We start from the raw sequence: 230,042 nt of genomic DNA, 5'->3' as shown, positions 1-230,042 counted from the left end.
GAGAAAGGAGTAAAGAGCAGTTTCAATTGACTTATTTGATCTAAAGCCATTTTGAGCAGGAGATATTAAGTTAAAATTATTTAGAAAGCTAACTAGTCTTATATACATAAGTTTTTCAAAAAGTTTAGAGAAGGTAGACAGACATGATATTGGTCTATAGTTCGATGTAAGATCTTTCTTGCCACTTTTATATAAGGGCTTAACAACTGCTAGCTTCAATGCCTCAGGAAAAACGCCACTACTAAATGAGTTATTTACTATGAAGCATAAGATATCAGCAATTTCATAAGAGCATTGCTTTAGAATTTTATCAGGAACTTCATCATATCCTGAAGAACTCTTATTTGTCATTTTCAGTGTAGTATTTAAGATTTCCTGACTAGTTACTGGGTGCAAGAACAATGATTTTTCGAAAATATCGTTGTGTCTACTGACGCATTGTTTGCTAGATAGTTTATTGTTCACGTTATTAGTGATAAGCTTTTCCACTTCATTCGTGAAGTAATCGTTAAAAGCATTTGCAATTTCAGTCGGTTTTTTAATAATTTTATTTTGAGAAGAAAGCTAGTTATTTTAGAGGAGGGTTTTCGTTCCCCAGATTCTTTCCGAATAATTTGTCATGTAGCTTTTATTTTATTGGAAGCTTTCCCAATGTAAGTATCATTCTCCAACATTTTTGCCTGTTTTATGACCTTATGTAAAGCTCGTCTGTACATTTTGTGGTATCGTTTAAACACGGGAGTACGGCACCGTCGGGATAGTTGATGTAAATAGCGCATTTTTTCTAGAGAAACCTTTATTCCAAAAGTCTTCCACTTCGAACTGACATTTACCGATTTATTTATCTTAAATTTTTGTTTAGGAAAAGCAATATTAAAAAATGAGTAAATATACATAAAAAGGAATTAAATTGGTCGTTAACATTACATTCAATATAAACATCTTCCCACGACTCAGTTTTCAACAAGTATCTGAAATATGCCACGTTAGTGGGGTAAATGAACGCCGTTCAGACCATTCCACGCCCACGTTTGTATTCTTATTAATTATTTCTGTGTAAAAATAAAGTTGAGCATTATGATCAGAATAGCCTAGGTTTAGTACATCAACATGAGACACGAAATCATCACATGGAATTGTAATTTGGTCAAGAGCAGAGATTCTTGTTTTGCCTATTCTGGTAGGAGTATTTACGATAGGTTTCAGATTAAATGATGTGCAGAGCGAAATGAGATCTTTTTCTTTGCTATTATTTAGTAAAAAATCAATATTAATATCACCACAAATTACTAACGACTTTTTAGAGGACGAGAATTCCGATATAAGCCTTTCTAATTTATTCAAAAAGTCATTGACATTACTGTCTGGCGTGCGATAGAGACATATAAGTATTAAATTATGATCGCAAAATTCAAGTGCTACAGATTCGAAAGTTTTCTCAACGTTCAATGTAAGGGTATTCCTTAGAATTTTGATACGAAAGTCCACTTTGACGAATATGGCAATACCGCCATGGGGTATATTTTTCCTACAATAGTACGCAGATAGTTTAAAACCTGTAAGTGAAATTGTTTCTATTTCTTCTTTATTCAGCCAGTGCTCCGATATACACAAGACATCAGCTTTACTTAATTCATTTTCCAAAATAATTTTTAATTCGATTATTTTATTTCCTAATCCTTGGACGTTGTGGTGTAGGATTTGGAGACTGATATTTTTAGACTCACTTACGTCTTCTACTTTTTGATTAGAAACATTACCGGTAGTTATATCTACTGCTTTTAGTATGGGAGTATTACTTCGGCAACTTACATCATCTACAACACTTAGATCCGAGACACAAGAGGGCATAACAACACACATAACGTACATTACTTTTTTTTCATAACAATTACAGGAAACTTCTCTATGTTTATTTTGCGGAAGTAAAGTACACGTCATAAATTTCGTTTTTCTGCAGAACTCGTAACCTATAAAAAAGCATTTGCTCCCTCAATAATCCAATCACAGATCCTTCTCTTTCCTTTTGCATTTAGATGTAAGCCGTGACTAGTGTAATCCTGTCTACGCAATGCACCTGAACTAACAAATCTAACATGGCTGTACTTTTTAGAGATTATTTCATTCACCTGCATATTAAATTCAAATATTGATCTGTTTACACTACCGTTCGGCCTAATACGCAGCCAAAGATTAATGTTCGTGGAGAAAGTAAAATACATACAACATAACCGTATATTCCAGAACCTAACCAAACAGAAATATAAATCGCTATAAAAAAATTAAAGAAACACAAATTCCGGGTGTAGACGAAATTCTGGTATACTTAATTTTAGCTGGAGGGGAAAAATTGTCGAACAAAGAACACAAACTCATTATCTTTATCTGAAACAAGGAAAAATTGCCACAAGAGTGAAAAGAATCAATCATTGTTCTAAGTCACAAGAAAAGCAACTAAACTGATTGTAATAATTATGGAGGCATTTCTCTTCTGTCAACATCCTATAAATCATCTTACACATTCTATTTGCAAGATTTACTCCATACGTAGATGAAATTATTGAAGATTAACAGTGGAAATTTAGACAAAACCGATCAACTATCGACCAAATATTTACCATTCGCCAAATACTCGAAAAGAAATGGAAAGACAATATCCTGGTACATCAATTATTTATTGAGTTTAGAAAGCCTTACGATTCGGGTAGGAGGGAAACATTGTACAACATACTTACAAAATTTGGAATACCGAAAAAGTTAGATTAACTAAGGTATGATTAAATGAATCCTGAAGTAAGGTCCGAGTAGGGAAATTCTTGTTCACGAACCTTCACGTTGAGAATAGCCTGAAATAAGGAGATACGTTGTCGCCATTATTATTCAGCTTTGTTCTGGAGTACGCTATAAGGGAAACCAAAGACAGCAATCAAGTCCTAGAGTTGAATGATATTTACCATGTTATGGCGTATGCTGATGACGTATATATAATAGGAAATGACAGAACAATAGAAAGAAGTGCAGAAAGCTTAATTAACGCTTGTAGGGATATGGGCTTAAGAGTAAATGCAGAGAAAACTATATACATGGAAGATCGTCGGGATCGTAATGCGGCAAATTATGGATACGTTAAAATACCAAATAATACTACCGACAAAGTAAATACTTTCAAATATCTAGATTGACTAAAGTCCTAATCACCAAGAAATTAATGTCAACTGAAAGCAGGGATTTCGTGTTATTATTCAGTTAAAAATCTTTTGTCGTCGCGAATTTTGTCGAGGAATTTGAAGCTTAAAATATATAAAACGACAATCATACATGTTATGCTGTATGGTTGCGAAACATGGTCACTTATCCTAAGGAAAAAGCGCAGACTAAAAGTATTTGAGAACAAGATCCTGACGAATATTGACCTCAAAAGAAACGGGAATGGAGAATGACGGAAACCTCATAACGGACAATTGCATAATTTATACCACTTACCAAACATTGTTAGGGTCATCAAGTCTAAGAAGCGCAGATAGGTAGGTCACGTATCCAGAATAGAAGAAATTAGGAAAGGTTTTAAAGTTTTAACTGGAAATCCAAATAAGAAAACGACAATTAGGAAGACCTAGGTGCAGATGGGAGGACAATATTAAGATGGATCTCGCAGAGATAGGAATACAAATTAGAAACTGGATCAGTTGGCTAAGGATAGAAATCAGTGGAAAGCTTTTGTGAACGCGGCATTGAACCTCCGTGTTCCATGGGCCATAGAGTTAGTTAGTTAGTTACTCCTACCAGAGATCGGGAAACTATCGTACCAAGATGTATACTATGGAGATACGATGATGAAATGTATACTCCTCATCTAAGTACTTACAGGAAACGCATTGAGAATATAGAACTATATTTGATTATTTATCCCTATTTGTTCGCAACGCTCGAGAACGATGGAACGAGGATAGTTTGTACGAAAATCTAATCGTCTAATGTTGTCTGGCTAGTAAAAATATTACAATTTTTATGTTACTAGAAACTGTTAATAGTTGTTTTTTCGATTAGGACATCATTATGAGGGGCGGCTTTAGGATTTTAATTTCGGGTAGGCCCGCTCCCTCGCATATGGATACATATACACAGTGGCGTATTTACGATTTTGTTTCGGAAAGGGGCTTTGCTAACTTTCGGGGGGGGGGCTTTGCCTGGAAATGTGAAAATTCTGCAAGATATTTCATTTACTTTACTGTAGTAAGTAAGATTTCGGGTGGGGAGCTTAAGCCCGGAAGCCCCCCTTAAATACACCACTGCATATATATATTTGATTGATTAATGTCAGTAGGAAATTACTTTTACAGTAGTAGTTGATACTATTTGTTAAATAATTATCTACCATTAATATAAATAGTGCAAAATATAATTACTCTTTATTTTATCTTTTAGCGTTTATGTATTTTTCAAAATTTTTGGGTAGACCCGTGCCTACCCAGCCTACCCGCTAAAGCCGCCACTGATCATTATTTACTTAAAAGGTCTTTGAGATGTTAAAATTATAAATATCGGCAAGCACAAAATCTAAGGCATGTCCAGGCCGGTAGCCAGCCCAAAAATGGTTGGGGCCCGGCTGAAGTTACGGGGGGGGGGCGATCCAATCATATTATACTTCATCACCATATTATAGTTCATTAGCAAGCCTACAGTGAAAATTTTAGGGGGGCGACCCCCTTAGACACCCCCAGGATACGGGCCTGGGCATGTCTATTCTTCTCTTGCACAACAAAGAATACGCATTCTTCTCTAAATATTGCGTACTTAGTTTGGAACAAAACTTTCCTGAAAACTCTTCAATACACTTACCAACACTAATTCATGGCTTTATAGTATGCTTTTTCGTTTACACGTACCAGACGACACCACTATCCACATTCTAAATAATCATCTTCTGAGGTACCACATTTGGAGAGGAGTGAAAGAATCATCAAAATAGCTGTAGAGTTCATTATTTTGATAAGAGTTTTAAAAAAAGTGTATCACATAGGCAGCCATAGGAACTGAAGAGTTTTATGAGCTATCCATCCTTTCTATAACATGTATAAAGTTCACTGTGTTTGGTAACCAATATGTTACAAATCCCTACATAAATTCTTAAATGAAATACCAAAATTAACGCAAGATTTAAAATTTGACATTGGACGTCACTGATTTACATAGCAGTGTTTACTGGAAGTATGCCTAAGTCTTGAAAAACACTATTCACAGAAATAATTCTGAAAGATATTCAAGCCGATAACTGAAAAAGACTTTCGCTAAATAATTCATCCAATGATTTGTAATATGTTCCAGGTTAAAAAGTCCATTCGCTATTACTTTTTTGGAAACAATTGGACTATTTATAAAAATTAAAACATTAATCAAGTAAATAACAAATGAAATGATACAGTAGTAATAATTTAAAAAACCTTAGGCGCTTCACTTGTATTTTTTCTTCAAATTCTAATTAGCGCACACTTAATAGGAGGTTAGTAACATATTACTAAAAACTGCAGGTTTATTTAAATCAGATCAAGTTTAGTACAGGTTTAGTACAATATATCATGTTAACATTTCGTCATCAAATCAAATAACACACACACACACACACACACACACACACACATACATATATATATATATATATATAACTCTTAGGAAACAAACAAACCATACAAATTAGACAAAAGCAACAAGTAGAGACCAAGGCATCATTGTAATACAATGTAGTGTGACAAAATTAGATAACACTTCGAATATCTTGGAAACGAATTATCCAGGATAGATGGTTGTAATAAAATATTGGCAATATCTTAATACAGGAATGGATCGACAATTATTGATAATGGTATGTATCAATAAGGACCAAGTAGTGGATGGTTTGTCACACCATTACACTTATTAAATGCCTACCTTCCTACATCAAGAAGTCAACCACCCACGTGGAATCCCTTGGTTCCCTAACCCCTACAGAATTGCAACAAGACCTATAGAAAGGCGTTTCTGTAAAAGAAAATAATAGAAATGGGGAACCTATGACATTAAAATTTGAAATTGGGGAAGGGGGGGGGGGGGAAGAGTTGCTATTCACATTGGAAAATAATTTAAATTTGTTTCCGTCTTACAGAAAAACTTCTTTAGGTGTGTAAAATATTATTATCAGCTGCGATAGCTTGTTGTATAAGTAAGATGCGACATTACCATTACATAAAAGTAATTTTCGGTATATGTATTAAAATAATAGAGTAAGACACATTTTCTCAATCAGACTACAATGCTTTAAAAAAAAAAAAAAAAAAAAAAAAAAAAAAAAAAAAAAGCTCATCTCAGTTTGCTAATTTTGGAATGAACAAGACGATTTGAAACAAAATACAACGTGTAACTAGAACAATTAAACTCGTGTATTAGGAATTTCGAATAGGGATTATAATCTACCAATCCTTTTAACATTACATATTGCGCATTTTCCTTATGAATTTCGTCAGTGGAACACAGAGAAATTAATTTTAGTAGTACGACTGAAATTTACATGGGCCGTTGTTTCGGGTTCATGTGAATCTACCTTTTGACAGTTTTGCATTACCAATTCTAAATTTTTCATGAACTTTTTTTTTCTTTTAAGCAAATTCTAATTACAATTGTCTAGTTTTTTGAGTAGGTTTCCAAACTCTCGTACGGTCTATTGAATGAGTTATACAGGACTTACCTCTAAGTAGATCTACTAATTCAAACATTTTATCAGTGACTCTTTGTTTACAAAGCAACGGTCCTTTATATAAATGAAAGAACTTGCTTATTTTCTTGTCTACAACTGAACTTAAAATAACTCTGAAGTAAACACACCAAAGCATTTTCTTTTATGACATATTTACTTTCTTGCGACTTATTGTATTTTGAATTTCGTTTCTTGATTTTTCTTTTCTCCGGAAGTCTGCCATATAACAATAGACCCCATCTTTTTAAAGCAACTACAATTCAGAAAGCCTCTTTTTCAGATGTTCTTAATGTTCTTATGTAAAATCCGAGCATATGACGTTCACCATCAACTTCCTGAAACAAAATGCTACCTAAGACAACTGAGCTACAATCTGTTACGATACAAAAATCATAATCTAAACGAGGATGCTCTAACAACACTTCTTGGGTTAGATCACGTTTTAATTGGTTGAAGCTAACTTCATAACCTTTGTCCCATATCTACGTTTTCTTCTTTTTCAAAAGAGTGAACAAAGGTTCAGTCTTATGGGTGAAATTGCCAACAAATTTAGAACACCATTAAAATAAACCTAGTACTCTTTGTAATTCTTTTAATTTTTTGGGACGTGGAATACATTTAACATATATGGATCCTTAGTTAAATCTTGTGAATTCACATTGAGACTTAAAAAGTTGAATTTAGTGTTACAAAAAGAACATTTCTCCATTTTTAATGGTATTCCAGCATTATATACCTTGATAAATAATTATTTCGTCTAATAATAGCAACTGTTCAAGGCATAGAAACATCATCTATATAACATACTAATTGATGATACAATCCAGCACCTAGAACAGTTTGTAAACAAACCATGAAAACTACAGATCCATTTAAATATTCAAAAGGGATCTGAGTAAATTGATACAATTTTCCCATTTGAATAGAAAGCTATGAGAAATCTAAATTTCTCAGGAAGAGGAACCAGTAAATACGATCCAACGAAGTGTAGACAAACTACATAATAACATAACAAGTCATCAATTTTGTTAACTTTCAACTGTTTTATCATGTTTGTTCAAAGCAATTAGGTCAACTACAGTATGTACTTTTGATGTGTTCTTTTTTGTGCACCTAACAATGGATGTGAATGTATAGATACACGTTCTCATTATTAGCTACTAAAGTACAATAAAACTGATGATTCATTCTAAACTTAATTACTGTATATATGTTATATATTAAGACGTATAGTTCAGTTAAATTATGCATGTTGTTTTATTGTAATAAAATTTTACTAGGACCAACTAATTGTTAATCATGTTTTGAAGGAAATAATTATTTTAATATCTGCATATTCATTTCTACTTTTTCAGAACAAAGCAGGTTATAAAATATTATATGATAAATATTGAAGGTATATACATATTACGATATATAACAATTAAGAAAATGGCTAATATTATAAATGCATTATAAATTTGAATTAAACCATAAATATTTTTTTACTAGGTTGCTAAATATTTCTAAGAAAAAAGAAGCGTTCCCACAATTATATTCTTTCTATTAATGCAAAAGCGATTCGTGTTCGAATATTCTAATTGGAGTAAAACATATTTGGTGGCTACATCATGATATTACTCTTCTTTGTTTCCGCCTTTTCTCATGTTATATGGTTGGCGCCATAATTATAGCTACTATTACTTAGAAAAGTTCTGTCCCAGTTTCACCCTTCTGACCCGATATTTTTCTTTTCATTTTGCGAGTTATCATTGTTAATTTACGAAAATTTTCTTCCGAATAGTTCATAAATTGCTTACAAAAGGAAGATTTCTTCTAATTCTTTTCCAGTTAGCAAAGTTCCCAAAAATAGCTGACACATTCCCTCGTTGAATGGCTATATAATGCGTTGTATGAAAAATGCTCTAGCTCTGGATTTCCCGATTTTGTGATATGCGTTGGCCAACTTTGTTGATAAAATTAAGCCCTTCTTGACTCCATGAACCACTTGATTCAATTACTATTGTAACAAACCAATATTTGTCCAATAGATTGATATATTTATTGTTTCCTCCACCTCTCTTCGAGCTGCTGCAAGTCCTGCTCGAGTCAACGTACCTGGTACCTTTGAGGGAGGATAAGTATCTGCACAGGTGTAATCCCGAACAAAAGTGAAGCGCCTCCCCTTTCTTCCATGGCACTAACATAATTCCGTCAAGCCTTTTTCCGTCATTGCAGCTGCATCCATTTGATTTTCTCACTGATGGAACGCCTGCTGAAATGAGAGCTCTTAGAATAATATAATTTACACTGGTATGTCGTGAAAGCCTGCCAGCACTATTTTTACAATGATAACACATTCTTCTATAATTCCACATTCGAGTGATTCATTTCTTTGTTTTTCAATATTTCCCTAAATTGAAACGGTAAAGGACACTATCTTTTAACAATTGGTTTATTTGTATCTACTAGTATATTCAAAACTATGCATATCCGGATACATCACTAAAAATATGTTTATCCTTCAATAACAAATCATAAAATTGTTGTCTTTGTTGATCATTAATGTCATGAATTTTAGCTACTTTTTCCTCTAACGTCATTTACAGAAGGAAAATGTTCAAATTGAAACTACGATCTTCTACTCAAACTTTGAATTGATTCGGTTAATATGATTTCTTTTATAAATGCCAACAGATTCTTTTATTTTGTTTTCTATATCATTTATCTGTTTTCCATACAACTCGTACAAAATGTTATTTCTTGTGCTAAACTGAGATTTAATTCTTTTAAAGATTCAACATTAAATACCCGATTTTGATATTTATTACGTAAATGCTCACGTACAACGTATTTTGTTTCTTTTATCTATCTCGTTTAATCATTCAGTTGCACACTGCTGCTTATTTTGCCTAATGGAAATTTTTATTACATGGTATTTTATTTATAATGAATTACAACAGTCTTCAGATTCAGTGTCAGGGCATTTTTTAAGCTACCTTTTTGTATCCAAACGGATACCCAGTCCCAGCAGTTTGGATACTCAGTACACTCCATAAATCTTTAAATTACTGGAAGAGTACTTGAACAATAAAGGGCCTGTCCGGTTTCAATGATGTAAACAGACCTTGGGGGAGATGGCAGAAATTCAGTTTAAATGTGGAAGAGACTATGCAAATTCTAATTCGAAAAGCAAATTGTACTAAAATGGATGGAACATACTCAAAAGCAGCGCGGAACATTAACATTAATGTCAATGGAAAATCTACGAAAACAAATAATTCTTTCACTTATCTCAAAAACCAAAACAGGGAGATGGCTGAAATTAAGCTCAAATGTAGAAAAGACTACGTAGATTCTATATTCCTAAAGCAATTTGTCCTAAAATAGATGGAACATAGCCAAAAAAGCACGAAACATTAACATTAATGTCAGGGAAAAATCAATGGAAAACAAGTATTTCCTCCACTTATCTCAAAAACCTAAAGAGGGAGATGGCTGAAAATTAGATTAAATATTGAACAGACTATGCAGATTCTGCATTCAGAAACAGAAATTGTCCTAAAATGGATGGAACATAGTCAAAAAAGATCACGAAATATGGAAAAGTCAAGTCAATGGAAAATCAGGGGGAAAAAAATGAAGTTGTCCAGATATCTCAAAAACTGTAATAAGGAGTAAGACTATCCATGGCTTTGGATTGATTATTTTAACAAAAAAAAAAAACACTGACCAAAGCTTAAAACCCACTTTATTTTAAATTATAATTTGTAACGGTTTCGGATATCTAGCATATCCTTTTTCAGACACTATCGACAATAAATGAAAATACAGACATATATATAGTTATTGTTATGACAAAATTTAAATTCTTTTAATAAACATATATATAATCATTGTTATACTTCTTTTTCTTTTTTCTCCTATTTGCTGAGGCCTTCAGCCAATCTCGTAAGTCTTCTTGTTCACTTTCCAACTAATCACGTTCCGCCATTTTTGGTTCTTATAAGGGCTTTTTTTGTATTTTCTTCTTGTCTATGCTATCCAAACTTCCTTGCCATAATTCATTAATAAGTAAGCCTCCTGTCCAGTTTATCAGTTTATCTCTTCCTATCTTCTTTATCCAATCTGCTTCTTTCCACTTCCTTATTATCATTCTTTTCTCCATCTCCAATACTTCCGTCTTATTCCAATTAATTCCGTGATTCGTCTCCTTAACATGTTTGTATATGGCATTGGTATCTTTCTTCCTCCTAACATCATCTTAATGTTGTTTTATCCTTTCTTTCATTCCTATATTTCCTGTCTCTCCTATATATGACATATCGCATTCCCGTACTGGATACCTTCTTCCTCACTTTTTAGTTCCTTTTCTATTCTTCTTCTTTATTGATCTTAATAAATTTTCTCCACTCTTTCTATAATTCTGACCCCTCCTTTTTTCAATAAATTCTTCAGTTTCTCCGTTTCTTCTCCCATACTTTCTATACCATGCCATTTTCCACTCTCATCCTCTTCATTCTTCTTTCTCCCTCTCTTCCTCTTCCTGCGTTCTTCTTCCTTCTCTAACTCCTTCTTGCTGTAACCGTTCTTCTCTAATTGTCTGTAGAATTTCTGTATGCTCTCCTTCCTTCCTTCCTCTTCGTCCTCCAGCATTTCTATACTTCTTATCATATTTGTTATAAAATTTCTCTTTGTACTTCTATCCACGTCGCTCCTCTCATGGCAGTACACCCCCGCTGAGCACTCCTTCTGGTACCACCTCGTAACCAGCCCTTCTCCTTGCTTTATTATGGTCATGTCTAAAAAGTTTATTCTTCCATTTTCTTCCAACTCCATGTCGAGGCTTATGTCTTTTTCTTTATCTTCACACTATCTTTGAAGTTATTTAATTGCCTCCTAGTCCCTTCCCACAAGCCTAGACAATCATCCACATACCTACAAAACATGATCAAGTTCTTACCCCCTTCTTCTTTCACCTTTTTTCTCCCATTTGTTCATAATTATTTCATAACAATGACTATATCGACAAAAGTTTTAATTCTTTACCAGTCATATATAGTGTCTGAAGAAGGATATGTTCGATATCCAAAATCGTTACAAATTATAATTTAAAATAAAGTGGGTTTTAAGCTTTGGTCAGTGTTTCTTTTGTTAAAATGTAATAAGGAGATGGCTAATAGAAAGTTTATTTAAAAAAAAAAAAAAAAAAAAAACATAGTGAAGAGCTTATAAATGATGTATAGCACATAGGGTAAATATGGATAGAACATTGTCAAAAGTCAAGTTGTTTGAGTAAAATCAATAATAATGATAAAGTATATGTATCTTCTTCGAATTACCCAGGTCACCCCACGCGGAGCTTACGTGCTTGAAATATCTCACATCTTGATTTGGAATCTCCAGACTCGATTTAGTACGCAACGTGTCTTTTGACCTGATAACGTGACACCGTCTGGTGCTTATGGCAAACCGGATAGGCTCCCGCAGCCATATCATCTGAATTTCTTCTAATTCCTATGACATTGACGTATTCCCTATTCAAACTCTTCCTCACAATACTTCTAGATAGTTAAATAATGTCACTGAAAGGCAAAATTTGTGCCCAATACCTCTTCCAACTTAACTATCCTATATCGTTTATTGAACTTAATGTTGGTTAGTCTGATCTTTCCTTTCATTCCAAGTATGTTTCAGATTACAGTAAGCGCTCCTTAATCCGGCATTCCATGATTCGGCACATTCTATAATCCGGCATTCCATGATTCGGCACATTCTATAATCCGGCATTCTATGGTTCGGCACACACTATAATCCAGCTCCAATCAATCCGCAAGGATATTCAATTAAAAATGTCATGTTTGAATTTGATTGTGTATTCTCTTGAGTTACAAATAAGAATAATATTTCGAACTCCGCAGTTTCTGCGGTGACGAAAGACTTTGTACAGTAGGATATTTATATCGTCTACACACGGTCAAAATATGCGTAAACACATAAAATATTGCATTTTTTATCTAGTGTAATTTATTTGTCTCGTTAAAACTATATTGACATTCGATAATTCGGCAAAATCGCTAATTCGGCACAACCGTACTACCGAACATGGCGGATTAAAGAGCGCATACTGTTCCTACTTCATTAGTTAATAACTTTTTTTCTAAATCAACAAATACTACATATACTTCTTTCCTTTGTCTGAAAACCTTTCACATACTTTATTCGATGCAAGCTAATGGTATTTGTGTTATGTTTCTTTCTAAATCAAAGCTCTTCAACTTCCTTACTATTTTCTTCATAAGCATCTTCATATTTGAAGCTGAAATTTTGTTGATTCAAAAAAACGAATGAATGCAAGATGGTGGTATTGAGTAACAAGAGTACTTTAAACCTTAGATATAGTGACTCGCCTGTACGTTACTATGTGACTATGTGAACTTTCAGGTCAGAGAAAAAATTCGAGATTTTCTCATTCATCATATAGGACCCAACTCACTTTCTCGTATTTGATAAGGGAGAGAGGAGACAACCTACATGTCTCTCTCAATTCTGTTTTTTATGCAGTGGAGGACGACTAGTACGTAGTGCATTCATGTTGTTTTTAATCTTGTCTTCCGACGTTATCTGGACCAAGGATATTATAAAATAGAGGATCTGCCCATACGTATCTTTATCATATAAACTCAATGAAGCTAGAAAACAACTGAGCATCATTTAAGCCGGCACATCTGATTGGTTACTCTCGTTTCCGCCATAATGTTGGCTCGAAACATTGCGATCTTAGTGGCGCGGAGTGGGCAGAGTAGGTGTGACGTATAGCTTCACGATTTTGTTGTATGGGCAGATCCTCTATTTTATAGCATCCTTGATCTGGACATTTTCTTAGAACTCCATCTCCTAGCAGCATATTGCGCATCCTCATACCGACCGGGGAATCCAGTGTGCTCTGATCGCTATACGCCTGCTATTCTTGCGTACTAAGGTCTCTTTGTCATGCATTTGTGAGACATGGTTGAACAGCGCCTAATTAGCAATCGGCTCTTATGACGATTCTTTCGTCATTTGATTACAAATTACTAGTATTTCTTCCTCTTCTATATTCTTAAAAATGCAGTAAGTATATGGTCTACCTTTCTTAATTTTGCTGTATGTTCTTACACTTATTCCTTAGCATCGTAATTTCTGTGCCATACTCATTTATTTCGTCTTTTTCAAAGCCCCCCAAAATAGTTTATTTTTTGTCATGTAACTCAATATACCCCTTCCATTTGTTTCAAGCTACATTTCGCCTCTTAAAGACTCATTTTCATCCTTAGTTTATATATTGTCGTAGTGTTTTTGCGTTACTGCCTTTCTATTTCCATTAAATTTACTTCTTACATTATTTAGATTTCTCTATGCTTTAGAATTCCTCTTGTCACCTTTACGTCTATTGTATATTTCCGTGTCTTTCAATTTTCCTTCTTAATTCACACTTCAATTTTCTATATTATTCAGTGCAACTTTTTTTTCATAATTTTCTTTCCCTAGTTTTTCATAGTTTCTTCCATAAACCGTTATTCTTATATGCTATCTTCGGAATACCATATATTTACTCACAAAGTTTGAAATGCCTTAACACCTACTTAGTTCCTGTTTTTAAAATTTCAATATCTAACTTATCTCCTCTTCTTCCTTGCTATACTTTTAATATTATATATATATATATATATATATATATATATATATATATATATAATTTCTTCTTGCCATTGATGTTCAACACAATTTTCTACCATAGTTGTGGGTTCGTTGCTACAAATTAGAAGTTTCCACACACAAAGGTCATTAGATAACCTATTTATCTTGACATAATAATTATATGCTTAAATACTATCTATAGTTTATTTTAACTGTACGGGTCGCAATGGCTCGGCGGAAGAGCGTTCACCTTTGGTGCATGGAGTCCTTGGTTCGATCCCAGCTTGCGCCAACTGAGTTTTGTGGTGGACAAAGATAATGTGCATGGATTTTCTCGAGATTCTATCATCAGAGTTTCGTTTAGTTTTGAAGCATAATCATGGGACGTTAAAGTTAAAAAGCCTTTCCTCAACTTATCAAATAAACTATTTAATTGCGATCCACAGAAACCAGATTATGACGCAAAAATGAAATGAGTATTTTTAGTTTAACGTCCCACGTTATGCCCTTTAGGATACAATGAGACGGATGATTAATGAAAGTGAATGATTGTGAAAGTGAATGATGACTGTGCACTGCATGATTTGGTAGTTTTCACTGTATACGTTTCTTCTTCACAAACGAACATCGCACGTTTTGCATCGTATCACTACACAGAACAAAGTTAACAATGCAGACAAACTGTGGTCATAATAAATAAGAAATTTTAAAATAGTAACAAAACCTCAAATCTTATGCGGAATTAGTAGACAGGTGGAACAGTACAGCATTTTATAATTAAAAAAAAAAAAAAAAAAAACTTCATTATTTATTGTTGGAAATTTCGAATAAGAATTCTGAGGATGCTAGTGGAATGTGCTTTTTTTATATTTCTACAAAGTAATCTGATTTAATAATGCCTAATATACTGCGTGAATTTAACAATTTCAAGAAATTAGTTTTCTTTTCAAATAAGAACTGTAGGCTTAATTATCAGCGACTGATACTTTGAGGTTCAAGCATACACCGTTTCTCTTTTCGTATAACTATGATTAACTACGCTGGCTTCTGAGAATAGTTAAAATTACAAAGATTTACTTTATTATTCCTTTTGTGACTATTTGCAGATGGGGGCACGGTGGCTCAATGGGAGAACGCTTACCTCTGGTGCGTGGGGTCCTTGGTTCGATCCTCGGCCATGTAAGTTTGTGATGGACAACATCGTGTCCGTGTTTTGGGGGGTGCTCCCGTTTCCTCCCACTTTCTCATTCCACCAATTCTTCCATCACCATTCACTTGCCTTAATCATAGTCTGCCTTAGTCTAAAGGGCATATTCATGGGACGTTAAACTGATTTTTTTTCCGATTTGGAGATTACACACTTCTGAGCATGACAACCACTGAACGGATTTGCTGAAAACTAACTCGAGAACCAGGATGAGTAGCGACCTCGAGTTCGTTTTGAAACAATGTTTAGACCTTTCTTCATATTTCGTACGCATGAGGGGGAGAAGGTTCCTCGCATACTCTTAATTTCTATGTTGTCATGATTTTTGACAGAGCGAGGAAATATCTTTTGTCGTTATTTATAATGTTACTTTTATTTTTGGAAGTGTTTTTCTATATTCATTGCCTTTAACATATTTCAAGAATATAACATACTTAAAAATTAACATTCATGTGCTATGCAAGACGAAAAATCGGATCTGAAACAAGCTTAATTTTTTGTCAAAAAGGAACCCTATGCCAAACACACAAGATTCCTTATCATGGTAACTCTGCTCATGTTATGTTGAGTAAATCGAAGGAAAATATTGGAAAAGATACGACACTCCTACTGATAGTTACTAACTTGACCTATAAGTAGTGCATTTGGTATTGATAACATTCGCAGTTGTGTGAAAAGTCAAGACACACTACAACCTGTCACAAATTGACAACACCGCGTACATATATATCCAACTGGACGACACAAGAAGTAACTTGCCACTTATCCACAAATTTTTATCTGATTACAAACATCAATAACTTCTGAGGTGTAAGAAAAGGAGCTTATGGCAAATTGGAAAACTTATGAAGATTCTTTTGTTTCAATTTATGATACAAGTAAAAGAGAAACATTCAGGTAAACCGAAAGATGTTCAAATCTGTAAAGAAATGCAGGGTATACTCTATTACCAGAGAGAGAGAGAGTGGTTCATTAGTAGAGCGCTTACCTCTAGTATGAGCGGTCCCTGGTTCGAATCCAAACCAAGTGAGTTTGTTGTGAATTTTCTGGAGGTTCTCCCATTTCTTCCCAAATTCTCATCCCACCATTTTTTTCATAATCATCACTTCCATTGATCATCCGTCTCCTTTACCCTGCCATGGGACATTAAATTGAAGATTCATTTATTTATTTTTCAATCTATACAGGGTGTTTCAAAACAACACAGACAACATTTGAGAGGTGATTCCTGACACCAAGACAAGGCAAAAAGTATAGACCAACCTGGGTGCACAAATGCTTCCTTTTGGAGCTATAGGCTGCCGAAAACTTGAAAAAGTGAACTTGAAAGGTCCATAGCTCAAAAACTATGGGATCTACAGTAGTCGGGTCAAAACTTCACTTAGAAACTAATACGTGCCCTATCCAAAAACCCATGCTTCAGAATCCTAAGGTACCCAGGCAACAATTTTTATAGTAGTAGTTTGGCTATGGGCGTACAAGTTGAAGTATTCACCAACTCCTTTATAAAAATTATTGTGAAAATACCGCAAAATTCTGAAACATGGATATTTGGATAGAGCATATACTAGTTCCTAAATTAAGTCTTGGCCCAACTACGGTAGATCCCATAGTTTTGGAGCTATGAACCTTTAATTTTTTTTTTTTTTCAGCCTATAAGTCCTAAAGGAAGCATTTGTACACCCAGATTGGTCTATACTTTTTGTCTTATCTTGGTGTCAGGAATCGCCTCTCAAACGTTGTCGGTGTTGTTTTGAAACACCCTGTATAAAAGGGTCTTTTACAATAGGATGACATGCATAAAAACAAAGGCTCTTGACGACAAAATACAAAGCATTGGGGTAACTTAGTAGTTTTCAACAGCTTGGTGGCAGCACGAATAGTTCTATAATATACATGAATCTAGTCTCATTATGACACCACTGGTTAAGTTTCCTTCGAGAATAAACACTACATCAGGTATGTGCAAGTTGAAACAGGGGGTAGGCTAATCAGAGAGGACTATTAGCGTCGAGGGCCTATGAGGCAATATAACATTTTCATAACGATCAAATGACCATATTTAATGGGGAAACTCATTCAACGTACACTAACATCACAAGAAAACACAAAAACTGTCATAACGGCAACCAAAATATTCATTTACTGAAGAAAGGCAGAAAAAATATATATCATTTTAACAGTGAATTTAATTCTTCATTTTCCGAACTAATCTCTCACTATTCCATGGTGCCCCAGGTGTTCCAACGCAAATGTTTTCCAAGGTGGATATCAGTTATCCAGGAAAATATTTTCAATTCAGTTTAAGATTAGGGAACTGGCCCGGGGCCCGGCTGTTGCACATGGTTGCACTAGATCACAAGTTTCGTTTCACTTAACACTTTCTGTGAAGAAAATAAACACCTCTCACTTCAGATCAATTATGAAAAAGAATAACCAATTCTAGCACTATTTTTCTGATCATGTTACTTGCATTAATTACATTGGTTATACGAAATAGGGTAAGTATTAAATAAACGAAAATAATTCAATTTTTTACAGCCTTTTATTAACAAAATATTTACAAAAAAAAGTACCAGGTATATAATTGTAACTCAATATGAGCAAGCTGTACAAGCAATACATGTTCCAAATTACATTTGAAACAATGATGGCACTTAAACAACGAAACAAACATATTTCCGAATTCTCCCCCTTCCCGTCCTTTATGATTAAAAAATGATTAATGGAACAGCCACCGATGTTATTCCTTTTTCCGTTGGTCAAGTATTAGTGGTTTCATCATATTTGATACTAGTACTTTTAAAACTGTAGTTAAGTACACGGTATACCAAACAGAAAATACAAAAAAAAGTAACAATGATAACAAAAAAAAAAAAAAAAAAAAGAAGCCACTCGAAGTTGGCAAGACAATGTTGAGTGCCATATTTGTAGAGCAACTTACGAGTGAAAACTAGCATATACGGTATATCATTCTTTCGCATGTTATGTAAAAACTCGAATCAAGGGCACAATATAATATTTAGAACTTTGGATGTACATAGATTAAAGGAGCACAAGTGTCCAACAATTCATCATAGATACATTATGCAAACTATTTTTTGTCTCTCTCTCTTTAATGCTAGTGACTCAGTACTTGGCACTTTATGTCAAGTCAGCTTCATTTAAATATATGGTTAGCCATTTTAAGTCATTTTCAGTCACTATTAGATCTATTGATATCAATTTCATTTTATAATAGTTGTTCACATTCCTTTTATGAACACGGTACACAATTTTTATGTTCAATTTTTTCAAGTAGCATATTAGCAGACACTAAGATCACTAACTTACAAACAAAATAAAACACTAACAGTTTCACTGCTAAGCAGAATAAACAATAAGCAGGAACTCAAGAGTTTTACAAAATACAATCAACTGCTAATAACATTTTTCTTATAACCAGTTTAATAGTTGTTGATACAAAGATAAGTTCTTTGGTTAAGTATTTAACATATACTGTTCATAAAGAGTTACAGCGCTGACAAAATTGGTAACATATTTTTATGATTTTTACGTCGAAACAATCTTGTTTGCAAATGTTACTTGTTCCAATTTTAGGGTTACATTTCTATAAAGACTTACTTTAAAATATCCCTAAAATTCGATGTAGCAACTTGCATCACTAGATTATTTCGGGTTTATACATAAAGACATGTTATATAACTATTGTACTACTGAAATTCTTTATTAATACTAAAAGCATTGAGCTGAGTGCTACACAGTATAGTTAAATTCAATTTCTTTTGAAACAGAAATAAGCTTGATATAGTATTATCAGAAGCTTCTAAAGCGTAAGAAAAACATTAACGCTCAATACATTTACATAATTTATACAATCAGAAGTTTTTACAATTTGTTTTAATCTTGTGATAGATATAAGTGTTATTCATGAAGGAAGGTAATGAAAATGATTTTAATTTAAATGAAGCTGACTTTACTCACACTTGTGACAGACTGTATAAAGCCATGTACCGGTAACATTTGGTTAATAGTAGTTTACCAGTCTATAAGGCTAGATAAAGCTATGTTTAAAAAAAAAAGTCTACTTTGGAACAAAATAATGAAGAATATTACTTTGGATAACGTATCGCAGCACTCATGGGTTTCTTCCCAATTGCTGCTTTGCTGTGTTAGACACTTCAACATAGTCGTGTCTTTAACTTTCAGTCACGGATTATTTGGTAATGAACGTTATAGGAAGAAGTATCACATGATTAATTTGGTGGGCATCAATTTGTATCAATTGTTCAGTAAAGCACGCATAATTTGGGCCTGAGCGAGAAAGCATTGTAACTATCACATTACATTGCTCTTAATTAGTGTACTATTTAAAAGTAATTTCATTCATAAAAAGTATCCGATCTTTAAAAATGGAATTAATTATATATTTAAAAGAATCCACTATCTGGATGCCAACGAACCACAAGATGTTGATACTTCTTGACAAGACATTTGCTTTGGTTCTACTATCAGTTTAGTTATAAATTTTCAACTATTGGTGCAGTTTAAGCTGAAAAAACCTTCAAGATTTGTTTGAAACTATGTTCTGTAGAATATTGTGAAAGATTACAACACTATCACTATGATATGTTTTCCTGATTACTTCTAGTGCAACACAATGGTAATTTCAATCACATTTATTGCTGACATCCTTAAAACATTACTTTTGGAGCTATTCTACAGGAAACAAGTTACTTTTAGTAAATTACTTTCTGAAACTTTTGCAATCAGAAATGAACATAAATTATAACTTCTAAGTAGCTCTTCTTAGGTTACTTCAGTAGAAATATCATATTGAAAATATCAAGAGGTGAATATTAAGAATTGTGCCACAAGTATCAATACAAAGTATTATGAATGAAAACACTGTGAATCAATCAACGTTACTTCACATATCAAAACATTTTTCAAGTATTAAAAAATTGAATGGTATATTTTGGAAGGTGGCAAAAATATGTGAGAATCAAATTAATTGAGCAATTCCTATTTAATGATGATAATGAAAAAACACGATTTCATCGGAAACAAGATTCGCACCTAGTACATTAAATCGCAGAAGTGTGACGATGACTTCTAATCTGTACATTATTCACATGTGACATTTAGTTTTTTCTTCGGAAAATACAACGTTGTACATATAGATTTTTTTAATTAAAAATCTTTAAGTTTTTCATATTTGCACTTAAAACGCAGCACACACACTCTGAACAATAGCACCAACAAGGCTAGTCATTTTTTAAGGAACTTTTGAACTCAATTCACACTCCGAAACATGCAAAATACACACACATTTTATACACGATATGTACATACATACATACACATATACATGCATACAGTACACTCACGAAAATTCCACATTCACATAACGTATGCACATTATAAAAACACACCCTTCTGTTCTTGTTCACTCAACTTTACTTTCATTTGCACATTGGCTGTCAGAAAAAGTGATCTTGGTCCAAATCCGCTCGTATATGGCCATTGCCCATTGTGTGACTGTTCCTTTTAATTGTTGCGGTTTCGTATTCCATTGGTTTTGTAAACAACTTAGGTGTCGTGGCCGCGGATTTAATATTAGTATTCACAGTCCCATTATTAGTTTTCTTTAATTCCAACATTGGCACTGTCACATAAGGATTCTGTTTTGACGTAATGTAGTGAGGACTGCTGGGAATTCGCGTACGTTTCTTCTTCAAATAGAAAAACATGGCAACGCAAGCTAAAATGACACCTCCAAGGAAAGCTGCCAAACAGGAACCAACAATTAAACCTATGGACGATCCTTGCTCACTTCGGCTATGCACACCCATTGGACTCAAATCTAGAGAAAGAAACAATTCAAACATTAATATATTTTCTTCAGTTATATTATAGGTAAAAATTTACCACGTTTAAGATTTGTATACTTAATATTTTTGACTAGTACGTACTCTTACAATTGGCGACTTCCTTGTGACCAAATTAATTTGAAAGTTCCTTATGGGTTACTGGGTAAAATCAATTATAAAAATTGCATCTATGTTTTTATTTATGACTGTTAATTGGTTAATAATAAACAAAACGAGTCACAGAAACGTAAGTTATCTAAAAATTTCATGTGTAAAATCCAAGATGTATCCAAAGACAGTTGCGTCTACAATCAAATAATATCGGTATAACCAGACAAATACGATTTTGCTTAAATTTCATTTATGGTATTTGTCAGCGTATAAGAGAAGCACACCATTTTTCTGTATTCAAGTTTAAGTAAAAAATATTTTTTTTCTCTGTATTAAGAAGAAGAAGATGATGATGAAGGTGAAGATGATGATGATGAAGAAGACGATGATGATGATGATGAAGAAGATGGTGATGAAGATGATAATGATGATGATGAAGATGATAATTATTAATTTATTTTATTATTATTATTATTCGAGCAAGAAACATACGTAGAATTCATGCTTAACTAAATGAAGAATAGCACGAGCGTCTGGGAATGTGTATAGTGCGTGTGTGTCTGAAGAGAAGTAAAGTATACATATACCGATATCATTATGATACCGTAAATCAAGCGATTGTATCCAAACTATATTTACTTATTCTCTAAACTGTACGTAGTGTCAATGCTATTCCACACTATGAAGAAACAAAGACGACATCGAACAACAAAATTAAAAATATTTAAAATATTTATTATAGTCAAAATCTCTATCGGCGTGTAAGATGCATTTTAGTTTTGGACTTCTTCTCAAAGGGAAAAAAATAATGCTTCTTTCATGCTGGCAAATACGGTATTCTAGTTTTTTAATACATCTTCCCTCAAATACAGATAGGACTCCTTTGTCTCCAAATTCCTCTTTACAACTGAAGTCACTCTTTTAACAATCTTACCATCTGATAATCACTTCTTAGTTATTACACAATTCTTATGGTTTATGTGAAGAGGCTAGGGCTTCCAAATGTCCTGGGTTTATATAATCTCTCCTCCCAAAAAGATTCAAAATTTTAAATGTTCTATTTTTCTTCCAAAACATAAGTTAATATCATTAGTACGATAATTAAAAAATTCAACTTTAATTAAGTCATCGATAACTTATAGGAACAATCTACTCTTTGTCACTAACTTTTGGTGATTGTTGACTAATTATTTAATTCTGATATTTTTATAGAGTAGCTCTGTTTTTAGTGTAAATTTTCATAGGATGTGTCGCTTTTTAGTCTGAAAATCTGGGAGTCGTATTCTCATTAAACTTTGTCTACAGGTACTCGTTTTATACCTCGTCTTTCTTACTAAATGAAATTAAGTGTTTCATTTTACTGCTGATAAGCTAAACAAGTATGTACCGTGATTATAATTTTTATTATTATTATTAAACCACTACTGATCCTGTGAGTATAAGTGTGAATGTTATATTAAATCGCCATAATTGTAGCAAGCTACCACTAAACAATAAAGCTAAATAGTATAACATTTCGATACTATAGTGGTATTTTCTTGTGTCTGATAAAGATATTGGAGGGCTCAGTGGTAGAGCGCTTAGCTCTGATGCGTGGTGTTCCTGGTTCGATTCCCGACCAAGTAAATTTGTGGTGGACAACATCGTATCCGTGGGTTTCTCCCGTTTCCTCCCACATTCTCATTCCACCAATTATTCCATCATCATTCCCATGCCTTAATCATCTGTCTCCCTTAGCCAAAATCGTGGGATGTTAAACTGAAAGATTTCATCTTGATAAAGATACTGATACAATATTGAAATTTTATATATATATATATATATATATATTTTTTTTTTTTTTTTTTTTTTTTTTGGTAAATGTATGTACCTTGTTCACAATTACATTAATTTAAAATATTTTTAAAAATATCTATAGATATTTCAAGACAGAGATATTTCCAGATTAGATATCTGGATATAGATATTTCCAGATACGTTTGTTACTACCAGTACCCCTTAAACTTTTTAAAGCAAATACTGCTAGCCCAAACTGTTGTGTGAATTTAGTGGAATTAATAATAATTACAATAATAATATATATGATAAAACTCTTGGTTCTACTGTGGGTGGCATCAATAATTAGTATGTGAGATTTCCGTGTAATATACTGATACTCTTATCATTAAACTATATTCAGTTTGTACTGCACAAATGTGTCACGTCATATTCAGAATCATGACTTAAGCTACCGGAATTTCCTTATGATTTATTATTCTCAAAAAGCTACGAAGAAACTAAAGAGTTAATGACAAATTTGTGCCACATCAGAATAACCGTTACAAATCTGCTTTGAAAGCACTTCTTCTAATGGTATAATGGGAGTGTTTTGCTGTTACAGTAAAACTTGTAACAGAATTAGCTCTACTGTAAGCTGGCTAGGATATACAAGTAAAGAATTAACCAACTATTAAAAAAAAACACATCTTGATCATAATTTCACAAGGAAGTAACCAACTCGATAACTTTTATTAACTCTTTTACGAGGTTTTGAGATAGCCGTTTATAAACAACTTGTAAAAACTATTTTAATTTAAATACTATTTTGTTGAGTTTCCATAACAGTCTAGGAAGGGTACTGCTTGCTTAAAACCCAATGAACTTTTAAATTTTAAAATTATATACATGAGTTTCATGAGGAGAACAAAATCTTTGTTTTTCCTTCTAGTACTAAGTAAAAAACTTACCATTTATGGAAGATGAAACACACATTCTTGTTTCTGTATTGTGGCCTTGGCAAAGCATCGGACCTGGGTTGTTGGTAAGGCATTTCCTACGTCTATGCTGCTCATTGTTGTCATCACACAGAGACCATACAGACCAATTTTCCCATCCTTTCAAGGCTGCAAAATTTGAATTAAAACATCTGATTACTTTCAATAGTTAATAAAGAATAAGACAATCTGACTTCCCCATTTTTTTTTTTCTATTCGATTTTAAAAAAAAAAAGTGAATGAACATTCAGACTCTACAATGAAAAACTTTCTTATTAAATTCTTCTGAATAACTCGAAATATATTGATCGATATTTAAATAACTTTCAAGCTTAATACCTAGGAATCTCAAAATATTAAAGACAATCCCGAACTTATTACAGGAATTGACTAAAAATATTTTTAAGTATATGCAGTTATAAAGTGAATAAGTTTAAAGCTTATAAAAGAAGTGACATTTACTTAAGCTACGAGTCACAAGTTATAAATGGATAAAATACATTAAAGGAATAAATGAAATACTAAATATTAAAGCAGTTATGTGGTTTTATAATGCTAAAACAGGGTGTCTACTAAAATTCCAAAATGAAATTTCGTGACTTTTCCGTGACCTTTTCTTTAACAAACCATAAAATTTCGTAACATTCTCCAAAGCGAATTTGGGTGCGAATTAGACCGAATTTTCATGCATGCGATAGAAGCGTGCTTTGCTTGCGATTTGGTAGCGTTTAAAGCCGACCACAGACATTTTTGGTAGTGAATTTTCACATTTTATAGAACAAAATTTTCCAGTCTGTACTTTTATTTGTACAGATAAAAAAAAATCGTGACTTTTTCTTGACTTTCATGACCGTTTTCTGATTTCATGACTTTTTCACGACTTTCGTGACCGATATTCACTCTGTAAAATCTAACACATAATTAAAATGCAAGACGCGTTTAAATAATCCACTTACATTCACAACTTGGCATCTCGCATGGCTCTTCGCTTTGTGAAAGCCCTTCACACCCAGAAACTAATAAATCATGGTTATTCACATTCACACACAGCCTGGTTCTTCTCTTGATGCCCAAACCACAGGACGCAGAACAACTGGACCACTCAGTCCAACAACCCCATTCTCCTGTTAAAATAATAAAGAACGCATTAAATTATATTTTGTCAAATGTTTCGAAACTTTCAGAAGTCACATTCACTCTATTTTTGTCAGAACTACGTATTTAAAATTGTAGGAACCAAAATTTGAAACGGCTAGGATTTCAAGTACTACATAATAACACTAGTAACGTAAGAATAAGCTATGTGTTGTCCTAGATTGATATTTGAATTACGATACAGAAATTAAATTAAAATTACTGTGTTTGATTATATTTAAACTTACAATTTTCCAATTAAAGTTCTTACACACAACTCTTTCAGGTATCTAAATAATTAGCTAGCATTATTAATGTCAACATCTCATTTGCCTGTTAAACTGAATGAAATCCGTATTTTTTCCTTAAAAATAACTTTAGGATCTTAATATTGTGTTCTATATACTTTTGTTTGAATTATTAGAAGCATTGTTGGAAAGCTACTTCTTACGTACAAATACATATAAAATAAATCAACAATGGTTTCGTTTTATGTATAGTCAAATAAATTTAAGCGAATCAACTCAAATCAACAGTCACATCTAAACTTTCCGATTCTATAGAAACGTCATACTGAAAATTTTAATATTATCAGAAACAGAAAATGCAGTGCAAAAATTTAACAAAATTACTTAATTAACTAAATCACATAATTACGTAAGCTTCGAGTACGTTTTTAGAAACAGAAGTAAAATTCCTATGGATGCACTTAATATCTTTGGAATTTTTTTGCAAAGTAATAATTATGCTTTAGCTGTTTGGAAAATATTAGCTATATTTTAATTGTCGGATTAAATAATCAACAAATAATACTTTATTTCATACTAACCTTTACATTTCTGAGTATTGCATGCACGACTAACATGTGCTGGGCCAGTACAATCCTCAGCACGTCCTTCGCATGTTCGTTTCCGGTGCTGCAGACCACCTCCACAGTCGGCGGAGCACGGGGACCATGGAGACCATTCCGACCACAAATCTTCCCCTTCTGTTTTCCCTAAAAGAGAATAAAAATTATTGACCCACATACAGAATCTAAATGATGATTGAGTGAATAACACACATAATTTGTTAAATTTTTAAAAGGTTGTTTCTGAATCTTTCTACAGCAAAATATAAATAAATATAGTATCTTGAAATACGTGGAATTCTGATTTCAAAATGCGGTTTCATTTTTGATTTGAACTATTGACTTCTTAAACAAATTAAATTTTGTTATAACTCATGACAACGTTACAATGTGTGAAAGTTATTTACAATCATTATGCAAAAGTAAAAATCTTTCGTAAATTCTGTGCATGTATAATCATAGATTTTTTTTATTTTTTTTTTATTTTTTTTTATTTATTTATTTTTTTTTAATGCTGCACAATGTTATTACTTTAAATATAGTCGCACAATTTTTGTACTTAACTTTCTCTTAGTATATTATATTCCTACGAAATCAAATTTAGAGATTTAGAAAATCTTTCCTTCAACGTCTTGCGGTTATGCTTTGTAAATTATAAACTGCAATTATTTACGCAAATAAAATCAAATAAAGTTGTGAGGAAATGGGAACAACGATAAAACACACACTATATTAGAAGACCATGAAGTCTTCATGCAAAACTTTGAGAAGAAATCTTGATACTGCGCTTAAGTAGTCCCCAGCACTACGATATTCACTCATTCATTCGTAGGATATTATAATCAATTTCATGCAGTATTTATACACTTAAAAAAAATTATAACACTCAGTATTGTTCGAATTTTTAAGACTTACCCATTCGTAAACAGGAGCCATCTTTTTGACAAAACCTTTCCTCTTCCTTAGCTTGTCCTATTTTAATCAACGATTGATCGAACACTGGAGCTTTACATGAGAAACGGTATCTCTTCTCTAAGAAACCATGCTGCGTGACGTTGGCGGTAAGCCACGGAGTCCATCCTGACAACCGTCTATTTTCGGGACAAGGATTCATATTACACATCTCATAATCAAGATTGCAGCCAAGGCACTCCTGGCCTCCGTTTGCAGGAGCCGGATTGTCACATCGTCGCCTTCTAATTCGAAATCCTCCTCCACATGGAGCAGAACACTCGTCCCAAGATTCCCATTCAGACCACTGTCCATCAACAGGTGGCAAGGTTTTGGCTGAAAATAAATAAATTTATATTTTATAAACAATAAAAAGATACATGATAGTTACAGATAAAAACGAAAGGTAATCTTCTCGTCATCAGACATAGGAGAAAGAGAATTAAAAATGAAAAAAAAAAGAGCAGCAGCTCTGGTTAAATGTAACTGTTCGCTATACTTAGTAGGTCTCTCGGATGCTGTGACTAAAGTTAATTGTGTAGTTAGGTGAAGGTTTGATGGATATCTAGATGAAAGAAAACAATTAGAGAGAGAGAGACTAGTAAAATCCTGCAGAGAAACTAGTAGATATAGCCCTATGATGTGAAATAGTGGCGAAAGGTCTGGACGGAAAGAGTATAGGTACGAGAAGATGGAGGAAAAATAAACAATAACGAAGACTAGAAATAATAGTTATATAAGCTATTATAAAACCCTCCTGAATGAAGATTACTGTATTGACTTACCGGTAAATATATAACACTTCTTCAGATTCTAATTTGACGTACTACTAATAAAATGAAAATCGTACAAACAACCTAAAATGTTTTTTAAAAAAAAACTAAATATATAAATAAATAGATGCTATTAAACATATTTACCTTATTTTTCAGTAATTACAATTTTCCTTGCTGAACGAAAATTAATACTACAGCTTGAAATATACTAATGGAAACTTGAAAGAATTCATTTAATAAATGAAATTTTGAAGACTGTAAAAAATAAAAATCAATATATTTACTAGTGAAAAAGTTGAAAGTAAGGTTTAAAAAATTCAACTCTAGTCTAGATTTTATTTTAAACAAGTACCTGGACAAGGAGGGTTAGATGTACAGTAAATTTCGTTCCTATCTTGTCCGACGCATACTCTTCCACCAAATGCTGGTGCTGGGTTTCCACATGTTCGGCGGCGAGTCTTTACTGCTAAACCACAAGTTTGAGAGCAGGCTGACCACGCAGACCATGATGTCCACTGTCCGTGCTGAGTGCAATTCGTAACTTCAATCGTCATACCCTCACAATCCTTTCCGCCATTTTGAGGCGCAGGATTGTTGCAGGACCTTTGTCGACACATACATTTATCATTTTCTTGTGGCTCTTGTCCAGTATGAGAACAAGCAAACCATTTAGACCAACTTCCCCAAGCTCCATCCACTGAAATAAATAGGCACAAAGACTCAGTCAGTGTAACATTACTTATCTCCAGAACAGTTCATAGCAGCTGGGACTTATTTTAATGAACAATATATGTCTTCAGTAATCTTATTTCACGTATTGGAATGCAAAATACGTTTAAATTCGGGTTTAATATAATTTGTTCCAATCTCTGATAACAATACAACTCACTAACAATTTTAACCTAGGTAAAAGTAAAAAGTAAATAAATTTAAAGAGTAGCAAGCAGCACAGATTCTTTACGATAAGGGGATTCGTCACTGCTATTCCGCGATCGGAACCTTAACGAATCTATGAGAACATGTGCTTGGCGTTACGAAATTGTGCTGGTAGACACATTTTTTCTTCACTATTAAAATAAAAATAATAATAAAAACTAAAATTTGATTAAAAGAACTGTCTCATACTTAAATACTATGAAACCAAGTACTCACAACTTTATTATTATGGTAATGTTTGCATAATCTCGGTTTATGACGTCACAAGCAACTAACAAACTACTTCTCAATACTAGGCAGAATGTGTAATATCATTGTTTAACACCATAATTCGTAAGTACTTAATCATTATCATTATTATTATTATTATTATTATTATTATTATTATTATTATTATTATTATTATTATTAATTTTAAAATTGTTCTTTGTTTTTCCTTTTTCGAAAACCGAATAAAAAGAAATCTACTGCATAGTCCTTTTTTAGATAATGATTTCCAAAATTACTCTTAAAATATGAAGTACTAATTTTAACGCATTCTCCAGATTTGAGATTTTATAAAAAAAGCCATGAAAGTGTTAACTAATGAATAGTTAAAAAAAAATGTATTAATTATTGCCATATGAACTGAAACAAAGATTTTACTTGTGAAAAACTATTTCAAGGTATTGTCTTTTATTGAAGAAAGAACACATATACACACAAATAGGGTATTTATAAGATTACATAATTCTCACTTTCCATCTTTTATTCAAAGTTTGCATTTTTTTTCTGGGTGAAATGCCCTTTAAAAAACTACCTTGTGAAAAAAGTTAGTCTCAAGATACTAAGAAATATTTATAGAATTACACCAACTAAATTTACATAATTGTATATTAATAGTATGTAAATGCTGATTATAAGTATACTGTAACTGTAACCATATGCCTACTATATTGCCATAGGTTTCTAAATAGATCATGTACTAAAGTTTTAGTATGTCGCCCTATTAGCTCTTGAGTTAAATCTGTGTTTAGGTATTTATAATTAATATAGAGCTCTTTACCTGGTGCAGTTAAAATAGGACAGCGAGTAACGCTCTGATGCCAGTAAGTAGCCAATGGATTATGATTTGGTGCTGGTGTGCATTCCTCTTTTAATTCATTCCATCCACAATATGGGTCCATGGCATTTAAACATACTTCTTTACTTTTGAATCTGTTGCAATGCTGAGCAGGAATACGCATCAAATTGTCGTCCGTTCCAACATAAAGTGAATCCTGGGAACAAAATTTAAAGATGCTTAATTACTCTCAGTTACAAGTATGAACTCGAGAGCTGAAATTGAAATTATTATTAATAATAATAATAATAATAATAATAATAATAATAATAATAATAATAATAATAATAATAATAATAATAATAATAATAATAATAATAAACATCAAGATTGATTTTTGGGGGCGCGGTGGTTCAGTGGTAGAGCGTTCAGCTCCGGTGCTTGGGGTCCCTGGTTCGATCCTAGCTCACTCCGTGTGGACTTTGTGGTGGACAAACACCGTGCTCGTGGGTTCTCTCGGGATTCTCCCGTTTCCTCCCGCTCTTCATTTCACCATTTCACTCGTCTATCATCATCACCTTCTCCTTTAGCCTAACCGATATAACCGTGGGACGTAAAACAGATTTCATTTCATTTTCATTTCAAGATTGATTTTTGAATTGTACAAATATAAAAATGTTAAAACGCTGACTTGTCTGTTCTGTATATTATTTCACACAAACAGAAATATTGAAGTGTGATTTGTGTAAAATAAAAGTTAGGTTTATCTTAGAATAAATAATAATAATAAAAAACTAACCATTCTATATAAAGGAAACTCACAAATGTATCAATTTAACAGTCTGAAAATTACGTAAGATAACGTTTCCTGTTTAAAGCATTTTACCAGTTACATTATTACAACTGAGGTCTATTTGTATTTAATCATGTACCTTTACGCATTTATATTAAGGAAATTATTTCTTGCACTCTTACTTAAATTCACGATAAACAAAATAATAATAATAGTAATAAACAGCATAATTCTAAAGTATCAATATTCAGGGACATACACAGAGTTACATCAAGGAAAAAAATGCAAGTATGTAAACACACAGTTCCAGGAACAGAGTGAGAAATCCTCGAGGATTGGGAGGGAATCTCCCCACTTAATATCTTTGGAAGACAATTCTCTCTCCCACACTAATAGCTTACTGGGGGTGGTAGTGAATAAAGTGACATTATTATGAGAAAATTACTAATTAATTACAGTAATTCATGATTTTGTAATTAACATGTACTTCATTGTAATTATGGGTGAGCTAGTCGTTAGCGGTATTCCTAATCTTACACTGTTTAATAATAATCAAACTTGTGAACTTATACTGAAATCTTTCAGTCTAAATAAGTTCTTTTTAACTCTCCTGTCTCACCCCTTACATTTCGATTGTTATGATTTCGCACATGCAACATTTTTGTATATGGTAATGTTTATTTTTCCATAATGTCTTGTTGAAGGAAGTGGGGTTAAAATCTGGAAACTGTCCTTTGGGTACGCCACTGTAAACATTAATAACCATATATTTCTTTAAGAGAGACTTGGACCAGAGTTTAACGAAAAATCTTTCGTATACTTAATATTCCATTAAAGTTCAGAATGAATACCAACATGGATACATTGTAGTAGGTACGAAGGAGCTCTGAAAACAGATAAAACCATGGGATAATCAATGCCTACACAACAAATCTCGGTTATGTTAAAAATTATTTATTGTATCGTTAAATTTGATAAAGTAATCTGATCATAACCACTTTATTGAGATCAAACAAACTAAATTTAAATGACTATCTTTTTTCCTTCTTTTAAATTTTACCTTAAACAATTTGAATATGCTCATGTTATTTTATCTTAAATATTGCTGCGTGCGTAAGTCAGCCAACTTCTACTAGGTTTTCCACGACATCAAATTACTCAAACAAATTTCCATGGGATATAAAGATTTTTGTTGACGTGTCTCCTTTTGTCCTAAATACAATATAAATAGATATTATGAACTCTTAATAACTACGAGAAAATAACAAGAGCTTTGGTTCCATGTGAACTATGAAGATATGTTATAGGAACGATCTTCAGCATTAATAAAAAAAATATATATGTTATTATGATACCTTATGCTTTTGCTACTCCTAAGAAATATTGCTGTAATATTTATCTGAATAACCGACCAGATGTATTCTCGACAACGCAGTCAAGAGTACTAGCAATACTTACGGTATCTTTGAGGAATTTGAGGGTTTGAATAAGTCTCATAGAATCCGTAGGATATGGCTTCCATACTTCAATTATGCAGGTTTCCTGTGTTCGAGGAAGAATTGCTATTTTCTTAATTAATCCACTGACAGTAGCCACAAACATTACGTGAACAGTCTTATGAAGCTTTGTAGGTATCACATCAACAGCAATATGGGTAAATCTACGAAAAATAAAATATATATAAAAGTTGTTTATAGTGCACGATTATTATTTAGCTAGTCACAACAGGTAGAGAGGAACTACATACTTATTTTGTTATAGAAACTAAGGTTTAGATATATTATAAAGTATTTTCGTTTAAGCTTTCTTTTCTAAATCCTTTCAATTGGTACTAGTTTAAGTAAGGTTTTATTTTTCATAGCCTATTAAAAACGTTAAATAAATACTTCACACAAACTTTATGTTTCACAAAAGAATAATAAGACTATCAAAAGATAGCCTCCGGTACACAATTAAGCAAATCCTGTGAAAATGCTTTGAAGTTTTACCTGTATCAGCTGGTATCAAAAACATTTTTTTTAATGCTATCTACTTATGCCTAAGAACCCTATTACTTCATTTTATACCTTCCCGTAGTATTTAGCATCCAGATTAGACAAATATATTCAAGCACGTATATAGGGTGCTTCAAAACAACACTGACAACGTTTGGATAGTGATTCTTACCTCCAAGATAAGGCAAAAAGTATAGACCAACCTGGGTGCACAAATGCTTCCTTTCAGAGTTATAGGCTGCCGAAAACATGAATGAATGAAGTTTAAAGGTCCACAGGCAGTTTGGATACGGGCATATAATTTGAAGTACTCACCAACTATCTTTACAAAAATTGTTGCATAAGTACCGCAGGATTCTGAAACCTGGATATTTGGATAGGGCACATACTAGTTCCTAAACGAAGTCTTGACCCGACTACGGTAGATCCCATAGTATTGGAGCTATGGGCCTTTAAACTTCATTCTTTCACGTTTTCGGCAGCAAATAACTCTGAAAGGAAGCATTTGTGCACCCAGGTTGGTCTATACTTTTAGTCTTATCTTTGTGTCAGGAATTGCCTCCTAAACGTTGTTGTTGGTGTTTTGAAACACCCTGTACATTTTGAACAGTTATGTATGGTTTGGAAACAAGATTTTTTTAATTCTAGGAATTCAATCAGTAATTGTATTTTCTTCTCTTACTAAACAAGAATTAATGATTTTCTTTAAATGAAAAAAAAAATCTTTATTTTTACCTTTCTAAGTTTTCAACATAAAGAGGATTCAACATTGTTGGTTGTACGGCTCGATCCATTAACTGGTATTTGGATGAATCAAGGATTTGATGACTAGTGTCAGGCGCCTGACATTGGAAGTGATTGTGAGGTGAATGGTGTTTCTCCCATGCAGCACTAGGGTTCGCCTGATGTTTGAAAGGTCCACTAAACGCTGTATTTATGGCCGAAATATTGAACGCGCAAATGGCAGAACCAGCGATACTATTCCTGTAAGGAAACAATAAAATACATCATTAACAAAAAATAAATAAATAAATAAATAAATAAATAAATAAATAAATAAATAAATAAATAAATAAATAAATAAATAAAATAAATAAAACCAGCTATAATTACAAAGACGAGAACAAATATTTTCATTGTTACAAACACAAGACATAAGAATAATTTGATTTACAACGTATTTCAATTAATTCTACAAACAAAAGAAATGTTAGATAATTCGTAATCTGTAGAGACCGAAAGAATTCTTTAAGACAAAAGAAAAATATAATATTATCAAACAATCCACTTCTTGGTTCACATATACACAATATTTGACATCAACTTTCTATTTATTTGGATTATTTTGATAAAAGCAAGGTAATGCAATAAAATCAATTTTAGAAGTGGAAGGTTACATCACAAGTATCTCCACAATTTTGTAATTACTACAAAATCAACAATTTCTGATAAGATAATATTGGTATGTTGTTACATGAAGCGTGGTAGTAAATTTATCTTCCAATAGTATAGATAATCAAGAACTCGAATTAAAAGTAGGTAACGCGAGTGATCAAACATTTCCTGATTGTTTGGTAAACAAACCTTAATACTAACATTATCTATAATATTATATATATTTAAAAAATCAATACGTTTCCAATTGCGTAAACTTGAGCTTCAACTATTATCGTGAAACAAAAAACAATTATATAAAAAAAGAATTCAACACTCGAATCTGACATATTTTGGACTTACTAACACCATAAGAAAGAAAAAGGCTTACCGAGACGATTTGACGCTAATATTGTTCTCTATCAAGTATAAAATTACCTCCTTCATTAATTGTTTGAATCGTTGATCACCCAGATATTAAAAGAAAGAAAAAAAAAAAGATAATGTAAAACTGCGGTAGACGTCCAAACTATGGGGATTCGATACCGAAACCGGAAGTTGTAGGTTATGGTTTTCGGTTGCAACAGAAGAATAAAGTCGGGGATACAACCTGTTTGGGATTATGAATCTACGTCACGGTAAGTTTCGCGCTCTCCCTTACAGTTATTTTCTCTGTAAGATTCCGTGTTGAAACCGGAAGTTGTATTCATTTTTATTACTTCTGCTTTCAATACAACAGGAACAGTTATGCCTCAATCCATACCAAAAAACAGTTCTCTTCTTTTACTACAGTTTTTTACTATACGGAAATAAATATTGAAACCGGAAGTAGTACTGTATTTCTACTAATTCTGTTTTTTAGTGGAGAGATAAGAGCAAATAATATATTCTTTAGATACTGAATCCACATATAAAAGAATAATAGCTTTTCAATATCCATTACCGTTTTCTCCTCTAAAGCCGTGTCAAAACGCGAAATTAAATTTCCGTCACTTCTAATTCCAATAGAGGTAAATGTTAGGATACAATTTATTCTTGAGACTTGAATCAATATCATAAATCTTCTATGGAAATGAGTATTCTGGGCCGGAAATTTAATTTCTACCACTTTCGGTTTTAGTAGAAAAATAGAGGAGACAAAACTTGTTTTTGAAACGCTGAATCTATATGAGAAAACAGGTTGTCACTCTCCTTTACCGTTTTTGCTCTAATACTTCAAACAGATGGACGGGCGGATATAGCTGTTCTATAGGACATCCCAATACGTATGCATAGCACGGGCAATATTTTTATAGTGCTGAGGAGAAAAGTGGAATTATACCTAGCATATTTCTTGGCATCTCACTTATATTTGTCGCACTTATAGTATGAACATTACATTCTAGTGTCAATATTTTATTTTATTTTGTTTTTTGATCAACTTTTTCTGTTGATGATGATAGAACTGAATATTTGTTTATCATACTTACTGTGGTGTAGAAAACGTAGCATAAATCATCCCTTCCTCTTCTATGTACGTCATTCCTTGTATTTCATTGAAATAAAATGGGTACTCTCCTGGAATTGAGCAATTAAGTCTGGCTTTAACAAACGTTGTCCAGTTATCCTTCAGCATTAGTTGGCCTCCCTTATCATTCTTACACACTCGAGCGATTCTCGAATATATGATCTGGAAACGAAAAGAAATATCATTAATCTCACAATCCTCTCCTCCTGATCCATCTGATATCTGCGAGTTCCTTTAACATCTCTGATCGCAAGATATTTTAGATATGTAATGAGATTGTGAAGAACAGCAGGCAGCTATTCTATTTGTACATTGTGTCCGAACACCAGAGAATACAAACACACACATTAGGAAAATTGATTTTTGCATTACTACTGTAAATTCTGAACAATGAAATAAGCTTTGACCTTACTTTGAGGTCGTTTCCTTATTATTATTATTATTATTATTATTATTATTATTATTATTATTATTATTATTATTATTATTATTATTATTATAGTTTTCAATACGTTTTAATGGAAATAATTGTATTTCATAGTTGCGAATACGTCACGGAATTGAGTAACTATTTAGGAACAGTAATACAGTTTAGTTATGCAGTTTTTGCTAATACAAATAATTCAAGTTCATTTTGTCAAAATTTTAAAGAATTTCAATAAACTGATTAGTGATCCGTGTTGCAAGAGTTTTTTTTTTTTTTTTTTTTTTTTTTTTATCGCGTTTCAATAATTTTTATTTGTAATTGCTAAATGAACTGAATAAAACTAATCGAAGGTGGATTGTTTGTTTATTATTTTCCACATTTTTAAGTGGGTGTTGCCCGACTTGCGTAGCACATTTAAGCCTCCTCTGGATGAAAAAGATACTGGTTCAGTGTAAGATAACTACGATAATATATCAGTCCGTAAATTGTGTTGATACAGTAAAAATTACATATTTTTGCTATTTAATTAAGCAAAAAGTAGAAATTTTGATAGCTTTGCATTTTAAGAAATTTTAAGGCACTCTCAGATAAAGTAGCATTTCAATTTTAGTTACTTGGCCAAAACGAGTGATATATAGCTACATAGTTTGCTCGTGGACTAAGTATGAAGTCATTTAGTTTTGGTAAAGTTAATAATTGAGTTATTTGTGCAATCTCAAGCATAGTTATAAAACATGCATCGTTGTATTGTTGTATATCATTCCAATTGCATAACTTGATAATGAAAAATAATTCACAATAACTAACACGATAGGAACAAGACACAATAATTAAAGAACCAATAAATTAAATATTGCTATCAAATCTGTCCTTTATGAACTTACCTTTCCACAGTTTATGTACTCCACAGCACTTTCTCTGAACAAGAAGAAGATATAGTTTTCAGTCTCAAAGGATCCTACAAATTGTGGTTCGCTTAGCCACTTGCTGTTGTACTGCATCGTTCTCAATATATCTAGACCACCCATCATTCGATAAATGGCCGGATCTGCTCCTGAGAAATCAGTTGGACTTGCTATATAATACTGACCATTCTTCGTCATAAGGGCTGTTATGTTACTCTTAGGGTTATAAGGGCATTTAGCTGTTCCTTTAACCCACTCTAATACATTGCCTACATTCTCAACCTGCAAACAAATAATCATTTGATGAAAATCAACAACTGATGAATATAATTGAAACGGATGTCATACACACATATTATGCATTTACTACTTCTTCAGTTACCGGTACTGTTACTGAAGCGCTTTGAAGTTTCTTTTTCAACTTACAGCAAAATGTCCTTGCATATATATGCAAAAAGTCCATAATTATTTCATATATTGTGAGAATAAAATAATGATTAAATTTTAATCGCTACGAATGTTTTTAACGATTATCAATTAAATATTAACTCCTGGAAATTTTAATTGATTAAATTAACATTTTAATTAATCAATCGTTAATTTTTAAGGGATTAATTAAAGCATGATTAAGGTGACATAAAACATGTTTGTTTTCCTTCTTCACTTTATGTTTAACATTACTCTTGTGCTGACTCCTAGTTTTCTGCATACTTGTACGTATCTGTGCGAAAACTTTTTAATTCTGCGAATTCTATTACCAAGTAAATAGAAGGCACCATATATGAAGTTTGATACATTTGTCAAGACAGTTGTGCTAATGTATAGCGAACAATCTCGCAGAAAATATCCATATTCCGTTTGGTACAGGGTAGGGAAGGGCTGCAATTGTTATTTAGTTCAAGATTTACCCCACACCTCCCTTAAAAAATCATACCATATTTGACATTTCCTGAAGAATATGTATATATCGGGAAAAATATATGAAAAATAAACCATAAAAAATTCTTTATCGAAATTTCCCCCTTTTTTTTTAAATTTGAAAATATAGTAGCTGTATTTCATATAAGCTAAAATAGCATAACTATGTTCGACCCATACCTCTCTCCAGGAACACTGAGGTGAAAATGCACTGGTTCCACATGTAAAAACTCTTTTTCCATTGATCAACAGTACTTTTATGTAGTTGTGACAGCTTTCTTCCGATTGTCCTTTGGCTTGGCATAGTAAAACTTTTTCGGAAGGTGCTGGCCAGGGAGCAGTCTCAAGTTTTACCAAGTTTTGAACTGTTAATCTATACAATGTATCCCTGAAAAGAAAGGAAGAGAACAGCTATCAATTATATTCTTAACGGTTTTATAAATTGTTCATCTTTTTAAGATTCTCAGCACCATATGATAGAATTTTTATCTTTCTTACAAGACGTTCAGGTAGTTTCATCTAACTGGTTGTTTGGAACCATAAAGAATGAGACTCAACGGGAAAGAAGGCTTTCTTCCTTTTTAAATCCTTTATGCGCGTAACCTAACTATTATCAATAGAAGGAACACGAAACTCAACGTTTGAAAACTGAAAAAGGATGCAGGTAAACTGTAAATCCAATCTCCTTGATAGGCACCTGAGTTCTTATACAAAACTAACCAACCACCTGATTTTCTACGTTCTCAACTACATTTCTAGATCAAACAGAAGTTCCTAGCAAAAAGATGAAATGTGTCTATGGACTTTAAAGATTACGGTACTCCTAATGTAATATATTTTTTCTTTTTTTATTTTATTATTATTTTTTAAAATTACAATTTGATTTTATACTCAACTACCTCCTTAATAACCTTACAGATTTCTGTAAATGCTTAAATGTTTTGATCAGGGCCGAGAAAGCGATGTGAACCCAAGATACGCGCACAGAAAGCATGGCTGGTAAATATTCGATCATGATTGAGATGTTAATGACATAACGGAAAGAAGTTAGAATGGGGAGACAAAAGCTCACATTTCATCTTTTCTGGCAAATCTAGATTGCCCACATGTATATTATTTATTGAATTTTATATGGTAGATAAAGAAAAATGTGGAAGGACAACTGCCTACCTTACTCCTCCGGCTGCAGAGGCTATTTCTACCTATACAGTCATTTCTGAACATTTTAATGATGCCCATCCCAAATAATTCCATAGTTTACAATGTCTGGTGCAAAATCTACACTTCTTACATTTATAATTATGACATGACAGCCCACAACAAACATATTTGCTTACATGCTCAAGTTAATCCGATTATCTTTTAAGCTTTCTTAATGTCTTTATTTTTTAAATATACAACAGACGCAGGCACAATTCTTGATTTGCATGACATTTTTTTTTTCTTTAAGCTAGATGATTAGCAAGAAAATTGGTATGTGATATTAATTAATTAATTTACATAGCAAGACACAAAACTCAAGGCTATTTTTCTAGTGGTATGTATAGTACAAACAAACGAATATGAGGAGGGGAAAAAAATAAATATTCTGTTGTTTGGTATGCGAATTCACATTTATAATACGCCCATGTCATACTGCTTGTTAAGCAGAATCACTTCTCGCGTTGAACAGAATGCAAATCCATTATTATTATTATAATTATAAATGATGTTTTAAAGAAAAATTTTATTGTGTATGTATGGAGTGCGTTTTTCATCCCTATATTCTTCAATTCAATGTATTTGTCGCACCAAAAGTATTGATACGGGGGGGGGGACACAAAGTATATCTAAGTTTTAGAAGGATCAAGGAAAATAAGTGTTAGAATGTTACAAAGTTTTTTAAAAAAATACCGTGGTGGACAAACACCGTGTGTGTGGGTTTCCTCGGGGTTCTCCCGTTTCCTCACACTTTATTCATTCCACCATTTGATTCATATCTCATCATCACCGTCTCCTTTAGCCTAGCCGGCATAATTGTGGGACGTAAAACTAATTTCATTTCATTAAAAAAATACGTAAAAAAAGTAAATTCTGCAACAATAATAATCGTACATTTTAAAAAGCTATGCTTTTATAAAATGCATAAAAAATGAATATTTTTGGTAGGGTAAAATGAAACTATGATACGTAGTTACAAACGAATTTTAACATTCTTCTAAGTTGCAATGCAAATACTTGAGCAAAATATAGGATAAATCAATTTAAAAATAAATAAATTAATAAAATCTTACATTTACTATCGTTATTTAGCTCTAACGGCAGTACATTCATTGCTCAGCCAACGTTCATAGTAGTTACAAAATCATGTTTATATATGTATTAGCATTCAAAAGATAACGGAAAGAAGGATTTTGAAGAACTTCAGACTTCATATTATATATAGTATGATAAATGTGTATAAACAACTCCACAATACCGCGGGAACGTCTACATTACAACACATGTATCTGCCTTTACTTGTGAATTATGAAGGAACTAATTCTGACAATCATAAAACTGACGTAACTAATATACACAAATGCTGCACGATCTCGAATTATACAGCATGTGTACAAGTTACATCATATTTCTCAGAATGAGACAGGGAAGTCCCTAATGTGCTTATAAATCCATACAGATTGTTTGGAAGGTAGATTTCTTGTGATGCATTAAAAAAAAAAAAAAAAATCAAAATACACCTTTGAAGTGAAAGAAAATCTTATCAAATGTTATTCAGCTTATTAAGTTTGGCTACATGTCTAATTAACGTCAGATTAATTTGCCCCCTGGTGTCAAGAAAATATGTAAGAGTTTTGAGAAAAGGACATGCCATGCATAAAGGACAACAAGGTCTTTTCACCTGCGAGGTGAAGTTGTCCACATGCGAACATTGTTTACTGGCGCCCTGCCAAGTGAAGGAGTGCGAGAAGCAATGGAAGGCGGGCGGCGGGGTTTTGATGCACTGCATGATCATCAACTACCTCAAAAACAGCTGTCTGCGATGCGCTACCTTCCCCAAAGTATCACACTTTATACTTCACACCTTTACTGACCTTTTCATGGCGTTTTGACTAGAAATGAGATTTCTAAACCTATATTTTTGCGTGTAATTCGTACATGTGTAGCACTGATTGCTACGCGCGTGCGCACGAGTCCCGTCCAACTGGCGCCGAATCATCATCATTATTCTACACGACTAGCGAACTTAACTTGCACTACAAATATCCTGCCGTTTGGCCACACAACGTGTATATAAACATGAAAACAATGAAAACTGAACAAGTTCATTAAGACTTGCTAATTTTGTTGATATGTGCCTGGATATAGCATAATTATTCAATAACTGATCTTCCTAAAATTATATCTATAAACCTACAATCTTCAATTTCCACCTTTTACCTGGGAACGTGGTTTGTTCTTCGAATTTTGCTCTCTACGATAATAGAGAAAAAGAGGAAACTGAGATACAAATTTTTCACAGTACGCACTGTTAATCAGACCACACAGAATAAAAGTACACGAAATGGTTTATCTTGAAATGAATTTTTCTTTCTTTTTCTTTTTTTTAGTTATAAGGTTACCATACGGCATACGTTAGCATTTATGCGGACACATCCACAGTTTGGGAGTAAATATTTCCGTCCACACACAGTTCGAACACGTTTTTAAATGATTAAACCTAGACACTCCATGGTTCTATTCCTTATTATTGTTTTTTATTATATACTTTCGGCATATCAATCAAGTATGACAGTACATTCGCAATAAAGTTAGCAAAGTGGAAGTGTGTTCGTATTTTGGTATTTCAGAATATAACTATTTAATTAGTCGAGAAAAAATAAAACATAATGTCGTTTGAGCAATGTTTACTAATACAACGGTTCAGATTCTAAAACTGAAAACAGAAAGGAAAGTTATTTCCTGAACAAAGTTCGAATCTTGAAAAAAACATATGTTGAACCACCACTATCTCTCTTTATCCATCTCTCTCTAATATTTTATATTATATATATATATATATATATATATATATATATATATATATATATATATATATATATATATATATATATATATATATATATATATATATATAATGTTGAAGTTTCGTCCAATTGTATAATCGAGCAAACACAATGCGTGCGTCAACTTTGCACACACTATAAACATTTTATGACTGAAAATGTTTTGTGCAGTGTTCTCATTGCAGTATATATCCATTCAGTTTACCAAGTTACGCGCATAATTCTGTTTCAAAATATGATATTCATGTTTTCTGGAAGATAGTTCCAATCAAATTTTCACTCAAAATACTTCTATTCACCACAGTAACAATCTTGATCTTTCAATAAAAAAATTCAAATATACATGTAAAGACTATTTAAGAAATTACATAATTTTAACGAGTTTTGATAGATTTAACTCTCTCGGGACTAAATGATTAAAGTCATCCTGTCTGGTGATGATGAGAGTAATTCGGTTCTTGGATTTCACGTGGTTCGATTCCTACTAAGTTGTAGGTCCACGTTGCATATAATCTTGACGCTGAAAGGGAACTTAAAACTACAAGTTTTAAGACAAAACTTACTCGAGGTAAACTTTATATATTCAAATTTTGAGATAAAATAATAAAAGAAAATTGAAAATGTGATACTACACAAAGAATTAAGAACACTTTTGAAATTTAAGAGTAACATTTCGATAAGAAAACTCCACTTTATCGAAAGATTAGTTTCTTAGTACATGCACTAACTTGTACTCTGCTTCTCTATAATTATTCTTTGAAATCAGTGGCGTCTTATAAGGAATCCACATTGGTAAAAAAAAAAAAAAAAAAAAAAAAAAGCTGTCCCTATAAACTAAGAGAAGAAAGCTTACCTATACAAGAATTTATGTATTAGATGCGATTTCTTCCCTTAGAGGAGAACCGAAGCTAGGAAGCACTTTTTTTTTTTTTTTTTTTTCGAATCTCAATAAGTACGTAAAATGATAGTTAAAACTCTTGAGCATGTTGACGTATTTTCTGAAATTGTAAACTTGTTACTTTTCCTGATTGACCAAACTCTTTCCTCCTACAGCCCTCATTGGACCGACCCCACTTGTCTTACCCGGGACGGAAAGGCCGTGGGTAAGAGAATTTTGTGAGTAACGTGAATTCTAGAGTAGATTCCATGCTACTAGACACCCACCCCAAAGTTCATGTGGGTCCCCTTGTTGTATTTAATAATGAACAATATTTGGCGTAATTTCAATGCAATTTGTCTTAAAATCCTCATTTATGTCTTCTGCATCTGAATGCCCTCCCCCCAATTTACAGAGAAATAGGCGCCCTGGACTAGACCCACAAGAGATGTTATGTTGAAGTACAATTTTACTTCTTTTGAGCATTGGCTTTGTGGTAGCAGAAGGGTGGTATTGTAAATAAAGTCAAATAACTGAATTAATAAAAACTGGAAAGCAGGATGTGATGATTTGGCTGTAGTTAACAAAATTTCTCCTCCATAATAAATAAATAACTAAATGAAATAATACCGTAAGAGGCAATCTCTAATGCAAGTATATAGTAGGCCTATACACTTAACACTACCACATTACTATTTACAAGGGCAAACCGTGAGAAAATAAATGAAAGCGTACCACCACCTCTTTTAGTGAAGAACATAGGTATGTGTAAGGACGTGAGACGCAACGGTAAAAAGCACACTTCTTGTTTGTATGGTAATGAGCTGGGAAGACATTTGACACATCACCACTAACACTTCTACTATCTCCACCTCAGAAGAAAAGAAAGAAAGAAAGAAAGAAACAAGACCAAAATGCATTACAAGGCGAGTAATATAAATAGGACACATTTTCTTGAAGCAAGTTGTTCGAGAACTAGCTCGATCTCCTCCAACAAGAGCTTGTTCGAAGGAGTAAAGCAATTATTTTCGAATATACATTATACAGCCACTTCGTGTCTTTAAATAATGTTTTACTATAAAAAGCAGCCACGAGGCACGATATACATGTTTGGAATAATTATTGGAAAGTGACCTTGTGCTCAAAACATTTTGACACTGGAAATTGAACTTTGTATCTATAGATCATCAATAGGTATTTTTATTCATTAATAACTGGACACTTAAACACGTACATGGGTACTACTATGTAATGTATAAATGAAATACTGAATTAAGCAGCAAACTCTTTTATAAACCCCTACGTGGAAAAGGAAAAAGAGGCAGCATATATTTTTTAAGTTCTCTTCTCTGCAAGAGCTGAGTCAGGGGTGTCTATCAACTTTATAAATGAAAAGACTATGCGTATTGGAATGGTGAAATGTATATGGTAAATTACATTTCAGACCTCTGCTATGAAACGGAAGAGCAGGGGCGACATCCTGGTGACAAAACTACTATACTTAAGATATATCTAAAATGACGAAAGGTGATTTAAGTACGTTACGTTATAGGATTTTTTTTAAACATTCATATTGCGGTATGTTGTACGGTATCTTTCTACACATTCAACTAAGAAAATTTGCTCTGCATGTGATCAACATAAATATGTGGAAGTCTTCAAAAATTTCTAGCAGAGGCGGCTTTAGCGGGTAGGCACGGGCCTACACAAAAATTTTGAAAAATTTATAAACGCTAAAAGATACAATAAAGAGTAAATATATTTTCCACTATTTATATTAACAGTAGATAATTATTGAACAAATACCATCAACCACTACTGAAAAAGTAATTTCGTGCTGTCATTAATCAATCAAATGTGTATATGTATCCATAAGCGAGGGAGCGGTTCTACCCAAAATGAAAATTCTAAAGCCATCCCTTCTAGATTAGTCCAAAATTAAGTTAGCTTGTTATTCTGACATATCTGAGGCTGAGAGGTAAAACTATGCCAAGTCACTTTTTGGCTGAAATTGAGTTATCATATTTTTCTTTACTTACATTAGTACGAGGAACACTAGGAACGTCTAGAGATGTGGACAACTGAAACGCAAGAAGTGAACAATTTTTCCGTCAATAAACAATCGACGCAATTCAACAAAATATTGTCTTGCAAACACTTTTTCGTTTCTCCTTTAAAATTAATATTTTGTGGTTTGTACTACTTTACTTCTCAGCCCCAGATATACTTGTGTTTCATATTTCTTATTTCTTACCCTAAAGGCTCTTTCTTTCATATTCATTTCAGTAATATTGCAAGTTTCATTCCTCTTAATCAGATAATCTTCCGATTAAAAAAAAAAAAAAAAATCGTTGCAGGCTCCACCTATAAAATACTCTTCATGTTTCATGTTGATCCAAATTTTCATAGTTTATTCGTGCCACTTGTTTAAGACTTCGTAGGTCAAAAAATGGTTTATTAAACTGCAAGCACTGTTAAGTGCTTATAGTGTAATAAAACACTTTTCTATATATTATTTGGTATATTGTTCATTATTTTCAATTTGATTATTTAGTATGTTTATGCTGTGCCTTAACTCTACAGATACAAAAATTGTTGAAGAAAAAGCGCTCTATATATCACAATCACACCTGGGATTGTTGCGAGCCGCAGAAGATGTAAACGAGAAGAATCTCCAAGGCAGCTTCTGAAGCGATTCTTTACAATTTTCATGATTGATTGGTTTGGTTTGGTTAATTGAAGTAATCGTTCCTTTCAGCAACGATGCCTTGCCTATAGCTACATTACCGATTCCAGTGTTGCCTTGGATGTCCGGACCTTTTTGTTGTACAGAAGAGCTAAATGGATGCCTTATTTCGAAAGAAGAGTGGGAACATTAAAAGAATGAACATAAATGAAAATATTATCAGTAATAACAATCGTATGTCGTGAGAGCTTTGTTGGCCGCAGAAAATGGTTTGGCGGGCCGCATGCGGCCCGCGGGCCGCCATTTGGACAGCTCTGGTCTATAGGATGGTCCAGAAGTATGGAAACACTAATAACTGCTGATAAACGCTGGAAAATATAACCAAAGTAATAACGTAGCTGGGGAATAAGGATGTGGGGTTTGAAGACACATCACAATGACGTCCGCCATATTGAATTTTACGCAATTGTTTTAAGGTGAGATCATAGCATATGATAAGTTATTTTAATAGCAAATTCTTGTGGAAATTGAACGGTGCTGTTATTTTCGCTCTAGCGATAACCATCGCGAAGTTATAACTGCTTATTTGTATCGTTGTACGTGACTTACGAGCAAAATACTCTTGACGCATGGAGAGCACATTGAGATCGTGCTGACCTCTAAAGAATGAAGCACCATGGCGATTGCACGCTATTTTAACAGCCGTTATCCAGAAAGAACTCCGATCAGCAATGGTACTATGTTCACTGTGCTGAAGAAATTCCTAGAAACCAAATCTCTAGCAGATCGACTCAAGACTTGTAGACTACGCACAGCGACAGATGAGACAGTGTCGGTATCATTCAGTAAAAGTTCTAAAACAAGCATGCGTAAGGTAGCCCATGAAAGTGTTGTTTGTCAGTGAATAAGTGGGATCCTTATAAGCTGCAACTTCACCAACACCTTACAAAATATTATTCAAATCATCGTCTGCAATTTGCTCAATGGGCCACAGAGCAGTTACAACAAAACCCCACAGTCGCATCGGACGTATTGTTTGCTGATGCAAACGTTTACGTGTCGGGTAAGGTTAACAATTAGAACCTCCGGTACTGGTCAGATAGTAATCTGCATTGGTTTGACACATCCGTAGGTGTTCTAGGTAAGGCGATGGTGTGGTATGGTGTGGTGTGGCGTGTTGGGGGACTCGCGTTATGTGTTCATTCATCATCATCATCGACGCGACCCTAACTGCGATAAGTTATAGGCGTTTGTTAGAACAATTGCCATTACTGCTATCGGAGAATAGATCATTCCAAGTTTTTCCAGGACGATGGCACCCCAACCCATTACGTTAATTGTGTCCGTGAGTGTCTCGATCACCAGTTTCCTAACGCGTGGATTGGTCAGCGAGGAGCTGTGGAATGGCTTCCTCGTTTCCCTGACCTGACCTGGTGAAGTCTGCTGTGTATGCGGTAAAAATCAGGGATCAAGATCTAAGGATGTTCAGGATCAAGAAATGAATTGTGGACGCAGTTTCAACATTGCAGACGACATTTTGCGCAACTAGTTCTGCGTAACTGGGAACTCAGAGTATCTGGCAATGGACTGAAATGGGGAACTCACTGAAAACGTCCTGCAATAACACAGTGTTTGTCATATGACTAACCTCTTTTATTGGGAGGACACCACAGAAACAATCGTAACATTCGTAATGATTAGTGCTAGGGAAAAACTAATAGTGTCATTCAATTTTTATTCAAATTTGCTATTAAAATGACATCACATGCCATAAATTTTATGCAATTGTCATAAATAAAAACTAAGATGGCAAACTTCAAGATGGCGGACGTCAATGTGTTGTGTCCTCAAACATTTTCTATATTCCTATTCCCGATTTGCATTGTTGTTACTTTGGTTATATTTTGCAGCATTCACCACTTATTCACCAATTGTATCACCCTGTATAAATTCCATACTTGCTTGATCAAGTTTTATCAATTCGTGAAAACTGAAAGAACATTTAAATGTTTTACCTGTTAATCAAAATTTAAATTTCATAAAATTGCTAGATCTTTATTTCGACGTGTTACCACGCGTCTATGATTTTTTTTTTCAAGAAAAAATTATGATCCCAGTTGAATGTCTATTACAATTAATAAAAGAATGCCTTGTTTATACGGCGCGAAGTATGAAGAATTTACTATTTGCGACATGATTTTCGCTAAAACTACTAAAAGAAGCAACCAACTATTAAGGGTTGTTAATGCAGCGAACGAAACAGCTAATTGTTTTTTTTGTAATTCAGTCTACAAGGAACATGAAATAAGGTGTACTGGATAGTAGGTGTTTTTTTTTTTTTATCTACATATTTTCCCGGCGTGAATAATATAATAGGTCAGCATATTTGACCTGATGTAAATAATTTTGAAAGATATTTTATCATAATATCTTTTAATATATACGCAATCACCATTTATCATAGCAGAATAAAATAAAATTAAAAGATTTTAAGTAAATTCTAAATTCCATAATAGACATTATGATTGATGTAAGTGTGAAGCTAGCATCTTCAAGAATTCGTGTAAAATAAACCATTGTACTGATAAAAATCTTCAAGCTATTTAAAATTAATGTCGTGCTTTAAAATACCATTTCTTCTTCTCCCTCTCTGCGAGTTTTTCTCTGAAAGGTTTTGAGTTCACGCAGGGAAGCACATATTAAGTTCATTCGGCACTACGATAGGTCATAAATTATATTGCATTCTTCTCTGGATGAACCCACTCCTTAGGTAACTTGTTCAGGGCTGGCTGGCTTGACCTAGCTTGTTCTGTAAGCTTTTTTGGCTACAGCGAAACGACCATATGGATATTCCAAATAGTACCATCATCTTGCATATAAAAAATACTGCACTTATGAAATTATTACGTGAAATTGTATTGTTAGAAAGAAAAGGTGCGATTCTGATTATTTTCCAAATTTGTCAATAAACTTGCATTGCAACCTGCTTCCCAAGCGTTCGTTTGCGAGAGCACGACACGAGACAATCTGTGGACACCCCTTGGTTACACTGTGGCCTTGAACATCACTGCCTCTGAAGGTGGCCCACGAAAGATGCTGATACCGTCTCAAATGCAACTTATTTTTTCTCTATCTTTCGTTCCTTCGCATTGAAGGTCATATTTACAGAAATAAAAGGTAAGTACAATAAATAAAAATAAGCATATTTCAAAATAATAACGCAAAAATATTCTACAACAAAAACATGTGAAAAACATGTGTGTTAAAGAGAATTGAATGTTTTGCTTATGCTCGGTATCGGTTACTGAACTCCAGCCAGGCGCATGTGTCTGCATTAAAATACGTGCACATCATAGTCTCCGACGTTTCCACGCTCAAGGTCAGGGTGGGAGGCTTTTTTTTTTCCTCTTTCGGAGAAACCCAAGTACTTGAGATGAATTTTGAGGCTTTATTGTTTTCCTGAGCGAGGAACTGGTTTGCAAAAAAGATTTTTTTAATCACCTCAAACAAGATAATAAATACTCACCTAAGCAAAAAACAAAAAGTGTCACGTTAAGCTCACGTCTTAAGTGTATTTTTTTTATTAACGCTTTTTGTAATATGGAGAGCTTGAAAGTTAGTACATAGTAAACAACACGAATATTCAGGTACATGCTTATAACATAAGCTATACCAAAGTATTTTATGTAGGCCAATGTCTGTAATGGACCGGTATACGCCAATATGACATATCGCCACTTTTTATTCCATTAGGTTTTTATACCGGCACTTTTAGAAGTGATAATTCTATACCGATATATCAGTTTTGTTGATGTGTATTTAAAATTTCAGAATAGATCAACCATTACCGTATTTTCATTGAATTCAAGAAGAATAAGAAATAAAAATTAGAAGCTGAAAATGTATTTCTCGATATAAAAACAAGTGTGATCCTGTATTACATAAAATATTTCCTCCCTTTGTGTTGATTATTGGTTGAAGCGAATTAAACTTGCCACGGATAAAGAGTCCAAAAAATATAGTATCCAGCCAGACTAACCCAAGTATCGATTTTTGCAGAATAGACCAGTATTGTTTTGGTCTACTATGACATGTCAGATAGAGTGAATTATATCAAATTGTGTCTATTTGAATAAGAGTATAGCTTGTCTACTTTGCCAGATAAAAATTCACATCATTTCCTGTACTTTGGTATGAGTAACTCAATTTCGCAAAAATTAATATTTGATCTAGTTTGGCTGGATACCATCCTAATAATCGAAATATCTTTGATAATCGTACTCAAGCAGAATGTTCATTTTTTTTTTTTCTAACTCTTTCGGTCGATTAGTGAAAGTAACAACCAATAAGTTCTAGTTTAATTCTAAAAGCGAAGTTTTATTCAATGCGACAGCAAACACTAAAAGGCCAGATGCAGTGAGTGCTGCTGAGCAATTTGTTTAAAAATTGAAAGCGATTTCAGTGATTCATGTGATATTTTGCGAGATATAAAAGTAATGGACCAAGTAAAGCTAACATCAGCAATTCGAGTAAAGGTGAGAGTAGTAAGTTTCCCAACTAACAGATGTAATAACTTGACGTAGTATCATTTGAAAAAATACAACTTTACGTTGAGCTGGCAAAATTGTTAGCTGTGTTGTATTACAGAATGCTCCCGCCGATATTTGCATGGTTCAAAATTTCATAGTTTTTTTGTTCATTAGTTTAAAAGTTACAAGAGCATGTCAAGATAAGTAGTCCACCTTGTACGTATATATACTGGGTGAACCTGAAAGATGTGCACAAACTCTGGGAGGTGATTCGTGACATCAAAAGAAGACAAAATGTTCTCTTGCATATTGTCGAACTCCGCGTCGTGTAAGAGTGACAGGGGTGACACCTTGGAATCGAAAATTGAATCGTGACAATTGGAACGGAATAGAAAGATGTGTACAACGTACACGACGCGGAATTTGACAGCATGCAACAGGACTTTCTGTCTTCTTTTGATGTCACGACTCACCTCCCGGAGTTTGTGCACATCTTTCAGGTTTACCCAAATTTCGCTGTGGCCTAGCGCGCAGAATAACAGATTTTCATTTTACTTAGGATATGACTTGAATTGAGAATACGAACACAAAACTAATTTGCTACGTACTAAACAGTAAAATAAGTAAATGAAAACAGTAAAAGTGACAATTTCATAGTTGATTCAGATTCTTGATTATGTGTATTTTCTTTAACTTGAAAAAGTTTGAATTCACTAACTACAAGACCCCAAAGTACTGTTAATCCTATCTCTAAATACAAGTAGAAAGAAAGCGGTCCTTACGAAACGTGTTCGTTAATTTTGAAACAGAGGGAATAACAGTTTACTTATAAAACGATGTGACAAAATTTCCTCCAATTCCTAGGATATTTAATAGTTAGACTGAAAACTGGGATAAATAACGTGTAAAATACAATGTAGTATAAATAGTGAAATTAGGAAGAAATAGTTACACATATTTTTGTTGATCAAAATTAGAAATTAAAGAAAGTGGGGGGGGGGAATGTTACAAGGAAAGATTATGGAATGAATGAATTAATAGTTTTAAGAATGAACTTTTTTTTTAATGGGAATAGAATGTTGAATTATGACAGGATTCATTTCTAATTTTATGTTAATATTCATTTAAATTTGACATTTTTTTCTAAAATGTCTTTTTTTTTTGCAACAAACGACATAGTTTAAAGTACGGATGGTCAATATTTTCCGGAATCAGAAATTTCACTTTCCGGATTTTTCCGATTTTACTTTCCGGATTCCAGAAAGCAAAAATTTGGGAATTGGCCATCCCTAGTTTAAAGCGCAACTAATACTCTACTTTTTAAAAAATATTTTCTCGAAAACTACGCATAAGGACTTACACTTACCCATATCAAATGAAATTTATCGATTGATATGTTTTAAATACATAAGTCCTAAGACTTAAATAAATAAATAAAAACAGTATGTATTGTATCGTTATACGCTAATATTGTAGAATAACTAGACTGTGGGGTCCTTTGGTTCGATCGCAAACCTCACCAAGTACGTTGTGTGGTGGACAAACACCGTGTACGTGAGTTTTCTCGAGGTTCATCCCTTTACTGTCTTCATTGCACCATTTCGCTCATCATCTCCCTTAGCCCTGGAGCATAATCGTGGGATTATTATTATTATTATTATTATTATTATTATTATTATTATTATTATTATTATTATTATTATTTAAGGACGGTACAATAAAATATTATATTGTAATCCTACCTCTATCTTTAGTGCTTTCGAAGTTGCTTCTTCGATGTGTGGGAGGTATTTTTGTGCTCTTAAAGTGATAATTTATTTGTTTACTTTCAATGAAGTTTTACACAAAATATATAATAACTTGTATGACTCACGAAATTTGAAATGTATTTTCAAAAACTTTCACATGGCAACACATACTGAATTCGCACAAACTTAAATTGACTGTGCTTTTTAAATATCATATTTAATATTTAAATACCTAACACCAGCGAGCAATACAGAGCACACTCCTTGTTGCAATGCACCATTAGTTAAAGAAAATCTTTTTTAACTCTCAAGACAGTGGGTTTAGGTATTTAAAACCAGTTTGCCTCGTGCCTGGCGTTAGTATCGACAAAATTGATACGGGCAAGACACAAATAAGGAAAAGTAAGAGTGCAAGACCTCTAACAGAGCACTTGCGGGTGTACGGGAATGCAAGGTGATCCCTTGAGTTCTACGAAGACGTTCTTTTCTGGGGTGGAGCAAGTGAAGATAATGGCCGCACCCGATCGTCACAAACATGTACGACTCCTTGTTAAAGAAAACATCTGTCCTCGTTTCCAGCTCTGACGTGACATTTTAAGGGTCAATATTTGGGATGACCATTCAGGATGTCCTATCTTTAATCAAACTTGATTATTGTGACAAGAGTCTGTGATGACACTATGCCTGTTCGTTCTGGGATGGCAACTCCACCTATTTTAAAGCCCCAAGCAATACTTGCCGCCTTGAAATATGCTTGTCTGTCAGGAAGAGAAAGAAAGAAAAAAAAATATTTTGGCATATGGAGTCTAATGATCTTATTTTAATGAAACATTTTATACACGAGTACAAAAATTAAATCCATATTCGGTATAATTAATTATATATCGAAAGGACACTTTTAAACACAATCATTAAATGAAAATTGGCGTTTGACCCAAGATAGATAGCAGTCAGTTTTACGGGGAAAATTACAACAGTTTTTTTTTTCCTTCACTTTTAGATACGCTATACTAGTATTTATTACTAATAGAACAAATGTGAAATGAAAATGTTCCTCTGTTATATTCTTTAGACCAGTGGTTCTCAAACTACTTGCGACCCACATTAAATAATAAAAAGTATTTTGTGACCCACCTTTCTTTGATATCTCTAATTTAAGAACGTTCAATAACAGTTCGTATGAGTGATTAACATGTAATTTATTGGGAATATTGTGAACATCCCGAGCGACCACGAATGTTTTTCTTTTATATCTATCGTAAATATCACACTTTCAAACTAAATTGTAATGTAAATTTATAAATACAGTGGCCCTGTCAGTACTAGAATATCAGTCGGTAACGATCAAGCAAGTGTAATGTAAATTTCTTTCTCAGTAACTGTATCATATGAAACTGTACACATGCGCAGAAAGGGTTCAAATGTTTTCATAGAAAGGTAACACAGAGCTAACACTACTTCCGACCAATGCCCTACCCTGTGAAAAATTCTGACTCACCCACTCTTTCCATCCTAACCCAGCATCTCTACTGAATGTATAACAGGGCAGGGCTCTCAATAACCACTTAGTTTTCACCTAATCAAGAAAAATGTCCAATTTTCGTTTTCTGAATTTTACTTCACAACATATTGTGCATCAAAATAAAATTTTCACAATTAAAAGAAAATCTTCTCGCGACTTGCTAGAAAACAGTCAGCGACCTACCAATGGGTCGCGACCCAGACTGAGAAACAGTGCTTTTTAAAAATGATATCTGCAACTGAATTATAATGGAAAGATTGATGGAATGAAAAGATAAGAAGAAACAGGAGAAACTGGAAAAATCCAAAAATCCATAAACATGATGCTCTCTCTCTCAAACTCACTTACCAGAGGTCATTTCTATTTATTAAAAAAAAAAAAAAAAAAATCTTGTAATACTAGTGTAAAACTTTTCAAAATCAAATATTTTACAATTGTATATACCATAAAATAATGACAAATTAGAGGCAGCACCATCAATATTTACGAATGACTTATTATTCTCGTATTTCTAGTTCACGATATTCTACGGTTTGTAACATTACAAAACTAGTAGTTTTGAGAAATAGGTCCCTCAGATCGACTTACCGACTCCTCGCCTAATCAGATAAACAACTCAATTACCAAGTTATCATCCATGATCCCTTGGTTCAAGTATAAATTCTCCATAGAAGATTCTACATATCATTTTTCACATTATCCAAAACCTTTACTACGAACTGATAGTATCTATTATTGTCTAGTATTATTAAAGTTTTACTTTACATAGTCCTCGAATGCATTTAAAACTTTATTACTTTGCAAGGATTCAAATTTTCATCCTTACAGAGGAATACCTGATTCACAATACAATTTCCACGTCTTTTAATTCTTTATATTAAAATATTCAACAAAATTTGTACAGAATAAATTCCACTGTACAGAGATAGCGTGTAAGTAAGTTATATACGTAATATCTAAGCAGGGTACAAATTATCTTCGCTATTGCGTAACTAATGACTACTTTCTTCTACCAATCACGCTGAAGGCTTTAATTTTGTTTGGCAACGCGCAAAAATGAAAAATGTATTCCTTATATCAGACTAAACGTAAAATACTTACTAGTATACTGGGATGAAATTACAGACATCCAGATTTAGAGAAATAAAGATTAACATTTTTTAATGCGTCAGTACATTTTTTTTTAAATAGCTAACAAATAAGTATATAAATAATATTGAATTCCAAGAAGAAACTTTCGTGTTGAAGTTTTTTTTTTTTTTTTTTTTTTTTTGTAAGTGATCTATTTTTCTCAATTCAATCCTTTTGTATTAGAATGGATTTATTTAATAAACTTCTAATCATTATTGATATGCCAATTTAAAGTTTGGCATTGTCTATTACAGCATCTTATTGTTTAGCGACAATAAATGAAATAATGTTTAGTGCATATATACATATATTTGCATTGATAACATCACGTAAGTATCGTTGTTGGAGTTTAGCGTTCCTTTCCAGAACCAAGCACGTGCGAGATGTTCACATATACTTTATTATGGGGTCAAACTAATTGAGCTTTGATTCGAAATCGAACCTAGGTTCTCCGTTTCCAAGATTGTAATACACTTAATCATTTAGCCATCAGGGACCATATATTATTAAGGCTGTATCATCCATTTATGCTCTACCTTTCAGCAATTTGAACGTTAGAAATATATTATTCTATATTATTATGAGCAACATTCACTTTTTGTGGAAGATCCAGAGAGCAGCAGCACTCAATTTGATATACACAGAGATAGAAGATGAATGTACAAATGACTTTTCATTTGCATCTAAGCTTGGAATTTCACACTAATGTTAAGGTTGTACACCGGTTCTAGAGATTAAAAAGAAAATCGCAGTCAATGACCGCAAAGAATATAAATACTACATCGAGGTCTATAGATCGATGCACCAGCTTCTTCTTAGAAAACTATTCCAATCCTGTTTTTATAATAGTTAAACTTACAATATAAGCTATACAGCAAAAGGGCTCATCTTGGATGAGCAACTCCATAGGTTGATTCTCACACGAGTTTTCATGTCTTATATTTTGTTTGGGTTGCTTTAAATTATGACAGCTCTTCCCAAATTATTAGTCAAACAATGTTGACTTCACGATATTGCAGAACAGGAGCGTCATTTCAGATTTTGCTTGGGGGGGGGGGGAAGAGATCCCTTTATATAAGTAAAATTTCGCGTTTCTCACTGATTTACTACTTTTCTATTTATAAAATTAAATAAATCTCAAGCTCAGGGGAGGCAATTGCCCCTCCCTGCCCCTTCTAAATGACGCCCCTGTTGCAGAAAGCAGAGAGCCTAGAGAAAACTGATCTACTTTTTCGTCACTGGGTGAAAGGGACTTACATTTCTGATCCCACTTCTCAGCGACTTTTGCCGCCAATGTTCCTTTTTCGAGATCTTGACATATGATCCACCCGCCCCTGTCTCCGTTCCAATCTACTCATATGAGGGAGAAACAGAAAGTAGTTCCTTTCTTGCTTACTGGACAGCGTTTATTTCTACCACTAACAGACAACTCGAGGGAAAAGTTATGCAAGTACTTTCTAGGGGCGTCATTTAGGGGGGGACAGGGAGGAGCAATTGCCCCCTGAGTTTGATATTTATATAGATTTTATCAATAAAATAGTAGTAAATCAGTGAAAACGCGAAACTTTACTTAAATCAAGAAGCCTTGCCCCCCCTCAAACAAAATCTGAAATGATGCTCCCAGTATTTCCATTTTATTTCAAGGAGTGATATTGGAAAACATCACTTGATTATTTTCTTAAACCACTATATTTTGAAAATTTCTTCATCGTATAACGAAACACACGTTTTTTTTATTTCCTGTTATGAGCACGTTGAATTAGTCTTATAAACAAAGACAGACATCATTTACAAACTTGGAGAAATTTAACTAACGTAAGAGGAAATTTTTGTGAGATCTTTCTCTTCAGAAAACCTACAAACATTGCAATAATTCCGTTCATGTCAAGACATGTATGTTCAAACGCTGCCCGAAAACCGACTGAACTATTACAGATTATGTTTGGAGTTAACGTTGTGGACCTCAATAAATAAATAAATAAATAATATATATAAAGTAGATGCTTTGGATGCTTGTCACGGTCAATAATAGGGTGCCTGTTTTTTAAATTCTTGAAAGGAAAAATCTAACAAGAACCATATCATGTTACGCAGAAATGAATAGCATGCGTTAAAGTGAATTTAATTGGTAAATATCATTGCAAAGAATTTCATGTCTGGATTTGAGTGTATTTACAAATGCTCTCCTACGTTGTTTCATAGGGCTGGGGAGGGGATGTGAAGATAAAAAAAAAAAAAAGATACTTTGGAGCAGTCATTGCCTCCTCTAGTCCCTCCCTGGCTACGAACCTGCTTTTCTACCAATACTTTCTTTAAAAGTATTCATTAGTAACATGTTATCTAGTAATAATGTGAAAAAAATAAATAAAAAAAAACAAATCTGTACATAATATTTCCTAAAAACTTAATCTCTTTCTCCTTCTCCTTCCTGAGATGTGATGGTGACTTGTTTGCTAGACATCTTCCATTAACAGAGGCAACTGGGCAAATAAAACAAATGATGCACTCTGAATCTTCTCGCCCACATTTGGAGATCTGTCAGATAGCGCCTCAGCCTGACGAACCGCACTCGATGATTATTGAAGGGGGGAAGCATGTCACGATCTATGGCTGCTGAGATTTTTTCTTTTGTTTTCTTAAGCCCTGAAAAGCAGTCTACCTACCAAAAAACTCTCTGTGGTAATGGTTCTATAACAGTTTTTTTTTTTTTTTTTTTTTTTGGTGTTTAAATCTTTCAGTTTTACACATTTATGCCCTTTAGGCCAGTGCTTAAAGTGAGCCGGTATGAGCCGGTTATGCATCCGAAAGTTTGAAAATCGGCCGGTATGGCATACCGGTAAAAATAACTTAAATTTTAATTTGCGTGCAAAAGAAAAAAAATAAACATAGAAATAAGTACGACTTTAGCATAGACTCAACAAATATGTTTGTACTATCAAAGATTTCCTTGCTGCTGCTTCGAAAGTAAATAACACTTCCCTATCACCCTATTCAATGACAGAATTTGTGCTCTTGATTATTTTCAACATTTGAGTGAGCAATTTTACCCCTCTCAAAAAAAATTCTAACTGCTGTACCACCCGCCTAAAATGTTTAACCTGGATCCGCCCACGGTGTTGACAGAACCATTTTAAATTCAAAATTATTCTTTTCACATTGGCTTGGCTTCTGTGTTTACAATAAGAAAATCAGTGTTGACCAGGAGACGAGACGAGACGAGACCAGAAAATTTTGAAAATGGAAATTAGATTGGAAAGAATCATTAAATGTTAGTGGAATACAATACAATACAATGGAATACAACCAAAGACAATATTCATTGGATATTAGGCTGATAATAGTGGGGAGTAAAACATTTACATATTAGTCCTCACTTACTCTTTCTCTTTCTATAGATTTTCACTTCAAAAATAGTGCAAACATGTCAGGGGTAGAGATAATCTTTAGGGTTTTATCAAAATTACTGTTCTAAGGGGTCATATTTTGTCTCATACCGTCACCTCATCTAATGTCACTTTAAGCACTGCTTTAGGCTAAAGGAAACTGAGAATTTAATATAAGTCAATGATTATGAAAAAAATCTGAAATGAGAATGTGGAAGGAAACTGGAGTACCATGAGAAAATCCACGGATACGATGCTGTATCGAACCAGGGACTCATCGCATCAGAGGTGAGCGTTCTATCACTGAACCACCGTGTTTCCTATATACACACAACAAACTGTTATCCGTGGGAGGATTATCCGCGATATTTCTTTCCTTTTTCTTCTTTTTTGTGACGACAAATTACGATAATTAGAAAAAAAAAATGTTAACAGAACTTGGCAACAAGATGTTTTAAAAACTTCAATCACAAATAAAAAGGTGTTCTAACAACACGAAAAAACAAACAGTCCACGGAGTTTTTGTATATATTATATATAAACTAACTTATAAGTACAGAAAGCTACTCTTTATTAAGTCCTAGCTATTTATGTAGGTTCCCTACTTCAATAAAAATTGTTCAAAAGGGTTGTAATTCTAATTTCTTCTTATTCTTTTTGGTTCATTTTGCGGATTATCCGCGGTTGCCGCGCCACCAAAATTTCACGAATAATCGAGAGTTTACTGTATATAAGAGATTAAGCTTATATCTCCAAATTTCGTGAGTAATTGTTGATTTCAAGTGGACCATGAATTCTCCACATGCACAGACTACAGTGAATATAATAAATGAATACAAATTTTGTATAGTTTTGGCATTATGTTATGAAAGCTACCAAACAATAACATGATAAAATTGAATTCACGTTCTACGATTAGACACCAAGGCTAAGGGAGACAGTGATGATGGGATTGGTGATAATAGTGGAATAAGAAAGCGGGAGGAAACGGGAGAAGCCCAAGAAAAAACACGTACTCAATGTTTGTCCACCACAAAGCCCATTTGGCGAGAGTTGGAATCAAACCAGGGATACGTCTCGTCAGACGTGAGTGTTGTGACACTGTCCCATCACAGCCTCATGTAACCAACAGTAACAGTTTACTTAACATATTTCTGAAGAGTAATTTTGTTTGATATTTGTGCACAATGATGCGGAATAATTTTAACGATTTTTTTTTTTTTAATAATTTTACAAACCTTAAGATTTGCTTCACTTAATACATCTACACTAAATGAGCCCACAGGGTTTCCATGTTTATATTTTCTATGAACAGAAGATACATTTCATTACAAAACCCCGTAAAGGTGATTATATTATTTTAAAGTCATTTCTGCTTTTATTATTACTTCACCGTCGCGACGATTTGTTTTATTTTTTAAATTTCTTTAAAAGTGTGTTGTGATTTTCGGTTGAATCTGTTAAGTCTAACCAAAACGAAGTAATGTTGAATTGTCCTTCAAAGCACATAACCACTACTTAACAAAAAATTACATATTGAAACTTCTCTACGATTCACCTTTCATCACAAGTGTTTTAAATACTGTAATTTGCAATTTTCTCTTTGTGCGAGGTGCTGCACAGAGTGATTAGGTAAGATTTCCTAACTAGCAATAAATTTCCACGCAATACTTGCCTATAGCAAATCTGATGTATGCCGTTCACGATTTTTACCCTTTGTAAGCATGCGGCACAGTCGTTAATTAAATTAAATTTCTCAAAATTAACAAAAACTCATGTTTAAAAAAAAAACACTTTTAACGAATTGCATTACACAATAAAACTAATTGATTAAACTTAGCATAGATAAACAGAAATAGAATTTCAGTTTTCGAGAACTGAATTTAACGGTATAATATTAGAATTAGTCCCAGAAGAGACAGTCCTATTAGCGACAGGAACTGTTATCTGTCCTATGAGCGACCGATTCATTTACAATGAGATGATGGAAGATGATATGATGCCATCTCGTAAAATATGTTTTCCTCTGGCGTTATTAGCGCCCGAACAACCTTGGTATGAAATATGTACGTGCCAGTGATACTGTTCGTCAAATATATTTTCCTCTACTGTGAGTGCAAATAAAACTTATTTTAATTTTGAGTTAGATTTGACATAAAACATATCAAATAACTTAACGAGGCAACAGGGATATTTCCATGAAAAGTATATTCCTATGTAATTATTGAAAATCCAGTTGTAATATCCCCTTTCTTCAAAAGCTCTGTTTTCTGTACTTAATTTGATTCAAATTAATTACTCACTAAGCACAGTAATATATTTCATTTTGAAAAACTTAAACATGTAACAGTATCGCCAACTATCTACTTTTTAGACTTCCTAAGACTATGAATAAAATGAAAAAAAAAATGTCAATGATAAAAGACAGCTTTTGAGATCCCTTACATCTGATTGGCTATTCTCAACCAATCCTACCAATTACAATGCAGTTCACTCTAAACAATCCAAAAGGTAAACAAACTCTTTAAACTAACTTCCTCCCTATTGTAAGCTACTAACGACGTAAACTAATTGCTTAATTTGCCTTCCTCCCTTGTTTTAACTTATACATAAGAGCTTTCGTGTAGCAATCTGAAATAATCCCTTACAACTAGACGAACTGTTAAGTCCTGCAAGAGATTTGTAACTTGTGTAATAATTTCTTCAAATATCCTAGGTACACCGTGTTTCAGATTTCTTTTGTATCCTCAAGTGGTGAACACCTTTTCTCCATGTGCGCCCGATGGGAAGGTAGGGGTCGCCTCACTGCCTCACAAAAACGTATACGTAATGTAGCAAACTACATATATTAAAAACCAGGTGTAATACAGCAATCATGGAGATGCCCCGCCCTAGAAAATTTTCTTCGGGCGCCCCTATCTCTTTCTGATTTCTTTCTTATGCCATAAACATATTCAATCTAAACTTATGCTCCGTATCATTTTAACATGAAATTTTTAATGATATTAGAATCATAGACAAAGGCGGAGCTACTCTAAATGTATTTAGTTAGTTTTCCCCTTGAAAGAGTCAATGTATTCATAGAAATTAATTCAAAAATATAATACAGTGAAACCTGTCTTCAGCGGAATCGAGCGGGACTCGCAAAAATTTCCGTTAAAGACAGGTTTCCGCTTAATGAAGATAGACCTTTCCGTTAAAAAATATTATATATATGCTTATAACGGACATGAGAAAATATATTGATGTACAACTTGTTCAATTACAGTACTTTTTCCTTTTACGGATTAATACCCAAAAAAAACTTAAACACAAAATATGCTGTGCACACTTTCCTTTATTTTTCCCAATAGTCAAGCAGGATTTTTTGCATACATTGCTACTACTTGGCTGCGGTATACTTCAGGACACAGAAAAGCTTTCTCTGGAATTTTGAAAGTCCTCTGAACTCTTTCCTCCTTGTTTTCACGACACGTGGTGGAGATATATAACTTCTGCTTTACCTCAATCCCTTTTTTCCAGAACTTTGTTTTGTCAGTTTTCTTCTCATTTTTTTTGGCTGTCGCTAGTTGCTACACAAACGGAACAGAAGTACGCCTACAAAGAAGACTGACAGCTGACATGCTCGTAGGACTAGCGAAAAATTGTGGGAGCTGAATATGAGTAGTGATTGACGAAGGTCAACACTGCCCATAAAGATTTAACAAAAGAACGAGGTATTTATCGCAGACAGTATATGTTTACCCTCTCACAGGATGTTTAAAAATTTTCTAAACGATGTAGTCTGAAACTCAGAATTTTCCGTTAAAGGTTTATTTTGCTTTCCGTTGTCCGCATAACACAGTTTCCGCTTAATGAAGGGACTTTTACATGTCTTTTACTCCAAAATCCATGGGACCATGAAATATTTCCCTTTAAGACAGTTTTCCGTTTAATAAAGGGTCCGTTGAAGGCAGGTTTTACGGTATTAGGAAAAACGTATAAAAGATTGTTAATGTAATGAGAGCATTCTCACATATTAAATTCAGGTAGAGCGAAATTTTTCATAGTACATTTTGTTAGGTTCTAAATCACATTAGCATGAAACAAACTAAAGAAAAGAGAACCTTATCTTCTTCCATTATCTTAGTATGAACGAATCGGTGACTCATAGAACAGTTAACAGATCGAATCGGTCGCTCATAGGACAGTTAACAGTTCCTGTCGCTAATAGGACTGTCGCAAGTGGGAAGACACCTAATATTAAAGCCGTATTGACAATAAAAAGGAAGGGTTAGAAATCTAAAATTCTCAAATTTTACACTGAATAAAATTAAGTCATTTCAACAAGTCTCTCTACATGGTTTTACAGACAGAATAGCCTATTAATTTTATGTTAGTTATGGTAAAATAACTTCCTGAGGGACAAATTCGTTTCTTGCTTCTTTTTATTTTTTAAAAATTAATTTTGTTCCGTGGCTATGCTACATTACAATATTTTTAATTGTTTGAAAAGGTTTTTGCAGAATATTTTTGGTTTTATGTTCAATAATCGAATTACTATCAGTTCTTGATTCAAATACTAATAATATCTCCAGAACATTTCACGCTTTAAATGTGAATGGAATTTAGAGTAGCATGAAGAGGCTTACTTCTCAGCTTTTGTAAATATATAATTCTTATCACTATTTTACAGTACATTCTTTTGTACCAGAATACAATGTTTTTCCATTTTTTTTAAAATCTTCTCCCCTACATGTTCATTAAAATTAAAATAATGAATAACTTCAAGGATCAACTTTCCAATACGAATTTCAGTTTCTTTTCCTTTTCAGCATTCAGAAACATTAAAACTATTATGTGAATCATACCGCTCTCTTAAATTAAAATACTAGAACGGCTCAATTGCTAATATTGCTAGCATAAATTAAAAAGAATATTCCCTGTATCAAAAGGCAACAGATTATTTCAAAGGATTCTGAAAAAAAAAAAAACTATTTTCCACACTGTTCCCTTTATTTACAGTATAATTACGAAATATTATTTAACTAGAAAACAAATATTTATTAAACAATGATATACATGCTCAGTTTATTATGCAATTTAAAAAACTTCATACAGCATGACATCGAATTAAAATGAAGCAAGATCATTAATGAGCAAAAGCATAATATTTTATAATACACTACCTCAACATATAAAGAATATTAAATCGGATATATTTGAGGGCATTGTGCGCGAGCTACTGGCGGAAAAAATTCTTTCTTTGCTGTATTTTTGTTGACTGATTGAAAATTATTGTCATATTGAATTTGGACCCCTCTGAAAGTAAATCCCTGTACACTACGCACCTGATAATTAGAACTTAAAGTGTACTATAAAAAGCATGTCCTCCATTTGTTAATATACATCCCAAGCATTAATATATCATAGTACACTTTAAGTTCTAATTATCAGGTGCATAGTGTACAGGAATTTACTTTCAGAGGGGTCCAAATTCAATATGACAATAATTATATTGAAATTTGTAAATCCACCCCCCTAAAATTACAACTAAATTTACAGAAAAGTCAGAATTTCAGGGAGAATCCGGATCCCTGCGGACCTCTGCGTACGTCCCTCATAATTCTAATAGCAATCTAAGTTGACGTAATGTAAATTTTAGGTAGCTGTTTTAATAACGTAGTGTTTTAAATACTATTTTTACTTTACTGTATAGTGATATAATTAAATGTGTTTTCTTTTTAACGTCCCACATTTATGCACCGAAGCTAAGGTTTATGCAATGTGATGATGAGATTGACAATAAAGACGGAATGATGAAAGTAAAAGGAAACGGGAGACTTCGAGAAAATCATGCACACAATCTCTGTCCACCTCAAAATCCACTTGACGGGAGCTGGGATCGAACTAGGGACCCTACGTGGCAAAGGTAAGCGCTCTACCACTGAGCCACAGCGGATTCTTGTACTGTTCTATCCTATGCATTACCATTTTTTATTTACTTCGTACTTTATTGTATTAATACTTGTATTTTTATAACTACTTCTGTACTACTAATGTATTATCTACTATTGTACTTTACTGTATTAATACTTGTATTCCCATAATTACTGACAACAGCTATACCTATTAACACACATTGAAGTTACTAAAAAGGTCAAAATGAATAGTAATACAATCTAATCTAGTGTCGGAAACACCCAAAATGAAAGGCTTAACATTATATGTCTACCGTCTTAACAACACTTTCCCCTCGCACTTCCTAGTATCACGTCCAACATGGGAAGATCTTCCAGCGATTTTTTTTTTTTTTTTTTTGAAAGAAAAATACAAAGACTGCAAGGAAGTGTTGAGAGAAAGTATGTTGTCAATATAAGCAGTCGTACCAGGTTCACAATGCCTGGTTTAACGTTGTTTACTGCATGACACTTCCGTAAAACAACGTCACTTTTGCTCTTAAGACAGCGTTCATGGATGAATTCTTTTACCTTTCTTACAAATTAGATACGGTAATTCTGGTTTTAAATAATAATTGTACACAAAAGCACAACGACCGTATGTACTATATTGCATACAAAGATATATATATTGTATTCTACACAAAAATATTTATACTGTATATAAAAGATAAATAATACGAGACTTAAAAAACACAAGTTTTCGTGTGGTTTGTGATATAAGCTACTCCAATGTAAACATATACGTTTAATTAAAAAAGAAAAATGATTATTTCGTTTACCCTCCTTGATTTTACTTTTAAAAATTTGATTACATAATTCTATTCTGTATGATATTATCCTCTTTTATATTATATATATATATATATATATATATATATATATATATATATATATATATATATATATATATATATATATATATATATATATAGCCTTATCGAAACGTTTGTGTACTTGATCCATATTACGTATCGCGTAATTAGGGAAACTTCCATACACTGCAGTGACTGCAGAAGCAAAGGGTTTTGGTTGTGTCATCTACTGTAAATACACGCCTGCAAAGGGGCTATGGACGCAATATAAGAGCATGCCAAATATTAATCTCTTTTTTTAATACGTGGTGGACAAACACCGTGCTCGTGGGTTTTCTCGGGGTTCTCCCGTTTCCTCCCACTTTCTTCATTCTACCATTTCATTCATTTCTCATCATCACTGTCTCCTTTAGCCTAACCGGCATAAACGTGGGACGTAAAACTCGAATATTTCATTTTCCTTTTCTAATACGATCAGCAGAGAAAAGTTTCTTGATCAATTCTAGTTAAAAAATTCCTTGGAAGTCACAGCACAGTAATCCAACGTACAATTCTCACGAAACTTCTGTAGGTGATTGTTCATTCACTATGTTTATCAACAGCCAGAAATTAATATATCAAAGGTAATAATTAACAGCCAGAAATTAATATATCAAAGGTAACTATCACTTGACGGAAAGTCTGGTGGCTTGGTTCTGTAATCCATCTCTCTCTTGGACACAAGATAGTGTGATTTTGTATGATACTCCTAGTATAGAGTCTGTACGAATGCCAAATGCACCAGATTCAAGGTTTGGCCGTCGTTCGCAACCTACGCTTATAGTATGGTCCTGTCTTTCATAACCTCGTTGCTCCACAAGGATGTAAAACACAAAACCTCATTTGACGAAAAGTGTTGCTATAACTGCTTGTTGTGGAATTGTTCGAATTTTCCCCAGCCCAAAATGCCCACATAAAATTAACACACTCCAAAAATAGACTTCAAAACTTGGATTGAAATAATAACCTTAATGAGATTATAATTAGTTTCTTCAATTCGTGATTCTCAGTCAATTTCAAAATTGGCTTAAAATATGTATTTACCAAGAGATCACCAGAACAGAATATCATTTAAAAATAATAAATGTTTGGTAAGCAAGCATAACGAATTTTGTCTCCTCGATCAAATTTGCTGCATTGGTGTGGTGTTCAACTGTAATCTGGAACAAAAACAAATGCGACTACATTCCCTTTCTTATTGTACTAATACAAGCGTATTAGTATAATAATAATAATAATAATAATAATAATAATAATAATAATAATAATAATAATAATAATAATAATAATAATAATAAAGACAAAGTGCTGTGAAGCGTAGTAAAACTCAAATACATACTACACAAATACAGGAAAACATACTCTAGTCCATCAAAATCGGGAAATTATTACAAAAGCTATCGTGGTACAAACAAATTAATTTTAGTCCTAAATGTTGATTAATAAAAAGGTCGCTTCAACAGCCAACAGATATATATATTTCCTTTTTTTTTTCTTTCTTTTGCACGATACAAAAAAAAAAAAACTTATGCTCACTGTTACAAGAACAAAGAGATGCAAGCCACAACTAGGACAAGTATTCACGTAAGTTCCACATCAATCGTGTAATACGGTTGTATATAAGTGAAGTCATGCAATTTCGAATGCAATACTTACAGAACTTCCACAAAAAATATTGAGTGAGACTGAGAAACTGGGTCGGCCATGTGTATTTCAAGATCCGAAATTTTAGATCAAGAAATTCTATCGAACAACACGTCCATATTGACGATATTAATTTTCAATATGAACTGACATAATACATTCACTGTTAATTTGTGTTAACAGCGTATTCATTTCATAGTTTGAAAAAGATTGGCTTTGCTAGAAGTTCAGTTTTAATTGTGCGAGAAAGCTTATTATATGATTTTATACTTTATTCACGTATACCGTTTGGAAAAAAAAAAAAAAAAAAAGGACCTAGTAACATTTCTCCGAGGGATGTATTGCTACATTTTTCGTCCAAACATAAATTAAAAGTTTCAATATATACGAACCTAGCATTGTATCATTCGTTCATTTACAGTACTGACTTAAATGTAAATTCTTTCTTACATTGGCTATATATTCTTTTTTCTGTATTTCTTACATTGTAATTCTATCATTGAAAATATTATATACTCATAATTAGCATATGTGTATTATCGATATAAAGATATCGTCTAAATCCTATTTCTAGTTTTTCTTTATGAGATCTACTGTAATCTGAAGAAATGTTCCAAGGCATGCAGTTATTCCAAGGACACATGCGTAAGTAATTACAATTGTGTTCAAAATATGATACTCAGGATATGATTGATGAAATGAAAAAATGGAGAAAAATTCAAATTAAGATGACATCATCGAGGTTTTTAGACCAATTCCCGAAGCTAAGTTTGACGGATTAGTTATTTTATTTTCGAATGTCAAATAATTTAAGATTTCTTCAAGTAGTTGTCAAGTTTATGCATGAAAAAAAAAAAAAAAACTTTAAATTAAATTACTCATTTCTATGAGTGCCTCTCAATCTCTTATAAACTCAAAAACACCACTTTTCCTGGTAGGTATTCTTATTATACCTACAATCAACGAATCAGACACTACTAGCCTTTTTTTTACTTTCTGCAAACAACAATATTCTACACGGGAGATTAGAAAAACAGAAAAGATAAACGACATAATTGGAAAGGAATGAAAAACGAAACGACCAATGAAAATGTTCACAGTTCGTATCCATGTCGAGAAAGACGGTGACGGTGTACTTAGGCCAGTGCCGGACTGGCCACGTTGACTACTTGGCAATCGCCAAGGACCGGGAGTCCCGCAGGTTATCACGAGGCGCGGGACCTATAGGCCTTGGTCGAATTTTCTCGATCGCCAAGGGACATATGAGAGGGCATTTTCTAAATTGAAAATTGTTAAAACTAAACTAAGATATACGACAAGTCAAAAACATTTGTCTCCTTTAGCTTTTATGTTTACAAAAAAATGATTTATTCCAGAATGCAAACAAAGAAAAAGTAATTGATTTGATTACCTCATCAAGTGAAGAACTGCGTAAAAAATCGTCAAAGTAACTGAAGTAACTTCACGATTTCATTTAATTCTCTCAGTATTATTATTATTATTATTATTATTATTATTATTATTGCGATGTCTTGCACTGCATATTTATTCAATACAGAAAATATGATGTTACTTATGTTTTGCAACTGATGTGTTAAGTTTATATTATGAGTGGGGACCTTTAAGGACACGCACCAAGGAACTTCAACTTGGCCAGTCTAATACTGACTTACGCATTTAACCTCTTGGTGGTTAGTTCCTTTCCAATTTGCTTTTTTTTTTTTTTTTTTTTTTTTTTTTTTTTATGTAATGCTCAGTAAGAAGGAATCGTCGAACCAACAGTTCCTTCGACTGGATTTTATTTAACAATTATTTGGCCTCATCACAAAATGTTTCATGAATCTCACTCATGTCACTCTCACCCTCACGCATGTCGTTTACGATGCATTAAGTCTCTTTCATGTCCCTGGACAAACCCATCTAGGAAATAAATTTGTTTTTGAATCCTTCCTTTGCTTCTTCACTAGGTTGTTAAGCACACCATATGCTACGGGTATGGAGGTTTATCATTTTCAGTACCGTCAATTAAAAAAAAAAAAAAAAAAAAAAAAAAAACTTGTATCTTTTTTCTTCTTCCTTATCGTACAGTACTTCTGCTACTTGAAATTAACAAAAAAGACAGTGAAAGAAAGTAATGTTTGATTTGTATGAAAGAATTGAGAGGTAGACTTGTTCACATCAATTCATCACTACTCTGTAAGAGAACCACTGTCGTTATAGTGCTTCTCTTAAGAGATGGAAACACTAGATTGTGACATACATTACAATGATGAGAAGATTGACAGCCATGCAGCTTACCAGTGTCAAAGGAAGCACAGTTGTTAGTAGGTCTGCGTGTCAAACAATCTACAGTATTCCTTTTCTTCCTCTTTCTCCCTATATTCATGATACACGGAACGCCATGATAAACAATTCTATCGTGCCATTTTCAGACAAAATAGTTTCCCCTAGTTCGTGTAATTTTGTTATTTCAAGTCTGTATCCATAGGAATCATGAATTGCAGTAGTCTCTTTTGCTTTTACTTTTGCTGTACATATATACACGCAAGAATGATAGCGTTCATGTTTACATGAATTATGCCACACACTAGCAAGGAATTACATTATTACAACTCAATATTGAAGAAATTGGTATGTTGTTTATTACAAACCAAATTAAATGTTTTGGAATTGCTGTATTGATTTAAGCAGGCTTTCCTAACTGGTATGTCTCAAAATGTTAGAATCTTAACTTGACACATTTTTCCAAACTTTATGATATTCTCACCATAAAGTCTTTAGTTAAAAAAAAACGCGAAGCACTCGCATTAAAGAAATGATAGGAAGAGCAGAATGGGGAATTAAAAAAAAAAAATCACCTTACGTAGTGATTTGATTTTAATTACTTTACGTACAGCAGCAATTTTCACCCATTTCTTCTTTCAATATGCTTGTGTACCATACTAGAACTTCGACACATTAAACCCAGCATTGTTTAAGGCATGTTTTTTTGCGGGAGGCGGGGAGGAGAAATAGTACCAGCAGTGGGAGATTTTCTAATACAATAAATAAATAAATAAATAAATAAATAAATAAATAAATAAACATTATAGTATTGCTACTTTACAAGTATTCTAAAGCTCGTGCTGAAGATTTTTTTTTTTTTTAATTAGGTGGTACCTCACGTCTGTAACTGCCAACCTTGAACAGATATGTAACAATTGAACGTCTTGTTGCGCATACTTCAGAAAAAAAATTAAGACAAGTAGCTGTAGACTTTGTTAATATAGAGTACCTCCCGGTACATGTTTCCTGAAAGCAACAGTGATCTCTCCTCTCTCCCACGAATGCTATCAGCACATACTGAACATCATTCAAAGTATACTGACATATGTTAAGTTGTATTTAAACGAAAAATGTAGACTGTCATGAAATCTGTTCCTGCAGCTGAATGATCGTATTATAATAATCCTTTTACTCGTGATCGTGATAATGAGCTCACTTAGTGTGGTTATAAACAATAAGATTTCAAAATTAATATTTTATGGTGGCATTCATTTAATACATTAAATTACGGTTACTTTAATATTTAACGTAATTAAGAATTATACAAAGTCACTAATTCCTTTACGTTTAAATTATAAAATAAGGGGATTTTCAATGTGAAATCAATAATTAGGAATCAGCTACGTAGTTACTGCCAATTTGCTTAGTTTTGGATTTGTTCCCGAATTGGCTGTTCGTTATTTTTCTTTAAGTCATACCACAAAGAAGCTTTTATTTTCTTGAGTTCAATGTCGTACGATTATGCTAGGGGAGACTGCTAGATAAGACATATGATAGTGGAATGAAGAAAGTTGAAGAAAACTCGAATAATCCAACACACACAGTGTTTGACCACAACAGCATTGCTAGCGGTAAACATATTCCAGGATTAAAACACGCTTACCTCCTTTCTTCATTGATGGTCTGGATGGATTGTCTTTTCAGTTGAAGTTCAAATTTTGATACGGTATAAAAATTATATTTTATAATACCATCACATAAACCTATGTTACGTGTCGTATATGCTCTACCGGAACTTCTATACTTGTTCAATCCAAGAAGAATATCTTTTCTAGCTACAAAACTAATTGTATGTGAGTGTCACACTTGCAAAACGCACGCACAGTAATTTGTATTCTGCTAAAGATGTCTTAAGTCTTAAATTCTCTCAATAGCAGAATCTTCACTTAATTCTCCACTGAGGTAGAACGGCAGCATTCTTTTGTGTTCGAAGGTCAAAAATGCTATTTTCTCCTCAGTGGTGGTCCATCAGTTGAAAACTAATGGAAATGGTTATCGAGTTCATTAAAATCCCTACCAACAAATTGGAATACATAAAAAAGAAAGATAATTATAAGTAATCTGACATATTAATATTTATTATTCTAGAAAAACACACACAACAAGGGGGAAATTGTACCTGCATGGCAGTCTAAACGTACATCTATAAGGCTTTTAATTTTCACTCTAATTTCATGAAATAATGCTGACACTATACAAAAGGCTCTTGAATTCTTCACACAATTTTCCTTAGGAAACGATGGTAATATTAGACGCTATATTCTAATTATAGTTCAATATGATTCATGTCTGACCATGCTACAAAAAGCTTTTTAATAATGCAAACCACGTAAAACAAGTAATTACTTCAGAATTTTCTCTGCAAATTACCGCCACAGAATATACATCTCTCCAAAGAGTACAATAATTTTAGTTTGAAGGTCCCTGCACACCGGGCACTATAAAGAGCAAGATGATCGCAGTGTGTTGAGAGCATGCTACAATCTAGTAGAAAGTTTGAGGATCCCTAAACAACACGCGAGTTGAGTTGTATGTGAATCACTGTAAGATGTTTTGCATAGCAGACGTGCTTACGCGAAGTACCAAAGCACAAGAATCTTTGGGTCGCCCTAACTGATAGGATGGCGACCACCAGTGTACAGTGTAATCACGGCCACATTACACCTTCATGCAAGCACATGGACATTATCAGTTATCGAAGGCAGGTCTACATTCCCGCTTATTGCCGAACGTCTTTGTGATAGAGAGAGGCTGAAGTAGCGAGACAAATGGAAGGCAGGCAGAGAGATTCAGAGATGTGTAGTTTCTCTCTCGGACACAGTGGTGATTGTATGTAGTCCGTTGATATGCAAGTGAGCGAAAAAATCTAAGTGTTTGAAATTCAAGTAATCCATAAATCGCGTTTCTTACTCATACTGTGCAAAAAAACCTAAGACGACCGAACGATTTACGCCAAAACTGTTCGCTCTACAGGCTAAATCATTGTTACCATATGGGCAGGGGAGAAATATTAGTATATGTATGAACTAGCAATTTGTACTTACACAAGAGTGTGTTCTCGTACTTGGAATTCATAGAAGTCAATGCGCCACCATCGCTACAATCTCACCCCATTAATAAATAAAACCACAATATTTCCTTGTCAAAATGCTGTTATATGAATAGAAGCAGTATTAGGACGGTTTGCAGCGTGGGTACTGTAAGGTGCAACGTTTAACTTTCGTTACACTCAAATTTAGGCTTATTGCAAGTGAAATCACAGTATTTTAATATTCAAGGAATAATGAGGGGTGTACGTAACAGACAGCCTTCTGTTTATTACAAGTTCCACTATAGACTGGTTTCACTCTTAACTAGTTTGCAAAAGTTTCAGTTCAACTAAACTTACCTTGCACCAACAAGAACTTGTGAACGTGATACATCAAATAACAATGCTGAGTATGATGAAACTCCAGGGTCCTTGAATTCGTCGGCCGTTGACAGTAAATCTACAAATAAAATTTAAAAATACAATTATTATGGTCACCAATCTCGGTTTGCAATATCATTTATAAACTACTTACAAGATTTAAGTTTACGAATAACTTCAAAATATTTTAGACAAGAAATTTCTAAAAGAAAAGTGATTTTGTTCAATAGATTAATTTCTCACTTATCTATAGGGGTGAGCAGAAGTGTATAGTTGATTATCATTTTCATTTTTAACAAATGCGTATTAAAAGTAAATATTCAATTATTCATATTATTATAAAAGGTAAAATTTTGCCTTAAAATAAGAAATAAGCTTTCCTCGTGCCGTGATGATATAATAATAAAGCCTTCTGTTTATGGTCTCTCATACTTTACCCTGAAGACGAGAATAATATCAGTTCTCGAAACACTGGACCACGTAGAATTCATCTGGATTATTACTCGAGAACAACTATATTCATAAAATAAGTAATTATACAAATCATTAAATTCACACTCTGATTTCGTGTATTTTGAGATTTTAATCGATTCTAAAATAACTATTTCACTGTAATTACATAGATGACAACCATTTGGTGATCCTGATTGAGAGCGTTCACATCCATGTTTAGGTGATTAAATTTCTTCACACGTATAGGTTAATCAAGGTCGCATTGGTTGTGGCACTGACAGGCTGATTTCAAATTGAGGCCACAAGAGTGTTGACAGTAAACACTCCTAAGTATGTACTGAACTGTGACATTTTGGTGTTGCGCCATAAAGAAATAGTTGTCGAAAGGTATCCCGATCGGTTGAGTTATGTGTTATTGATCTAGACAAAGTTTTCCAATTACGACATTTCTGTTGATTGTCACCTTTTCATCTATGTATGCAGATAATAAATAAAATAAATACTCATTTCGACTATTATAAAAGTTTTTAATTCATGTTAACAAGTAAGAGGTTGCTCCAAAGAAAATTGTGACCATTTGCTCAAAGATCAGTTGAATCTAAAATTTAGAGGTAAAAAGTATTGACTCAAAAACTCACTTGTAGGTTAAAATAGGTGGATGATAATTTATCTGAACATTTATCTATATATGAATTGGTGGAACAGAAAGTATACTATGGTAAGAAGAAAACTGAGAAAACCCAATCACACAAGATTGTCCATATACGTGAGCTGAGATCAAATGAGGAGCCCTATGTAATAAAGGATAGCAAACTGTCACTCGGAAATTGTTCTCACAATGAATGCTACGTCACTACAATTTATAAGACCTGGAGATAATAGGTCATTTACTTGTCTAGGGATTATCCTCCCCCCCCCAAACAAAAGTCAGAAATTTAAAATGAGAGGATGGAAACAAGTGATAATATAACACTTATTTCATTGTATTACTATTATGAAAAGTAATCAATGGCAATTAGGTTTTGAAGATAATCTTGTTCAAATTTCCTTCTCTCCTTCAGGGGTGGAATGGATTCTGGAAGCTCATTTATTATTATTATTATTACACACATATATTGTGTAGTAAATTGGCAATGGTGCGTTCAATGGTTCTTTTCAGTTCAAGTGTTTGTGACTCATTCTAATGGACCTGAGACTTCAAATAACTATTAAAAAAAAATATTCCAGGAGGAGAGATTACATGATTTGGGCTGCCAGCTGACATCACTACTTGTTGACAGAACGCAATACCACTGATTGTTTTTCACAATAATTAAAAAAAAATCATTATTTGTAGTCAGTGACGTAACTAAGGGGGTAAACGGAGCTTGTGCCCCAGGCGCAAGATTGGGGGCGCAAAACTGAGCAAGTATTTATTTTCACTATAAGGTAAGGTAAGGAGTTTTAGCAAACTAAAGATCATTTAAAAAGTACCTCAGAAACGAAACAGGACAACAACGACTCACCAACTTAGGATCATATCCATAGACTATAAGTTAGCTTCAAAGCAATCTTTTGAGAACATTGTGAAAATCTTTGCAGCCAAAAGAGCTCGCAAAGTTAAATTCTAGTTTCATTTGACTTATGCTACATCAGTTTAAGAGATTTGCAAAATGTCCAAGTATAATACTCTTGACAACAGCTTGACTGTTTGTTAAAATTAAACATTCTATCCTAAGCAACTGATTTATTCTACACATATGCACATCCCAATATAATTTTAGAAACACTGTGATTTGCAGTTATTATAATGAAACTATAAGAATATGTCAAGTATGCTACAGTCAGATTATTTAGCAATCAGATACAGTACTAACTATTTAGTGTTTTATCTTGTAGCAAAATTTATATATATATATATATATATATATATATATATATATAAATATATATGTACCTGCAATTTTGAAATCAAGCTTTAGCACTTAATGAAAAATTGAAATGAAGAATTACTGTTCGATGGTAATATCAGGTGTAGTTGGGTAGCATTTTGGGGGATAGGGCGAGTTCTTGCCCCGGGCAACACCTAGCCTAGTTACGTCGCTGTTTGTAGTTTTCATTATATCTTATTATAAAATTATTATTATTTTTTTTTTAAAACCTTTTAGTTTATATGACTAAATCATTAACGTTGACATTTATAACAGTTTGTAAATATTCACCTGCAGACTACAGACTAAAGGGGAAAAGCATACTACGAATTCAGTTAAAATGCGAACGAAACTATTGTTCGGACAATTTATTCGTATAAACAAATAATTATTGAATAATTTTAACAAATAAAAAAATAAAAAATCTAGCGTTTGTCCTTGACATCTTCCAGCTTCTACTCAGTATTTTGCTGAACTTTCACTAAATTATAGTGAACAGTTATTAATAGAATCTATTGTCTCAGTCAATAGAGAGGCCTTTTTAAGTGTAATAAATGAGATTTTTGGAGAAAACGTTCAATTCTATAGCCAAAACCCAAAAACAAGCAATAAAAGCTTGTTTGGTGATTGGCTATATTTATGGATGCTTGAGACGTGACAAACGAGTAGCAAGAAAGAACAAAGACCTATTGTGAAGCTTCCACTTGCAAGTGGAGAAAACTGAACTGCGTAGTACATTCGTTCGTGCAGTATTTTCAACTGTGGAGTTCTTTGGAAGAAAATTACTAAGGTAACCTCTATCACTGATAGTTCGTGACAACCCCTTTCTCTTTTTCTCTCTTCACACAGTACTTCTTAGTCTGGCAATGAAAACTCCAGGAACATTTTGGCAAATTTCGAGATGTTATTGTGATCTTAAAGATCTTACAAAAAAGTATCACAAAAAGAACCACTATTGAGAACACCATGCTCAGTTAAACAGCGTTCTCCTTTCATGCGAAGGATCTCTGGTTGGATTTCAGATTATTAAATATGTGATGGACAGCATACATGGATTATCCCGATTTTTTCCACTTTATTCGTTTTGATTATTTCTTCTATAGGCTACTTTAGTTTCTGTATTTCCTTTATATCATTTTTTGCCTGTTTCATTAGCTTACAAAACAAGAGAAATTCTCATGTAAGCATTAAATTTGTCAATGAAATATATAGAAAATATTATCAGGTAGCAGAAGGTATATATAATATTACGCTTACTAAAAATATAAAACGATATAATTATTTTTATTAAATGAAATGAAATGAAATCTTTGAGTTTTACGGCTAACGGTTATGCTATGTAGGCTAAAGACGGTGATGAGAAATGATTGAAATGGTGGAATGAAAAAAATGGGAGAAAACGGGAGAACCCCGAGGAAACCCATGCACACAGTGTTTGTCCACCACAAAGTTCACTTGGCGCGAGGTGGGATCGAACCAGGGACAACATGCAATAGAGATGAACGCTCTACCATTGAGCCAAAGCGGCCCCAAGATATTCAGTATATAAACATGACCATATATATGGAATTATAAAATCATTTATACCACACCTGGCATGTACTGAGAAGTTTGTTGCCAATTCTTCAATTAAATATTCCTTAATAATATAATACTACTTTACAGCAAATAGGTTAAGTAACTTCTTACGAAAATCGGTAACATTAGTCATATTCTTCAAGTACACAGGAAGTTTATTATACAACCTAAAACAATTCTTATACACAATTTTGCTTATATTGGCATATTTTTTAATGCATCACAAATGTCACTACTTTGTCTTGTATTATGGCTATGAACATTTTTGGACGGTGGTTTACTTGGCGCCCCGTCGTAAATTCTTTAAACTTCACGCCTCCCTCCCTCTTTCCAGCTCGTTTTCATACACGGTTTTTATCTTACCCCATCTACGATTACAGATGCAGCACTGACTTATTAAATCTTTAATAATAATAATAATTATTATTATTTTATACTGAAGATACTATTAAGATTCAAATCACGTAGAAATTTGAACAGGAATAAGAAAGAAAATTTCAAGCACGTAGCTCCTGTGCAGTCGGCTAAAATTAATTGTAAATGATTATTACAAGTGGAAATTTATTCATTACTTCGCACTTCATTTCTTATTCTATTAACAGTTATCCATGTCTTTTTAAGGAAATTTGTATCATTTAGTTACTACAAAGTGTAGAACGCAAAGCGAGTGATAAGGCAGGTGAATAGCAAACAAGAGTTAGGGTGCTGAAGGTACAAAGACAGGTGCCATTTGATTTTTTTTTCTTAGACATTAGCACGGGCGCCTGAAGGGGAGGGCAGAGTACCCCCCCCCCTCTGGCTCACGAAAATGTATACGTAATATAGAAAACCAAGTATATTAAATATCAGACGTAATATAGCAACCATGGAGATGGCCTCCCCCCTCTAGAAAATTTTCTTCGGGCGCCCCTGGACATTAGTCTTTCTTTATGAAGTAATAGATTTTAATAATTTTCTGTTAAAGTGTTCTCAGGGTGCAGTGTTTAAACTACATTGCCCTGATCTAATTAGTTTCCTTTCCGAAGTTTCTGTAAATTTATTTACAATAAAAAAAGTACAATGCAAGATAGAGATTACTACATGTATGAAGAGCACGCAAAATTGCTAACAGATAAAAATATTTTATTGTACGTGAGAGAGTAATAAAATATTGAGGAAATGCATTCTGTCATAAAAAGAAGAAGAAAAAGTTACGCAAATATTAACTTTATTTAAACAAAGATACCGGTACGTGACATCTTCTTGTACATTGAGGCACGTGTAATAACAGAAAGAAACAAAGGCAAAGGTATAACATGTTCAATGAGATAGGATTAACCAAACACTACATAGGACGTGCAAAATACGACAATACAATGGGGACAAATCACCGAAATGCGTTGAAATTTCTTATACAGTGTAAGTTTTACTTAACTTGTTACAATGTTCAGGGTTTGTACATAGGCACATAGGTGTAAACATCCAAGCTATAATCGTCTAAATAAGATTACAGTAGTTGTAAATACTATAAATTACATACATTACCTCGTTGGCAGTGCCAAGTTCGAAATCGTATCATCATATCGTTAAATAGACCCCTTTCTAATCTATATATATAAAAGAGAACGTACAAATCCTTTGTCCGCTCATCACGCTAATACGGCTGAACCAATTTCTTTTATTTTTGGGGGGTTATTAGGATTTGGACCCTAGATGGTTTTTATCATATCACTTTAATTTTCAATTACCAGTGTCTTGAGATAATTGACCATTCAGGTGTCCATTACGTACAAATCCTTTGTTAGTTCATCATAGGTATAAAAATAAACGTATGTATATGCAACCCGCATGACCGTGTCACTCGGCGGGTTAACATAAATGACAGGCGTTATAATGGTTTTTATCATATCACTTGAAAGCGAAAAAGTAAAAATTATCTAAGTAACAAAGTTTATTGCGTTCGGGGGTGACCGCAGCGAAGCGGGGCGGGTTAACATAAATGACAGGCGATATAATGTTAACATTTACTGCAATCTTCTATGGTTTTTATCATATCACTTGAAAGCGAAAAAGTAAAAATTATCTAAGTAACAGTTTATTGCGTTCCGGGGTGACCGCAGCGAAGCGGGGTGAACGCTGCTAGTAATCAATATTAAATGTAGTGTCAGATCACTTTCAATATTTTACTTTTGGGTTGGTCTCCCAATATACGCATACTGAAAATTTTATTATAAAATATATTGTACAATATACTGTAACAATAATTGGATGTTTCATACTTAATTTGTCAGAAAGTTCTAGATGATTATAATGGCATGAAGTATCACAATAGGATTGTTCTCCATTTCTTGTTTCTAGTAGTCGTTTCTTATAAATTTCATCAAACAACAAAATCTTGTAGTAAAATCACGTTAGCAATAAATAAATAAATAAATAAATAAATAAATAAATAGATAAAATACATATAAGAAAGTGCCGCATAAAAGTCACATGTCACCAAAAATTCAAAATTGAGATTTCAATTTCGTCTGCATCTCTATCGAATAAAAGACAAATTTCATACAGAAAAAGATTCTCTCGATATTTTACGGGTTGAAAAAAAAAATTTAGTTTGGAGCAAAAGGATATACGTCCATCAGTGGGTTTAAAGCATATGTCCAACCAACCAACAGCAAGAGAGATGAGATGTCACGTGACAGTCTCATAATGCAACATCAAGTAGAATTTTATTTACGGGAACAGGGCTTTTATATACTATGTGTTACTGATATGTCATCAATAAATCCTGTGTTTTATACATGAACTGAAGACCAAGTTGATCGATGTGGAACAGAAGTTTCTTCTGCCATCCCTCTCCACTTGAATCAAAATATCTTGCATCAGTAAAATGGTGATTTTCCTGTGACGGGAGCGCTGCCCAAAACACAAACAGAACAGAAACGTGGTAAAAATCAAGGGACTGGAAAATTTCAGGCTTGAGAAAAAAAAAAAAAAAACAGAGCTGAACAACGTGGATGGCCTTCTTCGAAGATTTTTAGAGAACTTTTAAGGCAGCTGAACATTGATTATTTTATCAGTGTGTGAAAGAAACTGATTGAACCAATTTTGACAAAACTGTACGGGTACGATAGGGAAAAAGATTAGTAGCTTTCCTTTCACAAGGATATCCTACAGAACGACCTGGAAAGAAATGAAGAGCCTGAAAGTGTTTAGAGGATGATACTGGACTTCATATCTAAACATGATATTTTGAGAATGTAAGTTGAAACTATTTTGCAATTAACTTTTTCACAACAGTGAAGTTTTGTAACTTAAGTGTCTTTTGCACAATAAGGTTAGGCTATCTATCACTCTTTCCGGCTCTTACCTTTCTTTGAAATTTATCTAATCAAACCTAGTATCATGTTACGGCTTAGGATCATGTAGAAATTAGTGTTTTGAAATTTCTGTTAATTTTGATTTTAACAAAAAGTACATGTCCCGTTGTGTTCACGCTGAAAAATATACGTCCAAAGTTTTTTAAGCATGAAGGTACATGTTCATATTTACAATTAAAATAACTAACTAACTAAATTCAAACTATTTTTGAACCATCCATGTAGAGAGTTTTTCTAGTTTTTACCATTTGGTACAAACAAGACCATTTCCGTAGAGACCTTTTAAGTACTGCCAAGAACTGTTTATGGTGGACATTATATGTTTGAAACTTTATATATAAATTTATTTATTTCAGTGATAATTTTATTAAACCTTGAGGCTGAGAAGTGACGTCACCTGGTAAAACCATACCAATAGCGCCACACGCAAGAAGTAATCGTCACATTCAACATGATGCTGTATCACGACAATGATGTTCATGAGTCCTATTATATTACTCCTAGCAATCAAAATAGTGTATACCTTTAAAAGAATAAAGATCCTAACATGATTAACAACTTACATACATTTCAGAAACATTGTTCCATCTATGTAGCTAAGTACAGTTAATAAAGTAGCTTGGAAATACTATTTTATGAAATTCTAAAATCCTAAAATTAAGTTTTGTTTATCTCGAGATTGCGTATAAAGAATAAACTATGGTCATTTTGGTACGCGCACACAGATAAAGTCACACTGACATATTGAAATTACACATGTATTTCTTATTGCCAAGAAATTTTGACTTCAAAACAATATGTGACATTAACAAGAAACAACCTTTTATTTATCCATTGTGGTTTTTTTCCTAATTTACAGGTGAACTCTATAATCTGAAAATCTTACTTTCAAAATATAACATATACATTCATACAACTCGTTTTGATGGTAGGAATTAAAGAAAGAAAAGAACCTCTTGTCACTACAGCGTTCATTGATAATAAACAATTTCATCAATAGATGTGTGTTTTTAATTTTAGATATCTTTCTCAAAATTTGTATGAATAAACATGTTTCTTTTAAAAGGAAGAAAAGTCATTTCACTATCAATTTATTTTAATTTATGCTTTGCATTATTTTATTTTTATCATATGAATTTTATAATCCTATTAAAATTCATTAATGATATAAACACGACTTCAATACTTTCATGTCCTTTCGAAATTCATTATTAAAACAGAAATACAACAAAATATACTTTGTAAATGTTGTCATTGGCATTGCATATTAAGCAGCTTACAAGACCTTTAGTTTATGTCTCAGGAGACTAAATTTTCTAACATTATTCTTTCCTTTTTTGTTTTGATATGTGATGCATCCTTCATCATCTTGAGAAACGACAATGTTACCTATGTTCCCACGACCTTTTTGCTAACCTTGCTTTAGATCTCTCTGTGCCATTGGGTGGAGTTAACGTCAGAGGTGGTTCCACTGCGAAACAAATTTACTGTTTATCGTCTCCAACGAAAGAAAAACCTTCCACAACGTTGGTTATTTTTAAGCAATGATATGATCAAAATAAGTGTGTGCATTCTTTTTCTTTCTTTCTCCTGTAAGACAAAAATTTTATATATTCGCGTTATAAAATAGACTGAAGCACATTATTGATTTTGAGTCTCAAACCCACAGTACCACTTTATATGAAGTCATCGACGACTAGAATTTATTAACTCCAATGTATTAAAATAAAGCAAAATAATACATCTTAATAATACATGTAATACATGTAAATACATGTTAATAATACATGTAAATAATAAGATTACTCAATAAATTAATAATCTCTCTCTCTCTCTCTCTCTCTCTCTGTGTAATATCTAGTGTGTCATTGTTTCTCATTGTTTTCGAGTAGTCAATTTCTAGATACGAAATAGAATCACGGTGTGCCTAGATTTAACCATTTAAATATGGACTAGCATAGCAAAGCACAGCGGAAAGAACCAGAAGTCTAGATATGCACGGTATGGAAAAGACGACTTAATGCGCTGTGAGAACTATTGACATGCCTAGAAGAAAACCCCTAAATTCCTCATTGAAAGCTGATACCAACACGATAGACCACATTAAGAGACAATACACTTGAGCTTAGAAAATGCGGACAGATCAGAGAATTTGGGAAATGTATGTGGACGAAATATTTGCTCTCAAAATACGGGCATATCCGTATAAATGTTGACGTATGGTAACCGTACCTGTAGTTAACTTGCATTCGCGGCCCGCGGCAATACGGAACTCTCAAGACTATTTACACTCTCGTATGATGGAGCACTGAATTTATGTTACCTAATTACCGTTCTAATGGAGTTTTCAGCAAATTACGGAATATGAGGTATCATACGTATACCTCAAGAGTTGATTTTCTGAGTAACTTTCTTAAGAACAAACCAGCAGTTTGTGGTTACCCTGAACTTACTGTACCCTCCTCCTTACTTTTCTTTTATCGGAAAATTATGTTTGACATCGCTGACCATGCACAAGGTCGCATCGAGTTTGGTTTCAACTTCTGGGTTTCTATACAAGAAAGTCTATACAACATATTTAGAAAACACTAAATGTAGAAAATACTCAGGTTAATTATACATTATACCAACTATAAGAACTCAACTTCTAAGATGAGTGGAACGCGTCACTCTATAGCAAATGATGCGCTAGGTCTTTTAGAGTTCTAGTTGACCAATATGTTTCCCAACTGCGGGAAAAAGTAGAATAGGCCTGCATTGACTTTTAGGGTATGGCTGAACTAGACCCTATGCTCTGCCGTGTCGCGACAAAACGCTGTAACTTGAGTTACATTGTTTTGTCGCTATAGGCATTTTTGAATTTCCCGCCACCGATATTTATGTTCACCAGGCGCAGCATTGAGCTAGTCAAATACTTTTGAAAATATACCAAAGATAATTTCGATGTAAGTAGGGAATTAGCCGGTCTGTGGCGACTTTACGGCTCTTTTTCTCAAAACTGCTCCGCGTTTTGTCGCGATAGGGCAGTGCTGTGCAACGGTCGTGAATCGGCCTAAAATCATATATACTACACCAGACCGCAGTCATCGGACTGTCTACTACACACATCTATCTATCTATCTATCTATCTCTCTCTCTCTCTCTCTCTCTCTCTCTCTCCAAATATACACATACAAAGAAAACAAATCTGGCTAAATCTAGTTTGAACACAAGAAAACAGGGAAAATTAGGCATTTTCCCGAGTTTTCACCAGAAACCGAACCCCTGCCCAGAGGCAGGTAGTTCAAGGTACGGCTTATGGAATGATCTCCAGAGCCATTCCAATCAGCTCTAGCCAATGATAGAAGGCACACTATCTACAAGTGGAATATAGCGTAAGTCTTTTGCAATATTTTGATTGATATAACAACTTCTACATTTATTAATTTGGAGCAATTATTATTTTTGCATTTTGTTAAAAATATTTTGAAGTAGTAGTAGACCGAATTTCGTAATCCTATCGTTATTATCCTTCTAGTTGTAACCAATTACAATTTTTATTATCCAGACAGGGGTAGTCGTCTTGGATGTCACGGCAACTCTGGTGGAGTATAGCCTTTATTGTTTTGCGAAAAATTTGCTAAATCTACACGCCGCATTTGATTGCCCATAACTCGTGGACCGAAAGCCTACACACCATAATACTTTACATGTTTATATAGCAGGTTAAGATGCCAGATTCGTTTCAGATAAAATAAGTTCAGTTGAACACTTTATGAGTTATATGGGCCCACTTGGATGCCAAGTGGACTAAGTGAAAAAAAAATGGCAAAGGGACCAATATCACTTCTATACATGGAAGGGATTTACAAAAACTCTTGATACAGAATAACATTCAATGGCGAACTTTTGGTATGCACGGCGATGAAGATCATTCGCTTTCGTCAAACAGAAGGAAGGAAATTTTACACTGCCCCTAAAGTACAGTCCTCTAAAACACATTTCATTTTTACAAAGTTCTAAAATAATCTAGAGAGTAGGTCATAATCCATGAATCACTGAAATTTTTAGTGGGGTGGTTGAGAAGAATTATTTCAAGCCAGTTAGCATTTGTATTAAAACCCTGGACAGTTCATACAGAAAAAAAAAAAAAAAAACAGGATTTAACTAAGGCTGCCCTCAGGAGGGTGAAGGTAATATTAAAGATAAGGATCATTAAGTTTAACAATATATTGTGTATTGGTAGGATACGCCAGTAGAGGAATGTAGGAGAGGGCACGGAGCATGATAATTGGAATTCCCGAAAATATCAAAAAATTATAGACTTCACACTGTAGAGGAGCTCTAACGGCCAAATGATTAACGTGCTTACTTTGTTCGCGTAGTTTTGTTTTGTTCCTAAGTGGTTTGGATCTCACTTGAAGAAGCAGGTTCTATTTGTAGTCTATGTACCAAAAAGGAACGTTAAACTCCAATGTACCAAAGTGGTGATTTTTCCAACATCTTCAGAGGATTTGATTTTGCATGCCAATATTGGAAGCAGGTGTAAAGAAAATTTTCAGATTTTGAACTAAATTTAATCAAAAGTGAGTAGTAATCATCAGCATTACCACACACCATAGTCGTATCTCGTAGTCATACATACACCATAGTCATACCTCGTAGTCATACATACACCATAGTCGTACCTCGTAGTCATACATACACCATAGTCGTACCTCGTAGTCATACATACACCATAGTCGTACCTCGTAGTCATACATACACCATAGTCGTACCTCGTGGTCATACATACACCATAGTCGTACCTCGTGGTCATACATACACCACAGTCTTATCTCGTAGTAGTAAAGTAAAAATAATGGGACTCCAGTCAAAAAAAAAATCATCTTTAGTTAAAACACATTTTGTGTGTTTTTATCAGTTTCAAACCTTCATTCCAACCCTGCCTAAATAAAGGATTTTTACTTATTCAAAAATAGTTTGTGTAAATTCTCCATTTAAATTTTACATATAATCGACGGCAGAACATTAAATGACGTAACTGCCCTTTAGTACTCGCCTTCAGTAACTATTCTTTTAAAAAAGAAAAAAGAAAAAAATGCAATACAGCTTCCGGTAATTTCATAATCGCACACCAGAATTCGCGCTGGCACGACGTAATGCACAATGATTATGATTTCACGCAACCACTCACGTGTTCTTCAACAGTACAACATAATAGCCGCGCCGTAAGGAACGAAACTCTTTGAACTCTCTCGATCAGACAAAAACGTATTTTGCAGTGCTAAACATTAGTATTGTTGATAGCATTTACTTCAATACTCGTATAGGTCTAATTACTCGCTGGGATACGTGTAGAAGTTACCATCTCTCATAAAGAAGTACTTTTAACAACGCTAAACAATAGTTTTTATCTTTATACGGTATGCTCGGCATGTTTGCGAATCACGTTAAGTCTTGCCCCGGAAATAGTAAGAAGCTAATGAGTCGCTCAGTTGACTTCTCACGAACGTACAGTGACCTCTGAAGGAGGACAGGCGGGCAGAATTCCTTACCCATGTAAATTGCCTTGATGATACCCATTCTCAACTACCACAGAACCCGTTACACCATTGAAGGAAACTAATAGTACCATGTTAACTTTAGATATGTTTTCAAGATATTGAAGGCATTTTAAATCACGTCATTGTTGGTCGTGCACTATTGTTAAAAAGTTTCTTAACAATGGTACTGTCCAGTGATCAGCTGATGGGAAGTGCGGTCGGTGGTTGTTTACTCGACAGTAGCTTTTAAAGCAATTACTTCTCTGAAAACTATGTGCTTACAAATCTCCAAATTTATATTTTAAACACAAAGCTTTCAATTCTATTGTAATGAAGACCACGGTTTCATTGTAATGCATCAAAACAATCTATTTCAAGATCTCTAAGCACTATTTTCAAATAGAAATTTTAATTGTCTTTTTTTCTTATTGTTTCTTTTTCTTTTTTTAAATCTTGCTCACAGGATGTCAATGTCAGATCACAATATTCCATAGTCGAACACGGTTTTTACGTAGCAGCTGGATTAAGAAAAGCTTGATAATATAAAAATTAAAAAAGGGCTTGTACTGATATTTATGTTCTTAACTATATATGAATTTGGGTCAAAAAATTGTTTCGAAACTTTGGGCAGTTTTGAAGAATTAAATTAAATAATAATCGTACCAAAAAAAAAAAAAAAGCTTAAACAATAGTTTTATAAAATGCTAAAAGGAAAATTGAAATATATATATATATATTTTATTAAGTAACATGAAGAAAGGGACAAGATTATGAAAGTATTGAGCACTCTAAGTGGTTCACTATAATCAACTGCGCCCAATGCTTTTATTGTTTTGGTCCAATTTCTACATAAAAAAAAAAAAAAAAAACTTTTCTTTAGAGCGGTCTCAGGGCGTGAAACAAAACTAATCACGAACATATCCTGGGTGTTATACTGTACATGCCAACTCTTGAGAATTTTGGGTTGCATAAGCGAATAGGATAGATAATTCTAGACTATAAAAGAGGTCGTGACTGATTGATTGATCAATGCCCACGCCAAACTGTTTGAGCTAAAAAAATGGACATTTGTACAGAGCAGAAGATTTGTGATGTAAGGTCTTACTAAGGAAGGATTTATGGAAATTCGACAGAAAAAAAGTGGAAGAAAAGGTGACAATTATTATCTTAAAATGTCCATATTTGGAAATCTCTGAATGTTAGAGATTTCATTTAAAATAATAAGACTCGTCTTTCAGCGTTTTTTTTTTTTTTTTTTTTTTTTAATACTTGATCTAGAAGGGAAGAGAAGGAAAACAGGGTAGGAATTACGGTTATAATAAGACACATATCTCTGAATCTCATGAAATTCAGTATTTTTGCTTCACATTTAAAATAATAAAGATATGTTTCAGCATTTTTAAAATATTTTTCCTAGAGGGGAAGAAAAAGCTAGACAGAAAAAAAGGGCGGAAGTTGCACTTGTTAAAATAAGGCAGGGAGGTTACGGTTAAGAGGCATGAAAATTGATATTTAGACTTTTGACTTCAAATGATTAGAGTTGATCTGATTTTGAGTTTAACATCCCTTTCAGCAGCGAGGCTATATGAGATGGGACATAAACACACACATATTTTATATATTATATATATATATATATATATATATATAATTTCCTTGAAGAGAAGTGAAATTGTTAAAATAAGATTGACATATCTCAAAATCCCTTACGATTATAGACATGTTAGGGATATGAAACTTTGATATATGTAAACTCCTTATTCAAAACAAAACAAGTGAGCTTATGCCACAGCCTTTGCAGAAATCCTACTTTTAAGAGAGAAAGGGAGTTTTCTTTTTTTGGATCAAGAGATACAATATATTTCAATCAAAAATTTTCTTGTAGGCCTTATATCTGGAGAACTAGTGTAGTCAAACCCAAACTATCAGTTAACTCAGTATGATGTGCTTATTCCGTAGAAAATACGAAACACGGTTATGAGGTCGTCCAAAAATTCTGTGGGCCCTGATCCAAAAACTTTATTGGCCAAGATCACAATCTTTTAATCCATTTTTAGTTTTCCTAAAATTCTTGTTTAATATATAAAATGACTGAGATTGTCAATCTCATCATCACAAGAAAACAGGTGAACCAATTGAAATTTGTTTTTGAACACAGCACTTACGCCCACACGATTTTTCTTAATTATTTTACTTTTGATTGAAACAGGTATTGTAAGGGAAGAAAAGGGTTTAAATTTTTCGGGGGGGGGGGAATAAATGCTATAAGCGTATTCTTGCTATGCGAAGAAGGAAGAACAGAAGCAAACGTGGAGTTCTAGAGATGAAGTCCCCAGCTACCGAAGACTATTTTTCATTAAAACAAGCTAGGGCGAAAATTGTGAAAATACTGTATTGTCCGCATATTAGAGCTCTAGTTAGTATGAAGATGAGTGAAACTTAAGTAGCGAGATTTGACAAAAAGGATTGTTAAAAAAACAATGGCAATCAATATAACCCTTTGGGTCTAAACATATGCATTAATACAGATACTTTACAAGGAATCATGTACGGTAACAGCTTTTCTATGTTAAATATTTCCACCTGAAAGAAAGTCGAACTTCTTCACCCTATTATGTTGTTCTCCCGAAATATTACACTCTTCATTAGTCCAGAAATATCGAACGTTAAATGTGTTACACATTTTTCTTATTCCATTGGCATTTTCACGCAATGCATATAAACGGCTCGCATGGTCAGTTGGATGAAGAATCTTTCTTTCTTTTCTACCACAAATACCTTACACACTAGTCACACTACATTATGTAATTGAGTGCACCTGCAGTTTGTTAGTGACTGCTTTGCTCTGCATTGTTTTCTCCAGGTGCAGTGACTTTTCGCACGAGAATGAGCTTCCACATCGTTAGTTCACCCGTTAACACTTAACATCGCAGTCGCCACGCTTGGATTTCCGTGTTTACACACTACCTCCTCCTCCTCCTCTTCCCTGCACAGTACACTAAAGATGGAAAAAGCTAATGGTATGGGTAACAAGGGTCCCTTCCTTGAGAACACGCCACGTGATGTGTTCCACCTGGAGGAGCACAGGATAGACAAGGCCGTACAGAGGTCGTTTGACTTTTTTTTTCTTTCTTCTTTGTTTTCCAGCCAGCATTATTTCTTTCCATATCCAATGAGAATAATACTATCGCAACGTAACACGGCAAGAGTGAGTTGAAGATTTTAGTTATTGCTTTAACAAGCCGACATCTGGATAACTCGATGACTTCTTGATATCTTTTTTCCTAAGCGGTGTACTATTTCGAAATAATTTCAGACTCGCTATGACTTTATTCTTTAGAAACGCCAAAAATTGAACGTAACGTAATTTACTATATTATATATATATATATATATATATATATATATATATATATATATATATATATATATATATATATATATATATATATATATATATATATATATATATATATATATAAAGTGTCTACGGACCAACTAACTAAATTTATAGTTTTAAATATTAAATCACCTATTTATCTACACTATCTACATTATCTATTAATGTTTACTATATTGCACTTATTAGTTACAAGGATTATATACTGTAACAAAATTTGGTTCACATTTTCATCATTGTTGCGCTTGTAACATCGCGTGGCACCAATGTTTTCATTTTATGATTTGACAGAAGTAAAGGTTGAACTTAAAATTAGTTTCCATCGAAATGAATCGTTTGGTGTTAAAAAGAAATGATAATTATAAATTGTTGAGTGCGTTTGTCCAGAAAACAGATGCACCTAACTTGTGCAAGACGGGCTTCAGCACAAAACTTAAACTGTATTGAACCTGAATGGCAGTAGTACTAAAAATAAACCAGTTGCACAAGCTCTAAAAATTTCCTGTGGTGCTACCATTTAGTATCTGCCAAGAATACTGCAGAATAAGTACGAATAGGTAACGAATAGCATCATGTTGTCGAATATTTAAGTTTGCAGTTTGTAGCAGAGGTCCTCACAGAGGTGAATGGGTTAGAAACCTCGGTAATCCGAACTTTCGTATCTGCGAACATTTACAAGTCGAAGTTTACCTCCGTAATTCGAATTTCTCTTGATGTGATCTCGATAACTCGAAGCTATAGCTATGCTTTTATGTAATTGTCATTGATACTAATGTGTACTGTAATTGTGTTTTACTCATGTCTCGACATGAAAGCCTCCCCTTTGAAATAATGCATGTACAGTATTTTATTTTTATTAGTCATCTTATTTAATTTAAGGAACTTGCACAACTTCGAGTTCTAGAGGTTGAACAAATAAAACTTCGAGTTTAGAGGTTATATAATCACTTGTAATGAGGAACGCGGAGCCTCGATATCTCGAATGTTTTGTTGTAGTCACCTTGATAACTCAAACCCTGATTACTCGATAACTCGAATTTTTGGTTATTTCCTTCAGCTTCGAGCTATCGAAGGCCTCGATATCTCGAATGTTTTGTTGTAGTCACCTTGATAACTCAAACCCTGATTACTCGATAACTCGAATTTTTGGCTATTTCCTTCAGCTTCGAGCTATCGAAGGCCAACTGTATATAGATTAAGCCTCGCTAGAAACCGAAATTGTAGATTTATCACTTTCAGCTTTGCTATTGGATTCCCTTTAGTTCAGAAGTCTACCACTGTCTCAGAACCTAAAGCGGAACTATCTTTTTTTCCCCGTAATCTCATGGATAGAGGCATGTTATTTGCAGAGATCATAACAGCAAGACTACAAACATTGGCAAAATGGAACCAAGCTTGAATCGTGTTTCTGTACTTGTCACGCCTTGTTACGTAATGTTACCGTAGTTATTCATAGGCAGGTGCAAGAAGTCCCAATGAATAGTTTAACGGTCCACAAGGAACATGTCTTTTGTTTCTCAGCACAACCACTTGCATGGTTCGTGGCCTCATATAAACTAGTCTTGCGTGTTGGTATGCAAAGAGATTACATCCATACGAACAAATGTAAGTACACCGTTAAGATCTAAAGTACGAGCAAACAAGCGCGGGAAGGGGAGGGAGAGTGAAACTAGTATATTTGTGGTTTACTGGTCTTTGCAAATACACATTGCCTTTTAGATTTTTTTCCGCCGAACACTGCGGCGTATTTCTACGCTTTATATGTAGACAATATCTTCGGCAAAACAGTTTTTGGATATGGTTACATATACTGTTTAGAGCGGATTTAATGGATAGTATAATAAGCCAATAAAGTTTTCTTACACAAAATTTAGAAAAAAAGAAAATAAAATCGTGTTCCTGGAAGCACCTGAAAAGACAATGATCTTGACTTTAGAACAACAGTTGCAAAATGGTAATCAAATTCTTTTTAAAAACTCCGACGAGCTGTCTAAAATATAAATCTTTTAACTATGTATTAAGAATACTTCTATGTTTGCATCAATATGAAAGTCACGGATAATCTTCATGTATTAAAAAATGGCCATGAAATGTCATATTAACCACGTTAATCATTTAGAGATACTGTAAGTACGAGAAAGTCTTCAAAACTTGTGAAGCTATAGTTGAAATTCTTGGATAGTTTACATCTGTTTTAAATCTACGAGAATTTGTTAAAGAAAAAGTAGAAGTAGGAGGAGTATGAGGTGGTGGAGGAGGAGGAAGAGGAGTGGAGTGGAGACCGTACCTAAATTAGAAAAACTGCTACTAAGTTGAGCATCTTGCCAGTACAAGCAAAACCATTTATTGATGACATGGCTTAAGGCATATCAGTATTATTTGGGCAATGCATTCAATAATTATATGAATTCCATATACGTTGAAAATGAAAATGAAATGAAATGAGACGATGTTAAAGCAAGTGAATGATGGAAAAATTGATGGAATGAGAATGTGAGGAAAAGGGAGTACCCGCGAGAAAACCCACGGACACGATGTTGGCCACACAGCATATATGTTGAGTTCATTATTACAACTAAACCTAATCTAACAAACTAACCTCACATCTCTAAATATTTGTTTATCTTCTCTTAATACAAATATTAACTATTGGATAGTCTTCGTAACCAGTAAATTGACTACAGTTTTAACTATTACAGATGCATCACACACCACAGAAAAGAGTTCTATCATTCGCGTAGAGCCCAGGCTTCACGAATCATCGTGGTCACTATAGTTGATCAATAAAATTCAAAAATGTGGAGGTGAACTTAGTGACGAACCTTTCTTTATAGAGGCCTTCTCCTCGATCTGCAACCTGAGGACGCGCCATGCCGTGGTGACACAGGGACTCACATTACACAGAGGTAATAATAATAATAATAATAATAATAATAATAATAATAATAATAATAATAATAATAATAATAATAATAATAATAATAATAATAATAATAATAATAATATATATATATATATATATATATATATATATATATATATATTTACCAGGTGGTAAATTCTTTTGCTGATCCTGCTGCCATTACTGAAGTCTTTAATCAGTATTTTCTTAATACGAATTTACCACCTGGAAAGTTGGATCTCGCTGTAGAGTCAAATATTCCATGCAACAAACATAGTATGTATGTAACTCCGGTAACTGAAGAAGAATTGTTGGACTGTATCAAAAGGCTTTCTAGTACCCGTTCTGCAGGTATAGATGAAGTCCCATCCCTAATTATAAAAAAGAGTGCGCATTTAATAGTGAAACAACTATGCTTTCTTGTAAATGTATCATTTGAATCAGGCGTTTTCCCCGACAGATTGAAGACTGCAAAAGTTATACCTTTGCACAAAAAAGGAAATACTTATGATGTTCAAAACTATAGGCCTGTTTCTATTTTGTCTGTTTTCTCGAAGATTTTTGAATCACTAATGTTATCGCGCTTGAGAAATTTTATATCCTGCCATAACCTAATCTCGTCTTCTCAACATGGTTTCCAAAAAAACAAATCAATTGATACAGCGTTGTTTAACTTTTTAAAGAGGTTTCTACAGTACTTGATAAGGGAAAATATGCAGTAGGTTTATTTGTTGATTTCTCCAAGGCATTCGACAGTGTTCAACATTCTCTTCTACTGGCAAAACTCCAGAAATATGGTATTAGGGGTGTAGTACATGAATGGTTTCGCTCGTACCTGACAAACAGAAAACAAGTAGTAAAAATACAAAAAATAATTAACAATAAACAAGTCACATTTTCATCCACAACTGCTACTATCTCTGCTGGTGTTCCTCAAGGCTCAATTCTTGGGCCAATTCTTTTTTTATTTTACATAAATGATCTTGTTCAATATATGTATCCCCAACATATTGTACTATATGCTGACGATGTAAATGTCATAGTAACAGCGGACAATACACTTGAACTAGAAAGTAAAGTAAAACAAACTGTGGAGCGTTTGATAAAATGGACATCTCAGAATCAACTGCTGATAAATGCAAAGAAAACAAAAGCACTAAATTTTCATTACTCATGTACATCTCGAACAGTACCACCCATTGTGATAAATTCAACTGATGTAGACTACTCAAAATCCACTAAATTTTTAGGTGTAACAATAAGCAATAGGCTTACATGGGATGTACATATTACTGAGCTAAACAGCAAATTAAGTCGTATCTGTTTTGTCATTTATAGACTACGTGGTTCAGTGTCAAAAGAAACTTTGCTGTTATTGTACTATGGTAAGTTTCAATCATTGTTAAATTACGGAATAATTTTCTGGGGAGCCTCCTATTCCAGTGTTACTACTTTTCGTCTACAGAAAAAAGGCAATAAGATCTATTTTTAATCTATCACCAAGGTCCTCATGCAAAAGGGTCTTTCAGTCAAATAAAATTTTAACTGTGCCTTGTCTGTACATATACAAAAGTATCATATATGTAAAGAGAAATGAAAGTAGTTTTCTTCATGTTGATGTACATTCATACAACACACGACAAAAGAATAACATATTCACAGCATACCAAAACTATGCGTGCACCAAAAGAAGTGTTCTTCCTATGTCCGCTAAGTTGTTTAATAAGCTCCCAGGTTATTTGAAGAATATCAAAAACATACGAAATTTCAAAAATGAACTATTTAATTTTTTGTGTAACAAAATGTATTATCATATTAATGAATACTTGGGTGATAGTTTGTAAAATAATGTAAATCAATTATATTGAAATGTCTTATTATTATTTGACAAGTCCTATGTACTGGTCTCTGACCAATAATGTACGACATGGATGAATAAACAATGAATGAATGAATGAATATATATATATATATACACTAAATTAACATCGTAATTCTAATTCGAGGGTGCGCTCTAAAGAAGAAATTTCTGACATTATTGTGAAGGTACAAAGGGAGATGATATCCAATGATTTATGTTTAGATTAATAATTTTAATAATAAATAATCGAGATCAACGAATACAGGCCAAGTAACAATTGAAATCTTGAAATTTAACGATATTGTAAAACCCGGAAATTCAGGGAACAGCTATGATGCAACGAGATACTCCTCTATGACGGATGAAATCAATGTTTAAGAATGGTTTGTTTAATACATACATCGAGATTTTTTTCCTAGTTATGGTAAGGTATCTCGGACGTTCGTTCCTATTTTCTTCTGATTCAAACAGTTTCTGAAGATGATCTTGTAGAGATGCTAAGCATGTGCTTATAATAGTAAAACTGCATTTGTTACTTCATTAAGGAGAACTGTTTTCCCTATCTGTGTGTCCTTGTTAATCGAAACCAATCATCAGTATTATTTTGAATAAAACCAATATACCAAGTATACCTTTCTGTAATGATATTTTTTTTTTTTTTTTTTTTTTTTTTAATAAAGAAAAGTATTTTGCATGTCTATTCGTTAGGAACGTACACACGGGATAAGTCATGGGGGTCCGGATCCCACCTTGAAAGCTGGACTTTTCTGTAAATTTAGTTTAATTTTAGGGATGATTTTACAAATTTTAATATAATTTATCCTCATATTGAATCTGAACCCCACAAAAAGAGCTTTGGGCCTCTCCCGAAATAAATTCTTACATACATACCTCCTGCCGTAATACAACCAAAAGCAGAACAAATTCAACGCCATCATGACGTGCTGCCCGACCACCTAGTATAAACACGAATTAAGTCAAACTATTACATTAATTAGAAGGCAATTTTTTATGAGATTTATTAGAAAACTGTCCATATTTTTTTTTATTTATTTTTTAATCTATTATACGAAGATATCTAACTCTCAGAATGATAGGAAACGTCCTTTGCTTGTCATTATATATCTTACTAAACGACAGTTGAACCATTTTTACCCACAAATTATCAACTAATTCAGAATCAGATCAGTAAAAATCTTATCAAGGCCACCAGGTAGCGATTAACCTTGCACTGTTACTGTCAACTTATATTACCGTGACTAATGCTTACGATCCCTCAGTTTGGACATTTCTGCCACTGGTTATTGTCAGTGTGGCTCCAAGAAAACGACTTAGCTACATAAACAGTGAAGAAAACTGATAATATTTCATCTCTCGTCTTTTGTCGCATAAAAATGTAAAATATACGGAATCTGTTCGAGCAATTTATTAGGTTTGACTTTGAAATTAGCCTTGGATTAGTAAAACGAACAAAGACACACCCATACATGGCTACACACAATATATTAAAAAGCAGGAAAGGCCGGTTATGGAAAAATGGTAGGTTATAAACAGGGGCATGACCTATTTTTCAATTACATCCTCAAATTACATTAAAGTTCTCGCGCACATATACAAACACATGTATATATTATGAAGAGAAAAAAAAACATCAAAATGGAACTTTTGGTACTTCCATTAATCACAGAACACATTCAGTAGCTACATTAATTCAACTCAGCTCACTTTTCCAGACTTACAAATTGGCTCAGGAATGTAACGTTATTTTTTGTAGTCGCATAACAAAGTCACAAAGCTCGACTATCATTGTCATGTTATGCTGTCCTAGAGAGGTTATGGTTGATTCTGGATGCGGAAATTACCCAAGATAGCTTGACACTATTTTATTCACACACATGCCACACAAGGTCATGTGATATGTGGAGGAGATTGAAAGAAAAAAAAATCACATACAAAAAGAAAGTGAATTTCGAAAGAGAAAATGAATTAATGGCAGCTGTGGCAGAATAAAATTTAATATAGTATCTATCTATTATCCACAACTAGCTATAAGCAGTAAATCACTTACGCAGCACTACTTCTCTTGTAACATTTTAGATTTATGAGCATAAAATAATCACTTTAAAAATAACTGTTAACTAGTTGTAGATAGATTTGTGTAGCGTTTGGGAAAGACTCAATAACAAAACTGCTGAAACATATTAAGAATATGATCTATGACACATCGCACTGAATCACTGCTTTTATAACTCTCAACTATCATCTAAAGCAAATTAAATTTTAAGTTACGGGTACGTCTAAGACAATATTGAGCAATACAAAAATCTACGCAAACTGGGCTTGTTAAGCTGACATTATGATCTAATCTTAACTGATACATTTAGTTGTAGAAACAAGGTAGACTGAACGAAAATTGAATCAGAAGCAACAGCCCAGAAGTTTCATATTTCCATTATGACTTGCCATTTACAAATAGTAATGACAGTAACTTTATTATTTAAAAAAAAGTATTCATATTAGAGGAGTAATTTGAACAGCATTTCAATTTTACTTGGATCAATAGAAAATATTTAACTATATTCTGGTAACTTCTTTTTCCTCTTTCTTCCCCTCTTACTGTTTTCAGATCGAAAAGTAACTGGAGGCTATGCTCCACGGAGAACTGAACCAGAATTATGGAAAGCAAATAAGCTAGTGCAGTCATTATCAGTTATTTTATCAGTCATTTGCAACTGGCCACTGTACGAAGTTGGACCACCATGCTTTTATGCTTGGAGCAGCGACTAAGAGAAAGTAGATAAAGCAAAAGGAGATGGAACAAGGAGAGAGAGCTAACTGATAAAGTTTGCAGTATATGAATAATCCTGAACCTACGAATGGTGTAGCTGCAAAACTATCAATTCCACCATTATTATTTAGTTTACCTGTCATTTCATTCCTATCTGTTTTAAACGTACCAAGATCTTAGTTTGGTTCTTTCTTGTTCAATGTACCGCATTGAGACTGAGACCACCGTAATTTGACCTAACTGAGCATAAAGTTCCAAATAGCTATCCTCTACACATTTCTGCGTGAACAGTAAAAACTGCTTGTTTCTAAAGCAAACGAGAAAGATGTAAGAAAACTGTCGCTATTTTCATCAGCATGTGAGCCGATTTTTTAAAAAGCAATAATTTAACTGTTTCCGATCACATGATCGTCCGACATAATCATCTTGTTCCGCTCCGATGTCGGAATACGTCCGAAATGTTTGCTGTTTTTGTGTTAGTTGTTCGCACTCTCTGCTGTCGGAGCCTGTCCGATGCTTTTCTAAATGTAGTACGAATCTTACCAACAGGCAACGCGGGTTATACTCTTTTTGTTCTCTCAGCAGGCCATACGTTTTGATGTGGGGAAACGTGGAAAGGAAAAGGCACAGGCCCATTTTCTATTGAGACATGGAAGACAAAACCTGAACGTTTTTATTTATTTATTTATTTATTTATTTATTTAGAGTTTGCTGCTTCAAGAAGTATTACACTCAAAAATTACAAACAAAAACATTTTATTGTCTGTAACCTAAAATAAAATAAAAATCATCAACTGAGTTCATATTTATATTTTTCTTCTTTTAAAACTATAGGATAATTACAAGTAATACACAAAATAACTTTCCAGTTCAAAATAAATAATAGCTGGGAAGTATGCGGGATGGCAGAGAAATTACATTATTTAGTAGAAAGAGTTATATTCATAAGATTGCAGATTAAAATCAAGTTTGTAAGGTTTAAGGAAATTAAAGTAAATCTGGCCTAAGATCCTCATAGAATGATGTTACTAAAGGTACTGTTACTATTAGTAAAGTTGACAAACTTCTGTAATAAACCTGAATATTAATCTAAAACATATATTCTCATTATAGGTTGAGTATTCTCACAAGGTTGTAAGTCTATATAGGAATGTTGCATAACACACACGACTGAAAATACAGGCCTTTTATTAAAGAAATATGGATTCTGATTCGAAAACTATGAACTTCGTAAGATTCTGTACTGAAGAACACTTCAATGTTTTAAACATTTCTTTCCATAAATGTTCTAGCTCCTCTAAAAAGTATGTAAAGTAACGAAATGAGAAAGCTACTGGCAAAAATCCTTCAATAAATAAATATTGCATACAAGTGGGCAGTGCACTTGAAGCAACGTAATTATGGGCTAAAACTTGGTTCAATATTTTAGTATTAGTACAAAAAGTAGTTTTCAGATTAACTAAATGGAAAAGTGGTTTCTGAAGCTATTGATATATACTGGATAATATATTCAATGCAAGTAAGCTCAGAATTGATATGACCTGATTTTTTTTTTTTTTTTTTTTTTTTTTTTTTTAATTCTTGTCTCGTCGCACTGGTTCAGCAGAACATGAAATAACAGGTATAATAAGCATGGTAAAGAATTCAATTAAGATCGCAAACGTCCATAATTTAACTCATTTTAGCTTAATGGTGTTTGGTTGTAGTCTGCCTGGAGTAGTAAAGCAATTTTCAAAGACACTTCCATTAACGACAAAAATACTGGATCCTCCTCACCAAACTGGCCCTCCTTTTGGTTCTACATATATTACACACACACAACGGGAAAACTTCACACCTTGTTTAAGCTTGCGAAATAACTGTTTAATATGTATCTTTTCTTGTATGTATTATCTGGAAGCAACTTCTTTTTCTTTCAAACTGCCAGAAGCACTACATCGTGAGTGGAACCCACGAAAGAGAAAAGGAGATAGAAAAAAAAAAAAACTGCAATTGATTTCTGAAACCTTCCTGTCCCTTATGATTAACTGGCGATTGAGATACCTGTTCTTTAAATATCAGTTGTTCTACTAGAAAGAACTTTCCCTCTTATCCCAAGCAAGAAGAAGCAGAGCCGATTTTTCCACTACAGTTGCCAACCAATTGAACAGCTTGATTCTAGTGACGTTGACCCATTGCTCGTTTGGTACCGTACTTCTTTACTTTCTTTTTTTCTATCAAGATTTGTTCAATATGTTAGTTTGATCATAATTCAATAGTTTCGATCAAATGAACTGAAACACTGTTGTCTGTGTAAATTGAATGTAACTGGTGTGATTATTCATTCAAATTATAAGAAAAACAAGTAAATGTTGTCTGTTGCAAACTCTTGGTAGCATGAAAACACTATTCTATTGTATCTTTCCATTTCTTACAGAACGTCTTTATTCAGAAGATACTTTTTGTACATCTTTTTCATCCATGTTATTCAAATCTATTTATAATTTCCAAAAGTACTGCAAAAATAATATCTGATGGAAAAACTGAAGTAAATGCTCAAACACCAATAACCACATTGCCTACTCTTTCTCTGACCATTTCAGGAGTAGAAATGGTCAGGGCAGAAAGGTTTCGGGAATTCGGTGTGAATCGGAAGAGAATTTTGTTAGATATAAAATATAGAGATGGATTAGTAACGAGACAATAGTGGACATTTATGGGGCTAAGTGAACTACATACATACATACTTTTTTCAGTACAGTTAAACGGTAAATTCATTTATTCTGTACTTCCTCTGGACCTTATTACTAGCAGGATTCTCTGTGCTACTACACAATTGGTATCTACATTTTCTGATATAATCTTCTCTACTAGTTATTTTTCAGAATTATTCTAAATTAATTCTAATGGTTCCACAGGATAATTTGAAGGGATAACTAGTAAAGATGATTACAGTAGCCAAAAAGGTTAAAACCAATTGTATAGTAGCACAAATAGTAATAAGGTTACAAGAAAGTACAGAAGAACAGATGAGCTTACTGTTAAAATAAGGAAACTATTATATATGTTTAGTACATAAAATTAAATAAATAAAGATAAATATCATAAGGTATTTGGTGTTCTTGTGTTAAAAGGTGATGTACTAATTTAACTCAATTCAATGGTTCTAACGCACAAAAGAAACTACTGTATAATAAAAGAATATAAACCATTAAAACATTAGCAGTTTGTAATTTCATGGAGTTTTATGTATGGACCTCAAAGTTAATAAACACCCTTCTCACCCTATTAACGCACTTTTTTTTTCTCCTTATTGCTTTTGCCTTTTTTAAGATTGTAAGAATTGACTGAGTGAAAGGTTCTGTAACGTTTTCTGCACAGAGTTTATACAAAACTTGGATCTACAATTTGACGCAGAACCCGCATTGTATACACTCCCATCAAAAAGTGAACCTAGATCTCTTAACATTAAAGTCAAGAACTAATCAGCAGCGGAAACTTCTGGATTTCTAATACAAAAGAGGGCTGGAATGCCAATTTTAAGCTATCATTACATGCAATTGATATCAATGGATCCGTCGCTTGACTTTCCTAAGTAACAAAAATACTAAACACGAATCTTGAATACAATTTTCGATAGCTATTACAAAATGATGTTCTTTGTACGTCAAGAAAAATCATTTGTTTATTCTGACGTTATTTATAAACTAAAATTAGTGACAGAAAAATATTTTAAAGCTTAAGTATGAAATTTCTGTATATCATAAACAACATAAATGGCGACAATTTTTTTCTTCTTTCACATCGAAATTAACACACAGCTAAAACAAATGATCATACAAGATGCTTGTTTCCCAACTTGCAAACAAAATTGGAATATTGTGTCCAGAAATGTGTGAAATGATGTGGTAGTGGTTGTTTATTATTATTATAATTGAAAAATGCTAAGTAAACAATTATTATGCTTATCTTATGTTTACGCTTGTGTCTCAATTTCAATAACTAAAATTGCTGAGGGAAGTACAAAAAATCCACAGTTAGCAATAGTCTTGACAAGTTTGCAACTGTGTCACACAAAACTCTTCAACTGTGAATTAGTTGGCGCGCTTCCGAGCCTCAAAGTGCAAATGCAATGAGAATTCTGATTGGATCCTGTTCTCTAGGTGAGAAGACTAACGTTATACTGACATTGAGGTCAAATCAAGTTGCCTGCTTGGGTTTGGTTGTTCAACAGCTGGTTCTCTCTCCAGCTCGCTCTCGTAACTGGGTATAAACCTCATAATGACAGCAAATTTACTGTTCTTACATGACAGTTATCAAACAGGAAATGATGCAGAAGCTGACAGTTCACTTTTATCAAAGAGATATAACTGTAACATCTTGTTTTACAAGATGACGATAATATGTACTTCTAATTAAAAAAGAAATGTATACAGAATGATACAGGATGTGATCCAAGTAGTTATATATCACATCTGGTTAAAAACTACGCTGGAATATTCTGATACAGATATGAAATTAATAACATACAAGAAAGTGCCAATTCGATTTTCACAGTAGATTAAAATTAAATTCTGAATAAATTAATCTCTCTCTCTCTCTCTCTCTCCTCATGAACGGTTCCTCTCTTCTCAATCAAATTTTTCATGATCTTCCTCTGATAATAGCGAATAGCAATAACTCAAACCATTTCGCTCACACCTTGGTTTTTGAAAATCCACCTAATTTTAATATAACTTTCGTACATACTGTATGCTACTAGATATTAACTACTTCCAAGATATTATAAAAACATTAATTTATGTTTGAAGTATCTAGTATTAATTTAGATTTGAAGTAGTACGACTAATAAATTAAAGTCAATAGCAATAAACATTAGATACACTACGGTAATGTTGCTCTGATTCTCGGCAAGTAATTTTACCTTTTCTATTATTATTTTGCAAATAGCGAAATATTTAAAGCATTAACATTTTTGTCTTATAATGAATGACTGTCAAAATATAAAGGTATACACTATAATTGAATTGTATCGTAGTTGAAAAAAAAAAAAAAAAAAAAAAAAACATTCAACTAATGTGAAAATTAGCAGTATTAACATTTTTGTATTCAAACTTAGTATTATGTGGAGTACTAATTGGAAGATAGCACCCGAAAGGTCCAGAAGTAGATGTTATCATGCATAATAAACTACAATTTTAAAAAAGAAAAAAAAAAAATCAACCAAAGGAATGTGCCAAAACCAGATTTTGTCACATGCGTCTGTGTGCCTCAGGAAGATAAGAGGAAAGAAACATGCCTAACAAACACAAGCTTTTTTTTTTTTTTTTTTTTTTTGAATTAGCTGTTAAGTTGCAGCATATATTTACAATGTAAATTATTTCTGCACTGAAAAAAAAAAAGTTTTCTACATATATAAACACAAAAAAATATTCGAAAACAAACTGGTACGAGAAGTACTGGGGAGCGCTGCTCTTACATGGTTATTCAATTATATTAATACATCAGAAATTCATTTCTTATCATTAGCATCATTTCAGATTTTGCTTGTTGGCGGGGAGAGTGACAAGACTCTCCACAGATTAAAGTTTTTATTAATATATTATTACGTATTGCACAACTATTGATTAAATTATACGAGGAACTCAGGATGGCAACTGCACTCTTGCATCTTCAAATGACATATCTGTTTCTTATCAGTCTCCTACCCTTTTCCATAGCTCGTTCTAAGTAAGCTTATGTACGGTCGAATCTAGTATCCGGGGGACCCAGAAGAGTTATTCAACTCTAATATTTTTGTGCAACAAACCACCGTCACGGCTGTATGGTTAGCGTACGCGACCGTGTCGTTGGAGACAGGTTCAATTCTCAGTGAGAGCAACTTCATGTAGTCTGGATCCCACGTTAAGCTGTAGATTTACGTTTGATATATGTGATTCAAAATGATGTGAACGATTACAACTCCTTATAACTTTTTTATTAATCATCCAAATAGCTTCAAGTCTTACAGTTAAATGCTAAAACTCTCCAAGTTTTTGTGATAAAAAATGATAATAGTACATCACAAAAATGTTTTATGTGGACCTCCTTTGTTACCCTACATACATCTATTCGGTATTCCAATTCCGCCCAGACCCATTTCAACATGTTTGCATCAACAGTTTGCACTGCAGAAGTGATGCGCTCTTTCAGTTCATTCACATCTTGGGGTAGAGGGGGTTTGTAGACAATGTCTTTTAGATGTCCTCACAGAAAAAAAAAAATCGCACTGTTTGAGGCATTTGAAGCTCTTTGCTAACTCTCCTTGTTGACTTTTGTGGCCTGCGTTGAAAACTGGTTCGAACCCTTTCGACATCTGTCTCAGAAGTGGACGGCCTACCGGGCGATTTTTATTTACAAATTCATCCCGCTCTGTTGAATTTGTCATACCACTTACGTATGGAGTTCTTTGATTGTGGATCTTTATAAAATTTTGTGCGGAACTCGCGTTGAACACTAACAACAGACCGACAAACGTGAAACTGTAAAACGCAAAATGCCCTGTCTGCACCACAGGCAGCCATCTTGGAACTACAGACCGACAAACGTGAAACTGTAAAACGCAAAATGCCCTGTCTGCACCACAGGCAGCCATCTTGGAACTAATCACTCTGCTACCTAGCGGATAAATTTTAAACTACTACGCTCGTTCCAAACAAAACTTGAGGATAATATTTAAAGTATTTCCATAGAGAGTATTCCATTGTTGATAGAGTATTATCACTTATAGAACGTTTCCTTATCGTTCACATCATTTTGAATATAGGGAAAGGGACTTCAATCATACAAAATTCAATTGAATAATTTACAATTTCGAACTTTTTTTTTTTTTTCATTTTTTAAAAAATTTAAATCCTGAGTAGCTGCGAATCCGAAGAATGCACACGCTTATTAGTAGTTCATTGCTATTTACAGAAGAATTATATCTGATGGGGACAATTTTCAACATTATTTACTAGTACGTACAGAGGACTTCGACCTAAGAAGATTGAAAAGGTGAAAATTTGTTTATGGTCAAATTCAACCTATGTTTATCTGATTCCCTCTACCTCGATCATTCTTGCGTGAATTTACAAGGTGGGACATTTTTGCTATGTATTATATATATATGCGTGCTGTTAACAACCGAGGTAAAAGCTTCGAAATAACTATGATCAGCGTTGTTGCATAGATGTTTACAACTCTGAACTAGCACCGAAAGAAATACACGCAAATGAATGTCTTCTGGCATGTGATGAGAGGAAAAGAACAACCTAACAATTACGACAACAAACTACGTATAATTTTCAATTGCTTTTTTTTACTTTTTTCTTTCTTTGAAAAGTTTATGATTATCCGTGTAATTATCTATGTGACTAGATCCTAACTTCATTTTTTTCCCCATAAATATACAAGGCGAAAATTTTATTTGTATGTTGAATGATGATGATTGGATGAACTGTACGAAGTATCACATATATTTGTTTAGCCACTCAAGTTTATGTTTTGTCTACAACAAGGAATTTAATGACTGAAAAAAATATCTGGTACACACAGAATGGAAATGTCTGAAATTTACACAATCACGGTGAAAATCCTGTATAACTTTAACCAGATTAAGATTTCATGCTGTACTGTCACTTCGGATATTGTTTTGGAGTTTTACATTTTCCATATTATATATATAATCTCCGCGGATCCAAGATATGATCAAGGGAGGGGCTAAACTATAGTTTGCCGCTTTATCCAGTGTAAAGAAAGTAGGATTGAAGCCCATTTTATCTAGTGTTTACCTAAGCGTCAAGGGGGCAGGGGTTTATAGCCTCTATAGCCTCCCCTTGGATCCACGGATATTATATATATATATATATATATATATATATATATATATATATATATATATATATATATATATGGTTTTATTATTTTTCATTTTAGTTCTATTATTATTATTATTATTATTATTATACAAGAACACTCCACGTACACGAATTATATTTTTCTGTGTAGGATATATATTCGGTTCCGGGTAGAAACCGAACTTTTGGTACTAATTTAGGACTTAAAGCAATAAGGAAGCTACTTAAATTAGAAGATGGCGAATACTGCTTTAAAAAGCCAGAAGTAGCTATGATAAGAGATGATCACGTATCAGAACTAAAAGCAGTCTTGCTGGACACAGCTTGGTAGTCTGTAATCCAGGCTTTCTAAATAAAATAATAATAATAATAATAATAATAATAATAATAATAATAATAATAATAATAATAATAATAATAATAATAATAATGTTCCAGTAGTAACAAATTTGCTACGTTTTAATAAACTGTGGAACATAATCTCATGTAGTTATAAAGATGCACATATTCCAAATATTTACATTATATAATCTAGAATTTGACCTAACATAAATAAACTTTGAGTTTCCAAGTGAAAAGCAAACTTCCACAAATTACATCGCTTTTTAAAACAATATGTTGTACCAATAAATCGAACTTTGTTTTTAGTTCTTTAATATATATCTCTGACTTGTTAAAATTAACACTTTACGATTTTTTTTTTTTCATTAATGATAGTAACTATATAACTAGTTTTGTTCTTTCAATTCAGTTGAAGTTTCAACATAACAATCCATTATTATGTCAAATAAAGCTATTTACTGGTCCTGCACTGTTTAATATTTCAACATATGGATATGTTATTCTAAGAAGACATGTTTTCAAACATGCTATCACACATGTTTTCAACAAGAAAAAAGTAAGAAAAGATCGTCGACTAAATTTTAAGCGGATGTTCCATTTGTCAACTTAGTCGTACGCTGAAAATAAGCAACAGCCCAAAGATTAAATCATAACCATGCTTATGGAAGTTTTGCAATCTATAAATACGGATACTACTATTAGATACAATGAACTTTTATTTTTTGTATTTATCACTTACTTTCGCTGTTAGCTGGGTCAAACGGAAAACGAATAAGTAGGATTTGATGATTTGTTAAAAAGAGAGAAAAATCCAATAGTAGCAGTTATTTACCAAGTGAGATTTGTAGTAATAGTTCTATAACCAGTCTGTAGAAGTAGCTTTTGTCTTGAGTACACTGTTTCAGTTTGGACGATTCTTCCGGTGCAGTACAACCGTGGACATAACTTTAATATCGTAGTTGTAGCCTGAACACCAGTTGAATGAATGAGTTGGAAAAGGAACACATTCCAGGAAAACACACATTCCAAGTTTCATTTTCCGCAAATCTCAGTGTAGAGAATCTAAAATTTTTTAAAAAATATTCTTTGTTTCTCTTAAGGAGTGTAGCTGGATATACAGAACAAACCAACTATCTCAGTTTTGCTCCCCTATTTTGTGGAATGCGTATATCTTTTCAGCTCACTCACTCAATTAGAAATATCTTCTTATTTAAGGTCAACGTTTAAGATACTGAATATCGCACGATTTTACTTTCTTACAAAAATTGGCGAGAAACTATCATACAGAAATATTCTCCGAATTTCTCAGTAAAGCCCAAAAGTAAATAAATAAACAAATAAAACAACAGAACATCCAAATAGGATACATTAGATTTTTCTCATCTAAAGTATTCAGTAATAATTTTTGCCTACACATTATACGCTACGCAATTTAACCTACAACAATGCTATGGATCGTACAGAAAAAGGAATAAATTTAGATGGGAAGCAAAGAGGAACTAGGGATGGGCAAAACCGGTTCTTTATAAAAACCGGAAACCGGTTTCTAGAAAAACCAAAACCCGGAAAACAGACATATCGGTTTTCTACAAAACCGGTTCGGTTTTCACCGAAACCGGTTTCGGTTTTTGTGCCCACCAGTAAGAAGGACACTGGTAGAGACAATGGCTGAGAATGACTTATGTCATGAAGGACACGCAGAAGGTATAGTGGAAGGAAAAATAAGGAAGAGTAAAAGAGGCTACAATTCATGTACTATATTAAAACAGGAATTCCCACGTGAAAACTAAGAGCAATTACTTGAAAATGACTACCCTTATCTATTGCTCCAGTGTAAGATCCTTAGAAAATTTCAATTGAGTTCTCATGGCAAATACTAGAAAACGGCTACTTTGGATCAAAGTGTTGACCAGAATTCAATAAAAATATAATGAAAGGTTTTAGAAAATTCATTGAGAATGATAGGGGTCCATGTTAATCCACGGTATAAGGATTGGAATACGTTTGGCACCAAAGAAATGTACTGTTCATCAGTTGTTTCTTCGGTTTAGCTCCTTATACCCCGTTCAATCCTTAAATATATACATAGTAGTTTCTAAGAAGAGGAATTTTTTTAAAAACATGATTGTATATGGCAACAATTTACTCCTTTTCAGGTACCCTTTGTTGATGTAGTTCAGTAGGAGAATGGAAATTACAGGAAAACTTGCTCTTTGTTTCATGGGTTAATTAACAGTAATCACGCGTTTTGCTAATTAGAAAGATGATCATCGTTTTAACCTCACTTTTTTTCTCTCTCTGTGTTAGCATTGTGCTTGTATATCAGAGCATGTTCTTGTAATTATTACATGAAACACCAAACTATCGTCCCTTCTCCGCCTCACAATGTTGACTACTTGGACACCAGCCAGGCAGGAGCATTTGTTAATTAGATACCTCACTTACCTTCAGGGTGATCTCGAAATCGCTTCGCAAGCAGTGCAGTCATTTCTTAACAGTTTTTTTTCTTTTTCCTTTCCTTTACATATCTTATACCTCGTTACCTAGAGAACCAATTCCAGTTAAGACAATAACAAAAAAATGAAAAAAAGTTATTAGAACTTCGTGCGTGAAACAAGTTGTGCAAAAATTGGTTTTATTTTGGTGGACGCTGCACGAAAAACCTCCACAGACTACACACTATGGCAAACATCTGTGGAACGCAGAATTCTACGGAATAATTAGTGTACTTACAAGTGTGTGGGTTTTCGTTAGAAGAGTTGTTCAACTCCATATGGTTAGTTCTCATTTACGAAGAAAGTTTTTAAACATGCTGACCTAGTTTGGAGTTGACCTGTTTGGAAGGTTGAGAACAAAGTACGAACACTACCATATGTGCATGTGTTCAAAACGAGTACTGCATGTTCAACGAGACAGTTCACCGTGCATATGTTAATGATGCCACTAAGAAAAAGAAAAAAAAAACTACTATTACCCAATTCTTGATGGACAAGCTATAAGTAATGTTAAGACAACTACAACACCTTTTGTTCGTAATTCATATGCAAATTATCGTTATGAAGTGACGATTAAGTTAAAAGAAAATTTCTGGAATTTGACTGATACAATTGCCTAAGAGGAAAAGAAAAATAAACTAGTATCGTTATTACCGTATGTGTAGACAAAATTGGTTGAAAATTAACGTACTAATAAGATTCGTAATTATCTGCGCTCCAAATGTTATTTCTCTAATACAGTTAACTAGTGTATAACTAGGTTCTAAAAGCTTGTTACATAAGTAGTGATATTTTTCTTCGGAATTTTCAGACAACTTGGCGGTATTACTAGTTTGTGTCTCTATATATCAACTGTTAGCTTTATTTTTCTGAAATTTGGTCGAATAAGAATATATTTACGTCTCTGATGGCACTGATTTAAGATGTAAGACCACTCAAAACAAAATGTTTGCAACTTTATATTGAAAAGCTGTGAGGAATATAATTGGACTTCTAATGTCCAATAATTGTTCTGTAAGGCAACAAGGATATATTACTATTAACAACTAAAACATTTTAGCAAAATTTTTCCATCAAGTAAACAATGCATTTCCATTGCCATAACCATAATCAAGTGAGAACCAAGATAGATTCAAATTGTTGCTCCATTTTTCAGTGTATAATCACAAGAAGAAACAGTGTGCACCTGGAATTATATTTCTCTGATATCAATCAAGTCTAACAACTTCGTGAACCAACGAATCCATATCTTATTACGACATACGTAATTTGAAGACTATTTTTCCTCTTTGTTCAAGAGGCAATTTACAAAACTTTCTTCTTATCTGCAATATTTTGTACATTTATGTAGTTTGTCCATAAACATTTGGAAATTGATTTTGGGAAAATGAGTTACACTTGAATAAACTTCTTAATATTAGTTATTAGTACTACAAATCTTGGAAGTTCATGTCGTTTACACAGAACTGATTTGAAGTTATAACAACTTTTCTTAAAAAGTAAGCTTTTTTTAAATGTATTAATTCAAAATAATATGTGCTTTTGCATAGTCGAATGATTAGTTCCAATGCCTTTGAAGGACTTTGGTTTTGGTTCGGCTGTTGAAGTCACAAAATTTTCAGTATTTATTCAGTTTCTATACCAGTGGTGCCCACCCACTCCTTGTGTCAATGACGCACCCACCTCCAATTGTCTATCCGTGGGTGTTCTTCCATGAAAAAAAAAAAAACATTTTCGATTAATTTTTACATCCCCCCATATTTATATAGATAGATAGATTTTCACCCCCCAAATATTTCAACGACGCAGTTTGCGTCATAGCCCCCCTTTGTGGGCACCCCTGTCTATACAATTTGAGAATAATTTGAATTAAGAGGTACGAAATTCCGGACTAGGAAGCCAGAAATAATGATGTCTATATTTTCATGCTTTTGGTACCCTTTAACAGGAAAAAATAAAAAGAAAGAATGAACCACTTAACTCTACAGACATTATACAAAGGTCATCTACCCCAGTGATGGTTTTTAAAAAAAAAAAAAAAAAGGCCAAAGAAAAGCTTTAGGCGGACCAATATAACATATTAAAAACGGTACAAAATTCTTGTAGTTTTAAGCACTATTAACGATTGAAGCGTCCAATCTGGTTCGAATTGAATGCACTGATTCTCAGAAATGAAGTGAAATGATCAGATTTTTCTAATGGAACTCTTTTGAAGTAACCCTATCAGATTAGGAATAACGTCGTGGGCCGTACTACCCTAATTTAGTCTACTGTATCCAACACATTTCTTTTTGCCGCGATGGCTCAGTGGTATAGCATTCAACTCTGGTGCGTGTGGTCCCTGGTTCGATCCCAGCTCGCGTCAAGTGAGCTTTGTGGTGGACAAACACAGTTTGCATGCATTTTCTCGGTGTTCTGTCATTTTCTTCCACTTTCTTCATTCTATTTCATTCATTATCATTATGTTCCTTAGCCTCGGATTGGGACCTTTAATAAATGAACGTACTGCCGACTAACGTGCTTTTGTTTTATTTATTTTTTAATGCTATGAAAATAGATTGTTTATTCTCGAAAGATGTCAAATATTACCAGTTCTAAATTCACGTAGTAGTAATGCTAACAGAACCCTAAGAAATAGAGAATACCATGTTTACCCCTACCTTCCTTATGAGTTCTAACGTGAAAAATTACGTGAAACGAAATGATTGTAAATCTTTAAATTTTACGTCCCATAGTTATGCCGGCTAGGCTAAAGGAGACAGTGATAAGAAATTAAGGAAATGGGAGAACCCCGAGAAAATCCACGCACATGGTGTTTTTTCAGCACAAAATTCAATTGACTCGAGCTAGGATCGAACCCAGGACACCATGCACCACAAGATGAAATGATTGTGTATAAGCTGTATGTTGAAAATAAAAGAATGATGTACGAGCAACACACTAAATCTCTTTATACACAATTCCTTACAATGGATCACCACCCAGAAGTCACTACATACTTTAGTTCGTTTCCTTAACTACTGCTCAATGAAACGTTGCATATTATAAATATTGTACTATAAGACGGAGTAATGTTTTAGCTACAACACAAGACACTGACCCATTTGGTTGTGTCGTCCGATATCGAAAAAGGTAAGAAATAAAAGAAAATATTTGATTCGTTTTACAACGAGTACACAAGATGGCAATTACTGTTAGATCTTACGAGAACTGCTCAGTTTTATGAAATGTTTATTTGTATGTGTAAAGTATTTTAAAGTAACCATCTTATTACGATATAGATAAATTATTTGGCCGTATTTCGTATTATGTTTCACATTTTGTTTAGATATTAATTTACATTTAAGGAAATAGATTTTGAGAAGAAATTTGCGCAGAACGCCATAATACGTTGTTGCCAAATTTGTACGTTTACTGTTGTAGTCACAATAAGAAAATTCCTGGATTCTAGCGTTGCAGTTCGAGAAGCAGAATTTATCTGTGAATTGTGGTAAGGTCGAAAACTAATTTCACCAGTAAGTATCTAGGCAGAATCCCATGATTACTTCTTTTGTTATCTGATATCAATAAACACTCGACACTGTCTGGCAACGCCGCACTATTCAAGCAGCGTTTAGCATAGCATCAAGAACACCTAGTGATCCACCTTACGAAATTTGCATGTTCCGCATTGGATGTTAGGATATTTGCTACTATAATAAAAGCTAACTTATTTCTATATAAAACAGACCTTTTTCAATGATTCATTCATACCTCTTGTTACGACTTCCTTTTATACTCAACACATATTCAGTTCATGAACCAACTGTCAATTTCTAACCAAATACGGTATCACGTTTGTCACATGATTTCTTGCCATTACAACTTAAAAAAAAAAAAAATCGTTACAACGAATGGATAGAAGTATTTTAATGAACCATAGCTTTCAGTAGAAATTGCTGCTAATTTAACCGCAACTGACAAGCCACCACGTATTCCATATCCTTGAATGCGATGCTCAATTGCGCAAGATCATGAAGCTTAAGGAAAAAGTGACCTTCACGGAATTCCGGTTTCTTGGAACCTCTGTACAATTGCTTGTGTTGACAAGATACTTTCTCAAACCACACATGTTTACAGCTTACAAACTGATGCACGCAGATTTTGTGGGAAGAATATGAATGATTTTTTTTTTTTCGTGTTTCACGAAAATCTTTGAATACTACAGACACGAACAATCGTGAGATTTTTTATTGTAAATTAGGAAATATATACCATATTTCCATAATATATATATATATATACCTACAATTATATAATTACATAAAACCATATTTGTATTGTTTTAAAATGGCCACTCACCTTTCAAGAACACAGTTAAAAATATTACTTTTAAAACTTCAATAAGCGAAAAATTTTAATGAATTTTGAAATCTCTCTATGGACATAAGCCTCCCATTATTATTATTATTATTATTATTATTATTATTATTATTATTATTATTATTATTATTATTATTATTAAGTATTCTACCTGTAGGCAGGTCCTGGGACTGATTAGTCTCCCCCCCCCTTAGTTCTAGCCTGGAAAGGTTTCTTCCACAATTCTCGATCTGCAGCTTTCTCTTTTAATTTCCAATATTTTCTTCTATTTTTCAAATCATCAATTAGTTGTGTTCTTCTTCTTCCTACTCTCGCTTTCCTTCCATCTTTCCCCTCTATGACGGTATGAAGAAGACAATTTCTTTCTAAGATGTGTCCAATCCAATGTCCTTCTTCGACGAAGGACTCTGGCTAAAAGCGGCCGCTTCTCTCCTACCAGTTTTAAAACATCTTCGTCTGTTATTCTCTGTCCATTTTATCTTTTTTCACCATCATATTTCGTAGCTGTTTAAATATTTCTTCTCTAACTTCTGTAATGTCCAAATCTCCACATACAGTATAGCACTGAACTAGCTTCTTCTGTAGTTCAATATTAAGCCTACTAGTTAAAGAGTTGTCTTTTCTTCTTAAATCTCTCTTTGGCCCAGTCGCAGATTTAGCTCGGGGCCCGAGGGGCCTAGCCATTCCCCAGTTTTCTGAGTGACAAAAATAATTTAAACTATTATTTATATAGTTTTAGAAAATTTATAGTAAATATGATATACCGGTACCTATCATAGTCTGGGTTCTGACTGCCCCCCCCCCCCCCCTTCTCTTTTTTTCTTACCTTCTAGATCCGCTGCTGCTTTCGCCACAGTAATTCTTGACCTTATCTCTTTGGTGCAGTAAGAATATCTTGTCAAAATACTTCCCAGATATTTGAAATGATCCACCTCTTCAAGTTCTCTTTGTTCTACTCTGAGCCTCCCATGTAGCCAAGTGGTTAGTTGCTTGTAATTTCGGATTTAATTTCTGGACCGAAGTTCAGGAATCGCGGGCACCAGTGCTGTAAAATCCCGATGAGAGAGAAACCGATAATCTTTCATCGCCTCACTCCCAACCGCGCCTCTCCCCAGGAGTCCATTCTGGATCCTCTTTGAGGAAGCAATTCGGAAGCTAGTTAAAGACTGAGTTCTGGTCTACGAGAGTACAAAGATAATCGGACCGATCTGCTGACACACCATCAAAATACAAATGACTTTGTTGGGTTATAAAGATCGGTAGTTCAGGTTGATTGATTAATTAATGGAAATTCAGATATCAACTTTAAAGGATATCACAAGACACGCCTCCAAGAAACAGACCACACTGAGTGTTCACTGTGGTCAGATGAACGTATGTTTTGATAGATTTTTCATAAGTTATTGACACTTTTCAATTTTATTTATTTATTTATTTATTTTTTTGACAAATCTCGAATATAGGCTGAAATTTTGCTTCTGCAATTACGAAAGTTAACCTTTGTATATTAGTTAATCTCGCCTCACTGAAGAGCAGAAATAGTTTCATACGACAGAAGGCATACATCGGTTAATTAAAAAAAAAAAATCGAAAATGAAAATGAAATTTTAAGTTTTACGTCCCACGGTTATGCCGGTTAGGCTAAAGGAGAGACACACCTACGTCCTTCCGGAAGTCTCTTCCGGAAGGACTTTTGTATACAGCCGCCGTCTTGCCAGTCGTACCAACATGACTTTTTCTGCGCTAACACTGGAATTCATGCTCTTTCCACCCGGAGAACTTTCTGTCCTGCTTGACGTACACAACGAACGCTCATGCTCTTTCCACCAAGAGGACTTTGTCCTGCTTGACATACACAACTTACTCTAATTTATAGATAAACATGGTAGGACTTGTAGGACGCTACGTTCTGCCGGAAGGAAGTTGTACCTTTTAATGTCAAGTGTTCTTCGGACGAGTCTTAGGTATGTAAATGCATTATATACAATTATAGGTAAACAATGAAAAAAGGAAATAAAGAATAATACGAATATTTTATTTTGTCTTTTTAAGGTCTAAAACCTGGAATAATGTGACTTTTCTTCTCTTAAGTAGCATGATTTTTTTGCATGGTATTAAATATTTAGAGGGACCATGGCAGCTCAGGGGTGTTTGGTTCGGTTCCAGGTCATGATGAGAATTTGTGTTGGGCAACATCATGTTCGTGGGTTTCCACGATTTGTCCCGCTTCTTCCTCGATCTTCCCAACACAGATTACTTCAATTTTAGTAATCAAACGCCCCCTTTTAGCTTACAGAGCATAAGCGTGTGGACATAAAATCTTTCAAGTGTACTACTTTGTGTATTGAGTAATTTAACTTAAACATTACTAAAGTTTCCGATCAATCATGTTTTACAAATTGAGCATTAAAATAATAATAATAATGTTTACATGATAAAAGGTGATAATTAAATCGTAAGAAGCTACCAAGCTTAACAAAATGAGGAAGTCTCACGGACTTCTAGTAGCTGCCTTACCAACTCTCGGGTGACATATCGAAAGTTCATATACAGGCAAAAAGAACGAAGATGTGTTAACGTGGTCTAGCCAGTTGTAGGATCTAAAAGACCACCTAAAGCTAAAAGGAGTCCAGTGGTCAACTTCCACAGTAGGTATACTAATTCAGTCGTTCGAAACTGTAAACCAACCTACCTTTTTACCCATATCTATTTTGTTAGTCACGTATGCAGAGGAGCAGGATTCAAAGGTCATAATGTCCGAGTGTGCACAGTGCTTATTTCGTGACTCATTTCTAAACAAGGTGGTCACAAGAACAAACCTCCATCAGTGAAGAAGCTTGATTTATTTGCCGTTGTAATTGATTACGTCACCACAAGGCATCGTGTGGTAACTCATTTTGACGCTAGTTAATAACGTACTAAGTATATGGATGCATATGTTATACCGAGACAGACAGAAAAGTGCACAAGCATATTCGAAAAAAAAAAAAATGACAAATTAACATTCTGCTGATCAAGTAACGACTGCCACAACCCGATATGCTAATGCGTGATAACGTAATAACAATTTCTGCAAATATGTCAGATGTTAGTTTTTCTCTTATTTGTAGAGACACCAAGACACGAAGCTTCTTGAAGGACTTACAAGTGTATGTCTCTCTCCATAGCATAATAACAAGTTAGCGGTAAAATAAATGTCCTGTATTCTCCCACGAAATCTACTATCCCACCCACGATTGGTGAAATTGCTTTCTCTCTTTCTTAACAAGACTCACGATTCTTGGTGTACAGCTAATAGGATCTATTTCAAGATTACATCAACCTATACACACACTACACACGCTCGTTGCGTAATGTTTTCAACAGAAGCACTTGATAGACAAATGATAATTAGTTTTCGTACCACGGTACATGAACCGTTGACTCAGAAAATACAGGTAAATCACAAAGAAAAGAAGAAAAGTAAACCTCAACCTTATGCTGTACAATTCTACAGTGCTGACTATTTGATTTAGCAAATATAAACAAACTAGTTGCTGCGCCCGAGCCTTCAACCTGATGTGCGCTACACACTAACAACTGCGGAACTACCTCTATTTGTCTATATTTAACAATTTATTTATTTATTTAATTTATTTATTTATTTATTTATTGAGTTGCTCATCAACTAACATGCGGTTACAAAATCAAGAATTTTCCCACAAAGAAGTTTACACTGAATGTAATAACGTAAAATGTATTAAAGATAACCTGATCAAATTGTTCTTATTTGCCACTCTCATGATTAGTGTTTGTAGTCATTCATTTGTTTTTATTTTCTTTCCCATTCATTTGTTTTGTTATATTTTCAACTCAATTGCCAGTCACAGAAACAAGTAATTGCTATGATGGCCGGTTACTTTTCCTTTGAGCAACAAAAGTGGATTTTAAAGTGTTTCTGGAAATGTCATAACATTTAATAAGTGCAGAAACGATGGCAGGCAGAATATGATACTGCGCCACCGTCATGTGTAACAGGGCGATTCTCTGGCAAGTGGTCCATTGTCAGTAAATTTTCAAAATTAATTTGAAACTATGATGTTTATGTTTTTCTATTAAGAAATAGTGTAACTATATGCTGAGACATTTAAAATCTTTTTGTAAAATATAATTACTAGATTTTGACCACATAAACTTTACATGTTCTACACCATGCTCAATGCTTTTCGCATATCCCAATTTTCAAATAATTTTCAAACTAAATTCTAAATCCGAAATTATATGAACAATAGCAAAAAATATGAAGTGGACCTTTGGCAAAAATCTGACAATTTCATTTTAATTAATGTTTTATCCTGGTAGGCAAAAATCGTAGTTTTCTCATGTCATGTTTTGCTGTCCCGTGCGTAACGGAAAACATGTATTTTTCGTGTTTCCTTTGTAATTATAGAAGATAAAGTATTGAAACTTTTGCTCCAAAGTAGAATTATTATTAGCCTAATAGTGGTACTCATTAAATTTGTTTATTATCCTCCTTATTTATTTCGTGAAGTATAGAAATGTTGTCCCATGCGTAACGTTACGCACGGGACATTTACAGATTTATGCAAGGAAGTGAATAAAATTAAGTTAGTAAGATTTCAATACGTGTTTATTGTTATTGAGGTTAAACAATGAACAATATACTTTTATATTAACTCAAAAGAAGCATGAATTTACTGAGAGAAATTAAACCAACAAAATAACTACCAAAAACGTCTACGCTAAGTTACATAGAAACATTTACCACGAGGATTAAAAACAAATTATGATAAATCACACTTCATTAGAAAGATAGGTATCTAAGTTGGTTTGACAGCCTTGTAGGGGGCATATGGATTCGCTTCAAAACTCTTCAGTTCTTTACAGAAACGGCTATTGGTTCTGGAACTTATAGTATATTCTTTCACCCTTTATCAACAAATTAGGTGCTTGAAGTATATTTAATACTTGATGGAATGAGACATAAGATCTATTAGTTTCATCAAAACAAAACTTTGTATAACTGTTGTCCGTGCATTTCAGATTTGTTAACTCTATAATGTCACCATCTTCTTCTACACCACTTTCAGACACATATAGCTACATACCGATATTTAATCTTAGTTTTGGAAGAACTACAATCAAATTTCACTAGGAGAAATACACCTGCTCTAACATTGCCCATTCTGCCCTCGACAGTTGGAGGATTGGAATATCATTATGAACATCGTCTTCAAAGCTGTATTCTAAATTAATTTTGCTCTCATCACTTCATGAATATATCATTCTGTACACTGGCACTTTTCATTTTCCTTGAACCAATCTAACTTGAATTACCTTGTTCTTCTTCACATTTTAGTGTTTTCCTTTTCTAAATGGTCAACAACGAAACAATGCGGAATGAGTTTCGCAAAAGAAACGTGAAAGGAAAAAGAGTTAATCCTTTAACTTACCTATAACGCTGCATCCTCACTTTATTTTCCAGTCTCGCCTTGGTTCCTATGTTTAAGTCAATTTATATATTTTCTAGCCCATTCAGAGCCACTCATTGCTTTTTATTGATCGATTCAGTTCATCCCTGACAATATTACTTGGAACAGAGTTACTTGCTTGTGAATCCATATTACTTACTTAAAAAACTCACACTAAAACAAATCTTCACTGTGAAATAACAATCAATAATACCAAATAACCGAAAACTAACTGTTTCTCTTCAATTCACTTTCCCGCATTTCACCTGCCAATAGCAGCGTTCAAACGTCTCAACGTTTGGTAGGTAGCACAGAGGATCGAGCAGCTCAACAGTTGTACAACATTATGTGGTTTGAACGCCACCAATCAGCACTCAGACAGATACCCCAAAGACATGGTAATAGCAATAAGCGAGTTGTCTAGCAAAGTTCGACTTTGATATTTTGGAATGTAATTTAATTCATTTAAATTAAGTTATGGATGCGAATTTTTTATGCTTGTTAATGTCCAAATGTTAGTCTTAAAATATCGATCTCTTTACTAAGGATATTGCATAATAACAGTCTTAGAACAACCGAAGAATTGGATAGTTACTTTTCTGTCCCGTGCGTAACGTCCCGTGCGTAACGGTGAATCGAAAAAGAAAACAATGTGAAGCTAATTAAATTATACTTTCCAATTTAAGAATATAATGCAGAGTAAGGAGAATGAAGGTAGAACATAAGTGATGGTATATAAAATGAAAATGCTGCCACAAATCGCAGAGAATGTCCAATAAAATTGAGATTGCCAAATGAGCTTTTTGTCTGAGTCCCGTGCGTAACGCTTAATTTTGGCTTATAACTCAAATTTGCAATTGTTTTGGGTGTTTCATTTTATTTAACTATGCACTAATAATTTTTACCCTAATTTTGACATACTTTTTATTTTATTTGAAATCACATTTTTGTTTAAAAAAGCAGTTTTTGTGTACAAATGTCCCGTGCGTAACGCTGAGAATCGCCCAACAGCTAGGAAATTATGCGACAAGTTTGAGAGGGAAGGAACTGTGTGAGATCTGAAAAAGGGTGGCAGGAAGAAAGCAGTGGAGAACGAAAGAAGGGTGATAGTTTGTACTACTACTTCCACAAGATAACCCTCAGAAGTCCATGTGGCAACCAGGGCCATATTAAGGGAAGAGTTTAGGGAGGCTGTGGCCCCGAGCCTCCAGGTGGACGGGGGCTCCACTCTGATCAAAATCTCAACTGACTCTCTGAAAAGAAACATACAAGATACAATTATGATCATAAGATAAGATATATAGCCAAAAATAAGAAACATATTCCCTTGGTTTTCCTGCTGAACTTTCACAGAAATGTTTTAGGCAAAGTCAACAGTGGCCACATGTTTTTTCTAGATGGGTTAATCTGGTCCTGGTGGCAATATTCGAGTGAACCATGTGTAAGCAAATCAAGTGTTCACCGCATTTTAAAGCAAGCTAAGTGGAAACCTTACATTCTCAGGTTGCTTCATGTAATCAATGAGGACGATCCGGACAGAGCCTGCAATTTTGTGAATGGATTTGAGATGGTGAACAGTTGACTGATTTCATTGTTTGGTCTAATGACGCAACTTTTAAACTGAATAAAACCATCAATCACCGCACTGTGTGTACTCATCAAGAGAATCTCCATGTTACGAGAGAACGAGCTGTTAATATTCCTGGGTTATCAGTGGTGTGGTGTGGTATGTGTGAGAGGACTTGTTGGGCGATTCCTTTTTTAAAAAAAACAGTGACAGGTGTAGTATACCTTAACATGTTGCAGGAACAAATGGCCAGACGTTCATCAACTGTACGCACATGAAGATTGCTTTTTTTCTTTCAACAAGACAGTGCACTACCACACTGCCATCGAGACGTCCGGTAATTCCTGGATGAAACATTTGTTAAGAGGTGGATAGAAAGTGTTCAATATCTACCCAGATCTCTCGAACACAGTCTACGCCACAAAACCACGTCACTACATGCCATGAGAGAGGCGATTGAGACTGCATGTGAATTCATTCCAATGGAAAACCATATCACATATTTGTCCGTTTGTTTCACAACGTAAAGTTCAAACAGTGTAAACCTCTTTTTGAGACACCCTGTATTAATGCTCAAATCAAAAAATCGTTACAGCCCTTTTCCTAATAATAAACAGGTGTAACGAATTTTATACTGTAAGTAGGGGCACGGAGCACTTTTTAAGTATTACGTGCTAATTTCGTGTGTACCAGAGCATTATAAAACATGGATATTTAGATAGAACGTATACTACCTATAGTTCTTGTGTAATTCTTTGAACAGTTTGCGAGACGTACCATAGTTCTAAACTCACTGCTTTTTAAAATGTGATGTTTCGCATTTTTGGTGGTTTATTACTCTGAAAGGAAGAGTTTTTCGACTCGTGCTTATTAGAACTTTTTGTTATACTTGATATAAGGAATAGCCTCTTAAATTAATAGACACATAGTTCATTAACACTCTGTACATGCATCTCGTATATTTAAAGATAAAGATACAGGATAAGGCTGGAATTATTACCAGGCAATTAACTCATTTCTTGTTAAACATAGAATTTTAAAACAAAAACAATAAATTGCATGTGCTGAATTTAATGGCGCAATTATATACTTAGGAAACAGTTCAGATGTCGAATTAAAATGAAATGTGGTAGGTATTTTTATTTCAGTATATACAAGAAACGAAAAAAAAAAAAACGTTTATTTCAACGTTATTCTTATTTCCCTACGAAGCCCAGTGCTGCAGCGCTCGCAACTGGAACTAGGGGTTTCTGCTTCGATCACATGCTACGTAAAGTTTGTGGTAGATAACGTGTCTATGGGGTTTCTTGATTTCTTCACTTTCCTCTTACAGTCTTGTATCACCAATCTCAGTCTCTCTCTCTCTCTCTCTCTCTCTCTCTCTCTCTCTCTCTCTCTCTCTCTCTCTCTCTCTCTCAGTCTCTCTGTACACACTTTCCTTAATCAAGGAGAGCTGAAAAATTTAGAATTATTTTTCTTTTCTCTAAACTTTGTCTTTGCCCTAACAAACTGTATTTGAGGTTTAATGCAAAAATAGTTTTATTCATAGGATAGCATTCCTAAGTTAATCCTCTTCAACTTTGATAACTAAATCCAGAAACCTTTCTTGCACTGTAATGGTGAAATTTCCATCAACACATTTTTAATTTTTTTTTTTTACTTGATTCCGTTAAAAAAAATTTTTTTTGTTGCAAAAGTTTATCCAAAAAGTGTTCTCTGCTGCTGAAACGACCTCGAAACGATATATATTCATGTTTCGTTCTTTAATCTGATTGTCTTCTGGGAAACTATCAAAACATTCCATCCCCACATAGCTACCCTAGTTTAGCTATGTTCATCTTGGGTATTTTAATTGGGTAAAACATAGCCTGCAGAAGTTCAAGTAACCTTGGACATGCCCACCTAACCTTCACGCAAATACATTCCCGCCATTAATTGCATGGAAATTGGGCATTACATAAGAGAAAAAGTGTTCAAACGAGCTGCACACGAATCTGAAGTCTATGCACAGAATATGTGAACAGCAAAAAGATTTTATATTATTATTATTATTATTATTTTGTAAATCAGATTCCTATTATAGACACACACAAACAACAACTTTATTTACTGTTATTTGTGACATGTTATTGAGCAAATTATCAAATCCTTATGCTCTGAAAATAACTACTTCTTGCTCATGATTATGTATTCAGCTATTTGTATCAAAAGGAAATATGAAAAATCGTGGCATTTTAAATTTGTTTGAATAGTTTAACGACCCTTCAAGGCACCAGGGAATGAAAAAAGAACCAAGAACACAAACAGCTACGTTTCTACCGAATTTACGTTTCCAAGACACGAATCAATTCTTGTCAATCTCATAATTGTTGCATATTTTTTTTTTTTCATTAATGTGTTTACGAATTTCACGTAGGTTGATTTTATTGTACTATAATCAGTGGCGTATTTAGGGAGGCTTCCAGGCTTAAGACCCCCCCCCCGAAATCTTACTTACTATAGTAAAGTATATGAAATATCTTGCAGAATTTTCACATTTTCAGGCAAAGCCCCCGAAAGTTAGCAACCCCCCCGAAACAAAATCGTAAATACGCCACTGACTATAATTATATTGTTATCTTTTTTAATTTTTATTTACTCACATCAACCGTGCTCCTGAAGTAACTACGTTAAAATTTCATTGTGTAAATAGCAAAATGAATATGACATAGCCTATTGATGGTTTCAAAAAAAAAAAAAAAAAAAAAAAAATCTTAATTTTATACACGATACGTTAAAATGGCTACCAGGCATGGTCCCCGGTTGAATTCCCGATGGAAACAATTTTCGGTGTTGACCCAGAACGTGAGGCAATTGGGAACCTACTTGAATAAACAGGTAACCAACTCTGATCTGACAATCTAATTAGAAATAACTGCTATTAAGTATATCACAAAACTTAAAAACCGTTTACTTGGTCACAGCTATTGATGGACCGCAACGCCAGGAAGATCAGTCCATTACATTCTGTGTAATCAAAAAATTGACAAGCTAGTACAATCTGTAACTACAGAATGGCTTACCATAATTTAGAATTCGGAAATTGACATTTTCTCAGCTATAAATAATTCGCACACAATCCATGAAATACAGTATAATCTTACAATTGGAATCGAGCATTTTCAGCACAGAAACAAATAGTATACACTATTCTTCTACGTTAAATACTGACTTGATTTTAATTCTTAGATACACTGATAATATAGAGCACCAAGGAAAACAAAGTTATTAATTGAAATGTAGTTTATACTTTCATCTTGTTCTTCTTTATGAAGAGAAAAAAAGAAAAAGAAGAATCTGTCAATTACCGTAATTAACTTTTTTTTTTTTACCATTACGTAAGTTTTACGCAATTGGCCTTTGGCAATGATAAAAGAGGTTATAAAGTAGTCAATGACATTTATAACTATGAAATAGTCACCAAAATTAGTGGCCGTTACTTTCATATACTCAAGGTGTCATAACGCAATACTTCTTTTTTAATTTCCTGTTTCTTCGGAAATAGAACAACACGAACTGGAGGTAATATTCAATTTCGGGCGGCATCACTTTAATTTCTTTTCATCAGCCTCTAAGGATAAGAATATAAATCGTATAGTCGGTAATCAAACTACTTATGTAGATGAACTTTACTACCAAAAACTAAATAAAAAGATGTCTTGTCACTTTAAGATCAACAAAATTAGCTCTTAAATGAAAACTTCCTCGAAATTCGAATCACGATCGTCTTGCTGCCTACCTCTTTCTAAAAACAATAGATACACAAACCGAAGGTATTGTAACTGATCAACTTGAATAACTTCACAGCTATATAGGCCGACTGAAAGACTTGAACGTTGGGCTGCCGCAATAGTTATAGCATTTTATGTATTTAGATATGCTATTAGAATTTCTTGGAAGCAGGACAAAACACCCACAGCCAAAACTCCCACACTCAGAAAATGTCAAAATGCCCATACAAACGGTCTTAACTCCCACACAAATGGACAAATCTCCCAAATGCACGAACGATCAAAACACCCTTGTACTTCTTTATTATTATTTTTAGTGTGTGAAATTTACAAGACGTGCAACCAGGATCATTTCAAAGTGTGGGAAATTTGTCTGATTGTGTGGGGATTGTGACCGGTGCTATGTGTGGGTGTTTTCTCCATTTGTGTGAGAGTTATGACCGTTCGTGCATTTGGAAGATTTGTCCGTTTGTGTGGGAGCTATGACCGATTGTGTGGGCGTTTTGACCTAGACCCATTTCCTCATGTCATAACAATTTATATACAGTAAACTGTTTACTTATTGCTTTCTTTATTTTATATGTAACAGTTCATTCGGTTACTTTAAATTTATCGTTAATTGTTACGTCATTGTAGTCAAGCCGTCTAAAATATTCAGCGATTTCCCAGTTTCATTTTTTTTTAAGTAAGAACTGGGCTGGATCAACGTCAAATAGCATTCGGTTCATCAATATCCCAACTTATTTTGTGTTTACAGTCATCTATTTACAATTTCTGGAAATTAAAATAATCGAAAAACTACTGCTTTTCGGTCCTTCCACCAGGTCTGGTCTGTCACGTCTCCAGATTTAAATCCAATTGATAGCCATTTGGAGAGCTGACAAAACGCAGAATTAGGCAAATTCATACTTTGCTATAATTGGAGGATATACAGATGGGTGAGTGCAGGACCGTATTTGATATTTTTGTCTCCCATTTAGTATGAACAAGTGTCTCTACAGATACTTTGCGACAATGAAGTAAATAATCCTAGTGAAAGTTGTATAAAACAAATCTAAAAATCGTGTGTTATATCCGTATGTTTGAGTATCATAAAAGTTCTAAAATTTCCAGAACTGGAGTGTGAAAAAAAATGATCCTAAAAATGTGCCACTCTGGCAAACTTTGAATACCGTGTACAGTTAAGTGCAGACAGAATCCAGGCAAGCGGTACTGTTAGTCAGGTATACATATATCATTACTTAGTTACCTCCAGACGGGATTTTACTAATCTTCATTAATTTTCATGTTATACACAAACATGTAATGATCTTCTTTAAATGCTGCTGGTATTATTAACCGGATGAAATTACAGGGGTCACTGTATTGAGTACTATTAAAATTATTTACCTTCATAGCTAACGAATCTGAAGTCTGTGATAACATTGCCGCTGAGATCTTGAGCTCTCACTACCAGCCAAGTGATGAAATACACCACCCAGTAAGGGGGAACATATGACACCATTGTCCACCACGTACAGCTTAACAATTATCATCAAAGCATTATTGTTCCTCCCAGTAGGCAGTCACACGCGAATTAGAGAAAAAGTCCATTCCTAAAAAAGAAAGAAAAAGTAAAATTATTATTTTTTATACTATACTGAAAGTAGTGATTAATAATGTCTGAAAACACACAAAATTACAGTGCATAATACTATTAGTGTATTCTGAAAAAAAAAAAAAATGTCCAAAGAGGCGGCAAAATTTATCAATAGATCTGAACAAATATGACATGCTTGAGGATAAATCCCCATCTGTAGTTATCGAAAAAAATAGTTATAAAATCGAAAATTTATGTTACATGTACAAGAACAATGTCACCTATGTAATAAGGTGAAACTAATACTGAAGTATATTAGCTTCATTATGATACTAAGAAAACAACGGAACGCATTACCTTTAATGAGATACAACAAAATCATCATCTTTTATTTATTTTTTTAAAATTATATATTGTATGCGTAATGTCAACTGCAGTCATCTTTTACACGAATTCCGCACATTTCGAAAACAAGCCTTTTTTTTTTTGTTTTTTTGTTTTACACATAGTTACAGAAAAATTTAGAAAATTAAGATTTAGAAATTAATGAGAAGGGATGTGCAAAAGTGGGTGATGCAATTAAACTTGTATGGTTAATAAATAAATAAATAAATAAATAAATAAATTACATTAGTTAAACCTTTCGTATATAGTAGGGAGATGTAATTAATTACTTGCAACACACGCTGACTGATTTATTCTAATTTTAGCATTGTCGCAGTTTTTTTTTCTTTAACCTTAATCGAGATTTTGTATCTTTAGGTGCATACTTAGATTCAGTTACCTATATCATCGAGTTTTGTTATAAATAATAATTTTGTAATATAATAATTTTAATATAAATGTAGATGAAATATTATATATATATGAGAGAGAGAGAGAGAGAGAGAATGGCAGATGACATTTCAAAGTTCGCTGCAGCCATTATCCGTATTACTATTTACATTAATCTTCACACGTGCTACGCTATTAATATGGGTTGAAAATACAAGTACTGTGCAATTGTCTGATTGTGAGATCTTGCATTTTATAATAAATAAATAAAGAAAGAAAGAAAGAAATAATACTCATTGTAGAAACTTTCTTTCCGTTTACCATTTCACTTCATACATTCCTTCTGGCAATTTTTTTTTTTCTGTATACAAGTTCACACAAAACTATATTTTCTTTTCTTTACTTTTTTTTTTCAATTTAAATGTTTATGTGAAGGAGTTATTTAAGCACTTTCTAACGGCACTGTACTTTCACACTTTCTTGAGGACACTTTCTTTGACATTCTATTGCTTTCTCTTTCATTTACACATCATATCCATAGTACATTGGTGACAACGTGGAATTAATATATGGCATTACAATTGCAAACTTGGATGTCATCCTACCTGATGGTACGACGTAACCATTACACACATAATGTTACGATTATTAGTGTTTGAAAATAAAAGCAAATTCCTGCGATATGTTTTGTTTATGGTCACTGAATTTGTGTCTATAAAATGCTATCATACATAAAATGAGTTAATGGGAACATGAGGAATAAAGAAGAAGAAGATGAAGAAACAAAGTTTAGCACGTATTAACGATTACAAACATATTACAAGAGCATCTGTTGAATTTTTTTTTTTTTTTTTTTTTTAAAGCTGCTTCAGAATAAATCAGATCGCTTCAGATGACCAGTGATGCATATCTGTGACCAATTTTACTGCACGTTTTCTCATTTGGAAGAAATCACGACAATTTTTAAGGATACCTTCATACAATGCTGTACTTGTTCACACTTTTTTTTTTCTTTTTAATGACAAGACGAAAAAAACAACAACTTTAGTGTTTTCTTCATCATCATTTTAAGCTTTATTTGGGTGTTTACCACATATTTGAAGTATTAACACAACACTAAAATCTACATTCCATGGTGTTGCAGAACAATGTCAATATACAGACTTGGATAATAGCTATTCTTATTTTTTTTTTTTAAAAAAAAAAAAGAGAACATTTTAGAATGAAAGCACAAAAAAAAAAAATTCAAAACTTCATTCTAAGTTCATTTTAGCTCATCTCCAACAGAATTAAGTAGGTTGGTTGAGTAAGTCACATAAAATAACACGAAACTTGGTTAGAATGAGGGAGATTGTTTACACACAGTAAAACACAATATACATAATATACATATTGAAGAGAAAAGGAAATGAAATCTTTGAGTTTTACGTCCCACGGTTATGCCGGTTAGGCTAAAGGAGACTGTGATTATGAGAAATGAATGAAATGGTGGAATGAAGAAAGTGGGAAGAAACGGGAGAACCCCGAGAAAACTCACGCACACGGTGTTTGTCCACCACAAAGTTCACTTGGCGGAAGCAGGGTTTGATCCCGGAACCCCATGCACCAGAGGTGAACGCTCTACCACTGAGCCACCGTGGCCCTGAAGAGAAAAGGAGTAGAGCTAAAACAATACTCAACGATTACCACAATCAACGATTTAAGAAAATGCTGTACTTTGTAACCGCAGCATTTTGTTGTCGCTGGGTTCTAAAGAAACGTGCAATACATACATAGTTACATGAAAGGTACAATGGCTACGTTTTGCGATGAGGTATATAAACATCACAGGAAAAGAAATAAAATAACTATAGCTTTTATTTAAATTTCCGAAAGAAGAAATTTTCAATAAATCAAGGTAATTAAGGATACCTCGATACAAATGAATGAGAAATATAACGGCCTATAGTTTCTTTATCAACCAACAAAATTATTTGAAATCGAAAAAAAAATGTAATTTTCAGAATCTTGACTCCATTTAACTTATTCATAAAGAAGTAATTAATCTTGCAGTCATTGGTGCAATGACACTTGAGTATGTTTATATACTTTAATATTAACCAAACATCTTCATATACTATAGCTTTAACCAATATTAATATTCTTCGATGACGTTTCCGTGTTTTACTGTCTTAAATATTTACGAGTAGGTTATGTCGTTATTTATTATTTTAATCTCGAGCAGCATGTACACTCATGTAGAAAATTATTGTCACATGTCTATAAATATGTTGTTGTAGGGAATATAATTTGATAACGAATTCGCCAGGATTTTTTTTATAATGCTAGTATGTGTATAATCGGCAAGGGCATGTATGTGCGAATTTCACGTCAAAAGATCAGTAAATAAGAACAATAAAACTAAAACAAAACTTTCTTGTCCATTTAGCAACATTTTGTTTCACTCATTCTAATTTTCGTATTTATAATTCTTTTGTTACGAAATTTACCACAAATATACATTTACCGAGGTGTATATACATAGATAGTGTCAGTGTTAAAAGAAAGCTGTAAAATCATTATCAAGTTATATTCTTCCAAGAAGACACTTATAGATATGCGACAATCATTTTGGACATGAGTGTACCTTTAGATTATGTGAATAGTATATTTAAAAAAAAAAAAGAGAGAGAGAAAATTATTGAAAATGACACGTTGAAGACAACTGCATTGAATAATTCGAATTACAGGTTTCTGCAGCTAATATTAGGATAAAATTATACCATCCATATACTGATCGTCACGCGGGATTCTATTATTCGATTGAAGGGTTTTAACATTCTTATTCATAACGATGAAGCTTGGATCTACAGTTTAACGTAGGATCCCAACTCCTTACCGAAAATCGAACCTTCCCCTCCTCTCTCCTCCCCCACATCAAAAGAAATTGTTTCTTCTGTTCAAGATCTGTCTTTGAACTTCACGCTCTAAGCATAATACCTTGAGGATATCCTCAAAATACTGTATTTAAAATCTATATAACTATCTTGTGAGCCTTGTAAAAGTATATCTAAATTTCAGAGTTCATATCAGAAGAAGACTATTCGAAACATATGTAAGCTAGATACTAATTTTCTGGCATCATTACTTTTTTCTTCCTAAACCATATTTCTGTCAAAACATGATAAATTTATCAAGAGCCGACAGAATAATATAGGTGTATATATTGGTGGGGGAGACAATACTAGTTTCTTAAGAGTCAAATTACAATTACTGACCAACTGCAGCGGTCTACAGTAAGTTTTTTTTCCCCCATACTACTCACTAGAACTTAAATTCCGATTATGCACGTTGGAACTGACCTTCTCAAAGTAATCAGATCTTAAACATTTTAGAAATACAGATGACACATGTTTTTCAATCATTCTTACTGTAAGGGATGACCGTAACTCTTCCCCTTCCACTGCATATTTTGTTTGCACTTAGCATGGCAACATGTGTCATTGACTTTTGTGACTATATGTATGTGTGCGTGTTGTGACCGGCGACGCCTTGTGGATCAAATGTGTACATTGTGATACGCGATCTTTGGCTTGTGTACCGACAAACTTGTGGGTACAGTACAATATCCATCCACAAAGGACAATATGACCCTTGTTTCTTCAGAAGAATGCTGTCTACAAACATTAAGAGGAGAGGAAAGGAAAGGGGCTTTGTCCCACAAACTATACCCAAGATTCCATGAATATCAAATACGGTGAAGACCATTTATCATGATTTGTTGTTAACGGAAGACAATGTATGTTTACTCGACAATTTACTTGAGCTTGTTTTTCCAATCGTCATATCGTCTGGATCAACCAAGTTTCCTTAACGGAGCCTTAAAGAGTCTCTATTTTTTCCCTTTCGTTCTGAAGGCATCAACTCGTAAACTTAGATAGTTCAGTGGACACTACCTCCCAAATACACATATGAAGAAATTAGACTTTAAGATGTACAGAATAATGTATTATAATATTTGCGTTTACGAACAACCTCTTCCATATTGGTACAAGACAAGTTTTAACATACATGAAAACAATTACCCATTTAGTACGTTGAAAAATTGATCATTGGTGCTACCACCGACGTGAAAAAATAACATCTGGCTAATATTTCTTTTCAAGCTGTCTTTTTAAGCTCGACGTCAAATAAGTTACAATTTCCATTAGAACTGATTTGAAACAGAGTATATTCATGTCCTTTGGTAAGATAAGTCGTTATTCATTCATATTATTCCCTGTGCTTATACTATATAGAGAAAACATTTCTTCGTAATATGGAAAACTAAGAACTTGATCCACTTATTTAAAACTAGTGTTATGTTGCATAATGAGTGGCAGAGTGGTAAAGCGCCGATTTCTTTGTAAATATGGGGGGGGGGTGAGTATTCAGATGCAGAAGGCATATATATATATATAAGATTTTAAGACAAATTGCACTCAAATTATGCCAAATATTGTATATTCATAAATACAATAGGGGTCCCACATGAGCTTTGGGGGGGGGGGGCGTGCCCCCCGGATCGGTGCCCTTGCAGAGTGGTAAGCATGTTTGCACAATATGGTCAAGGATTTGATTCTCGTCGAGGATTTGGTTCCCGTGCCATAATTCGAAAATGTATTGAAAAATTAAAGGGATTATATTTCTAATAAGCTAAATAAAAAATCATATTCACGGAGAAATTAAATGACGACTAAAAGCAGAGAATTCGTGTTACTATTCGGTTCAAAATCTCTTGTCGTCGCGAATTCTGTCGAGGAATTTGAAACTTAAAATATACAAAACGATAATCATGCCTGTTGTTCTGTATGGCTGCGAAACATGGTCACTTACTCTGAGGGAAGAACATAGACTGAAAGTATTTGAGAACAAGATCCTGAGACGAATATTCGGACCCAAGAGGAACGGGAATGGGGAATGGCGGAAACTTCATAACGAGGAACTACATAATTTATATGGTTTACCCAACATTGTTAGGGTCGTCAAGTCTAGGAGGCTTAGATGGGCGGGTCATGTAGCTAGAATGGAAGCAAGTAGAGACGCTTTCAAAGTCTTGACTGGAAGACCAACCGGAAAACGACCATTAGGAAGACCTAGGCGCAGATGGGAGGACAATATTAAGATGGATCTCGCAGAGATTGGAATACAGAGTAGAAACTGGATGCAATTAGCTAAGGATAGAAGTCAATGGAGAGCTTTTGTGAACGCGGCATTGAACCTCCGGGTTCCATAGGCCATAGAGTTAGTTAGTTAAATAAAAAAATAATTGATTAAATTAAACTTCCGGTAAGCTCCTGATAACTTCAAAATTAATCTATTAACATTAAATATGAAAGTTTTCCCTATAATATAATGAAAATTGTTTTGAGTTATACAAATTGGTGTAAATTTTAATGGATAAAATTTAGTGCACAGAAAAATTAATTATGAAAAGTTGCTGTTTTCAGACTAAACTGATGATAGTGATAAAGTTTAAGCAAATAATGACAACAATGTATTTCTAATATAATTTTTTTGGACATCTGTTAGTTCTACAAGGAACATAGTTTTCAGAATATATGCACCAACAAATTGTTGCAGAAGATCCATTTTACATTGTTTTCGTGAAAAAATTCGGATTGATTTGTTAATCTTGCGAAATTTAACGATTATTAAATGAAAATTTCTGAAAAAATTAATTTATTAAATTCAAAATTTACGAAATTTTTAATTGATTAATCGTCATTTTTCAAAAACATTCAATTACAAACGTGGAGCTAACTCATCCAAACTGATGGAAGGCAAAATGGAGAAGAGCAGATAATATAAACCAGTGTTTAAAACGAAGTTATTATAGAACAGATATATTAAAATATGTCTAACCTTAAAGAGGTATACAAAAATTACATTGCCTTTATCTGTCGCGTGATCAAGACAAACAGTCTGAAACGAATTTTTGAAATAATAGCCTATTACTTGGGTCAAATTGGGTATTTAACTTCGATAATCAATTGTTCACATCTTGAGACAATTGATCCAAGTTTCCATTGAATAGAATGGTGAAACAGTAAACCCCTTGAATGTTAGATAACCCACACATCATAGCTGTAATAAACAGTTGCAGCCTCCAAGGCATATTCTGTTTACATAGGTATAGCCTTTCTTTAGTTATTTTCTTTCATAAACCTTATTCTTTGCGTGCAGAGAACGAAGATCCTGTTTCTATGGAATGTGAAGTAAATTTCTCCTGGTGACAATACGTGTGGTCTGGATCTCATATTAATGCTTTCCCAGTTTAATTTTTGTAAAGCAAACCATGGACAACTTAGTCGATAATGACAAGTCTGGTAGTTTCCTAAGGAAAGTTAACTTTCTATTATAGATATAATCTATATTTTGAAAAAGTGAATCCTCTTTACGTAAAATAAATTTAATATTTTAAATGTTCGAGGAATGAAATTTCTAGTTTTGCATCACATGTTTACGCCCTTTAAAGAAAAAATGAAATTTTGAGTTTTACGTCCCACGGTTATGCCGGTTAGGCTAAAGGAGACGGTGATAATGAGTAATGAATGAAATGGTGGAATGAAGAAAGTGGGAGGAAACGGGAGCACCCCGAGAAAACCCACGCACACGGTGTTTGTCCACCACAAAGTTCACTTGGCGGGAGCAGGGTTTGAACCCGAGACCCCTAGTACCAGAGGTGAACGCTCTACCACTGAGCCACCGCGGTCCCCTCGCCCTTTAAAGAGATGGATGATTAATTGCAGTGAATGGTTATAAAAAAAATTGGTTAAATGAAAATATGGGAGAAAACGGGAGAACTCCAAGAAAACCCATGAAAACGATGTTGTCTACCATTAACTCCTGTGATCAGAGATCAAACTAGGAATTCCAAGCACTAGAAGTGATCTCTCTATCACGGATTCACTGTGCACCTCTTAGAAATGTCTAAGAGTAATTAATACTTTGAACATTTGACAATAAAATACTCAATATATACAGAAAAGTATTCTAATCGTCACGGATTGAAAAGCTAATTTTACAGCTATTACTTGCTGCTTCTCTCTCTTTTTTAATTTTGAGTATATAAAGCGGCCTACATTGAAAGTTGTTGAACTCCATTCAAATCGTTTAAGAAATTATAGAGGACCTAGTACCAGTTCTATCTAAATATCTGTTTGTGCGAACCATATCATGTCTACACAACGAATTTCCAAGGTATGCATTGGTAACTCCTGAAAGTCCATGTAGAACTCGATTCCCAGGTAGCTACAACAAATTTCCAAGGAATGCGATTGGTGACTCCTGAAAGTCCTTGTGAAACTATTCCCAGGTAGCTTCTTTCTAAAAGGATATGAACCTAACGAATTAGAAGTCTACAAGTTAAAACAGCGATGAATGTTATATATATAAATCAAAACTCAAACTTTGAGTTACAAGTGAAAATGAAATGAAATATTTTGATTTAATGTTCCATGATTATGAGCTTTAGGCTAAGGAAGACTGTGTCGTTTTGAGTAACAAATGTTTTGCTAACTTTTAAGATTTGGTTCGCTGTGAAGACACATTGATAACTAAACTTCACCAATATTTTTCTAAAGAGATACAATAAAGTCATGACATGGTGATTTGCAGCGAAGCATTTAAAAAAAAAAAAAAAAAAAAAAAAAATGATGTTCACAGTTTGATGTCAATGGACTGACTACGAAAAGTGAAGCTCCGCAAACGCGTTTTTAAACTGTTGGTGTTGACATTTCATGCATGCTAACTTAATACATTCAGCTGTTATTCATTTTTTTTAAATCCTCTCTTTCTTTCTTTCTTGCAGTAGCACGTGTGTGCTTTAGAGCTTTCGACCCACACGAGTTATTCGTCGTCACTCGACACTTGTAATCCACTTTTCATTTACGAAAAAAAAAAAAAAAAAAAAAATCGAAGAAAGAGAGACAAACACCTCCTGCAGCGAAAAGGCATCCATCTGCACAAAAGTCGCGTGCGGCGTTTTAATAATAATCACGATTTAAGAAAAGAAAAAAAAAATCTTGCGGATACTACAATTGACAAAAACAAATCATAGACAATATACGAATAAAGAACAACAAACTCATTTATAAAAGTATTACTTGTAAACTAGAGTTCCGTGATATTTCAACATAATCTATTGATATCGAAAAATTTTACTGATCAATATATCGCTATTTTCAATATTGCCATGTTTCAAAATTTTCTTATAAAAACTTTGTTATATTTGGTGATGCCCTACACACGAACCAATAGTTGAATTTTTCAGTGGTTGAATAACCGAACAGTACTTTTGTTAGCTTGGTCGATCCTTTTTACTTCCGCTTGACGATAGGAAAGAAGAGAGTATCGTGGTCGTGAAAAAGTCTAATTTGAATTTTCAATGGCCCTTACGTACCGAAAAGGTGATTTTTGGATGTTTGGCCGTGTGTTTATTCCGATGTATTTACATTTAGGGCTATGTGATATTTCAATATATCGAGCGATCAATATTTTCAGTGTGGGGAATTCCTTCAGTTAATATCCTTTAAAGAAAACAACCCCTTACTAAAAACTAACGGGGAAGGTGAATAAAAGTATACTATTGTCAGAAACTTGAAAATTACCGTCATTCATATATAGTGCTATTTAACATGTAAGCCTAATTAAGGCATGAACTAGCGGTTAACGGTATCCCTAATCTTACATATTTTACTATTTATGGTTGTTCAAATATGTTGTCACATGTGCTGAGTTCCTTTTTACTTGTTTTACGCTTCCCCCCCCCCCCATGATTGTTATGATTTTGCATCCTGATTGTAATTCCTTTTAAACCTTAAATATATATTATACAAATATATAAAAACTGATTATGTTACATTTAGCGACGACATTATAACTCTTGTATGTGTGTTGAAACTGATAACCTAAAATACTTTCGCAACTGAACTAAAAATATTTGTTTAGTTTCACTTATACGCGGCGGTTATCAGTGTGGTATATACAGAAAATGAATTCTTCGACAATGACATTTTAAACAAAAACACGTCGAAATTTATTTTATTTACAAGAGCAAATGTGAAAGTTTATCAGTCAGAATATTATTTAAATACGTACTTAATAGCAAGAGAAATAAATACGATTTTTTTTAAAAAAATCTTATCAGAAATATTTAATCATCTTGCTTTACATGTCATAAAAAAGCCTCTTAATTGCTATTCCAACAGCTAGAACAATATAATGAATTCATTAAATTACATTTTTATACAAACGCCAGTCCGTTATCTGTGGAATTACTCCCTTTTCAACACGCTGCTATTCGTAAAAGCATGACTTTCTCACCTCTCATATTTTCCGCTGTTTGAACCGTTCCTACTGGTTGATTTTTCACCTACACTTTAAAACAACAGCTGACGACTTTAATCGTTGCCTGAATAAAAATTAATTTCTTCGTCCCAATAACAGAGCGGCAATTTTATCAAGTATGACAATATGACTTAATTAGAAGCAGAAAAACCAGTTTGTTTTTGAAAAATATTAATGTGATGAGCCGCTATACAAAGATTTTTTATTGTTATTGTTTTACTAAAAGAAGATAATGATGAGAAAGTGCAGCTGGGATCTTGTTAAACACTAAATTTATGAGTCTCTGTTGGATGTTTACAGTAAGTGCTTAGTTTCAATGTTGTGTTAAATATCATTAAGAGTTGATACAGTTTTGTTATGGGAAAGTATTAAGTATGTTAACATCATTATAAAACCATTTTTATTCTCTTGCATTCATTTCTGGTATCTATCTTTATAACTTTGTTTTGCATATGGAAACAAAGAATAATTTCCCTGTTCTGTCCAGTGCAACGAAAACAAGTGATTCCAGAATATACCAGTTAAGAATGCTCCTAGAGAGCATTGCCAGAACGAACTTAAAACAGAAATATTTTTTCTTACTAACTTCTATAGGCTTTATACCAACTCTTCTATGTACTTTATTATTATACTCATTAAACAATTCTTGCAATATATCTATCCATTTTTAATTTCCTTGAATACTATTTCTTTTTCCCACATGTTCTGTTTACGAGTTCTGTTAAAACGTCCTATGATATATTGTTTTACGAAGACACGCTCAAAGTGTAAAAATTCGCAAATAAGACATCCATACAAACACAGGCATAAAGAATTCAGTAACGAACTTTCTAAGTTCGTTGAACATACAGCATATTAAAAGCAAGAAGAATATCTGTGAACTATAATTCTTGCTTCATAATAAAACGAAAGAAATTCTATATTACGAGCCACCGTTTAAGGCTTTTGGAAGGCGAAGTCTGCTTTTAAATGCTGATAAGCAAAGAGTGCTTGACAGTTCCGCTATCTCAGAACAATCTGCTATATGCACTATCAGCTAATGTGATTGATTTTGGTTTATGTTCTTACGCAACCTGATGATGTGAGGGCAAAAATGTTTAACTTCGCATTTCATGACTTGGGGTTAACAACTGAGCGGGCGCAAGCTCAGTCCCAGTCCCATTGAGATTAATGAGCGCGAGCTCAAGTGAACTTAAGCCCCATTGAGTGCAGAGATTAGGTTTGTAGTGGGAAATAACTGTACGGGTATACGGGCAAAATCTCGCGGCCGAAACATCGCCGCCCAAAACCTCGCGGGACAAAATCTCGCCGGGCCAAAACCTCGCCGTGCCAAAACCTCGCCGTGCCAAAACCTCGCCGCGAATGAAACTTTTCTTTAAAATTTACCCAATGTGTTTCCTAATATGCAATTCCACATTACAAATAATAATAATAATAATAATACTAATAATAATAATAATAATAACATACAAAACATCGTGTGCGTGGGCTTTCTCGGGTTATTCCCGTTTCCTCCCACTTTCTTTATTCGATCATTTCCTTCATCCTGGTCATCTACGTCTTCTTTAACCTATAGGACATAATCAAGGGACGTCGTAAAAACTCATATATTGTTTCATATTTTCATAAATATTATTAGATTTTTGTTAAAATTTTAAGTTTTTGGATGTTCCAAAGTTCACGAAACTAACCTCGTTAGTTGTCATTACTTTCCTTATGCAGACTTTCTTTCCCAATAACCAGTTTAAAAACATCCTGTCGCCCTACCTTCACATTGAAATCCTCTAATACAGAAATAGAATTTTCATATGGTATCGCGGGACTTGGTCAAATACCCGTGATACTTCTTCTGAAACAGCGTCTTTTATACAGTCATCCTTATCATCTGTTGGAACATTTACATTTTGGTCAGGCGAGATTTTGGGTATGGCGATATTTTGGGGCGCGAGGTTTTGGCCCGGCGAGTTTTGGTCCGCGAGGTTTTGGGTGGCGAGGTTTTGGCCAGGCGAGGTTTTGGCCCGCGACGTTTTGGGCGGCGAGGTTTTGGCCAGGTGGGGTTTTGGCCCGGCGAGGTTTTGGCCAGGCGAGGTTTCGGCCTGGCGAGATTTTGGGCCGCGAGGTTTCGGCCTGGCGAGATTTTGGGCCGCGAGGTTTTGGCCAGGCGAGGTTTTGGTCCGCGAGGTTCTGGCCGCGAGGTTTTGTACCCAAACCAACTGTACGATGTGCACAGCATATCACCCACAATAAACATTCTATTACTGTATTTAGGAAAAAATACAGTAACTACTGCTTTTTATTGTATTCAGCATGTTAAAATAAATGCTATTGCAAATTTTCGGAACTCGACAGCCATATGTTCGTCAGAAAAGAATACTTAAAATTTCACACAATGGAAGATAACGTTCATTCATATAGTTTCTAACTGGAATCTATAGGTACAATCTATACCTCATGTTAATTGGCACAGTTTTTAACATCTTGTATACATAAAAATTTCACTTTATTGATACTACCAAAAACTTAAATAATTAAATTACTTAGCTATTCTTTATTTAAACTAGTTGTAAATCTGCAAATTGGCTGCACAGTTTAACAACACCCGATAATGGAAGTAGTGGCATCTATTAAGGTCAGCTAGGCAAGTGATAGCGCAGATAGCGACAATTTTAGCCGGACTGTTTATTAATTGGATTAGAATGACATCCCACAAATAGACGTTTGCTCTTCATTATTAGGGTTCACATTGTAACGGAATATTCTCACATAGGATGCAGTTTTAAGAGTTAGCATTTTAGGTTATGTACGAGGAGAGACTCAAAAGAAACCGAAATTTTGTTCTAAAAAAGTTTTCTTTTTTTACAAAATTCTTTCAGTCTCCTTCAAAGTACTCTCCATTAAATGCAATTAATTTCCCTAGTCTTCCTTCTCACTATTTGAAGCACCTCTGGAACTCTTGAACTTTTATATCTTCCAGTGCACTATGTAAAATTCTTTTTACAGCCTCTATACCATCAAAACACTTTCCTTTTAGACTTTGGAAACTCATTACGTTGGTCAAAAAGTTTGGATCATTTTCAAACTGATTTTTCAAGTCCTGACTAATTCAGACCAATGTTTTCGAGCCTGTGTGAGCAGACGAGAAACAAATTTAGCGACAACCGTCTCATTTGCAAAACCTCACGCTGGCACGAGCTCCAACTCACTCCTGTCAGTTTTGAAATATCAACGATCATGAAACGACAATCCTCGATTTTTTGGCAGATCTTTTTAATGTTTTCGTCGTTTCGAAGTGTTGAAGAGCACCCAGAACGAGCATGATCTTCAACACTCATCTCACCAGACTCAACATATCCAAACCACTCAAAAAAAAATTGTGCGCGGTTCATGTATCCTTCTTGAAAGCTTGTTGAAGCATTTGGTAAGTTTTCGTTTCCGATTTTCCAAGTAGAAAGCAAAATTTCAAAGACTCTCTTTCTTTGAATCTGCCATAACGATTTCGCGGCGGCAAACGAGAACAGTTGAAAAAAAAAAAAAAACAATAATACGATCAAACGTTAATTTCCTACGGAAACGCAGCTTGGCCAACTGATTTGAGAAGGTTTCTACTAGACCCACCTAGCGGGCGAACTCTTTACTACGCCTAGGAACGGCGGCGCTCTTTCAATCCGGTTTCTTTTGGATCTTCCCTTGTATTTAAGTTGAAGGAAACTATAGATCACATGAATAGTTACGAAAGTTTCTAAAATAACGACGTAAGAGAAAACGGAAGTAAGCATCAAGAAAACTCATGAACATCCTGTTTTATCACAAAACCTACATTAGACAAACTAGTATTCGAACATGCGATCCAGATGAGAGTGCTGACTGAGCCAGTGAGATCCTGTGATCTCCTTTAATAAATTTGGTAGAGTAGTTTATTATGTATGTGAACCACTTTGCTAGGCTCTTCATGACATGAACAACTTGCAGGCCCAGGAGCTATCACGTGACCTTAATGGTTTTCTTCTCTCGTCTTGTATTCTAACGCGTGTCTTTCTTGGAGCAGAGTTGAATGCCTTCACTATGTGTGTATGTATGCAGACATGCAAGCATACGGCAGGGAGAAGGAAACGAGAAATGAGAGCGGAGTGTATGAATTACGTAAGTGTTTTAACATTAGACATAAACGACGCGTGGTGAACGTGTAAATAAAAATTAAGAAGGCGGAGTTCAGTAAGAGAACTTGTCTGTTGCTGTCTTAAAAACATGATCAGATGAAGAACCAAGTTGTGTGTTACTTCTTCCACGGACCATATAATTACAGTAGGAGAGATCGAAAGCGCTTTCTCATTTCGACTGACTCGATTATATTTCCTTTTAACGCATCTCAATTGCAGCAGAAGCACTTCCTTCGTGTTTGCTATTCTAATGTAACAGATTATTTAATGCATCCCTGCAAGGATTTTGTTTGATATTTCTCCAGGCTGCTTATTCGCGAAGTAAATGCATCTTGATAGGTGAATGCTACTGAATTTTTGTATTACTGTGCATATAGTTACAATATTTGTGTATTTCTTATCATAGTAGCTTTTGTATTTCTGAGTTCCTGTTTGAAATAACCATAAAACGCTACATATCAGTATTCCTTGTTCGATAATTTGAGAAAATAACATGCTTGATCTGACGGGAAAAAAAAAATCACAAAACACCAAAATGGTTAGTAAACATTTTTTTTTTTTTTTTCAAGAAAGGGCTTCCTTGTATATTTAAAATCAGTGGTATCACATAATAAGCTTAAAAAAAACAAATACACAATAACAACGCTTATAAAACAGGGTACAGGGTTTTATAAAATGCACAAATAATAATAATAATAATATGTGGTTTTAATATACGAAATGGGGCAGATTATAAAGTGGTTTGCTATTATCCATTCCAATTAATGGCGCCCAATCATTTTTCATACCATTCTATCAAAAAAAAAATGTTCTTTTCTATACATTTTAATTTTTTTTTAAATATTTTACTATTACTTACTTACTTTTAATAATAAAAAGTAAAAAATATAAAAGATATTTCTACATTCAATCGCTTCTTGCGGTCTATCACAAACATATCCTTCATATTATACTATGCATACCAACTTCACGGTATTTTTGGTTGCATAATGAAACAGAATATAGAGTTATTAGACAGCAAGTAAAACTAGAAGCTATAACTATACATATATAGAACATTTAATTTCCTCTTTTTGGGTAGAGGGACTTCTCACAATGAGGTCGGCCACCACATTGGACTTTTACGTGACGTCTCTATTCTTTAAGTTATGAAAATTTATAAAATAGCTTAGGTTCCGTGAGCAACATTACTTTCACTTTATCTTCGCTCCCGATAAATACTGTGTTGTTAAGGAAAATAAACGACTCTCTTGAGATTTCCGTTAATTCTTACTAAATTAAGAAGAAACCAACTAGGCCTACCGAAATTCATGCCTGACTTCTGATGTTCTAATAGCAAGCTTATCAAGAAAGAGAGATTCATATATGTACGTACATATAAGACCACCTACACATCTAATGGCTTACTATTCCGTAATACTCTACACATCACGAGTTTATTCAGTTCACATGAAAGCTGACATTTAAAGGTAATTTGTTTACGCTTGTTTTCAATCGCATTTGAACTTTGATGTGTTTTGTTATTATCATACATTACAGCGATCATTACTGTAATTTTTAAGGAAAGAAGTCACATTTTTATCTCAGTGTTTTTGACTTATCGAAACAGCTGCACACACACAGAGAATATTAACATATGAAAGAAAAAAAAGACTGATTACAAGTTGAAATCATCCCACACGCATATACATGAGTGCAATGTAATGTCAAGTACCGCTCGAGGTGAACTCGTCGTGTTCCTGCCCTACATCTCGTTCTTTCTTCGTGGACACCAATGCTGCACATCGCCTGCGGTGCACATTACACCTAGTGACCCACATGATACATGGTAACGTTCCTCTACTCAGGATGAGACACACATGATACATGTTCCGAGGACTGAAGTGAATCTGAGAGACTATGATGAATTAAGATATTTACATACAGATCATATTTTATTTGCATTAAAAAGTGTTTTTTTCAAGAGTTTCATCAACGTGTTTTCACTCAGCACAAGTATGATAGATCTGAAGGTCTATTCTTATGTACTAGTTTTGTCGCCACATATTTTTAAACACCAAAGACAAATAATAACGAAGAGTACACACTTCTATGACCTTCAATACACTCAACATTCAATTAATAGATAGTTGAAATTGTATAGGTAGCTTGTTTCTCTTTATGTATGTTATGTTCATAGTATCGAAAGCCTGCAAAAACCATATTGTATTTGTATTTTCATGACATCTGCTTTCCTCTAATACCAAAGGAACTTGCAGAGCTGCTGCCACGGGTATATGGTACCAACAACTATAAGAAATATGTTCCCTAATGTATTCTTTTAAAATATTACTTGGATTGGTACTGTCAAAGGGATTCAAGTATTTTTTTTTTCTGATATTAGAACATCCAATTCGAATCTGTTATTCGAATATTACAAACTGTTATTCAATTCCGAAAACTTAATTATTTAAATCATTCAAAAACTTCCATTATCATTCAAAGGATCCGTTATTCGAATATATATAAAATCATTAGGAGTGCACGCAATACGACGTTTGTATCTCAATAAAATATAATTTGCCTTTACTTACTGAATTATTCTCTTCGTATTTTGTAATCCATCCAATATATTAACGCCGTACCTGGATTTCTCGATTCCCTTACATTCTCTCTTCACAACAAAAGCATTGTTATGTTCACAGTGAAAGTCTCTCACAAAATAATCACACACTATGATATGAACAGTCGTTGTGTTTCAGTATTTACATTGCATGTTTGTCATATGTCGTACAAAACTTCTCTCCACGAATAACAAACATATGTATGTGAAACATACATCGCGCTAACTGTTAAGTTAGCTCTAATAGATAATGCACAAACTGTATGTTAATAAGCATTTGCAGTTATAATTTGATTTGAACCATTCAAATAATGTTATTACATGTTAAATAATGAAAAGGGAAAGTTGGTTCTTCACTTAAAAAAAAAAAAATCTTCATACTATTGTTCAAGCAATACGTATGCATTTGCATATTCTTTTTCTTTCGCTGGGTGTCATAAATGTCTGGAACAACATTATCGTATAAGAAGCGAAAATGAGCCTTTATTTAAGTAGAATACTTTCGTAGTGTTGTTAATGAAACTGGCGTAAGTAATTGGTGGAATTTCGAGAGTCGAAAAAAAAACGCTAGGAAAATTCAATTATAAACACTTAAGTACAATTGATTACAAAACAGGTTCAAAATAGACATTCCTTTAAAAAAAAAAATCTCACTTCTGACATTTCTATATTGACACCAATACTGAGATTATTTGAGTTCTCACTATTTTCTTCACAACCTTCCCCGCTCGCCTAGTTCTTTCTTGGTGTATGGGGTCCCGGGTTTGATTCCCAGTGGGAGAGTAAAAAATTTGAACTCATTCTGGTGGTTCGGATTCCACTTTAAACTGTCGATACACGTCTCAGATAGCCTTGGTCCTGAAAACCAACGCTAAACTCCAACCGAAACAACCTATTTTGTAACTTTTCCCGCCAAACTGTAAAACCAATAAATATGGTATAATGTTAAGATTAATTTTTCTACTTCTACAGTTATTTAGAAACCTATTATTGAAAAGGTGTCCCCTGAGTAGTTCCATGGTCATGCTCTGTAGGCTAAAGAAGACGGATGGTAAATAAAAGTGAATGATTCTGAAAGTAATTGATGAAATTAGAAGGTGAGAGGAAATGGAGGACCCCCTGAAAAGCGCGGATACAATGTTGTCCACCACAAATTCACTTGGTCTAGGATGTGAAAGGAATTAACTGAAAATCTTTCCGTTTTACTCCCATGATTATGCTGGCTAGGCTAAAGGAGACGGTGACGAGGAGAAATGAATGAAATGGTGGAATGAAGACAGTGGGAAGAAACGAGAGAGCCCAGAGAAAATCCAACAAGGTATTTGTCCACCACAGAACTTACTTGGCGCGAGCTGGGATCGAACCAAGGACCCAATGCACTAGAAGTGAAGGAGCTACCACTTTGAGCCAGCGTTGCCCCTAGGAACTGATTGAATGAAAATGTGAAAGAAAATGGGAGAACCGCGAGAAAAAACACGGATGCAATATTGTCTACAACAAACTCACTTGGCATGGGATTGAATCAGGGACTTCTCGCACCAAAGATAAGCCCTCTACCTCTGAGCCACCCAACTACTTCAGTTTTCACTCAAGGCAAACTCTCTTACCGAGAATCGAACTCGAGCCTTCAATGAACTGACCATGAAGGATCGATCATCATATTCACAAAGATAAGAAATGCATATCTTCAAATACATTAGGAAATCAGAGGCGAGACGACAGAATGCGCATCCGAAAAACGTCTATTTTATGAATAAAAGTATTAGAAACTATATTCCTAAACTCCCCGATGATACAATCTACGAAGGAATGTAATGAGTTATATGACATCTAAGTGGGTAATCCTGGCGTCACATTTCCGACTTTCCAAGATAAGGTAAGGTTTTATACTTTAATTACCTTGGCACTCAGAGATAATGTGGTGCATCAGCCGAGGGACAAGGGTAGAACAGAAGAATAAATCATGCCCAAACCGGGGATTGAATCCGGCTGCCCAGTAGGAAGTAGATGCTTCCATAACCAAAAAAATGCCTCTACACTGTTGTTAGCTATCTTTTTTAGATCCAGTAGCTCGCCAGGACTCTACAGATGCTGGTTGACCGAAAATTCAGTGCCTCGAACAGAAATCAAACCGAGTACATGCATTAAGGTTTAGAGGAGCGCTAATCACAAACAACGATAGCGCGTATCTCCTACCTTTCCAATATACGGTATTTTGTAGTGTGACAATATTCACATGAACATTATTCACCTTAAAGTCTATTCAATTATTGTGAATATTATCGCTCCCTACAAAATATATGATATATGTATATGCTGCCATCTCTTGGTGATTAGAGTTCCTCTAAACTCACTTTGCCATTATGCTAACCAGTGGCGGCGATTAGGGGTGCAAGAGGAGGTAGCTGCATTTGTCTTCCCGTGGAGAAAGCTACAGGAATTGCGTTTTAATTGCAATTCAAAACAATATTGCAATTGCGTATTTCTTTAAATGTAGTAGGATGTGCTAGTAGTATTTACTGTTTTTCATTTTCTACGAGTAATAACATACCTTTAATGGCATGTGTGGAAATTTCATAGATATAAAAGTCGTTCATTAATCCCCCAGTCTTAATATAACATACAAAACAAGCCTCATTATTCATTACTTTGATTGATATTATCCTATCTGTTTATTTGTTTGGCATATTTGTTATTAAATAATGTGGTCACACAATTTTCCAGACAGTTTTAAGATGTTCATGAGCAAGGAATCAAGCCTCTTCTTACACTTTCGCTGTTTAAGAGTACAAAGGGCTACTAAATACTGGCGTTGCTCTTGTCAATATACTTAATACAATATGAAATACAATATACGGTATTTTAACTGAAAAAGATAATATTCTATTAATTATACAACCTTTCGTCAAAGTGTTAGAAACAACCAGGAAAACTAACAATGATATACAAATATTCAGATCATGTCGTGCCCCCCGCCCCCCACACTTTTAACATCCAATCGCCGCCACTGATTCTAACATTACTCAGGACAACTACAAATTACTCTGGAAATTTGTAGTAACAGCCTTTAATGTTTGCAATTTTGTGAGCAATGTACAAATAATCTATGCAATGAGAGACAATGTGTAGCGAGCACTAAAGGTGCTCGTACTTAAGAGGTCGATCGCTTACGAGTTCAAAACGTGTACTCACTTGAATTCAATCTCACAATGAGATCAAGTGAGCGTTTTGTCGAAACTGTGTGAGGTTGAATGAGCGTGATGTTCTGGGAATGAGACTGAGCGAGCGTTGGATTGATTGTGTGAGCGTGAGATTAGATCAAAGTGGGCATCTTTGCGGCGCTCTACAAAGCGAGGAAAAGGTGGGTGGGGTAATAAGCAAGGATGACCGACCTGAAAGATTAGGAAGCGAGAACGTTGAATAATATTTTCGCCCACTTGGTATGCAACCAAACATACATTGAAGTATGGTGGGTACTATATGCTACAGGGATATCACAAATCATAAGTTTTTCTGACACGATCTGTTATTTGGAAACGCTAGTATTTTTGGTATATTCTACGGTTATATGGATCTAAGTTTTGTGAACATTATTCATAAAGTGTTTCGAAAACTCCGATAGGATTTGAATTAGCTTACCTTAAAGTAGAACTGATATTCAAACAACCATTATGAACTCGCACACTAAATATACAACAACTTGATTTACGATTACAGCATACATATACAGAAATCGCTAGCTAGCAGCTTCAAACATCTGATACAACAAACAATTTCTATTGCTAACACTACTCCGCTCTACTTAAGAAGAATGTGCAAGTATACGACAAGCATTTAATATCATCACCTTAAATAGCTCTTTATTATGCATCTTATCGTAAATTCGGAAAGGTATCTAAAAAAGAGAAACTTTTTCTTGGTTACTTCCTTTGTAAACGAGATTAAAGTGCATGTAATTACAAAGAATATGCATATTTAATAGTCATTTATTGTTCTAATTGACAAATACACAGTATTGTAGTATGTATTAATGTGAAGCGCTGGTTTGTTAGAAATCACACCGTGGCGTATACTTATAAATGCGAATGACCTGGTTATATAATTGAAGCTTTCAACGGAAGCTTTATTCTTTCACTATTTCCGCGTTATTGTGTTAAGGACATTCTAGTATTAACTTCCCTTGTCATTCGCTTTTCATAAAAGAAACGTTGACAAGCTTCATGTGTGCTGGAGCACAGACCATTAAAATAAAAAAAAAGCAATGAATGAAAAGTGGAAAAAAATACATGTGCAAGGTGTTTCTTGTTCGTTAACGTTATCCTCTACTTTTCTACAGAAACACTAAAATCTCACCGGTTGTAACACCCTTTATCTGAGTGCGCGCACTACCACAAAAAAAGTAAACACTGCTAATCTTGATTACCCATTCTTTATTGGTGCTTCAGCTCTCATCTGTTTAACTCTTCTGTTATCTTCAGGGACTCTCCAGATAATGTGTAAAAGAATGGAGAAATGGTTAATTCCAACTTGTCCTTTAGAAAAGTGGTTTCTACGAGGTTTCACGAGAATTTTATATCATTGCTAGCGTGAATTACTCGCTTTGTTGTGTTAAAATAAGAAACATAGTAATTTTCTCATTACTCAGTCACTTTTTACTATTACAGAAGTGGTCTCTGATAGTCATTTTCGATCAATTTTATACATCTTCTCCCTCCCTCCAGTTGCTGGGCTAAATTTGGATCTAAACGACATCGGAAGTATTACTGTTCACCTCAGCGACCCCGAAAACTATGGATTCGGCATTAATATTGGTCATTTCGATCATTTTTAAATATCTCCCTCCCTTTTCTAAGTTGCACCAACAAAGTGAAATGATGAAAATCATTCCAGGCCCGAAGAATATTTGTTGAAGATTTATTCTATGTTGAAAATTTGATCGAGATCGGTAGGGTGGTTCAACAGTTAAGTCACAAATATAATCACTTCCAATTACGAATGACTGTGAAAACCATATACTATACTGGAGATTGGCAGAAAATAACCTGGAAGATCAATAATCAGGATAAGTCCTAAAAGCCAAATAAGGATAGCCGACACGAAGCGAGAACATGATAAAAAAAAAAGAAAAAAGTTAGTTAGCCCACTACGTGTGCAACCAAACATACGCCGAAGTATAGTGGTTACTATATGTTACTAGGGTATCAGAAATTCCGCGCAACACTATCTGTTATCTGAAATTATTACTAGAATTTGCTATTACGTTGACAAGTCTTGGAAGAGCTATTAGGAAAAGTATTTACATAGTTTTACTTGGCACAACGCAATATATTATCTGAGGAAAACACAAACGAAGCAGAAGGAGCATATATAGGCCTACATATATAATATACCAGATTTTATAAATCTAGTTAAGAAACAACATTGACTTTATTTCCTAGTTTTCCAGTGTGAACATGCGAAGCACCCAAGCTCAGATAGTTACAGAACATTCATGATTTTTTTATATACAAACCTCAATATCTATTTGTTCATTTTTACATAATATCTTGCTGAAGGAAGAGTTAAAACCCGGAAAACCCTCTTTGCGTTCATCACTGCATACCATACATTGTAGTTGTATTGCGTAACAAAATCTATGGTGTGGCACCTACAGTCACCAATTTGTACGCTTAGATTTTCACCGTATCTAATCGCCTACAGAGCAGTTTTTTTTTTCTATTTTCGGCTTACAGAGGATATTTCGAGGGTATGCGAAAATGTGCCTACATTTCTGGTTGTTTTCGAAGAACGCCTAGCCTGTACGCAACTAACATTACGTTTTGGTGTTCCGGGTTTACACTAAAAGAGCAGAGGATAAACACTTCGGTAATGGAATGATTGTGGAAATATTCTTCTTCCTCTCACACATCCAGATTCTGAATTGATACCCGGCAGCTACTAGTAATTATATAAACTTATGCCTAGAGAACTGTGTGGTACGTTTGTGTGTTCTGTGAAGAGTTTACTCATCGGATGATACTTCTGCAATCAAACTTCAGATCAAGTTTAAATCAAATAAGCACATCTTGGGTTTTTCTTCGTTCTTTTGTTTTAGTTTCATTATGACTCACCAATCTGGTGAATCTTGCCTCACTCCTTGGAAGAAATATGCAAATTCGACAATGGCAAACAAGAATAGTAACACATTAAAAAATATGCATATAGTCACTTGTTTTGCGTGCTAAAGATGACACTGCTCGCATCGAAAAAAAGAAAAAAAATGTATGCGTTCACTTGGTCGCACGTGTGCAATGTTTTGTCGTCGCCTGCCTTCGGGATGGATTTGCAGAGGAGGTTTCTTTATTGTTGTTATGCAAATTGTGCACATGGATGCTTATGTCTGTAGGAGGCGGCTTTGGTCAGTATTACCACGCATAGAACGAAAGAGAGAGAGTAAGCTACGCGTGGCATTGTCAAAACGTTGGCCTCCGAACTGCCACCACGTCATCGCAAGATAGGGGATTTTACAGCGACCACCTGGTACTCTAGTTCACCTCACAGAGTCCCGAAAAGGAGAAGATGGTGTCATGTAGGAGGTAAGATGAATTTAAAGGAAACAAACAAGAATATTTCTGGTTCTTCTTATTGAAAAATTATATGGTAATCTATGGGCTAAAACCAAACACACGATCAAGTTACTGAACATTGTGGTGAAAACTCTTGTTGTATTTTCTTTGTACGTCTAGGGCTTTTGCTTCATTTTCCTGTTACTCACTCTGTAGAACAGTTATTCAACAATGACAGTATTGTTTTCTGATTAATGGAGGATCTGGAGAAAAGGTTCTTGGAATGAACATTTTATTATAATTTACTCCCAGTGGCGTATTAGAAAAGTCGATTTCGAAGTTTAAACCCCCTCCGCACCTTGAGCAAGATACATATAAAGATATGTATGCAAACATTTGAAAACATATGAACTTGGAAGGTTTACCCCCTTGACCAACTTCTGCGTACGCTACTGTTTACACTCCCCTCACAGAATTAGGCTTATATGGTGGAAATCTGAAATCTCGGAGCTTATCCTACAAGTACGAAATCTGGAATGTAATAATCCCTGGGAGAATATAACCACTACAACGGGTCCTCTGTATATTTACATGCTCCACGAATATATTATATATATATATATATATATATATATATATATATATATATGTGTGTGTGTGTGTGTGTGTGTGTGTGTTTCAGAAAATACTTAAAGAATGGTGCTAGTTTTGTGAACCTTATGAGTTTTTCCCATTAGTCTATTTGGAAGCCATTCTATATAACGCTGATCGTCTCTTTCGCATCTGTTAAATTGTTTAACGACTGTTTAGTTGCAGAATTTCAAATATAAGCTACACGATTGATCCCATTGTGATAAGCGTTAAATGCTGGTGAAATAAATTTCTTAACGGCATCTTATGTAGCATTTAAGATCATTGATGGTACTGGCAGACTGTATGTGGGAATTTAGTATTGATAGACAGACGCGCCCCGTACTCCAAGGTAATCTCCCAAAATTAACTACTGGCATCTTTCCCTCCGCAAAGAATCAACAAAACTTTGAACTTCGTATGTACTAACTAACCTTCAATATATTTTACCTTCAGGCATAGCCTAGATTGTTTTTTGCGGGAGAAGGATATCAATTATAATATAAATACTTCAGCTAATTTGTTAAACGTCCCCTTCCCCCTTAAACAGTGGTGCCCACCCCCCCTTATTCCATGACGCACCCCCCCGCAATTGTCTATCCATAGGTATTCTTCCATGAAAAAAAAAACTTTTCGATTAATTTTAACCCCCCCGTCAAACATATTTATATAGATTTTTAACCCCCCCAAATATTTCAATGACGCAGTTTGCGTCATAGCCCCCCCTTGTGGGCACCCCTGCCTTAAATTTCAATGATACTATGGTGCTTGTAGTTTGGAGCGTGATCCAAAACTGTGGTCACATCTACGGGTCACTATGCGCCAATTAAATTTGGCGAGAAGACCTGGGTTCAATTCCCAGAGGGAGCTCATGTGGCTCAAATCGTATCTTAAAGCATAGAAGGTTCAGGTCTCATATAGCTTTACTGCTGAAACGGACGCTAAACTCAAATCCCACCTACTTAAATTGAAACAAAGACCCATTCAATTTACACCGCCATCACCATTCCCGTACTGTAAAGATTTTCTGGCCCAGAAAAAAATAATAAAATCACTATAATTTTCCTAAAAGACAAATAACATACAAAAAATAATATTTTGATAGAGTAAAAGAAGAAATAGGACCAAGAACATTGGGCAATCTAAATGGTTGATTCTTTACAATCAATCGCGATCAATGCTTTTCTAGTTTTAACGGTCTTCAGCATCAACGAAGTTCAAATAAGCGTTCATGTAAACGAGTTCAAGATTAAATTTTCGAATTTAAAAATAGTTTAAGGAATTTTGTTGCACCATTCAAAATCTAAGTTCAGTACATTTAGTTCAGTACTGTAGACTAATAAATCGGCCGCTCAATTTTAAAAATCTACTTCATGCATCAACTGATCGCGCTCAACGTCGTTCAACAATTGAACTTTGTGCACACGGCCGTTAGTCTTATTTCTTCATCTCACCCCCACCCAAAAAAGAAAGAAAGAAAAAAACTCATTTTATAAAATGCAAGGCTTTTAACTTTTTTCTTACGGTTATAAGATTTTTCACATTCAACGTTCAATGAGTTGACAATGTGAAATAATACCATATCTCCTAGATGTTATACTGTAAATGGCAACTTCAGAGAGTTTCTGGTTGCATAATGAAATATAATTTATAGCTAGTACAGAACAAATTAATAACTTAATTTTATAGTACAATTATAAGGCGCAGAGGAAATTACATTGCTCATCTGTACAAAATTTCAGAACGCTAGCTAGTATCGAAGTACGTGAAATTAAAGTTGCAAGATCTGTCAAACTCATTTTATAAAATGCAAGGCTTTTAACTTTTTTCTTACGGTTATAAGATTTTTCACATTCAACGTTCAATGAGTTGACAATGTGAAATAATACCATATCTCCTAGATGTTATACTGTAAATGGCAACTTCAGAGAGTTTCTGGTTGCATAATGAAATATAATTTATAGCTAGTACAGAACAAATTAATAACTTAATTTTATAGTACAATTATAAGGCGCAGAGGAAATTACATTGCTCATCTGTACAAAATTTCAGAACGCTAGCTAGTATCGAAGTACGTGAAATTAAAGTTGCAAGATCTGTCAAACAAAAGCAGATTAGTAGCCTAATAAAAACAATTGTAATAAAATAAATTACACAATAACAATATTAACAGTCCTTTTCTATATAACTTTTTTTATTACTTATAAGAATATGCGTGGTTTATAACTTACAAGAAATTCGAAGAATGCAATTATTTTAATAAAATACGTGAACGAAACGAGTTTTAAAAAAAACCAAGTCTCTATCCTGTCAGGAGAAAAGTATTGAAGTTACCGGTCGTGATTACCGGTGTGAACAACCCTAGACCTAAACAGACGTCTCTACTGGCATAGTGCAATTATAAGCAGGAATTTCTCAAGTATTTCTAGTGTTTAAGTGTTAAGGAGCTCCCTTCTCCTATCAATCAAAATGTAATATATTTAATTCAGAAAAAGTAAGCCTAACTTCACAGCATGAAGTATGACTACTTCACCAATAATATTTAAGTGCAAGAGTACCTTTCTGAAAGATATTAAATACGGTGGGGGGAGGGGTGTGAAAGATTGTCATTTGAATTAGAATGTGTTAAAGTGTTAAATAGTGAAAATTAAGAATATTTTGTACTTCTTTGTATATACACAACAGCTTCTACAATAGTTTGTTTGCGGCCTTGAGGGTTGCCTTGCGGTTTCATTGAAAACAGTGCACAGCACAATTTAATTTACACGCTCTTCCATTGCAATAATTGACATATCATGCACTCGCAGTTAAAGAACAGCATGGACAACTATTAAATTCAAGAATCTTCCTTCCTCTTGGAAGGCGCGAAATTCTTTTAAGACTTCTTATATACTTCTTATTTGCAGAATAATTTTGTGACTTCCCCTCTCCCTATCGTTCTTACAAAAGAAACCAGGAATTAAAACTATAGGCACGCGATGTTACATTACGGGATAAAGCAATTAAATGCAGTTCGTGGTAACACGTAACATGTAATGTCTTCGACTACGTAACTACTGATATTTAAATTAATTAATACAATTTTGCTTTTAATTTGTTGTACAGAATAATTTTTTTCACATTTTGTGTTAAGTGTTAATCAGTGCCTTGTTTAACATATTTTCAGAAAACAAAATAGAATTGTTGCACGATTTTTTTATTTTTATTTATTTATTTATTTATTTATTTTTTTTGTGTGTGTGTGTGCTAAAAACTTAATTAAATTCCATATGCTGAAACACAATCCCGACAAGACGGAAGTAACTTCAAGATATCTAATTAATATTTGACACATAGCATTTGAGAATATTTTAAAGCAAATATCCAATACAGTGTAAATATATCAACTTAAAGAGGTAGATTGCTAACTGTAATGTTATTATTGCGCATTTTTCTGGCAATTGTTTTGAAGATACATATGAAGGAACAAGAAGAGTAAACAGATGGAGATATACTGTATGTCCCCTATGTATGTAACATGTTTTTAAGAAATATATTCACTATAACTTATGAAGAAATGGCTATTGAAACTTTGCCAAAGAGAAATTTCACTTTTTTTTTTTTTTTTCAGGATAAAAGTATTAAATATCAGTGATAGCTGGAAGTCTGTTAAATTCAGTAGGTAGTCTGTAAATATGTGATCTTTGTAGTCTTTCAAGTTTAGGTTTGGAAGAACACACAACAACTTACATTACTAACTGTACGGTGAATGCATACGCAGGGATTAAGCGTGGAAAATAGAAAGTAGCTGCCAATTCAACTTGTCACTTACCATTTAATGAAGAAACAAAATATGGTATCAGATATTTAGCTTTGAAGCGCAATGTATGATTCTGTATTGACTGTTTTAGCATCATACAGTACTTCCTACAAAAAGCTGGTATTTTGTTCGCATTACTTTAAAAACTCTGGTGGAAGGAAAATTAGCACTATTTCTTAGGAACAGGTACAAAGTAATAACATTTCTTTTACGATTAAAATCATTCAAGACATATGAAAACTACCATAGACATCTATATTGTCTTATTATTATTATGCTACATAAATTATGGTGCGCTTCAAACACGACATTGCAATGTTTTATCGGTCATTTCTCTTGATACTTTACAAATAATGGTATTCAAGAAATTCTTCGCGTGTACTGTAGTGTAAAAACAAATTACTACTCTTCCAGGTCATGCACGCGTGGAATAATATTAATATTCAGAACTGTCACATGCACAACAACATATTTAGAACCTGAAAGTTTAAGAAAAATCATGAATTATTATAAACTTATTTCTTGCTTATTTTCCGGTATTACGTCAGTTAATTCTGAACCGACGACAGTTACATTGGTCCTGTTAACAAGTTTCTTCAGAGTCTGTATACATAATAATTCAAGTATGGATGTTTATGGTACTTTTTTCTTAATTTTAATATTATATATATATTGAATATATAATTACAGACCCTGAAGAAGCTGGCAATAGGATCTGTAAAACTGTAATCGGTTCAGAATTAAAAAAAAAAAAAAAACCGCTATATGAGAAAACCAGCGAGACATGTCGAACTCCCGTCCTAAAAATTCACAGAAAAGAATTAAGAAAAAAAAGTTTGTTTTGGAAATTCGTCGGCTGCAGATGAATGAAACAATGATTGATTACTATTTACATCCTTTTGTTACCAGACGAGACTTACAATTTGAAGCAGGATCTGAACCTGTGTATAGCGTTCAATGCTTTCCCATCGAGAGTCGAACTGAGACCATATATACCAAAAGGTACACAAGCTAGCCAATAGCCACTAAACTAGTTAGAAGAAAAACAGAAAAATTCTGTACTAAAGCTATACAAATATACAAGTTCTACTTCAAGTGTAATAATAATAATAATAATGTTTGTAGTGCTATAGTGCGTCCAGTAAGAGAACGTCTCTAACAGCTCGCAGTGACATGGCCACTACTCGCGTGTCAACGTTTTTTTCGGTGCAATTGTAGTGGCAATTTAATTAATGGTATAAGACAGAGTGATCGTGGTTGGTAACACTGGTATCAAAGTAGGGGCTGCAGTGTCCCACCGCATCTGGTATGAAACGTCAGAGACCATCTCTTGTTGGCCGTGCTATAGGAACAGCGATCAGCTAGGAACATCAAGAGCACTACAGATATGACAAATTGTCCACTTCCTTTCTTACAATTTTGTATCAGTTACATAAACAGATTTGAGATTTCTTACAAAGTATAAGGATTACTGTCATGCAATGCTATTAAAGTATTTAAAGACAATTTATAATTTACTTTCATTTATTTCTTTTACGTAGTTTCATAAAAATCTTATCAGAAACAAACCTATAACACTTATTGACACATGTCATTCTTTGTCTTGTTCTGAATTTGGGAACTTTTATTAAAATCGTTTTGAACTAGATATATTTGGGGCAATTAACTGCTTTCAAAGCCTTTTTAGTATGTTTGGTCTTTTAACAAACTTATGTTTCCTGTATACAAATATGTAGTGCTGGAATGTATAACTCGTAGGATATGCCTATCTTTTTAAAAAAATTTCCGACACTTCCAGCGTATCCCTAAAAATGTAATAAAGAAATAAACGGCCATGTTTTCTTTTTTTTTTTTTAATAGTCAATTAGAACTGAACAATCTACACAAAATTTGAAATTAATCAGTGAAAACTGCATCTTTCTAGAGCCTATGGTTCCCAAGAACTTACTGTCGAAAATATTGGCCATAAACATATAAACTTTTCTAGCATTTTAATATATAGATAATTATTATTATACTTTAGTACTATCTATTAGTATAACAACAGATTACAATAAATTTACATCACCAGAAATTGTCAGACCACATTCTTAGTAAACGATGTACAAACTAAAAGAAAAAAGAAAAAAACTTTTGATTCTCTTCGCAGTTGCAAGACTGTTGACATTGAAATTAAAAAAAAAAATGCTAGACGTGTGATGAAAATACATTAAGAACAACTAAGACTACTTTTGTTTGCTTTAAGTTTAAAAAAATAAACTAGTTAAGAATGAGTAGGCAAGATTCAGACGTCCGCCTTATAAACATGTACTTCTCTCTCTTTCTTTTTTTCCCCGATTTTTTAAGCATGAACACTTTACTGAAACTGAAGCAATCTAATAGGAAGCTAAGAAGAAATCTCTTCATCTCGCAAACTGATGAAAAATCTAATTTACTTAAGTAGAAGAATCAGATGAAAATATTGGATAAAATTCGAGAGAAATGCAATACGTAACAACAGGTTGTTTCCGCCGATTTATTGATTTTTTTTTCTGCAACGCCCTTACCTAGAGGATTAAATAACTAACTTCCCACAAACCGGAATTGGGAAGTTAAGATGTTGCACACAAGGCCATCTTGCTCTGACCAGACCAGTCATGGCTCAAGTGAAGGTCGAATTGACCCTTGGAAGTAGCGAAGGAGAGAGCCTCCAGGTGGAAACCGGCTCCATTAATCACGATTATCCAACACAAAATAAACAAAAAACAAAGAACGGAATGGGAGAGACGGGAATAAAAACAAAAGAAGAATCAACGATTATGAGCTAACCAACGTAGAATGTGCCTCAAAAATGCATAGCGTTGTTTTAGTGTACTATATGCCGAAAAATCTAAAAGAACCCACTATTTCCAGTACAGGCTAATGACAACTATAAATACATACAATAATTGTTTGACTAAATGGTTAATGAACGTGGTTCGGATTTCGTTGTGATCAGAAAGAGTCAAAGGAAAATTCAAAAAAGATTTCTGGTTCTCGTCTCCTACAGGTTAAATTCTAACAAGAATTTTAAGAATGATAAAAAAAAGTACCAAAATATTGCGATCTTGGCCAATAATTAGTTTTTTGGATCAGGGAAGACAATTTTTGAACGTTTCCTAAATATTTTTTTTTTTTTTATTTTAACTGAATAAGCACATCACACTGGGTTAATTGATAGTTTGAGTTTGGCTACACTATATGTACTTCTCCACATACAAGGCCTACAAGAAAATTTTTGATTGAAATATGTTGGACCTTTTGATCCAAAAAGATACTTTTAATCAATGCAATCTGATTTAATTACACATAAGCACATGAATATAGCCGATGTATTGAAATATGCAATTTGATCCACTTATTCTAGACCTGATAATGTTTACATTTGAACGACCAAGGAATGAACGGAATCTTGCAATAAAATAATAATAATAATTTCACAAGATTTAAACATTCTATAATACTTAAACTACATCTTAAAGATCTCATCGTCCGGCTTACCAAGATCAAATTTTAAACTTACTTTTCTCTTCATTTTCTTTTTTTAAATGTGACTCCCCCATTCAGATCTTTTTATATGTTTTTCGTTTTAACAAAAGAGACACTGACCAAAGCTTAAAACTTTACTTTATTTTAAATTATAATTTGTAACTGTTTCGGATATCTAGCATATCCTTCTTCAGACACGATCGAAATTAATGAAAATACAGACATATATATAAATGTTGTTATCTATATTACACATGTTAACAACATTTATATATATGTCTGTATTCTCATTAATTTCGATCGTGTCTGAAGAAGGATATGCTAGATATCCGAAACAGTTACAAATTATAATTTAAAATAAAGTAAAGTTTTAAGCTTTGGTCAGTGTCTCTTTTGTTAAAACAATTAATCCAAAGCCATGAATAGTCTCACTATGTTTTTCGTATTTGATTTCTACACCAAGAGAGGAAATTGTTCACTTTGACTAGAAATTCCAAAAAAAAGTTATTATTTGTAAATGCCTTTAATGATTTTATTTTATAAATGAATATCCCATCATTAAAAACCCACTGTATGACAATATTAATTATCTTGGAAACCAGAAGGGTAGTTTTTACTGGTGGTAAATTTCATTAGATTTTCTCGAAATTAAGCCACCTCAACGATGGTGCCCACATTTTGTAAATAAAGACTTCGCTAGTGACTGACCCTGCTGGATTTTTAGATGTCATCTAAAAATCAAATATTATGTGCACAAATTCTAATTTTTTATAAATTCATCTTGTTCATACTTTATATCAGCCACTCCTTCTTTCTGGAAGTCTGATGAGGACACAGTTATTGTGTTGAAACTGTTAAGTGATTGTGTTTTATATTATCACATAGGCTTCAAGGATGTTATAAAATAGAGGATCTGCCCATACAATAAAATCGTGAAGCCATATGTCACAGCTTCGCCACACCTACTCTGCCCACTCCGCGCCACTAAGATCACAATGTTTTGAGATAACAAACATGTCGGAAACGAGAGTACCCAATCAGACGTGCCGGCTCAGACGATGCTCAGTTGTTTTTTGGCTTCACTGAGTTCATATGATGAAGATACATATGGGCAGATCCTCTATTTTATAACATCCTTGATAGGCTTGCTCAGTATGTTTTTTTTTTAAGCGTATCACCTCCCTCTTGAAAAGTCCTGTATTTTTAACAATAGGTGAACTTTTTCTTCAAAATGTGAAAAATTTGTCTTTTATTTGGAAGGGGGGGAGGGGCTATCCGTTTTAAGCCAAGGCACTGAACTATTGTACATAAAATTAAAGATGTGGGAACTCTGAATTTTACCTTCAAGTTTCTACAACTCAATTAGCCAAAGTAAACTGGATTGAAAAAGTAACTGAAATTAAAGTATTGAGAGTTGACTTAGCAGAATTTTATATCCAACTTTTTGCCTGGGATTAACTGATTAAAAAGACAGGCAGCCATGGTCACTGATAAATCAGGAAAAAAAAAAAAGTACAAAGATTAGTCATCGCAAGGAAAGACAGACAGTTACTGATTTGCTTTCCAATATTTTTATGATAGCTTATCATCAGAATAATAAAGCGAAATACATTTCTCACGTAGCTATTTCTTAGTCTAGATACAAAGAGTTCTGAAGTTTTCAATCTGAAACGTCTGGCAAATAGATCAGAGATAATAAATCACGACTCTTTTAGTCAATTTTTAGACTTACCACTCTTTCTATATAACAGCCTTCATGTTACTAATTATATAGCATTTCTTAAATTACGTAAATTTTGTAGCATTCCTCCCTTTCCCACGAAAAAAAGAAATCTCAAGCGTTTGGTTCTTTTCATGTTCCGAGTTTCAATCGAAACTTCGAAAGATAACTTTCACACGTTTACGCACATTATCATCATAGGTATTCTGCCATTATTGGAAGGTCACTTGCTGCAACTGTGAATCACCCATGCTCCACGGTCTTCCGCTAACGCTTTTAGTTTTCACGTATGATTTGTCAGTTTTAGTGTCGGCATTAATTGTAGTCTCATTTGACCCTGACACCCTTTCATTCGTTTTCCACTCCACCCATTAATTCTCTCCATTCTTCTCCACAACCACATTTCGAAAGCTTCCAGTCGTTTATTATCGCTTTTGCGTAATGTCCATGTTTCTGACCCATGCAATACAATGCTCCACACCAAGCATTTTATGAGTTTTTCTCAACTCTCTATTCAAGGTCCCACAAAATAGACTTTTCTTTCTCCTAAAGGATTCTTTCGCCATTCCTATCCTTGCTTTTATTTCGCGTTCACACTTCATGTCATCACTAATAATACTACCCAGGTATCGAAAACTAATCATCTATTTTCTTCCCTCCTACTTCTATATTTCACACCGACCCCTTCGTTCCAATCACCATGGCTTTTCAATCATCATATGTAAATTATGGGACATAAGTATTAAGTAATCGTTGAACGTATGGTTAGAATATAGCTAGAAATAGAATTCGGATAGATCAGCTTTCCAACCTTTTCCTCATGGCGAGACCTTGACCCTATTAGTACACACAATTTTACATTATACCCATTCAAAGGTTGTAATGTAACAAAGATGGTGTATTTTAGAGAAATGCTCATTGTAATGGCGAAATTCTCTTTTCACAGATACAAAAATTTACACTTACCAATTTACAATAATACTAGAAAGTTATATCTTCGTGTGATAGTTCGATGTAGGGGCGGATCCAGAACGGACTTCTGGGGGGGCGGTGGGTTGTAATACTGCTACTTAGAGATACTTTCTATGAGCTCCAACCTCTGGGATGGATTTTATTTATATATAAAAAATAAGAAAGTTTCCTCTTCCGGGGGGAGCGATCGCCCCCTGGATCCGCCCCTGGTTCGATGACATATTGACCTGGCAAGGGTTACTATATCGCAATCTTACCAGATATAATATAAAACTTTATTTTGGATATTATTCTGTAAAATTTTCAAATTAATTTGACCGGTTCTGCAAAGTTAAGTTTTCATACAGTTCTTTTTTCTTGCCTTCTTTGTGTCTCTCTCTGTTTGCTCGCTAAACAATAAACTTAGCATCAAATGTTACAACAAAGACATCACTGATGTAATTCACCATACTTCCTGATGCTCGTGGGTTCCATAAAGTATGTCAAAGTAAATTACAGAAACAAACCAATGATATATATATATATATATATTAATCAGCCTTATTCCTCATATTGGGAAACCCTGCCACAGATAAGGTAAAATGCCATTAGCAACATTTTTTTTTTTTTTTTTTTTACATTAAGTTATAGCTTTACAAATAATAAACCTTGGTTTCAGTATAGATTTATTAAGCAGACTCGATCGCGTGATTTGCTGTATTTAAAACATGAAGAAAGAAAAAAAATAAAAACTTGTTTTATGGATCGTTTCTGTGTAGCTTCTAACCTTGAATCTACCTTTGAATTTATTTTACTACTTAAAACTGACATCAATGTAATATTTCCATATACTTATTTGGTCTGTCCCCAGGAAGGAGGGGGTGACGGGAGAAGGAGCTATCTTCTGTATTTAATACAATATAACTCATGTTATGATTGCGTATATCTACAGGGAAACCCCAAACCAGAATAAATGTAGTTAGAAGTTATAAGCCATGTCGTATTGAGTAGATAACATGCTATTTAACACTTATCACACACCATTTGGGTTGAGCATTAGGCGAATGTTTGAAATGGAACTTTATATGCTTTAACGCTAATAGGAGGATCTGAGATATGTAAAGGCAGTTTCGCAATACAGAGATACGAAGTTCGAATCTAGTGACTGACCCCTCTACCTGAGGTTTCTCTAAGTTCTTTCCCTTCCTTCGACGAGGCAAATGCCGGAATGAAATCTTTAATACAGTCCCTGATTATCTGTTAGTAATTCCTGCGTCAATTAGCCTAGCAGACGAAATATGACAGTTCAGTAAATAAACTGAACATTACTAAACCAACAAACCTCTTTCGGTTAAATGTGAATTTCAGCTATACAAATTTCATATTCTCGGAGATGAGAGTGTGGTGGCCCTATATTTTGAGGTTTGATCTTATATGACGGCCTGTGCATCCATTCAATCACAGAGCTCGAAAGCCACATTAATAGTAAGCTGTCATGGCTCTGTCCTTCACAACCTAGATGCTGTCTCGAAATATGGAAAACCAAGCGAGTGTTAAATTATTGAATCTCTTTGGGTTGAGGAGGGGGGGGGGCAGGGTGAGAAGGGATCCGCATGCAGAGATAATTATCTGGCCTGTCCATTTTCTTTTCTATTTTCAGTGGGTCAAACTCTATCGTGATGGCTGGGGAAAAATTGCAAACATGACCAACCAACACAAAGTCTATTCGTGCTAGACTCGCATTGAAAACTAAACAGAGAAAATGAGTGAAATGTTTCTGTCTGACTGACAGGCGTCAGCAAGAATAAAGGGAGATGTCACTGGAACTCCTGTCTATCAATCACAGTTTGCTAAACGATTTGAGGGAAACAAAAACGTGTTTCGCATATTCATACTTATTTTTGTTCTCCCCCAACGACAAGAAAATATTAATAGTTTATACGATGTTCTAATGAACTGTTCATTTATTATATTAATCTTATCATATTATTATATTTCAGTAATCACTGTGTTCAATATCCTTAGTGTTGTCAGACGGTAGTGGATACAAAGTTTTCGATGGTAAGGTATCTTAAGTAGCCTTTGACTAGATTCAGTTTCCGTTCGAGCAGTAATTATTATTTCCTTCTATCATCGTTCCAATGCAGTATACTCAGCCTCTATAAAATGGGAACCTGGGACGTAACGGTGGCTAGTGCTGATTATTACCGAAATCTAGAAAGTCTGGAGCAGTCATTTCCCATTGAACGCTCTGCGACATTTCAGTTTGCTAGTGAGCTTCTCAGTAACAGAAAGGAGTTGGCTTAGCAAGCTAGAGCGTGAATAGCGTCCCCGACAGCTTTGAATTATTCGCAGGTTCATGACTACGTGTACGTACACTGACAACATATGCTTTCCTACGTCACACATCGGACAATGGGAGCCTTGCTCCCGTCCAGCTTTTGGGCCTTATACAGTTCGTCTCGGATGGAGGCCGCTTTTAACAACTTTTCGAGATCTGAAGTACAAAAAATACCGATTTCAGGAGGCATCAATATATAATTTAATCAGATGAATAGAATGTGAAAACGTAAAAGCAATGGCATACCCCCAAGGACCACTACGATGCCGACACCAATATTGTTGGATCGACTAGATTATCTTAAAACATAGAATGATCGATGCATTTAAAAAAAAATCCCTCCACGATTTATTCTGACTTAAGCAAAAGGGATGTTTAAAACCTTTCAGTTTAACGTCTCACTATTACGCCCTTTAGGCTAAGGAATGATGATGGAAGAATGTGTGGAATGAGAAAGTGAAAGGAAACGGGAGTATCCCGAGAAAACCGACGGACACAATGTTGTCCACCACATTTTATTTGGCCACGGATCGAACCAAGGATCCCCTATACCAGAGATAAGAGCTCTGCCACTGAGCCACCGTGCCTCCAAAAGGGGTGTTCAAGCTCGTAATCATACAAATCTCTAAGGAATTCTGACGGGAATGCTTCTCACACACTCAGTGATGGAATGTGTACGTAATTTCTTACACTGTCAGACACAATGCATAATAATGAAAATTTATTATAGCATCCCTTTTAGTTGTTTATGGCGGTGTCGATACATGAAAAGAAAGACGACCAATTACCTTATATGATAGCAGCCATTCAGTATGCAGATTAACATTCTGTTTTCGCTGCATCCACCAAACCAAACGTTTCTTAATGAAGAACCTAAATCTTTTCCAAGCTCGAAAGTTCTACTTTAGTTTTTTTTTTTTTTTTTTTTTTTAACGTTTTCATTATTATTATTTTTCAGTTTCCCATGAATAACAATTAGTGAAGATGAGTTCAAAATGGATTTTCATAGATGAAAGATTCTGTTTCACCTTTAGGGTTTTTAAAAACAGTTAATTTTCGAAGACAATTTATTACTTACGCCTGCTACATGCTTTATTTATGTACAATCGAATGTGTACGTGACTAACAAGTGAGGGTAAGAGACAAAACTATGTTAAAAGCAGATACAATCACAGGATTGTTTGGTTTTTAATTAAGATAAGACGCTGCAAACAAAGAACTAGACAAGAGTCAAAGAATGAATCCATACGACAAATACTATTTCTTGCTAAGGATATTCCATTTTTACCCCTACTTCTAAAAATATTAAGTAAAGTAAAATTTAAGGCTCCACGTCGTGAAACTGAAAAGGCTCCACACTGACTTCGACACTCAAGGAGGTGTAATCAGTCTCCTTACCCAGGTCGCCCAAGTATTCATTTAAAAGAGGCAGAATGAGACTCAGAGCAACATTGAAATGAGTATCTTCTTGTTCTCCTTAACCATAGGTTGGTGAGCAACATGGAAATTTAAAAACCTTTCTTCCCCTTGGGAGAGCTGTCTTATACTTTAATAAGGTATCTTCTTCGTAACTACATCTAATAATTCTATCTTTGGTCTTCCTCTTCCTGGTTTTCCTTCTGTCTTTCCCCTCTATCAACACGGTGATCCAATCAAAGTGCCGAATACCATTTCAAGCATGCTGTTTCTTCTTTTTCCTATTATCTTCATGATCTGTCATCCTTCATTAGCTTCCTTTAGTATGTCTTCATTCCTTTTCCTTTTCGGTCCAAGACGAGAAAGCTTCAAGTATTGTTGCCAAAGAGACGAGACAAAGTTTTCTAGTTTCTTCTTGATTCTTGAAAAAGTGTGAAATTTCTCGTCTCGTGTGAACAACACTATCCTCAACTCTTGCCTCGTACGCAAGACTAAATGTGACGCTTTCTAGCTTGTCAAAACATTTACCTAAAACAGGACATGAGTGGTATTCAAATAACTACTCTGCCATGTATCCCAAGCAAGATAACCACAACGGGAACCAAATTTGGGATCACAGGATGGAAAATACGTGCTCTGTTCAATCGACACGAGAGCTCAATGAAAATTGACTAATCCCAGTGCTTTTTCCCCGTCTCCTTGATTTCGACGAGTGGTGGGAGTATCTAAATATTTTAGGGAAGGAGATCATAATATTCATCACCTAAATGACTCATCTATACCTTTAAAACAATTGGAAGCAATTCTAGAACTATTGGGGGGGAGAGATAGAATTCCTGTTCTAGCATGTCTAGATAAAATACTGAACTAACCTAGTGGTGAAAATACCACTGGCAGGCAGGAGTGGATTAAGGGTGGAGCCACGGGGCCCCCCAAAATTTCTCTCTTTAATACTAAAGTATAGCAATCAACTTATTATATTACAGGCTTCAGACCCATGGTAATTTTTTTCCGCTCGCTACACTCACGGTATCGTTAGAGTTAAGTCTTCTTCCACCAGCGTCTTCACGATACTTATTTTGTGACGATGACCATTTGGCTTGTATTTGACATTTGTGTGCTACATTGCAGTATATGAGCACTGAACTGTTAATAATGAATGTAATTAAACTAATTATTGTAAACTTAGAGTACATTAAAATATTACAGTAGAGTTCTCGGTATTTTGATAAACCTATGAGGCTGTGGAGGGCAGCAAAGAAAATTTATGCGCTAGAATTATTCGTAACATAGGGCCCCCTTGAAATAGTCTGCTCCAGGGCTCCAAAAGCCTTAATCCGCCCCTGCTGGAAGGGAAAAGTGGAGAAAGAACCGAATAACGACGACCAGAGATGGTAGATCAGAACATTACCAAGTAAGGATGGTGATAAATCGAAATCACAATGCATGTTCGGAAAATAATATTAAACTCAACATCGAAAAGAGAACCACAAACTACCGTCGATCTCGCGTTATACCGGTGGTATTGAAAGAAGAAAAAAAACTGCTAATAAAAGCATAAATTTCATTCTATGGGAAATATATATTCGTGTATGTTACACAAATAAGTTACCTTCAGTCAGCAATAAAAGAGCTGGTTGTCATTCTGCAATAAAAATGTTAACTCAGAGAAAGCTCTATAGTCATCATTTCTTTCCCCTTTTATGCTTAAAGTTACAATAATAGAACGGAAGTAAAAATTCAAGTGAAAAGTAAGTAGTTTTGCATTATTCTAACCTTGATGAAGCGACCTTGAATAAGGTAACTAGGAAAACTGATATTTTTATTTCATTCTTAACTTATTTAATTCTCTTTTTCTCTTTTCCTTTTTTAAATTCTGTTAGTCTATCTATCTGTCGGTGAACAGTTTGTGAACGATAAGTTACAACATGTTAACCTTGCATTCTCTTCAATGTCTCGTCCCATTCTTATCCTTCGGGAAATAATTCGATCCTCGACAAAGGTTGAAGAAGACATTTTATATGGAATTTTATTACGAATCAACTGGTATAGCCTGGACGGCTGGACTACAATAGGTCCGTAGCCAAAACACTAAAGCCGGTCGGGGGAGGGGGAAGGAGGGGTGATATAATTTTAGGGGCTAGTTTGAGTTCATCTTATAGTTTCCAAGAACACAAATGCTATTACTATGAAAGACTATTTTCCTTAATGAGGTACATTGAACAATTAGCCCAGCTTTTACTGTGACTAAAATTCATTACAAAACGCTATCAGGAAGATATCAAAATTATCCCTGCCTGGAGAAGACATCATTTGGAACTTTCATTTAAAAAAAAAAGAAGGAAAAAGAAAAGGAATACCAGAGCACCAAGATTAACTACAACAAATGACTAAATCCATTCCTCTTTAGTGACACAAGTGATAGCTGTCAAGTTAATAAGGCCAAAGAACTCCACGGGAAGAGAGCAATTATACTGAAAAATTAAAAACAAAAAATATCACATTCTCTTCGACAAACAATGGATTGGAAATACCACTAAAAATGTTTTTTTTTTTTTTTTTTTTTTAATGTTCTCTATTTTACCCCATTACTGAATCGGTACTTTTTTTTTCCTTTTCTTTCTGGTTGAAACGAAACAAGCTATAAGAATTTATTTACTTTATAGTTTCCGTGACATATATTTATCTAAACAAACAACAAAGTCATACGAGGGCTAAAGGCGTCGCAAGTGGAGGCTCTCACTCCCATAGCTACGAGACTGGTTCGAACCAAGAAAATTAAAGCAAATGGACCAAGGGATTATCAATTTACTTTAAACCCTCTTCAGTTTTGTTCCAACACACTTTCTCTCCCCAAGAGCATGACATAATAGCCCAGAAGTTAATTGATAGACATTCATTTCTGACAAAAGGTTTCCCTTCTAATACTATAAAAATCAAGAATATCTTTGTAACGGAGGAATATTAATTAATGTAATTACGAGATGACTATAATTGTATAAGCTATCTAATTCCCGATGTGCTTCTCTCCATTACAGTTTCCTGTAGTCCTCCTCCCTAATCTAGTGGCTCCGAGTGTGACTTCAGTGCAAGAGGACTCGGGTTTGACTCCCGACTGGAAAGCATCGAACGCATTAAAATGGTTCATGTCCTACTTCAAATTGTAGGTCTCGCGCTAAAATATAGACGCTATAGCTTCATTACTGACACAGGGCGTAAATACAGATCAACCAATCTTGATATGTCAATGCAGCTGTAGCTGTAATGTCTCAATTTCTCCACCCAGGGTAGAACCTGCCCTCAAGCTGGACACAAAGGCAATTAGGTACGTATATTATATATATATATATATTAGTGGCGGATCCAAAGGGGCTATAGGGGTTATAGCCCCCCCTGACGCTCAGGTATACACTGGATAAAATGGGCTTCAATTCTGCTTTACACTGGATAAAACGGGAAACTATGTTTTAGCCCCTCCCTTGATCATATTCTGGATCCGCCACTGTATATATATAATCCATTACAAACTTGATTGATTTGATTGATTAGGGAGTAATGGAAACGGGAACATCGAGGCTATTGGTCCCCCTCACGATTAACCCGGTTGCTCAACTTGTAAATTATTCATTGTAGCTTTGGAAAATTCAAGATTACTAATAAAACTCCAACTGGCCAAAGCAGTATATATATATATATTTTAAGATTATATATTTGTGTTAAAGTTTCGGCTGTTACATAGCCGAAACAACAACACAAATATATACTCTTAAAATATATATACTGCTTCGGTCGGTTGCTCAAACACGGACTGCAACAATAAAAAAAGGAAAAAAAAGAGTAAAAACCAATATATTATGAAAGAACAAAAGGAGCTGTTCAATTAAAAATATGAAATAAAATACATAATATACAAAGGAAAACAAAGTTACAATAAAAGATAAAAATGTAATAGCAATAAAAGAATAAAATAATCAGAGAGCATGAGCAACCAATGTAGCATGATTAAACGTTACAGTACAGTAAATACCAGGCTAACAATACGAAGATCATCCCTCAAAGCACGGGTATATTTTCAAGGCAGTTCGGGCTATTCTCTAAGATCTGGGTAATTCAGGACATTTAACAAGAATGTGCTGAATACTCAGTGAGACAATACACTTCTGACAATATGGACGGTACAAACCATGCAGCAAATAACTGTCAGTTCATTTGTTTATATTGAAACAGCTCTCTGACTCTCTCTCTAATTTATCACAAAAATTCTGTTTCTTCTCGTCGAGCACAGAACTTACGGTAATGACATTACACCTTCTGTAGCTTCTATGGTCATTTCTGGGCTTTCGGCATCTATAGCCATTTAGCCCGTTACGTATGAGGGATGATGCCCTTCGCCGAGCACACTATCCGGGGAAAGGAAAGGAAGAAAGCGGCCTGAGACCTACAAGTTAGGTACAGTCCGCAGGAAAAAAAAAAACTGCAACACGAGCATGTAAGTTTATTGTGAAACTACGCCTAACAGCCCAGAGAATCAACATAACGTCTAAGTGGCACGAATCACGCCAGGAGAAACCTCGACGTCCTCCCCTTCACACTTATTTTGCAGCAAAAGACTTCGTCGTTTCACAATAAACTTACATGTTCATGTTGCAGGTTTTGCGCTGCGGACTGTACCACGCCGGCAACTGCCTGACATGAATGAGGAAAACCCTGGAAATTCAGGATGGTGGGCCTGAAATTCAGGCTGGCTGGCTATTACACTTTTTCGACCGAGTGCCCCCACCGGGAATCGAACCTGGGACCGCTCGCAGAGAAGGCGAAAGGGCTACTACACCTTTTATAGAAGATAATTGGTAGTGGGGACGCACAAAGTATTAAGAAATTAACTGCTACCTAGAAAGATAGAAAATATTGTGAACCTGACATATGTGTTGATCACGTTATTCAACTATCAAAAAAGAAGTAGCTTTGCCAACTTTTTGGACAACAGTATCGTGAATTTAAACGCCAGAAACTTGAAAGAATTTGTCAAACTCCTTTGCAGCGTCTGAGAGATAAATTACGCAAACAATGCAACATGCAACCAATTACACAATTTAGTTTCTGGCATGAAAATAATGAAAAGAAATGCGGTACCCATCTTCTCTCCTAACAATTGCATTCATTGTACATAGCCAATTAAATTGGTCTTGAAGATTGACGTGTTATGGCGAATCATTCTGTATAATTGCACCGAAATGTATAATTTAGCGACTGTACACTACCATTCCGATAACATAAACATTAATTAATTACAAGCGTGTACAATCATAATACCCTGTGGTAATTAACATGTTGGTACTACGTATTATATGCTAGCACTTTACATCCGTTAATAATGCAGCAACTTCTGAAGCAATTGATTACTACACACTTCTATGTACTGTTACAAGATTGGATGACTGCATTAATTTTAACACAGCGTCCTCCGTCGTAATGTTAAGAGGCCTTATCAGTGCGAAATTAAAATACCGCTAATTTTACAGTAATTGAGATATCTTCAAGAAAACAAAAGATAATCGAAATGTGGAACAAGAGCGCCCTAGACAATATTTTATATGAGATACCTTTATTACGACTTACTTATCTGCTTTCCATTTCCAGCCATTTAGAAAAATCTGCATTTACTTTCGCGTTTATAAATGGCTGCAAACGGAAAGCTATTAGGTGACTTGTGATAACGGTACCTCATGCAAAATAATGCAGTCATCTTGGCGCACTTGTTTCACATTTCGATTATCTTTTATCTATTTGAAGATATTACATAATTATTGTAAAATTAGCGGTATTTTAATTTCCCACGGGTTAGGCCTCTTTTACGTAACAAACCTTATCCGCTTGAGGTTCTCACAGCAAGCATATTTCACAAAGCTAACGCAGTGGAGGATCTAGCTTGGGTCGGGCGGGGGGAGGGGCTAGGCCTTCTAGTTTGTTTGAACGTCAAAACGAAATATTTGAGTTTTACATCCCATGGTTATGCCGGCTAGACTAAAGGAGACAATGATAAGATATGAATGAAATGGTGGAATGAAGAAAGTGGGAGGAAACGGAAGAATTCCGAGGAAACCCACGCACACGGTGTTTGTCCACCACAAAGTTCACTTGGTGCGAGCTGGGATCGAACCAATGACCCCATGCACCAGAACCTCCCAGTTTGAATGACAAAAATAATTTAAGCTTTATTTTTGAAAGTTTATTGCAAACTCATGATATACTTTTATACAATCTGGGATCTGGCTGTCCCTTCCCAGTTTATATCTTCTAGATTCGCCACTGAGCTAATGTACCAATGTAAGCATTTCATTATTATCAACAAAAATTACTGTCTATTATGTTCTCGAAATTCCAAAACCTTGTGTTATGCAAGGAAGCCAGAGAATGCCATTTTATGTAATAAAGGACGTGTCCCAATGACTGACTGTCCTAACGGAAAATTGCTAGTTTTGTAAACAGTAATTAACAAAATGTGTAATTATTGAAATATTTTGTATTGAGAAATCACAAGTTATGTGGTTGCTTACACAAAGGGACACCATCAAGGTAGTGACTTTCAAATTGCGAATACTGGCTACACAATTAATCCCTCATTACGTTCATCCACTTGCATCAATTGAATGCCGAGATATTACACGCACTGGCCACACTTTCTTACATGTTGTAGATTAGAAACTTATGCTACATGAAGTGCATAAAACGAAAGGATAACCGTTAAAAGAAAACAACTAACAATGATGCTAATAATAATAATAATAATAATAATAATAATAATAATAATAATAATAATAATAATAATAATAATAATAATAATAATAAGTCCCTACGGCTAGATAAATTAGCCATTGTGAATTTTGAGAATCCTGAATCTGATCGTCAAAAATTACCTCAAACTTGAGGGAATATTTGTTTATATAACAAATTTAAGGTCACTTTTCTAGGCACCCCATGAACCTGTATCTTTAAAGATAGTTCCATTCGAGTCCGTGTCCTCATACGACTATTATTGAAAAAAGCGCAATTAGAAATGTATCCAAGTGTGCACACTTTTTCGATTGCTATAAGCGGCACTTCAAAGATTCAAACTTTGAGGTCATGTATTTTCGCGATCCCATGGACGCATCATGTTTTCAAAATGTTTTATTGACTTCAGTATTCTCAATTTAGCATGAAAAGCGCAATCAGATACCATCTTTTTTTTTTTTCCCTTTTACACACTGCATATTTTACTTACTATTTTCCAGTTTTGCCTAGTTCCACAGTTAGTACCTGAAAACTTGTTGTAAACTCTTTTGAGTTATACAACATACTGTTTATTTTTGGCAAAAAAAAAAGTCTCCAGTGACGGATCTAGCCCAGGGCTGGGGAAGAACCTACGACCCCAAGTTTTTCAGTGACAAAAATAATTTAAGCTATTATATATATATTTTTGAAAGTGTACAATGAACTCATGATATACTTATAGTCTGGGGTCTGGTTTCCCCTTCCCCCCAGTTTTTACCTTCTAGATACGCCTCTGCCAGTCTCAGAGTAAAAATTCCAGTAGAACATGTACAATTTGCGCGCGGGCCTGCCATTAAATCAGTGGAAGAGTTAAAACTAGCCGATTTTCAATACCAATCATAATAAATCGATAAACAGGTCTGAATGCCTTTTGCAAATGCAATTAAAATTATAGAACTTCTGAATAGACCCCAAAGTTATCATCCATTCAACACACACACACACACACAAACAGAGAGAGAGAGAGAGAGAGAGAGTCATTTGCTAGCTCTCTAATGGGAACCTGTATGTCTCATAAATGACATCTGGAAGAGATCGGTGAATGTGTTGGGAAAAAGTCTACCTCATCATCACCACAAGGAGCAAAATAGCAAAACCACGTCTATTACTGACATGAGAAAAATCTGTTGTTTCACTTTTGACGGACCAGTAAATATATATAGTCCCTTCCCCAAAATCTGACAACATGGCGTGGTTGGATTTCTATGCAGCCACAGACAACCAAAGTCGTCGCATATTGACAGCTCTCGGAAAAAAGGAAAAAAAGAGAGAAATTAGTTTCAGTATTGCCACGTTGCTTCCGCTGTGGTAAATTTTCAATTCACTCACAGGTCAAAGTATTGACAAGAATGTATGTCAGTAGGTCGGTATTCTTTTGATGTAAAAATGCCTTCATTTGTGCTCAAGCGATAGGAAGTTTAATTATCATGCAAGTTTCACTGTTCTAGCTGCACTTAGAGATACGGGATCTTTTTTAGCTTAAAAAAGTGCATAAAATTACGAACATGTTTAATGGAACAGAAGGCTTGTGCGTAGATAGATATATATGAGTTATTGTTTAGTATGTACAGGTATGTTAGCTGTGCAGTTTATCGGATTATCCACCCATAACACACTGAAACAAATACATATTGTAGAACTTCTAAAACATCAGAATTTTAACGCCATGAAACACTGGGAGTATTCTGGTCTACTTCCTTAGGCATCGGAACATCAAAAGCAGCCCTTCATTATAGATTCACAAGCATCCACAGAGCCCCATCGTGGATATTTGTTTTTTTTTTATTTTTATTTGAAAACATCAATACAATTTCTTCATCTAATTGATTATAATTTTTAACCTGGGCGAAATAATAATAATAATAATAATAATAATAATAATAATAATAATAATAATAATAATAATAATAAATCCAAATTTTTTGAGTTGACTACCACTAACACGAGGCAACTTTTCCACAACCCGGCCAATCGAATTTTTTTTTTAAGTTTTTTCGGCCCACCCTATTGCTTAACCTGAATGACGCAAAAATGAAATTAGACGTTTGTTCGTAATAGATGTGGAAATTGAACAGATCACAGTCACAGTCTTTTCTTAATATATAAATATGAAATACTTCAGTTTAACGTCCCAAGATTATGTCCTTTAGGCTAAAGGAGACTATGAATGATGGAATGAGAAAGTGGGAGTACCATGAGAAAACCAACGGACACAATGTCGTTCACCACAAACTTACTTGACCGGGGATCGAACTACGAACCCCACGCATTAGAGGTAAGTGCTCTACCACTGAGCCGCTTTGCCTCTCCTGTTCTTAAAATAATATTCAAAAAATGTTTAAAAAAAATAGTGTATTGCAGGATTGACCCTGGATATAATAATAAAAAAGAATTACCACATACTATCTATAAATATGCCATAACTGGATTTATATCAAGAGTTAATATCCTACCCATGTTATAGTGTAACCACAATGACTATGTCTGAGAAATAATTGTGATTTATTACAAGCTGACATTACATTGTATTAGCACTATTAAAAAAAAAAATCTTGCGCACATCGTTTCTAGGTAGTATCATTTCCATTTAGCTACAAAGCAGCTTGTAATGAATGGTATTATTATAGTCTCACAGCGATCGAGCCATCATGGTCGGGCTACATCACCTGCTACACGATCATAATGTTAATATCAAAACTTATCGCTTAACAATTTTCAAGACTGTGCAATAAGATACGGCATCCAAATACTGTATTAATTCTATCGAGTTTTATTTCCAAGTTATCCAGATATCATTTGTAATGATCGTTGGGTCCTCATTCACTTTCACCCCAGCGTCGTGCATATAACGTAATAGCGACCTAAAACTCCCCCAATGCACTGGGGTCGCGGTGGCTCAGTGGTTAAGCGTTCACCTCTGGTGGATGGTGTGTCTGGTTCGGTCCCAGTTCGCGCTAAGTGAACTTCGCGGTGGACAAACACCGCGTGCGTGGGTTTTCTCGGGATTCTCCTATTTTCCCCCCCACTTCCTTCACTCCACCATTTCCATTCATTTCTCATCATCACCATCTCCTTCACTTCAAACGACTGAAAAGAGAAGCTCGTGCTTTACAGTTTATTGTTACTGGAAGCATCTAATTTTCCAGAAGAAAATTACGTTCAGAATATTAATCTATAGATAATATGACTGGCAAATTTTAAGGGAGGATTGGTTGCCAGGGTATGCTCAGTTGTCACATTTATTTCAGTTATTATGAGATCGTAGTCCAAAAAGTGTTAACAAATGGAGCTAACTACATATAAGATACCCTTATTTTAATTTTCATTCCTTATTCTTAAAACCTAATAGGGCTACTGTTAGTTGTCCTTTCTGGTAATAGTGTGCTTTTCGGAAAAATAGCTCGTGCCAAGTGAACTTTGTGGCGGACAAACACTGTGTGCGTGGGTTTCCACGGGATTCTCCCGTTTCCTCAAACTTTGATTCCACCATGTCATTCATTTCCCATCACAGTTTCCTTTAGCCTAACCGGCATAACCATGGGACCTAAAACGCAAATATTTCATTTCACTTTTCCTTTTAGGTATAAAAAAAAAAATGAGCTCTCGATACACTTTCACTCTTCTAAGAGTTGCTTATCCCGAAATGATCATTCCCCATGATCCACAAGCGTCTCTTCAAATTCTCCTTCGTATTTAAAACTTTATGGACTAATAGTTCGCGTCTTTTCAATATCGAATACAATAATCACAACGTAAAGGTAAAATCATTGCATCTGTGCGTCAAGACAGCTTGCATGGAAATCTAACATCGGATCTTCCAATCACGAGAAAAACAGTATAGACTCCTTTAATTCGCCCGAATATGAACAAATAAACTGATCTACGATTGACATAACCATTATAAATTCTTTCCACAAACTGCAAAGGCATTTTAAAAAGCTACAGTTCATTCACTATTAATTCATTGCAAACTAATACAAATTCCTAAAATCTTCAAAGCGCGTAATGCTGAGTCTTCGTCTTACAGATGTTAATATTTGCACAAGGAACAACTTCATGAAGCCTTGAAGAGTCTGTAAAAAAACTGAGGTGCAGAGTGCATTGCACCCATTTACCAACGCGCTTGTTATGAAGGAACTTGCGCGACCCATAAGAAACATGATCAGATATATCACGTAGTGAACGCCGTTCAGCCGCACAAGGGAAGGGAGGAGGATTCCACTGTACAGAGACACCTGTTCAATCTTTGATCAATTTTACCGAGATCTCGACAACTTATGAACTCAAATTGTGTTCCCAAACCTACAGTGTATTGCAATAAATGAAAAACTTAAAAAAAGAGCATCAACTGTGTTTCAGTATTTGCGTTGTTCTACGCAATCTTTGCCTGAAACAACAACTGGCTGAGGAAAAAGCAAGATTTCTTCACGTCCCTCATCAAGTATAACAATATAAATATGGGCAGCGCCAGAGAATTGGTGGGTAACATAATGCTGAATAAATACTTGAATTTATAATAAGGCGTAAGCAGGTTTGGTGCACAATGGGAAGAGCCCAGGAGGCCACTAAAGAGTGACAGAATGAAGAAGTGAAAGTACGCGTGCTAATTAATCTTCCGCGCTTGTCCCACTACAGAATTTGCCTTATCAACAAAATAAACTGCCTTCCTCCATGGCTTGGCTTTAAACACTGTATTTTCGTGTCGTAGATAATCGTGCATCCCAGACACAAATTGCAACACATTTTTTATCCAATAGCCATTAATCAAACAAATTAAATTTATCCACAAAAACTTCTAAAGATGGTAACACTAGTAGGAAGAATACACTTCATAATTTACCAGGTCCATTCTCAAAAATTGGTTAAGATTACTTCCCAGTCTATGATTGCCAGTGACTTTAAAGTTCAACAAGTCTCAAGGAAAAGTTACAGAAGGTTTATGCTTCGTACAAAGCAGTGAATAATATTTGGTGAAAGAACAGTTAATTGAAAACTATTGATACTGTAATTACACAATGGAAAGGTTACATGTTACAATAACTTCACTGTTGATATAAGTTTTCTGTTGAAAACATTACAATTATACTGATTTGTTGTTGTAACAAAGAGGATCAATGTATGTAAAGTTGTTGGTAAACAGATGGTAATTCTGACGCGACGTCAATTATGACGGAAGTTGTAAACAACTATCTCGCATCTCTTTTGTTATGACTCACACTGATAATCATAATAAAAAGATTGAGAGAGAGAAGATATTCTCACAATGTCGCAGCATCTCTTCCTGTGTTTTTTCCCATTGAACTGCTAATGTACGAAACAATACAACAGTCTAATTTTGAAATTCCTCCCAGCTCCGTGAATTTGTTTTTGGTTGTTACAAACAAAATGATTCGACATTACATCTTTACTGTCAATGAACTTGTTTATCCGGTTAATACGTAAAAATCACGCATTCAATTACTTTACGGCTCATGTCCATCCTTGAGAAAGTAAGAAAAAGGATGTATCGATCGATGCCTTTTCCGGATGTTTGTTGATACGGGTGAAGAAACAATAAGAACAATAAACTTAAGTGCATTTGTCTTCGAACCCTGGTTTCTTCAAAATTCTGTATTATGTAATTAATATTCAAACCATAGTGTGTTGTCTGCAATGATGGTTCGTGAGGAAGTCATATTTCAAGAAATTAAAACTTTTAACGCTTCAAACTAAAAGAAAACAATGTTCTTATACTTACTTGTATAGGTCTACAACAATTAGTGTAGTTCGCAAGTTTTCTTTCCTTAAGTTGAAGCAATAAAAAGTTAACTTTCACCCATGTGACTTCCCTTATGGCCGCCACTGGTTGTCTGGTTAGTTGATTGATTTGCATTTAAGACCTGTGTCAGCAGTGACGCTATAGAGCAGAGTTTCCCAACCGGTGTGCCGCGAGTAAATCGAAACAAAATTATTAATTCTATAGCAATTAAATTACAGGACATAAGGAAAAATGTATATTTGTATTTCATATTACTATGAACCTCTAATATGAATCTACAATTTTAAGTTCCATACCGCGTCACTTTTCTGTACATTTTTAATATTGAAAAAGGAATCTGTTATTGTTATGACCATAATGCTTCTTTATTGCAGACTATTTCGTAGCTTCAAAATTTAAAATATTCAATCCTTTCGACAAAATAAACATGCATACAAATTGTCTACATTTGTGTTTTAAAAGTAAAAGAGATTTGTTTGTTCGTTCGTTATTTAGTGATCTTCCTTGTTAGTGAAAGTTTGGATACAGTTTTCGAAACAGAAAGCGTATTTTTAAAAACCTAAGTCCAATATTTCATTGCAAATGTTTTCTATTTTTAAATTAGAATGAAAAATAAGCATAATGATTTACCATGGTGGAAAACCAGTGATCGAACTTTCTTCTCTGTTAGGAGATCAGTAATCACAGAAAAAAGATACCATGGTACTTTATATTTAAATATAATAAAACTATGAGTGTGTCGCGAGAATTCAAGTTATACCCATAGTATGCCGCAAGTTGAAAAGGGTTGGGAAACGCTGCTATAGAGGGCAAGACCTACAGTTTAAAATGGAATCTGAAACACTGTAAATTACTTCTCACGAAAAGATCGAACGCGGGACGTCCTGCACAAAAGGAACGCACGCTACCCTCTAGACCACAGAGGTAAATTCTATGTATCTGGTTAGTGCAGGCGTGGGGAAGAGGAAAGGTAATAGTTAAGAACAGCTACTTCTCATCTCCCGTGCACGAGGATACATCTTACTGTTGCACTACCTAAACACCCTAAGTACAAGGGCAAGAACTCAGTCTATTACCTACTTTTTAACATCCTAGATAGTCAATGAATAATGCCTGAAAGTATGGCGTTTCTCGTCCTTCCCTAAATGGGAAGTACGGCTCCTTAACTATAACCAGAGGAAATTAACGCTGTAAACTTAAATGCCCATCTGTTAGTTTAAATGGTTACAGTGAAGACGTAAATTGGGGTTGGCCTAACTGAATTACTATTTTACTTATCATTCCCACTAAGTACTGAAGCCAGTATCCAAATTACTACTTGGGCATATTATCCGATCTTTTACGTCACCATCGAGAATCGAACCCAGATCCACGCATACAGACAACATAGTGTCCGTATAGCAAATCACTCCTCCCATTTGAATCTATATTATATACCACGATTGCTTTAGATTCTTATGCTTCCGTCCTGTATATATGTGATTCGGGTTCGTCTCCCAGTGGGGTAGTCCCTTCGAACACAAACACAAATAGTAATTTAGATCCCATTTAAAATAAGAAATACCGTCTCACAACCTCGGCGCTGAAAGGGGATGCTGAACTTGTTACGCAGTGGTTAGTTGTCTTTCGACGTAAACACAAAAATTAAATGAAATCTTAGTTTTATGTCCCATATATATGCCGGCTAGGCTAAAGGAGACTCTGTCCCATTTAACAATAAAATCAAATCAAAAATATTAATCAAGTTCCTAAGACTTCGAATTTAATGAGGACAAAGGAGTAAGATACGAACTGGGCCAGGAAAGCCGGCGACGAGGTTAGAACACATGATCCTCAACAGCGCAAAAGACGTAAAACCGGTGTTACTGGTGCTCTTAATTTTTTCTTAGTTTACGTTCGTTAGAAAGATGCATACTTATCTATCGTGTCTTGAAAACATAAAAAACAAAATATTTGAAAACATTTATTGACCACTCACAAGAGTCTTGTAAATTTGTTTACTAAAGTTTAAAACACAAAACAAACTCACCAAAAAGTTTCCCGCAAAACCAAATGGGTAAGTAACACTTTTCACAGATCCTCACAAAACTGTCCTCCTGTTTTAAAAGAAAAAAAAAATGTAAATCACTCACAAAATCCACCAGTGTCACCGTTTTATCAATCACAAGTGCTGAGATTTCCGATACACTCGCACAAACTTTTTTTACCACCACTCTACCATGCAAGAACCGCGTCTTTCCATGTGTACACACTGCTACGTTGTGTTGGCCGTAGTAGAGTAACAACCGCGTCTCTCCCGCACTGCACGCTCCTCCCCCTCCGCGGTTCCCCTACATTCCCTCAGGCACAACACTAGAGACAAGTAGAAGCCCAGGTTACGCCCACAACAACGTTGCCATGTGGAGGAATACAAACTTATAAAAGCATATACAGTACTAGCTAGCAGCGTTGCCACGCTTGTCTGTGTTTATCATTTTTAATGTCAAACAAATCGTATACCGAAGACCTTCCAACTATACGATTTCTGCTGGTTGTGCAGGGAGGGCCAGCTTCATCTTCATCTCAACCACTATACTACTACTGTGACCTTGCACTTGGATTCTCTTGTTTCCTCTCCTCAGATGGGATCGCCACAAAAGATTGGACGAAGAATAACAAAAACAATCGTTTCTGGCGCCGTGAAAGGTGTTTGCATTGATATTGTTAAAGGACATTGGACCTTTTTTTGCCGAAATATCTTGGTAGCAAATATCATCGAGATTTGTTTATATGATAACTGATTGACAGTATTACGGCGTAGCAAAATCACGTATTATTAGTCCTTATTGAGTAGTAGCATACACAAGGGGGATTTGGGGGTTTTAGCCTCCTTTTAAGATGCAAAAATAAACAATTACTATATTCAGATATGAACTTGGGAGCTTGAACCCCTTTGACGAATTTCTGCATACGAAACTGCTTTTGAGTACCACAGACCACAGCATTCCGTGCTCGTCTGTTGTCTCCGATTCTTGATAGAAGTACGGAAAATTACTTGAGATTTAAAGACATCCACACGGTCACGATTATTGGTTGGATTTGAATTTAACGTCCCTTTCAGCAGCGTACAAAGATACGTATGTCATTACACAATATATTCCAATAAGCAATATGGTTTGAATGTTGTTATACTATACCCTTCGTGACGCAGAAGGGTTCTGATAACTTCGGGATGAAATTAAACACATAAATTTTGCACAGAAGTTTACGAGAGAAAAAAACCTTTTCGAGAATCATGTTTAGACGAGAAATAATTTCTCGAGATTCAAAACGAGACGAGAGAAGAGACTTACAAAATTTACGAGACGAGAGAAGAGACAGAAAATTTATGAGACGAGAGAAGAGACAGAAAATTTCTGAGACGAGAGAAGAGACAGAAAATTTACGAGACGAGAGAAGAGACAAAATTTAGGAGACGAGAGAAGAGACTTACAAAATTTACGAGACGAGAGGAGAGAGAGAGAATTTACGAGACGAGAGAAGAGATTTACAAAATTTACGAGACGAAAGGAGAAACTTACAAAATTTACGAGATGGGAGGAGAGACTTAAAAAATTTAAGAGACGAGAGAAGAGACTTACAAAATTTACGAGACGAAAGGAGAGAGAAAATATACGAGACAAGACGAAAGGAGAAAATGTTATTTCTTCCGTCATCTCGTCTTATCTCGTGGTGATATTTTGGACCTGCCTGTTTTTAACTGGTTTGTGATGTTGCCCATGAGACGAGACGAGAAGATGTTCTCATCTCGTCTCGTAAATTTTATAGAAATCTCGTATCATTTCAATTTTGGAAGAATTGTTTCTCATCTCATCTCGTCTCGATTTTTGAAGAGACTATTCTCCCTCGTCTCGTTTCATAAATGTATGTCCTATTTTTTTTAATTGCATCTAGAAGTTTTCAGAATTCTTCCGCGTCGTGAGAGTGTGATATAACAGCACTGAAACCATATTTCTTATCGGAGTATATTGTGTAAGGATTTATGTATCTTTAAACGTTGATAAATGCTCTTCATTGTGTTTATACAATCACTTCATCAATTTATATTTTTTATATTATGTATCATGTAAAATTAAATCAATGATTTTAGATTTCTAACACTTGGGTGAACTAGCATTGCCCACATGACTCGAGAAACTGTTCGTCCCGTCTCGGAAACAAGACAAAATTTGTCATATTTGTAGTCTCGCCTCAAATTAAAAAAAAAAAAAAATGTACTTCTCTCTCGACTTTTGTCCTGTGGACAACAATACAGGTTTTGTAATTCAAATCATTAAAGAGAATTTTAAGTACTCACTGTGACATAAGATTTATTTTCTATTCACAAATTTCCAGATTTATTTGGTGAAACTTTGGTCAAAAATAAAAATATCAAATTTCTAAAATTTATCTGGTAAATATAGTCAAAATAAGGACAGAAAACCAATTCAATGTACCGGGTGCACAACTCGCCAAGGGAAGTGATGTTAGCACTTTCCAGTTCACACATTTGGTGCAGTAGCAAGCGCGCACACCTTTTTGGTGCTCGTGGTGTCAGGTTCGATTCCCGGTCAGAGAGCATTGAAATTTGAATTCAATATGATGAATCAGATTTTACGGCAGATTCACGTCTCACACAGTCTCGGTGTTGAAACGGGACGCTGAACTTAAAAAAAAACTCTCGTATTACTCGTGTATACAGTAGTAGCGTCATTTCGGATTTTCCCAGGGGCAAGGGTAAGATTATCCACCGATGTAAGAGAGTTCAACGTTTTTTATTAGTAGACTATATTAGTGTGACTTTTTAAAAAGCACGTGATTCTCAAACCCGGGGGAGGGTATATTTTACCCCCTGTCCTCGCCAAATGATGTCCCCTAGCGAATTCTTTTTGTTTAACGTCCAACGATTACACTCTCTAGGTTGGAAGAATTGGTGGAATGATAATGTCGAAAGAAATGTGAGTACCCCGGGGACATAAGGTTATCCACCGCAAACTTACATGTACGGGGATCGAACCAGGGACTCCACGCACAAGAGATAAGCGCTCTACACGGAGCCATCGTGCCCTCCTCCCCCCCCCCCAAATGATGCCTCTTTCGTATACAGCGTCGTTACTGACAAAGGAATAAAAATCAATCAAATAGCACTTAAACCAGCTTTCTCTTACTGGTCTTTTCATTCCTATCATTTTTATATGCTCTTTCAATCATGTATATCGGAGTTAATTATAGATAAACGTCTATTTGCACGTTAAAATCAGTTTTAAATTAATTCACTTCTTTATTATAAGTATATTGGATTATAGTAATTATGATAATAACGTTTCGGAAACTAATAGCGAACTGAAGGTTAAAACGAAAATTAAAATTTTATTAGTCATGCATTTCCAATTTGGAATTTCGAAACTAGTTATTGATTTTGTTTACGCTGCTTCCGCGTATGTTTTTGCTTTGTTCATTAAAATGAACCTTGCATTCTCTATAGAGCTAATAGATAATTCTAGCTATCACCAACAGTTTATGTTTCAGAGCACCGTAGAACATAAATTAGATGTTTTAAAGTTGTCAAAAGCTCCCTGGTGGCTATATAGATAGCGTATACGCCTTTGACGAGGAAAACCCTGGTTCATTTGCCAGTGGAAGTTCATATGGTTTGGATTTCATGTAAAGGAGTAGATCCACGTCTCATATAGCCCCTCTGCTGAACGGGATGCTAAACTCAAATCTATTTAACTAAACTTGTCGAACTGCATTAGCATAATTTACGAGTAAACTTAAATAAATGTAACTGTTATTAAGATTTTTGTTGAGTTTCGGAGTTGCTGCAAATAGAAAAGTGGAATGGAGTTAGGAAACCAATCGGTAAGGGGTTAGTAAATCAATAGTCTACACTTAATTCACCTGATCTTGAAAATAAATAAATAATCTGGAGGGGGCACGGTGGCTCAGTGGTAGAACGATTACCTTTGGTACATGGGTATCTGGTTCAATCCCCAGCCAATTAAGTTTGTGGTGGACAACATCGTGTCCGTGAGTTTTCTCAGGTAACTTTCGTTTCCTTCCACTTTCTCAGGCCACCAATTCTTCTATTATTCATTTGCCTTAATCATCGTCTCCCTTAATATTGCCTTCCCACCTGCGCCTAGGTCTCCCTAATGGATGTTTTTCGATTGGATTTCCAGTTAAAACTTTCAAAGCGCTCCTACTAGCGCTACATGACCTGCCCACCTGAGCCTTCTAGACTTGAGACCCTGTGGTAAATCGTACATATTAAGCAGTTCTTCGTTATAAAGTTTCGACCATTTTCAATTCCCGTTCTTTGTATACAAAGTTGTACTATATATTTTTTTAAAATGCCATCTCATAATATTCTCCATTCCCGTTCCTTGTAGTGTTAAGTTATACTATACAGTATATTATATCTATATATATAAAAGAGAACGTACAAATCCTTTGTCCGCTCATCACGCTAATACGGCTGAACCAATTTCTTTCATTTTTGGGGGGTTATTAGGATTTGGACCCTAGATGGTTTTTATCATATCACTTTAATTTTCAATTACCAGTGTCTTGAGATAATTGACCATTCAGGTGTCCACAAATCCTTTGTTAGTTCATCATAGGTAAAAATAAACGTATTTATATGCAACCCACATGACCGTGTCACTCGGCGGGTTAACATAAATGACAGGCGTTATAATGGTTTTTATCATATCACTTGAAAGCGAAAAAGTAAAAATTATCTAAGTAACAAAGTTTATTGCGTTCGGGGGTGACCGCAGCGAAGCGGGGCGGGTTAACATAAATGACAGGCGATATAATGTTAACATTTACTGCAATCTTCTATGGTTTTTATCATATCACTTGAAAGCGAAAAAGTAAAAATTATCTAAGTAACAAAGTTTATTGCGTTCCGGGGTGACCGCAGCGAAGCGGGGTGAACGCTGCTAGTATATATATATATATATATTATTGTCATAACGTATAAAGCTACTTTTTGTTTCCAATGGTGTGCCTTATTTTCCAAATTGGACGATTTCGATTGAATATTCTGCAGAACACTGAGCTTCGATTCTAGTTGGAGCTCATGTGGTTTGGGAAATGTTAAATTCCAAATTTAATAAAAGACAACCATAGATTGAGTATACAGTATGAATTCCGCATGTTAATATTTGCTATTTTAATATTTTCTTGAAAAGTACTTTGAACTCTACAAAATGCATTTAGTTAAAAAACATGCTTGGTTTTATTGTTGTGTGTACCTAAAAAACAACCTATTTTTGTGTACTTGAGAAACAACTTTTCTCTCCCTGTACGCACAATACTTATTATGTCATTGTCGAAATAGAAATTATCTCATTTCTCTTTTTCTCTTTTATGTACAGGGCCGGATCCAGGATTTTCTGATGGGGGTGCACCAATAACTACCAAAATAACCAATCACACCGAAACTTTTCAATGTGACATGTGACAATGTTCTTTATCCCTGACAACGCTGATGCATAGAACGGAGGGGGATATTTTAAAAGAGGATCGCATGTTCTCCCCTCCTTGTTTCTGTTTTCTTCCTTACTTGAGAAATGTTATAACGTTATGTTGTTTTGCTTGGTGAATCCTTTCCCTTCAACCTTCAGAAAATCGACTTAAAATATTCCTTTTGCAAAGTTTTCGTTTCTTTAGAGCCCCAAACGGAAACATGATGGCAGAAAGTTTGGCTATTCTCACTGCTAGCTTTTTTAAAAATTTTAAATCCTATCAATTTATAATGAAGAGGATGCACGTGGACCGGTGCACCCCATAAATATATATATATATATATATATATATATATATGTGTGTGTGTGTGTGTGTGTGTGTAAACGTCATAACATCTGATATTTCTGCTGTGCCATTTTTTCAAGATAGGCAATTTTGATAGAATAATCTGTGGGATACAGGGCTTCGATTCTGGTTGGCACTCATATGGTTTGAGGAACATTAAATTCCAAAATAACAAACCAACTATAGATTGAGTATAAAATTGCAGAAAATTGTTATGCTAATATTTTGTTGAAAAGGACTTTGAACTCTACTAAATGCATTTAGTCACAAAACATGCCTGTTTTTAAGGCTGTTTGTATACCTGAAAAACGACAACAACTATTTTTGTGTACTCGAGAAACAACTTTTCTCTCCCCATACGCACAATACTTATCAGCACTTATTGTCATTATGAACGGAACGTAAAAGTTATCTTCATTCTCCTTTTACATTGTATATTTTGGGAAAGTAAAACTATTTGAACGTCAAGAAAAAGAAGAAAAAAACATGTCAAAACGATTTTCTTAAGTTGCTTAATCTGTTGCTTGTATCTTGTCAGACGCTGATGGCACCCTCAGGGAGGAAAATCCAATTTCCTTGCATTTTCGAAGAATCAGATAAAGAATTCTTGGAAGTCGAGGAATTTCCCATACAAAATGACTAAACAGCATGATGCACTCTGCATGTATATATTAAAAAAAAAAAAAAAAAAAAGAAAGAAATAGGTCACTATTTCCTGCTATAGGTAAAGTTTTCTAAAATGGGGGAGTAATGGGACGGAAATGAAATCACCAAGGTCATGCATTAAATTGCATTTACAGTTCATTGCACAGCGTTAATATCGTCAGGTGTAATTCTTCTGTATCTGAAAGGAAAGAGAAATCTATTTCAGTATGGCTTTTTTCTTTCTCTGTAAACCAATTTAAATCTATAACTACATACTTATTTACTACATAGCATGGAACTCTATAAAACTTATACTATTTCTATAATCTTAAGGGCGAGACAGTGGCGGATCTAGAAGGCGAAAACTGAGGGAGTAGGGTAGCCAGAACCCAGACTATGATACGTATATCATGAATTTATTATAAACTTTCAAAAATATATAAATAATAGGTTAAATTATTTTTGTCACTTAAAAAACTGGGCGGGAAGGTGCCCCCGGTCCCGGACTAGATCAGCAACTGTCAATAGCAAAAATAAAAGAAGAAAAGAAAGAAAAAGAAATAAAAGAAACGAAAGAAAAGTTAATGAGAAAATCTTAAGTAGCTCGTTAACATACTGAATACAGAAATTATATGAAGAAACTAGTACGCTTTATCATATTCTAAGCTTCGAATGAGGCCTCATGTCACGAAAAGCGACCTCAACAACCTCATTTAATCATAATGTGAGTTCGAGAGGTTGATGTTATGTATTATATCTTTATTTCGAATAAGCGCAGGTTCGGGCGATTTAACATTTCTTTTCAGCGCCGAGGTAATATGTGACAGGAACCATGGAAAGAACATGCATTATTCACTTGACCACGATGGGGCAGTATGCATACAAGACATCGTGGATATTTCGCCGGATATCCTGAGTCAACTCGGAAAAAATTCATAGAACGAGGCATAGGCATCGACTACGTATGAGAGCTCCGGGGCTCAGGGAGCCGCAATGGCTCAGTGGTAGAGCGTTCACCTCTGGTGCTTGGGGTCCCGGGTTCAATCCCAGCCCCCGCCAAGTGAACTTTGTGGTGGACAAACACCGTTTACGTGGGTTTTCCCGGGGTTCTCCCGTTTCCTCCCACTTTCTTCATTCCACCATTTCATTCATTACTCATCATCACCGTCTCCTTTAGCCTAACCGGCATAACTGTGGGACGTAAAACTCAAAGATTTCATTTCATTTTTTTCCCATGTCTCCATCATGTATCTGAGGCGGAAAAATTATGAAAAAAAGGATTTTTTGTTTAAAAAAATTCTCTTTTTTTAACCTTTTTGCCCCTCTGAACCCCCTGCTTTAATGCAGAGATCTGAAAAATACTAAGGGGTGCACTGAATGTGTGTGCAAAATTTCAATCTTCTAGGTGCAAAAGTAAACCCTCCTAAAAGTAACATCTCCACAACACTGGAGATTCCCGTATAAAACAGGGTATCAGGTAAAAATTTCCTGAAACATCCCTATTTGTCGTAGAATCATGGTTCGTACATCATTCTCTTCAGACTAGAACTGCTTTTCAAACGGTATCATTCACATGTCTCAATCGTGTATATGAGGTGGGAAAATCGCGATTTTTACCTTTTTGCCCTTCTGGACTCTCCTGTTTTAACGTAGAGATCTGAAAAAAATCTGGAAATTGCTAATGGGTGCACTGTATGTGTGTGCAGAATTTCAATTTTCTAGGTGCAAAAGTAAGTCTGCCAAAAGATGATAAAAATAGGCATAATAAAAATAGTTTTTTTAAAATTATGACATCATCACACCATATGTCTCGTCGCAGAAAGGTGTGAAAGCATACTCGTATACAACGTGTTCTACAATGTCTCGAGGCTTGATAAAAACAAAAAATAATAAAAAAACGAAGTAAAAAGCTTTATTGGCACTTTTTTAAATCGAATAATGAAGATTCTACATATCACCTAAGAATAGGTGATATAATTTAAAAGCGTTAGAAGTCGATGCCTATCGAAGGAGATCTCGTAGATCATAACTCCGATAATTTTAAAATTCTAGTCCATGATTGACGGTTAGTTGGTGAAGTTTCAGATACGTATCATAAATGATAAGGCTATAGAATGTAGGCAAGATAGAAATATTAAAGCATTGCTGATGCAAGAATAAATCATATAACCATGAGCTTACATTTGTTTGTTTGTTTATTGAAGTTTCGCGACACTTTCCAGCACCAAGGCTATACGAGATATAGACCCACAGTTCAAAGTGACCACCGTAGTATGTTTAGTATTCTCCCAAAGGAATACCCATTATTCAAATTAATCAAGAAAGGGGGGCACGGTGGCTCAGTGGTAGGATGCTCACCTCTGGTAGGGTAGTGGACCCAGTAATTGACATGTTAAGAGGGCACTTGAACATTGTACTGTATATTTACGTAATCTAGCTTCCAACTAGCATTATGAAGGTTGCATTCCATCAAGGAGACTATAAGTGACTAAGACAGCATAATATTCTTGCAAATACATATATTTTTAGGAAATGTAGAAACGATAATAATATAGTATGTGATGGGACTAGTAATTGACAGTACACCTTTTTTGTTTACCCCAATAATTAACATTTGCGAACTAGTAATTGACATGAGATTATTAACTAATTTACTACACTCAAAACAACGCTAAATCTACAAGAAATACTACATTAATACAAAACCAATACGTAGGAACTATATTATTTCTTAACGAACACTCCTGAGTAGATGATTAAAGCAGACTTTCGTAAATAAGTATTAAATTGTAGACCAAAGTCTTGAATAAAATTGGAAAAGGTTCGACCAGAATCTTCGTTTTATTCAAGTACCATCCCAGGTCGCCTGGTGAGTTTGAGGGAAACTCCAGTCTGAATGGCTGGTCACAAACACAAAAGCTGCTGACGTTTGACTATACCAAAACGTTCATATCTTATGTGTAGGCTCCAGTGCAGGCCATGCTAACTTAGAATCTTTTTGTAGCTTTTATTCGACGATACGCAAGCTTGATTTTACGAACTTGATTTGGTTCAACTTGAAATGGACAATTGCCTCTGAGGGAAACGGGTCCGAAAAATATGCGAGAATTAGAGACTTCATCTTTGTCTTCCAGAGTAGGCCATATGAAGGAATTCTCTGTAGTTTCTTTTAAGAACTTTATGCTTGATTTCTTCCCGTCTGTAGAGAGAACCCGTCCAATGAAATACTGCTCTTGATAAAACACTGCGTAGTAGCTCTCAGCACGTATCCTACAAATCGTACTCAAATCCTCTGCCAAAACTAGCTCATTTTCGGATTGATCTACCTCAGAAAGCACACAATCGTCCGTTGAGTCTTGACAGAGATCATCAGTTGATACATCTGATTCACTTGAAGACGAATCATTTACTTGTGTGTGCGACTTTTTTGTATTCTTGTTGGATTTCTGTTTCTTCATCAATGCTGCTTGGCGCTTCTGTTCTCTTTCTTTCTTTTTCTCTTCCTTCTGCTGTTCCTTTTTCATTTTTTCTTCTTTCTTCCTCTGGAAGTACTTTTTCCATTCGGACGAAGTGACGACTGCGGGTACCTTCCCAGTCGCTTTTCTCTTCTTTGTGACTTTGGGCTCTGGCCAAAATAGAGCTCTTTTAAAGGGAGAACTCACTGATGAATTTGTGGTGTCTTCTATAATATTTACATCAACTGGACCTGATGATTCAGGTTGCACTGTTTTTGTCAAATTCTCCATTGCGGATGTTGACGGTTCAGAATAGTTTCTGCTGCTTGTCTCTAGAATAGATAATTCTGTTGAATCAGAAAATGTTGGCTGCTGAATAGTTGTTTGAGCTGATAGTTTTGTTTGTTCCACCATGTTTCGCCACACAAGAAAGAGATCTGTTGATCGTTCAGGACCTTGCCATTCTAAATTTTCTTCTGATGCCTTACGAAACAGATGAAGTTTTTCGTCATCAATAAAAGATTCCAAATATTCCAAATGCTTTCTTGTGTTGTGTGTTTTTGGCTTAACCTTGTGGGGAACTTCCTTAGATGTGATGGAACATTTGGTGTAATCAACCGCATTTTTATCGAAAGGTGAAATACCAGATCGTCTAAACCCATTAATCACAGTTTCCTGAGTCACAGACGAAAGAACAGTTTCGAATACTGGGGCAAAGTTTCCCTTACTTAACACTTGGTTCGGGTTTTCTAACTTCCACTTATGTATAATCATCTTCCAACTCTGTTTTATAGGCTTAAATACACTAACGTCACATGGCTGAGTTATATGTGTGGTGTTGGGACATAACGCTACTAACTCAATGCCATGATCTGAACAAAACTCACTTAAATGAAGTGTTAAGTGGGATTTGTGTCCATCAATGAAAAGTATAACAGGTAGCTTCACATTTTGTTTTAGGAGCCATGGATGAAACACATTGGTGATATATTCGTAGAAAGTCTCACCATTCATCCATCCACTTTCACTCTTACCAAGTGCCCATGAGTCTGGAGCCTTCTCAGCAATTTCACTTGGTAGGCGAACATAGGGGTATACAATAAATGGAGGAAGTATTTCACCATTAGCACAGACAGTAATAAGAACTGTTAAGCAATCTTTTTCAGCACCTGCTAAGACTTCATACACGTTTCTGTCGCCTCTTGGCTCCAATACTTTTCCAGTTTTTGGGCTAAGCTGAAACGAAGTTTCGTCGGCATTGAAAATCCGCGATGGGTCTTCCAAAGCTTCGGTAAGTCCTTTTGCTTGTAAATACTCATAAACTTCATCAAACCATTTGCGTATCATGTTCTCAGACACTACTGCACGACTTTTGGTCAAAGCTTCAGGAGTTCGTTCGTTTGCTTATTTCTGGATGGCGACGCAAAAACGCTTCAAACCAGTGTTTAGCTGGTTTGTTGTTAGAAAACGGATTCTTCCTGCCTGTTGACACCATAATTTTCTGTACGGTAGTCAATAGATCTTCTTTCACTAAGGGAAATCCTGCTCTAGCTATATCAATTATCCATTTTACCAACATATTTTCTTCTTTATCCGTTAGAACTGTCGAGGGTCCCATTTTTCGATGTTCTGGTGGTCTTCCCTTCACTTTGTTCATTAGTGTACTTCGTGGAACCTTGTATCGCCTGCTCGCTTCTGCGAAAGATGCACCATTCGTTTTTACGTCTTCAATAGCCTTCTTCATATCTTCTTCAGAATACTTGAAAAAGGGTTTCTTCCGTATCAAATTGACGTCACACTTCTTCCCCATTTTGGACTTTGTTCAATCCTGAAACAATATAAAATCCACACTTAGCAAATCCAATGCGAAATCAACGCAAAACTAGTAATTGACACCTAAGACCCAAAGATTGTCACCTCATGTCAATTACTGGGAAATCGTGAGGGAATGCAACCCTGACCATCTACATACTCAGAATGCCATCACGAAGCGAATTATACTGTGCTAGTGCGCACTCACATAAAAACCTATTAATTGCCACCTTTGTCAATTAATGGGTTAGATTAAAATTTCGAGACCCAATAATTGACACCCCCAAGTACGTCACGCTTTTGTTTCACGAGGACATTCTAAGAACGTAGTTGTGTTCCTACATTCCTGAAAGCGTCATATAAATGTTGTAGTGCGCATCACATTAAGAATATATGAAAAATAAATGGATTCAAAACCTTCTTACCTTATCTTCCCTTGTTAAGCTTTTGGATGAGATAGCCCGTTGTAGAACAAAGGTAACACGTTTTCGCATACAATGACTACTACGGCGTCTGCTGACCGGAAGCAGACAAATGAACACCTACGAAACTCCTAAAGACAACAACAGATGTCAGCAAAAGGTGGTATTCAACTGCACTTCCTTATCTTATAGTACATTCATCCTATTTGTCAATTACTGGGTGCGCGTCAATTACTGGGCCCACTACCCTACGTGGAGTCTATGGTTCGATTCCGGCCAAGTAAGATTGTGGTAGACAACATCGTGTCTGTGGGTTTTGTTGGCGTACTCCCGTTTCCTTCCACATTCTCATTCTACCAATTTTTCCATCATCATTCATTTGTCTTATCATCCGTCTCCGTTAGCCTAAAGGGCATATTTGTGGGACATAATAATAATAATAATAATAATAATAATAATAATAATAATAATAATAATAATAATAATAATAATAATAATAATAATAATAATAATAATTCATTGTGCTTAAGTTGTTGGACTTTCTCCTGTCTGTCTTCTTGTACCGGTACGCATGTCTACTTTTTCGTTGCACGTATCTTCAGGATGTGTCAGGTAAGATTGCGTTTCGTAAGAATGGTTCGGTGGTTATCATTTTTTGCAATCAGCAAAGCTTTCTTTTACAAAATCGTCTTTGTTTTTTCGATTATTGCATGTTTATACATCTGGCGCCGAATCACTGATAGAAATTTTGCCTGACAGTTATGAATTTTTGTGTTTGTTTCTCTCTCTTTTAAATTAGAATCTATCATTTGGTCAATAGCCCCGAAAGAAAAAAAAACATAAAAAAGGGCAGTCATATTATCTAATGTGTTTGCTACGAAAGTAAAGTTAATGGAAAAATCATAAATAGCACACTAACACAATGAATATAGAAATTACGGTACTTGAAGAGAGTAGTATTATCATATTCTAAGCTTAGAAGTCTTATTTGAAGAAAGTATGAAGATACAGTCAAAAATTCATACTCATACAAGCTCTATTAATTTGTTTATTTATTTACCTATTATAAATAAAATGTTTTGATTTATTAATGTTCCATGTACATATTGCAAAGTCAATTTTCGCTGGAGTACTTACTGACGTACACAGACTCTCATCAAGGAGCTCAGGCACGATTTTTTTATTCATATCTTAATATACTTACTTACTTACTTACTGGTCGGCGCTACAGCCCTTGAAGGGCCTTGGCCTCCCTATACCCGTAGTAAATGTAAGGGGCCGCGTTGTCTCAGTAGTAAAGCGTTCACCTCTGGTGCATGGTATCCTTCGTTCGATTCCAGCTCGCGTCGAGTGAACTTTGAGGTGGACAAACACCGTGTGCGTGGGTTTTCCGCGAATTCTCCCGTTTCCTTCCATTTTCTTCATTCCACCATTCCATTCATTTCTCATAATCACCGTCTCCTTTAGCCTAGCCGGCATAACCGTGGGACGCTCAACCGAAAGATTTCATTTCATTTTCAATTTACATTTTCCCGTAATATCGTGTAGAAACGGGAGATTAAAACAAGGTAACCCCCATTTTAGTACGCCATTATTTCTAACCCTAGAAAGAGTTAGTGGCGGATCCAGGGGACGAATCCAGGCAATTGTCCCCCCAGAAGAGGAAACTTTCTTATTATATATATATATATATATATATATATATATATATATATATATATATATATATATATATATATATATATATATATAACTCATCCCAGAGTTTGGAGCTCTTAAAAGTAGCTCTAAGTAGCAGTATTACAAACCACCGCCCCCCCAGAAGTCCGTCTTGGATCCGTCCCTGGAAAGAGTTCAACCAAAGTGGCCAGCCACCGCATTTGAACCGGGGACGTCCGGATTACTAAGCAGAGTCCTTACCACTAGCGATCGGCTTCATTTGTATCTGTTTTTATCCTGTCTCTTTACTTAATATTTCTTGATTGTTCTTATCTCATTTTAAATGTGTATTAAATATTATTCTTAGAGTTCCTTGTGGGTATATGACATGAAACACTCGGGCACAATTTTCGATAGGAGTTTATGTGGTTCGGTCGGATCCCCCATTCAAGTTTAGAACCATGTCTCATATAGACTGGCTGCTGAGAAGGGAGGTTTAACTCGGAAATAACCATTTGTTTTTTAAATAATCTAGTTTTTTTCGTTGTGATAGTGACAAATGTGGTTTGAATTGCACAAACTCCAAGTTCACGTCTCATCTAGCTTGCTGTTGAAAAAGAACTCTAAATTAAGAATTAAACGTTGGGGCGTTTCGGTCGTTACCAGATCGTACTCAGACCTTACGTTAGAAGAGTAGTCATAGAAAAAGAGGTGTCAAGTTAAAATGTTGTTTTGGGTCTATATTTAAAGGCACTACCTTGCTATTCGTCTGGTAAAAATAAGAGAAAATCCAGTCAGAATGGATTTGACACATTTATTACCTATCATTGAAAAGTAAGATCGTTAGTTACTAGGCTAGGCTTGCCCATTGTTTTGATTCACAACACTTTGTAAATCCTGTCTCTTTTTTCTTTCATTCTTTTTCGAAACTATATACTACCCTAATAACACTGGAGTATATTGAATTCAAGTACTAACAATTGCGTACAGTTTGTATTGATTGCTTATTTGAGACACGCAATAGACATCCGTTAGATTTCCAAGCAAGGGTATTCTGGATGTCCTTTGGAAGTCTATGAAACGTTGATTTCAGAATCTACCGGTGATGTAGAGGCGAATTTTAAAAATGAATTATAGATATAAATTACCTTCAGATGAAAGTAGTAAAAAATTGTTTCCATTAAAAAGTCGGATTCACAACTTTCCGCGTGTTGAGAAAGTGAGATTCGATCATGAAACCTCGTGAATACAATATAAGTATGGATTGTTTATAGGGTCTAATAGAAAAGCTTGAAACTAGTCTTGGAAAAGTGAACAGAGCCCAAACAGATATTTAATCGCGATACTACTACTACTACTACCATTACAAATAATAATAATAATAATCTTTATTCCAGTGCCGCGAACATCTTTTAGCAAAAATACAACACATGGTATCAGAGTACTACTGTACATTGCAACGGAATAATAATGCTAATGATAATAATAGTAATAATAATAAATAAAAAAAACAGTAAAAATAGGAGCACTAATATAAAACACAATGTAGATAAAAGTCAGTTAAGCAGAAATAATTGCATGTCAACGCTGTAAAAATTATCAAGCTCTCGATCTATCTAAAACAACGAAAAGCTAAGAAAAGTAGTCTTAAAATTACGTTTTAGTTTAATGTTTCTAAACGTTATTGCTTAAAAACTATCAGTCAGATCTCATGAAATTTTCACTTGTTAATACAATAAGTCTAAAATGTTCTTAAAGAATTTGTTAATCTTTTTTAAAATTCCAAATTTTAATAATAATAATAATAATAATAATAATAATAATAATAATAATAATAATAATAATAATAATAATAATAATAATAATAATAATAATAATAATAATAATAAACGCTTGCAGGGACATGGGTTTAGAAGTAAATGCAGAGAAAACTAAATACATGGAAGTGCGTCGGGACCGGAATAGGCCTACAGCAAATTATGGATGCGTTAAAATATTAAATAATAATTTTGATAAAGTGGATAGTTTCAAATATCTAGGATCAATATTAACAGAGAAAAATCATATTCACGAAGAAATTAAATGTCGACTAAAAGCAGGGAATTCGTGTTACTATTCGGTTCAAAATGATTAACATGCCTGTTGTTTTGTATGGCTGTGAAACATGGTCACTTACTCTGAGGGAAGAACATAGACTGAAAGTATTTGAGAACAAGATCATGAGACGAATATTCGGACCCAAGAGGAACGAGAATGGGGAATGGCGGAAACTTCATAACGAGGAACTACATAATTTATATGGTTTACCCAACATTGTTAGGGTCGTCAAGTCTAGGAGGCTTAGGTGGGCGGGTCATGTAGGTAGAATGGAAGAAAGTAGAAACGCTTTCAAAGTCTTGACAGGAAGACCAATCGGAAAACGACCATTAGGAAGACCTAGGCGCAGATGGGAGGACAATATTAAGATAGATCTCGCAGAGATTGGAATACAAAGTAGAAACTGGATGCAGTTAGCTAAGGTTAGCTAAGGAAGTCATTGGAGAGCTTTTGTGAACGCGGCATTGAACCTCCGGGTTCCATAGGCCACAGAGTTAGTTAGTTAGTTAATAATAATAATAATATGGACAACAAATTTAGCTACAATTTGTCGACAGTCCCCTTACATCAACTTCGGCTGTCACTTTGAGTTTAATGTGTATATATATCATCGTGAATAGTTAACACTAGATGTATGCGAAAGAGTAAACAGAGGGCAGCACAACTAGTTTATACTGTTCCCAACTGTTTGCAAGATATAACTGTTTAGAAACTGCACAAATATACCCTTCGCACACCAGCTCTTGTTGATTCGAGATGCAATAAAAGGGGATGAAGATAATGTTGTGCACCGTAGGTGGGCTTTCAAGAGTTATTTTGGAATTGTCTGGCTCGTGAACATTCCTCCAAGTGAACTGTTTAGATCTCCCTTGTGGCAACGAGACATCTCCTCTCTTGTTTCTTTTTATTTCTTTTTTCTTACATATTTATATTTAAAATTTGTAGAGTAGGGAAAACAAACTGTCATTAGTTTATGGTAATATTTTTTAAAGTACTGGTAAACTTGCAGTCGTCATTCAGGTTGAAGACTGACATTTTACCTATTGTTTGAAAAATAGACAAATAACATGGATCAGGGAACAGAAGCATTTAAAAAAAGCCTCATTTCACACTTTTTGTAAACAGAAAAAAATAGTCTTTTTTTCTTTCTTTTACAACGTTTTTATTAAGTTACTCTTTCCATATAATATGAAAATCGAGACGAGAAGTACCTTGTTTAAACTCAAGACGAGAAGTGTCATTTAAAATTTGACACGTGACAGTTTTCTTGTCTTGTTTTGGAGACAAGATCCTTTATAAATTGAAGATGAGTCAAGAAACATTACAATTCTGATTTCGTTTTTGAGACGAGCAGTTTCATGGGACTCGTTTACAACACTAGCGCATTCCAACTTACTCTTTAAAACCAAACCAATCCATTTAGCGTAACAGCTCTTTGTAAACCCCAGTCGCTCCAACGCCATTTTTTAGCGACTGGCTGAATTAAGTTTATCCTAGCGATTAATTAACACATGGTCAGCGCGCTGCGTCGCCCTGTCTCTAAGTCCTAGGCTAGTCGAGAAAGCGTTGCCCCCTGTAGCGAACGCGGCCAAAGTAGCTATTCAGTAATTTTACTTTCACCAGATGCGTAAATCATACTGTGAGCCAGTCAGGTTTTCCAGGTCTTTTTGCCAGGTCCAGGTGTGTAATAGCAGAGTTCCAATACTCTGCACAAACCATCTTCCAAGCAGCTGTTTCTTGCTACAATCCCCTTGCCTGGCAACATGTCTTTCCCTTTTTCCCCCTTCTTTTTGACATCTTTTAAACAGCAGGCGGTCTATTGTTCCGACCCGCACCAAATACGCTCGAGCTGACGTTTTCTCAGCGATTTTATTGCTTTCGCGTTTATGATTAGCCATCTATATTTAAATACATGGTCAGCGTATTCCAAGAGTACGCATGAGCAATAAATACGCTTTGCGATCGCCTCAAATAGCCGGGTACTAACACGGGCATCAGGAATTTTCTAGACATAATAGCCGTTATGTCTTTTGTTCACGTGACTTCGCAGTTTGCTTCCCGACGCTGGGTGGACGCCAAAAATTAGGAAGCACAGGTCGGGAATTGAGCCCGGAGCACGAGGACGTAAGTTCAATCTCTAAGTACTAGACTCCGGTGACCCCCAACTTACTCTTTTAGTATGACGTAATTCGTAGTAGGTCTATAAAAACTATACATCGATATAGTGATTGTACGCACAAGCATAACGAAGACCATTTATCAACGTTTATAGATACAGAAGTCATTATACAATATACTTCAATAACAAACATGGTTTAAGTGTTGTTATATCATATATGCTTCGTGAATCTCTGGTGAACGTGAAAGGAGTCTGATAACTTAGAGATGAAATAAGAAAAACTATCAGGGCATAGATTTTGTAGGTTACATAAATTTTGCGAAACGAGACGAGGCGACGAATACTTTTCGAGAATCTAGATAAAACGAGAAAGTATTGTTCGTGACCTGAGATGAGACGAGACTTGTATAAGATTTAAGAAATAAGACGAGACGAGAAAATCTTATTTCTAGTCTCGTCTCGTCTCGAGAAAAACATAACACTATTTAGAAGTACTTATTAACATTATACACCATAGAATTTAATTTTCATAAAGTAAAAGACATATAAACACATTTCAAAGATAAATCAATAAAATTAAATCATTAAAATCTCTGTTGATTTCAAAGAAAAAAAACTTTTCCATATAAATCAATGGGCTAGAAAACAAATATGGCGCAGGTTGTTAACACCCTCAACTTCTATATTAAAATAAAGAGATTAGTTATAAAGAATGGTGCATGAAAACCTCTCAGTTTGTTAAAAGTGACGTGCCAGTGTTACCAGAACACTTTTCATCATCATGAGTATTTCCAATGATCATCAAAGGTTGAGTAAGTCAATATGAGTAATATTTTCTTGTTCCACTTATTTATCAGTTAACTAAGAATGAAACACTTGATGGAAATGGGAGTACATATCGATTACTTATCTATTGCGAAGCTGCTTCCGGAAATGATATACTGCTTACACACTGTACCACGTCAGTTATGACGTAAAAAATATTAAAGATACGTACTATCAGCACCAAAAGGTTCTGTTGAAAACTTAAAAAAAAAAAAAAAAAAAAAGCGGACCCAGTGACACGAATAGACCAGATTGTCCAGGGAGAACCTGTAATCGAGTCTCTGAATCTGTGACCTAGAAGCAGTGTTTGACACCTAGCAGAACTGATCTCGTTAACATACGGGTTTAGTACAGCTTAACGTGGCATGCACTGCTACCAGGGATTGAATCTGGGCCTCCAATGCCAAAGACAAGAACACAATCACATCGCACGTCAACAGTTCATAAAACGCCAATTCTAAAGTGAATCCAAATTTACTCACCTCGTACATTCGTTTACAAGAGAGAGAGAGATGGTACTGTATATTTTATGATTATTATTATTATTAATATGTGTAAGGAAGAAGGAATCGTACAGATCTCTCGAAAAGGAATCATAGTGTTCGAAAGGCTGAGAACTACTGTTCTAGGTTAATTGTAAGAAAATGCTAATTGCATGAATAATGTATAAAGACCTCAAGTAAATTCGATTTACGAGTCTTAAGCATTATTAGTTGTATCATGTATAATGAAGTGAATGAACAGTATTATATTGGTGGAGGGTTAATTTACAGTTTTGCGTCCCTTTCAGGACCGAGGCTATATGAGAGGTGGATCTACAGCTAAACGTGAGATCCTTACCATGTGAGCTCTCACCAGGAACCGAATCTGGCTCTCATTGATACCAAAATTATCTTCTAGCTTACTTAGGAGCTGAACTATTGAGGTTTAAATTGAGTTACATTGAGGGGCGTCCAGAATGTGACTATTTCACACCGTCAGGCAGCTCAAAAGCCGTAACTCTGTAATGATGCATTTCCCGACATATGGGCATATGAACTTTTTTACTTGTCTACTCATAAGGAATCCACTCCTGAAATTTTGCCGCGCCTTTTCGTTACACACTGTATACTAAACTTTACTATGATAGCCCTGACACCCTCCTACCATTACATACTCAAAGTCTGTATTTGCTGTCAAAACAGGTTAATTTTATGTGTTAAAGTATTTTAGAGCATAAGATCGCGTGTTTATCAGAAATCAAAACGGGACTGGAGTCTCACACACACTGCCGCAGCCATGTGACTGCTGCTACGGATTGTGTAGAATGTATCGTTTTGAATCTTCGTCACATTGCTTCTGTTTTTTACCCAACACGTTTCTCTGCCATCTGTTCATTGGAAGTTAGGGAATCTGCTGCCATGCTAGAGAAAAGTGCAGAAGCTCTCGTGACCTAAGGTTATCCACGGTTTTCACCAGTCGAGTGATGCGAGGGTGAAATTTTTCCACATTTTTCTGTCATCCCTCTGGCTGGTTGGCCTATAATGGGGTGAGTGAGTGAGAGACGAACGACACAGTATATAGAAACAGAAATAGCCACCTGAAACACAACTCCAAACTTTCAGAAAAGATTTAGCTTTAGAAGGGTTGCCAACGTACGGAAAGAAATTGATTTAGAACTATGCCGTAAATAAACTCAAAATGTACTGAAACTTACTGATTGGATATCTTTTATTACATTATTTTATATAACTATGAAACATAATGGCATATAAGAGGCTAGGAATATTTTTGTTGTAAAATTGTACACCTCAATGATTTTTTTTTTAAGATCTTAAAGACAAGTGTTCAAATCTTTTACTCATTGAAACATACAAATTAATGGTTGAAAATTGCATTGAGGATATTTTTCAAAAGGTAATGGTTGCGCTTTGAATTTTTTTTTTTTTTTTGTCGATGCCTTGTCGCAAGGAACAAGAATTTTAGGAATGATCTAAAAAAAATCGATCAAAAAATTGCGATTTTGCCCAAAAATTTTAGGAATGATGAAAAAAATGCATCAAAAGATTGCGATCTTGGTCAAAAATTTTAGGAACGATCTAAAAAAAATTGATCAAAAGATTTAGATCTTGGCCAACAATTAGTTTTTGGATCAGAGGCTACATTTTAAACGGCCCCTAAATCGAGTTTTCGTATTTTCTACGGGATAAAAGCACATCATACTGACAAGGAAAGGACATGAACATGACATCGGGACATCCGAATCAAACCTAGTCCACTCGATAAACATAACAAAAATAAATTTATGTTCATGCACAAAGCGAATTAGGTGCCATGGACAACGGAGTAAATCCCTGGGGCCCATTAACAATCCTGTTATTATAAAGAAAATTGTAGACTTGCAGTGAAATAGATATTGTATCAATACTGTTGATTGGAAAGTCATGGTTTATAGTCAGAGTTCGAAGTGGAAATAAAGCAGAGGCATTTTGTTTTATTTCGATTTTGACTCGACATACCAGCTATCTAAATGTTGAAATATAGTGAGGGTATGTTGCCTAAAAGATTGCATTTCTATTTACATAATGACTGAAAACCACTGGAAAGCTTCAATATATAAACAATTTCCTCCAGGAAAGCTCCCGGACTGCCACTCTACTGAGGGGTATTGCAAACCCCCGGAAGAATCACCCCCATAGCAGACTACCCCTAAACCCGCTCATATTCATTTATATGAATTAAGACAAACACGACACACACACATACAAAAGAAAAAAATTCAATATGTTATATCAAAATATAAACTAGGTAACTTCTTCGAAGACACCTCATTTTAAAAACAAAAGGTAAGTAAAAGATAATAAAAATGTCCGTGTTGTCAAGTTAGAAATTATTTCTAGATAAGAAATAAAATATTTTTACGTGCAAAGCTATTCGTTAATTACTGTGTATAAATTTGGATTTTTTAAAAGTATTTAGCATATACTCTCCAGTGACGGTATGTCTTGAATACCAAAAAAAGCAGAGGCGGCCTTCATCACTGAAAAACCAGAGACAGTATGGCATACTACCGCATACCGTCTCACTTCGACCACTGTTTATATTTCATTCTCTTCAGTATGAAACAAGTTTTCCAGAGATGCTGCGTATTGGCGCACATAGCGTATTTGAACAGGGAAAATTGGGATAATGTCGGGAAAATTCCCTCCAAAAATCCCTCCCACCAACTTTCACCTCCTCTGAAGTGACCCCGGGTAAAAACACACAATTCAAGTGTATCTCGAAAAAATACTATAGGGGTTAAGTAATGAGTGTATCAAGTTTCGTTTTGATAGACGTAGTAGGTATGAAGGGAAAGGTTGTATACCAATACACTCTGTACATACGAAATCGAACTTATGACCTGAACTATAAAGAGAACATAATATAAATATATATATATATATATAAACACAGTACTATTTATCCTTATATCAAGAATTGTACCACATTCTCTGTAGAATGAAGCAAGCGTTGAAATATTTATCATGGATATTTTTTCGTAATATGTGGAGAGGGAAATTGGGAATAAGTCACAAAAATGTCTTCCAAACTAGCTCTATTGTGAAGTTGTGCGTCCTCTAAAGCGACACCGGAGCCCCGAGAAATTTAACATGAAGAAATGTTGATTGATGCACGAAAGCTATTTTTGATCAGATAGCAAGGTACCCAGGGAACGTCCAGATTCAAAGTGATGTTTCGAAATCAAGAAGCACTGAGGAGTAACGTCGTAACGAATTAATCAAGATAGACTGTTCTGGAGAATGGTTTGAGAGACCTTCATCCAAAAGTGAATTGGTACGGGTTGCCTTTGATATAATCTTACTTTTGTGGCCCCGCGTACTAGCTTTTGGTGCAAGCGGTCCCGGGTTCGATTCCCAGTGAGGACACTCGACCGAAAAATTGTAAAAAGCTTTTCCAGGTTAGCCATTCTGAGTGAGGTTTTCCTGTGTTTTCTTCATTCACTCCAGGCAAATGCTGGAATAGTACCTAACATAGGTTCCAGGCGCTACCTTCCTTCCCTTTCCCCGGATAGTGTGATCGTCAAGGGGCGTCTCCTTCATATGTGACAAGCTAACATGGCCATAGATGTTGAAAAGCCATAAAGCTAATCCTAAATCCCGTAAATATTGTGTTAATCAAGTTGCACGAAATTCTAAATATACAGTACGTAAACCATTCTGTACTGGTATGCTAAGGTTTGCATTTGAAAATTTTACATTAAGGGAGTGAGAAACACTGCATTTAAAAGAAAATGGCTGTTTAGCTGTTTTACAACACAAACACTCACACAAAAGAAGAAAAAAAATAGTAGTTTTTGGATTTATGAGACGTCCCTATAGAAAAGAGTCTGTTTATAATGCGCAGTCACATTGCTTTTGGAATTTCTAATGTCTAAGAATGGCGAGAGACTTTTGCTTTAGAATTATCAATGATGCAATTATACTTGCCAAGCAACGAATTTCAAAGCGGATGTGTAACACTTTTTTTTCTTTTGACAAGTTTTTCATTTATTACATTTTTTTTTTTTTACAAAGGTAGAATGAACAGTTTTTCAATTTTTTGTGTGTTGATAATTGGAACAACATTCCACATTTTGATTCAGTTGCATTACCTGTGTGCATTTTTTATTATAATTTGGGAAAAGAGGACAAATATTTGATGAGAAACAAGATTTTGTACGATTTTTTTTTGTCTATACAGTAAAATTAGCTTAGAAAGTAACTCAATTGTGATATTACTGTATCATTTCTTTCATTGTAAATTACGTTTTATCACTTACAAACTAAAACGTACAACTGTTTATGCTTATGAAAAACATCACGGACTAGTTTTGTGATGAATGTTTACATGTTAGTAAACCAGAAGCGTCTTATTTGAAACTAATATGTATGCAATTGAGAACTTAATGTTTTAACGTGAATACACAAACATGGGACAATAATTGGCATTACTGTTTATATTTTAATGGTTGTTGTAATGCAGAGAGAAAGAACGAAGAATGCGTTTATCTGTATGCAATTATTTTATACATTTGTGACAGATTGTATCATTATACAGTGTATAAGATGCGCACAGTGTTTCAGAAATGAAATAAAATATTTAGTTCTATCGTTTTGCAAATACAATTTTTAGTTTACAGGCAAAGGATATACAGGGTGGCGCGGAGCCTACTGACACATTTCAAAATTGAATATTGAGCTGGTGCGATAGCTTGGAGTGGGTTGCGGCTGGGGGATGGAAAGTAGAAAAGATACCATTTCATAACACTGCAACAGTTACAATGGACATTTAACGCAATATCAGGTAACAATGAAATGTCTAAACAATCACTGCACTTTAATGACTGACTACGCTTTGTAATAATTGCGAGCAGAAAAAACATAATGTTCAACGCTCCAACGATGTCCATAGTAACGGTTATGGTATTCCTATAAAATGGCATCCTATTCTCTTCCACTCTCCCACCCGTAACCCACTCTAAGCTATCGTGTCTGCGCAACACTCAACTTTGAATGTGGCAGAGGAAAACTCAAGAGAAACCTCAGTCAGGATGGCTGCCTGAAAAAAACTGTTACACTTTTTGATGGAATGTCTTTACTTCCTCCCCCGATCACCCTAGGGGTCCCGACACCCAGATTGAGAGACTCCACTCTATATAGTAGGACTATTTTTATTTTGGGGGTATGATTGTCACAGTGAGCGAAAAGAAGATGCTGTTCTTCATGTTCACTCTTTATGTTACTGATCTCTCGTCCTATGCAAGGACTGGAATTGTATAATAGATATATACTGTGCATATAGCCTTCAATATACGTATTATATTATTTCGTATCTCTATTACCAGTAGGTGTGGACTTTGTGGTGGATAAACACCGTGCTCGTGGGTTTTCTCGGGGTTCTCCCGTTTCCTCCCACTTTCCTCATTCCACTATTTCACTCATTTCTCATTATCCCGTCTCCTTTAGCCTAACCGGCATAACCGTGGGACGTTAAACTTAAAGATTTCATTTCATTTTTCTATTACCAGTGGCACTTAGACGAAGACATATCTTCTTTGTACCGTAAAGTTTGAAGCACTGTATGGTATAGTAGATATGTAATATCACTCATCTCGTTATCTCTACAATGATGAGAAAGAGCACACTTTATCTGTTGGCTGATTATTCAAGTAGTACTGTTACATTGCAGTACCATTAAGACAAATAGTGATATACTGTATACGTATTGTATACATAACAGATGACTGCAGAATAAATATATTCAGTAATTGGTTAGTGTTTATGTTTCTATCTGAATGACTATACGTGCTTTACATGCTATCCTAACGAATCTAAATGAAATAAAACCTCGCAAGAATACCATTCCCTCCGTAGTACTAATGGAATGAGTTATGGATCATCGGGTCACTTGGGTCATGAATTTTGTCCGGATCATCTGGGTCTGGGTGTCGCTTCTCAGATTCGGTGTTCCAGAAAGACCCGATGTCCAAGACAGACCAAGTGACCCGGACAGACCCAGACCGAGACAACCCCAGTGTCCTAAATAGATCTGGTGAGCTGGACAGACCCAGTGACCCGGGCAGAGCCGGTGTCCCGGGAGACCTGGTGTCCTAGAGAGATCTGATGTCCCAGACAGACTCGTTGACCCGGATAGGCCAAAGACTCAGACAGACAAAGACCCAGACAGACCCGGTGATTCGGTGTCTTAGGCAGACGGTGTTCCAGACAGACTCAGAGACTCAGACAAACCCGGTGACCTGAATAGACCTGACGATCCAAAAGCAGTCGAAATATCAGCTTTCCAGCATCACTCCAGAATTTTAGGTTCAATAATGATCTTTATACTCAAGCTCGAACATTCATTTGTTTGACTCTCGATATGACATTTCTTAATTATGATACCACGTTTTGAATAATTCAAATATAATTTCATGTTTATTAGCCTTCCAATACATGATTTTTGAACATAGCCTATACAAAATGAATTAACAAAATATTGTTTGAGCTCAACGGTATCTTTTATATATTCTAAACAACAGGTTTTACAGGTTGATTAACCCTTGATGATCCCTCACAAGAGAAACATGTAGCTTATCTTTTCTATGATTCATGGGCATTTGTAGTGTGATAATCCTTGTAGTTATCTTTCAGTTCAATATCTGACATACACAGACGCAAACAAAAAGCGAAAAAAATATTTGGGGAGGAGGCAATCAGGGACGACAGAAGCATCTTGTTAGAATTGCATTTGTAGCCTTCGTCTCCAGGTCATTGGGTACAGTGTGTCATGGGTTTGACTGCCTCTGGGTCTTGGGTTACGGGTCACAAAATTCACCCATTCCATCTCTGCCCTGTAGACCTGTATTAAAATAGTTTATAAAATAGAGTGAGTAGAGACTTTTAAACATATACAGCAGAGAAGTTGATTTTAATAACAAAAGATGAAAAAATTACGTTTGCAAATATCAGCAATTAGAATACTAAATATATTTAAAATACTCAGAGGAAATTTGATCATCCGTCAGGCGGAGATTCAAATACGCACTTTTGTTTACGTGCAGGATACTCTGCTTCGATGGGAAATTTTTCTACTTATGTTCCTTATTCCTCAGATCTCAACTAAGGAAACAGCTATTGGCCATTATTTATAGAGGTAGTTTATTAGGTTGCTTACACAGTATTTTGCATACTGAGGATGGAAAACTTATTATGTAGCTGTGCTACTAAGTTACTATGTCACTATGTAACTTAGAGAAATATAGTAATATGTAAGAAAGTAGAAATATGGTGATATATAAGAAAGTAGTAATAGTAGAAGTAGAAAAATTAAACGCAGCCTGGCAAAATTTAAGACAAATATTCACAAAGTTAGTTGAGCCTAAAAGTTCTCAACTTCAATCATCTCAGAAGCACCATTTGTTATGATTCAACCAATTAAGACAACAAAAATTTCTCACTGTTAATGGCACATATTAGATTGCACAATTGTTACAATCTAATCACTGAACTTTCGTATTCGTATTTAAATGACTGGGTGGGTTAAAAGAAAAAAGATTATAAAACAACATTAAATTTATTTTAAACACACTTCATTTAAAAGTTTCTCATTACAATCTACGTAACTAAATTATAACTGAGAGCAAGGGCGGATCCAAGGAGGCTATAGGTCCTCCCCGCTTGACGCTCAGATATACACTGTATAAAATGGGCTTCAATCCTGCTTTACACTGGATAAAACGGCAAACTGTGGTTTAGCCTCTCCCTTGACCATATCCTGGATCTGCCACTGACTGAGAGTATATTTGAACTGCGATGTTTGTAGCTTTACGCTTGTGGAAGGATTGGATAGCGTCGAGCGGTCTGAAGCGTTAGGTAAACAATCGTGAGATGAAACCCATTGGGAGTTCTAGTTTCTCTGTTGCGCATGTCCGATTTTTAACTGTCCTCGATGTTTCTGTGTTCGTGTCCTCATCGAGTCCGGTTGCTCTGAAAAGTGTGCAAAAGAGCACGTGAAGAGTTTGGAAATCCTTGCTTTTAAAGTGGTAGAGCACTTATCGCTGGTATGTGAGGTTAATTCTTTCGGCAGGTTGACATTGATTTTTTGAAGTATTTAATACTTTCGGTAATTTGACATATTTTTTTAAATTAATATTTTCGGCAGTTTAACACTGATTTTTAGAAATATTTTAATTCTTTCGGGAAATTGACATTGATTTCTGGACTTTCCGTAGTTTTTTTTGACACTGATTTTAGAAATATTTTACTAATTTCAGGAATTTGACACGGATTTTTAGATATATTTTACTACTTTCAGGAGTTTGACACTGATTTTTAGATATATTTTAATTCTTTCGGGAGATTGACATTGATTTCTTGAAGTATTTGAATACTTTCGGTAATTTGACATATTTTTTTTTTAAATTAATATTTTCGGCAGTTTAACACTGATTTTTAGAAATATTTTAATTCTTTCGGGAAATTGACATTGATTTCTGGACTTTCCGTAGTTTTTTGACACTGATTTTAGAAATATTTTACTAATTTCAGGAATTTGACACGGATTTTTAGATATATTTTACTACTTTCAGGAGTTTGACACTGATTTTTAGATATATTTTAATTCTTTCGGGAAATTGACATTGATTTTTTGAAATATTTGAATACTTTCGGTAATTTGACATATTTTTTTAAAATTAATATTTTCGGCAGTTTAACACTGATTTTTAGAAATATTTTAATTCTTTCGGGAAATTGACATTGATTTCTGGACTTTCCATAGTTTTTTGACACTGATTTTAGAAATATTTTACTAGTTTCAGGAATTTGACACTGATTTTTAGATATATTTTAACACTTTCAGGAGTTTAACACTGATTTTTAGAAATATTTTAATTCATTCGGGAGATTGACATTGATTTCTGGAAGTATTTGAATACTTTCCGTAGTTTTATCACTCATTTTAGAAATATTTGACTACTTTCAGGAATTTGACACTGATTTTTAGATATATTTTAATACTTTCAGGAGTTAAACACTGATTTTTAGAAATATTTTAATTCTTTCGCCAGATTGTCGTTGCTTTTTAGAAGTATTTTAATTGTATTATAATACTTTAACATGTGTTCTAAAATGTTTTTAATGCATAATTTGGAATGATTTTACGCAGAATGACATGCCAATAAATTAAGAAATACATTCATATGCATAATGGTCGATTACAAGCTTGGCAACCTATGTATACACGAATTCTCACTATTATACTCATAGCTAGAATACAATAAGTGAAAAAAAAAGTGTTTGTTTCTGTATAAAATACATATTTTATGCAGCATTGTGACCCATAACACGCTCTTGGTTGAAAGCTGATCTACCAGTTCCTTTGTGTCATCTATTCTGTTGAACATGATTTTCCACGAACAATATTGCCTCCACTTACTGATACAAGCAAAACAAAATCAGCGTGACTGAAGATCAATATTGTTGTACTATTTTACTCGAGAACTCTTTCCCAGTATTGACATCGTGGTTGAGTGGTTTTCCACTACGGATATAATGGACAATATCCAGCGATGTTCCTTTTTTTTTTTTTTTTTTTTTTTTTAATATATAACCTGCTTGTACCATGCAATAAGGTTGTAAATTATCTAGAGGAGAGGAACAATAGACAGTTTCGAGCGAAGTTACAATAACCAAAAACGACCTTGTTGACAATACCCTTGCATGAGCTGGAATACCTCATCCATCTCAAGATTTGTGAAAAGGGAAAAGAGAAAAAGAAAAGATATGCAAAGATCTGTCGCCACATTGTCCATGTCCTCTTTGCCGGATGTTCCCAGTGGGGGAGGGACGACATGGTTATTGCTTTTCTAGCATATAAGAGGAGGATTGGACCGGCGCCTTTCCGTTCCTTCTGGGAGCTACCACTCCTGGAAATAAAGCTGTTTATCCTCTAGATGTAATAACTGGTTATTTAAGTATGGGATGTGCACAGGTGTCGCCAAGAGCGCGCTCACAGAGTAGGAAATTATATATCAATTTTTATCTCTTCATCATAATTTTAGTACTACTGTATTGGCCCGAGTCACTACTTAAAAATTTCAAAGGGAAAAAGAAAAGAAAATACAAAGGACTTCTTTCAATTTGAAGTTGAAGAAGACACCAAAAACATAGTTTTATTTACTTAATTTTAGGTATTTAAACGTGCATTATTTATTTATTTATTTATGGTATTTCGAAGTTTGGATAATTCTACTATACGCAAGAAACAATTCTGAGTATGTACTAGACTTTTTATGTATAAAGCAGCATGTTACTGTACTTGCGTGATTCAATATCCCAAACAAACAAAAGATTTTTATTCTCACTTAACATTTAGCACACGTATCATAAAAAAACATGTTGTAAGTACCGTGCACTGAATTCACACATAAAACCACATATACACGAGTAACATCCTTTTGCATCTGCTATCACTTCGTAATCCTATAGTGACCGCGCTGACTCATGAAGCCTGGACTCTACACCAATCATAGAACTGCTTTCCGTCACGTGTGACGCATCGGAAGAATTCGGCACAATTCGTGCAGCTGTATTCCGAACGCACTCTTGAGAAACATGAAACAACAGGAGTGCACCAACAACGTTGCCAAACTTAGATGAAATGGCGAACGAGCGAAAAATAAACAATATTTTAAGAACTATAACATTAATATTAACAATAATTCGAATTGAATAGTAATAATAATAATAATAGCAAAAATATAAAAGAACGACAGAAACAACAACAAAAGAGAAACAAAACGAAACTTAGAGGCAACCTAACAACACTGTACACTCGGGAGATGTTTTCCGTTATATCGCGAGAGACGACACTGGCAACATTTCATGGATGGGGGTTGAAGAGCGGGACACACCCTCGCGTTATATTGGATGCTGAAATTGGTAGATCTAAGTCAAGCTTCACGACTCTGTGCGATCACTATAGTTTGCTTTGCTTGGATTTGCTTGTTTTATACAAAAAAAAAAAAAAATCTTCAGTTTCACTTATTGTGTAATATGGCATTAATACCATTTGGTTGAGATTCAATGAACCTTCTTAAATTTTCAACCATTTCGGAAACTTGAGAAGAGCTTAGCACTCACTCCTTCTTTACTTCACCGCCTATCTCTTGTTAATCGTTACCATCGTAGAATGCATTGTGTTATGTCACTCTTTTCTGTAATTGTAATCTGGGTAACTGTAAACCAGTTGAAACGGTATTGTTCTGTATGCAATCTGTCCAACATTAAATATTTTTGTACTACGATTTATACCATATTGTAGATTTGAAAATGAAACATTTATTTATTTAACAACACCAGATACAGCTTAGAGGCCATTTTACACTGGATATCTAACAACAATAACAATGGAAAGGATTTAGCAACGTATCGGCCAGAGCCTGTTTAGTAGGTACCATCCCGGTATTTGCCTGGTAGGACTGAGAAAAACCCTGGAAACCCCCAGTCAGGATGATCGGCAGCGGGAATCGAGCCCAGGACCTCCCGAATGCGAAGCCAACGCTCTACTACATCAGCTACTTCGCTCGGTCAAGCGTCTTTATGACTTTTATGAAATATGAACAAAATTACCTTAGTCATTTTTGAGAAATTCGTCCGAGAAAAATTCACCTCAGAGAGTGGACTATTCTTTGTAGATTTTTGAATGAAATATTATTTACACCATATTGTAGATTAGTTAATGAAATTAGTTAATGAAATTAGTTAATGAAAATGATTAGTTATTTTTGAAGAGGTCTTTTGGAGAAATCGTCCGAGGAAAAAAGAAAACGATTTTTTCCCAGAGAAACTATACTATACTATGTGGTTGTTAATGAAATATTGATTTATTATAAGTGAACAAAATCCTTAGTTTTTTTTTTTTTTTTTTTTTTTTTAATGAAAATCTCAATTTTGATCTTCACTTCCCAGTAAACTATCTTTGTTTTGGGGGCTAGGAAGAAAATTCGGAAAACTGCTTCTAGGTGAGTGTACATCAGTAACAGACGGATTGACATTAATATTATTATTTGCCGTGTGTAGGGATCATGAAACGTATAAATCCGTTAAAATCTCGAAATCGATTTTTATTTTCACGATCACCATTTCTTCTCTCCTATCGTGGCTCAAAAGTCAAAATGAGCGAATATGTGTTGAAGTGTTTTTTCGAAAATTTCACTTTTAAAGGGAGAAACGAGGAGCATTTTTTAAGCAATATACAAATTTCCAATTTTATATTCATTATTTAAAACTCAATTGTTCTTGTTTGAAAAAACATATATTTCTATTTGTATTATAAATGTTCTTAATTAACTGTAGTAAACATGTATAATTAAGTACCTAAAAGACTGACTCGGTTTTTTTGGAGGGGGGAAGGGGAACGCCCTCCTGCCCTCTTTCCAGTTGTTTCGTCTCTGTGGTTTCTTCAGTTTAGTGTTGGGAAGCCTCTTAGTACCAAAAGGGGAAATGAGCTTGTTCTGAGACGTTGCCACCTGGGGGATACCCACTTTCTGGCATCGTCATGAGAGTACATACTCAACTTACCGTGGATGAAGATGTTACTCTTGTCCTGTCCAAGGCCGTATACACTCTGTTTCTTTCATTGATAAGAACAATTACTTTCACTCATCAGAAACATATTCCCAATAGAACGAAACAATGTATCAAAAACTTGCATGGATTATTTTCAGATTTCTATTCAAATTATTTTTGGACAAAGTCCGAATATTCATATCTCGAATTTGATTCAATTATTTGAAATAATGTTACTTTCTACAAAATATATCGGAAAGATAGGGGACATGTGCTGCCATCTATTATTATTAACGCTCCGTTAAACTACCTTAATGTTCTGATACTGATACAGTGGTCACGAACTGCCATTTATTGATTAGTAACGCTCCGTTAAACTACCTTAGTATTTTGATGCTGACACAGGGATCGCGAACTGCCATCTATTGACTATTAACGCTCCGTTCAACTACCTTAATGTTCTGATGCTGATACTAGGGGTGTAGGTACATCTTAAACGCTATAGAGTAATTCCCTTTACTAGTAGAGACATAAATAGTACGGGTTTCGGTCCATCATATTAATAGACGTATCCCATAACCTTTCTTTTCGGTTTTGTCCTTCCTACTGAACTATTGCGAAGGGTGAGTACACAGCGTCCCGTAGTCGATTCCCTGCAAAAGCACATTGCGGTGGTTCGGATTGCGCCTGAAACTGCAGAGCCACGTCTCATATAGCCACAATGCTGAAAGGAATGAGCTTTTGTAGTAAAAGCATTGGAACTAGAACGACGTATAGTAGCGTCCAGCAGGCGTGCACCCAAAGGAGGGGTCTGCAGTTGAGGGAGGTTTAATGCTACAAGACACTACGTCTATCTAGTATTGAGCCGGTGCTATTTTGCACCCGAAGAGACGATAAATAATTGTTAAGTACTGATACCTACATTCCCATTACAAATAATAGAACTAGATTGTTTTTGTAAGAAAAGAAAGAATGCAAATGAAGTGTAAGACCAACATTTTTAGGATTTCTGTGCTCAACAAGTATAGTTTTATTAAAGTTGTACAATATATACCGGTATATCACGTTCTCAAATTTGGAGGGGGCGGTCTGGACCTAATACACCAAGTGGGTGCGCCCCTAGCGTCCAGTAACAACTACAGGCTGATATAAATTGTGGCGACCCAAGATTTAATTTCTTGGGGGAGGTTAGATCAGAGAAAATTTTGGACGTGCAGCAATTTTTTTTGTATAGGGTGTTTCAAAACAACACCGACAACGTTTGGGAAATGATTCCTGACATCAAGGTAAGACGAAAAGTATAGACCAACCTGGGTGCACAAATGCTTCCTTTCGGAGTTACAGGCTGCCGAAAACATGAAAAAGTGAACTTTAAAAGCCCATAGCTCCAAAACTATGGGACCTACCGTAGTCGGGTCAAAACTTCACTTAGGAACTAGTATGTGCCCTATTCAAATATCCAAGTTTCAGAATCCTGCGGTACTTTCGCAATAGTTTTTATAGAGGTAGTTAGTGAGTACTTTCAATTAAATGCCCGTAGCCAAACTCCCTGTATAAAAATTATTGCGTGAGTATCTTAGGACTCTGAAACATTTATTTTTGGGTAGGGCACATATTAGTTCCTAAGTGAAGTTTTGACCCGACTACGATAGGTCTCATAGTTTTGGAGCTATAGACCTTTAAAGTTCATTTTTTTAAATGTTTTCGGCAGCCTATAACTCCGAAAGGAAGCATTTGTGCACCCAGGTTGGTCTACACTTTTTGTCTTATCTTGATGTCAGAAATCACCTCCCAAATGTTGTCGGTGTTTTTTGAAACATCCTGTATATCGGAAAGGATAGTTGTACTTCTTGATCTACATTACAATGCAACATGTATGAGAGGGCGCTCGCTCTCTCCTGTTCATTGAAGGGTATATACTGTAATGAAATTATGACTTGAATTTGGGGGGGGGGATAATCATATTGCATAAAATATATCAAATCAATATTGTTTTGTATTTTTAGGAGTAGCAATTGTATGTAAAAAAAAAAGCACTTAATTAGGTAAAAAAAAAAAAAAGAAATTTTTGACAAACAGTGACAACTTATCGTAGACTAATGAGGTTCTCAGGCAGTGAAAAGTAATTAGGAGAGGGAAAAGTAGCTGTTATGAAGAATCTCAGGATCTAAATGATGTAATATTATTGTATATACATAAAAAGGTGAGCAAGAGACCAGGCAGGGGTGAGAAATAGTTCAGAAAACATCCAAATTCGAAACTCACAATCCGATACAGAGGCCAACTCGGACATGGGTAGACAAGCGCGATCTTCAATGTAAGTTGTATTTTTCAATTTTGTGTATAAAATTTTGTCACTTTAGAGCTCCAAGCGCAACGAATTGGTTTCTTGCGTTTCAGTATAAAATTGTATTGTTTTATATCTTTTAGTTTTCATTTTGTTTTGGTAAATAAAGCATGGCATTTTTGTAGAAGAAAAGGAATGTTAATCTTTTGATTTAATTTTACCCTGCAATTAATTTGATATATGACAGGCAGACATACTTGGCTACCGAGAATAAATACTCTAAACCCTAACTACCACACTCTTTAAACAATACCTAACCCATCCTGGATAAAAACGTCACTCCTGTCCTGTGCAAGGCCGTATTCAGGACGAAGGGGAATACCAGACTACAATAGTAACCTGGAGTACACGTGGCTCACTGATAGAGCGTTCACTTCTGATGCTGGGGGTCCGTGGTTCAATTCCAGACCGTGTAAGTTTGTAGTGGACAATATATCTTCCGTAAGCTTGCTCCGAATTCTTCCGTTTCCTCCCACACTATCATTCACTGTCATGTTCTTTAGTATTTCTAATGAAATTTCTATTAGCAAATAATCTATTCAAAATAATAATAATAATAATAATAATACTGCCATGAACAAGTCACTTTAATCAATGGTAGTAAACTTACAAGTTTTCTGTTACCGTGAAAGCAAGTTCGACATTTTTTCGGCCTATTGAATAAATTCTACTAACTGACGTCTGTCTGTGTGCAGCCAATTAGGTTATATGTATAGTCAGGAAGGCAGGAGGAAAAAAAAAAAAAAAAACAAATCACTTTGAAAACTAGACTTGATAATGCAAATATCTGATGACAGACATAAACACGTCTGATTCTCCATGAGATAATTTTGTAGTTGTGAATTTTCCTACCTTGTTGCCGCGCGCATCCAGCACTCTGTCAAGGGCAAGGCAGGAGGAGCCCGCGGACTACTTTGCGTAGTTCATCTAACGGTCTGTATGGACATTACTTTTTTTTTTTTTTTTTTTTTTACCTTGTTCTGACACACCTAGATCCACATCCACATTATAACACTCCCACAAGAAACATTGACACTGTTCATTGCAGAATTAGATGTCATCCTACTAACCTTCCCTCCTCAATTGCTCGTACTACAACTTCATGATATAAACCAATTAAATTACAACCAAATTGTAGTCTTTGTTTGTATGTCAGACTTAATATAATTAAATTCCTGCAGATAATTATCTCTCTTTCATTTTAAATAATGTTATATATATATATATATTTGGCATTCCAAAGTTTAGTCAGTGAGTTGTTTCATTTTCAACCCTTTCTAAGTAAATAAAGATGAGTGTCTCGATTAATAATGTTAATGAACTAATGTACAAACTTCAAGAATTTGTTAGAATTGTCCACAGATGGTGTTGGTGAAAATGTATAGCATTATGAAAAATATCACGCCAATCATTTTGAAGGAAAGTTTGAACACTATACAGGGTGTTACAAAAATGTGTGACAATACTTTGGGAACAGATTCCTCATTATCAAAATAAGGAAAAAAGGATCATATGGACTCAAAAGTGGATAGTTTCGGAGTTATAGGGTGCCGAAAACGTGAAACAAGTGAGCTTTTGAAGTTCATAAGCTCCACTGCTATGGGTCCTATCGTAGTTGGGTCAAAACATCACTGAGAAACTGATCTGTGAACTATCCAAATATCCATGTTTAACCCTACAACGGTCGGGCGGAAAAAAATTTCATAAACAGTCGGGCTGGGTCTGAGAAACCCAAGAAAATAAAAGTACATTATTAATTTGTAATCAATATTTTTAAAAAATAGAAACATACTTTTATGTAATTACAAGTATTTCTAAAGCAGAAAAAAGCATTTCAGCTAAAAATGGTGTTTTCGCTTATTTTTAAAAACATATTTCTAATTGTTTGCACATTTGAGTTAGTAAATTATATGAGTTTTTAAAGAAAATTATGTAAAAAGGAATACTTGCATACATGTTGCTATAGATAAGTAATCTTATAAACGAAACTTATACGTTTATTTAACATAACCTAAGGCCCCGCGTATGTTGAAATGTACTGAATGTCAGAGGGTAAAGTTTTTTTAGTTTTCATTGTTGTCAAGATTGTTATCTAATGGAGGAGTAGGTGGAGTTTTCTCAGCAGCGGCAGTAGATAAAAATTCTTCACTCTTATCCTCTTCTTCACAACACTCACTGTTACTATAATGGTCACTAAATAATTCATAATCAGGATCTGCATCGGAATTATAAAGTTCATTTTCATCATCATATAAAATTCCGTGAATTTTACTCGCAGAAACTGTTTTTCGTTCGATTATGTTCTAAAGTAGCTCAAAATACAAACTGAAATGTTGTTCGTGTATACACACTCAAAAAATGTCGAATAGGTAATCTTCATAAAAAGAGTAAACTTCCTCCAAGATTCTTAGCACTGGCAAAAAAAGTTACGTGAACGGTCGGGCTGGGTCTGACAGACCCACGCGAGGTTTGGAGCTCTATTAAAAGCAAACTAACAATAAATCAAACTGGTTTGCAACACTAGCATCTCTTATTGATCGTTTTAGGAAGGTATAAGAAGTTACAACTCAAACCGCTAACTTTAAGTTGAAAATTTTATTTAAAATATAATTAGATGGATCTCACAGACCCAGCCCGACCGTTCCACGGTTAAGAATGTTCCAGTACTTGCACACCAATTTGTAGAAAGGTAGGTGGAGAGTGACAGTAATCCCAAATAGTCTCTCTAAAAACGATGGTAAGTACCAGAGGTTCTGAAAGATGGATATTTGGATACTTCACATACTAGTTCCTCAGTGATGTCTTGACCCGACTACGATCGGTCCTATAGTAGTGGAACTATGGATTTTTAAGTTTATTTATTTATTTTTTATGTTTTCGGCATCCTTTAACTACCAAACTATGCACTTCCGAGCACAGGTTCATTTGACTTTTTTTTCTTATTTTGATGTGAGGAATCTATTCCCAAAATATTATGACAAACTTTTGTTACACCCTGTATACTCATTTTTTTTTTCTTCCGGATTCAATGAAATATTTTCTCACTTCTTGTTATGAGTCCTTTCACGTCTTAAAATCAGATTCCTACGCTTTGAAAATTGCTGTAATAGCAATGAAGGAGCAAATTGTATCAAAATAATTTAATAATATAGAATACTGGGGATTTTTTTAAAATATATTCTTCTTTTGTAAAAGTTCACTGGTGAAAGTGCAAGGCCTCCACTTTTCTTTCTTTTTCATTTGTTTCTATTTACTTACCTGAATGTTGTCTCCAAAGAAAAGTATATATGTTTGTCTCCAATCCTTTCGATAATGAGATCTTGAAAACCACAAGTGCTAGAAACGTGCCGTTTTCATTGGTCGATTCCAAATTTTGTGTAGATTGTCCAGTTCTAATTACATATTTTAAAACATAACTGTTATTTCTTTATTGCATTTTTTAGGGGTACACTGCAAGTGTTGAAATAAAAAAAAACTCATATTCTACGAGGTATGCATTCTAACACCACGTAGTTGTATACAAGAGTAGTATATCTCTCAGGCGTTTGCTTCATGACCAAGTGATAATGAAAAACGAAAGATAACAATTTCTCCAGTCTAACAAGTAAGATGAATCTTTATTGTTTGGAATATTTTGCCCAATGATCACTATATATTACTGACACTTTAATTAATTGTGTGTGTAATGTATTTGCTTATTACATACTGCATGTAAGAAGAAAGAAAACGCTGATCATACATGAATTAGGAACTTTAACAAGAAGTAGGCTAAAATTTGGAAACGGTGATAGATATTGAAAAAATAATCGAAAAATATCCCCTTTACGGTACCCCTTGCTGATTTTTATCAAGACGTCCTTCACTTGTGTTTGTAAAGGGACATGTACACATGTTGTGAGGAATGACGACGAGGAGATTCATGCTCATATGTGAATGATGCACTGTGTAGAGAGCGCAGGTTCAGCTAGTATCTAAGTGAAGAAAGGACTTCAGACATTTTGACTATTGATATTTGTAATTGCAATAAAGCAACAGGACTTACTACTTGGCTTTTGAGACACAGTCCTATTTTACATATTTTCCCTTTACGTTGGCCTACTTTACCCTGAGTTGAGACTTTCAAATTTAATCCTATTTTCCACTTAAAAGTATCTGTAATTCAACAAGGAAATAATTATACAGGGTGGTAGGTAACTCCACCGACAAACTTTGGGAGGTGATTCCTTATATGAAATGAAAGAAAAAAGTTCTAATAAACATGGGACGAAAAACGTCTCCTTTCAGAGTTATGAACCGCCGAAAATTCGAAAATTCACGTTTCGGAACGCTCTGCTTTAGAAACTACAGGACCGATCCCAAGCGGTTTAAGGAATTGCAAAGGAACTAGTATGCGAACTATCTAAATATCCATGTTTTACAATCCTCCGTTATCGGCGAAACGAACTGTAAGAAGAAAATTGAGGTATAGGGATACTCCTTTAAGTACTAATAACGCGTTCGTTTCGCCGATAATGGAGAATGGTAAAACATGGATATTCAGGAATCACCTCCCAAAGTTCGTCGGTGGAGTTACCTACCACCCTGTATATTATAATTAAATTGAAATTCATCGTAACATGGCCCATGACAAACACTTTACCATTTTATATCGTAAAGGTCATATCCACCGGAATTGTAACAGCGGCGCTTGAGCGATCGATCATAGACATTCAGACTCCGATTAGTGATAATTTCACAACCTTGTTTTATTACAAGTGTAAACTCTTTAGTCAGTAGAGAGAAGGGCGTGAACCATAGTTCATAGTTGATGACGATGGATTTTGGTGGGTGGTGGGTCAGAATGGGTCATGGTGGGTGGTGGGTCAAAATGAGTCACGTTGGGTCGTGGATCACGGTGGGTGTTGGGTCATGGATGAAGTTTACATTGACTCACGTCACCTCTACTCACAGGAAATGTTTAGTTATCAGATTTTGTATGCGGAAACTGCTATGCTGGGGTTGTATGTATCTCCTTATCCTCGATTGATTTTAAGACCAAGAAATGAAAAAAAACAAAAAAGAAGAAGAAGAATAAACCTTAAAGACAATATACGTAAATTGTGAGTATGGACATCTCTGCTACAAGTACACGTGAATAAGAAGGAACTCCTGAACTTCTCGCTGGTCCAGTGAACAGCGCGTAAGCTTCTGGTAAACGTTGTTCCGAGTCATTTTCCCGGTGGAAGAGAATTAAAATTTTCAGTCATTACCTTGGTTTAGATCAGTGGCGGATCTAGAAGATAAAACGGGGGGGCAGCCAGAACGCAAACTATGATATATTTATCATGAGTTTACGCAAATGATTTTATTTTGAAATCCGTTTACGCACTTCGTTAACAGAAATTAGGAAAAGAAGAATGATTAATTTCTTTCACCAGTTATAAACAGACATGAAATATGAATTAGCAATTAATAAATTGTATACATTTACAGCAGACCCGTATCCGGGGGAGTCTAGGGGGCTTTCCCCTAAATTTTTGCTTGTCCCCCTAAAATTTTCACGGTAGGCTAGCAAATGAACTATAATATGGTTGGATCGGGCCTCCCTAACTTCACCCGCCCCCCCCCCTACATTTTTGGGCTGGCTACCGGCCTGATTTACAGGTATGGTAGCTAATCAGACTAGTCACAAGATATTGTACTTTATATGGCAAAAATTGTACTGAAGTTAGAAATTGTTGGAGAAAATAAATGTTGAATTTAAATGTAGGCTGAAAATAAAATCCGTGCCAAGTGTCGAAAATTAAAAAGTTCGGTTTAATGTGGGCTATGTGCCTAACACTGCTCAGTTACAATCTGTCTATCTAGTATTCAATGTGGAATTAGTTCAAATAATCCCCAAAAGAATGCATGTGGGTATATGTCCCACCAGTTCTGAAGTAACATCTGGGCTTTTTACTCAGTATCTTCATTTTGGCCCTTAGCACGGATTTTATAGTCAGTCTACAAATATTCAACCCATCACTATTAAGTGGGCGAGGTGTCTCAATGGTAGAGCGTTCACCTCCGGTGCTTAGAGACCCTGGTTCGATCCCATCTCGTGCCGTATGGACTTTGTGGTGAACAAACACCGTGCTCTTGGGTTTCCTCGGGGTTCTTCCACTTTCTTCATTCCACCATTTCATTTATTTCTCATCCTCACCGTCTCCTTTAGTCTAACCGGCATAATCGTGGGACGTAAAATTTCACTTTTCCATCACTATTAATGTTATCCTAGAAGCAGGGCCGGATCCAGGATTTTCCGAGGGAGGGTACACCAAATAACTGTCACTACATTTGAATTAAATTCAGTTTTTAAATGCCTTTAGGCATGTATGGTGTAAATGAGCAATTGCCCTGGAAATGCTAAGTGTCTGCTCTCGATGAATCCTTTTCGCTCAACCTTCAGAAAATTGACTGGAACTATTAATTTTTGCAAAACTCTCTGCTACATTGTCACTTTAGGTAGTGTATATTTACAACGAAGGAGTAGTATATATTTACTGTACATGCACCTTTGCATCCCCCCTAAATCCGGCCTTGCCTAGAAGTGTCCTATGAACCTCTGTTGGTAAAAGACTATCTTTGTCACTCAAAAAAAAAAAAAAAAAAGCTGGGGGGGACCTACGGCTAAACCCGCCACTGGTTTAAATCCATCTTAAACTGTAGATCCATGCCTCATATAATCTCGACACTGACAAGGAACGTACGAAGAAAATCCAACTAACTAAGCTATATGATAAATGCTCCCTTCCTCTTATTCCACTGGAATTACCATCAATGAAATTGAAAACCTATGACACTGACATTTGAAAGGAAGTGGTTAAGACAAATCAGAGGCAATTAATTATTCTGACGGAGAAGAAAGAGAGAGAGAAAAAAAGAAAAGGTTTAACGTAATCGTAAGTGGTTGTGACAGAACAAAATATCTACTGTATTTGTAGTGGGTAACAGAGGTTAAAAAAAAAAAAAAAAAAAAAAGAATCAGAAATGACCTTTTCGAAAGAACCACCACAGTGATAAATTGAAGAAGGGGGAATCCGAGACAAAATTTGTCAGGGAAGAAGGTCATGATGAATGATTTATTTTGTAAAAGAAAGATAAGTAAATCAGTTAAAAAAAATAATAAATGGACAAAAAAGGAGGAATAGAAACATCAGAGATATAAAGTTGTAGTTGATGAAACGTTAGAAACAAATAAGATACTATGCTACCATTTGTATGTATATTTAATGCATTTAATTTTTTTTTTTTTTTTTGTCTAGGTTCTGCAGTGGATTTGTCCATCCATATGCACCCATCTTGATACAGTTTTAACAGTCAAAGATTAAAAAAAAAGGAAAAAAATACAACTTGAAGCAAGAGTTACTTTGGTATTATTCCGTTCTCGATTTTTTGGTCGTAAAAACGTTGGAAGAACGCGTAGACGGTCGACCGGTTTATAATAAGGCGTGTGTGTTATGGTTTCTTCTTTTTTATGATTTTTTTTTGGTAGTTTACTTCTGCAGTTCATCCTAGCGTGAAACAAAAAGAAGTTTTATGTGAAAACATAAACCCCGCTTGTCTGCTTCTGTGTAATACAAATACTACATATAACTGCAGCTGTGAATTCTTGTGGTCAATTTAAATGTAAACTGACATTGCATAATGAAATACAATGATTGTGGAACAGATTAGCTTATTCATGACAATAGCGAAATATCAATTAAGTTATTTAACAAAAATAAGATGACATGCCTGTTTCAGAAAGAAAAAAAAAATCATATCGGACAATGGACTAAAAGTTTAAGCTTGTAGACTAGCAACGCCATCTTGAATTATCAATGGATTGTTTCAAATAGAAAATTAATGGTATTCACGTTGTTACTTGTGCTATTTTTCCCGCCCATTCTCCCATTTTCTTTGAATTTAAACTGGAATTTTAATGGTGGCCTCGCGTATCGTAATTCTAATGATCTTATCTTTGGTGCGAGCTGTCCCGGGTTCGATTCCCGGTGGATGACACTCGGTCGAAAAAGTGTAAAAGCTTTTCAAGTCAGCCACCCTGAGTGAAGTGCCGGGATGGCACGTAATGTACACGTCCCAGTCCGCTTCCCTCCTTCCCTCTCCTCGGATCGCCGAGGGAGGTCATCCCTCATACATGACGGGCTAACATGGCTATAGACACTAAAAGCCGAAAATTCTAATTCCTATCCCTAGTCCTGGAATTTTAATGATTCGATTTTTCTGATTTTAATAAGATATAAATCATTAAAATTTTTATAGAAATAATCTAGTTATATATAAACGAATCTGTGTGTCTGTTTGTCTGTGTGTTTCATCAGGGACTAGTAAAAGAGTCCTTTTTTCGTACTTTTGAAAATAAAGAAATAGGGGAAATATGTAACGAGGAGGATTGTTCTTATCGATTCTCAGGCCACTTAAAATTTCCGTTCTTAGCCGGGAAGAACCAGATAGGTGCTAAAGACGTTTAAGATCTGAAAGATATGCAACCCCTAATCCAGACAAAATGTTTGGGATGCCTACCTTACAGGTTATATGGTTCATTGTGTATGTATTATTTTGAATTTTTGCATACATTTTGACCCCCGTAATTCTCCTTCGAGGCAAAAATCGAAAAAGGCTTCGTATGCAAAAAGGTTCAGGCAAAAAAATCTATATATGTGCGAAATTTGTTGGTTCTAAACGGCTTCTTTTCTCGAACAAACACACTAAGATATGACTCTTAGTAACAACATTCACATTATTTTAAAAATAATACTATAAAAAAATTGTGTTAATTTGCAAAATGTTGATTGAAAAGTTTCAAATGGTTCACAGAATATTGGAGTAACATGGAAACTATATTCTTTCGCTGTACAGCCTTTGGAAAGCTGCAAGACATAATAATAAAAGCCTGCACACTAAAAATGATATTGGTCTTAAAATGGCAGTGTATTTATGTAATTGCCCAAACCTAGAGATGTTGAATAACAAAACTGTAAGCTAATTTTTGCAATACATTTCGGTTTTTACCAGCATTTCCCAGGATTTAGTATAACTTGGGCACATCTGCTTCTAAAACCATCCTCTGACTTTCTAGACAGGATTTCGTTACTTCTTATTCAAGTATCCTTCTCCTCCTATTTTTTTTTTCATTTTCTGAATCAACACAACATATTCCGGTGGCATCATAGGGCATTGGATCAGAGACCATTCGCTCGAACCATTGGGTAAGAAAAAAAAAAAACACATATTCATAATCTATATTTTTGGATGAAAAGATCCAATATTTCAGGCAAAAAAAAAAAAAAAAAAAATCTTGTACGCCTTGTATCTAGAGAACTACATATAGTGTAGTGTAGACAAACCCAAACTATCACTTAACTCAGTGTGATGTGCTTATTCCGTAAAAAATACGAAAACTCTAATTAAGGGCTGTTCAAAAATTTTGTGGCCCCTGATGCAAAAATTAATTGTTGGAAAAAATCACAATCTTTTGATGCATTTTTTAACATTCCTAAAATTCTTGGCCAAGATCGCAATCTTTTGATCCATTTCTTGGATCATTCCTAAAATTTTTGTAAAATATCACACTTCGTTCAGTGGATGGCCAAAATAATTCCAAAATTAGATCCATATTTTATCTATGTCATTTAAGAGTTTTTGTCTCTTTATGCAATTGAATTCACTTACATTTTTCTCTTTCGAATTACAAACCTATTAAAAAAAAAAAAAAAAAAGTGGACGTGTTGGAAATTTTGTAGGAATGGGAATATCTTCATGATCTAGTTACTAATAAAAGAAACTCAGACAATTTGATTACCTTCAGTAAGTAAGTAAACTTGTTTGCATGAGTATTTAAAAAAAGAAGTAAAAGAAAAGTCAATTTGCAACTTGAAATTACGTTTGAGTAAATAGAATTAGAAACTAAATTATTATTAAAGAAACTTAATCAAGGGATTTCACGTTTTACATTGTATCTCAGTGATTGAAGAAGTGATAAAGAAAGCAAGAAAGAGAAGTGCTTTCTGACCAAGAGATCTTCAAGTTCAACAAAGAATTAAAAATAATAATAATAAAAAATGGTATTGAATTAGTGGATTGTAATTAAAAATTCCATTTAAAGGGAAGGACATTATTTTTTCAAACTTACCTATTAGAATCTCAAGGTCTTACTCCATTTATGGAAACAAGAATAAAAGAAGCGCACTCACTCATACAAATGTGTTGTTTAAACATAATTAAATTGATTTTATAAATTACCAATTTAAAGAAACCTTCTTCAAATCTAATATTCTACGATATTTTTAGCGCTTAACGAAGAAGATTGTCCAAAGATAGGAATTCACCAAATGATACATCTCATTGAGCTAAACAAAGCGAACGAGATAAGTGAAGGTAAATATCAGTTAACTAAAATCTCGAGAAAAACGAAATTTTATTGTAAACCTAAAAAAAAATATTCCTAAACAATAATAGAACACCTCGTACGGGGATTTTTGTGAACTACTCTATCTTTTTTACTTCTCTTGTTCTAGGTCAAGTATCACAAAAGGCTGAAAACTGTGTTTAATTGTTTTAAGTCAAAGGTGTATATACCCAATTTCGTTTCTATAAATCTAAAGAATACCGAGATCCGAGATATGAGTATCTAGCGCAGTGGTTTTCAATCGATGTGTCGCGATACCAGGGTGGATCCAGGACCGACTTCTAAGGGGGGAGGGCAGTGGGTTGTCATACTGCTACTTTTACGGGCTCCAAACTTTGGGATGGGTTTTATTTATATATATAAAATAAGAAAGTTTCCTCTTCTGGGGGGGGGGGGACGATCGCCCTCCTGGATCCGCGCCTGCGCGATACACTGGTGTGTCCGCAGTCTCCTAGGGTGCGTCGTGCAATTTTAGAATTTAAATGTCATGAAGAATTTAATAATATTTACTTGAAATCAACTTTGAGACAGACTATACCAGTCAACGCCTCCAGTAGAAGCAATAATGCTCAGTGCTACATAGAAAAAGATGAATTGAGTCATTATAAAAAAAATATATAGGCTTCACTATTATAGTAGATATTATTATTATTATTATTATTATTATTATTATTATTATTATTATTATTATTATTATTATTATTATTATTATTATTATTATTATTATTAATAATAATAATAAAAATATCAAACAAATGTGTTGCGATGCGCTGGAGGTTCAGTAAAGTGTGTCGACAGTCAAAAAAGGTTGAGAACCACTGATCTAGTGAACCACTCCACTCCTTTTTTTCCCTTTTAGGTCAAACGCTAAAAGATGTGTTTACTGTAATTATTTTAAATGAGAAGTCCAAATATCAAATTGTGTATCTCTAATATTAAGGAATTCATAGATATGAAAACCTTATTATAATAACTGTAACTCCCATTCCCCTCCTTTCCTCCCTTCCATAGCAAATTTACAAAACATCTTTCGTAGTGGTGCCTTACGTTTTCAAATTCGAGACAAAACAAGAAATATGATAAATCTCGTCTCATTTTCGAGACAGGACGGGAAATTTCTCGAGTTTCGTGGCAACACTAGTTCACTCAAGTTCTAGATCTCAAAACAGTGTTTTTATGTCACAATGTTCCAATAATAATAATAATAATAATAATAATAATAATAATAATAATAATAATAATAATAATAATAATAATAATAATAATAATAATAATAATAATAATGACTTTAAATTGATAAAGTAATTATACGAATACAGTGAAGAGCATTTATCAGCGTTTAAAGATACGCAAATCATTACACAATTTACTCTAAGCAGTATTGGAAATAGAAAAAAAAAAAACAGTGGTGGTATGCGTTATTACGATTTTGACTCATCATACCGCCTATCTAAATGTTGAAATGCAGTGAGGGTATGTTGCCTAAAAGATTGCATTTCTATTTACATAAAGACTGAAACCACTGGAAAACTTCTCTTTAGTTAAGGGGGAGGGGGCATGGAGAGACTTGGATCTTCGCCAATAAATTTCTGAAAAAAAATATTTTTAAAAAATATCCTCTTATGTTGCATTATAGAGAATTATACATGAAACCGCTCAAAAACTGACTTTTTTGTATTAACAGTTTCCTGCGGAAAAACTCCCGTACACCAACTCGACTGAGAGGTATTCCAAATCCCCCGGAAGATCCGTCCCCATAAGCAGACAACTCCTAAATCCACCCATGCTCAAAACACGATATTTATACAGATTAAAGCAAGAAGACACGCACACATATAAGAAACTATCCAATATGGCACATCAAAATATAAACTACATAAACTTCTTTGAAGATATTTCAGTTTATAAAATAAAAGGTAGAGGAAAATATACCAAAAACGTCGGTGTTGTCAACTTAGAGATTATTTCGACATAAGAAATAAAATCTTTTCTATGTGCAAAGCTATTCGTGAATTACTGTGTATAAAAATGGATTTATTAAAGGTATTTATTATCTACTCTCCCGTGACGGTATGTCTTGATCACTGTAAAACCAGAGGCGGTTTGCCTTCATCACTGAAAAAACAGAGGTGGTATGCGTTCATCACTGAAAAAACAGAGGCGGTATGGCATACCACTGCATACCGTCTCACTTCGACCACTGCTGATAAGTATAGTTTAAATGTTATTACATCACACTTTTCATGAACCTCTCGTGACCATTCTGATAACTTCTAGATGAAATTAAGACAAAAAAAAAAAAAAAAAAATCAGAGAATAAATATTGTACATAAATTTGCAAAACGAGACGGGACGAGAAAATTCTTTTCGAGAATCGAGACGAAACTAGAATTCGAAAACAATTACGAGACAAAACAAGAAAAATATTTTCGAGAATCGAGATGAAACGAGAGCTCGAAAAATGTGAGACGAGATTAGAAAAAAAAACATTTTCGGGAATTGAGACGAGACTAAAGTTCGGATACAATTACGAGAGAATACAAAAAAGAGTTCTTCGAGAATCGATATGAGACGAGAGTTCGAAAAACAAAAGATAGGATGAGAGAAACTTTTTTTTTTTGTCGAGAATCAAGACGAGACGGGAAAAAACTTTTTCGATAATAGAGACGGAACGAGGTTTCGAAAAATACGAGACGAAATGAGAAAAAAAAACTTTTTCGATAATCAATACGAGATGAGAGTTCGGAACAATTACCGTACGAGACGATATACCCTTTTCTAGTCTCGTCGGCAATACTAACGAAATTATTATAATTATACTGTCCAAATTAGGGAATTTGGTTTAGACGGCATGGTCTAGTCGAGGAGGACTTGAGACAATAAAAACTAACGTCCAAAATGGCGTTAAAAGGAACAGTGTGGGAAACTCGCATCATAAACAGCAACCCTACCCAAATGGAAAAAGCTGAAGAAGAAGAAGAAGAAGAAGAAATTGATCAATCAAGCAGTTTTAACTTCTTATTTGATGTTGAGAGATAAGTATTTCCCTTTCTAACACAATATAAATACACGAGGAGTAAATAATAATAATAATAATAATAATAATAATAATAATAATAATAATAATAATAATAATAATAATAATAATAATAATAATAGCGAAAATCACTTCCTATTATTTGGTTGGCTAGTCCAGTCACATTTGGTTTCTTTATCTTTTTACATTATACCAAATAAAGAATTAGCCAACCTTGAAGAAAACTGAAATCCCACCAGGAAGCGTTGTATTTACTTTCACGCAGAGCTGAGAACTTGCATGTAGGTCAAGCAAGATATGAGCGACAAGAGATTGTGTTGGATTTTTTCATTTTCTGAATGCCACTCATCTGCTTCCATCCATCCATCCAACCCAGAAAGGTAGGAAGGGTGTTGTGTTGTTTTATTCGTGTCGTAGATTTTATAAGATCTTCTCTTGGACATCAGCCATTGTCTGTGTGGTTGCTTTGTTATTAGGACGTGATTTTAATACTTATACATAAGAAATTCTGAAGATAGCCACCCTTTCCTTTACCTGTAAATGTGGTCTCCGCTCCCCTTCCAAACCCCTCACCACAAGACGCAAGGTCTTTATTATGGAGACGCACAACGCATCCAAAGGAGTTCTTACTCTTTTCTCGCCATGGCTTATCCTCCAATGTTGCCATATATCAAAGGTATTTTCACTACACTAACCTGTTATGGGATTTTTTTTATAGGTACATATAAGTTTTAATAGTCCAGCATCACTGCACTGGAATTTTGAATATTCTTTGCTTCTAATATCTGAAATAACTCACATTTTAGAAAGTTTACAGCTAACAAATAAATAGCTTGCATTCCATAGATAAATACGACTGATTGTTCTTTCAAAACACATCTTTATTTATTGTACACACGTTACGTCTTAAATTAATTAGAAATCTTGCTTTTGTGCATTACCTTAATTTTCTTCACTTAAAATGATGTGTTATCTAATAAAAAGATAGAGCAATAAGTTATTTTAAATTAAAATATAATGAGTGAGATTTTATAATTGAATGATTAGGAAATGATAAGGGTAGTATTTTAGCTAGAGTACTTTAATTGACGATCATAAATTGGACATACAAAACAATGGATGAGTGAGAATGTGAATTGAACATTCATACAATACAAATAACAAATTGTATTTTCTACTAAATAACAAAAACATTTGACAACCAGTTAAATATATGTGTTATAGATAAATTCCTCATTATGAACGAATAGCCTACGTGTTCAAATGAACAGATCATTTTGAAAAGGGAACTTTTTCAAATTTCTTTCTTGCAAAATTCAATGTTCAACGTTTCCTGAGTGTTTGGCATGAGCTTTGTTGGATTATGCAACAGGGTAATATACAAATAAGGGGACGTTTTTGGTAGAAATCACGATGTAAAGTTGAACGTTTCTACCATGGTGGTCGTATTTAGTTTTTTTTTTTTTTTTAACGGCCCATTTTCAGGACTTTCATGTCAAACTTTATTTCCCTCTACTATAAAATTAACAACTCTGGAAATGTTTCTTTTCGAAAATAAGATCCTCGAATAAGTTATGCACGTCGTAGGCTCACATCAGAAGGAGAACAGAATAAGAACGAAGGCAACCACAAAAATAGTGATTATTTTGCTACGTAAAGATACATGAGCTTAAATATGTGCGCCAGCTGTTGTTGCCGCGTAGTCACCATAGGTGTTCAAACTCACGAGCCCAACGCTCACGAGCTCGCCATTCGCACTCAACCGGGCTCGGGCTCAGTAATTGAGGGCGAGCCCGAACTCCAATGAAATAAATGGGCGCGAGCCCAAGTAAGTGTGAGCCCAGTTGAGATTAGTGAGTGCAAGCCCGTGTGAGCGCGAGCCCAAGTGAGCGTGAGCCCAATTGAGAGAAGTGAGCGCGAGCCCAAGTGGGCCCAGTGCAAAATGGCCATCTAGGATAGTCACATCGTTCCATGGTGTTTAATGAAAGCCAACGCACGAGGAAGAAAACTGGACGAACACAAGGCTATAGGCGGTAGGAGAGGTAATACTGTTTAATCTGTGATTAAAACATCTTTGAAACTTCCCACTCTATACATTATCAGAATAGACTTGAATTTCTCTAGCTAAACTTGAGCATAGTTTATCTCTTTTACGAAGAAAGATAGGTAGGAAGAGCTAATCAAGAAAACTTTTATCCAAATATACTTATGCATAATTTATAATTGATAATATAATTTATTTTAATATTAAAAAATAAATATTTTGGAGTGACAGACTATTGGTATTATGGTTTATGTTCTACAGGTTATAAAATCTGAATTGCACATATGAATAGCACTATGCTGTTTGGGTTTACAACATGCAATTTCAGTTATAAGTAGAACCAAAATACTGTATAATTATTATAAGTTCCAAGCTTATGTATAGTTAAACATAAATACTGTAATATGCAAATTATGTCCGAAAACACTACTGGAAATAATTATTCAAACATTCAAATTCTTTCGCTAAGTGAATCGGTCATTGTTGCAAGGGGATATGTTCCATTCGAAACGCATTGAACGTATCTCTTTTTAACAATGATTTATTCAATTATCCCTTGGGATTATCCCAAGGAAAAGGATTCCTATTTGGGAATATTACATTACGCTATTTAACACATGCCACCCAAAATAATTATTATGCAAAAGGCAGGTTGAGTATGTCTTTTATTCTTTTTTACTTTTATTTTTATTTTTATTTTTATTTTTATTTTTATTTTTATTTTTATTTTTATTTTTATTTTTATTTTTGACTGAATTAATTAAGGTGAATCTACGTTTAAGATGTCATAACTTCAATAGCCTAGATTATTACCACACTAAAATATTATTATATCCACTATACTTATAGGCCTATAACTCCTCAGTGTTATTTTCAGAACCCGCGCGGATTAACAAAAAACCTTTGTGTCTATAATCTGAGATAATTGGATGAACACAGAATCATTTGCTTCTTCTTTTCATTTTTTGCCTTTGACACAGACATAACGTTGACATCAAGCACTTTTCATCAACACACATTGTTACTCAATCCAACCGTGTCAGAGTGGACTGAAATCCCAAAAAGTTGGTCAAAAAAATGAAAACGTTGGTCAGTCGCTGATAACGATTATGAGGTCACAAATCAAAAATTCAAAATGGCGGAACCAATATGACGGGCAAACATTTTTAAATATTCTTCAAATAGGCTGATATATTTGAGGTCGCTGATAACGATTATAAAGTCAGGATTTCAACATTCAAAATGATTATGAAATAAACTGCAATACAACAAAATAACATAGCCTATATATTTATTATTGCTATAATGTCGAGTAGTGGCGTATTTAGGGGGGATGGCTATCGGGCTTAAGCCCCTCCCGAAATAAATTTGTTATATGCAAAACTCCATTAAAATTTGCCGTACCCAAAAGGAAAAATATAAGTATTTGTTCATGTGTTGTGCATAGCCCCCCCACCCGAAACAAAATCCTAAATACGCCACTGAGTCAAGTTACTATTAATTGTTGTTACAAATTGGTATTCTTGGCATCTATTGGGAAACACGTGCATAAATTTTGCAAGGGCACCTATGGGCAGCGTTTTCGTGTGTGTGAATTTTGTTACGGTACATACAGTATGGCGCTAAATTCGTTGTACAAAAGAAGAGGAGTAATTCCTGAGAGCAAAACAAACAAAAAAGTTCCAATAAACATAGGACGAAAACCCCATCGTTTACATATTGTAGGCTACCGAAATCATGAAAAAAATAATTTTAAAGGTTCATAGCTCCAAAACTATGGGACCTACCTTGGTCGGGTCAAAACTTCACTTAGGAACTAGTATGTGCCCTGTCCAAAAATGCATATTTCAGAATCCTGAGGTGCTTCCACAACAATTATTAATGAGGGAGTTTGACTACGGGCCTATGATATAAAGTACTCTCCAACTAAACCTCCATAAAAATTGTTGCGTGAGTACCTTAGGCTTCTAAAACGTGTATTTTTGGATAGAGCACACACTAGTTCCTACTTCAAATATTCTACTATATGACCCAAGACTTAAAAATTCTCAAATGGAAAATTTGTTTTTTGGCTTTTGACAAGCTTTTAGGGACTTCAACCCACTGTGCGTGTGCAGGAATGCCGCCTATCTGTCAGCGGCGTGGCGCGGTCTTTTTGTCGCTCGTGTGTGTCTGCGCTTACGAAGGCTCAGTGAGGTTCATGCTCTTTTTCATTATTAATCTTGTTCGTTGGACTCGCGCTTGCTTTTTTTTTTATTGGGACTCCCACTTGCTCGTGCTTGCGTTCATTGGGGTTTACGCTCGCTTGTTCAGATTCACTCTCTGGGCCACTGTGCACTTACAGGAGTCGCGCTTAAGACTCTTCATCCCAGCGAAATTAAAATACCGCTAATTTTACAGTAATTATGTGATATCTTCAAATAGATAAAAGATAATTGAAATATGGAACAAGAGCACTCTAGACAATATTATTTTGAGTGAGGTACCGTTATCACAAGTCACCTTGTGGCTTTCCGTTTTCAGCGCTTTAGAAACGCGAAAATAAATGCCGATTTTCAAAATGGCTCGAAAGTGGCTTGGAAAGCAGATAAGTGAGTCGTGACAACGGTTTCTCGTGTAAAATAATATTGTCTAGGGCGGTCTTGTTCCACATTTCGATTATCTTTTATCTATTTGAAGATATCTCATAATTACTGTAAAATTAGCGGTATTTTAATTTCGCCGGGATGAAGACTCTTAACTACTCGAGTCGGGCCCAATTGAACCCAAGGCTCTGGCTCATGAGCTTGGACATCTTTACCTTGCATTCATGTTTCCACCTCCGTGCAGCGATGATACACGTTTAATCTTTCACAAGTTCCTCTGCTTGAAATACGGAAGTGGAGCCTTTTGATAGAAACTAGAAATATATCCGAATACATCCGCAAACAAAGACTGTTTAGTGTTCATCCCTCTCATTCCTCGTGTATATATATGTGTGTACAGATGTATATGTGTGTGCGTATGTGCTTGTGTCTGTGTGTATATATCTTATACGTATTGTGTGCTTCTTTCCACTCACTTTCAAGGACTATACGTATCTGTGTATATGGTAATTCATTTTTTTAAAGGTCTTTGGGACACCCATTTAATTTGTCAGTGTACACCAAAGAAAGGAAGTTTAAGAAATAAAGAAGAAAGGAAAAATAGAATAGGACGAACGGAGGATCTGATACTTTGCATAAAATGGATTTAAACCAGTGTTATACGCACTCAACGTTAATTGCTAAGACATTATGGTCGAGGCGTGGTTGCACCAGAAACCACTAATGTGTAGTGTAAAGATATGTAGTTTGACCTTTATTCGAGAAGGCGTGGTTTGTATATTGCAAGGAGAACCACCATAATGTTAGAAAGATATTCAGAGGCCCTGTCTCCGAAGTACCATCTTCTACATGACGTCCAAAAACCACGAGCTACTAAGCAACCTTTGAGAGAAACACTTCTTCTTGGAATAGGTTTCTTTGTTGTGTCTTTTGCGTGATATTTATGTTGTTTCTACGGTCATTAGTTAAAAACTTCAAACACTTGTACGCAAGTTGGCTTCTTCGGTTACTAATTTAATACATTATTTATTGGACTTTAATTCGTATTTCCCAGTTATTAACATCATAAAACAGATAGCATACTACTTCGCGAGGACTTGCGGTTGCTGGAATAAATAGCACTTTGCTTCATATGCAGAACATACTTTTCATTTCTACGTTATTTTAGAGCTTCAACTCAAACAGTGGCCGACAAGTTGGCTTCTGCGATATGATTTCATGTTTTGTGGTTGTCATAAACATAAACAGAAGTTTCACTTCGGTTAGGAATATGCATATTTACATAAACGGAAACTTTTCCCATTTTTATATAACGTAATTAATGATACTGTTTCTTAATAATAATAATAATAATAATAATAATAATAATAATAATAATAATAATAATAATAATAATAATAATAATAATAATAATAATAATAATAATAATGTATTGATAAACTTTGCATGTAAAAGATAATCAGTGCCGTGCAGTGGGAGGCGAGCGGGGCAATGGTCCCGGGCGCCGAAGTAAGGGGGCGCAAAATTCGGGAGGAAAAAAGAAAGGGTATATATATATAAAATGGAAGGAAAAAAGTAATGAAAAGTGCTCAAAATCAAGGAAAAGCAGGGTTAATTTTTTTGAAAATTTTGCATTATATTACTGAATACTGTTTATATAACATTGTTTCAATCTTGTAAAGTATAACATAACATACTATAGGATTTCAGTTTCTCGTATACTTGAAATATAATTTTCTTTCTTTTGCAAAAAGTTGACACATTCTTTAAACAGAACATTTTAGATTTTCCTTTATTTGTATTACAAATCCTACTAACTAACTAACTAACTAACTCTATGGCCTATGGAACCCGGAGGTTCAATGCCGCGTTCACAAAAGCTCTCCACTGACTTCTATCCTTAGCTAACTGCATCCAGTTTCTACTCTGTATTCCAATCTCTGCGAGATCCATCTTAATATTGTCCTCCCATCTGCGCCTAGGTCTTCCTAATGGTCGTTTTCCGATTG

The 230,042-nt window shown here is 34.5% G+C and overlaps 2 protein-coding genes across 2 annotated transcripts; both read right to left on the bottom strand.

Moving 5' to 3' along the window:
• Window positions 1-18,119: 18,119 nt before the first annotated feature.
• On the bottom strand, window positions 18,120-176,112 carry Sema5c (Semaphorin 5c). Its single transcript, XM_081735698.1, has 15 exons — window positions 175,657-176,112; window positions 123,056-123,261; window positions 72,010-72,109; window positions 38,118-38,325; window positions 36,999-37,301; window positions 35,650-35,849; window positions 33,542-33,790; window positions 32,271-32,472; window positions 30,023-30,236; window positions 28,394-28,738; window positions 27,230-27,601; window positions 26,294-26,461; window positions 25,287-25,454; window positions 24,304-24,459; window positions 18,120-21,459 (listed from the first exon to the last, which is right to left on the bottom strand). Exons 2-15 carry the CDS (start codon window positions 123,168-123,170, stop codon window positions 21,077-21,079), a joined length of 3,183 nt encoding a protein of 1,060 aa, XP_081591824.1. The 5' UTR covers window positions 123,171-123,261; window positions 175,657-176,112; the 3' UTR covers window positions 18,120-21,076.
• A 10,838-nt stretch (window positions 176,113-186,950) lies between these two features.
• On the bottom strand, window positions 186,951-187,376 carry LOC145667596 (uncharacterized). The gene has a single exon (XM_081735061.1). The coding sequence runs from the start codon at window positions 187,374-187,376 to the stop codon at window positions 186,951-186,953; it is 426 nt and encodes a 141-aa protein (XP_081591187.1).
• Window positions 187,377-230,042: the final 42,666 nt, after the last annotated feature.

Source organism: Thermobia domestica, chromosome 13, assembly GCF_964235325.1.
Source record: "Thermobia domestica chromosome 13, izTheDome1.hap1.1, whole genome shotgun sequence".
Classification (NCBI taxonomy): domain Eukaryota; kingdom Metazoa; phylum Arthropoda; class Insecta; order Zygentoma; family Lepismatidae; genus Thermobia; species Thermobia domestica.
This window is presented reverse-complemented; position numbering and strand designations above follow the sequence as displayed.

Coding starts and splice junctions, on each gene's coding strand:
- LOC145667596 (XM_081735061.1), bottom strand. CDS start 187,376: ATGGGGAAGAAGTGTGACGTCAATTTGATACGGAAGAAACCCTTTTTC.
- Sema5c (XM_081735698.1), bottom strand. CDS start 123,170: ATGGTGTCATATGTTCCCCCTTACTGGGTGGTGTATTTCATCACTTGG. Junction 72,110..123,055: donor CAGATTCGTTAGCTATGAAG/GTAAATAATTTT, acceptor TTTTATTTGTAG/ATTTACTGTCAACGGCCGAC. Junction 28,739..30,022: donor TCCTATTTTAACTGCACCAG/GTAAAGAGCTCT, acceptor TATTTATTTCAG/TGGATGGAGCTTGGGGAAGT.